Source organism: Pseudophryne corroboree (assembly GCF_028390025.1).
Source record: "Pseudophryne corroboree isolate aPseCor3 chromosome 3 unlocalized genomic scaffold, aPseCor3.hap2 SUPER_3_unloc_27, whole genome shotgun sequence".
Classification (NCBI taxonomy): domain Eukaryota; kingdom Metazoa; phylum Chordata; class Amphibia; order Anura; family Myobatrachidae; genus Pseudophryne; species Pseudophryne corroboree.
Window position 1 is genome coordinate 907,622 of NW_026967516.1, and position 254,886 is coordinate 1,162,507.

General features: G+C 48.0%; 2 protein-coding genes and 1 long non-coding RNA gene across 5 annotated transcripts; 1 reads left to right on the forward strand and 2 right to left on the reverse strand.

Moving 5' to 3' along the window:
- Positions 1–69,162: 69,162 nt before the first annotated feature.
- LOC134983868 (zinc finger protein 585A-like) lies at positions 69,163–221,942 on the reverse strand. The gene is made up of 5 exons (XM_063949486.1): positions 221,832–221,942; positions 219,330–219,537; positions 209,300–211,098; positions 209,045–209,111; positions 69,163–72,300 (listed from the first exon to the last, which is right to left on the reverse strand). Exons 1-5 carry the CDS (start codon positions 221,940–221,942, stop codon positions 70,556–70,558), a joined length of 3,930 nt encoding a protein of 1,309 aa, XP_063805556.1. The 3' UTR covers positions 69,163–70,555.
- On the forward strand, positions 138,467–188,633 carry LOC134983859 (oocyte zinc finger protein XlCOF6-like). Of its 3 annotated transcripts, none has more exons than XM_063949477.1 (6): positions 138,467–138,510; positions 167,488–167,679; positions 171,767–171,845; positions 177,062–177,159; positions 177,306–177,705; positions 184,577–188,633. In XM_063949477.1, the coding sequence occupies exons 5-6, from the start codon at positions 177,357–177,359 to the stop codon at positions 186,397–186,399; spliced, it is 2,172 nt and encodes a 723-aa protein (XP_063805547.1). In that variant the 5' UTR covers positions 138,467–138,510; positions 167,488–167,679; positions 171,767–171,845; positions 177,062–177,159; positions 177,306–177,356; the 3' UTR covers positions 186,400–188,633. The 3 variants fall into 3 exon arrangements, with proteins under 3 accessions (XP_063805547.1, XP_063805549.1, XP_063805548.1); XM_063949479.1 differs by having other exon boundaries at positions 184,580–188,633; XM_063949478.1 differs by lacking the exon at positions 171,767–171,845.
- A 27,814-nt stretch (positions 221,943–249,756) lies between the features above and the next one.
- On the reverse strand, positions 249,757–254,066 carry LOC134983854 (uncharacterized). Its single transcript, XR_010191691.1, has 4 exons — positions 253,882–254,066; positions 250,240–250,410; positions 249,971–250,049; positions 249,757–249,852 (listed from the first exon to the last, which is right to left on the reverse strand). It is a non-coding gene; the product is annotated as an uncharacterized LOC134983854 (long non-coding RNA).
- Between the last annotated feature and the right edge of the window lie 820 nt (positions 254,067–254,886).

Here is a 254,886-nt window from a genome sequence, read left to right on the forward strand (position 1 = left end):
CCCCTGTTAGACCCTTCGTACAATACAAAGAGGGATCTCTCTGTCCAGGAACATGCTATATTAACTAAACTTTCAGAATCTATCAAAGGGACCATGATCTACAAAATACATTATATAGTGAAAATATGTAACGATTGAGTCGCACGCTACGATCACATAAACTCTACCGTAAATACGCATACCGTGCGCCTGCGGGTGCCCGCGACTGTGAGTATGCGCACGTACAGGAGAGCGTACGCATGCGCAGCACGGACCTGTATGAGGTGCAAATATGGCAGTGTGTATAGAGATATTTTTCTGACTTTGACAGTCCACCCTTTGGCAGTCAATAATAACTGCCACCTTTTAAAACATTTCAAAAAGAGAAAAATATATGTCAGGGGTTAATACATTTCCATGGTTGGGTAAGGGAGGAGAGAGGAGAAGGTGTGAAGAGGGTATGACCTAGTGAGATAGCAGAAGCATGTGTGTATGAGTCCATGTTTGGGGGGTCATGTATCATCGTGCCGTACATGTTGTACATCAAGCTTCGAGGTATTGCGAAGTATACATTTGAATTCCTTCTTATACCGTATTAAGGGTCTGTGGATGGGCTGTCAAACTCTACCGAGCTCTTTTCGGCTGTGGTTGTAACAAAATGGGGGAGCACATTTTAGTTGATACATGAAATGGGGGAGATATGTGATTGCTGATATCTGTGCCTGTATTCCCTATCGACTATGTGTGTCATTACCTGAGGGTTGTAGATATGAAGTGTCAAAGTCAGAAAAATATCTCTATGCACACTACCATATTTGCACCTCACACAGGTCCGTGCTGCGCATGCGTACGCTCTCCCGTACGTGCGCATACTCACAGTCGCGGGCACCCGCAGGCGCACGGTATGCGTATTTACGGTAGAGTTTATGTGATCGTAGCGTGCGACTCAATCGTTACATATTTTCACTATATAATGTATTTTGTAGATCACGGTCCCTTTGATAGATTCTGAAAGTTTAGTTAATATAGCATGTTCCTGGACAGAGAGATTCCTCTTTGTTTAGTACGAAGGGTCTAACAGGGGTCATACAGTGGTGTTTGGTACCTATCGGAAGAGTATTTAAATAGCAATATTCCGGTGTTGGTTTGGAGCGGATTAATCGCTCGTGCGAATAGTTATGGACATAAGAAGTTTATGTCCATTTACTATTATTTGTTCTTACTTAGTCATGCGGCGGGAAACCCAGTATCCCACCCACCTGAACAGTTGAAAGTAGTCACAGCCCACCTGTATGAATCAACCTATGACCTTTTGTTATAATGCGAAGCCGAATTCCTGTGTCCAATGAACAATGAGATTGTAGGGACCATTGAATTGTATTGTGTGTGTGGGGCATAAATAGACAGCCGACCATATCCAGTTCACTCTCTTCAACGGTTCTCATTGCTGATAATCGGGAGCTGGATATCGAGGCGCATGCGATCGTTTCCCCTTGTGCGTAAGTTTTCTCCGCAATCATATTGATCTTCTTGTTGTTGTGAGCCATTTCTCTCTCTCTCTTCTCCTCTTTCTCTCTTATTTTCCCTTAAATAGTAATTGTATTGTATTGTATTTCCTGTGTAGTTATCTGGATAGGTAGTCTATGTTATATTGTAGTGTATGACTTGTATTGTGTTCAATTCTTTTGCAAGTATATCATTCATAATATATATATTAGGCGTTGGACCCTGAGCACGGTATCTGTGTATTTCTTATAGTGTTAAGTATTCTCAGAGCGTCGGTGACACTCGAACAGCTTTTGAGTTAATAAGGTTATACCGTGTTGCATTTACACTCTATCATTACACTAAGGTTTTACTGCATAATACACTGTTTATGGTTTAGATATAAAGGTTTAACATTGTGTGCGTCAGCGCCGCTGGTGATCTCGTGGTCCCGAGCGTCCGCTTGTTATGATTCCAGTACTTCTGACCTGAGGAGATCTTATGACAAAGGCCAGAGTACTGGAAGGGAATGCTGGTTACGGGAGCAGGAAAGCCTAGTAACCCCTGGCGCCCTAACTCCGTTGTCTCGCCCGTGTTATCAGAAATCCCCTGCGAGACTATGGTTGCTTGAGCCCATGGCAGCCGCGTTTGAAGGGCGGATTACGTCTGCCCAACTCCGATGCCCCCTCAGGTCTTAATGGGAGACAAAGGGAAATCCGAGACAGGGTGATAACAAGGGGCCCTCTGACTAAGCAACCAGGCCAGGGGCTACAAGCTAACTAACTTAAACCAGAAGTATGTGCGGACAAACCGCCAGGGAAAAGGACAACCAAAAATCCACTGATCCGTAACTCCTATCCAGCACCGCTGGATACCAGAGTGGATTTGTGGGAGCGGAATCCTCCGCAAAAGCTCCGAAACACAAAATAACCAAATGGTAATTAGTAAGCGGTCAAGCCGCAACACACGGCTAAGCCGCGACTCACGAACACCACAGGATGTTAAAGGTGCTCGGTCTGGACTCCAGGAAAAGATGACAACTTCCGAGTACTGGACCACTGAGGACAGGAACGACCGGATAGAACAGGACTGGAAAACTCTCTGCAACTGACACAGCAAACAGGAAGCTATAACCGGCGTCTGTGAGAAGTCCTGAGAGTGCTTTTAAATGGAAGCCCTCCAATCAGGTGCCAGACAGGGCTAATTACAACATGCCGTGCAGCTGCATGCTGCACGGCCAGGAACCAGTGAGGTGATTAATTTAGACCCAGCAATGGGGAACGCGGTCCGACAGTGGCGTCCCCGTTGCTAAGGTCTGTGCGGCTCCGTGCGCCCGGCGTCTAGCGTTGCTAGGGAGCCGGCGGCTGTCCGCATGCGGCGTCCCTAGTTGCTAGGCGCCGGGCCGCACTGACGAGCGGACGCTCGGCGCCTAACACCGCTACACTATAGCGAATCATTACGTTAGTCGGCAGCCAATAGCGTGCCTGCCTGTAATCTCTTGTCCGTGAGCGAACGTGACGCTTGAGCGTCTCGACTACGGCTAAGCGATTGTTACGCAAAGTGCGTACCCTTACGGTACTCCATACATAAATAGCGTACAGTGTTCTTAGACCTCATAAAGGGTTTTATATACGATAAATATTTAGCTTTATCAATTGCGGGCTCGTCCAGTCCTTCACACATCTCTGCTAGGTAGATACAGCAGACATTATCCATCAGCAAAGGGCGGGAGGTTATATTCCTCGTAGTGCTGTCGGGATAAGCGTCTGCTTCTCTTAGTAAAGGGTGCTGAAGGAATCCGGGTGTCACAACTGAGGGCCTGAGCTGACGGGAGGCAGCCTCAGTTGTAGGGGCTGAGATGTAACGGAACCTGGGAGGTTGTATCAGACCCCTAGTGTTATGATTCCAGTACTTCTGACCTGAGGAGATCTTATGACAAAAGGCCAGAGTACTGGAAGGGAATGCTGGTTACGGGAGCAGGTAAGCCTAGTAACCCCTGGCGCCCTAACTCCGTTGTCTCGCCCGTGTTATCAGAAATCCCCTGCGAGACTATGGTTGCTTGAGCCCATGGCAGCCGCGTTTGAAGGGCGGATTACGTCTGCCCAACTCCGATGCCCCCTCAGGTCTTAATGGGAGACAAAGGGAAATCCGAGACAGGGTGATAACAAGGGGCCCTCTGACTAAGCAACCAGGCCAGGGGCTACAAGCTAACTAACTTAAACCAGAAGTATGTGCGGACAAACCGCCAGGGAAAAGGACAACCAAAAATCCACTGATCCGTAACTCCTATCCAGCACCGCTGGATACCAGAGTGGATTTGTGGGAGCGGAATCCTCCGCAAAAGCTCCGAAACACAAAATAACCAAATGATAATTAGTAAGCGGTCAAGCCGCAACACACGGCTAAGCCCCGACTCACGAACACCACAGGATGTTAAAGGTGCTCGGTCTGGACTCCAGGAAAAGATGACAACTTCCGAGTACTGGACCACTGAGGACAGGAACGACCGGATAGAACAGGACTGGAAAACTCTCTGTAACTGACACAGCAAACAGGAAGCTATCACCGGCGTCTGTGAGAAGTCCTGAGAGTGCTTTTAAATGGAAGCCCTCCAATCAGGTGCCAGACAGGGCTAATTACAACATGCCGTGCAGCTGCCAGGAACCAGTGAGGTGATTAATTTAGACCCAGCAACGGGGAACGCGGTCCGACAGTGGCGTCCCCGTTGCTAAGGTCTGTGCGGCTCCGTGCGCCCGGCGTCTAGCGTTGCTAGGGAACCGGCGGCTGTCCGCATGCGGCGTCCCTAGTTGCTAGGCGCCGGGCCGCACTGACGAGCGGACCCTCGGCGCCTAACACCTAGACATGTAAGTAACATGTAGAATAACTGCCCGAAGGCGTGACCACGACAACCAGGATAAAAGGCAATGATGTTTATTATGACAAACTCCGTAGCACAGCAGCAGTAAAAGGAAACATAAAAGTCAACAGAGGATAAATACAATTCCTGGGTACTACAGGGTGGCAGGAGCCACAGGGCACTGGTAGTGTGAGATAGTTCTTATGATCTTCTAGATGGAAAGTCCTTACCAGGCCTGACTGTAGCAATGGAGAGAACCCAGGATCGTACCAGCCGGTGTTCCAGGAAAGGCTGGGCTGCTGAAGATAAAACGGCTGCTGTGGATACTGGCTGGAACCAGACTGTTGTTGATACGGAGTGGATACTGGCTGGGACCAGTTAAATAATAAACGAACTTGAGAGCGATGAAATAATAATGAAGTTTGGAGTTTGAGAGCGGTGAAATAATAATACCGGTGGAGAGTGGTAAACTGCAGAAAAGGACACCGGCCCTTTAAGAGAAGCTGTACACTGCTGGAAGCTGGGCTGGAAGCAGGTGATTGTTTGAGAGCGGTGAAATAATAATACCGGTGGAGAGTGGCAAACTGCAGAAAGGACACCGGCCCTTTAAGAGAAGCTGTACACTGCTGGAAGCTGGGCTGGAAGCAGGTGATTGTTGTAGCTGGAAACAGGTGAGTCCAGAATGGATCGGAGAGTCAGGCTACACCGCAGATGGAATGCTGGTGCGGGTCTCTATAGCAGAAGTCTGGAGACAGGAGCTGGAACCTGGAAGACAACCACAGGAGAGAGACAAACTGGAACTAGGTTAGACAACCAAAGCACTGACGCCTTCCTTGCTCAGGCACAGCTTACTTATACCTGCAGCAAGGAAGGGGTTGGCTAGGCAATTATGCAAATCAACAATACAGACAGCAGATTGGTGGAAATGATCAGATGACAAAATCCAAGATGCCTGCGCCCATGCAGACACTTGGAGGGAAGTTTGGTTTGTAATCCATGTGAGAATTGAAACAGTAATGGCGACGCCGGCCACAGGAGACAGGAGACGCCAGACTGACAAGCGCACATTTAACCACGCGGGCACAGCGGAGGCTGCGGCTGATGAAATCACCACTCTGACATTCTGCATGTGGAAACTCAGGAACAGCGGGATCCGGTCCTGGAACGCTGAGCCAGCCTTAGGAGGCATCTGAAGGGTAAGTAATGGCGTCCAGATACCCGGATCGTGACACCGGGAACCGGAGGTAAGAACAAAACGATAGTGTCTTTCTTTTAAAACTGTTTATTTCTCTATCGTCCTAGTGGATGCTGGGGTTCCTGAAAGGACCATGGGGAATAGCGGCTCCGCAGGAGACAGGGCACAAAAGTAAAGCTTTCCGATCAGGTGGTGTGCACTGGCTCCTCCCCCTATGACCCTCCTCCAGACTCCAGTTAGATTTTTGTGCCCGGCCGAGAAGGGTGCAATCTAGGTGGCTCTCCTAAAGAGCTGCTTAGAAAAAGTTTAGCTTAGGTTTTTTATTTTACAGTGAGTCCTGCTGGCAACAGGATCACTGCAACGAGGGACTGAGGGGAGAAGAAGTGAACTCACCTGCGTGCAGGATGGATTGGCTTCTTGGCTACTGGACATCAGCTCCAGAGGGACGATCACAGGTACAGCCTGGATGGTCACCGGAGCCGCGCCGCCGGCCCCCTTGCAGATGCTGAAGTAAGAAGAGGTCCAGAATCGGCGGCAGAAGACTCTTGCAGTCTTCTAAAGGTAGCGCACAGCACTGCAGCTGTGCGCCATTTTCCTCTCAGCACACTTCACACGCAGTCACTGAGGGTGCAGGGCGCTGGGGGGGGGGGGCGCCCTGGGAGGCAAATGAAAACCTATATATTGGCTAAAAATACCTCACATATAGCCCTCAGAGGCTATATGGAGATATTTAACCCCTGCCATAATCCGTTGAAGAGCGGGAGACGAGCCCGCCGAGAAAGGGGCGGGGCCTATCTTCTCAGCACACAGCGCCATTTTTTCTCACAGAAAGGCTGGAGAGAAGGCTCCCAGGCTCTCCCCTGCACTGCACTACAGAAACAGGGTTAAAACAGAGAGGGGGGGCATTAATTGGCGATATTAATATATATATAAAGATGCTATAAGGGAGAAACACTTATATAAGGTTGTCCCTATATATATTATAGCGTTTTTGGTGTGTGCTGGCAAACTCTCCCTCTGTCTCTCCAAAGGGCTAGTGGGGTCCTGTCCTCTGTCAGAGCATTCCCGGTGTGTGTGCTGTGTGTCGGTACGTGTGTGTCGACATGTATGAGGACGATGTTGGTGAGGAGGCGGAGCAATTGCCTGTAATGGGGATGTCACTCTCTAGGGAGTCGACACCGAAATGGTTGGCTTATTGAGAGAATTACGTGAGAATGTCAACACGCTGCAAGGTCGGTTGACGACATGAGACGGCCGACAAACAATTAGTACCGGTCCAGGCGTCTCAGAAAGACCGTCAGGGGCTTTAAAAACGCCCATTTACCTCAGTCGGTCGACACAGACACAGACACGGACACTGAATCCAGTGTCGACGGTGAATAAACAAACGTATTTCTCATTAGGGCCACACGTTAAGGGCAATGAAGGAGGTGTTACATATTTCTGATACTACAAGTACCACAAAAAAGGGTATTATGTGGGAGTGAAAAAACTACCTGTAGTTTTTCCTGAATCAGATAAAATAAAATGAAGTGTGTGATGAAGCGTGGGGTTACCCCGATAGCAAATATTGGCGTTATACCCTTTCCCGCCAGAAGTTAGGGCGCGTTGGGAAACACCCCTTAGGGTGGATAAGACGCTCACACGCTTATCAAGTGGCGTTACCGTCTCCAGATACGGCCGCCCTCAAGGAGCCAGCTGATAGGAAGCTGGAAAAATATCCTAAAAAGTATATACACACATACGGTGGTTATACTGCGACCAGCGATCGCCATCAGCCTGAAGATGCAGTGCTGGGTTGGCTTGGTCGGATTCCCTGACTGAAAATATATTATTGATATAGAGCATTTAATAGGATGCATTCTATATATATGTACGCGAGATGCACAGAGGGATATTTGCACTCTGGCATCAAGAAAAGTGCGTTGTCCATATCTCCCAGAAGATGTCATGGACACGACAGTGGTCAGGTGATACAGATCCCATACGGCACATGGAAGTATTGCCGTATAAAGGGAAGGAGTTAGTTGGGGTCGGTCCATCGGACCTGGGGACCACGGCAACAGCTGGGAAATCCAACCTTTTTACCCCAAGTTACATCTCAGCAGAAAAAGACACCGTCTTTTCAGCCTCAATCCTTCCGTTTCCATGAGGGCAAGCGGGCAAAAGGCCAGTCATATCTGCCCAGACATAGAGGTAAGGGAAGTAGACTGCAGCGGGCAGCCCCTTCCCAGGAAAAGAAGCCCTCCACCACGTCTGCCAAGTCCTCAGCATGACGCTGGGGCCGTGCAAGCGGACTCAGGTGAGGTGGGGGGGGTAGTCTCAAGAGTCTCAGCGCGCAGTGGGATCACTCGCAAGTTGACCCCTAGATCGTACAAGTAGTATCCCAGGGGTACAGATTGGAGAGTCGAGACATCTTTTCCTCGCAGGTTCCTGAAGTCTGCTTTACCTACGGCTTCCTCCGACAGGGAGGCAGTATTGGAAAAGATTCACAAGCTGTATCTCCAGCAGGTGATAATCAGAGTACCCCTCCTACAACAAGGAAAAGGGTATTAGTCTTCCACACTATATTGTGGTACTGAAGCCAGACGGCTTGGTGAGACGTAGTCTAAATCTGAAATCTTTGAACACTTACATAAAAAGGTTCAAATCAAGATGGAGTCACTCAGAGCAGTGATAGCGAACCAAAAAAGGGGACTATATGGTGTCCCTGGACATCAAGGATTACCTCCATGTCAAAATTTGTCCTTCTCAACAAGGATACCTCTGGTTCGTGGTACAGAACTGTCAATATCATTTTCAGACGCTGCCGTTGATGTATCCACGGCACCCCGGGCCTTTACCAGGGTAATGGCCGAAAAGATGATTCTTCAAAGAAAAAAGGCATCTTAATTATCCCTTACTTGGACGATATCCTGAAAAGGGCGAGTTCAAGAGAACAGTTGGACGTCGGAAGAGCACTATATAAAGTAGTTCTACGACAGCACGAGTGGATTTTAAATATTCCAAATATCGCAGCCGTTTTCCGACGATACGTCTGCTGTTCCTAGGAATGATTCTGGGCATAGTCCAGAAAAAGGTTTTCTCCTGGAGGACAAAGCCAGGGAGTTATCCGAACTAGTCAGAAACCTCCTAAAACCAGACCAGGTATCAGTGCATCAATGCACAGGAGTCCTGGGAAAAATGGTGGCTTCTTACGAAGCGATTCCATTCGGCAGATCTCACGCAAAAAAGATTTTCAGGGGGATTTGCGGGACGAATGGTCCAGATCGCATCTTCAGATGCATCAGCGGATAATCCTGTCTCCAAGGACAAGGGTGTCTCTTCTGTGGGGGCTGCAGAGTGCTCATCTTCTAGAGGGCAGCACGTTCAGCATTCAGGACTGTGTTCTGGTGACCACGGATGCCAGCCTGAGAGGCTGGGGAGCAGTCTCACAGGGAAGAAATTTCCAAGGAAGTGTGGTCAAGTCTGGAGACTTCTCTCCACATGAATATACTGGAGCTAAGGGCAATTTACAATGCTCTGAGCCTAGGAAGACCTCTGCTTCAAAGTCAACCGGTGCTGATCCAGTAGGACATCATCATACCAGTCGGCCACGTTAACAGACGGGGCGACACAAGAAGCAGGAGGGCAATGATAGCAAGGATTTTTCGCTGGGCGAAAAATCATGTGATAACACTGTCAGCAGTGTTCATTCCGGGAGTGGACAACTGGGAAGATTTCCTCAGCATGTATGAATTCCACCCGGAAAAGTGGGAACTTAATCTGGAAGTTTCCACATGATTGTAAACCGTTGGGAAAGACCAAAGGTGGTTATGATGGCGTCCCACATGAAGCGCCAGGTCAAGAGACACTCAGGAAATAGCTGGGACGCTCTGGTAACACCGTGGGTGTACCAGTAGGTGTATGTGTTCCATCCTCTGCCTTTCATACCCAGTGTATTGAGAATGATAGGAAGGAGAGGAGTAAGAACTATACTCGTGGCTCCGGTTTGGCCAAGAAGGACTTGGTACCCGGAACTTCAAGAGATACTAAGAAGGGTCTTGATTCAGCAAGAATCATGTCTGTTCCAAGATTTACCGCAGCTGCGTTGACGCCAGGGCGGGTGAACGCCGGATCCTAAGGGAAAAAGGCATTCCGGAAGAGGTCATCCCTACCCTGGTCAGAGCCAGGAAGGAGGTGACCGCACAACATTATCACCGCTTAGGTGAAAATATGTTCCATGGTGTGAGGCCAGGAAGGCTCCACGGAAGAATTTCAACTAGGTTAATTCCTACATTTCCTGCAAACAGGAGTGTCTATGGGTCTCAAATTGGGGTCCATTAAGGTTCAAATTTCGACTTGTCGATTTTCTTCCAGAAAAGAAATTGGCTTCAGTTCCTGAAGTCCAGAAGTTTGTTAAGGGAGTACTGCATATACAACCCCCCTTTGATGTCTCCAGTGGCACTGGGAGATCTCAACGTAGTTTTGGGATTCCTAAAATCACATTGGTTTAAAACAACTCAAATCTGTGGATTTGATATATCTCACATGGAAAGTGGCCATGCTGTTGGTCCTGGCCGCGGCCAGGCGAGTGTCAGAATTGACGGCTTTGTCTCACATAGCCATATCTGATTGTCCATTCGGACAGAGCAAAGCTGCGGACTCGTCCCCAGTTTCTCCTTAAGGTGGTGTCAGCGTTTCACCTGAACCAGCTTATTGTGGTACCTGCGGCTACTAGGGACTTGGAGGACTCCAAGTTGCTGGATGTTGTCAGGGCCCTGAAAATATAGTTTCCAGGTAGGCTGGAGTCAGGAAATCTGACTTGCTGTTTATCCTGTATGCACCCAACAAGCTGGGTGCTCCTGCTTTTAAGCAGTCGATTGCTCGTTGGATTGGTAGCACAATTCAACTTGCACATTCTGTGGCAGGCCTGCCATAGCCTAAATCTGTTAAGGCCCATTCCACAAGGATGGTGGGCTCATCTTGGGCGGCTGCCCGAGGGGTCTCGGCATTACAACTCTGCCGAGCAGCTACGTGGTCGGGGGAGAACACGTTTGTAAAATTCTACAAATTTGATACCCTGGCAAAAGAGGACCTGGAGTTCTCTCATTCGGTGCTGCAGAGTCATCCGCACTCTCCCGCCCGTTTGGGAGCTTTGGTATAATCCCCATGGTCCTTTCAGGAACCCCAGCATCCACTAGGACGATAGAGAAAATAAGAATTTACTTACCGATAATTCTATTTCTCGGAGTCCGTAGTGGATGCTGGGCGCCCATCCCAAGTGCGGATTATCTGCAATACTTGTACATAGTTATTGCTAACTAAATCGGGTTATTGTTATTGTGAGCCATCTTTTCAGAGGCTCCCCTGTTATCATACTGTTAACTGGGTTCAGATCACAGGTTGTACAGTGTGATTGGTGTGGCTGGTATGAGTCTTACCCGGGATTCAAAATTCCTCCCTTATTGTGTACGCTCGTCCGGGCACAGTATCTAACTGGAGTCTGGAGGAGGGTCATAGGGGGAGGAGCCAGTGCACACCACCTGATCGGAAAGCTTTACTTTTGTGCCCTGTCTCCTGCGGAGCCGCTATTCCCCATGGTCCTTTCAGGAACCCCAGCATCCACTACGGACTCCGAGAAATAGAATTATCGGTAAGTAAATTCTTATTTTTTCTGTCTTGCGTACACACGCACGCACATATATATCTGCATTCTTTTTTTCATTTGTGTATTTTCGTATATCACTCTCCTGTTTGCCTTCTTATAATTGATAAACGTGCTCAGAGAGATTTGTCGCTATTTCATAGTTAAAGTGTAAAAATAATACATTAAAGGGATAAAGTGTAAAGCGCACACGCAACTCTACCTAAAGGTATAAGGAGAGATTGGTGTGGTGCTTGGTAGACGATCAAGGATCATCTACATTGATAAACGTATAAATTGTGTTACGGTGGATCTTTGCTTTGTGTACACGTGTCTCTAACAAAGGAAAGGACTGAGACTTGCGTACGCAACCCAAAGGCCGACGCACGCAGCGTATATTACGCAACGGAGCGTCCGGGTACGCCCACGTAACTCAAATCACAAGTGTTATTTTTTCTCAACGCGATAAATAACGCAACAGGCGATAAATAGCGAAAATTTATTTTAACATTCGAAATTTAAATTAATAGATCCTTCTCCTAATTTGTAACACATCTGGTCTAAAGAGAAATTTCTGCGCAGAAATAGAAATAGAAACAAAAGTGTACATGTGGTGAGTGAGTGTTTTTACATACATTTATACAATTTTGAGGTTGAACCAAAAGAAATCATCGAGTTCTCGTGAGGTACATACGTGTAAGTGACATGCACGGTGGCTAGGGTGGCATCCTTGGTTAAACATAAAAATTGAGCATTAGAGTGTAGCAGACCAGGAGGTCATACTGTAACAGACCAGGAGGTCATAGCAGACCAGCAGGTTCAGGTACAGCAGACAAGGAAGTCCGCTATACAGTCCACAGGCACAACACCAAAAAAAGGGTTGTTGCAACACCCATATAGGCCATACAAGCTCTTGCTGAAGGAATTCGCAGCCGCAATTTTCGATTCCGTTGGTCGCTCTGTACATAAGATTAGTTGCTTATGCACTGAACGATTGTACCGCACGTAATTGTGTGCATTAGTAAACCTGACCGGTACCATTTGTGTACAAAGGGTCATAAACGCTATTTGTACATTCTGACGTGATTTGTGTAATTTTTTAATTTTACAAAGGGAAGTTCGCTGGTCACTCAGGAATTGTCCAACAACCAATAGTTACTGGAAAGAGTAAGTGTTCTGCGGATATCCCTCGCATGTTCCAGTAAATAGAGGTTCATAGGTGCCCTGGGTCGAGTACGCCAGCGCTATAGCAGTGTGTGGGCATATTGGTCGGCGTGGGCAGAGTGAGTAAGGTGCTCGGTAAATCTTACCGTCAACCTATCGTGAATATCTTGGTTTTTTGTAAGGGTCCGTAACACCTGCAAATTATGGGGGCCAGTTGTTCAGGAAGGGGGCGATCAACCTCGGTTCGGGTTGATTCTATAAACCGACCAGTCGGGTCGGCAAGGTACGTAATGTGTGAAAAGTACGGGAGTCACACAGAAGCTTTATGTGATGAATGGGAGAGAATGACAGTACATGACGGGGAGAAATTCCCAAGAGTAGGTAGCTTCAGCCCAGAAGTGTTAACGAATTTAAGGAGAAGGATATGTCTCATTAAATCAGCAAAGAGACGAATCAAGCATTATGATTATTTACAGCTGTGGCAACAGGAGGGTGACATACAGAGAGGATTGGCTCAGGCGGCGGGATCTGGCTCTATCAGGAAACTGATCGCCACGGCCCCACCGCCACCATATATATCTGGAGAAAAATTGGTTGCGGAGAATGACGCACTAAGGTGTAACAAACAAACACTTAGCAACTGTGTAAATGTTAAAGATAATGTTAACCAATTAACCAATGCAAGTATTAACCCGTGCAAGTTGTACCCTGTTTTGAACTTTCCTCAGGAGTGTGATCAAGAGGACGAATCGGCAACAATTTCAGCGCTCTCTCTAGCAGCCACCATAGCAGAGACCACAGTAGGCACAGCTCCACCCCCGAGATTAGTAACAAAGGCCCCTAGCGGAGGGATAGGTGAGGTCGTATCAACGGGTAAGTACGGCACCATACACTATGCTGAAACTATTTCACCACAGCCTGTAGAATCTACACAGAATGAGGTTGTTAGAGTTAATCCTGTTAAGGTAATAGTAGTTCCAAATGGGAAAACAGACACTTCAGGAGTCACTCCTGTTAGGAACATTGCCATGTACAGCCCATTTTCCCGAATGGAATTAAGGACCATAGTGTCTGAATTCCCTGACCCTAGAAAAGACTTAGTTGCCAGCCAAAAATACATCAGAGACCTAGGTAACACTGTAGAGCCCAACAATAAAGACTGGCAGATATTGCTGAGAGCATGTTTACCCTCCAATGTCGACGCAGCTCAATTTTTAGCTGACTGTGGATTAGATCAGGATGTACCTCTTACAGAAGTGTACAACAAAGACAATGTAAAAAGAATAAGCTTACAGTTAAAAGAATATTTCCCAGCGGTAGTTAAATGGAACAAGATATTCTCCATTAAACAAAAGGAGTCAGAAACAGCTACAGAGTATTTTCACAGAGCATTATTAGAGATGGCAAAATACACAGGCATAGAGGACATTAAAACAAACATAAACCATCGAGAAGTAGCAGTATCGGTACTGATGGATGGTTTAAAAGAGTCATTGAAGACTAGGGTACAGACCACACAACCATGTTGGCGAGGTCTGTCTGTGGCTACTTTGAGAGAGGCTGCTATTGATCACGATAGGAACATCATCAGACACAGGGAACAACAAGGTGATAAGTTAATGGCAGTAAGTATACAGGCCCTGACCACAAAACAGCCTGTGTTAATGTCACCAAACCCTGTGGGTAAGTCAAATGTGGTAACATGTTATTTTTGTCACAAACAGGGACACTTTGCACGAGACTGTAGATCGAGAAATATACAAAAACCTTATCAACCCCCTAGACAACGACACGACACACGACACTGGGATCAGGGTCCGCAGAAACGGAGTTATGAGCCACATACAGGGGAAACAAAAAGATACCCCCCGAACAGAGACTGGCAAGCCTCTGGTAGCTCCCAATTAACTCCGTCACAAGTAGTTGCTGCCAGCGGGATTCAGGGAGGTCACCATACCCAATAGGGGTGTGGCCATACCTGTAATCTGCAGCTAGTAAAATTGATTGCAAGCCTTGGAAGTGAACCCGAAATTGCAATTAATGTAGCTGGTAAACCATTAAACTTTCTTGTAGATACGGGGGCGGTGATAAATTTGACAGTGGGCATGAGAACCACTGGTAAGACAATTCCAGCCATGGGAGTAACAGGAGTAGTCCAGCATTACCCAGTTAGCAAACCAGCTGAGATTACAATAGGGCCTTTACATACCAAGCATTCCTTTTTGCTGGCTGCATCGGCACCGACTAATCTCCTGGGAAGAGACTTACTGTGTAAAATGGGGTGCGTCATTTATTGTACTCCTGAAGGTGTATTCTTGGACATACCTGAGAATCACGCTCAGGAAGTGCGAGACATGTTAGACTCCCCATCAAAATTAATGTCACATACCATTATGACAAATAGGACTCCATCCCAAGTAGAAGAAATGACATCTCAGATACCAGAGTCACTTTGGACTAAAGATGGACAGGACACTGGATTAATGGCAAACGTAGCTCCGGTAGTTGTACAAGTAAAAGATGGTAGGATAGCTCCAAAAATCCCACAGTACCCTCTGAAGCCAGAGGTGGAGTTAGGAGTTTACCCAGTAATAGAGCGCTTGCTGCAACAGGGCATTCTGGTAAGAATGTCCAGCACTGCCAATAGTCCCATCTTCCCTGTGAAAAAGAGTGGGGGGAGGGGTTACAGGTTAGTGCAGGATCTAAGGGGGATTAACAAAATAGTTGAGAGTCAGTTCCCCGTAGTGCCAAATCCAGCTGTCATCCTAATGCAAATCCCTCCCACTGCGAAATTTTTCACTGTTATTGACCTCTGCTCCGCTCTCTTTTCGGTACCTCTGCACCCTGACAGCCAATATTTGTTCGCATTTACATACAGAGGAGTCCAATACACATGGACTCGATTACCACAAGGATTCATAGATAGTCCAAGTATATTTTCCCAGGCTTTGCATGATTGTTTACAGTCTTTCCAACCGGACAGTGGATCAGTATTGATACAGTATGTGGATGATTTACTGCTGTGTTCAGATTCACTGGAAGCGTCCCTGAAGGATACGAAACAGCTCCTGTTTCATCTTTCAGACACAGGACACAAGGTTTCCAAAGACAAGTTGCAATTATGCCAGACTAAAGTAAAATATTTGGGACACTGTCTAACACAAGGACTGAGACACCTGACCGCTGATAGAATTCAAGCAATTAGAGACATGACTCTGCCACAAACCCAGCAGCAGATCAGAACATTCTTAGGAATGTGTGGGTATTGCCGTAATTGGATCCCAGGGTTTTCCATTCTAGCGTTACCTTTGCAGGAGATGGTCTCCTCAAACAAACCTGATCGGATTTCGCATACAGACGAGTCTGAGACAGCATTTGAGAGACTTAAACAGTGCCTAACGCAGGCACCAGCATTAGGTATGCCAGACTATGGGAAACCCTTTGAACTATATGGGACAGAAAGTGCTGGTTGCGCGGCAGGCGTACTAACCCAAAAGCACGGTGATGCCAGCAGGCCAGTAGCATACTACAGCGCTCAGCTAGACACGGTAGCGCGATCTCTCCCCACATGCTTGCGAAGCGTTGCTGCGATAGCATTGCTAGTAACGAAAAGCGAAGACGTCGTGCTAGGTCACAACCTCACAATTCATACACCACATGCAGTGTCAGCCTTGTTAAATTCTGCCCAAACCAGGCACGTCTCATCAGCGCGGTTTACAAGATGGGAATTGGCACTAATGGTCCCCGTAAACATCACCATAAGGAGATGCAGTGCATTAAATCCTGCAACATATCTCCCGGGTGTGCCTGGACAGACACAAAGGGTGGAGGATGAGAGTGGTGGGGAAGGAGGATTTAATACAAAGGAAGACACTCATGATTGTATGGAATATTTGACCCAAAATTTTACCGCAAGACCTGACATCAGTGACAACCCACTGGAAGATGTAGAACTTACGTTCTACACGGACGGTAGTTGTCATAGACAGTCAGACTCGGGAGACTTGTGTACTGGATACGCAGTCGTAGATGACCAAGGCACCATAGAAGCGGAACCGCTAGGCCCACCTCACTCAGCCCAGGTTGCTGAACTGGTCGCCCTAACCAGAGCATGTGAATTGGCTAAGGGAAAATCAGCCAATATCTACACCGATTCTAGATACGCATTCGGGGTAGTCCATGATTTCGGAGCCCTATGGCGCCTCAGAAATTTCATGACGGCAGCTGGTACACCGGTAGCGCATGCAGCTCACATAAAAAGGCTTCTAACAGCGATACAGGAACCCGACAGAGTGGCTGTTATCAAGTGTAAAGCACACACATATAGCCAGGACCCCGTATCACTTGGTAACAGCCGAGCAGACGAAGCTGCTAAGTTAGCAGCTGCTACCCCCAGACAGACAGACACCACACAACTGATGGTATTTAATACCATCAACACACAGAAGTTGTGTGAAATGCAAAATTTGTGTTCCACACAGGAAAAGGCAGTCTGGAAGGCAAAAGGATATGGCCAGGAGTCCTCAGGACTCTGGACGGATGGACATGGTAAACCAGTGGCCCCCAGAGCATACCTTCCATGTTTAGCTGAGGCAGCTCACGGGCTGACTCATCTGGGCAAGGAAGGGATGTGCAAGTTGGTAAGAGCATATTGGTGCGCCCCAGGATTTTCATCTCATGCGAGTAAGAGAGCAATGTCATGCCTTACCTGTTTGAGGAAGAACATCGGAAAGGCAATACCTACAGAACCATCTCATATCCCACCTGCAGGCGGCCCTTTCCAGGTAATACAGATCGACTTTATACAATTGCCCCCTTGTCGAAATTTAAAATATGTTCTTGTTTGTATAGATGTTTTCTCAAATTGGGTCGAAGCATTTCCTGCAGCCACAAATACCGCTATGTTTACTGCTAAGAAAATTGTGCAGGAATTTGTATGTAGATATGGTATCCCTAGAATAATCGAAAGTGATAGGGGTACCCATTTTACAGGTGATGTCTTTCAAGGAATGTGTAAGTTGATGGGAATTGATAGCAAGCTGCACACTCCATACCGTCCACAGGCGAGTGCGAAAGTGGAAAGAGTGAACAGCACTATTAAAAATAAACTGAGTAAAGTTATGGCAGAGACAGGATTGACATGGCCAGAAGCTTTACCCATTGAATTGTACAGCATCAGAACCACTCCCAGGTCCCCTCTTAATCTGTCTCCCTTTGAAATCTTGTTTGGTCGACAACCGCATGTCATGATTAACCCTCAGGATGATTTGAAATGTAACAATGAAGTGACTGTAAAATACTTGATTAATATGAGTAAACAGTTAAGGAATCAAAATGATAATCTGAAGTTGGTGATTCCTGATTTACCAGATAGTAATTGTCATGACATTGAACCTGGGGATTACGTAATGATACGGAATTTTCTACGCTCAGGTTGCCTTATTGACAGATGGGAAGGACCATACCAGGTCTTATTGACTAGCACTACAGCATTGAAGGTTGCTGAGAGAGAGACTTGGGTTCATTCTGTCAGAGACGGTTTTGTTTGTGTCCCCGGAGGGGGCGCTAGTGGGTCAGTGGAGGTAGGATGGAAGAATGAAGTGAGGAGGCAGTACTGGGTTTCTGCGCATGTGCACAATGTAGATTTATTAATAACAGAAAAGTCCAGATAATAATGCAGCAGAAAGTAAACAAATGAATGCAATGGAAATGACAATGGTAACGGCAATGGTAATGGCAATGGAATAGTATGGTTTGAAACTGAAAGTCTATGGCAGAGTTTGTAATGCAGAAATGGAACCAGAGTAATTAAAACGTGGAGCCAGCAGAGGTGGAATGATGGTAGCAAACCTGGTAGAAATGCAGGAGACTGGATGGTAATGTTCACTGTGCTGTTGGAAAGCACAATCAGCTTGCAGGCTGAATCACAGGTGAGAGTGTTAGAATGCACCTGGATAGGGAGTCTCTACTGCTGATGGCTGGAGCACACTGCAGGTGTGGAAGGTGTGAAGCCAGAAAGGTATTGCTGTGATGCTGGTGCTTGTAGTTCCACGGGGTAACAGGTACAGGAGAATATCCAGGAACACGGAGGAACAGGAGAATGTCCAGGAACACGGAGGATCAGGAGAATATCCAGGAACACGGAGGAACAGGATAACAGGTCCAAACACACGAGTAGCAGGAGTGACACAAAGTTCAGGACAACCTCTGACTCACCCAGCAGCTCCTGATATACCCCCTGACCGGCAGGCATTGGCTGGAGTGAGACAAGGGGGTGCGGCCAAGCTCCGAACTGGCCGCCGCACTTACACTGGGGAATACTGTCATGGCGGCGCCCATGCCGCGGCCCGGCAGGAACGCGGCGCGCTCACACGCCCGTTGACTCCAGGGGCGCTTCCAGGCCTGAGGGTGCATCCACGAGCAGGGCGACAGGTGACAGCAACGTGCAGTGACCCCAGACGGAGTCCGCTCTGGCGGACCGACATAACAGCGGTGAGTCGATTCCCGACAGTACCCCCTCCTTTATGGGTGGGCACCGAACACCCACGTGGCTTGGAAGGATGAGACCTGTGGAAAACACGGACCAACCTGGGAGCGTGGACATCGGCAGAGTTCACCCAACTCTTCTCCTCAGGACCATAACCGGCCCAGTCGATGAGATATTGCAGACGACCATACCGGTGACGGGAGTCCAGGATCTTCTCTATCTCGAACTCTATGCCCCGCTGAGTTGGAATGCTGGGGCCAGCTGGAAGAGCTCTTTGGAAGCGATTCAGGACTAATGGTCTGAGGAGAGAGACATGGAAAGCATTAGGAATACGCAATGAAGAGGGTAACTTGAGCTTGTAAGCCACAGGATTTAGAACTCTTTCGATGGAGAAAGGACCGATGAAGCGTGGTGCAAACTTCATCGAAGGCACTTTAAGACGAAGATTCCGGGTTGACAGCCAGACTTTATCCCCAGGTTTCAAGCTGGGAACTGCACGTCTCTTGCGGTCGGCAAAGAATTTGTACCGAGCAGAAGCCTTTTTGAGTGAAGTATGAATCTTCCTCCAGATGGTTGAGAACTGACTGAGGACAGTAGTGGCAGCAGGGACATCGATGCTAGGAAGGTCTTGAAAATCAGGAACTCGTGGATGTTGCCCATAAACAGCGAAGAACGGAGTGGTTTCAGTAGCTGTATGGTAGCGGAAATTGTGAGCGAATTCGGCCCACGGAAGCAAATCCACCCAGTCATCTTGGGAAGATGATACGTACAGTCTCAGGAAAGTTTCCAACTCCTGGTTTACCCTCTCTGTCTGCCCATTCGTCTGAGGATGATATGCTGACGAGAACTTGAGATGGACCTGCATGGCAGAACAGAGGGCTCTCCAAAACCTTGCCACAAACTGGACTCCACGGTCAGATATTATTTCAGTGGGTAGTCCATGTAAACGGAAAATCTCCCGCAGGAAGATTTGAGCCAGTTTTGGAGCTGAAGGAAGTCCTTGGAGTGGAACAAAATGAGCCATTTTGGTGAATCTGTCGACCACTACCCAGATGGTGTTGTATCCTTGGGAGGAGGGAAGGTCAGAGACGAAATCCATCGACAGATGTGACCAGGGACGGCTGGGGATGGATAATGGCTGTAGTTGACCTGCTGGAGACTGACGAGGAGTCTTGTGCTGCACACATTTAGGACAAGACGCTACAAAGTCTTTGATGTCAACTTTCATTTTTGGCCACCAGTATGTCCCGGAGAGAAATTTAAAAGTCTTTAGGACACCAGGATGCCCAGTAAACTTAGACTGATGGGCCCAAGACAGCAACTTAGAACGGAGTTCAGGAGCAACAAAAATCTTACCAGGAGGCGGAGCTGGAGAAACTTGTGATGAGGCAAATGCTACAGGATCCAGGATGGAGCGTGGTGCTGAATCGGACATCTCGTCCTCGGATTCCATGGATCGAGACAGGGCATCTGCTTTGGTATTCTGAGAACCTGGGCGGAAATGGAGCTTAAAATTAAAACGGGAGAAGAACATAGCCCATCGGGACTGGCGAGGATTAAGGCACTGAGCTGCCTTCAGATAGAGCAGGTTTTTATGATCCGTATAGATGTTAAATGGAAACTTCGCCCCCTCCAGGAGATACCTCCATTCCTCAAGGGCCAGTTTAATCGCCAGAAGCTCTTGATCTCCGATGGAATAATTAACTTCAGCAGGAAGAAATTTGCGGGAAAAGAATCCACAGGGATGGATCTTCCCGTCAGCTCCTATCTGAGAGAGAACAGCTCCCCCTCCTACTGTGGAGGCATCCACCTCCAACTCGAATGGCTTATTAACATCAGGTTGTAGCAAGACTGGTGCGGTCATAAAAGCCATCTTGATTTTCTGAAACGCAGCCAGGGCATCTTCTGACCAGTTGGAATGATCTGCCCCTTTTCGAGTTAAGCTGGTAATAGGAGCAATGAGAGTTGAAAAGCCTCGGATGAATTTCCTATAATAATTGGCGAAGCCCAGGAATCGTTGAATTGACTTGAGAGTATTCGGAATGGACCAATTGGCAATGGCTTCCAATTTTGCCGGGTCCATCTGAAGATCTGATCCAGAAATTATATACCCCAGGAAGGGTATGGAGGCAACTTCGAAGGTGCACTTGGACAACTTGCCGTAGAGACGATTCTCACGAAGACGTCGGAGAACTTCACGGACTTGGAGACGATGAGAGGAGAGGTCTTGAGAGAAGATGAGGATATCGTCCAGGTAAACTACGAGATATTTGTACAGAACGTCACGGAAGATTTCATTAACAAAGTGCTGGAACACTGCTGGGGCATTGCTCAACCCGAATGGCATTACCAGGTACTCGTAATGGCCATCCCGAGTATTGAAAGCCGTCTTCCATTCATCACCGCTGCGGATTCTGATGAGATTATAGGCACCGCGGAGATCTAACTTGGTGAAGATGCGGGCTCCTTTGACCCTATCAAATAACTCGGTAATAAGAGGTAACGGGTAGCTGTTCTTAATGGTAATGTCATTAAGTCCCCGGTAGTCAATACATGGACGTAGTCCTCCATCTTTCTTTTTAACAAAAAAGAAACCTGCCCCAGCAGGTGATGATGAGGGACGGATGAATCCTTTCTGTAGATTTTCTTGGATGTATTTACTCATCGCTTCGGTTTCAGGAACAGATAACGGGTAGGTGCGCCCCCTAGGTGGTTTTTTGCCAGGAACAAGGTCGATGGGGCAATCCCACTCTCTATGGGGCGGTAGAACATCAGCGGCCTTTTCGCTGAAGACGTCAGCGAAGTCTTGGTAGGCCGTAGGAAGAGTAGACGGGGTCTTGATTTCAGAGGTCTTGACAGGAACAACTTGGGCTAAACAAGACTGACAGCAATGTGACCCCCAAGCAGTTAGTTGTAATGTAGACCAGTCAATCTGTGGGTTATGTAGCTGGAGCCAGGGCATACCTAACACAATCTCCTGAGTTGCCTGTGGAATAACTAAAAACTTTATTAACTCAGAATGTAGGAACCCAACCCCCAGTATCACTGGCCTGGTTTGTTGAGTGATATACCCCTTAGAGATACGGCTACCATCTACTGCCGTAATGTAGACGGGACATGAAAGTTCACAGACCGGCAGATGAAACTTGTCTACCGCAGCTTGAGTGATGAAATTCCCCGCTGCACCACAGTCTACCAACGCAGTTGCAGATTGGAGTCCAGCCGTCGTCTCTAAGGTCACAGGAAGAATGAGATCTTGAGTTGAAGGAGCTTGCTTGAAAGATCCAAACTTGACTCCTCCTTTACAAGTCAGGATCTGGCGTTTCCCGAACGCACTGGACAAGAACTTATTTGGTGGCCTACTGCCGCACAGTAAAGACACAGTCTCTCACGGAGTCTCCTTGACCGCTCCTCAGCAGTTAAGCGGGACCTATTAATTTGCATAGGCTCATCAGAAGGTGGAGGTTGCAACTGTACAGGAGGTACCATTCTTGGTTTGCGACACTCAGCACGAGCACGCTCATTGTTGCGTTCGCGGATGCGAGAGTCCAACTTGATACATAGGGAGATTAGCTCGGGTAATTGCTCAGGAATATCACGAGTTGCCAGTTCATCTTTTATCCTCTCCGAGAGTCCATGCCAGAAGGCTGCTATCAAGGCTTGGTTATTCCACTGGATCTCTGCGGCTAGCGTCTGGAACTGGATGACGTATTGACCCATACTGCGAGTCCCTTGACGGAGCTGGAGAAGATCTGCGGAGGCTGATGTTGCACGACCCGGTTCATCGAAGATGCATCTGAAGATGGAAACAAACTCGGCATAGTTGTTCATCAACGGGTCGGCACGTTCCCACAGAGGAGACACCCAGCTCAGGGCTGATCCAGAGAGCAGTGAGATGATATAAGCAACCTTGGATCTTGGCGTGGGAAAATTGTGAGGTAAAAGTTCAAACTGGACTTCACACTGGTTGAGGAACCCACGGCATAACTTCGGACTGCCATCATACCTGCTAGGCACAGGCAAGTGCAAACGAGATACAGGAGCAGATGCAGCCGGAGAAGAAGAAGAACCCCCAACACTGGCATGTGCAGGGGTAACAGGAACTGGAGGTGCAGGCGCACTTAGCAGAGATTGTTGTAACGTATCAATCCGGGAGGACATCCCTTGCAGAAACTGGAATATCTGCTGCTGCACAACCTCTTGTCCATCCAAACGGGAGACCAGATTTTTTAAGGCCCCTGACCCCACACTCTGACCACCGTCCGAGTCCATCGGTCCTGAACTTACTGTCAGAGACGGTTTTGTTTGTGTCCCCGGAGGGGGCGCTAGTGGGTCAGTGGAGGTAGGTGGAATGAAGTGAGGAGGCAGTACTGGGTTTCTGCGCATGTGCACAATGTAGATTTATTAATAACAGAAAAGTCCAGACAATAATGCAGCAGAAAGTAAACAAACGAATGCAATGGAAATGACAATGGTAACGGCAATGGTAATGGCAATGGAATAGTATGGTTTGAAACTGAAAGTCTATGGCAGAGTTTGTAATGCAGAAATGGAACCAGAGTAATTAAAACGTGGAGCCAGCAGAGGTGGAATGATGGTAGCAAACCTGGTAGAAATGCAGGAGACTGGATGGTAATGTTCACTGTGCTGTTGGAAAGCACAATCAGCTTGCAGGCTGAATCACAGGTGAGAGTGTTAGAATGCACCTGGATAGGGAGTCTCTACTGCTGATGGCTGGAGCACACTGCAGGTGTGGAAGGTGTGAAGCCAGAAAGGTATTGCTGTGATGCTGGTGCTTGTAGTTCCACGGGGTAACAGGTACAGGAGAATATCCAGGAACACGGAGGAACAGGAGAATGTCCAGGAACACGGAGGATCAGGAGAATATCCAGGAACACGGAGGAACAGGATAACAGGTCCAAACACACGAGTAGCAGGAGTGACACAAAGTTCAGGACAACCTCTGACTCACCCAGCAGCTCCTGATATACCCCCTGACCGGCAGGCATTGGCTGGAGTGAGACAAGGGGGTGCGGCCAAGCTCCGGACTGGCCGCCGCACTTACACTGGGGAATACTGTCATGGCGGCGCCCATGCCGCGGCCCGGCAGGAACGCGGCGCGCTCACACGCCCGTTGACTCCAGGGGCGCTTCCAGGCCTGAGGGTGCATCCACGAGCAGGGCGACAGGTGACAGCAACGTGCAGTGACCCCAGACGGAGTCCGCTCCGGCGGACCGACATAACAGCGGTGAGTCGATTCCTGACACAATCGTCCCACTGTAAGAAGGTCGCTGATCCAGAGAAGTCCTGTGATAAGGAACAGACGGTAGAGGTTGTATCACTGGAGTGTCTGTTCCAGGAGGACTAAGGCGGCACCTGAGCCTTGAAAATCACAAGATCAAAAGCAGTTGTCGATCCCCTGTTCCCTTTTATTGTTTTTCTCCAACTTCCCATCCCATCTCCCTCAATTATTTTTTTTTCCCCCCTTCTCATTCTTCTCCGTTTCCTCCTACAAGATGGACTTGCCCCAAGAGACTGTGATCCGGATTTTCCTGTTGACCATGATGTTGACCAGAGCAGTCTGTTCCGGCGAGAGTACCATGGAGGTCGAGAGAGGTTCTGGAATGGGTTCTGATGATAAAGATGGAGGCATAGTTTTCCAAGAACAACTTAACCAACAAGTAAAGGCGAGTATCAGAAAACGATCCGATAGCATTGACAATAGAAGGAATTGTGAAGGATTGTTAGCTGAAGAAAACTGTATCTGTAGGCTCTGTAACAATGTCATTGAGGATGGATGCATTAAGAAATGCCAATCCAGTTTTAATATCCATATGGACCGGCATCCATTGAGTGACTATCACTCCTTAGTGGGTAGTGTGTTAAATAAAACAGATTGTTGGGTATGCTCTCAAGTACCTCAAGGTCATAGGAAATCAGGGCTAGTACCATTTCCTTTAACGTTAGGGGAGGTACTTGAGTTAAGTGGTGGGAGACCGGTGGACAGGAGGTTTAATATCTCCAGCCCTCCTAGTTTGAAGCTCCACCAATACCATGTGGATAGGTCCCTATTATGTTTTAACATCTCCAATCCCCGAAAGCCGGGAAATTGGGAAGTGTCATGGAGTAACCAAACCATGACCTTTTCGCAAAGAGCAGATAGAATGCCTACAGATACAGAGCTTATACGCCACATAGCCAGTAGAGGAAAATCTTTCCGTTATAGGTATACCTTAGGAAATAGGATTACGAGAGTTGGAGAGGTATCACCAGGATACTGTGCACATATCGTACAACCTGATACGTGTACTAAGCAGATGGAAGAATTAGGGTTAGGAGATTTCACATGGAAGGTGTGTAATATGGTTATGTCCTACTCCATCCCATATGTTCTCCCCGATGATGCATATTTCATATGCGGGAGAAAGGCGTATAAGTGGCTTGCCCCAAACTCTGAAGGATTGTGTTATATTGGAAAAGTACTGCCTGAAGTAATGACTGTATCACATGACAAAATGAAAGACATACACCGTGGTGCCCAAGCTCCTTATACTCACACCCATTACGAGCACGTGGTTAAAGGGTAACTGACAGAAAGGTCAGAGCATCCGGCCTCTGGACTGATCCATGAATCCACCGGGATTCAGGTTCTGCTTGCGTTAGACTTCACTCGCACCGCTCGAGGAGTGATGAACTATAGATACATCTCTGCGCTTGCAAATTTGTTAGATAATATCACTGAAATGTATGATGACACGTTTAGGTATACTGGAAGAGAACTTCAAGCTTACAAAACAGAACTGGTACAGCATAGAATGGTTCTTAATTACCTCACAGCAGTGACAGGCAGATATTGTGTCACACTGGCAACACAATACGGCGTGAAATGTTACACATATATTACAAATAGCACCGAGGATCCGGTCGAGGTCATAGACCAAAAGATGGACGATATTCTCCAATTGAAGTGGGAATTTCGCAGGAGACATAATCTCACTCTTGCTGCTGTAGGTAATGAGCTGACTGGTTGGGTGTCATGGTTGAACCCGCGAAATTGGTTTTCTGGTTTAGGAGAATGGGCTCAAGGTGTCATAATGGATGTTGGGAAGTTTCTCCTATGTATCTTAGGTGTTGTCATATCAATTGGCTTGATATTTAGATGCGGTCAGGCTTTAATGAAGTGCAATCGTCGTACTAGGGTAATGAGTTTGAGGAGTGAGGAAACTGTAATTCCAATGGACTTGATTTATGACCCAACGGTAGAAACAATGATGTAATGAAAATGCGATTATACGGTCCGTTTCTTTCACCTGTTTTTCCGTTTTTCCTCCAAGGTAAAAAGACCCACTTGGACGAGGAATTTTGATGAGCCGATATACAGACAACAGATGGATTAAAGAAGAAGTTTTGACAACCTTATACACAGATTTTTGATGAACTATGCCATGGATCCCCAGTTTCCCTAGAAATTTTAAAATTACGCTAGCCCAACACTTTTGTAAATCTATGGACATTGACAGCTTTTGCTCGCACCTTATGGGCAAAAGCACAAAGAAGACTGCAACCAACAGACACCGAACAAGACTTTAACCGACAAATGTACATTAACCTGACATAGAATACCACAGCATTTACCATAAGTGTTCTTTATCTTCATTTCTACAACCCTCAGGTAATGACACACATAGTCGATAGGGAATACAGGCACAGATATCAGCAATCACATAATTCCCCCATTCATGTATCATCAACTAAAATGTGCTCCCCCATTTTGTTACAACCACAGCCGAAAAGAGCTCGGTAGAGTTTGACAGCCCATCCACAGACCCTTAATACGGGATAAGAAGGAATTCAAATGTATACTTCGCAATACCTCGAAGCTTGATGTACAACACGTACGGCACGATGATACATGACCCCCCAAACATGGACTCATACACACATGCTTCTGCTATTTCACTAGGTCATACCCTCTTCACACCTTTTCCTCTCTCCTCCCTTACCCAACCATGGAAATGTATTAACCCCTGACATATATTTTTCTCTTTTTGAAATGTTTTAGAAGGTGGCAGTTATTGTTGACTGCCAAAGGGTGGACTGTCAAAGTCAGAAAAATATCTCTATGCACACTACCATATTTGCACCTCACACAGGTCCATGCTGCGCATGCGTACGCTCTCCCGTACGTGCGCATACTCACAGTCGCGGGCACCCGCAGGCGCACGGTATGCGTATTTACGGTAGAGTTTATGTGATCGTAGCGTGCGACTCAATCGTTACATATTTTCACTATATAATGTATTTTGTAGATCATGGTCCCTTTGATAGATTCTGAAAGTTTAGTTAATATAGCATGTTCCTGGACAGAGAGATTCCTCTTTGTTTAGTACGAAGGGTCTAACAGGGGTCATACAGTGGTGTTTGGTACCTATCGGAAGAGTATTTAAATAGCAATATTCCGGTGTTGGTTTGGAGCGGATTAATCGCTTGTGCAAATAGTTATGGACATAAGAAGTTTATGTCCATTTACTATTATTTGTTCTTACTTAGTCATGCGGCGGGAAACCCAGTATCCCACCCACCTGAACAGTTGAAAGTAGTCACAGCCCACCTGTATGAATCAACCTATGACCTTTTGTTATAATGCGAAGCCGAATTCCTGTGTCCAATGAACAATGAGATTGTAGGGACCATTGAATTGTATTGTGTGTGGGGCATAAATAGACAGCCGACCATATCCAGTTCACTCTCTTCAACGGTTCTCATTGCTGATAATCGGGAGCTGGATATCGAGGCGCATGCGATCGTTTCCCCTTGTGCGTAAGTTTTCTCCGCAATCATATTGATCTTCTTGTTGTTGTGAGCCATTTCTCTCTCTCTCTTCTCTTTCTCTCTTATTTTCCCTTAAATAGTAATTGTATTGTATTGTATTTCCTGTGTAGTTATCTGGATAGGTAGTCTATGTTATATTGTAGTGTATGACTTGTATTGTGTTCAATTCTTTTGCAAGTATATCATTCATAATATATATATTAGGCGTTGGACCCTGAGCACGGTATCTGTGTATTTCTTATAGTGTTAAGTATTCTCAGAGCGTCGGTGACACTCGAACAGCTTTTGAGTTAATAAGGTTATACCGTGTTGCATTTACACTCTATCATTACACTAAGGTTTTACTGCATAATACACTGTTTATGGTTTAGATATAAAGGTTTAACATTGTGAGCGCCAGCGCCGCTGGTGATCTCCTTGTGGTCCCGAGCGTCCGCTACGCTATAGCGAATCATTACGTTAGTCGGCAGCCAATAGCGTGCCTGCCTGTAATCTCTTGGCCGTGAGCGAACGTGACGCTTGAGCGTCTCGACTACGGCTAAGCGATTGTTACGCAAAGTGCGTACCCTTACGGTACTCCATACATAAATAGCGTACAGTGTTCTTAGACCTCATAAAGGGTTTTATATACGATAAATATTTAGCTTTATCAGAAGATAAAGAACACTTATGGTAAATGCAGTGGTATTCTATGTCAGGTTAATGTACATTTGTCGGTTGAAGTCTTGTTCGGTGTCTGTTGGTTGCAGTCTTCTTTGTGCTTTTGCCCATAAGGAGCGAGCAAAAGCTGTCAATGTCCATAGATTTACAAAAGTGTTGGGCTAGCGTAATTTTAAAATTTCTAGGGAAACTGGGGATCTATGGCATAGTTCATCAAAAATCTGTGTATAAGGTTGTCAAAACTTCTTCTTTAATCCATCTGTTGTCTGTATATCGGCTCATCAAATTCCTCGTCCAAGTGGGTCTTTTTACCTTGGAGAAAAACGGAAAAACAGGTGAAAGAAACGGACCGTATAATCGCATTTTCATTACATCATTGTTTCTACCGTTGGGTCATAAATCAAGTCCATTGGAATTACAGTTTCCTCACTCCTCAAACTCATTACCCTAGTACGACGATTGCACTTCATTAAAGCCTGACCGCATCTAAATATCAAGCCAATTGATATGACAACACCTAAGATACATAGGAGAAACTTCCCAACATCCATTATGACACCTTGAGCCCATTCTCCTAAACCAGAAAACCAATTTCGCGGGTTCAACCATGACACCCAACCAGTCAGCTCATTACCTACAGCAGCAAGAGTGAGATTGTGTCTCCTGCGAAATTCCCACTTCAATTGGAGGATATCATCCATTTTTTGGTCTATGACCTCGACCGGATCCTCGGTGCTATTCGTGATATATGTGCAACATTTCACGCCGTATTGCGTTGCCAGTGTGACACAATATCCGCCTGTCACTGCTGTGAGGTAATTGAGAACCATTCTATGCTGTACCAGTTCTGTTTTGTAAGCTTGAAGTTCCCTTCCAGTATACCTAAACGTGTCATCATACATTTCAGTGATATTATCTAACAAATTTGCAAGCGCAGAGATGTATCTATAGTTCATCACTCCTCGAGCGGTGCGAGTGAAGTCTAACGCAAGCAGAACCTGAATCCCGGTGGATTCATGGATCAGACCAGAGGCCGGATGCTCTGACCTTTCTGTCAGTTGCCTTTTAACCACGTGCTCGTAATGGGTGTGAGTATAAGGAGCTTGGGCACCACGGTGTATGTCTTTCATTTTGTCATGTGATACAGTCATTACTTCAGGCAGTACTTTTCCAATATAACACAATCCTTCAGAGTTTGAGGCAAGCCACTTATACGCCTTCCTCCCGCATATGAAATATGCATCATCGGGGAGAACATATGGGACGGAGTAGGACATAACCATATTACACACCTTCCATGTGAAATCTCCTAACCCTAATTCTTCCATCTGCTTAGTACACGTATCAGGTTGTACGATATGTGCACAGTATCCTGGTGATACCTCTCCAACTCTCGTAATCCTATTTCCTAAGGTGTACCTATACCGGAAAGATTTTCCTCTACTGGCTATGTGGCGTATAAGCTCTGTATCTGTAGGCATTCTATCTGCTCTATGCGAAAAGGTCATGGTTTGGTTACTCCATGACACTTCCCAATTTCCCGGCTTTCGGGGATTGGAGATGTTGAAACATAATAGGGACCTATCCACATGGTATTGGTGGAGCTTCAAACTAGGAGGACTGGAGATGTTAAACCTCCTGTCCACCGGTCTCCCACCACTTAACTCAAGTACCTCCCCTAACGTTAAAGGAAATGGTACTAGTCCTGATTTGCTCTGACCTTGAGGTACTTGAGAGCATACCCAACAATCTGTTTTGTTTAACACACTACCCACTAAGGAGTGATAGTCACTCAATGGATGCCGGTCCATATGGATATTAAAACTGGATTGGCATTTCTTAATGCACCCATCCTCAATGACATTGTTACAGAGCCTACAGATACAGTTTTCTTCAGCTAACAATCCTTCACAATTCCTTCTATTGTCAATGCTATCGGATCGTTTTCTGATACTCGCCTTTACTTGTTGGTTAAGTTGTTCTTGGAAAACTACGCCTTCATCTTTATCATCAGAACCCATTCCAGAACCTCTCTCGACCTCCATGGTACTCTCGCCGGAACAGACTGCTCTGGTCAACATCATGGTCAACAGGAAAATCCGGATTACAGTCTCTTGGGGCAAGTCCATCTTGTAGGAGGAAACGGAGAAGAATGAGAAGGGGGGAAAAAAATAGTTGAGGGAGATGGGATGGGAAGTTGGAGAAAAACAATAAAAGGGAACAGGGGATCGACAACTGCTTTTGATCTTGTGATCTTCGATGCTCAGGTGCCGCCTTAGTCCTCCTGGAACAGACACTCCAGTGATACAACCTCTACCGTCTGTTCCTTATCACGGGACTTCTCTGGATCAGCGACCTTCTTACAGTGGGACGAATGAACCCAAGTCTCTCTCTCAGCAACCTTCAATGCTGTAGTGCTAGTCAATAAGACCTGGTATGGTCCTTCCCATCTGTCAATAAGGCAACCTGAGCGTAGAAAATTCCGTATCATTACATAATCCCCAGGTTCAATGTCATGACAATTACTATCTGGTAAATCAGGAATCACCAACTTCAGATTATCATTTTGATTCCTTAACTGTTTACTCATGTTAATCAAGTATTTTACAGTCACTTCATTGTTACACTTCAAATCATCCTGAGGGTTAATCATAACATGCGGTTGTCGACCAAACAAGATTTCAAAAGGTGACAGATTAAGAGGGGACCTGGGAGTGGTTCTGATGCTGTACAGTACAATGGGTAAAGCTTCTGGCCATGTCAATCCTGTCTCTGCCATAACTTTACTCAATTTATTTTTAATAGTGCTGTTCACTCTTTCCACCTTCGCACTCGCCTGTGGACGGTATGGAGTGTGCAGCTTGCTATCAATTCCCATCAATTTACACATTCCTTGAAAGACATCACCTGTAAAATGGGTACCCCTATCACTCTCAATTATTCTGGGGATACCATATCTACATACAAATTCCTGCACAATTTTCTTAGCAGTAAACATAGCGGTATTTGTGGCCGCAGGAAATGCTTCAACCCAATTTGAGAAAACATCTATACAAACAAGTACATATTTCAAATTCCGACAAGGGGGTAATTGTATAAAGTCAATCTGTATTACCTGGAAAGGGCCGCCGGCAGGTGGGATATGAGATGGTTCTGTAGGTATTGCCTTTCCGATGTTCTTTCTCAAACAGGTAAGGCATGACATTGCTCTCTTACTCGCATGAGATGAAAATCCTGGGGCGCACCAATATGCTCTTACCAACTTGCACATCCCTTCCTTGCCCAGATGAGTCAGCCCGTGAGCTGCTTCAGCTAAACATGGAAGGTATGTTCTGGGGGCCACTGGTTTACCATGTCCATCCGTCCAGAGTCCTGAGGACTCCTGGCCATATCCTTTTGCCTTCCAGACTGCCTTTTCCCGTGTGGAACACAAATTTTGCATTTCACACAACTTCTGTGTGTTGATGGTATTAAATACCATCAGTTGTGTGGTGTCTGTCTGTCTGGGGGTAGCAGCTGCTAATTTAGCAGCTTCGTCTGCTCGGCTGTTACCAAGTGATACGGGGTCCTGGCTATATGTGTGTGCTTTACACTTGATAACAGCCACTCTGTTGGGTTCCTGTATCGCTGTTAGAAGCCTTTTTATGTGAGCTGCATGCGCTACCGGTGTACCAGCTGCCGTCATGAAATTTCTGAGGCGCCATAGGGCTCCGAAATCATGGACTACCCCGAATGCGTATCTAGAATCGGTGTAGATATTGGCTGATTTTCCCTTAGCCAATTCACATGCTCTGGTTAGGGCGACCAGTTCAGCAACCTGGGCTGAGTGAGGTGGGCCTAGTGGTTCCGCTTCTATGGTGCCTTGGTCATCTACGACTGCGTATCCAGTACACAAGTCTCCCGAGTCTGACTGTCTATGACAACTACCGTCCGTGTAGAACGTGAGTTCTACGTCTTCCAGTGGGTTGTCACTGATGTCAGGCCTTGCGGTAAAATTTTGGGTCAAATATTCCATACAATCATGAGTGTCTTCCTTTGTATTAAATCCTCCTTCCCCACCACTCTCATCCTCCACCCTTTGTGCCTGTCCAGGCACACCTGGGAGATATGTTGCAGGATTTAATGCACTGCATCTCCTTATGGTGATGTTTACGGGGGCCATTAGTGCCAATTCCCATCTTGTAAACCGCGCTGATGAGACGTGCCTGGTTTGGGCAGAATTTAACAAGGCTGACACTGCATGTGGTGTATGAATTGTGAGGTTGTGACCTAGCACGACATCTTCGCTTTTCGTTACTAGCAATGCTATCGCAGCAACGCTTTGCAAGCATGTGGGGAGAGATCGCGCTACCGTGTCTAGCTGAGCGCTGTACTATGCTACTGGCCTGCTGGCATCACCGTGCTTTTGGGTTAGTACGCCTGCCGCGCAACCAGCACTTTCTGTTCCGTACAGCTCAAAGGGTTTCCCATAGTCTGGCATACCCAATGCTGGTGCCTGCGTTAGGCACTGCTTAAGTTTCTCAAATGCCATTTCGGACTCATCTGTATGCGAGATCCGATCCGGTTTGTTTGAGGAGACCATCTCCTGCAAAGGTAACGCTAGAATGGAAAACCCTGGGATCCAATTACGGCAATATCCACACATTCCTAAAAACATTCTAATCTGCTGCTGAGTTTGTGGCAGAGTCATGTCTCTAATTGCTTGGATTCTATCAGCGGTCAGGTGTCTCAGTCCTTGTGTTAGACAGTGTCCCAAATATTTTACTTTAGTTTGGCATAATTGTAACTTGTCTTTGGAAACCTTGTGTCCTGTGTCTGAAAGATGAAACAGGAGCTGTTTCGTATCCTTCAGGGATGCTTCCAATGAATCTGAACACAGCAGTAAATCATCCACATACTGTATCAATACTGATCCACTCTCTGGTTGGAAAGACTGTAAACAATCATGCAAAGCCTGAGAAAATATACTTGGACTATCTATGAAACCTTGGGGTAGTCGAGTCCATGTGTATTGGACTCCTCTGTATGTAAATGCGAACAGATATTGGCTGTCAGGGTGCAGAGGTACCGAAAAGAAAGCGGAGCAGAGGTCAATAACAGTGAAAAATTTCGCAGTGGGAGGGATTTGCATTAGGGTGACAGCTGGATTTGGCACTACGAGGAACTGACTCTCAACTATTTTGTTAATCCCCCTTAGATCCTGCACTAACCTGTAACCCCTCCCCCCACTCTTTTTCACAGGGAAGATGGGACTATTGGCAGTGCTGGACGTTCTTACCAGAATGCCCTGTTGTAGCAAGCGCTCTATTACTGGGTAAACTCCTAACTCCACCTCTGGCTTAAGAGGATACTGTGGGATTTTTGGAGCTATCCTACCATCTTTTACTTGTACAACTACCGGAGCTACGTTTGCCGTTAATCCAGTGTCCTGTCCATCTTTAGTCCAAAGTGACTCTGGTATCTGGGATGTCATCTCTTCTACTTGGGATGGAGTCCTATTTGTCATAATGGTATGTGACATTAATTTTGATGGGGAGTCTAACATGTCTCGCACTTCCTGAGCGTGATTCTCAGGTATGTCCAAGAATACACCTTCAGGAGTACAATAAATGACGCACCCCATTTTACACAGTAAGTCTCTACCCAGGAGATTGGTCGGTGCTGATGCAGCCAGCAAAAAGGAATGCTTGGTATGTAAAGGCCCTATTGTAATCTCTGCTGGTTTGCTAACAGGGTAATGCTGGACTACTCCTGTTACTCCCATGGCTGGAATTGTCCTACCAGTGGTTCTCATGCCCACTGTCGAATTTATCACTGACTTGGCCGCCCCCGTATCTACAAGAAAGTTTAATGATTTACCAGCTACATTGATTGCAATTTCGGGTTCACTTCCAAGGCTTGCAATCAATTTTACTGGCTGCAGATTACAGGTATGGCCACACCCCTATTGGGTATGGTGACCTCCCTGAATCCCGCTGGCAGCAACTACTTGTGACGGAGTTAATTGGGTGCTACCAGAGGCTTGCCAGTCTCTGTTCGGGGGGTATCTTTTTGTTTCCCCTGTATGTGGCTCATAACTCCGTTTCTGCGGACCCTGATCCCAATGTCGTGTGTCGTGTCGTTGTCTAGGGGGTTGGTATGAGTTTCGTGAATTTTTCGCTCTACAGTCTCGTGCCATGTGTCCCTGTTTATGACAAGAATAACAAGTAACTGTTAGGGTCTCCTGCCCTGTGCTGCCACGTCGTCATGGCAACCGGGGGACAAGTGCTAGTGGAGTAACCTGAGCGCAGCTGATACTCCGGTTCGGGTCTTTTGCTGTGCAGTGGTTATAGGCTCTGTGCACGGCAGGGGATCCGGTGCTGGTTTTTGTGCTCACAGTCTGTGAGGTCTGAGTGGGGCGTGGACAGCACCTGCTTTATAAGGCCTCTTTTCAGGGTAAGCAGATGCTGCTGAATCTTTGTTGGTTAGTCAGTTCATGAAAGTTAGCCAGTACTGTGTAGCTTTGTATTTGTTTGTTGCTTACTGCAAATAGGCCTGGGGATTTGGTATTACACTCTGCCAATCCAGACCTAGCAGTAAGACTGGAGTCAGTAGTTTAGCTTGCTGGGGTTCTGTACTACTCTGTGAACTTAGCAAGTTTGCGGCTGTATTCTAAGACTTGCCTGTCTAATCCTGTCTCACTGTGCTAGGTGTCAGGGGTCAGTTTAGTGGCAGTAAGCTAAAACCTGTGCACTGCAAGTGAGAATCAGGATTGTGGAGACTCTCCTTGTGTCTATCATTCCATCTCTGACCAAGGAGTTTACTGCCACACCCGTTGGTAACCCTTTAGGGTTTTGCTGTTGCCCTTAGCCACAGCATTTCGGGTTCTCTACGTATTAAAACACAACATCTTGCTTTTTCCATCTGTGCAGTTCTAATACAAGGGAGATACCCAGTTCCTTAGCCTCTGAGCTTCTCTGTTCACTTTGTGTGTATTTTGTTACCCTATCACCTTCTGTGTACGTTATGTCATATTCCCCAGTTTGTCTGTGAGTCCATTTGTTTTGCATAACAGTTCAAACACCAGTACATTCCTGCAGACACTGGAGTGCATAACAGTTCTGACACCAGTACTTTCCTGCAGGCACTGGTGTGCATAACATATTCAGCAGCCTAATACTCCTGTTGAAATTTTGTGGGAATATGGAGCATACCCCTCAAAATACGTTGCAACAGGTGGTCGATCAGGTGCAGGTCCTGACTCGACAATTTAATGATTTGTCCATTAAAATGCACACCTCCCAGGCTGCTGGCGGAGCTACCGCAGCAGCAGCACCTGCAGGGGTTAAGGAGCCGAAAGTAAATCTCCCGGATCGTTTTTCTGGAGATCGCTCGCAGTTCCTTTGTTTCAAGGAGAGCTGCAAGCTATACTTCCGGCTTAGGCCTCAGTCTTCTGGGTCGGAGATTCAGCGGGTGGGCATAGTGATTTCCTTGCTACAAGGAGACCCACAGGTCTGGGCATATGGGTTGCAGCCTGACTGTCCGTCGCTTAAAAGTGTTGATGTTTTTTTTACGGCACTGGGCATGTTGTATGATGACCCTGACAAGACGGCCTCAGCCGAGGCTCAGATTTCGATCCTTAAGCAAGGGCGAAGGCCAGTTGAGGTTTACTGTACGGAGTTTTGGAGGTTGGCCCATGATACCCAGTGGAATGACCCAGCCCTGAGACACCAGTACCGAAGAGGTCTTTCTAACCAGATAAAGGACCAACTGGTACAATATCCCTTGCCTGATAGCTTGGATCAGCTCATGCAGTTATCCATCCGGGTGGATAGACGGCTGAGAGAGCGTAGGCTTGAAAGGGAGACTGAGGTTTCCTTCCTTCCCAAGGGAACCTCAGACTCTGAGGAATTTTCTGAGGAGCCTATGCAGATTGGGGCTACCCGCCTCTCCTCGCGTGAGAAGACGCGGAGGAGACAGCAGGGGTTGTGTTTGTACTGTGGGAATAAAGGTCATGTGGTAGTATCATGCCCAGAAAAGCCGGAAAACTTCAGGGCCTGAGGGTGATGGGAAATATCCTGTCAGGCCAGAAGTCAGAATTTCCCAAGAAGACTTTTATCATTCCGGTGACCTTGAAGATCCTCGGTCAAACTGTCAAGACCGAGGCCTTTGTGGACAGTGGGGCCGACGGGGTTTTTATGGACCGCCAATTCGCCCTGAAACACTCTGTTCCCTTAGTACCCTTGGCATCGGAAATTGAGATTTGTGGGTTAAACGGGGAACCATTATCCCAAGGTAAAATTACCTCTTGCACTAGCCAGATTTCTTTGTTTATTGGAGCCACACACTCTGAAAAATTGTCCTTTTATGTGACTGTCTGTACTTTTGCCCCATTGGTGTTGGGGTTACCTTGGTTAAGGGCCCACAATCCTCAATTTGACTGGGTCTCTGGGGAGATTCTTAGTTGGGGTACTGATTGTTTCAGGAGTTGCTTGAGCCTTCCAGTCAGGCTCTCGCAGCTAAGTTTATCAGGATTGCCAGGGTGTTATGCAGATTTTGCGGACGTGTTCTCCAAAAAAGTTGCAGAGGTACTACCTCCCCATCGCCCCTATGACTGTGCCATTGATTTGTTGCCAAATGCTAAGCTTCCCAAGAGCAGGTTGTACTCCCTGTCACGTCCTGAGACTCAGGCTATGGCAGAGTACATTCAGGAGAACTTGGCTAAGGGATTTATCAGACCTTCACAGTCTCCAGTTGGGTCGGGGTTCTTCTTCGTGGGTAAAAAGGACGGTTCGTTGCGACCCTGCATCGACTTCAGGGAATTGAACCGTATCACGATTAAAAACTCATACCCACTGCCTCTCATTTCGGTCTTGTTTGACCAGCTTCGTACTGCCACCATTTTTTCTAAGATTGACCTACGCGGTGCGTACAATCTAATCCGAATAAGAGAGGGGGATGAATGGAAGACTGCCTTTAATACCCACTCAGGGCATTATGAATATTTGGTGATGCCTTTTGGGCTCTGTAATGCCCCGGCAGTCTTCCAGGATTTCATGAATGATGTGCTCAGGGAATATTTGGATAGCTTCTTAGTTGTATACTTAGATGACATCCTAATCTTCTCCCATTCCCTGGAGGAACATTGGAAGCATGTACGCTTAGTCCTCCAGAAACTCAGAGACCACCGGCTTGGGGCGAAGCTGGAGAAGTGCGAATTTGAAGTTCAGCAAATCGCATTTCTAGGATATATTATCTCCCCAGAAGGTTTCCAAATGGAGGGTTCCAAGGTACAGGCAGTCCTGGATTGGGTGCAGCCCACTAGTTTGAAGGCGCTTCAGCATTTCCTGGGCTTTGCGAATTTTTATAGACGATTTATCGCTGGATTTTCGTCTATAGTGGCGCCCTTGGTGGCACTCACTAAGAAAGGGGCGGATGTTGCTCACTGGTCTTGTGAGGCTAAAGCGGCTTTTGCCCGTCTCAAAAGGGCATTTGTTTCGGCCAAGGTGCTGCGACACCCAGATCCAGAGCGTCCTTTTGTGGTGGAGGTGGATGCCTCTGAGATGGGTATTGGGGCAGTGCTTTCTCAGATGGGAGTGTCTGATAATCGCCTTCATCCCTGTGCTTACTTTTCCCGTAAATTTTCGCCTGCCGAGATGAATTATGACGTGGGTAACCGGGAATTGTTGGCTATTAAGGATGCACTCGAGGAGTGGAGACACTGGCTTGAGGGGGCTAAGTTTGTGGTCTCAATTCTCACTGACCATAAGAATCTGGCATATTTAGAGTCAGCGAAGCGTCTCAATGCCAGGCAGGCACGATGGGCTTTGTTTTTTGCTCGCTTTAATTTTTTGATAACATATCGCCCTGGGTCAAAAAACATCAAGGCTGATGCGCTCTCGCGGAGTTTTGCTCCAATCCAGGAGACCACCGAGGAGCCGTTGCCCATTGTTTCCCCATCATGTATTAAAGTGGGCATTACCCAGGACCTCTTATCATTAGTCCTTAGAGCACAGGAGCAGGCTCCTCCAGACCTTCCGGTAGGTCTTTTGTTTGTGCCTCCTAGGTTAAGACAGCGAGTGTTCCTGGAATTCCATGCCAAGAAGTCGGCAGGTCACCCGGGTATTGCCAGAACTCGGGAGTTGCTATCTAGGGCGGTGTGGTGGCCCTCGGTGGCTAAGGATGTGGATCAGTGGGTTCGGGCATGTGACATCTGTGCCCGAAATAAGACTCCTAGAGGGGTTCCTGTTGGCCCATTACATCCACTCTCTATCCCATCTAAGCCATGGACCCACATTTCAATGGATTTTGTGGTGGACTTGCCCAAATCCTCGGGGATGACAGCCATCTGGGTTGTCGTTGACAGGCTTTCGAAGATGGCGCACTTCGTTCCACTGGTTGGGCTGCCATCAGCCAGACGCCTGTCTGAATTATTTATGCTGCATGTTGTGCGTCTCCACGGGTTGCCACTTGATGTGGTCTCTGACCGCGGATCCCAGTTTGTGGCCAAATTCTGGAGGGCATTTTGTTCCGATCTCCAGATTTCTGTCAGCTTGTTGTCAGGCTACCATCCGCAGTCTAATGGGCAGACTGAAAGGGTGAACCAGTCCTTGGAGCAGTTCCTCAGGTGTTATGTCTCCAAGTGTCAGACTGACTGGGTTGCTCATCTGTCCATGGCGGAGTTTGCCTATAACAACGCGGCTCACTCTGCTACAGGGATCTCTCCCTTCCTTTGTGTGTATGGGCATCATCCTAAGGCCAATTCTTTTGACCCCCTGGACTCCACGCCTGGTGGTTCCTCTGTGGTTTCGGTCCTTAGAGGTATTTGGCGGAAAGTGAAGAAAGCCCTTGTGTCTGTGTCATTAGTGACCAAAAGGGTTTTTGATAAGCGGAAAAGACCCTGCAGCTTCAAATTAGGAGACTTCGTCTGGTTGTCTACCAAGAATTTGAAGTTGAGACAGCCATCTCATAAGTTAGGCCCCCGGGTCATCGGCCCTTATAAGATCACCAGGGTTATCAATCCGGTGGCATTTCAGTTAGATCTGCCCCGTTCTTTGGGTATCAATAAAACATTTCATTGTTCCCTTTTAAAACGGGCGATTAGTAATCCTTCTTCCAGTGGAAGACCTTCCCCTCTTCTGATACGTGGCCAGAGGGAGTTTGTTGTTGAAAGGATTCTTGACTCCAAGGTGGTTCGGGGTCGGGTGTCATTTTTGGTGCACTGGAAGGGGTATGGCCCGGAGGAGCGGTCGTGGGTGCGCAGTTGTGATCTTCATGCCCCCAGACTGATACGCTCTTTCTTCTCGCAGTTCCCCGATAAACCCGGTGGTAGGGGTTCTTTGACCCCTCGTCAGAGGGGGGGTACTGTTAGGGTCTCCTGCCCTGTGCTGCCACGTCGTCATGGCAACCGGGGGACAAGTGCTAGTGGAGTAACCTGAGTGCAGCTGATACTCCGGTTCGGGTCTTTTGCTGTGCAGTGGTTATAGGCTCTGTGCACGGCAGGGGATCCGGTACTGGTTTTTGTGCTCACAGTCTGTGAGGTCTGAGTGGGGCGTAGACAGCACCTGCTTTATAAGGCCTCTTTTCAGGGTAAGCAGATGCTGCTGAATCTTTGTTGGTTAGTCAGTTCATGAAAGTTAGCCAGTACTGTGTAGCTTTGTATTTGTTTGTTGCTTACTGCAAATAGGCCTGGGGATTTGGTATTACACTCTGCCAATCCAGACCTAGCAGTAAGACTGGAGTCAGTCGTTTAGCTTGCTGGGGTTCTGTACTACTCTGTGAACTTAGCAAGTTTGCGGCTGTATTCTAAGACTTGCCTGTCTAATCCTGTCTCACTGTGCTAGGTGTCAGGGGTCAGTTTAGTGGCAGTAAGCTAAAACCTGTGCACTGCAAGTGAGAATCAGGATTGTGGAGACTCTCCTTGTGTCTATCATTCCATCTCTGACCAAGGAGTTTACTGCCACACCCGTTGGTAACCCTTTAGGGTTTTGCTGTTGCCCTTAGCAACAGCATTTCGGGTTCTCTACGTATTAAAACACAACATCTTGCTTTTTCCATCTGTGCAGTTCTAATACAAGGGAGATACCCAGTTCCTTAGCCTCTGGGCTTCTCTGTTCACTTTGTGTGTATTTTGTTACCCTATCACCTTCTGTGTACGTTATGTCATATTCCCCAGTTTGTCTGTGAGTCCATTTGTTTTGCATAACAGTTCAAACACCAGTATATTCCTGCAGACACTGGAGTGCATAACAGTTCTGACACCAGTACTTTCCTGCAGGCACTGGTGTGCATAACAGTAACCACATTTGACTTACCCACAGGGTTTGGTGATATAAACAAAGGCTGCCTTGTGGTCAGGGCCTGTATACTTACGGCCATTAATTTATCACCTTGTTGTTCCCTGTGTCTGGTGATGTTCCTATCGTGATCAATAGCAGCCTCTCTCAAAGTAGCCACCGACAGACCTCGCCAACATGGTTGTGTGGTCTGTACCCTTGCCTTTAATGTTTCCTTTAAACCATCCATCAGTACCGATACTGCTACTTCTCGATGGTTTATGTTGGTTTTAATGTCCTCTATGCCTGTGTATTTTGCCATCTCTAATAATGCCCTGTGAAAGTATTCTGCAGCTGTTTCTGACTCCTTTTGTTTAATGGAGAATATTTTGTTCCATTTAACTACGGCTGGGAAATACTCCTTTAACTGTAAACTTATTCTTTTTACGTTATCTTTGTTGTACACATCTGTAAGAGGTACATCCTGATCTAATCCACAATCAACTAAAAATTGAGCTGCGTCGACATTGGAGGGTAAACAAGCTCTTAGCAGTACCTGCCAATCTTTATTATTGGGCTCTAAAGTGTTTCCTAGGTCTCTGATGTATTTTTGGCTAGCAACTAAATCTTTTCTAGGGTCAGGGAATTCAGACACTATGGTCCTTAATTCCATTCGGGTAAACGGGCAATACATGGCAATGTTCCTAACGGGAGTGGCTCCTGATGTGTCTGTTTTCCCATTTGGAACTACTATTACCTTAACAGGATTAACTCTAACAACCTCATTCTGTGTAGAGTCTACAGCCTGTGGTGAAATAGTTTCAGCATAATGTATGGTGCCGTACTTACCCGTTGATACGACCTCACCTATCCCTCCGCTAGGGGCTTTTGTTACTAATCTCGGGGGTGGAGCCATGCCTACTGTTGTCTCAGATATGGTGGCTGCTAGAGAGAGCGCGGATATTGTTGCCGATTCGTCCTCTTGATCACACTCCTGGGGAAAGTTCAAAACAGGGTACAACTTGCACGGGTTAATACTTGCATTGGTTAATTGGTTAACATTATCTTTAACATTTACACAGTTGCTAAGTGTTTGTTTGTTACACCTTAGTGCGTCATTCTCCGCAACCAATTTCTCTCCCGATATATATGGTGGCGGTGGGGCCGTGGCGATCAGTTTCCTGATAGAGCCAGATCCCGCCGCCTGAGCCAATCCTCTCTGTATGTCACCCTCCTGTTGCCACAACTGCAAATAATCGTAATGTTTGATTCGTCTCTTTGCTGATTTAATGAGACATATCCTCCTCCTTAAATTTTGTAACACTTCTAGGCTGAAGCTACCTACTTTTGGGAATTTCTCCCCGTCATGTACCGTCATTCTCTCCCATTCATCACATAAAACTTCTGTGTGACTTCCGTATTTCTCACACATTACGTACCTTGCCGACCCGACTGGTCGGTTCACTGAATCAACCCGAACCGAGGTTGATCGCCCCCTACCTGAACAAGTGGCCCCCATAGTTCGAAGGTGTTGCTTTATTCAGCCAACCCTTACGCAAACCAAAATGTTCAAAATAGGCTGACGGTGGCGGTTTACCGAGTACCCCACTCACTCGCCCAAGCCGACCAATACGACCTGATCACACTGATATAGTGCTGGCGTACCTGACCCAGGGCCCCTGCGACCTGAACCTCTATTTACTGGAACCTGCGAGGGTTATCCGAAGAACACTTACTCTTTCCAGTAACTATTGGTTGTTGGATAGTTCCTGAGTGAGCAGCGAACCTCCCTTAAAATAAAAAAAATTACACAAATCACGTTAGAATGTACAAATAGCGTTTGTGACCCCTTTACTCTAATGGTACTAGGTCAGATTACTAACTAATGTACACAATTACGTGCGGTACAATCGTTCAGTACATAAGCAACTAATCTTATGTACTGAGCGACCAACGGAATCGAAAATTGCGGCTGCGAATTCCTTCAGCCAGAGCTTGTATGGCCTATATGGGTGTTGCACCAACCCTTTCTTGGTGTTGTGCCTCTTGACTCTATAGCGGACTTCCTTGTCTGCTGTACCTGGACCTCCTGGTCTGTTCTGGACCTCCTGGTCTGTGCTACAGTATGACCTCCTGGTCCGCTATACTCTAATGCTCAAATTTTATGTTTTAACCAGGGATGCCTCCCTAGCCACCATGTACGTCACTTACACGTATGTACCTCACGAGAACTCGACTTTTCTTGTGGTTCAACCTCAAAAATTGTAAAAACAAACACTCACTCACCACATATACACTTTTGTTTCTATTTCTATTTCTGCGCAGAAATTTTTCTTTAGACCAGATGTGTTACCAATTAGGAGAAGGATCTGTTAATTTAAATTTCGAATGTTAAAATAGATTTGCGCGATTTATCGCCTTGCGTTATTTACTGCGTTGCGCTATTTATCGCGTTGAAAAAAAATTAACACTTGTGATTTGAGTTACGTGGGCGTACCCGGACGCTCCGTTGCGTAATATACGCTGCGTGCGTCGGCCTTTGGGTTGCGTACGCAAGTCTCAGTCCTTTGTTAGAGACACGTGTACGCAAAGTAAAGATCCACCGTAATACAATTTATACGTTTATCAATGTGGATGATCCTTTATCATCTACCGCGCACCACGCTGACTTCGCCTTGTCTCTCAGGCATAGCTGTGTTTGTCTATACTTTATATTACCTTTTTACTCTTAAACTATGAAATAGCGGCAAATCTCTCTTAGCACGTTTATCAATTATAAAACTGGCAAACAGGAGAGTGATATACGAAAATACACAAATTAAAAAGAAATGCAGATATATATATATGTGCGTGCGTGTGTACGCAAGACAGAAAAATAAACAGTTTTAAAAGAGACTAGCGTGTTGTTCTTACCTCCGGTTCCCGGATTCCTTCAGCACCCTTTACTAAGAGAAGCAGACGCTTATCCCGACAGCACTACGAGGAATATAACCTCCCGCCCTTTGCTGATGGATAATGTCTGCTGTATCTACCTAGTGCAGATATGTGAAGGACGGGCGAGCCGCCAATTGATAAAGCTAAATATTTATCTTATATAAAACCCTTTATGAGGTCTAAGAACACTGTACGCTATTTACGTATGAAGTACCGTAAGGGTACGCACGTTGCGTAACAATCGCTTAGCCGTAGTCGAGACGCTCAAGCGTCACGTTCGCTCACGGCCAAGAGATCACAGGCAGGCACGCTATTGGCTGCCGCTATAGCGTAGCGGACGCTCGGGACCACGAGGAGATCACCAGCGGCGCTGACGCTCACAATGTTAAACCTTTATATCTAAACCATAAACAGTGTGTTATGCAGTAAAACCTTAGTGTGATGATAGAGTGTAAATGCAACACAGTATAACCTTATTAACTCAAAAGCTGTTTGAGCGTCACCGACGCTCTGAGAACACTTAACACTATAAGAAATACACAGATACCGTGCTTAGGGTCCAACGCCTGATATATATATTATGTATGATATACTTGCAAAAGAATTAATACAATACAAGTCATACACTACAATATAACATAGACTAACTAACCAGATAACTACACAGGAAATACAATACAATACAATTACGTTTTAAGGGAAAATAAGAGAGAAAGAGGAGAAGAGAGAGAGAGAGAGAAATGGCTCACAACAAGAAGATCAATATGATTGCGGAGAAAACTTACGCACAAGGGGAAACGATCGCATGCGCCTCGATATCCAGCTCCCGATTATCAGCAATGAGAACCGTTGAAGAGAGTGAACTGGATATGGTCGGCTGTCTATTTATGCCCCCCACACAATACAATTCAATGGTCCCTACAATCTCATTGTTCATTGGACACAGGAATTCGGCTTCGCATTATAACAAAAGGTCATAGGTTGATTCATACAGGTGGGCTGTGGCTACTTCCAACTGTTCAGGTGGGTGGGATACTGGGTTTCCCGCCGCATGGCTAAGTAAGAGCAAATAATAGTAAATGGACATAAACTTCTTATGTCCATAACTATTCGCACGAGCGATTAATCCGCTCCAAACCAACACCGGAATATTGCTATTTAAATACTCTTCCGATGGATACCAAACACCACTGTATGACCCCTGTTAGACCCTTCGTACAATACAAAGAGGGATCTCTCTGTCCAGGAACATGCTATATTAACTAAACTTTCAGAATCTATCAAAGGGACCATGATCTACAAAATACATTATATAGTGAAAATATGTAACGATTGAGTCGCACGCTACGATCACATAAACTCTACCGTAAATACGCATACCGTGCGCCTGCGGGTGCCCGCGACTGTGAGTATGCGCACGTACGGGAGAGCGTACGCATGCGCAGCACGGACCTGTATGAGGTGCAAATATGGCAGTGTGTATAGAGATATTTTTCTGACTTTGACACAGCATACGGAGGAAAAACGGGCCCGCTGGTACCTGTAGTACTACTACTAAAAAAATACCACAATAAAGACATTACACACACACCTTGAAAGTATAACTTTAATACATACATGCACACCACCATATACACATACTTACCTATGTTCCCACGCAGGTTGGTCCTCTTCTCCAGTAGAATCCATGGTGTACCTGTTGAAAAAATTATACTCACATAATCCAGGGTAGAAGGCTCTTCTTCTTGTAATCCATTTGTAATCCACGTACTTGTTAAAATAAAAAAACGGATACCCGACCACGAACTGAAAGGGGACCCATGTTTTCACATGGGACCCCTTTCCCCGAATGCCAGGAACCCCCTCTGACTTAAGTCCAAGAAGGTTCCATCAGCCAATCAGGGAGCGCCACGTTGTGGCACCCTCCTGATTGGCTGTGTGCTCCTGTACTGTATGACAGGCGTCACATGGCAGTGTTACAATGTAGCGCCTATGCGCTCCATTGTAACCAATGGTGGGAACTTTGAGGTCAGCGGTGAGGTTACTCTCGGTCATCCGCTGACCACAAAGTTCCCACCATTGGTTACAATAGAGCGCATAGGCGCTACATTGAACACTGCCGGGTGCCGCCTGTCAGTCAGTACAGGAGCACACAGCCAATCAGGAGGGTGCCAAACGTGGCGCTCCCTGATTGGCTGATGGAACCTTCTTGGACTTAAGTCAGAGGGGGTTCCAGTCATTCGGTGAAAGGGGTCCCATGTGAAAACATGGGGCCCCTTTCAGTGCAAGGTCGGGTATCCGTTTTTTTATTTTAACAAGTACGTGGATTACAAAAGGATTACCAGCCGAGGAGCCTTCTACACTGGATTTGGTGAGTATAATTTTATCAACAGGTACACCATGGATTCTACTGGAGAAGAGGACCGACCTGTGTGTGAACATAAGGTAAGTATGTGTATATGGTGGTATGCATGTATGTATTAAAGTTATACTTTCAAGGTGTGTGTGTGATGTCTTTATTGGGGTATTTTTTTAGTACTAGTACTACAGGTACCAGCGGGCCCGTTTTTCCGCTGCATGCTGGTACTTGTGGTTCTCCAAGTACCAGCTTGCGGGGAGGCTTGCTGGGCCTTGTAGTACTGCTACTAAAAACAATATCAATCACTTTTAACTTTGGCTATCGGCCCCCCATCCGCAGCCCTTGGATGGGGGGGGACAGCCTCGGGCTTCACCCCTGGCCCTTGGGTGGCTGGGGGGGGGGCCCTTGATTGAAGGGGTCCCCACTCCCCCAGGCTACCCCGGCCAGGGGTGACTAGTTGGGTATTTAATGCCACGGCCGCAGGGCACTGTATAAAAGTGACCCACGGCTGTGGCATTATCTGTCCAGCTAGTGGAGCCCGGTGTTGGTTGCAAAAATACGGGGGACCCCTACTCTTTTTGTCCCCCGTATTTTTGGAACCAGGACCAGGCGCAGAGCCCGATGCTGGTTGTTTAAATATGGGGGAACCCCTGTCCATTTTTCCCCCATATTTTTACAACCAGGATCGGCTCAAAGAGCCCAGGCTGGTTTGGCTTAGGAGGGGGGACCCCACGCAATTTTTTTTATAAAAAAATAACACTTTCCCACCCATTCCCAATGATAAACATGCACGGATCTCATGGATCCGTGAATGCATATCAGAACACGGTAATAAAAAGCAGGTCTGTTTTTTTTTAGCACTTTATTACGATTTGTATTTTTTCACAGACACATTACAAATACGAATGGTTAGTAAATGACCGTGATTCAGACCTAAACAGCCGTGTTTTGGCCCTCATTCCGAGTTGTTCGCTCTGTATTTTTCATCGCATCGCAGTGAAATTCCGCTTAGTGCGCATGCGCAATTTTCGCACTGCGACTGCGCCAAGTATCTTTGCTATGAAGATAGTATTTTTACTCATGGCTTTTTCATCGCTCAGGCGATCGTAATGTGATTGACAGGAAATGGGTGTTACTGGGCGGAAACACGGCGTTTAAGGGGCGTGTGGATGAAAACGCTACCGTTTCCGGAAAAAACGCAGGAGTGGCCGGAGAAACGGTGGGAGTGGTTGGGCGAGCGCTGGGTGTGTTTGTGACGTCAAACCAGGAACGACAAGCACTGAACTGATCGCAGATGCCGAGTAAGTGTGGAGCTACTCTAAAACTGCTAAGTAGTTTGTGATTGCAATATTGCGAATACTTCGGTCGCGTTTTAAGAAGCTAAGATACACTCCCAGTAGGCGGCGGCTTAGCGTGTGTAACTCTGCTAAAATCGCCTTGCGACCGATCAACTCGGAATGAGGGCCTTTGACCGATGGTGTATTCATTCGTATTTTTTTCTTTGACTTCCAAAAAAATACGAATGCCCTCATCACTGCCGTGATTTGAGTTTAGTAAATTCCCGAGATGTCACTTTGAAGAAAAAACGGCATCTCGGTCAAAATCGGGACCTTAGTAAATATACCCCTAGGTGTGAAGAAACTGAATACGTGAAGATGGGGCTAAAAACTCTGAAGAAATATGGTTACTGGATATTAGAAGACGTGGCTGAAGAACTCTGAAGAAATGTGGTGACTGGATATTTAAACATGTGTCTGAAAAACTCTGAAGATGTATGGATACTGAGTATTAGAAGACGTGGCTGTAGAACTTGGATATTCAAACACGTGGCTGAAGAACTCAGATATTCAAGATGTGGCTGAAGAACACAGATATTCAAAGACGTGGCTGAAGAACTCTAATGGGAGATTGGCAGACCCCACAGGATCCCAGGGAACCCAAAGTAGCAACCAGAGCACAGGTAACTGTGGGCGGTGTACTTGAGTGCTGGCCGGTAGTATGCAGCGGTGGAAAGCAGGTATTCACAGTGAGCGGAGTGGGAACCGAGACTACCTGGAGACACAGAATCTATATGTGGGAGCAAAGAGCTGGGCTTTTGCTAAACAACAACAAAGCACTGGCAGAGAGTGCAGCAAGATGCCCCTATTTAAAGGAGGAAAGGCACCAGGATTGGCTGGACACTTACCCTGAGAAGCCCCATTGGTTCCTAAGCCATTTTGGTCTCCAACATGGCCTCCTCCCATGCTGCAGACACACAGGAATGCAGCCATGCCCCTGCCCATCCACACAGCACCTCCAGCAGCTGGATCAGCAGCGCCTGGATCCCAGTACCCACGGTAAGCCTGTGGCGGTGCGTGAAAGGTGTGTAATAATGTGTAATAATATGTAATGTGCACTAGTGTGTAATGGGCATTACGGTGTGTAATAATGTGTAATGGGCATTACAATGTGTAATGGGCATTATGGTGTGTAATAATGTGTAATGGGCATTACAGTGTGTGGGCATAACGGTGTGTAATAATGTGTAATGGGCATAACAGTGTGTAATAATGTGTAACGGGTATTACGGATGTGTAATAATGTGTAACGGCGCTGCAGATTGGTTTCAGTTTTCAGCTGGGTGCTCATAATTCAAGTTGCTGTTTGTGCGTTACTATACAGGTTGTATGACACAGGTGTGTACATTACACTTATACTTTGTAGTTAAATTGAGTATAATATTTTTCCCACAGATGTGTCAGCAGAGGCAAATCACAAATTCTGGTCTGGATTCATTGAACTGTATCACGAGAACGAGTGCCTGTGGTGTGTAATAAGTGTGGACTATGCCAACAGGACACAGAGGAATCGGGCATATGACCAGCTGATCAGATACAGTAGAGCCAGGAACAGCGCTGCAGACCTAAATTGGGTAAAGAAGAACATTGCAAATTTCCAATGTTTTTGTAGGAGCACAAGAAGTACATGGAATCGCAACATTCTGGAGCCGGGACAGATGAGGTTTACAAGCCAACGCTGTGGTACTATAAACTCATGAAATTCACTTTGGAACAAGAGCCAAGAATAAGGTCACAGTGTGACTCTTGTGGAAGAGGAGGCATCGGATAGTCTGGATCTGGTAAGTACACACACATATCTCCCATCACACAGCCTTTTCCCATGCCTTACCACCCCTTCCCATCCCTCCCACCAACTCTGACATCTTTCTCCCATGCATCTGAAGAGGAAGTCATGGCCCTCATTCATTCCTGTCCCCTCACCACCTCCCCACTTGACCCTATCACCTTCCGCCTCCTCCGCTACCTCTCTCCTTCTGCTTGTTTCCATCTTTCCCACCTTCTCAATCTCTCCCTCTCATCAGGCACTGTCCCCTCTGCCTTTAAGCATGCACTCAGCTCTTCTATTCTTAAAAAACCTACCATTGATCCAAACACTCTCTCCAACTACCGACCCATCTCTCTCCTCCAAACTCCTTGAGCGTATTGTCTACAACCGCCTTACTTCCTTTCTTTCCTCACACTCACTGCTTGACCCATTCCAGTCTGGCTTCCATCCTCTCCACTCCACTGAAACTGCCCTTACAAAAGTGTGCAATGACCTCTATGCTGCTAAATCTAAGGGACACTACTCTCTACTTATTCTACTGGCTTTCTCTGCTGCTTTTGACACTGTGGACCGTCCTCTCCTACTGCAAATCCTCCACTCCATTGGTCTGCATGACACTTCCCTCTCTTGGCTGTCTTCCTACCTATCTGACCGTTCATTCTCTGTCTCCTCCCATGGCTCCACCTGCCCCCACTTCCACTAACTGTAGGTGTACCCCAAGGTTCTGTCCTTGGTCCTCTTCTCTTCTCTCTCTATACGTCCTCACTAGGTAAGCTCATTAGTTCTTTTGGTTTCCAATATCATCTCTATGCTGATGACACCCAAATCTTTCCTCTCCTGATCTCTCCCCTGCTCTCCTCACTCGAATCTCCAACTGTCTGTCTATCTCTGTTTGGATGTCCCAGCGCTTTCTTAAACTTAACATGTCTAAGACTGAGCTGATCATCTTCTCTCCCTCCTGCATAACCTCACCTCCTACAATCTCATTATCTATTGATGGTACTACTATCTCCTCTAGCCCCCAAGTGCACTGTCTAAGAGTAATACTTGACTCCTCCCTCTCCTTCACACCACACATTCAGCACCTCTCACAAACCTGCCATTTTTATCTAAAAAATATTTTCAGGAACAGACCCTTTCTGACCCAGGATGCTACTAAGACTCTTATCCACTCACTGGTCATCTCCAAACTGGACAACTGTATTCTCCTCCTGACTGGCATTCCTGACAAATATCTCTCCACTCCAATCTATCCTCAATGCTGCTGCCCGGCTCATTTTCCTCACCAAACGCACTACGTCCACCTCTCCTCTCTTACTAGACCTTCACTGGCTCCCCTTCCCTTTCAGAATCCATTTCAAGCTTCTCACACTCGCTTACAAAGCCCTCACCCACTCCTCTCCCATCTACATCTCTGACCTTATCTTCCTTTACACTCCCACCTGTCCTATCGCTCTGCTAATGCACGCTGACTCTCATGCCTATGGATTACTTCCTCCCACTCCTACCTCCAAGATTTTTCACATGCTGCACCACTTCTCTGGAACTCCCTACCTCTCTCCCTCAGACTCTCCACCTCTCTACAAAACTTCAAACGGGCTCTCAAGACCCACTTCTTTACCAAACCCAGCCAAATCTCATCCTAACCCTCTGTTTCACGCTCGCTATGTACCCCACCTGTGTCACCCCTGTCTGTCTACCCCTCCTCTTTAGAATGTAAGCTCTCAGGAGCAGGGACCTCTTCCCTCATGTGCTTATCCTTTTTCTTACTTTAATAATCTTCAACTGCACCAAATCCAGCAGTCTTCTGCCACCTGATACTTATTCCAGTGTCATCTGCTGATGTAACTATGTGTATTTACCCTGTACTTGTCCTATATTGTCATCAACTGTAAGTCGCTGTTTTCCTGTTTGATTATATATGTACTCTGTAATTGGGTGCTGCGGTAACCTTGTGGCGCCATATAAAGGATAATAATAATAATAATTTGTATTGTACACACACATTTTTACATGGAGTTAATTTTTATTTTATATTGCAGGATACTACACCGAACAGGACTACGATCAGATACACTGACATGTGGGGGGGATGCTCAGCACAGGGCTACGATCAGGCACACTGACATGTGTGGGGAGGGCTCAGCACAGGGCTACGATCAGGCACACTGACATGTGGGGGGATGCTCAGCACAGGGCTATGATCAGGCACACTGACATGTGGGGGGGATGCTCAGCACAGGGCTACGATCAGGCACACTGACATGTGGGGGGGATGCTCAGCACAGGGCTACGATCAGGCACACTGACATGCGGGGGGATGCTCAGCACAGGGCTACGATCAGGCACACTGACATGTGGGGGGGATGCTCAGCACAGGACTACGATCAGGCACACTGACATGCGGGGGGATGCTCAGCACAGGACTATGATCAGGCACACTGACATGTGGGGGGGATGCTCAGCACAGGGCTACGATCAGGCACACTGACATGTGGGGGGATGCTCAGCACAGGGCTACGATCAGGCACACTGACATGTGGGGGGGATGCTCAGCACAGGGCTACGATCAGGCACACTGACATGTGGGGGGGATGCTCAGCACAGGACTACGATCAGGCACACTGACATGTGGGGGGATGCTCAGCACAGGACTATGATCAGGCACACTGACATGTGGGGGGGATGCTCAGCACAGGGCTACGATCAGGCACACTGACATGTGGGGGGATGCTCAGCACAGGGCTACGATCAGGCACACTGACATGCGGGGGGATGCTCAGCACGGGTTCACTACGGCTGGCCGGCGGTCGGGCTCCCGGCGCCCAGCTTATCGGCGCTGGGAGCCCGACCGCCGGCTGACCGACAGTGTGGCGAGCGCAAATGAGCCCCTTGCGGGCTCGCCACGCTACGGGCACGGTGGCGCGCTACGCGCGCCACACTATTTTATTCTCCCTCTATGGGGGTCGTGGACCCCCACGAGGGAAAATAAGTGTCGGTATGCCGGCGGTAGGGCTCCCGGCGCCGGTATACTGAGCGCCGGGAGCCCGACCGCCAGTATACAGAAGACCACCCGCTCAGCACAGGGCTACGATCAGGCACACTGACATGTGGGGGGGATGCTCAGCACAGGGCTACGATCAGGCACACTGACATGTGGGGGGGATGCTCAGCACAGGGCTACGATCAGGCACACTGACATGCGGTGGGGATGCTCAGCACAGGACTACGATCAGGCACACTGACATGTGGGGGGGATGCTCAGCACAGGGCTAGTCCGCCCCGCATGTCAGGCCCGACCCCCCCACTGCAAAAGTACAAAAACATCTGAAAATAAGATAATACACAAATAAAAAGACTCAACGGAAATCTTTTGTTTTGAAACTTTATTTCATATCTATAATACACAGATTTTGCTCTATATTTAAATACTTTACTATGGACAACATGGATAAAAATAGTCGTAGTCCGTAGAGGATACTGGGGTTCCATTTAGTACCATGGGGTATAGATGGGTCCACTAGGAGCCATGGGCACTTTAAGAGTTTAATAGTGTGGGCTGGCTCCTCCCTCTATGCCCCTCCTACCAGACTCAGTCTAGAAACTGTGCCCAAGGAGACGGACATACTTCAAGAGAAGGAAATACACAGTGGTGAGATTTGAACCAGCACTCACATAACCAAAGGAAAACCATGCCAACAAATCATGAAACATGAACTGCAACAGCTGAACCAATACTTACCCACGTAACTATGCAGGAATACGAAGCACAGGGCGGGCGCCCAGCATCCTCTAAGGACTACGAGAAAAGGATTTAACGGTAGGTAATTAAAATCCTATTTTCTTTTTTGTCCTAGTAGATACTGGGGTTCCATTTAGTACCATAGGGATATACCAAAACTCCAAGTACAGGAGTGAGAGTGCTGAGGGTCCTGCAGAACTGAGTGACCAAACTTGAGGTCCTCAGAGGCCAAAGTATCAAACTTGTTGAACTTAGCAATTGTGTTCAAATCTGACCAAGCAGCTGTTCGGCAAAGCTGTAGAGCCAAAACACCCCGGGCAGCCATCCAGGAAGAACCCACTGAATGAGTAGAGTGGGTCTGTACAGATCTTGGAACCGGCAATCCTGCTATGGAATAAGCATGCTGGATAGTAAGCCTGATCCAGCGAGCAATAGTCTGCTTAGAAGCAGGACACCCAATCTTATTGGATTCATAAAGGACAAACAGCGCGTCCGATTTCCTGTGACTAGCTGTCCGCTTCACATATATCTTCAAAGCTCTCACAACGTACAAGGACTTTGAAGAAGCCGAGGAGTCAGTAGCCACTGGCACCACAATAGGTTGGTCGATATAAAATGCAGACACAACCTTAGGAAGAAACTGATGACGTGTTCTAAGCTCAGCTCTATCTGTTAGGCGCGGCAGTGTTCCGCACGGCGCCTAGCAACGCCGGGACGCCATGCACGTGATAGCCGCCGGGTCCCTGGCAACGATAGAACGCCGTGCGTGCAGGGCCAACGGGTCCACGGCAACGGGGATGCCACACATGGACCGCGTTCCCTGTTGCCATAAGATTACTCACCTGTTCTCCCCTGGTCGTGCAGCAAGGCAGCTGCACGACATTTATGAATTAGGCTCTGTACTGCCATTGGAGGGTTCCCTGTTATATGCCTCCTCAGTGTCTCACACAAACGCCGGTGATAGCTTCCTGTATGCTGTTCCTGCCTTGTAGAAGTTTGCTCCTGGTCAGCTGCATCTGGTCGATCCTGCTCCCTGCCCTCTTGTAATCTGGAGTTCTGAAGCCGGTCCTGGGAATCCTTCTGGTCCTTGTGAACCTGTTCTCGCCCGGTTTCGTGAGTAGCGGCTTCTGCCGCGTGTTGCGGCCTAGGCCGCTTAGTATTTGCGTTTCTTTGAGTTGGTGCTTTTGCGGAGGTTTCCGCTTTCACTGTCCTCCCCGGAACTCGGTGGTGCTGTGTGGGGGAGTGGACAGTGGTATCCTTTGTAGTTCTTTTTCCTTTGGCGGCGTGCCGCACATACGTTTAGTTTTTAGGTAGTTAGTAGCCCCTAGCTTGGTTGTTTCAGTTAGAGGTCCCCTTGTTATTACCCTGTCTCAGTTCACGCTTTGTCTCTCTTTAAGACGTGGGGGCATCGGAGTTGGGCAGACCTAATCCGCCCTTCAAACGCGGCTGCCGTGGGCACAAGAAACCATAGTCATTCAGGCGTGAATTGACAACACGGGTAAGACAACGAAGGTAGGGTGCTAGGGGCTATTTCCATTCCATTTCCCTATCCCTGCATCACATGCTGGTGCTCTGGACTCACTGCATAATATCTCCCCTGTCCTGAGCATCTGGATCGTAACATTATCACCGGCCCACAAAAAGGGGTATACATTTTTTCCCTTTGTATTGGTGGGCCTAGAAATTCAGCCTCATGAATCCGGCAGTTTTAGGGCAAAAATCCCAGTCAGCTTTGGTCAACCAGATTCAGGAACAAACTCAGATGGTTCAGGACCTTACTCTTCGGGTGAGATCGCAGGAAGATCTTTTGCGAGCCTCCCCGAGTATGGTTCCAGAACCAAAAATGCATTTACCTGACCGTTTTTCGGGTAACCGAAAAGATGTCTTTAATTTTAAAGAAGCTTGTAAGCTTTATTTTCGTTTAAGGCCCCATTCCTCTGGTACTGAGTCTCAACGGGTCGGGATTGTGATGTCTTTAATCCAAGGTGATCCACAGACCTGGGCTTTTGGGCTAAGAGCGGATGATGCTGCCTTGTTATCAGTAGATGCCTTTTTTAAGTCCTTAGGCCTTTTATATGATGACCCAGATAGAGAAGCATCAGCTGAGAGCCGACTGTGACTGGAATGACCCGGCCCTGCACAGTCAGTTTCGCCTCGGTTTGTCTGAAGTTATTAAAGACAGTCTCCTTCAGTACCCCGCTCCTGAGACTCTAGACAAACTCATGGAGCTTGCTATTAAAATTGATCGTCGTCTCCGAGAGCGGAGGGCTGAAAGAGGAACAACTTTTAGGCCTAGTCCATGTGTATATACTTTTCCTGAGGACGTCGAGGAGCCCATGCAAATGGGTCTCTCCCGGCTGTCCCCAGAGGAAAGAACCAGAAGGTTAAATTCTGGTCTTTGTTTGTATTGTGGTGGCAAGGGACATATCGCATGTAGTTGCCCGAATAAGCCGGGAAACGCTCTGACCAAGTGAATTGTGAGGGGGTTCACTTGGGTCTGCAGTTAATCTCCTCTAATGATTATTTATTAGTTCCTGTAAAGATTTCCTTTGGTAGCCTCAGTTTGTTGGTGTCGGCCTTCGTCGACAGTGGAGCTGCAGGAAATTTAATGGATTTAGGTTGGGCTAAGGCTTTAGGCGTTCCGCAGATTCCTTTGGATAAACGTATCACCATGCACGGCTTGGATGGTGGTCTGCTTTCCAATGGGGTAATTATTTACCGCACACCTCCAGTACAACCGACACTGGGGGCCCTACATTCAGAAAAAATTGAATTTTACCTTACACATTGTCCGGCAGTTCCAGTAGTTTTGGGTCACCCCTGGCTTGCCTTTCATAATCCCACCATAGATTGGCGGTCTGGGAAGATTTCCCAATGGGGTCCCTTTTGTGTAAAGGAGTGTATTTCCCATCCAGTCCGGGTTGCAGCAGTTACCCCAGAACTTATTCCTTTGGAATATCAGGATTTTGCCGATGTTTTCTCCAAGGGTAATGCGGACATTCTGCCTCCCCATCGGTCCTATGACTGCGCTATTGATTTAATCCCAGGTGCCACTTTACCTAAAGGGAGATTATATGCCCTGTCTGGGCCAGAAACCACGGCTATGGATAATTATATTCAGGAGAGCCTGAAAAAAGGCTTCATTAGGCCCTTGAAATCTCCTTTGAGTGCAGGATTCTTTTTTGTTGAGAAAAAAGATGGGTCACTCAGACCATGTATTGATTTTCGGGCTCTGAATAAAATTTCTGTTAAACACCCCTTGCCATTGATTTCAGTACTGTTTGATCAGTTACGCTCTGCCGTCATCTTCTCTAAGATCGATCTTAGGAGCTTACAATCTCATCCGAATGAGATCTGGGGATGAGTGGAAGACGGCTTTCAGCACACAGTCGGGTCATTATGAAAACCCGGTGATGCCGTTTGGGTTGTCAAATGCTCCTGCGGTATTTCAAGACCTCATCAATGATGTTCTTCGTGACTTTCTAGGGAAGTTCGTAGTCGTTTACTTAGATGACATTTTGATTTACTCTGAGTCTATGGAACAACATATTACCCATGTGCGACTGGTCCTTCAAAAACTACAGGAGAATTATTTATACGCTAAACTAGAGAAATGTGATTTTCACATCACAGAAGTGTCCTTCTTGGGGTATATTATTTCTCCCCAGGTATTTTTCATGGAATCGAAAAAACTCCAGGCCATCCTTAATTGGGCGCAACCCACGAATTTAAAAGCAATTCAGCGCTTTTTAGGGTTTGCTAATTATTATAGGCGTTTCATTCATACCTTTTCTGATTTGGTCGCTCCTATAGTAGCATTGACTAAAAAAGGAGCGGACCCTTCCAATTGGTCGCCTGAAGCGGAGTCTGCCTTTCTGGCCTTGAAGCAAGCCTTTGTCTCAGCTCCTGATCTCAGGCACCCTAACCCGGAGCTCCCCTTTATAGTTGAGGTAGATGCCTCCAGAGGTTGTAGTGGGGGCTATCCTTTCTCAGGAAGACCCGGAGTCTCAGGAATTACACCCTTGTGCCTTCATGTGCAGGAAATTCTCCCCTGCAAAATCCAACTATGATGTTGGTAATCGAGAATTGCTGGCAGTTAAATGGGCTTTCGAGGAGTGGAGGCATTGGCTGGAGGGAGCTAGGCATACCATTACAGTGTTTACTGACCATAAGAACCTGCAGTATATTGAGTCAGCTAAACGGCTTAATGCTCGGCAGGCACGTTGGGCATTGTTTTTTATTAGTTTCAGGTTTATCACCACCTTCAGGCCCGGTTCCAAGAATACGAAAGCTGATGCCCTGTCACGTTGTTTTCTTCCGGTTCACAATAACCATCCTGCTACTACCCCCATAGTTCCATCATCTGTCATCCGGGCAGGCCACACACAGGATTTATTTACTCAGTCCAGCTTCAACGGCAGGCTCCCAAACTTACTCCTGCTGATCGTCTCTTCATCCCTGAATTTCTGAGAGGCAATGTTTTAGCGGAATTTCATGACAACAAAGTCTCTGGTCATCCAGGTATGACTAAGACCTTGGAGTTAGTCTTTAGCTCGGTGTGGTGGCCTAATCTTTCTAAAGATGTAAGGGAATTTGTCCATTCCTGTCAGGTTATGCATGGCATAAGGTTTCTCGTTCTTTGCCGATTGGGCAACTCATACCTTTAGCCGTTCCTCTCAGGCCATGGTCACATATATCCATGGATTTCGTGGTGGACCTTCCTCTTTCAGCCGGATTTCGAGTCATTTGGGTGGTAGTAGATCGTTTTAGTAAGATGGCTCACTTCATTGCTCTTCCCCGATTGCCCTCTGCTCAAGGGTTGGCAGTCTTGTTTCTCCGCCATGTGTTCAGGCTCCATGGGTTGCCCAGGGATATTGTCTCTGATCGGGGTCCGCAATTCATCGCCCGTTTCTGGAAACGTTTTTGTGCCTCATTAAATATGAAACTCTCTTTAACATCTGGGTACCATCCACAATCTAACGGACAAACCAAACGAGTTAATCAGTCATTAAAACAGTATTTACGGTTGTATTCGGCCAAACTTCAGAATGATTAGTCTGAATTTCTTCCTTTAGCTGAATTTGCCTATAATAACTCTTGTCATTCTTCCACCAAGGAGTCCCCATTCTTTTCGGTCTTTGGCTTTCATCCTAGAGCCAAATCTTTTTTCCCTCATTCTCCAGTCTCCTCATTGACCTTAACCTCCCATCTCAGAACGATTTGGAGAAAGGTGCACTTTGCCCTGAAGAAAGCTGCCTTCCGAGAAAATAAATTTTCTGATAGGCTCCGACGTCCTTGCACTGTTAAGGTGGGAGATAAGGTGTGGTTGTCAACTCACAACATCAAGCTCCGACAACCCTCGGCTAGATTGGGACCCAAATTTATTGGACCATTCCTTATTATTAAGAAAGTCAACCCAGTTGTTTTTCGGCTACGTTTGCCGAGATCACTCAAAATTGGCAATACTTTTCACTGTTCCCTTTTGAAACAGTATTTTTCTTCCAGGAGATTTCCTCGGAGGACTTCCCGGGTTAGACTTCCGGTGGATGTTCAGGGGCAACAAGAGTTCTTGGTGGAGAAGGTTTTAGATTCTAAGCTTTCTCGTGGCCGGCTTTATTTTTTGGTCCACTGGAAAGGTTATGGCCCTGAAGAAAGGTCTTGGGTGTTGGATAAGGATTTACATGCTCCTAAACTTAAGAAGATATTCTTTCAGGAGTTTCCTCAGAAACCCGGCTCTAGGGGTTCTTTAACCCCTCCTCAAGGGGGGATGGGGTACTGTTAGGTGCGGCTGTGTTCGGCCGTGCCCTGACAGAGCAGCGGTCACGGCCGCCACGCCTCTCTCTCTCCCTGCTTCCACACGGCGCCTAGCAATGCCGGGACGCCGTGCGCACGATAGCTGCCGGGTCCCTGGCAATGCTAGGGCGCCGTGCGTGCAGGGCCGCCGGGTCCATGGCAACGGGGACGCCACAGGTGGACCGCGTTCCCCGTTGCCATAAGATTACTCACCTGTTCTCCTCTGGTCGTGCAGCAAGGCAGCTGCACGACATTTATCAATTAAGCTCTGTACTGCCATTGGAGGGTTCCCTGTTATATGCCTCCACAGTGTCTCACACAAATGCCGGTGATAGCTTCCTGTATGCTGTTCCTGCCTTGTAGAAGTTTGTTCTTGGTCAGCTGCATCTGGTCGATCCTGCTCCCTGCCCTCTTGTATTCTGGAGTTCTGAAGCCGGTCCTGGGAATCCTTCTGGTCCTTGTAAACCTGTTAATGTCATCTGGGGTTCTCGCCCGGTTTCGTGAGTAGCGGCTTCTGCCGCGTGTTGCGGCCTAGGCCGCTTAGTATTTGCATTTCTTTGAGTTGGTGCTTTTGCAGAGGTTTCCGCTTTCACTGTCCTCCCCGGAACTCGGTGGTGCTGTGTGGGGGAGTGGACAGTGGTATCCTTTGTAGTTCTTTTTCCTTTGGCGGCGTGCTGCACATACGTTTAGTTTTTAGGTAGTTAGTAGCCCCTAGCTTGGTTGTTTCAGTTAGAGGTCCCCTTGTTATTACCCTGTCTCAGTTCACACTTTGTCTCCCTTTAAGACCTGGGAGTTGGGCAGACCTAATCCGCCCTTCAAACGCGGCTGCCGTGGGCCCAAGAAACCAGTTATTCAGGCGTGAATTGACAACACGGGGTAAGACAACGGAGGTAGGGTGCTAGGGGCTATTTCCATTCCATTTCCCTATCCCTACATCACGTCCTGGTGCTCTGGACTGCATAAGATCTCCCCTGTCCTGAGCATCTGGATCGTAACACTATCTTCATGAAAAACCAAGTAGGGGTTCTGGTGCGACAATGCCCCCAATTCTGACACACGACTTGCTGATGCCAAGGCCAACAGTGTGACAGCCTTCCATGTAAGACACTTTACATCTAGCTCCTGTAAAGGCTCAAGCCAATCCGATTGCAGGAACTGTAACACCACATTAAGATCCCAAGGTGCCATAGGGCGGTTGGATTTGAAGAACCCCTTTCAAGAATGTCTGAACCTCAGGGAGAGCAGCCAATTGTTTCTGAAAGAAAATGGACAAGGCCGAAATCTGGACCGTTATGGAGCCTAGGTGTAGGCCCACATCCACACTAGCTTGCAGAAAGAAGAGGAAACGCCCCAGTTTAAACTCTACCACAGGAAACTTTTTGGATTCACACCAAGATACATGCTTAGATGTTACTCCCTTCCTAGCTTGGATCAGAGTAGGAATCACCCTGTTCAGAATCTCCTTCCAAGCTAAGATCTGGCGCTCAACTTCCATGCCATCAAACGTAGCTGTGGTAAGTCTTGATAAACAAACAGTCCCTGTTGCAGCAGGTCCTCACAAAGAGATGAGGCCTCGGATCCTCTATGAGTAATTCCAGAAGATCCGCGTACCAAGCCCTTCTTGGCTAGTCCGGAGCAATGAGGATCGCCTGAAGCCTTGTTCTTTTGATTCTACTGAGAATCCTTGGGATGAGTAGAAGTGGAGGGAACACATATACTAACTGAAACAACCACAGAGTTACCAGCGCATCCACGGCCACTGCTTGCAGGTATCTCGACCTGGAACGGTACCGCCTGAGCTTCTTGTTGAGACGAGAGGCCATTATGTCTATCTGAGGTACTCCCCACTGGCTTGTAACCTCCGCAAACACCTCCAGGTGGAGGCACCACTCTCCTAGATGGAGATTGTGTCTGCTGAGGAAGTCTGCTTCCCAGTAGTCCACTTCTGGAATGAAGATTGACGACAGAGCCAATGCATGTCTTTCTGCCCAGAGAATAATTCTTGTTACCTCCGACAGTGCAGCTCGCTCTTCGTTCCGCCCTGTTGGTTTATGTAGGTCACCACCGTTACATTGTCCGACTGAACCTGAATGTCTTGATCTCTTAGAAGATATGCCGCTTGTAGAAGGGCATTGTATACTGCCCTTAGTTCCAGAATGTTTATTGGAAGGATGGCTTCCTGACTTGACCACTTTCCTTGGAAGTTTTCCTCCTGGGGTGACTGCTCCCCAACCTCTAAGGTTTGCATATGTGGTTAGAAGAATCCAATTTTCAATCCCAAACCTGTGGCCTACGATCAGGTGAGAAGTCTGCAGCCACCAGAGAAGTGAAATTCTGGCTTTCAGTGACAGGCGTATCCGCTGGTGCATGTGAAGATGTGATCTGGACCACTTGTCCAGGAGATCCAGCTGGAAGAATCTTGCATGGAATCTTTCGTACTGCAGTGCCTTGTAGGAGGCTACCATCTTCCTCAGAAGGCGAATGCACTGATGAACCGATACCCGGGCTGGCTTCAGGACATCCTGGACCATTGACTGGATCACCAACACTTTTTCCAATGGAAGAAACACTCTCTGAACTTCCATGTCGAGTATCATCCCTAAGAAGGGAAGTCTCCTTGTCTGCTCCAAACGTATTTTTGGAAGGTTCAGAATCCATCCATGATCCTGAAGTAGATGAGTTGAGAGAGTAGTACTCTGCAACAACCTTTCCCTGGAAAATGCTTTTATCAGTAGATCGTCCAGATATGGAATTATGTTCACTCCCTGCTTGCGGAGGAGCATCATCTCTGCCATGACCTTGGTGAATACCCTCGGTGCAGTAGAGGCCAAATGGCAGTGCCTGGAACTGATAGAGACAGTCCTGTAGTGCAAACCTTAGATAAGCCTGGTGAGGCGGCCAGATCGGAATGTGAAGATACGCATCCTTAATATTAAGGGATACCAGGAATTCCCCCTCCTCCAGACCTGAGATTACTGCTCTGAGACTGAATCTTGAATTTCAATACCCTCAAGGGTTCAATGATTTTAGGTTCAATATCGGTCTTACCGAACCGCCCAGTTTCGGTACCACAGATTGGAGTAATAACCACTGTTCTGTAGTTGAGGTGGAACTGGAACAATGACTTGTGTTTGCACCAATTTTTGAATAGCCTCCTGCAGGATTGTACTGTCCTCCTGAGAAGCTGGTAAACCTGATTTGATGAATCTGTGAGGTGGGAGTTATTGAAACTCCCATCTGTATCCCTGGGCAATATCTTTTACCCAGGGGTCTAGGCATGATGTCGCCCAGATGTGACTGAAATCTTTTAACCTTGCTCCCACCTGCCTGGTCTCCAGGCAATGAGGTCCACCGTCATGCTCAAGGTTTTGAGGAAGCAGAACCTGAGGTCTGTTCCTGGGAACCTGTCACTGCCAGTTTTCTGGATTTTCCTCAACCTCCTCTAAAGGAAGTGGAGGAACCCTGGGACTTCTTTTTAAACTTTGCAGCCCAAAAGGACTGCAGTGTAGGTGTAGGATATGATTTCCTAGCCGGTGTAGTTGCGAAAGAAAGATATGTCGACTTACCTGCAGCTGCCTTGGATATCCACGTAACAGGGCCTCACCTGTGAATAGCAGGATCTCCACTTTTCTTGGATTCTGTGTTAACAGTCCATTGGCTTAGCCACAGTCCCCTGCATGCCGAAACTGCCACAGTTACATAGAAACATAGAATTTGTCGGCAGATAAGAACCACTTGGCCCATCTAGTCTGCCCCTTATTTTTTATCACTAACCTTATTTGATCCTTATTTCTTTGTAAGGATATCCTTATGTCTATCCCATGCATGTTTAAATTGCTCTACTGTCTTAGCCTCTACCACCTCTGATGGGAGGCTATTCCACTTGTCCACTACCCTTTCTGTGAAATAATTTTTCCGCAAATTTCCCCTGAACCTCCCCCCCTCCAGTCTCAGTGCATGTCCTCGTGTCCTATTGCTTCTCTTCATTTGGAGAATGTTTCCCTCCTGGACTTTGTTAAAACCCTTCATATATTTGAAAGCTTCTATCATGTCCCCCCTTTCCCTTCTCTGCTCCAAACTATACATATTGAGATTTCTTAGTCTTTCTGGGTATGTTTTGTGATGTAGGCCATGCACCATTTTAGTTGCCCTCCTTTGTACAGTTTCTAATGTATTAATATCCTTTTGAAGATATGGCCTCCAGAACTGAATACAGTATTCTAGATGAGGCCGTACCAATGACCTATACAGTGGCATTATTACTTCTTTCTTTCTGCTGCTGATTCCTCTCCCAATGCAGCCAAGCATCTGACTAGCCTTCCTCATTGCCTTGTTACATTGCTTACCTGCTTTTAAGTCATCTGAAATAGTGACTCCTAGATCCCTTTCCTCCTCAGTAGTTTCCAGTATAGTGCCATTAATACTGTATTTAGCTTTAGGATTTTTGAGACCCAAGTGCATGATTTTGCATTTTTTGGCATTAAACTGTAATTGCCAGACTCTTGACCATTCCTCTAGTCTACCTAGATCCTCAATCATTTGTTTTACCCCACCTGGTGTGTCTACCCTGTTGCATACCTTTGTGTCATCTGCAAAAAGGCATACTTTCCCTTTAATGCCATTTGCAATGTCACCAATAAAGATATTAAAAAGCACTGGTCCAAGTACAGATCCCTGGGGTACTCCACTGGTAACATTTCCCTCCTGTGAATGCACTCCATTTACCACAACTCTCTGTTTTCTATCCTTCAACCAAGATCTTATCCATTCAATAATCCTAATATCCAATCCCAAACTTTCAAGTTTATTTAGCAGTCTGCGATGTGGAACTGTGTCAAAAGCCTTAATAAAGTCTAGATAAGCTATATCCATGGCTCCACCTTTATCCATCACTTTAGTCACACAATCAAAAAAGTCAATAAGATTTGTTTGACATGATCTCCCCCCAGTGAATCCATGCTGTTTGGGATCCAGTAAATTGCCGGATTTGAGATAATCTACAACTCTTTCTTTTAAGAGTGTTTCCATCAATTTCCCTACTACTGATGTAAGACTCACTGGTCTGTAGTTGTTTGCCTCTTCCTTGCTTCCACTTTTGTGCAGTGGGACTACGTTTGCTCTTTTCCAGTCCCCTGGAATTTCTCCTGTAGCTAATGACTGGTTGAATAATTCTGTCAATGGTGCTAAAAGCACCTCTTTAAGTTCTTTTAATATCCTTGGATGTATCCCATCTGGCCCCATAGATTTGTCCACTTTCAGCTTTGAGAGTTCTGTTAGGACCTTCTCCTCTGTAAATGTACTTGTTTCATTTTCCTGAATATCCCTGCAACTTAACTGTGGCCCCTTCCCCTCTCTTTCAGTAGTAAATACTGAGCAAAAATAATCATTAAGATGATCTGCTATTAAATTGTCTCCTTCAACAAGACTCCCAGTGTCCGTCTTTAGTTTTATAATACCGCCTTTTGTTTTTCTCTTTTCGCTTATATACCTAAAAAAAGTTTTGCCTCCTTTACCCACTGACTGGGCCATTTTCTCCTCAGCTTGTGCCTTTGCACATCTGATTACCTTCTTTGTCTCCTTCTGTCTAACAAGATATATCTTTTTGTCTTCATTATTTTGTCTGCTTATATTTCCTAAAAGCCATCTTTTTTGCTCTCACAATATTTGCTACTTCTTTTGCAAACCACACTGGCTTCCTTTTCCTTGTGTTTTTCCTAACAGTTTTGATACAAAGGTCTGTTGCCTTCAATATTGCACATTTTAATGTTTTCCACCTCTCTTGCACTGTTTCCAAGTTCCTCCACTCTGCCAAAGAATCACTTACACATTTTCCCATCCCTACAAAATCAGCCTTCCTAAAATCCAACACCTTTGTTTTTGTATGGGACGAGTCAGTCTCTGTCTTAATGCTGAACCATACTGCTTGATGATCACTGGATCCCAGGTTTTCACCCACTTTTACGTCCGATAATCTGTCTCCATTTGTAAGTATTAAGTCTAATATTGCGTCTTTCTGAGTGGGCTCCCTCACCAATTGGTGGAGGGATGCTCCCTGAAGGGAATTTAAAATGTTCCTACTTCTAGTGGAACTAGCAACAGACACCTCCCAGTTTACATCAGGAAGATTAAAGTCTCCCATGATTATTACCTCTCCTTTTAATGCCATTTTAGTTATGTCCTGCAATAGGTTCTTGTCAAGTTCCTCTTCCTGACCTGGTGGCCTGTATATCACGCCAATACGAATAATCAACTTTTCCCCTGTTTCTATGGTCACCCAAAGGGCCTCAGTTTTTTCTTCAATACTTTGTATTAATGTAGTATTAATGGCATTTTTTACATACATTGCTACCCCTCCTCCGATTTTTCCAATTCTGTCCTTCCTAAATAAAGTATATCCCGGTATAGCTATGTCCCAGTCATGATTTTCATTGTACCATGACTCTGTAATTGCCACAATGTCTAGATCATCCCTTGTCATTATTGCAGTTAGTTCTGGGATTTTATTTCCTAAGCTCCTAGCATTTGCACACATAGCTTTTAGAGTTTTGTTTGTGCTTTTTCTGTTCCTAGCTATGTTCTTCTCTCTGCCTATTTTTATTTGGTTTTGATCTGAATTATCTTCTGTTGCTGTGGATATGCTTCCTATTCCCTTTGCCTGCAGAAACAATACCTCTGTGTTGTGGCCCTTGCATTAAGCAGGCCAATTTCCTTCATGGCCTCCACCATGAAGCCTGCGGAATCCTGTATGTGATGTAAAAAGATGTCAATGTCACTCCCATTTATGGACTCTAAATCATCTAGTAAGGTGCCTGACCACTTTACTATGGCCCTAGAATCCACGCACAAGCAATAGTGGGTCTCTGAGCCACTCCTGTAGCAGTGTATAGTGATTTGAGCGTAGTCTCAATCTTGCGGTCAGCCGGCTCCTTTAAGGAGGCTGTACCAGGAACAGGTAAAACAACTTTATTTGACAATCTAGACACAGAAGCGTCCACAATAGGTGGGGTTTCCCACTTCTTCATATACTCCTGAGGGAAAGGGAAAGAAATGAGCAGCCTTTTAGGGATTTGGAATTTCTTCTCTGGGTTTTCCCAGGTTCCTTCAAATAGGGAGTTTAACTCCTTTGATGCAGGGAAGGTAACCGAGGATTTCTTTTTTACATTAAAATAATATTCCTCTTCCTGAACAGGAACCTTCTCAGTTATCTGCAAAATATCCCTAATGGCCGCAATCATAGCTTGTACCCCTCGGGCAGGAGCTGCATCTCCCCCCAGATCCACCTCACCATCCCCTGTATCTGAGGCGTCGGTATCAGTGTCAGCATGCATTATCTGGGCCAGTATACGCTTTTGTGGACACGTGGGTGGGGTGAGAGGCGCAGTTGTGGGGGCTGAATCCCTAATCAGATCCTGCACAGATGTTCTCAAAAACCTGCGTCTCTCAGTATGGGATAATCTGGTAGAGATATTTGATATCATACCCCTTATGGAGTCCACCCAAACGGGTTCAGATCCAGAAGCCTGAGGTGTACTGATTTGAGTACACAGCAGGGACTCCCCTGGAGAAGATAACACTCTGCAGTACAAGACACACAGGGGGTCATTGTGATCCGTTCGCTCGCTGCTTTTTGTCACAGCCAAGCGAACGGGTCCCTACTGCGCATGCGCCGGCCAGGCAGCTGAAGGCCGTATCAGGGATACAATTGCCTCTGCCTGATTGACAGGCAGAGGCAGTCGCTGGGCGGGAGGGGGCGGAACGGCGGCGTTTTGTGGGAGCGGTCCGGCCAACGCAGGCATTGCTGGACCGAACGGGTGGTAGGCCGCAGCGAGCCGGGGAGCGATGACAAGCTCTCGGCTAAAGCTGTGCTGGCCAGGAGCGATGCCTTTGCACTTCTGTGGGGGGCCGGCACTGACATGCGGGGCGGACTAGCCCTGTGCTGGGCGTCCCCCCCGCATGTCAGTGTGATTGATTGTAGCTGTGCTCAGAATGACCCCCACAGTCCCCTGACATGGTAATGTGAGAAATATGCGCACACACACACAGGAAAATGTCAGTTTCCCCCAGAGTACCTTCAGAGTGTCACAGAGTATGAGGAACCAGCCACACAGCGCCCTATCTGGCTAATAGTATAAAAGCCCGGCGCTGACTAATTACCCTTAATAGGGTAGCTAGTACCATTTAATTACACTTCCCCCTCTATAACCCCCTGGTACCGCAGAGGTAAGCTGGAGTTGTCTGGAGGGGCAGCGCTTTCCTGTCAGGATCCTGTAGTGAGATCTGCAGGGAGAAAATGGCGCTGGTGAGCTGCTGGGTCTGCCCTGAGTGAAAGCCCCGCCCCCCCCTGTAATGGCGTGCGGCTTCCCACACTTTTGTTTATACTGGCCTCGTGGTATTATGTCTGACAGCGGGACACAGCCCCAGTCAGACCAGTGCAGGGTAGTCTTGCTGGCTCAGAACGCCCCTCATAGCGCTGACATACAGTTAATGTGTTGCTGAGTCTTCCAGGAGCGCAGCCTGAAACCAGAGCTGCTCTCCCACCATTGTGCCGCCATACCCACCGGCGACCCACTAACCGGGAATTCGGCGCTGTACTCACCACTCTTCAGGCTCTGTAGGGGTGGCAGCGTGCTGCGGGAGTGTGCGGTCGCCATGGTGGGGCTTGCGGACATTTCCCTCAGGAGCTCAGTGTCCTGTCAGCGGAGTAATGGAGCCAGTAACTCTATATTAATTCGGCCATTCTCCCCCCTAAGACCCACGAAGCCGGCAGACTGGTGCCAAACAGCCTCCTGTAAAAAATTAGACTCTAGAAAACAATAAAACTAAGAAAACTCCTAGGAGCTCCCCTAGCTGTGACCGGCTCCTCCGGGCACATTAACTAAACTGAGTCTGGTAGGAGGAGCACAGAGGGAGGAGCCAGCCCACATTGTGAAACTTTTAAAGTGCCCATGGCTCCTAGTGGACCTCTATGACATAAGAGAAATATCCTCTAAAGCAGAAACAATTCAGGGTTTCAGTTTTGCAGATAAGTAAAACAGATACATATCAGGAGCCAAAAGCCTATGGGGGTCATTCAGACCAAGTCGCAATAGCGCCGCGCAGCAGTTTGCTGGTGGTGGCAAAATGCACGTGCGCAGCGGCTGTGCAGACACACATTGCGGCCGCATCCCTGAGTGTTGAACGCGGGTGGGCCAGGACCATTTTCCGGGGGGGCTGCGTGATGTCACATCTGGGTTCATCTCTGATTAACCCCTATAAGCTTCCAGAGTGCACCTCATATCTCATCTTTTCCAAGTTACTACAAATGATATGAGATCGGTAGCAGCACTACTTTCAGGATTATTACACAGAACACACATAAAGGCTGACACAGCAAATAACAGTAACACATACAAGGGATTAGACATAAGGAAGCATAATAATCATTCTCTTGGTGTTTAACATAGCCTACGTTGTATCTCTCTTTCCGGACACAAGTCTGCAGAGGTGGAAAGACCTGCTGGTGAGAAAATTGTCAACTCAAGCGGAACGTGACCCGTCAACAGCTCCTCCTTCATTTTCTCCAGCAACTGGGGCTGCGAGGAAAAGGATAACATTTCCGAGCCCACCCACTGGACACAAAAGTAACACTACAAGTGACACATTAACAGGAAATTGTTTCTGTCATCATAGCGACAATTATCTGGAAATAAGATAATACACAGACACATAAAAAGACTCAATGGAAATCTTTTGTTTTTAAACAACTTTATTTCATATCTTTAATACACAGATTTTTCTCTATATTTTCAAATTAAAAAATACTTTACTCTGCACAACATGGATAAAATATCCTTTAAAGCACAGAAACAATTCAAGTAACATTATAGTATTGCAGGTAAGTAAAACAGATACATAGGAGAGCCAAAACCCTATGGGGGTCATTCAGACCCAGCCGCAATAGCGTCCCGCAGCGGTTTGCTGGTGGTGACAAAATTCAAGTGCGCAGCGGCCGCGCAGACACACATTGTGGCCACATCCCTGAGGCGCGAACACGGGGGGCCAGGACCATTTTACGGGGGGCTGCGTGATGTCACATCTGCGCTCATCTCTTATTAACCCCCTATAAGCTTCCAGAGTGCATCTCATATCTCATCTTTTCCAAGTTACTACAAATGATATGAGATCGGTAGCAGCACTACTTTCAGGCTTATTACACAGAACACACATAAAGGCTGACACAGCAAATAACAGTAACACATACAAGGGATTAGACATAAGGAAGCAAAATAATCATTAAGTCTAATTATCAACGGATTCTGTACTGGACCCATACACCTCTTTACTGCCTCCAGCACCCCCTGGAACTGCACTGCGACCATCCGCCCTGTCCCCCCCCCCCTACTACTTCCATCCGCCATGTCTCACCCCACTACTGCCACCACCCTTTCTCCCCCACTACTGCCACCTGCCCTGACTTTGCCCCCACTAGTACCAACCTTTCTCCCCCACTACTGCCATCCACCTGCCTCCCCCTACTGCCACCGTCCTGTCTCCCCCACTACTGCCACCCACCCTGTCTCCCCCCACTACTGCCAGTCCTGTCTCCCCCAACTACTGCCACCCACCCAGTTAAGAAAGCCAGAATTTTATTCTCCTGGTGGCTGCGAACTGTCGCACGCCCTGTCTCCCCTCCCCACTACTACCACCCACCCTGTCTCCCCCCTGACATCTCAGCACTGCTTGGGGATTCTTGGTAGTACCGTTAAGTCCTACATCTGCAGGTGGAAGTTAGAAAGCAGGGCAGTAAAGAGGCAGAAGCTGCTTCTGGTACCATGGACCCTGGTCATGGTGGGCTGAGTCAGTAAGATTATGTAATAGAGTCACCATCTTACAGGCAGCCGGTGAAGGGAGCAGAGAATGGGTGTTATGTGGCAGGAACGGGCTGGTTAGGTAACAGCCTGGCTGCTACATTCAGTACAAGCCACAAACGGTGCAATTATTTTGCTGGGAGACCCAGGTAGAGGACATTGCAGTAGTCTATGCGTGATGATACAAGTACATGTATGACTGTAGGTAGATCTTCTGAGGGAAATAAGTGCTGGAGTCTGGCTATGTTCTTCGGATGAGGATCTGATTGTGGCTGATACCTGATATCTAAGTGTCACTCCACAATCCAGGACACCAAGATTCCACACAGGATCAGCATTTTGTAACTCTGAACCCCCAAGCATTGGTTTGCAAAGCTGAGTTGTAGCCCTGCCCTTTGACGGTGAGCTTCTATCATATGTACATGTTTCACCAGGACTGAGTCACAGTCAACTGGCATCACCCATACCTGGAGCTCAACTAGACAACCATTTAGGATTGGTACTGGGTTCTCAGTACCCGGAGCAAAAGACAGGTCATCTGTATAGCAGTAGTAGATGAGGGCATGACATCTGATTATTTCACCCTGCGGTAGCATGTATATTGCAAAAAGCATAGGAGATAGGATAAGAACCTTGAAGAACAACACAGGGCAATGATAAGTATACTCCAGAAGATTAAAATGGTTCCTCACCTGAGTGATGTCTATTGTGTGCAACAAGAGCTGATTTACTTCTCAGAGTATGGAAATGGCCTCTCATCAGTGTGACTTCTCTGATGTATAACAAGATGTGATTTACTTAAACACCATTTCCCACTAAGAGCAAGAAAATGGCTTCTCACCTGTGTGACTTCTATAATGTTTAATAAGATCTGATTTGTGTCCAAAACATTTTCCACACTCAGAACATGGAAATGGATTCTCACCTGTGTGAGTTCGCTGATGTATAACAAGATATGATTTATGTGTAAAACATTTCCCGCACTCAGAGCAAGAAAATGGATTCTCACATGTGTGACTTTTCTGATGTCTAACCAGATGTGATTTCTGTTTAAAACATTTCCCACACTCAGAACATAGAAATTGCTTCTCACCTGTGTGACTTCTCTGATGTTTAATAAGATATGATTTATGTGCAAAACATTTCCCACACTCAGAACATGGAAATGTATTCTCACCTGTGTGACTTTGCTGATGTTTAACAAGATATGATTTATGTGTAAAACATTTCCCGCACTCAGAGCAAAAAAATGGATTCTCTCCTGTGACTTTTCTGATGTCTAAAAAGATGCGATTTCTGTGTAAAACATTTCCCACACTCAGAACATGGAAATGGCTTCTCACCTGTGTGACTTCTCTGATGTATAACAAGATACGATTTGGGTGTAAAACATTTCCCACACTCAGAACATGGAAATGTATTCTCACCTGTGTGACTTCGCTGATGTTTAACAAGATGGGATTTCTGTATAAAAGATTTCCCACACTCTGAACATGGAAATGGCCTCTCACCTGTGTGTCTTTTAAGATGTGCAACAAGTTGTGATTTTCGTGTAACACATTTCCCGCACTCAGAGCAAGAAAATGGCTTCTCACCTGTGTGACTTCTCTGATGTTTAATAAGATCTGCTTTGTGTCCAAAACATTTTACACACTCAGAACATGGGAATGGCCTCTCACCTGTGTGACTTCTCTGATGTTCAATAAGATATGATTTATGTGTAAAACATTTCCCACACTCAGAACATGGAAATGTATTCTCACCTGTGTGACTTTGCTGATGTTTAACAAGATTTGATTTCCGTGTAAAACATTTCCCACACTCAGAGCAAGAAAATGGCTTCTCACCTGTGTGACTTCTCTGATGTATAATAAGACACGATTTGGGTGTAAAACATTTCCCACACTCAGAACATGGAAATGTATTCTCACCTGTGTGACTTCGCTGATGTTTAACAAGATGTGATTTCTGTATAAAAGATTTCCCACACTCAGAACATGAAAATGGCCTCTCACCTGTGTGTCTTTTAAGATGTGCAACAAGTTGTGATTTTCGTGTAACACATTTCCCGCACTCAGAGCAAGAAAATGGCTTCTCACCTGTGTGACTTCTTTGATGTTTAATAAGATCTGCTTTGTGTCCAAAACATTTTACACACTCAGAACATGGGAATGGCCTCTCACCTGTGTGACTTCTCTGATGTTCAATAAGATATGATTTATGTGTAAAACATTTCCCACACTCAGAACATGGAAATGTATTCTCACCTGTGTGACTTTGCTGATGTTTAACAAGATTTGATTTCCGTGTAAAACATTTCCCACACTCAGAGCAAGAAAATGGCTTCTCACCTGTGTGACTTCTCTGATGTATAATAAGACACGATTTGGGTGTAAAACATTTCCCACACTCAGAACATGGAAATGTATTCTCACCTGTGTGACTTCGCTGATGTTTAACAAGATGTGATTTCTGTATAAAAGATTTCCCACACTCAGAACATGGAAATGGCCTCTCACCTGTGTGTCTTTTAAGATGTGCAACAAGTTGTGATTTTCGTGTAACACATTTCCCGCACTCAGAGCAAGAAAATGGCTTCTCACCTGTGTGACTTTTCTGATGTTTAACAAGATATGATTTCTGTGTAAAACATTTCCCACATTCAGAACATGGAAATGGCTTCTCACCTGCCTTAGCTGCCTGATGGGTGATAAGCTTTGTGTTCTGTGTAAAACATTTGGCATCTATAGAACAGGGAAACACTGTATCTACTGTCAGAGCTGTAACAGATGCACCAATATCAGAGAGATCAGGAGAACATTTCCCAGGATCAGAGGGATCAGCTGATAGAGCTGGATGAATAATTGGGGTAATGGGGTTATCTCCTGGGGAATCCTGTCTACTGTCATAATCTTTTACGTCACAATCCGGGGATAACATTAAATGACCTTCTGAGATATTCCTGCTTGTGTGTCCATCTGCTGGAAATAAAATACATTATGGAAATATTAATTTTCCTGTATCAATATTAATCTTGTAAACAATTGAAGTCGACTCTCTGGGACACTTAATTGTAAATGTGTGTATATAATTAAACATAACTTTTTATGAAGGCTTTATAATATTGTGTCTCAGACTATCATTTTGTCCACCCTTCTGAGAACACTCACAATAACAAATGTAATATTATAATAAGACTTAGATATATCTCTCTCTTGTACTGGTAACTAACCATGAAGTATAAATGGAGATGTAGTCACTCGCCAAGTCCTATGTCAGCACCAATGTAAAACAATGGATGGGGAACATATCGTATGAATTGGAGATTCTAGATGAATAATAACATCAGTCATATGAGCTGATGGATCAGAGAAATGTCTCCTAACGTTACTCCAGGAAGCACTGGTAAGGTAGCATTCCTTTATGTGCGTGCTCATACGCTGGTTAGCCTGTACATGTGTTACTCACCCTTATATAAGGTATATTGCTACAGCAGAGTAGGTGTGGTACAAGGTATTTTACATGCAATACACCATATAATACACTGCAATCATCATCTGCTAGGTTATAATCCACTCTTACATCTCCATCATCAGTGTCTTACCTCTATATTCTCAATAGTAATAAGGATGATGTGTGTACAGTAAGTATGATACAGAGAATTACATATCAGGATCTATACAGCTGCCGCCATACTTCTGCTTCTCATACGTGTGCTACTGACAGCAATGAACATCTGAGTGAGAGTGCAGGAAAGACAGCAGAGTCTGATGAGAAAGAGATTGGATCTGCCTTTGCAGGGATGTACCACACTTATTAGTATATAAAATAATAAATAAGAGGGGCCTGAGTCCATCCAGACGTGCTTTCTGGAGTTCTCCCCACTAAGTGGCTTCTTATCTACCCTACCTGATAGCTCTCAGCCGCCACTGGGACCAAGACCCAATTTATTAAGTCCCCCACTCCTACTGTGCAAAAGCCACTCGCTCCGCTCACTCCAGGCACTGTTCACTGCCGCAGCCTAGTGACGCTGCTGAAGTCATGGGCTGTAGTCTGGGGCTAAGTGTGCCCAGTCTTTCCTGCACGCTCCGGACCCCTAACTTGGAGGAGCTTTTGGCTCAGGAGGGAGCACTTGCTCTCCCGATCACACAGGTGCACAGCTCCCACTACTGCTGGGGACAGAACGGGCTGCCCATAGTCACTGGAGCCCGGTGGTGATATTGGGAAGTGCGGTGGCTGCCATTTTGGATCATGGCGCCCGGCCATCACATGCTTTGCCTTCTGCTTTCAATAAGGTGTAAAATTTATATAAGCTGCTAAATAAATGTCCTGACGGCTGGACCGGGGTCACTACACTAAATTGAAGCATTTGCCTGGCGGTGAAACTACCTTCTATTTATATGGTACCACTATAATCTACTTCCTCTCAGTCTACATGCAGAGCCCAGTATCAAGTATCGTCTGAGTACAGCTCATTACACTCTGATTACAACCTCCCAGTATATTATTTTGTGGATTTATCCACTGAATATATTTTGCCATTTGTGTCTCTCTGTGCTGAGTACTTCACGTCTGTGGTCACGCTGACCTCTAGTAGAATATGTCGGTCATTACTGTGTTATTTGAGTTGCATTACATCAGGTTTACTTGAAATTTTGGCTCGGATACCACCGTCATCCCGACTGAGAATGTCATTTTGAACTGAGTCATCTTGATGTAACCTCCTGACAGCGTACTACTGCTCCTTTTATTTATAGATAGTTTGTATTTTCCTATCTCAGAGAGGTCAGTCTCTTTGTAGCCGGCTTACCATTCCTCCAAAAAAGGTTAAAAGGTACCAAATCGGCCCCGCCTGTCCATCTCTTTGGTACCTCGAATTCAGGTGGTCCATCTGAGACTGCTACAACATCATCTGCTTCTTCTTGTCAGATGCACAGCCCGGCTGTATTGGCTGAAGACGTCTTAAGACACTCTAGAGGATCCTGTTACTCTACACTCTATACATTCTATGTTATCTACATTTAAGGACTGAACTAACCTCAGAACTTAACTCTAATATTCAAGCTTTGAGGTCTGATATCAGTGAGATTGGCACTCGTACAGACTAAGATGAAAGAGATTGTTGCGTCTCACAAAGATCTGATTTCAGCACGACACCCTTCAGGAAGACCCGGTCTCTATTCGTGATAAAGTCATTGATTTAGAATACAGGTCTCGGAGAAATAATATCAGAATAATGGGCGTTCCGGATTCTGTTACAAATGCTGAGCTCTATGATTATGCCACGGTTCTCTTTTCAGAAACTTTCACTGAAGGCTTCTGCCACGGACCTTCTTATTGATAGGATACATAGACTCCCAAAGTCCAAATAGGCCCCTATCCAAGCACCGAGGGACACTCTGCTCAGAGTCAACTTTTTTCATATTAAAGAACGCATTCTACAGGCTGCTTTGTCTTCCTCATCCACAGCTGAGTGCCTGGATTATCTGCAGATATTTCCAGATATTTCTCCTGCTATTCTGAAAAAGTGGGATATTCCTGTTGACAGTCCTTCATGATACTTAACCTAAACAAATCCCGTAGGAGTTGTCTTCCGTCTCGAAGTAATATGCTAAAGTAGTAAGACTTTTGCAGACACTCAGAGTTTGTTTCCTACTGTAACATGTGCCAACTCCCAAGTTACTTGGCATGGATATATTTTTGGGCCAGATTTATTTGCTCCTGTTATTAGTTTAAAACATATATTTTTTACTCTTTATTTCCTGTGCTATTAAATTGCTATATGGTCTTATATTCTTTCCACTGTTACGTTTCAGAATACCTTTCTAGAAAGCTTAGGTGTTCAGGTAAAGCATGACTGATTCGTCTTTAACATCTTTTTGCTCTTATAACAGTGTTGGTAGTACATAAATTGGATAACTGGACATGTTCTTGGCCTTTACCTCCTTTGGTTACATTGAGATTAAGAATAGTAGTACAGTATGTTATGCTATATTTGATATTTCTTTGTACAATTGTTACTATGATGACTAGATTTTGCACTCTCGTATGGCTACCTGGGGTAGTCGGTGGGTTTCCCTTTTAGGCCCGACCACCACCTTTATCCACCTTTCTGTCACGGTACCCTAGTGACGGAATCTCTAGCTTCTTTATGGACGCTATTTTTGTTTGTCTCCCATTTTTGTTCCCTATTTTATTTCTTCTGTGATTTGATAGTTTGAAGTATGCACACACCCTACAAACTCTATTGGACTTGACACAGATGAACCTAGAGGTTTCATACCATGATCTGATCTCTCTCTATCACGGTGATGTTTTTAAGTCTTAATGTAAAAGGTCCTCATTCTCCCCGTAAGAGACGTCTCGCAATAAAATATTTCGCTGACCAGAAGGCGGCGGTGGTAGCCACTCAGGAATCACATGTTCCATTGCACTCTCCCCCTCAGTTTACCAATAACTACCCAGCATGCTCTATCTCCTGTGGTGTAGCCATCCTTTCTAATAGATCCTGCCCCTTTCACCTGGAAAGCAAGTGGGTGGATTGCAACGGCAGATGTTTGATTCTAGCTGGGAAGATTCATAATATATATGTCCCCCTAACACCAGACATCCCCGATTTCTTAGAGAAATAATAGGATTTTGGTTACCTACCGGTAAATACTTTTCTCGTAGTCTGTAGAGGATGCTGGGGTCCATATTAGTACCATGGGGTATAGATGGGTCCACCAGGAGCCATTGGCACTTTAAGAGTTTAATAGTGTGGTCTGACTCCACCCTCTATGCCCCTCCTACGAGACTCAGTCTAGAAACTGTGCCCGAGGAGACTACATACTTCGAGAGAAGGAAATACACAGATAGTGGTGAGATTCATACCAGCTCACACAACAAGGCAAATCCGGCTAACATGCCGGAAAACTCAGCAACAGCTGAAACAGTACTGAAACAGTAAAGACGCAGAACTTACCTAGGAACCAGGCAGTACTGAACCAAAAAACCACTGCAGGATAAAGAAGCACTGGGCGAGCGGCTAGCATCCTCTACGGACTACGAGAAAAGGATTTACCTGTAGGTAATTAAAATCCTATTTTGTCTTACGTCCTAGAGGATGCTGGGGTCCATATTAGTACCATGGGGATGTACCAAAGCACCCAGAATGGGCAGGATAGCGCACAGGCTCCTGCAGAACTGTGCTTGACCAAACTTGAGGTCATCAGAGGCCAAAGTATCTAACTTGTAAAACTTAGCAAACGTGTTCGACCCAGACCAAGTAGCCGCTCGGTAAAGCTGAGACACCCCGGAGAGCCGGCCAGGAAGAGCCCACTTTACGAGTGGAGTGGGCCTTTACAGATTTTGGACACGGCAATCCTGCCATAGAACATGCATGCTGGATGGTGAACCTGATCCAGCGAGAAATATTCTGCTTAGTAGCAGGACACCCAATTTTCTTGGGATCATACAGGACAAATAGAGAGTCCGACTTTCTGTGACGAGCAGACCTCTTCACATAGATCTTCAAAGCCCTCACAACATCCAAGGCCTTTGAAGCAATTGAGGAGTCAGTAGCCACTGGTACCACAATAGGTTGGTTGATATGAAAAGCCGACACAACCTTAGGAAGGAACTGTTGACGTGTCCTGAGTTCCGCCCTACGTACTTTTACAGGACAAAGCCCCCAATTCAGACACACGTTGCACAGAAGCTAATGCCAGCAAAGTGACAGCTTTCCACGTGAGAAACTTGACCTCAACCGCCTGTAGAGGCTCAAACCAATCTGATTGCAGGAAATGCAACACCATGTCCAAATCCCAGGGTGCCGTCGGCGCCACACAGGGAGGCTGGATGTGCAGAACCCCTTCAAAAAGGTCTGAACCTCAGAGAGAGCAGCCAATTGTTTCTGGAAGAAAATGGATAAAGCCGAAATCTGTACCTTGAGGGATCCCAATCTCAGGCCCATATCCACTCCTGTTTGCAGGAATAGGAGAAACCGTCCAAGTTGAAACTCCACCGCAGGAAACTTCATGGATTCACACTAAGATACACATTTTTTCCAAATGCGATGGTAATGTTTAAACGTTACCCCTTCCTAGCCTGTATCAGGGTAGGAATAACTGCAATCGGAATACCCTTTCGAGCTAAGATCTGGCGCTCAACCACCATGCCGTCAAACGTAGCCGTGGTAAGTCCTGATAAGCGAACGGCCCCTGTATTAGAAGATACTCCCGAAGAGGCAGAGGCACTGGATCTTCCAGCAGTAGATCCAGCAGATCCACATACCAAGCCCTCCTTGGCCAGTCTGGAGCAATGAGGATTGCCAGAACCTTTGTTCTTCTTACAAGCTGTAGAACTCTTGGAATGAGAGGAAGTAGAGGGAACACATACACTGACGGGAATACCCACGGTGTTACTGGTGCATCCACCGCCACTGCTTGTGGGTCTCTCGACCTGGAACAGTACTTCTGCAGCTTCTTGTTGAGGCAGGAGGCCATCATGTCTATGTGGGGAACCCCCCACCAACCGGATGCCTCCTCGAACACCTCCGGGTGGAAGTCCCATTGTCCTGGATGGAGATGGTGTCTGCAGAGGAAGTCTGCTTCCCAGTTGTCCAATCCCTGAATAAAGATTGCTGACATTGCCACTGCGTGTCTTTCTGCCCAGAGGAGGATTCTTTTCACCTCTGACATTGCAGCCCTGCTCTTCGTTCCGCCTTGTCGGTTTATGTAGGCCATGGTGGTCACGTTGTCCGACTGCACCTGAACAGCCCGATCCTGTAGAAGGAGTGCTGCTTGCAGAAGGCCGCTGTACACGGCTCTTAGCTCCAGGATGTTTATTGGAAAGGATTCATGACTTGACCACCTTCCTTGGAAGGTCTCCCCTTGAGCGACTGCTCCCAAACCTCTGAGACTTGCATCCATGGTTGGATGGATCCAGTCCTGAACCCCGAACCTTCGGTCCTCCGGAAGGTGAGGCAGTTGCAGCCACCAGAGAGTGAAATCCTTGCTTTCGGCGACAGACGTATCCTCTGGTGCATGTGTAGGTGAGATCCCGACCACTGGTCCGGGACATCCAGTTGAAAGGACCAAGCATGAAACCTTCCGTACTGCTGAGCCTCGTATAAGGCAACCATCTTCCCCAGAAGGCAGACACACTGATGAACCAATACCTGGGTAGGCTTCAAGACATCCCGGACCATTGACTGTACCAACGTTTTCTCCACTGGGAGAAACACCCTCTGCACCTCCATGTCGAGGATCATCCCCAAGAAAGACAGCCTCCTTGTCGGCTCCAGATGAGACTTGGGAAGGTTCAGGATCCAACCGTGCTAACAGAGCAGATGCGTCGTGAGATCAATGGACCTTAACAACTTCTCCCTGGATGATGCCTTGATCAGCAGGTTGTCCAGATATAGAATTATGTTCACCCCCTGCTTGCGGAGGAGAACCATCATCTCTGCCATCACCTTGGTGAAGACCCACGGTGCTGTGGAGAGACCGAATGGCAGTGCATGAAACTGATAGTGATCGTCTAACAGTGCAAACCTGAGATAAGCCTGATGCGGCGACCAAATCGGAATGTGGAGGTATGCATCCTTGATGTCCAGGAACTCCCCCTCCGCCAGACCTGAGATCACCGCTCTCAGAGGCTCCATTTTGAACTTGAACTCCCTTAGAGAAGGGTTTAACAATTTCAAGTTCAAAATTGGTCTGACCGAACTATCCGGTTTCGGTACCACAAAAAGGTTTGAATAGTAACCCTTGTTCAGCTGATGAGGCTGAACTGGAACAATGACTTCTGACATTACCAATTTTTTTATGGCTTCCAGAAGGATTTCCCTGTCAGCCGGCAAGCCTGACTTGAAGAATCGGTGAGGTGGAAGAGTTTGAAACTCCAGCCTGTACCCCCGGTACACAATATCCAGAACCCAGGGATCTAGGCCGGATGACATCCAGATGTGGCTGAAATGTCGGAGTCTCGCTCCCTCCTGACCGACTTCCAGGCTAGGCGGTCCACCATCATGCTGAAGATTTTGAGGCACCAGAAGCAGGCTTCTGGTCCTGGGAACCTGGGATTTGGCTCGACCACCTCTAAAGAAGGTGTGAGAGGGTTTGTTCTTTTTAGTACTAGCGGGTTGAAAGGACTGTGACGTGAGGTTTCTTCGTAGCCGGTGCAGCGGATGGAAGAAAAGGAGACCCGCGGTAGCCGTGGCAATCTACGCATCCAGCGCCTCCCCAAAAAGAGCCTGACTTGTGTAGGGTAGGTTCTCCACACTTTTCCTGGATTCCGCGTCCGCAGACCACTGGCGCAGCCAGAGACCCCTATGAGCCGAGACGGACATGGCGGAGATCCCCGCAGCCATGGGACCCAGATCCGTCTTGGATTCTACTAGGGACCCTGCAGAATCCTGTATGTTACGTAAAAACAAATCAACGTCACCTCTATCCATCGTAGTCCAGTCCTCCTGCAGAGTGATTGACCACTTTGCTATTGCTTTTCAAATCCATGCACAGGCAATAGTAGTCCGCAGGATCACCCCCATCGCCGTGTAAATGGATTTGAGCGTAGCATCAACCTTGCGATCTGCTTGGTCTTTCAACGCGGTGGATCCCGGGACAGGTAAGACCACCTGCTTTGACAGCATGGAGACAGACGCGTCAACTATAGGCGGGGTCTCCCATTTTTTTCTATCATCCTCCGGGAAGGGAAAAGCAACCAGAACCCTTTTAGGAATCTGGAATATTTTCTCCGGGTTTTCCCAGGATTTTTCAAATATAGCATTTAATTCCTTAGATGCCGGGAAGGTTAGCTTACTGTCCGTGAAAAAGGCCTCCTCAACTCAACACATCCCGCATGGCCTCAATCATCTACTGCACCCCCTTGGCAAGTGATGCCATCCCCCTCGACCCATCACCGTCTGCCATGTCAGAATTGGTATCCGTGTCACCCTGCGTAATGTGGGCAAGATCACGTGTGTGAGAATGTACCGCAGGGGACCCCGAGGGAGCAGGACCGGGTCATACAGCCATAGAGGACTGTAATACCTGAGTGGCAGTATCAGTCCTAGCAACCCTTTCAGAAATCTGAGAAATAACCCCCCTAAGAGAGGCTAACCACTCCAGTTCCCTAGCCGGGATCTGCGCTACAACAGTGCAATCCTGATTACATGGGATGGGATCTTCCTGAGAAGATATATTCTCTGCAGCATAGGAGACAGAGTCTAGACATGTTTGCTTGTACACCCCACACACCCCACATACACACAGGGTACTGGGCAGACAGAGTCCCCCCCCCCAAGAATGGCAGAGAGACGTAGAGATTGGAGCCAACCCACACACAGCGCTATTACAGGTATAGGGAGACCCCAAACCAGCACTGACTGTGTCCATTAATAGGTGACCCTGCCTATATACAGCCTTCCCCCCCTTCTACCGTACAGATAGCTGGAGGTGCTCTGTAGGGACTCCTCTTCACAGGCAGTGTGGATGCAGACAGGAAAAAGGCGCTGAACGCTGCTGGGTCCGCTCTGAGGAGAAGCTTCGCCCCCGTAATGGCGCTGTCTTCCCGCTCTTGAAGATTATACTGGCCTAAGGATTTTTGGTGCTGGCTGAGATCCAGGGACACCGACAGGCTGTGTGGCCAGTATAGGGTGTAGGCGTCGGCTCAGGGCGCCCCTCACAGCGCCGCTGAGCCCCGAAGCGCAGTTAGTACTGTGCTACCTACCCTGTTGCCGCCATCTTCACATCGGCTCCACGCTTGCGAGGGGCGGATGACTCTTCAGCTCTGCAAGTGGTTGGCGGCATGCTGCTGGGGCGAGCGTTCCCCTGTGGCGGGGAGCGATCTATCCCCTCTGGAGCTCAGTGTCCAGTCAGCGGAGACAGTGGCTCAGACCCCGCAGGGCGGACACTGCTCCCCCCCCCCCTCAGTCCCTCGATGCAGGGAGGCTGTTACCAGCAACCTCCCTGTAAAAAAATAAGAATTTACTCACCGATAATTCTATTTCTCGTAGTCCGTAGTGGATGCTGGGGACTCCGTAAGGACCATGGGGAATAGCGTCTCCGCAGGAGGCTGGGCACAAATAGAAAGCTTTAGGACTACCTGGTGTGCTCTGGCTCCTCCCCCTATGACCCTCCTCCAAGCCTCAGTTAGGATACTGTGCCCGGAAGAGCTGACACAATAAGGAAGGATTTTGAATCCCGGGTAAGACTCATACCAGCCACACCAATGTACAACTTGTGATATGAAACCCAGTTAACAGCATGATAACAGAGGAGCCTCTGGATAGATGGCTCACAACAATAACCCGATTTAGTTAACAATAACTATGTACAAGTATTGCAGACAATCCGCACTTGGGATGGGCGCCCAGTATCCAGTACGGACTACGAGAAATAGAATTATCGGTGAGTAAATTCTTATTTTCTCTGACGTCCTAGTGGATGCTGGGGACTCCGTAAGGACCATGGGGATTATACCAAAGCTCCCAAACGGGCGGGAGAGTGCAGATGACTCTGCAGCACCGAATGAGAGAACTCCAGGTCCTCCTCAGCAAGGGTATCAAATTTATAGAATTTTGCAAACGTGTTCTCCCCTGACCAAGTAGCTGCTCGGCAAAGTTGTAAAGCCGAGACCCCTCCGGCAGCCGCCCAAGATGAGCCCACCTTCCTTGTGGAATGGGCTTTTATTGATTTAGGCTGCGGTAATCCTACCGCAGAATGCGCCAGCTGAATAGTGCTACAAATCCAGCGCGCAATAGACTGCTTAGAAGCAGGAGCACCCAGCTTGTTGAGTGCCATCAGGATAAACAGCGAGTCAGTTTTCCTGACTCCAGCCGTCCTGGTAAAATACATTTTCAGGGCCCTGACTACGTCCAGCAACTTGGAATCATCCAAGTCCCTAGTAGCCGCAGGCGCCACAATAGGTTGGTTCAAGTGAAAACCTGAGACCACCTTCGGGAGAAACTGAGGACGAGTCCTCAACTCTGCCCTATCCATATGGAAAATCAGATAAGGGCTTTTACATGACAAAGCCGCCAATTCTGACACACGCCTGGCCAAGGCCAAGGTCAACAGCATGACCACTTTCCACGTGAGATACTTTAGCTCCATGGTTTTAAGTGGCTCAACCAATGCGACTTTAGGAAATCCAACACCACGTTGAGATCCAAAAAGTGCCACAGGAGGCACAAAAGGAGGCTGAATATGTAGTACTCCTTTAACCAAAGTCTGAACTTCAGGCAGTGAAGCCAGTTCTTTCTGGAAGAAAATCGACAGAGCCGAAATCTGGACCTTGATGGACCCCAATTTGAGGCCCAACGTCACCCCTGCTTGCAGGAAGAGCAGGAATCGACATAGTTGAAATTCCTCCGTCGGGGCCTTCATGGCCTCCCACCAAGCAACAAATTTTCGCCAAACGCGGTGATAATGTCTTGCGGTGACATCCTTCCTGGCTATGATCAGGGTAGGGATGACTTCCTTCGGAATACCCTTTTCCTTTAGGATCCGGTGTTCTACCGCCATGCCGTCAAACACAGCCGCGGTAAGTCTTGGAACAGACAGAGTCCCTGCTGCAGCAGGTCTTGTCTGAGCGGCAGAGGCCAAGGGTCCTCTGCCAGCATCTCTTGAAGTTCCGGGTACCAAGCTCTTCATGGCCAATCCGGAACCACGAGTATGGTTTTCACTCCTCGCCTTCTTATTATTCTCAGTACCTTGGGTATAAGAGGTAGAGGAGACACATAAACGACTGGTACACCCACGGTGTCACTAGAGCGTCCCCAGCGATCACCTGAGGGTCCCTTGACCTGGCGCAATATCTTTTCAACTTCTTGTTGAGGCGGGACGCCATCATGTCCACCCGTGGTCATTCCCAACGGTTTACCCGCATTTGGAAAACTTCTGGATGAAGTCCCCATTCTCCTGGGTGTAGGTCGCCCATCGGAGAATCCTTGTGGCTTCTGCCATCGCCATCCTGCTTCTTGTGCCGCCCTGTCGGTTTACATGGGCGACTGCCGTGATGTCGTCTGATTGGATCAGTACCGTCTGGTTCTGAAGCAGGGGCCTTGCTTAGAGGGCCCTTGGCTGCAGAATATTTATGTGAAGCGAAATCTCCTTGGAAATTTCTTCCCTGTGTGATTGCACCCCAGCCCCGAAGGCTGGCATCCGTGGTCACCAGGACCCAGTCCTGTATTCCGAATCTGCGGCCCTCTAGTAGATGAGCCCTCTGCAGCCACCACAGCAGCGACACCCTGTTTCTTGCTGACAGGGTTATCCGCTGTTGTATCTGTAGATGGAACCCGGACCATTAGTCCCACAGGTCCCACTGGAACGTCCTTGCGTGGAGCCTTCCGAATGGAATTATGCTTCGTACGAAGCTACCATTTTTCCCAGGACTCGTGTGCATTGATGTACCGACACCTGTCCTGGTTTTAGGATGTCTCTGACTAGAGATGACAACTCCTCGGCTTTTTCCACTGGAAGAAACACTCTTTTCTGGTCTGTGTTCAGAAACATTACCAGGAACAGAAGACGTGTCGTCGGGACCAGCTGTGACTTTGGAATATTGAGAATCCAGTCGTGCTGTTGTAGCACTTCCCGAGAGAGTGCTACCTCCACTACCAACTGTTCTTTGGACCTCGCCTTTATCAGGAGATCGTCCAAGTACGGGATAATAAAAACTTCCTTCTTGCGAAGGAGTATCATCACTTCGGCCATTACCTAGGTAAAGACCTTCGGTGCCGTGGACAACTCCAACGGCCGCGTCTGGAACTGATAGTGACAGTCCTGTACCACATATCTGAGGTACTCCTGGTGAGGAGGGTAAATGGGGACATGCAGGTACGCATCCTTGATGTCCAGGGAGACCCTGTAATCCCCCTCGTCCAGGCTCGTAATAACCGCCCTGAGCGATTCCATCTTGAACTTAAATCTTCTGATATAAAAGTTCAAGTATTTTAATTTTAAGATGGGTCTCACCGAACCGTTTCGATACCACAACCACTGTGGAATAGTAACCCCTTCCTTGCTGAAGGAGGGGCACCTTAACAATCACTTGTTGTGATTATAGTTTTGAATAGCCACCAACACCGCCTCCCTGGCAGAGGGAGTTGCCGGTAAGGCAGATTTTAGGAAACGGCGGGGGGAAGAACGTCTCGAACTCCAGCCTGTACCCCTGAGATACTACTTGAAGGACCCAGGGATCCATGTGAGAGAGCCCACTGGCCGCTGAAATTTCTGAGACGGGCCCCCACCGTACCCGGGTCCGCCTGAGCAGCCCCAGCACCATGCTGTGGACCTACCGGACGCAGGAGAGGACTTCTGCTCTTGGGAACTAGCTGTGTGCTGCAGCTTTTTCCTCTGGCAAAAAAAAAAAAATCGATTTCCCAGCAGTAGCTGTGGAAACGAGGTCTGAAATACCATCCCCAAACAGTTTTACCCCCTTATAGGGCAACTTCCATGTGCCGATTCGAGTCGGCATCGCCTGACCATTGCCAAGTCCATAAACCCCGTCTGGCGGCAATGGACCTAGCGCTTATTTTTGATGCCAGCCGGCAAATATCCCTCTGTGCATCACGCATGTATAAGACCACGTCTTTTATATGCTCTATTTTCAGCAAAATATTGTCCCTATCCATAGTTATTTTCCGACAGGGAATCTGACCATGCAGCGGGAGCACTGCACATCCATGCCGAAGCAATGGCTGGTCGCAATATAATGCCCGAGTGTGTGACTATATCTTTTAGGGTAACCACCTGCTTTCTATCAGCAGGTTCCTTCGGGGCGGCCGTATCCGGAGACGGTAGTGCCACCTTTTCTGATAAGCGTGTAAGCGCTGTATCTACCCTATGGGGTGTTTCCCAACGTGACCTATCCTCTGGCGGGAAAGGGTACGCTGCCAATAACCGTTTAGAAATTATCAATTTCTTACCGGGGGAAGACCACGCTTCCTCACACACCTCATTTAATTCCTCAGATGCAGGAAAAACTACTGGTAGTTTTCTCTCACCAACATAATACCCTTTTATGTGGTACCTGGGGTATTATCATAAATGTGTAATACATTTTTCATTGCCTCAATCATGTAACGAGTGGACCTATTTGGAGGGTACCCTAGTCTCATCGTCGTCGACACTGGAGACGGTATCCATGTCGATATCTGTGTCTGCCATCTGAGGTAGCGGGCATTTTTAGAGCCCCCCATGACATTTGAGACGCTGGAACAGGCACAAGCTGAGTAGCCGGCTGTTCTGTGTCGTCGACCTTTTGTGTAAGGAGTTGACACTTTCACGTAATCCTTCCATAAGTCCAACCACTCCGGTGTCGACCCCGCAGGGGGGTGACATCACATTTACAGGCATTCGCTCCGCCTCCACATCATTATCCTCCACATACATGTCGACACAGCCGTACCGACACACAGCACACACACAGGGAATGCTCTGACAGAGGACAGGACCCCACAAAGCCCTTTGGGGAGACAGAGGGAGAGTATGCCAGCACACACCAGGGCGCTATATATCACAGGGATATCACCTATAAAAAGTGTTTTCCATTATAGCTGCATATATAATGTATACTGCGCCTAAATTGTGCCCCCCCCTCTCTTTTTAACCCTTTCTGTAGTGTATTAACTGCAGGGGAGAGCCAGGGAGCTTCCCTCCAACGGAGCTGTGAGGGAAAAATGGCGCCAGTGTGCTGAGGGAGATAGCTCCGCCCCTTTTTCGCTGACTTTTCTCCCGCATTTTTATGGATTCTGGCAGGGGTTAAAAAGCACCTATATAGCCTCTGGAGCTATATATGGTGCCAGTTTGCCAGCCACGGTATCAGTATTGCTGCTCAGGGCGCCCCCCCCCAGCGCCCTGCACCCATCAGTGACCGCAGTGTGAGGTGTGCATGAGGAGCAATGGCGCACAGCTGCAGTGCTGTGCGCTACCTTGATGAAGACTGATGTCTTCTGCCGCCGATTTTCTGGACCACTTCTTGCTTCTGGCTCTGTAAGGGGGCCGGCGGTGCGGCTCTGGGACCGGACTCCGAGGCTGGGCCTGTGTTCGGTCCCTCTGGAGCTAATGGTGTCCAGTAGCCAAGAAGCCCAAGCTGGCTGCAAGCAGGCAGGTTCGCTTCTTCTCCCCTTAGTCCCTCATAGCAGTGAGCCTGTTGCCAGCAGGTCTCACTGAAAATAAAAAACCTAATTCTAACTTTCTTTCTAAGAAGCACAGGAGAGCCCCCTAGATTGCACCCAGCTCGGCCGGGCACAAAAATCTAACTGAGGCTTGGAGGAGGGTCATAGGGGGAGGAGCCAGTGCACACCAGGTAGTCCTAAAGCTTTCTATTTGGGCCCAGTCTCCTGCGGAGCCGCTATTCCCCATGGTCCTTACGGAGTCCCCAGCATCCACTAGGACGTCAGAGAAAACAATCTCTAAAAATGTTTTTACTAAAGAAGCTCAGTAGAGCTCCCCTAGCTGTGACCGGCTCCTCCGGGCACATTTTCTAAACTGGGTCTGGTGGGTCGGGGGGCATAGAGGGAGGAGCCAGCCCACACTGTTGGACTCTTGGGGTGCCGCTAGCTCCTGGTGCGCCCATCTATGCCCCATGGTACTAATGTGGACCACAGCATCTTCTAGAACATAAGACAAAAGTGGTTTATATACAGACCGGCGTGTGCTAATAGTGACACTCTCAGGGCATATAATACCATAGGCAGATGTACTGCTAGCACACAGTATGGCTGCTGGAGACACACAGTGACATGATGTGAGGGGGAGAGCAGGAGTATAATAGGGGCTGATGGCTCCTGATGTATGAGATACACCAGAGAGTGTGGGGAAGACACTGATCAGATCTCTGGGCTGGTAACACACATGATGTGAGGAGGAGAGCAGGAGTATAATAGGGGCTGATGGCTCCTGATGTATGAGATACACCAGAGAGTGTGAGGAGGAAACTGGTCAGATCTCTGGGCTGGTAACACAGTGACATGATGTGAGGGGGAGAGCAGGAGTATAATAGGGGCTGATGGCTCCTGATGTATGAGATACACCAGAGAGTGTGGGGAGGAGACTGGTCAGATCTCTGGGCTGGTAACACAGTGACATGATGTGAGGGGGAGAGCAGGAGTATAATAGGGGCTGATGGCTCCTGATGTATTAGATACACCAGAGAGTGTGGGGAGGAGACTGGTCAGATCTCTGGGCTGGTAACACAGTGACATGATGTGAGGGGGAGAGCAGGAGTATAATAGGGGCTGATGGCTCCTGATGTATGAGATACACCAGAGAGTGTGGGGAGGAGACTGGTCAGATCTCTGGGCTGGTAACACACAGTGACATGATGTGAGGGGAGAGCAGGAGTATAATAGGGGCTGATGGCTCCTGACTCCCCTACTGGGAAAATACATATTCCTCATTAGTTTATACTGACAGAGGAGGGTGTAGGATAAGAGATTGCTGTAGTGACAGAGCAAAGAGAATATGTGATTATTTTCTGTAATAAGTGTTTATTACTCACCTGTGCTGATATCTGTAGGGATCTCCTCCTCCTTACACTGCTGATCACCCCTCACATACGTCTCTTCTTCTCCCTCTGTATCTTCTGCCTTTATATCAGTCACATACGTCTCTTCTTCTCCCTCTATATCTTCTGCCTTTATATCAGTCACATACGTCTTTTCTTCTCTCTCTATATCTTCTGCCTTTATATCAGTCACATACGTCTCTTCTTCTCCCTCTATATCTTCTGCCTTTATATCAGTCACATACATCTCTTCTTCTCCCTCTATATCTTCTGCCTTTATATCAGTCACATACGTCTCTTCTTCTGCCTCTATATCTTCTGCCTTTATATCAGTCACATACGTCTCTTCTTCTCCCTCTATATCTTCTGCCTTCATATCAGTCACATGCGTCTCTTCTTCTCCCTCTATATCTTCTGCCTTTATATCAGTCACATACGTCTCTTCTTCTCCCTCTATATCTTCTGCCTTCATATCAGTCACATACGTCTCTTCTTCTCCCTCTATATCTTCTGCCTTTATATCAGTCACATACGTCTCTTCTTCTGCCTCTATATCTTCTGCCTTTATATCAGTCACATACGTCTCTTCTTCTCCCTCTATATCTTCTGCCTTCATATCAGTCACATGCGTCTCTTCTTCTCCCTCTATATCTTCTGCCTTCATATCAGTCACATGCGTCTCTTCTTCTCCCTCTGTATCTTCTGCCTTTATATCAGTCACATACGTCTCTTCTTCTCCCTCTGTATCTTCTGTTTTAATATCAGATAGACGTTCTACCTAAAAAAAAAATAGGATTTTAATACCTACCGGTAAATCCTTTTCTCCTAGTCCGTAGAGGATGCTGGGGTCCACTTCAGTACCAGGGGGTATAGACGGTTCTGCAGGAGCCATGGGCACTTTAAGACTTTTGAAAGGGTATGAACTGGCTCCCCCGTCTATGCCCTCCTATAGACCTCAGTATAGGAACTGTGCCCAGGGCGACGGACATTTCGAGGAAAGGATTTACTTTTATGTTAATTTATTTATTAGCAGTTTCGTATATGGCGCAGCATATTCCGTTGCGCTTTACAATTAGAACAACAATTATAGAACAAAACTGGGCAAGGACAGACAGACATAGAGGTAGGAAGCTTACAATCTATGGGGAAATAGGCATTGATACATGAGGATAGATGCTACCAGTTACATAATGGTTGCCCAGATTTCTAGGTTCTTAGTGGGTTGTATGATATGATGACCCAGCAATGTTGGAAGACAAAATGTGAGGTTATGTGGACTGTACAGAGGGGATGTAACTGGATAGGGAAGTTAATGGTGACTTATTATGTAACTACAAAATTAACAACTGCAGGTAAAGTACGCACTGGGTCAGGTGCCCAGCATCCTCTAAGGACTAAGAGAAAAGGATTTACCGGTAGGTATTAAAATCCTATTTTCTCATACGTCCTAGAGGATGCTGGGGTCCACTTCAGTACCATGGGGTTATACCAAAGCTCAAGTACGGGCGGGAGAGTGCGGATGACACTGCAGCACCGATTGACCAAACTTGAGGTCCTCATCGGCCAAGGTATCAAACTTTTAGCAAACGTGTTTGACTCTAGCCAAGTATCCGCTCGCCAAAAGTTATGTCAAGACCCCCCGGGCAGTCGCCCAGGACGAGCCCACCTTTAGAATGGGCATTTACCGACTTCGGTATCGGCAATCCTGCCGTGAAATGAGCGTGCTGAATCGTTCCTCTGATCTAGCGCGCAAAAGCCTGCTTAGAAGCAGGACCCCCAATCTTGTTGGGAGTATACCTAGCTGTTCTAGCTACATAAATCTTCAAAGCTCTAACCACATCTACAGACTTTGACTCAGTGAACGTGTCAGTAACTACTGGCACCACAATAGGTTGGTTTACATGGAAAGAAGAAAACCACCTTTGGAAGAAATTGCTGGCGAGTTCTCAACTCTGCCCTATCTTCATGGGAGATCAGGTAAGGTCTCTTGTGAGACAAGGCCCCCAACTCAGACACCTGCCTTGCGAATGCCAAGGCCAAAAGCATCACCACTTTCCAAGTGAGAAACTTCAACTCTATCTCCTGTAGAGGTTCACACCAATTTGATTGAAGTTACTGCAATACCACAGTAAGGTCCCATGGTGCCACAGGAGGCACAAATGGAGGCTGGATGTGCAGAACCCCTTTCATGAATGTCTGAACTTCTGTAAGGAAGGCCAATTGTTTTTTGAAAGAAAACTGATAAAGCTGAAATCTGGACTTTGATTGAAACAAATCTAAGGCCCGCATCCACACCAGCCTGCAGAAAATGGAGAAAACGTCCTAACTCAACTCTTCCGTAGGAGCCTTCTTGAATTCACACCAAGATACATATTTTCTCCAAATACGGTGGTAATGTTTAGACGCTACTCCTTTCCTGGGGATGATAAGAGTGGGGATGACTTCTTTGGGACTACCCTTTCGGGCTAGGATCCGGCACTCAACAGCCCTGCTGTCAAACGTAGCTGCGGTAAGCCTGGATACACGCACGGCCCCTGCTACAGCAGGTCCTCGCGAAGAGGAAAAGGCAGAGGATCTTCTATGAGCAACTCCTGAAGATCTGGATACCAAGCCCTCCCTGGCCAGTCTGGTGCAATGAGGATTGCTCGAACCCTTGTTGTTCTTATGATTTTGAGAACTTTTGATATTATTGGAAATGGAGGGAAGACATATATCGACCGAAACACCCACTGGGTCACCAGTGCATCCACTGCTATTGCTTGAGGGTCTCTCGACCTGGAACAATATCTCTGAGGCTTCTAGTTGAGAGGAGATGCCATCATGTCTACTTGAGGAATTCCCCAAAGACTTGTCACCTCTGCGAAGACTTCTTGGTGGAGGCCCAACTCTCCTGGATGGAGATTGTGTCTGCTGAGGAAGTCTGCTTCCCAGTTGTCCACTCCCGGAATGAAACTTGCTGACAGAGCTCTTGCATGTCTTTCAGGCCAGAGGAGAATCTTTGTCACCTCTGCCATTGCCGCTCTGCTTTTCGTTCCGCCCTGACGGTTTATGTACGCGACTGCTGTTACATTGTCCGACTGGATCTGCACGGGTTGAGCTTGAAGAAGATGTGCCGCTTGTAGAAGGCCATTGTAAATGGCTCTCAATTCCAGGACGTTTATGTGAAGGCAGGTTTCCTGACTTGACTGTTTTCCTTGGAAACTTTCCCCCTGTGTGACAGCTCCCCAGCTTCGGAGACTTCCATCCATGGTTACTAGGACCCAGTCCTGAATCCCAGACCTGCGTCCCTTTAACAGGTGAGAACTGTGTAACCCCCACAGGAGCGAAATCCTAGCTTTGGAGGACAGGATTATTTTCCGGTGCATGTGTAGGTGGGATACGGACCACTTGTCCAACAGGTCCACCGGAATACTCTGGCATAGAATCGGCCAAACTGTATGGCCTTGTAGGTCGCTACCATTTTCCCCAACAACCGAATACATTGATGGTTTCAGAATATGTTTGACCATTCTCTGGATTTCCAGAGCCTTTTTTTACTGGAAGAAATACCCTCTGTACTTCTGTGTCCAGTATTATCCTCAGAAAGGACAATCTTGTCGTCGTCCAATTGTGACTTTTGAAAATTCATAATCCAACCATGTTGTTGGAGTATTGACAGGGAGAGTTCAATGTTCTGCACTAACTGTTCCCTGGATCTCGCTTTTATCAGGAACTCATCCAGGTAAGGAATTAGATTGACTCCTTGTTGTCGAAGGAGGACCATCATCTCTGTCATCACCTTGGTGAATACCCTCGGTGCCGGCAACGTCTAGAACTGGTAACGGCAATCCTGTACTGCGAATCTCAGATAAGCTTGGTGAGGAGGATAAATGGGTACATGTAATGTCTACGGACACCATGAAGTCCCCTTCCTCCAGACTGTAAATCACTGCTCTCAGACATTCCATCTTGACTTGAACCTTTTCAGGTAGAGATTCAGATTTTTCAGGTTTAAATTTGGTCTGACCGAGCCGTCCGGCTTCGGAACTACGAAGAGGCTTGAATAAAACTCTTCTCCTTGCTGTGACAAGGGTACCAGGACAATGACCTGATCCTGACATCATTTTTGAATTGCAGCTGTCACTACTTCTCTGTCTGGAAGAGAAGCTGGCAAGGTCGATTTGAAAAAACGGCATGGGGGGGGACCTCTTGAAACTCCAGTTTGTATCCATGGGACACTATTTGTAAGACCCATGGGTCCAGGCCAGAATAGAAGCCAGATCTGACTGAAAAATTTCAGACGTGCTTCCATCCGAGCGGACTCCCGCAAGGGAGCCCCAACGTCATGCTGCAGATTTGGCAGAAGCAGGGGTTGAATTCTGCTCTTTCTATCATGGAGACGCTGCAGACTTTTTTTTTTTTTTTTTAGCCGAAAGGACTGCATCTGAGAGTGATGTTTCTTTTTCGCCTGCGCAGGAGCATAAGGCAAGAATGTCGACTTACCTGCGGTAGTCGCAGAGACTAACGCATCCAGCCCAACTGCAAACAAGGCCTCACCATTATACGGGAGAGCCTCCATATTTCTTTTGGAATCTGCATCAGCATTCCACTGGTGAATCCACAACGCCCTCTGAGCTGAGACTGCCATGTTAGCGGCTTTTGTACCCAAGAGCCCAATATCTTTCATGGCATGTATGCAGCAGCGTCTATTGATATGACCTAACGTTAGGAGTATCTCGTCTCTATCTATTGTGTCAATTTCCGATGACAGGTTATCTGATCATTAATAGCACTACTCACCCATGCGCAATGCAATGGTAGGATAAATCTCATGGGGGTAGTTCCGCAACAGGTTATTGATACAGATCTTGATCGCTAAGGATTCTTGGTCTGTGACCGACTTTAAGCTAATAATGTACACAGGGTGTGCCAATTGCCCGTCGGTGGTGCTCCCAGAGTCAGTAGATTTGAGATATCAAAAGGAGAGGAGAAAGACTCTATGTTGGGGCACTCTTATTCAAATGTTAGACATCTAAAACGTAACTTTTATTAATTATATTTAAAATAAAGTGACACAGTTTACAAATTTATGCATGACAGATATATTAATTTTGATAGAATATGTAAAAGAATTTTAGTAATAAGCGCCTTGGTGAAAAATATTTTTATACTTAATCAAAAGTTGGTCTATAATCAATTATATTTTTATATCCCAACAGGAAATGTGCTTTGATATGATCACCTTCGTGTTATGAATACTTGGAATAAAATGTTGCCTATGGAGGTTAATATACACTTACTGCTCTATGTTTAGGCAGCCGTGTACCCAGAAAGGCTTTTGCTTGGTAAATATGGTGTCGTTTGACTTATGCTAAAAGCAGAAAGTCTATAAATGCTGGTTGAGTAATGACAGAGCAAAATGCGTATAATAATAAAGAAAAATTGTTAATAAAGATGATTTCTGCAGACCGAAATATTGCGTTTATATTTAATTTAGTGGAATAATCCTAAATTTCGTGATGAAGAAAGATAAAGAGAAGAAAAAGAAATAAAGGGGGTGTGTGTCTTACTTCTGCTGTTCAGCTGGGTTGTTTACTGCACCTGGTGTTCGCTGCTGGTCCCCCACACAGTTACTGACCAGGCCTTCCACAGATTTGCTTCCAAGATGGAACGGGATCAGGCGTATCCTGTGGAGTATGGCCGTAATCTGCTGAATGAGAGAGTATGACTACCAAGATGCTTCTGCTTTCCAAAAAAATGGATGAGAGGGCATGAAAATTACAGGCTGTATATTTGAGAGAACATATGGAGATAGTTTTTAACTGATATTAATAATAGAATAATGTGCTAACAATGTTCTCTTCAATATTATTGGCCTATAATGAATTGGTTTGCAGTATATACAGTAGAAAATGCTGATATAATATACAATTTGCGATAGAAGTATTGTTCTAATGTAGAGGTTTGATTATCCCCTAGTGTAGAAACGACATCAAAACACTCAGTTGATTTGTAGTTCATACAATAAAGAGTGCTGATATGATATACCATTTGCAATGAAGATATTGTTATAATGTCGATGTTTAATTATCCCCTGATGTGAGAACGACAATTAGTGCAATACTATACCATATTAGTGCACATTATCATATTTAGTACAATACTATTCCATATTAATGCACATTTTCACAATAATTACTCACGAAAATACAAGAATAGCTTAATGAGTATAAAGCATGGGAGATGCTCATGAACAGAGAGGTAATTAAGAGGTAATGGTTAATATTGCTTGTGGATCACATAGGTGTATTACTGGCAAATGTCAAAAAATCTGAGACTAATAGTGTGCAGAAAAAAGACAAAGTATCTTATTCTGCCTTGTGACAGAGATAACTCACTAAAGGAGAGGTTTAACTATCTCCTGCTGCAGAAAAATTTATATGCATCCTTGCACTCAGGTTGTTGCACTTTTGCAGCTTAACAATGCATGTGATCAAAACTTGATAATGAAAAAATACCTTTTTTATGTAAATAATGATAGTTGGGAAAAAGAATATATAATTGAATTGAAGTATCAAAGATCTTGTTGCCCAGAATGGGCGCTTACTAGACCAAAGTGTTGCTTTCCTGGGAGTGGGCTGCGCAGTCCCACATTGATCCCACTTGATCAGCCAGACGGACCGTTTCACCTAAGGATAGGCTTGCTCACTGGTGGATTTGTATAGCTGTAAGTAGGGGTATATATGGGGTAATTTAGTTTACCTGAGTGGCCGCCAGTGCGAGAGCAATGCAATGGTAGGCCTGAGCAGCGTACCATTGGCCACATAAATAGATTTTAACGTAGTCTCCAACTTGCAGTCTGCCGGCTCCTTTAGTAAAGCCGTCCCAGGCGCAGGGAGAATCACCTTTTAGATAACCTTGACAGGGTACTGTCTAACACGGGGGGTGACTCCCATCTTTTCCTGTCATCTGCCGGGAAAGGATAAGCAACTGGAATCCTTTTGGGAATCTGACATTTATTTTCTGGGTTTACCCAAACTCACCCAAATAGAGTATTTAGCTCCTGAGAAGGAGGGAAAGTTACATTAACTTTCTTTTCTTTATAAAACTAAGCCGTCTCCTGAGGTACAGGAAGGGCTTCCGTACCTTTTATAGCAACAATTATGTATTGAATGCTTTTTACCAAATTAGGATCTATTACCCCTGGAATCACTATCATCGACACAGGGATCAGAGTCCGTGTCGGTATCAGTATGTATTATTTGAGCAAATGGTCTCTTATGTGACCCAGAGGGGTCCCTTGTGGATGAAAAGGCAGAACCATAAAAAAGTCACATCTTCCACTGATTTTCTCCAGTTCTCTGCATGAGACTCAGACTTATCCAATCTCTTACTGATATGATTCACACTATGACGTAACTCTTTCACCAATTCAGGCTCATGGGTGGTCATTCCGAGTTGTTCGCTCGCTAGCTGCTTTTAGCAGCTTTGCACATGCTAAGCCGCCGCAAACTGGGAGTGACTCTTAGCTTCTCAACATTGCGAACGACGGATTCGCAATATTGCGATTAGCACACTTCTTAGCAGTTTCAGAGTTGCACGAGACTTACTCTGCCAGTGCGATCATTTCAGTCAGTATCGTTCCTGTTTGACGTCCCAAATACGCCCAGCGTTCGCCCAGGCACTCCCCCGTTTCTCCAGCCACTCCCGAGTTTTTCCAAAATACGTCAGCGTTTTTTCTCACACACCCATAAAACGGTCAGTTTCCGCCCAGGAACACCCACTTCCTGTCAATCACATTACGATCGCCAGAACGAAGAAAAACCCTCGTAATGCCGTGAGTAACATACCTAACTGCATAGCAAATTTACTTGGCGCAGTCGCACTGTGGACATTGCGCATGCGCAGTAAGCGGATAATCGCAAAATAATGAAAATCGGCAACGAGCGAACAACTCGGAATGACCACCATGGTGTGCTGGCAGCACCACCACATTACAACTCTGTGTCCCTAAAATGGCTCCCTCAGGGGAGAGCTCCCTGCCTCAGACATGTCAAACACGTGCACAACCACACCACAGACACTCCGGGGCTTATATGGGACAGACCCACAGTAAAATCTGTCAGAGGGACACAGAAAGGAGCAGCCAGTTCACAAACCCAGCATCAGTAACACAATGTCTGTGAAAACACAAAATGCCCACTCACATGCAGCGCTTTTTATGATGTATATAGCTTTAAAGCACCAATTTCACTGTGTCCCCCCGTTTTGCACCCTGATACTTGTATTCAGTAGTGGAGGAGGACCAGCGTTGTCTCTGCAGCCTGAGGAGAGAGAGAAAATGGCGCTGAGCAGTGTGCTGGCTGACTGAGGAGGAAGCTCCGCCCCCGCAATGGCGCATCTCTCCTCAGCATTTATGAGGTAAATTTATTATACTGGCGGGGGTAGGGCTGTGCCTCGGCATCTTATGTCCTATTTCTGCCAGTTTTGTAGGTTATATGCTGCCCAGGCTGCCCAGGGTGCCCCCCCCCCCCCCCCCCAGCGCCCTGCACCCTGCAGTGCCTGTGTATGATGCCAGCAGTCCTCCCTTAAAATAAAAAACCTAACATAAGTCTTTTCAGAGAAACTCAGTAGAGCTCCCTGTAGTGCATCCAGTCTGCCTGGGCACATTTCTAAAACTGAGGTCTGGAGGAGGGGTATAGAGGGAGGAGCCAGTTCACACCCTTGAAAAGTCTTAAAGTGCCCATGTCTCCTGCGGAACCGTCTATACCCCATAGTCATGAAGTGGACCGAAGTATCCTCTAGGACGTATGAGAAACAAAAACCACTATATTGACATTTGCATACAGTGAGATTATTCAGCATAACATCAGTGTATAAGACACACAGCTCCTCTACAGATCATATAGTGACAGTCACTTTTGTATATTGGGGAGACCCTATATCCCACCTACCTGATCCTCCTGTGGGATCCTGTGATTCTCCTCTGTACAATCCTCGGAATACAGAGGACGGGGACATCTATCTGGGGTATCTCTGTTACTGGGCCCATCTGTAGGAGACACACAGTGACTGAGTACAGTGTATATATGTGATTATCAGGTGATGTGTGTATATAGGGGCCCCCATACCTGCTCTCCCCTGTACAATACATGACAGTCTCCTCTTACCCAGTGATGTGAGGGGCCGGTGATTCTCCATCATCACGTCCTTGTACAGACCCCTGTGTTCCTCTATATACTCCCCCTCCTGCATGGAGACATAGACAGTGACATCCTGACACCTTATAGGAACCTGACACACACAATGATACAGTCATCACCCAGACACATCGCCTGGTGTTACTGTATAATATCCCATTCCCAGCAGTCACCTCTCCAGTCATCACCCAGACACATCCCCTGGTGTTACTGTATAATGTCCCATTCCCAGCAGTCACCTCTCCAGTCATCACCCAGACACATCCCCTGGTGTTACTGTATAATGTCCCATTCCCAGCAGTCACCTCCCCAGTCATCACCCAGACACGTCCCCTGATGTTACTGTATAATGTCCCATTCCCAGCAGTCACCTCTCCAGTCATCACCCAGACACATCCCCTGGTGTTACTGTATAATGTCCCATTCCCAGCAGTCACCTCTCCAGTCATCACCCAGACACATCACCTGGTGTTACTGTATAATGCCCCATTCCCAGCAGTCACCTCTCCAGTCATCACCCAGACATGTTCCCTGGTGTTACTGTATAAAGTGCAATTCCCAACAGTCACCTCTACAGTCATCACCCAGACACATCCCCTGGTGTTACTGTATAATGTCCCATTCCCAGCAATCACCTCTCCGGTCATCACCCAGACACATCCCCCGGTGTTACTGTATAATGTCCCATTCCCAGCAGTCACCTCTCCAGTCATCACCCAGACACATCCCCCGGTGTTACTGTATAATGTCCCATTCCCAGCAGTCACCTCTCCAGTCATCACCCAGGCACGTCTCCTGGTGTTACTGTATAATGCCCCATTCCCAGCAATCACCTCTCCGGTCATCACCCAGACACATCCCCTGGTGTTACTGTATAATGCCCCATTCCCAGCAATCACCTCTTCGGTCATCACCCAGACACATCCCCTGGTGTTACTGTCCCCTGGTGTTACTGTATAATGCCCCATTCCCAGCAATCACCTCTCCGGTCATCACCCAGACACGTCCCCTGGTGTTACTGTATAATGCCCCATTCCCGGCAGTCACCTCTCTAGTCATCACCCAGACACATCCCCTGGTGTTACTGTATAATGCCCCATTCCCAGCAGTCACCTCTCCAGTCATCACCCAGACACATCCCCTGGTGTTACTGTATAATGCCCCATTCCAAGCAGTCACCTCTCCAGTCAGCAGATGAATTATCTTGTTGGTGAGTTCAAGGATCTTCTGGTCACTGTGTCTCTCATGTATCAGTGAGTGAGGTGGAGGCACCGTAATGGAGCTCTGGGTTCTGCTTAGTCCTTCTGACAAACGGGGATGGCTGCTGGGTGTCTCACACTCATTGGATGTCTTCTTCACTACTGTGCAATCCTGTGAAATGGGGGAGGCATCAATATCCCTGTAAATACTGCCAGATTCCCTCACCTCCCCAGTCATGTCCCTGTATTATCACTATAGATATGTGATGTCACAGTGACACACCCAGATCCCCCTCACCTCCCCAATCATGTCCCTGTATTATTACTATAGATGTAAGTGATGTCACTGTAACGCTCCCAGAACCCCTCACCTCCCCAGTCATGTCCCTGTATTATTACTATAGATATGTGATGTCACTGTGACGCTCCCAGATCCCCTCACCTCCCCAGTCATGTCTCTGTATTATTACTATAGATATAAGTGATGTCACTGTGACGCTCCCAGATCCCCCCTCACCTCCAATCATGTCCCCGTATTATTACTACAGATATAAGTGATGTCACTGTGACACTCCCAGATCCCCTCACCTCCCCAGTCATGTCTCTGTATTATTACTATAGATATAAGTGATGTCACTGTGACGCTCCCAGATCCCCCCTCACCTCCAATCATGTCCCCGTATTATTACTACAGATATAAGTGATGTCACTGTGACACTCCCAGATCCCCTCACCTCCCCAGTCATGTCTCTGTATTGTTACTATAGATATAAGTGATGTCACTGTGACGCTCCCAGATCCCCCCTCACCTCCAGTCATGTCCCCGTATTATTACTATAGATATAAGTGATGTCACTGTGACACTCCCGGATCCCCTCACCTCCCCAGTCATGTCACTGTATTATTACTATAGATATAAGTGTAGCTCCCTAGTATGATGCTATGATTTGTATGAGTGTAAATAAATGAAATTTATATGGTAGTTATATGCCCTTGAGGGTGATCCTATTTCAATGCACCCTGTACTATGGGATCAGAGGGACAATGGGACTAGATGGGCACGAGGGGACTGGAGAAAATTCTTCTAGAAGCCCACGCGCCAGGACAAAGTGGTGTTCGCGTGCTGGGGGAGGAGGATACAGCATCCGAGGAGAGCGACCGTTAACTGGAAAAAGGACTGACCGGTAAACGGAGTTTAGAGGCGATGTGGTGCAGAGGGCGGAGAGTGGACGGGTGGCAGCGGGTGAAGTCCTGAGTCCCTGAGCCTGGCCTGAACTGGTGGTGTGACGGCGGCCTGGATACAAGCAGGGGCAGCTCGGCAGAAGAAACGGGGAGTGACCTGGCCGCGGAGACAGGAGATTCGGTCACGCTGCACCGACCGGGCGTACCGCTAGTTAGCGACGGCAAGTGACGGCTCCTCTAGGGTCACTGGGTGTCCCTTTATACATAAGCAGCGGTGGCGGACAGTGAAAGACGTGCCCATCAGGTGGGTGGTCCTACGCAGTACAAGAGGAAAGAGTCGCAGCCTACGAAATGGGGGATGTGATACAGGAGGCGGCCAGCGTTGCTCAGTAAGGAGGAGGCAGAAGGTATGGGGGGAGTAACGGCTGGACATCCAATTCGCATACGAGTCGTAAGTGAAGCTCCACCCCAGCACTCCGTACATGCCCAAGGAATGTTAATTGGATTTGGAGCAACCCTAGGTGTAATATAGGGACGAACGCTGTGCACACACCCCTTAGTCCGGCTGCTGCGGAACCTGTAGTGAGACTGCTATTCATATACAGATAGTCCGGCACCCTCTACGGTATCTGCGGAACCCGTAGTGAGACTGCTATTCATATACAGATAGGCCGGCACCATCTACGGTACCTGCGGAACTCATAGTGACACTGCTATTCATATACAGATAGGCCGGCACCATCTACGGTATCTGCGGATCCCGTAGTGAGACTGCTATTCATATACAGATAGGCCTGCACCATCAACGGTATCTGCAGAACCCGTAGTGAGACTGCTATTCATATACAGATAGGCCGACACCATCTACGGTATCTGCGGAACCCGTAGTGAGACTGCTATTCATATACAGATAGGCCGACACCATCTACGGTATCTGCGGAACCCGTAGTGAGACTGCTATTCATATACAGATAGGCCGGCACCATCTATGCTATCTGCGGAACCCGTAGTGAGACTGCTATTCATATACAGATAGGCCGGCACCATCTACGGTATCTGCGGAACCCGTAGTGAGACTGCTATTCATATACAGATAGGCCGGCACCATCTACGGTACCTGCGGAACCCATAGTGACACTGCTATTCATATACAGATAGGCCGGCACCATCTACGGTATCTGCGGAACCCGTAGTGAGACTGCTATTCATATACAGATAGGCCGGCACCATCTACGGTATCTGCGGAACCCGTAGTGAGACTGCTATTCATATACAGATAGGCCGGCACCATCTACGGTACCTGCGGAACCCATAGTGAGACTGCGATTCATATACAGATAGGCCTGCACCATCAACGGTATCTGCGGAACCTGTAGTGAGACTGCTATTCATATACAGATAGGCTGACACCATCTACGGTATCTGCGGAACCCGTAGTGAGACTGCTATTCATATACAGATAGGCCGGCACCATCTACGGTATCTGCGGAACCCGTAGTGAGACTGCTATTCATATACAGATAGGCCGGCACCATCTATGGTATCTGCGGAACCCGTAGTGAGACTGCTATTCATATACAGATAGACCTGCACCATCTACGGTATCTGCGGAACCCGTAGTGAGACTGCTATTCATATACAGATAGGCCGGCACCATCTATGGTATCTGCGGAACCCGTAGTGAGACTGCTATTCATATACATATAGGCCGGCACCATCTACGGTATCTTAGGAACCCGTAGTGAGACTGCTATTCATATACAGATAGACCTGCACCATCTACGGTATCTGCGGAACCCGTAGTGAGACTGCTATTCATATACAGATAGGCCGGCACCATCTATGGTATCTGTGGAACCCGTAGTGAGACTGCTATTCATATACATATAGGCCGGCACCATCTACGGTATCTGCCGAACCCGTAGTGAGACTGCTATTCATATACAGACAGACCTGCACCATCTACGCTATCTGCGGAACACGTAGTGAGACTGCTATTCATATACAGATAGGCCGGCACCATCTACGGTATCTGCGGAACCCGTAGTGAGACTGCTATTCATATACAGATAGGCCTGTACCATCTACGGTATCTGCGGAACACGTAGTGAGACTGCTATTCATATACATATAGGCCGGCACCATCTACGGTATCTGCGGAACCCGTAGTGAGACTGCTATTCATATACAGACAGGCCGGCACCATCTACGGTATCTGCGGAACCCGTAGTGAGACTGCTATTCATATACAGATAGGCCTGCACCATCTACGGTACCTGCGGAACCCGTAGTGAGACTGCTATTCATATACAGATAGGCCGACACCATCTACGGTATCTGCGGAACCCATAGTGAGACTGCTATTCATATACATATAGGCCGGCACCATCTACGGTATCTGCGGAACCCGTAGTGAGACTGCTATTCATATACATATAGGCCGGCACCATCTACGGTATCTGCGGAACCCGTAGTGAGACTGCTATTCATATACATATAGGCCGGCACCATCTACGGTATCTGCGGAACCCGTAGTGAGACTGCTATTCATATACAGATAGGCTGCCACCATCTACGGTACCTGCGGAACACGTAGTGAGACTGCTATTCATATACAGATAGGCCGGCACCATCTACGCTATCTGCGGAACCCGTAGTGAGACTGCTATTCATATACAGACAGACCTGCACCATCTACGCTATCTGCGGAACACGTAGTGAGACTGCGATTCATATACAGATAGGCCTGCACCATCTACGGTATCTGCGGAACCCGTAGTGAGACTGCTATTCATATACATATAGGCCGGCACCATCTACGGTATCTGCGGAACCCGTAGTGAGACTGCTATTCATATACAGATAGGCCGGCACCATCTACGGTATCTGCGGAACCCGTAGTGAGACTGCTATTCATATACAGACAGACCTGCACCATCTACGGTACCTGCGGAACCCGTAGTGAGACTGCTATTCATATACAGACAGACCTGCACCATCTACGGTACCTGCGGAACCAGTAGTGAGACTGCTATTCATATACAGATAGGCCGGCACCATCTACGGTATCTGCGGAACCCGTAGTGAGACTGCTATTCATATACAGATAGGCCGGCACCATCTACGGTATCTGCGGAACCCGTAGTGAGACTGCTATTCATATACAGATAGGCCGGCACCATCTACGGTACCTGCGGAACCCGTAGTGAGACTGCTATTCATATACAGATAGGCTGCCACCATCTACGGTATCTGCGGAACCCGTAGTGAGACTGCTATTCATATACAGATAGGCCTGCACCATCTACGGTATCTGCGGAACCTGTAGTGAGACTGCTATTCATATACAGATAGGCCTGCACCCTCTACGGTACCTGCGGAACCCGTAGTGAGACTGCTATTCATATACAGATAGATCTGCACCCTCTACGGTGTCTGTGGAACCCGTAGTGAGACTGCTATTCATATACAGATAGGCCGGCACCATCTACGGTATCTGTGGAACCCGTAGTGAGACTGCTATTCATATACAGATAGGCCGGCACCATCTACGGTATCTGTGGAACCCGTAGTGAGACTGCTATTCATATACAGATAGGCCGGCACCATCTACGGTATCTGTGGAACCCGTAGTGAGACTGCTATTCATATACAGATAGGCCTGTACCATCTACGGTATCTGCGGAACCCGTAGTGAGACTGCGATTCATATACAGATAGGCCTGCACCATCTACGGTATCTGCGGAACCCGTAGTGAGACTGCTATTCATATACAGATAGGCCGGCACCATCTACGGTATCTGCGGAACCTGTAGTGAGACTGCTATTCATATACAGATAGGCCGGCACCATCTACGGTACCTGCGGAACCCGTAGTGAGACAGCTATTCATATACAGATAGGCCTGCACCATCTACGGTATCTGCGGAACCCGTAGTGAGACTGCTATTCATATACAGATAGGCCTGCACCATCTACGGTATCTGCGGAACCCGTAGTGAGACTGCTATTCATATACAGATAGGCTGCCACCATCTACGGTATCTGCGGAACCCGTAGTGAGACTGCTATTCATACACAGATAGGCCTGCACCATCTACGGTATCTGCGGAACCCGTAGTGAGACTGCTATTCATATACAGATAGGCCTGCACCATCTACGGTATCTGCGGAACCTGTAGTGAGACTGCTATTCATATACAGATAGGCCTGCACCATCTACGGTATCTGCGGAACCTGTAGTGAGACTGCTATTCATATACAGATAGGCCTGCACCATCTACGGTATCTGCGGAACCTGTAGTGAGACTGCTATTCATATACAGATAGGCCTGCACCCTCTACGGTACCTGCGGAACCCGTAGTGAGACTGCTATTCATATACATATAGGCCTGCACCATCTACGGTATCTGCGGAACCCGTAGTGAGACTGCTATTCATATACAGATAGGCCGACACCATCTACGGTATCTGCGGAATCGGTAGTGAGACTTCTATTCATATACAGATAGGCCTGCACCATCTACGGTATCTGCGGAACCAGTAGTGAGACTGCTATTCATATACAGATAGGCCTGCACCATCTACGGTACCTGCAGAATCCGTAGTGAGACTGCTATTCATATACAGATAGGCCGACACCATCTACGGTACCTGCGGAACCCGTAGTGAGACTGCTATTCATATACAGATAGGCCGACACCATCTACGGTATCTGCGGAACCTGTAGTGAGACTGCTATTCATATACAGATAGGCCTGCACCATCTACGGTATCTGCGGAACCCGTAGTGAGACTGCTATTCATATACATATAGGCCGACACCATCTACGGTACCTGCGGAACTCGTAGTGAGACTGCTATTCATATACAGATAGGCCTGCACCATCTACGGTATCTGCGGAACACGTAGTGAGACTGCTATTCATATACAGATAGGCCGGCACCCTCTACGGTATCTGCGGAACCCGTAGTGAGACTGCTATTCATAAACAGACAGACCTGCACCATCTACGGTATCTGCGGAACCCTTATTGAGACAGCTATTCATATACAGACAGACCTGCACCATCTACGGTATCTGCGGAACCCGTAGTGAGACTGCTATTCATATACAGATAGGCCTGTACCATCTACGGTATCTGCGGAACCCGTAGTGAGACTGCTATTCATATACAGATAGGCCTGCACCATCTACGGTATCTGCGGAACACGTAGTGAGACTGCTATTCATATACAGATAGGCCGGCACCCTCTACGGTATCTGCGGAACCCGTAGTGAGACTGCTATTCATAAACAGACAGACCTGCACCATCTACGGTATCTGCGGAACCCTTATTGAGACAGCTATTCATATACAGACAGACCTGCACCATCTACGGTATCTGCGGAACCCGTAGTGAGACTGCTATTCATATACAGATAGGCCTGCACCATCTACGGTACCTGCGGAACCCGTAGTGAGACTGCTATTCATATGCAGATAGGCCGGCACCATCTACGGTATCTGCGGAACCCGTAGTGAGACTGCTATTCATATGCAGATAGGCCGGCACCATCTACGGTATCTGCGGAACCCGTAGTGAGACTGCTATTCATATGCAGATAGGCCTGCACCATCTACGGTACCTGCGGAACCAGTAGTGAGACTGCTATTCATATACAGATAGGCCTGCACCATCTACGGTATCTGCGGAACACGTAGTGAGACTGCTATTCATATACAGATAGGCCGGCACCCTCTACGGTATCTGCGGAACCCGTAGTGAGACTGCTATTCATAAACAGACAGACCTGCACCATCTACGGTATCTGCGGAACCCTTATTGAGACAGCTATTCATATACAGACAGACCTGCACCATCTACGGTATCTGCGGAACCCGTAGTGAGACTGCTATTCATATACAGATAGGGCGGCACCATCTACGGTATCTGCAGAACCCGTAGTGAGACTGCTATTCATATACAGATAGGCCTGCACCATCTACGGTATCTGCGGAACACGTAGTGAGACTGCTATTCATATACAGATAGGCCGGCACCATCTACGGTATCTGCGGAACCCGTAGTGAGACTGCTATTCATATACAGATAGGCCTGCACCATCTACGGTACCTGCGGAACCCGTAGTGAGACTGCTATTCATATACAGATAGGCCGGCACCATCTACGGTACCTGCGGAACCAGTAGTGAGACTGCTATTCATATACAGATAGGCCTGCACCATCTACGGTATCTGCGGAACACGTAGTGAGACTGCTATTCATATACAGATAGGCCGGCACCATCTACGGTACCTGCGGAACCAGTAGTGAGACTGCTATTCATATACAGATAGGCCGACACCATCTACGGTATCTGCGGAACCCGTAGTGAGACTGCTATTCATATACAGATAGGCCGGCACCATCTATGCTATCTGCGGAACCCGTAGTGAGACTGCTATTCATATACAGATAGGCCGGCACCATCTACGGTATCTGCGGAACCCGTAGTGAGACTGCTATTCATATACAGATAGGCCGGCACCATCTACGGTACCTGCGGAACCCATAGTGACACTGCTATTCATATACAGATAGGCCGGCACCATCTACGGTATCTGCGGAACCCGTAGTGAGACTGCTATTCATATACAGATAGGCCGGCACCATCTACGGTATCTGCGGAACCCGTAGTGAGACTGCTATTCATATACAGATAGGCCGGCACCATCTACGGTACCTGCGGAACCCATAGTGAGACTGCGATTCATATACAGATAGGCCTGCACCATCAACGGTATCTGCGGAACTTGTAGTGAGACTGCTATTCATATACAGATAGGCTGACACCATCTACGGTATCTGCGGAACCCGTAGTGAGACTGCTATTCATATACAGATAGGCCGGCACCATCTACGGTATCTGCGGAACCCGTAGTGAGACTGCTATTCATATACAGATAGGCCGGCACCATCTATGGTATCTGCGGAACCCGTAGTGAGACTGCTATTCATATACAGATAGACCTGCACCATCTACGGTATCTGCGGAACCCGTAGTGAGACTGCTATTCATATACAGATAGGCCGGCACCATCTATGGTATCTGCGGAACCCGTAGTGAGACTGCTATTCATATACATATAGGCCGGCACCATCTACGGTATCTTAGGAACCCGTAGTGAGACTGCTATTCATATACAGATAGACCTGCCCCATCTACGGTATCTGCGGAACCCGTAGTGAGACTGCTATTCATATACAGATAGGCCGGCACCATCTATGGTATCTGCGGAACCCGTAGTGAGACTGCTATTCATATACATATAGGCCGGCACCATCTACGGTATCTGCCGAACCCGTAGTGAGACTGCTATTCATATACAGACAGACCTGCACCATCTACGCTATCTGCGGAACACGTAGTGAGACTGCTATTCATATACAGATAGGCCGGCACCATCTACGGTATCTGCGGAACCCGTAGTGAGACTGCTATTCATATACAGATAGGCCTGTACCATCTACGGTATCTGCGGAACACGTAGTGAGACTGCTATTCATATACATATAGGCCGGCACCATCTACGGTATCTGCGGAACCCGTAGTGAGACTGCTATTCATATACAGACAGGCCGGCACCATCTACGGTATCTGCGGAACCCGTAGTGAGACTGCTATTCATATACAGATAGGCCTGCACCATCTACGGTACCTGCGGAACCCGTAGTGAGACTGCTATTCATATACAGATAGGCCGACACCATCTACGGTATCTGCGGAACCCATAGTGAGACTGCTATTCATATACATATAGGCCGGCACCATCTACGGTATCTGCGGAACCCGTAGTGAGACTGCTATTCATATACATATAGGCCGGCACCATCTACGGTATCTGCGGAACCCGTAGTGAGACTGCTATTCATATACATATAGGCCGGCACCATCTACGGTATCTGCGGAACCCGTAGTGAGACTGCTATTCATATACAGATAGGCTGCCACCATCTACGGTACCTGCGGAACACGTAGTGAGACTGCTATTCATATACAGATAGGCCGGCACCATCTACGCTATCTGCGGAACCCGTAGTGAGACTGCTATTCATATACAGACAGACCTGCACCATCTACGCTATCTGCGGAACACGTAGTGAGACTGCGATTCATATACAGATAGGCCTGCACCATCTACGGTATCTGCGGAACCCGTAGTGAGACTGCTATTCATATACATATAGGCCGGCACCATCTACGGTATCTGCGGAACCCGTAGTGAGACTGCTATTCATATACAGATAGGCCGGCACCATCTACGGTATCTGCGGAACCCGTAGTGAGACTGCTATTCATATACAGACAGACCTGCACCATCTACGGTACCTGCGGAACCCGTAGTGAGACTGCTATTCATATACAGACAGACCTGCACCATCTACGGTACCTGCGGAACCAGTAGTGAGACTGCTATTCATATACAGATAGGCCGGCACCATCTACGGTATCTGCGGAACCCGTAGTGAGACTGCTATTCATATACAGATAGGCCGGCACCATCTACGGTACCTGCGGAACCCGTAGTGAGACTGCTATTCATATACAGATAGGCCGGCACCATCTACGGTACCTGCGGAACCCGTAGTGAGACTGCTATTCATATACAGATAGGCTGCCACCATCTACGGTATCTGCGGAACCCGTAGTGAGACTGCTATTCATATACAGATAGGCCTGCACCATCTACGGTATCTGCGGAACCTGTAGTGAGACTGCTATTCATATACAGATAGGCCTGCACCCTCTACGGTACCTGCGGAACCCGTAGTGAGACTGCTATTCATATACAGATAGATCTGCACCCTCTACGGTGTCTGTGGAACCCGTAGTGAGACTGCTATTCATATACAGATAGGCCGGCACCATCTACGGTATCTGTGGAACCCGTAGTGAGACTGCTATTCATATACAGATAGGCCGGCACCATCTACGGTATCTGTGGAACCCGTAGTGAGACTGCTATTCATATACAGATAGGCCGGCACCATCTACGGTATCTGTGGAACCCGTAGTGAGACTGCTATTCATATACAGATAGGCCTGTACCATCTACGGTATCTGCGGAACCCGTAGTGAGACTGCGATTCATATACAGATAGGCCTGCACCATCTACGGTATCTGCGGAACCCGTAGTGAGACTGCTATTCATATACAGATAGGCCGGCACCATCTACGGTATCTGCGGAACCTGTAGTGAGACTGCTATTCATATACAGATAGGCCGGCACCATCTACGGTACCTGCGGAACCCGTAGTGAGACAGCTATTCATATACAGATAGGCCTGCACCATCTACGGTATCTGCGGAACCCGTAGTGAGACTGCTATTCATATACAGATAGGCCTGCACCATCTACGGTATCTGCGGAACCCGTAGTGAGACTGCTATTCATATACAGATAGGCTGCCACCATCTACGGTATCTGCGGAACCCGTAGTGAGACTGCTATTCATATACAGATAGGCCTGCACCATCTACGGTATCTGCGGAACCCGTAGTGAGACTGCTATTCATATACAGATAGGCCTGCACCATCTACGGTATCTGCGGAACCTGTAGTGAGACTGCTATTCATATACAGATAGGCCTGCACCATCTACGGTATCTGCGGAACCTGTAGTGAGACTGCTATTCATATACAGATAGGCCTGCACCATCTACGGTATCTGCGGAACCTGTAGTGAGACTGCTATTCATATACAGATAGACCTGCACCCTCTACGGTACCTGCGGAACCCGTAGTGAGACTGCTATTCATATACATATAGGCCTGCACCATCTACGGTATCTGCGGAACCCGTAGTGAGACTGCTATTCATATACAGATAGGCCGACACCATCTACGGTATCTGCGGAATCGGTAGTGAGACTTCTATTCATATACAGATAGGCCTGCACCATCTACGGTATCTGCGGAACCAGTAGTGAGACTGCTATTCATATACAGATAGGCCTGCACCATCTACGGTACCTGCGGAATCCGTAGTGAGACTGCTATTCATATACAGATAGGCCGACACCATCTACGGTACCTGCGGAACCCGTAGTGAGACTGCTATTCATATACAGATAGGCCGACACCATCTACGGTATCTGCGGAACCTGCAGTGAGACTGCTATTCATATACAGATAGGCCTGCACCATCTACGGTATCTGCGGAACCCGTAGTGAGACTGCTATTCATATACATATAGGCCGACACCATCTACGGTACCTGCGGAACTCGTAGTGAGACTGCTATTCATATACAGATAGGCCTGCACCATCTACGGTATCTGCGGAACACGTAGTGAGACTGCTATTCATATACAGATAGGCCGGCACCCTCTACGGTATCTGCGGAACCCGTAGTGAGACTGCTATTCATAAACAGACAGACCTGCACCATCTACGGTATCTGCGGAACCCTTATTGAGACAGCTATTCATATACAGACAGACCTGCACCATCTACGGTATCTGCGGAACCCGTAGTGAGACTGCTATTCATATACAGATAGGCCTGTACCATCTACGGTATCTGCGGAACCCGTAGTGAGACTGCTATTCATATACAGATAGGCCTGCACCATCTACGGTATCTGCGGAACACGTAGTGAGACTGCTATTCATATACAGATAGGCCGGCACCCTCTACGGTATCTGCGGAACCCGTAGTGAGACTGCTATTCATAAACAGACAGACCTGCACCATCTACGGTATCTGCGGAACCCTTATTGAGACAGCTATTCATATACAGACAGACCTGCACCATCTACGGTATCTGCGGAACCCGTAGTGAGACTGCTATTCATATACAGATAGGCCTGCACCATCTACGGTACCTGCGGAACCCGTAGTGAGACTGCTATTCATATGCAGATAGGCCGGCACCATCTACGGTATCTGCGGAACCCGTAGTGAGACTGCTATTCATATGCAGATAGGCCGGCACCATCTACGGTATCTGCGGAACCCGTAGTGAGACTGCTATTCATATGCAGATAGGCCTGCACCATCTACGGTACCTGCGGAACCAGTAGTGAGACTGCTATTCATATACAGATAGGCCTGCACCATCTACGGTATCTGCGGAACACGTAGTGAGACTGCTATTCATATACAGATAGGCCGGCACCCTCTACGGTATCTGCGGAACCCGTAGTGAGACTGCTATTCATATACAGATAGGCCTGTACCATCTACGGTATCTGCGGAACCCGTAGTGAGACTGCGATTCATATACAGATAGGCCTGCACCATCTACGGTATCTGCGGAACCCGTAGTGAGACTGCTATTCATATACAGATAGGCCTGCACCATCTACGGTACCTGCGGAACCCGTAGTGAGACTGCTATTCATATACAGATAGGCCGGCACCATCTACGGTATCTGCGGAACCCATAGTGAGACTGCTATTCATATACATATAGGCCGGCACCATCTACGGTATCTGCGGTACCCGTAGTGAGACTGCTATTCATATACATATAGGCCGGCACCATCTACGGTATCTGCGGAACCCGTAGTGAGACTGCTATTCATATACATATAGGCCGGCACCATCTACGGTATCTGCGGAACCCGTAGTGAGACTGCTATTCATATACAGATAGGCCTGTACCATCTACGGTATCTGCGGAACCCGTAGTGAGACTGCGATTCATATACAGATAGGCCGGCACCATCTACGGTATCTGCGGAACCCGTAGTGAGACTGCTATTCATATACAGATAGGCCTGCACCATCTACGGTACCTGCGGAACCCGTAGTGAGACTGCTATTCATATACAGATAGGCCGGCACCATCTACGGTATCTGCGGAACCCATAGTGAGACTGCTATTCATATACAGATAGGCCTGCACCATCTACGGTATCTGCGGAACCTGTAGTGAGACTGCTATTCATATACAGATAGGCCTGCACCCTCTACGGTACCTGCGGAACCCGTAGTGAGACTGCTATTCATATACAGATAGATCTGCACCCTCTACGGTGTCTGTGGAACCCGTAGTGAGACTGCTATTCATATACAGATAGGCCGGCACCATCTACGGTATCTGTGGAACCCGTAGTGAGACTGCTATTCATATACAGATAGGCCGGCACCATCTACGGTATCTGTGGAACCCGTAGTGAGACTGCTATTCATATACAGATAGGCCGGCACCATCTACGGTATCTGTGGAACCCGTAGTGAGACTGCTATTCATATACAGATAGGCCTGTACCATCTACGGTATCTGCGGAACCCGTAGTGAGACTGCGATTCATATACAGATAGGCCTGCACCATCTACGGTATCTGCGGAACCCGTAGTGAGACTGCTATTCATATACAGATAGGAGGGCACCATCTACGGTATCTGCGGAACCCGTAGTGAGACTGCTATTCATATACAGATAGGCCTGCACCAACCATCTACGGTATCTGCGGAACCCGTAGTGAGACTGCTATTCATATACAGATAGGCCTGCACCATCTACGGTATCTGCGGAACCTGTAGTGAGACTGCTATTCATATACAGATAGGCCTGCACCCTCTACGGTACCTGCGGAACCCGTAGTGAGACTGCTATTCATATACATATAGGCCTGCACCATCTACGGTATCTGCGGAACCCGTAGTGAGACTGCTATTCATATACAGATAGGCCGACACCATCTACGGTATCTGCGGAATCGGTAGTGAGACTTCTATTCATATACAGATAGGCCTGCACCATCTACGGTATCTGCGGAACCAGTAGTGAGACTGCTATTCATATACAGATAGGCCTGCACCATCTACGGTACCTGCGGAATCCGTAGTGAGACTGCTATTCATATACAGATAGGCCGACACCATCTACGGTACCTGCGGAACCCGTAGTGAGACTGCTATTCATATACAGATAGGCCGACACCATCTACGGTATCTGCGGAACCTGTAGTGAGACTGCTATTCATATACAGATAGGCCTGCACCATCTACGGTATCTGCGGAACCCGTAGTGAGACTGCTATTCATATACATATAGGCCGACACCATCTACGGTACCTGCGGAACTCGTAGTGAGACTGCTATTCATATACAGATAGGCCTGCACCATCTACGGTATCTGCGGAACACGTAGTGAGACTGCTATTCATATACAGATAGGCCGGCACCCTCTACGGTATCTGCGGAACCCGTAGTGAGACTGCTATTCATAAACAGACAGACCTGCACCATCTACGGTATCTGCGGAACCCTTATTGAGACAGCTATTCATATACAGACAGACCTGCACCATCTACGGTATCTGCGGAACCCGTAGTGAGACTGCTATTCATATACAGATAGGCCTGTACCATCTACGGTATCTGCGGAACCCGTAGTGAGACTGCTATTCATATACAGATAGGCCTGCACCATCTACGGTATCTGCGGAACACGTAGTGAGACTGCTATTCATATACAGATAGGCCGGCACCCTCTACGGTATCTGCGGAACCCGTAGTGAGACTGCTATTCATAAACAGACAGACCTGCACCATCTACGGTATCTGCGGAACCCTTATTGAGACAGCTATTCATATACAGACAGACCTGCACCATCTACGGTATCTGCGGAACCCGTAGTGAGACTGCTATTCATATACAGATAGGCCTGCACCATCTACGGTACCTGCGGAACCCGTAGTGAGACTGCTATTCATATGCAGATAGGCCGGCACCATCTACGGTATCTGCGGAACCCGTAGTGAGACTGCTATTCATATGCAGATAGGCCGGCACCATCTACGGTATCTGCGGAACCCGTAGTGAGACTGCTATTCATATGCAGATAGGCCTGCACCATCTACGGTACCTGCGGAACCAGTAGTGAGACTGCTATTCATATACAGATAGGCCTGCACCATCTACGGTATCTGCGGAACACGTAGTGAGACTGCTATTCATATACAGATAGGCCGGCACCCTCTACGGTATCTGCGGAACCCGTAGTGAGACTGCTATTCATAAACAGACAGACCTGCACCATCTACGGTATCTGCGGAACCCTTATTGAGACAGCTATTCATATACAGACAGACCTGCACCATCTACGGTATCTGCGGAACCCGTAGTGAGACTGCTATTCATATACAGATAGGGCGGCACCATCTACGGTATCTGCAGAACCCGTAGTGAGACTGCTATTCATATACAGATAGGCCTGCACCATCTACGGTATCTGCGGAACACGTAGTGAGACTGCTATTCATATACAGATAGGCCGGCACCCTCTACGGTATCTGCGGAACCCGTAGTGAGACTGCTATTCATAAACAGACAGACCTGCACCATCTACGGTATCTGCGGAACCCTTATTGAGACAGCTATTCATATACAGACAGACCTGCACCATCTACGGTATCTGCGGAACCCGTAGTGAGACTGCTATTCATATACAGATAGGCCTGCACCATCTACGGTACCTGCGGAACCCGTAGTGAGACTGCTATTCATATACAGATAGGCCGGCACCATCTACGGTACCTGCGGAACCAGTAGTGAGACTGCTATTCATATACAGATAGGCCTGCACCATCTACGGTATCTGCGGAACACGTAGTGAGACTGCTATTCATGTACAGATAGGCCGGCACCCTCTACGGTATCTGCGGAACCCGTAGTGAGACTGCTATTCATATACAGATAGGCTGCCACCATCTACGGTATCTGCGGAACCCGTAGTGAGACTGCTATTCATATACAGATAGGCCTGCACCCTCTACGGTACCTGCGGAACCTGTAGTGAGACTGCTATTCATATACAGATAGGCCGGCACCATCTACGGTATCTGCGGAACCCTTAGTGAGACTGCTATTCATATGCAGATAGGCCGGCACCATCTACGGTATCTGCGGAACCCGTAGTGAGACTGCTATTCATATACAGATAGGCCGGCACCATCTACGGTATCTGCGGAACCCTTATTGAGACAGCTATTCATATACAGGTAGGCCTGCACCATCTACGGTATCTGCGGAACCCGTAGTGAGACTGCTATTCATATACAGATAGGCCGACACCATCTACGGTATCTGCGGAACCCGTAGTGAGACTGCTATTCATATACAGATAGGCCGGCACCATCTACGGTATCTGCGGAACCCTTATTGAGACAGCTATTCATATACAGGTAGGCCTGCACCATCTACGGTATCTGCGGAACCCGTAGTGAGACTGCTATTCATATACAGATAGGCCGACACCATCTACGGTATCTGCGGAACCCGTAGTGAGACTGCTATTCATATACAGATAGGCCGGCACCATCTACGGTATCTGCCGAACCCGTAGTGAGACTGCTATTCATATACAGATAGGCCGGCACCATCTACGGTATCTGCGGAACCCGTAGTGAGACTGCTATTCATATACAGATAGGTAGCCGCCATCTACGGTATCTACGGAACCCGTAGTGAGACTGCTATTCATATACAGATAGGCCGGCACCATCTACGGTATCTGCGGAATACGTAGTGAGACTGCTATTCATATACAGATAGGCCTGCACCATCTACGGTATCTGCGGAACACGTAGTGAGACTGCTATTCATATACAGAAAGGCCGGCACCATCTACGGTACCTGCGGAACACGTAGTGAGACTGCTATTCATATACAGATAGGCCTGCACCATCTACGGTATCTGCGGAACCCGTAGTGAGACTGCTATTCATATACAGATAGGCCGGAACCATCTACGGTATCTGCGGAACCCGTAGTGAGACTGCTATTCATATACAGATAGGCTGACACCATCTACGGTATCTGCGGAACACGTAGTGAGACTGCTATTCATATACAGATAGGCCTGCACCATCTACGGTATCTGCGGAACCCGTAGTGAGACTGCTATTCATATACAGATAGGCCGGCACCATCTACGGTATCTGCGGAACCCGTAGTGAGACTGCTATTCCTATACAGATAGGCCTGCACCATCTACGGTATCTGCGGAACCCGTAGTGAGACTGCTATTCATATACAGATAGGCTGACACCATCTACGGTATCTGCTGAACACGTAGTGAGACTGCTATTCATATACAGATAGGCCGGCACCCTCTACGGTATCTGCGGAACCCGTAGTGAGACTGCTATTCCTATACAGATAGGCCGGCCCCATCTACGGTATCTGCGGAACCTGTAGTGAGACTGCTATTCATATACAGATAGGCGGACACCATCTACGGTACCTGCGGAACCCGTAGTGAGACTGCTATTCATATACAGATAGGCCGGCACCATCTACGGTATCTGCGGAACCCGTAGCGAGACTGATATTCATATACAGATAGGCCGGCACCATCTACGGTACCTGCGGAACCAGTAGTGAGACTGCTATTCATATACAGATAGGCCTGCACCATCTACGGTATCTGCGGAACACGTAGTGAGACTGCTATTCATGTACAGATAGGCCGGCACCCTCTACGGTATCTGCGGAACCCGTAGTGAGACTGCTATTCATAAACAGACAGACCTGCACCATCTACGGTATCTGCGGAACCCTTATTGAGACAGCTATTCATATACAGACAGACCTGCACCATCTACGGTATCTGCGGAACCCGTAGTGAGACTGCTATTCATATACAGATAGGCCTGCACCATCTACGGTACCTGCGGAACCCGTAGTGAGACTGCTATTCATATACAGATAGGCCTGCACCATCTACGGTATCTGCGGAACACGTAGTGAGACTGCTATTCATATACAGAAAGGCCTGCACCATCTACGGTATCTGCGGAACCCGTAGTGAGACTGCTATTCCTATACAGATAGGCCGGCACCATCTACGGTACCTGCGGAACACGTAGTGAGACTGCTATTCATATACAGATAGGCCTGCACCATCTACGGTATCTGCGGAACCCGTAGTGAGACTACTATTCATATACAGATAGGCCGGCACCATCTACGGTATCTGCGGAACCCGTAGTGAGACTGCTATTCATATACAGATAGGCCGGCACCATCTATGGTATCTGCGGAACCCTTATTGAGACAGCTATTCATATACAGATAGGCCGGCACCATCTACGGTATCTGCGGAAGCCTTAGTGAGACTGCTATTCATATACAGATAGGCCGGCACCATCTACGGTATCTGCGGAAGCCTTAGTGAGACTGCTATTCATATACAGATAGGCCGGCACCATCTACGGTATCTGCGGAACACGTAGTGAGACTGCTATTCATATACAGATAGGCCGGCACCATCTACGGTATCTGCGGAACACGTAGTGAGACTGCTATTCATATACAGATAGGCCGGCACCCTCTACGGTATCTGCGGAACCCGTAGTGAGACTGCTATTCATATACAGATAGGCCTGCACCATCTACGGTATCTGCGGAACACGTAGTGAGACTGCTATTCATATACAGATAGGCCGGCACCATCTACGGTATCTGCGGAACACGTAGTGAGACTGCTATTCATATACAGATAGGCCGGCACCATCTACGGTATCTGCGGAAGCCTTAGTGAGACTGCTATTCATATACAGATAGGCCTGCACCATCTACGGTACCTGCGGAACACGTAGTGAGACTGCTATTCATATACAGATAGGCCGGCACCATCTACGGTATCTGCGGAAGCCTTAGTGAGACTGCTATTCATATACAGATAGGCCTGCACCATCTACGGTATCTGCGGAACACGTAGTGAGACTGCTATTCATATACAGATAGGTCGGCACCATCTACGGTATCTGCGGAACCCGTAGTGAGACTGCTATTCATATACAGATAGGCTGCCACCATCTACGGTATCTGCGGAACACGTAGTGAGACTGCTATTCACGTACAGATAGGCCGGCACCCTCTACGGTACCTGCGGAACACGTAGTGAGACTGCTATTCATATACAGATAGGCCTGCACCATCTACGGTATCTGCGTAACGCGTAGTGACACTGCTATTCATATACAGATAGGCCTGCACCATATACGGTACCTGCGGAACACGTAGTGAGACTATTCATATACAGATAGGCCTGCACAATCTACGGTATCTGCGGAACCCGTAGTGAGACTGCTATTCATATACAGATAGGCCTGCACCATCTACGGTATCTGAGGAACACGTAGTGAGACTGCTATTCATATACAGATAGGCCTGCACCATCTACGGTATCTGCGGAACACGTAGTGAGACTGCTATTCATATACAGATAGGCCTGCACCATCTACGGTATCTGCGGAACCTGTAGTGAGACTGCTATTCATATACAGATAGGCCTGCACCATCTACGGTATCTGCGGAACACGTAGTGAGACTGCTATTCATATACAGATAGGCCTGCACCATCTACGGTATCTGCGGAACCTGTAGTGAGACTGCTATTCATATACAGATAGGCCTGCACCATCTACGGTATCTGCGGAACACGTAGTGAGACTGCTATTCATATACAGATAGGCCGGCACCCTCTACGGTATCTGCGGAACCCGTAGTGAGACTGCTATTCATATACAGATAGGCCTGCACCATCTACGGTATCTGCGGAACCCGTAGTGAGACTGCTATTCATAAACAGACAGACCTGCACCATCTACGGTATCTGCGGAACCCGTAGTGAGACTGCTATTCATATACAGATAGGCCGGCACCATCTACGGTATCTGCGGAACCCGTAGTGAGACTGCTATTCACGTACAGATAGGCCGGCACCCTCTACGGTATTTGCGGAACCTGTAGTGAGACTGCTATTCATATACAGATAGGCCTGCACCATCTACGGTATCTGCGGAACACGTAGTGAGACTGCTATTCATATACAGATAGGCCTGCACCATCTACGGTATCTGCGGAACCTGTAGTGAGACTGCTATTCATATACAGATAGGCCTGCACCATCTACGGTATCTGCGGAACACGTAGTGAGACTGCTATTCATATACAGATAGGCCGGCACCATCTACGGTATCTGAGGAACACGTAGTGAGACTGCTATTCATATACAGATAGGCCTGCACAATCTACGGTATCTGCGGAACACGTAGTGAGACTGCTATTCATATACAGATAGGCCTGCACCATCTACGGTATCTGCGGAACCTGTAGTGAGACTGCTATTCATATACAGATAGGCCTGCACCATCTACGGTATCTGCGGAACACGTAGTGAGACTGCTATTCATATACAGATAGGCCTGCACCATCTACGGTATCTGCGGAACCTGTAGTGAGACTGCTATTCATATACAGATAGGCCTGCACCATCTACGGTATCTGCGGAACACGTAGTGAGACTGCTATTCATATACAGATAGGCCGGCACCCTCTACGGTATCTGCGGAACCCGTAGTGAGACTGCTATTCATATACAGATAGGCTTGCACCATCTACGGTATCTGCGGAACCCGTAGTGAGACTGCTATTCATAAACAGACAGACCTGCACCATCTACGGTATCTGCGGAACCCGTAGTGAGACTGCTATTCATATACAGATAGGCCGGCACCATCTACGGTATCTGCGGAACCCGTAGTGAGACTGCTATTCATATACAGATAGGCCGGCACCATCTACGGTATCTGCGGAACCCGTAGTGAGACTGCTATTCACGTACAGATAGGCCGGCACCCTCTACGGTATCTGCGGAACCCGTAGTGAGACTGCTATTCATATACAGATAGGCCTGCACCATCTACGGTATCTGCGGAACCTGTAGTGAGACTGCTATTCATATACAGATAGGCCTGCACCATCTACGGTATCTGCGGAACACGTAGTGAGACTGCTATTCATATACAGATAGGCCTGCACCATCTACGGTATCTGCGGAACCTGTAGTGAGACTGCTATTCATATACAGATAGGCCTGCACCATCTACGGTATCTGCGGAACACGTAGTGAGACTGCTATTCATATACAGATAGGCCGGCACCCTCTACGGTATCTGCGGAACCCGTAGTGAGACTGCTATTCATATACAGATAGGCCTGCACCATCTACGGTATCTGCGGAACCCGTAGTGAGACTGCTATTCATAAACAGACAGACCTGCACCATCTACGGTATCTGCGGAACCCGTAGTGAGACTGCTATTCATATACAGATAGGCCGGCACCATCTACGGTATCTGCGGAACCCGTAGTGAGACTGCTATTCACGTACAGATAGGCCGGCACCCTCTACGGTATTTGCGGAACCTGTAGTGAGACTGCTATTCATATACAGATAGGCCTGCACCATCTACGGTATCTGCGGAACACGTAGTGAGACTGCTATTCATATACAGATAGGCCTGCACCATCTACGGTATCTGCGGAACCTGTAGTGAGACTGCTATTCATATACAGATAGGCCTGCACCATCTACGGTATCTGCGGAACACGTAGTGAGACTGCTATTCATATACAGATAGGCCGGCACCATCTACGGTATCTGAGGAACACGTAGTGAGACTGCTATTCATATACAGATAGGCCTGCACAATCTACGGTATCTGCGGAACACGTAGTGAGACTGCTATTCATATACAGATAGGCCTGCACCATCTACGGTATCTGCGGAACCTGTAGTGAGACTGCTATTCATATACAGATAGGCCTGCACCATCTACGGTATCTGCGGAACACGTAGTGAGACTGCTATTCATATACAGATAGGCCTGCACCATCTACGGTATCTGCGGAACCTGTAGTGAGACTGCTATTCATATACAGATAGGCCTGCACCATCTACGGTATCTGCGGAACACGTAGTGAGACTGCTATTCATATACAGATAGGCCGGCACCCTCTACGGTATCTGCGGAACCCGTAGTGAGACTGCTATTCATATACAGATAGGCTTGCACCATCTACGGTATCTGCGGAACCCGTAGTGAGACTGCTATTCATAAACAGACAGACCTGCACCATCTACGGTATCTGCGGAACCCGTAGTGAGACTGCTATTCATATACAGATAGGCCGGCACCATCTACGGTATCTGCGGAACCCGTAGTGAGACTGCTATTCACGTACAGATAGGCCGGCACCCTCTACGGTATCTGCGGAACCCGTAGTGAGACTGCTATTCATATACAGATAGGCCGGCACCATCTACGGTATCTGCGGAACCCGTAGTGAGACTGCTATTCATATACAGATAGGCTTGCACCATCTACGGTATCTGCGGAACCTGTAGTGAGACTGCTATTCATATACAGATAGGCCTGCACCATCTACGGTATCTGCGGAACACGTAGTGAGACTGCTATTCATATACAGATAGGCCGGCACCATCTACGGTATCTGAGGAACACGTAGTGAGACTGCTATTCATATACAGATAGGCCTGCACCATCTACGGTATCTGCGGAACACGTAGTGAGACTGCTATTCATATACAGATAGGCCTGCACCATCTACGGTATCTGCGGAACCTGTAGTGAGACTGCTATTCATATACAGATAGGCCTGCACCATCTACGGTATCTGCGGAACACGTAGTGAGACTGCTATTCATATACAGATAGGCCTGCACCATCTACGGTATCTGCGGAACCTGTAGTGAGACTGCTATTCATATACAGATAGGCCTGCACCATCTACGGTATCTGCGGAACACGTAGTGAGACTGCTATTCATATACAGATAGGCCGGCACCATCTACGGTATCTGCGGAACACGTAGTGAGACTGCTATTCATATACAGATAGGCCGGCACCATCTACGGTACCTGCGGAACCCGTAGTGAGACTGCTATTCATATACAGATAGGCCGGCACCATCTACGGTACCTGCGGAACCCGTAGTGAGACTGCTATTCATATACAGATAGGCCGGCACCATCTACGGTATCTGCGGAACCCGTAGTGAGAGTGCTATTCATATACAGATAGGCCGGCACCATCTACGGTATCTGCGGAACCCGTAGTGAGACTGCTATTCATATACAGATAAGCCGGCACCATCTACGGTATCTGCGGAACCCGTAGTGAGACTGCTATTCATATACAGATAGGCCTGCACCATCTACGGTATCTGCCGAACCCGTAGTGAGACTGCTATTCATATACAGATAGGCCTGTACCATCTACGGTATCTGCGGAACCCGTAGTGAGACTGCTATTCATATACAGACAGACCTGCACCATCTACGCTATCTGCGGAACACGTAGTGAGACTGCGATTCATATACAGATAGGCCGGCACCATCTACGGTATCTGCGGAACCCGTAGTGAGACTGCTATTCATATACATATAGGCCGGCACCATCTACGGTATCTGCGGAACCCGTAGTGAGACTGCTATTCATATACAGATAGGCTGCCACCATCTACGGTACCTGCGGAACCCGTAGTGAGACTGCTATTCATATACAGATAGGCCTGCACCATCTACGGTATCTGCGGAACCCGTAGTGAGACTGCTATTCCTATACAGATAGGCCTGCACCATCTACGGTACCTGCGGAACACGTAGTGAGACTGCGATTCATATACAGATAGGCCTGCACCATCTACGGTATCTGCGGAACCCGTAGTGAGACTGCTATTCATATACATATAGGCCGGCACCATCTACGGTATCTGCGGAACCCGTAGTGAGACTGCTATTCATATACAGATAGGCCGGCACCATCTACGGTATCTGCGGAACCCTTAGTGAGACTGCTATTCATATGCAGATAGGCCTGCACCATCTACGGTATCTGCGGAACCCGTAGTGAGACTGCTATTCATATACAGATAGGCCGGCACCATCTACGGTATCTGCGGAACCCGTAGTGAGACTGCTATTCATATACAGATAGGCCTGCACCATCTACGGTATCTGCGGAACCCTTATTGAGACAGCTATTCATATACAGGTAGGCCTGCACCATCTACGGTATCTGCGGAACCCGTAGTGAGACTGCTATTCATATACAGATAGGCCTGTACCATCTACGGTATCTGCGGAACCCTTGGTGAGACTGCTATTCATATACAGATAGGCCGGCACCATCTACGGTATCTACGGAACCCTTATTGAGACAGCTATTCATATACAGGTAGGCCTGCACCATCTACGGTATCTGCGGAACCCTTAGTGAGACTGCTATTCATATACAGATAGGCCGGCACCCTCTACGGTATCTGCGGAACCCGTAGTGAGACTGCTATTCATATACAGATAGGCCGGCACCATCTACGGTATCTGCGGAATACGTAGTGAGACTGCTATTCATATACAGATAGGCCTGTACCATCTACGGTATCTGCGGAACCCGTAGTGAGACTGCTATTCATATACAGATAGGCCTGCACCATTTACGGTACCTGCGGAACCCGTAGTGAGACTGCTATTCATATACAGATAGGCCTGCACCATCTACGGTATCTGCGGAACCCGTATTGAGACTGCTATTCATATACAGATAGGCCTGCACCATCTACGGTATCTGCGGAACACGTAGTGAGACTGCTATTCATATACAGATAGGCCGGCACCATCTACGGTACCTGCGGAACACGTAGTGAGACTGCTATTCATATACAGATAGGCCGGCACCATCTACGGTATCTGCGGAACCCGTAGTGAGACTGCTATTCATATACAGATAGGCCTGCACCATCTACGGTATCTGCGGAACCTGTAGTGAGACTATTCATATACAGATAGGCCTGCACCATCTACGGTATCTGCGGAACCTGTAGTGAGACTGCTATTCATATACAGATAGGCCGGCACCATCTACGGTATCTGCGGAATACGTAGTAAGACTGCTATTCACGTACAGATAGGCCGGCACCCTCTACGGTATCTGCGGAACCCGTAGTGAGACTGCTATTCATATACAGATAGGCCGGCACCATCTACGGTATCTGCGGAATACGTAGTGAGACTGCTATTCACGTACAGATAGGCCGGCACCCTCTATGGTATCTGCGGAACCCGTAGTGAGACTGCTATTCATATACAGATAGGCCGGCACCATCTACGGTATCTGCGGAATACGTAGTGAGACTGCTATTCATATACAGATAGGCCTGTACCATCTACGGTATCTGCGGAACCTGTAGTGAGACTGCTATTCATATACAGATAGGCCGGCACCATCTACGGTATCTGCGGAACCCGTAGTGAGACTGCTATTCACGTACAGATAGGCCGGCACCATCTACGGTATCTACGGAATACGTAGTGAGACTGCTATTCATATACGATAGGCCGGCACCATCTACGGTATCTGTGGAACCCGTAGTGAGACTGCGATTCATATACAGATAGGCCTGCACCATCTACGGTATCTGCGGAATCGGTAGTGAGACTGCTATTCATATACAGATAGGCCGACACCATCTACGGTATCTGCCGAACCCGTAGTGAGACTGCTATTCATATACAGACAGACCTGCACCATCTACGGTAGCTGCGGAACCCGTAGTGAGACTGCTATTCATATACAGATAGGCCGGCACCATCTACGGTATCTGCGGAATACGTAGTGAGACTGCTATTCACGTACAGATAGGCCGGCACCCTCTACGGTATCTGCGGAACCCATAGTGAGACTGCTATTCATATACAGATAGGCCTGCACCATCTACGGTATCTACGGAATACGTAGTGAGACTGCTATTCACGTACAGATAGGCCGGCACCCTCTACGGTATCTGCGGAATACGTAGTGAGACTGCTATTCACGTACAGATAGGACGGCACCCTCTACGGTATCTGCGGAACACGTAGTGAGACTGCTATTCATATACAGATAGGTCGGCACCATCTACGGTACCTGCGGAACACGTAGTGAGACTGCTATTCATATACAGACAGACCTGCACCATCTACGGTATCTGCGGAACCCGTAGTGAGACTGCTATTCATATACAGATAGGTTGGCACCATCTACGGTACCTGCGGAACACGTAGTGAGACTGCTATTCATATACAGATAGGCCTGCACCATCTACGGTATCTTAGGAACCCGTAGTGAGACTGCTATTCATATACAGATAGGCCGGCACCATCTACGGTATCTGCGGAACCCGTAGTGAGACTGCTATTCATATACAGATAGGCCTGCACCATCTACGGTATCTGCGGAACACGTAGTGAGACTGCTATTCATATACAGATAGGCCGGCACCATCTACGGTATCTGCGGAATACGTAGTGAGACTGCTATTCACGTACAGATAGGCCTGCACCATCTACGGTATCTGCGGAACACGTAGTGAGACTGCTATTCATATACAGATAGGCCGGCACCCTCTACGGTATCTGCGGAACCCGTAGTGAGACTGCTATTCATATACAGATAGGCCGGCACCATCTACAGTATCTGCGGAACCCGTAGTGAGACTGCTATTCATATACAGATAGGTCAGCACCATCTACGGTACCTGCGGAACACGTAGTAAGACTGCTATTCATATACAGATAGGCCTGCACCATCTACGGTATCTTAGGAACCCGTAGTGAGACTGCTATTCATATACAGATAGGTCGGCACCATCTACGGTACCTGCGGAACACGTAGTGAGACTGCTATTCATATACAGACAGACCTGCACCATCTACGGTAGCTGCGGAACCCTTATTGAGACAGCTATTCATATACAGATAGGCCTGCACCATCTACGGTATCTGCGGAATACGTAGTGAGACAGCTATTCATATACAGACAGATCTGCACCATCTACGGTAGCTGCGGAACCCTTATTGAGACAGCTATTCATATACAGATTAGAGATGAGCGGGTTCGGTTTCTTTGAATCCGAACCCGCACGAACTTCACTTTTTTTTCCACGGGTCCGAGCGACTCGGATCTTCCCGCCTTGCTCGGTTAACCCGAGCGCGCCCGAACGTCATCATGACGCTGTCGGATTCTCGCGAGGCTCGGATTCTATCGCGAGACTCGGATTCTATATAAGGAGCCGCGCGTCGCCGCCATTTTCACTCGTGCATTGAGATTGATAGGGAGAGGACGTGTCTGGCGTCCTCTCCATTAGAATAGAGATAGATAGATTAGATAGAGAGAGATTGTGCAGAGTCGCAGACAGAGTTAGTTTACCACAGTCAGTGACCAGTGCAGTTGCTAGTTAACTTTTATTTAATATAATATATCCGTTCACTTCTCTCTGCTATATCCGTTCTCTGCCTGAAAAAAAAAACGATACACAGCACAGTCAGTCACACAGTGTGACTCAGTCTGTGTGCACTCAGCTCAGCCCAGTGTGCTGCACAGTCATCAATGTATAAATTAAAAGCTTATAATTAATTGTGGGGGAGACTGGGGAGCACTGCAGGTTGTTAGCAGGAGCCAGGAGTACAATTATATTAATTAACAGTGCACACTTTTGCTGCAGGAGTGGTGACCAGTGCCTGACCACCAGTATAGTATTGTTGTATACTACTAATATCTCTTTAAATATCAACCAGTCTATATTAGCAGCAGACACAGTACAGTGCGGTAGTTCACGGCTGTGGCTACCTCTGTGTCGGCACACGGCAGGCAGTCCGTCCGACCAGAATTGTATTATTTATTATTATATACCTACCACCTAACCGTGGTTTTTTTTTCATTCTTTATACCGTCATAGTGTCATCCTAATTGTTACGAGTATACTACTATCTCTTTATCAACCAGTGTACAGTGCGGTAGTTCACGGCTGTGGCTACCTCTGTGTCGGCACACGGCAGGCAGTCCGTCCGACCAGAATTGTATTATTTATTATTATATACCTACCACCTAACCGTGGTTTTTTTTTCATTCTTTATACCGTCATAGTGTCATCCTAATTGTTACGAGTATACTACTATCTCTTTATCAACCAGTGTACAGTGCGGTAGTTCACGGCTGTGGCTACCTCTGTGTCGGCACACGGCAGGCAGTCCGTCCGACCAGAATTGTATTATTTATTATTATATACCTACCACCTAACCGTGGTTTTTTTTTCATTCTTTATACCGTCATAGTGTCATCCTAATTGTCACGAGTATACTACTATCTCTTTATCAACCAGTGTACAGTGCGGTAGTTCACGGCTGTGGCTACCTCTGTGTCGGCACACGGCAGGCAGTCCGTCCGACCAGAATTGTATTATTTATTATTATATACCTACCACCTAACCGTGGTTTTTTTTTCATTCTTTATACCGTCATAGTGTCATCCTAATTGTTACGAGTATACTACTATCTCTTTATCAACCAGTGTACAGTGCGGTAGTTCACGGCTGTGGCTACCTCTGTGTCGGCACACGGCAGGCAGTCCGTCCGACCAGAATTGTATTATTTATTATTATATACCTACCACCTAACCGTGGTTTTTTTTTCATTCTTTATACCGTCATAGTGTCATCCTAATTGTTACGAGTATACTACTATCTCTTTATCAACCAGTGTACAGTGCGGTAGTTCACGGCTGTGGCTACCTCTGTGTCGGCAGTCGGCAGGCAGTCCGTCCATCCATAATTGTATTATTATTATAATATATACCACCTAACCGTGGTTTTTTTTTCATTCTTTATACCGTCGTCATAGTGTCATACTAGTTGTTACGAGTATACTACTATCTCTTTATCAACCAGTGTACAGTGCGGTAGTTCACGGCTGTGGCTACCTCTGTGTCGGCAGTCGGCAGGCAGTCCGTCCATCCATAATTGTATTATTATTATAATATATACCACCTAACCGTGGTTTTTTTATACCACCTAACCGTGGCAGTCCGTCCATAATTGTATACTAGTATCCAATCCATCCATCTCCATTGTTTACCTGAGGTGCCTTTTAGTTCTGCCTATAAAATATGGAGAACAAAAAAGTTGAGGTTCCAAAATTAGGGAAAGATCAAGATCCACTTCCACCTCGTGCTGAAGCTGCTGCCACTAGTCATGGCCGAGACGATGAAATGCCAGCAACGTCGTCTGCCAAGGCCGATGCCCAATGTCATAGTACAGAGCATGTCAAATCCAAAACACCAAATATCAGAAAAAAAAGGACTCCAAAACCTAAAATAAAATTGTCGGAGGAGAAGCGTAAACTTGCCAATATGCCATTTACCACACGGAGTGGCAAGGAACGGCTGAGGCCCTGGCCTATGTTCATGGCTAGTGGTTCAGCTTCACATGAGGATGGAAGCACTCAGCCTCTCGCTAGAAAACTGAAAAGACTCAAGCTGGCAAAAGCACCGCAAAGAACTGTGCGTTCTTTGAAATCCCAAATCCACAAGGAGAGTCCAATTGTGTCGTTTGCGATGCCTGACCTTCCCAACACTGGACGTGAAGAGCATGCGCCTTCCACTATTTGCATGCCCCCTGCAAGTGCTGGAAGGAGCACCCGCAGTCCAGTTCCTGATAGTCAGATTGAAGATGTCAGTGTTGAAGTACACCAGGATGAGGAGGATATGGGTGTTGCTGGCGCTGGGGAGGAAATTGACCAGGAGGATTCTGATGGTGAGGTGGTTTGTTTAAGTCAGGCACCCGGGGAGACACCTGTTGTCCGTGGGAGGAATATGGCCGTTGACATGCCAGGTGAAAATACCAAAAAAATCAGCTCTTCGGTGTGGAGGTATTTCACCAGAAATGCGGACAACAGGTGTCAAGCCGTGTGTTCCCTTTGTCAAGCTGTAATAAGTAGGGGTAAGGACGTTAACCACCTCGGAACATCCTCCCTTATACGTCACCTGCAGCGCATTCATAATAAGTCAGTGACAAGTTCAAAAACTTTGGGTGACAGCGGAAGCAGTCCACTGACCAGTAAATCCCTTCCTCTTGTAACCAAGCTCACGCAAACCACCCCACCAACTCCCTCAGTGTCAATTTCCTCCTTCCCCAGGAATGCCAATAGTCCTGCAGGCCATGTCACTGGCAAGTCTGACGAGTCCTCTCCTGCCTGTGATTCCTCCGATGCATCCTTGCGTGTAACGCCTACTGCTGCTGGCGCTGCTGTTGTTGCCGCTGGGAGTCGATGGTCATCCCAGAGGGGAAGTCGTAAGCCCACTTGTACTACTTCCAGTAAGCAATTGACTGTTCAACAGTCCTTTGCGAGGAAGATGAAATATCACAGCAGTCATCCTACTGCAAAGCGGATAACTGAGTCCTTGACAACTATGTTGGTGTTAGACGTGCGTCCGGTATCCGCCGTTAGTTCACAGGGAACTAGACAATTTATTGAGGCAGTGTGCCCCCGTTACCAAATACCATCTAGGTTCCACTTCTCTAGGCAGGCGATACCGAGAATGTACACGGACGTCAGAAAAAGACTCACCAGTCTCCTAAAAAATGCAGTTGTACCCAATGTCCACTTAACCACGGACATGTGGACAAGTGGAGCAGGGCAGGGTCAGGACTATATGACTGTGACAGCCCACTGGGTAGATGTATGGACTCCCGCCGCAAGAACAGCAGCGGCGGCACCAGTAGCAGCATCTCGCAAACGCCAACTCTTTCCTAGGCAGGCTACGCTTTGTATCACCGCTTTCCAGAATACGCACACAGCTGAAAACCTCTTACGGCAACTGAGGAAGATCATCGCGGAATGGCTTACCCCAATTGGACTCTCCTGTGGATTTGTGGCATCGGACAACGCCAGCAATATTGTGTGTGCATTAAATATGGGCAAATTCCAGCACGTCCCATGTTTTGCACATACCTTGAATTTGGTGGTGCAGAATTTTTTAAAAAACGACAGGGGCGTGCAAGAGATGCTGTCGGTGGCCAGAAAAATTGCGGGACACTTTCGGCGTACAGGCACCACGTACAGAAGACTGGAGCACCACCAAAAACTACTGAACCTGCCCTGCCATCATCTGAAGCAAGAAGTGGTAACGAGGTGGAATTCAACCCTCTATATGCTTCAGAGGTTGGAGGAGCAGCAAAAGGCCATTCAAGCCTATACAATTGAGCACGATATAGGAGATGGAATGCACCTGTCTCAAGTGCAGTGGAGAATGATTTCAACGTTGTGCAAGGTTCTGATGCCCTTTGAACTTGCCACACGTGAAGTCAGTTCAGACACTGCCAGCCTGAGTCAGGTCATTCCCCTCATCAGGCTTTTGCAGAAGAAGCTGGAGGCATTGAAGAAGGAGCTAACACGGAGCGATTCCGCTAGGCATGTGGGACTTGTGGATGCAGCCCTTAATTCGCTTAACAAGGATTCACGGGTGGTCAATCTGTTGAAATCAGAGCACTACATTTTGGCCACCGTGCTCGATCCTAGATTTAAAGCCTACCTTGGATCTCTCTTTCCGGCAGACACAGGTCTGCTGGGGTTGAAAGACCTGCTGGTGACAAAATTGTCAAGTCAAGCGGAACGCGACCTGTCAACATCTCCTCCTTCACATTCTCCCGCAACTGGGGGTGCGAGGAAAAGGCTCAGAATTCCGAGCCCACCCGCTGGCGGTGATGCAGGGCAGTCTGGAGCGACTGCTGATGCTGACATCTGGTCCGGACTGAAGGACCTGACAACGATTACGGACATGTCGTCTACTGTCACTGCATATGATTCTCTCAACATTGATAGAATGGTGGAGGATTATATGAGTGACCGCATCCAAGTAGGCACGTCACACAGTCCGTACTTATACTGGCAGGAAAAAGAGGCAATTTGGAGGCCCTTGCACAAACTGGCTTTATTCTACCTAAGTTGCCCTCCCACAAGTGTGTACTCCGAAAGAGTGTTTAGTGCCGCCGCTCACCTTGTCAGCAATCGGCGTACGAGGTTACATCCAGAAAATGTGGAGAAGATGATGTTCATTAAAATGAATTATAATCAATTCCTCCGCGGAGACATTGACCAGCAGCAATTGCCTCCACAAAGTACACAGGGAGCTGAGATGGTGGATTCCAGTGGGGACGAATTGATAATCTGTGAGGAGGGGGATGTACACGGTGATATATCGGAGGGTGAAGATGAGGTGGACATCTTGCCTCTGTAGAGCCAGTTTGTGCAAGGAGAGATTAATTGCTTCTTTTTTGGGGGGGGTCCAAACCAACCCGTCATATCAGTCACAGTCGTGTGGCAGACCCTGTCACTGAAATGATGGGTTGGTTAAAGTGTGCATGTCCTGTTTTGTTTATACAACATAAGGGTGGGTGGGAGGGCCCAAGGATAATTCCATCTTGCACCTCTTTTTTCTTTTCTTTTTCTTTGCATCATGTGCTGATTGGGGAGGGTTTTTTGGAAGGGACATCCTGCGTGACACTGCAGTGCCACTCCTAGATGGGCCCGGTGTTTGTGTCGGCCACTAGGGTCGCTAATCTTACTCACACAGCTACCTCATTGCGCCTCTTTTTTTCTTTGCGTCATGTGCTGTTTGGGGAGGGTTTTTTGGAAGGGACATCCTGCGTGACACTGCAGTGCCACTCCTAGATGTGCCCGGTGTTTGTGTCGGCCACTAGGGTCGCTAATCTTACTCACACAGTCAGCTACCTCATTGCGCCTCTTTTTTTCTTTGCGTCATGTGCTGTTTGGGGAGGGTTTTTTGGAAGGGCCATCCTGCGTGACACTGCAGTGCCACTCCTAGATGGGCCCGGTGTTTGTGTCGGCCACTAGGGTCGCTTATCTTACTCACACAGCGACCTCGGTGCAAATTTTAGGACTAAAAATAATATTGTGAGGTGTGATGTGTTCAGAATAGGCTGAAAATGAGTGTAAATTATGTTTTTTGAGGTTAATAATACTTTGGGATCAAAATTACCCCCAAATTCTATGATTTAAGCTGTTTTTTAGGGTTTTTTTAAAAAAACACCCGAATCCAAAACACACCCGAATCCGACAAAAAAAATTCGGTGAGGTTTTGCCAAAACGCGGTCGAACCCAAAACACGGCCGCGGAACCGAACCCAAAACCAAAACACAAAACCCGAAAAATTTCCGGCGCTCATCTCTAATACAGATAGGCCTGCACCATCTACGGTATCTGCGGAACCCTTATTGAGACAGCTATTCATATACAGATAGGCCTGCACCATCTACGGTATCTGCGGAACCCGTAGTGAGACTGCTATTCATATACAGATAGGCCGGCACCATCTACGGTTCCTGCGGAACCCGTAGTGAGACTGCTATTCATAAACAGACAGACCTGCACCATCTACGGTATCTGCGGAACACGTAGTGAGACTGCTATTCATATACAGATAGGCCGGCACCATCTACGGTATCTGCGGAACCCGTAGTGACACTGCTATTCATATACAGATAGGCCGGCACCATCTACGGTATCTGCGGAACCCCTAGTGAGACTGCTATTCATATACAGATAGGCCGGCACCATCTACGTTATCTGCGGAACCCGTAGTGAGACTGCTATTCATATACAGATAGGCTGCCACCATCTACGGTATCTGCGGAACCCGTAGTGAGACTGCTATTCATATACAGATAGGCCGGCGCCATCTACGGTATCTGCGGAACCCGTAGTGAGACTGCTATTCATATACAGATAGGCCGGCACCATCTACGGTATCTGCGGAACCCGTAGTGAGACTGCTATTCATATACAGATAGGTCTGCACCATCTACGGTATCTGCGGAACACGTAGTGAGACTGCTATTCATATACAGATAGGCCGGCACCATCTACGGTATCTGCGGAACCCGTAGTGACACTGCTATTCATATACAGATAGGCCGGCACCATCTACGTTATCTGCGGAACCCGTAGTGAGACTGCTATTCATATACAGATAGGCCGGCACCATCTACGGTATCTGCGGAACCAGTAGTGAGACTGCTATTCATATACAGATAGGCCGGCACCATCTACGTTATCTGCGGAACCCGTAGTGAGACTGCTATTCATATACAGATAGGCCTGCACCATCTACGGTATCTGCGGAACCCGTAGTGAGACTGCTATTCATATACAGATAGGCCTGCACCATCTACGGTATCTGCGGAACCCGTAGTGAGACTGCTATTCATATACAGATAGGCCGGCACCATCTACGGTATCTTAGGAACCCGTAGTGAGACTATTCATATACAGATAGGCCTGTACCATCTACGGTATCTGCGGAACCCGTAGTGAGACTGCTATTCATATACAGATAGGCTGCCACCATCTACGGTACCTGCGGAACACGTAGTAAGACTGCTATTCATATACTGATAGGCCGGCGCCATCTACGTTATCTGCGGAACCCGTAGTGAGACTGCTATTCATATACAGATAGGCTGCCACCATCTACGGTACCTGCGGAACACGTAGTGAGACTGCTATTCATATACAGATAGGCCGGCACCATCTACGGTATCTGCGGAATACGTAGTGAGACTGCTATTCATGTACAGATAGGCCTGCACCATCTACGGTATCTACGGAATACGTAGTGAGACTGCTATTCACGTACAGATAGGCCGGCACCCTCTACGGTATCTGCGGAACCCGTAGTAAGACTGCTATTCATATACAGATAGGCCGGCACCCTCTACGGTATCTGCGGAACCCGTAGTGAGACTGCTATTCACGTACAGATAGGCCGGCACCCTCTACGGTACCTGCGGAACACGTACTGAGACTGCTATTCATATACAGATAGGCCGGCACCCTCTACGGTATCTACGGAATACGTAGTGAGACTGCTATTCACGTACAGATAGGCTGCCACCATCTACGGTACCTGCGGAACACGTAGTGAGACTGCTATTCATATACAGATAGGCCGGCACCATCTACGGTATCTGCGGAATACGTAGTGAGACTGCTATTCATATACAGATAGGCCGGCACCATCTACGGTATCTGCGGAATACGTAGTGAGACTGCTATTCACGTACAGATAGGCCGGCACCCTCTACGGTATCTGCGGAACCCGTAGTGAGACTGCTATTCATATACAGATAGGCCTGCACCATCTACGGTATCTGCGGAATACGTAGTGAGACTGCTATTCATATACAGATAGGCCGGCACCATCTACGGTATCTGCGGAATACGTAGTGAGACTGCTATTCACGTACAGATAGGCCGGCACCCTCTACGGTATCTGCGGAACCCGTAGTGAGACTGCTATTCATATACAGATAGGCCGGCACCATCTACGGTATCTGCGGAACCCGTAGTGAGACTGCTATTCATATACAGATAGGCCGGCACCATCTACGGTATCTGTGGAACGAGTAGTGAGACTGCTATTCATATACAGATAGGCCGGCACCCTCTACGGTATCTGCGGAACCCGTAGTGAGACTGCTATTCATATACAGATAGGCCTGCACCATCTACGGTATCTGCGGAATACGTAGCGAGACTGCTATTCATGTACAGATAGGCCGGCACCATCTACGGTATCTGCGGAACCCGTAGTGAGACTGTTATTCATATACAGATAGGCCTGCACCATCTACGGTATCTGCGGAACCCGTAGTGAACCTGTTATTCATATACAGATAGGCCGGCACCCTCTACGGTATCTGAGGAACCCGTAGTGAGACTGCTATTCATATACATGTAGGCCTGCACCATCTACGGTATCTGCGGAACCCGTAGTGAGACTGCTATTCATATACATGTAGGCCTGCACCATCTACGGTATCTGCGGAACACGTAGTGAGACTGCTATTCATATACAGATAGGCTGCCACCATCTACGGTATCTGCGGAACCTGTAGGGAGACTGCTATTCATATACAGATAGGCCGGCACCATCTACGGTACCTGCGGAACACGTAGTGAGACTGCTATTCATATACAGATAGGCCTGCACCATCTACGGTATCTGCGGAACACGTAGTGAGACTGCTATTCATATACAGATAGGCCGGCACCATCTACGGTATCTGAGGAACCCGTAGTGAGACTGCTATTCATATACAGATAGGCCTGCACCATCTACGGTATCTGAGGAACCCGTAGTGAGACTGCTATTCATATACAGACAGGCCTGCACCATCTACGGTATCTGAGGAACCCGTAGTGAGACTGCTATTCATATACAGATAGGCCTGCACCATCTACGGTACCTGCGGAACCCGTAGTGAGACTACTATTCATATACAGATAGGCCGGCACCATCTACGGTATCTGCGGAACCTGTAGTGAGACTGCTATTCATATACAGATAGGCCGGCACCATCTACGGTACCTGCGGAACACGTAGTGAGACTGCTATTCATATGCAGATAGGCCTGCACCATCTACGGTATCTGCGGAATACGTAGTGAGACTGCTATTCATGTACAGATAGGCCGGCACCATCTACGGTATCTGCGGAACCCGTAGTGAGACTGCTATTCATATACAGATAGGCCTGCACCATCTACGGTATCTGCGGAACCCGTAGTGAGACTGCTATTCATATACAGATAGGCCGGCACCATCTACGGTACCTGCGGAACCCGTAGTGAGACTGCTATTCATATACAGATAGGCCTGCACCATCTACGGTACCTGCGGAACACGTAGTGAGACTGCTATTCATATACAGATAGGCCGGCACCATCTACGGTACCTGCGGAACCCGTAGTGAGACTGCTATTCATATACAGATAGGCCTGCACCCTCTACGGTATCTACGGAATACGTAGTGAGACTGCTATTCACGTACAGATAGGCCGGCACCCTCTACGGTATCTGCGGAATACGTAGTGAGACTGCTATTCACGTACAGATAGGCCGGCTCCCTCTACGGTATCTGCGGAACACGTAGTGAGACTGCTATTCATATACATGTAGGCCTGCACCATCTACGGTATCTGCGGAACACGTAGTGAGACTGCTATTCATATACAGATAGGCCGGCACCATCTACGGTATCTGAGGAACCTGTAGTGAGACTGCTATTCATATACAGATAGGCCGGCACCATCTACGGTATCTGCGGAACCCGTAGTGAGACTGCTATTCATATACAGATAGGCCTGCACCATCTACGGTATCTGCGGAACCCGTAGTGAGACTGCTATTCATATACAGATAGGCCTGCACCATCTACGGTACCTGCGGAACCCGTAGTGAGACTGCTATTCATATACAGATAGGCCGGCACCATCTACGGTATCTGCGGAACCCGTAGTGAGACTGCTATTCATATACAGATAGGCTGGCACCATCTACAGTATCTGCGGAACCCGTAGTGAGACTGCTATTCATATACAGATAGGTCGGCACCATCTACGGTACCTGCGGAACACGTAGTGAGACTGCTATTCATATACAGATAGGCCTGCACCATCTACGGTATCTTAGGAACCCGTAGTGAGACTGCTATTCATATACAGATAGGCCGGCACCATCTACGGTATCTGCGGAACCTGTAGTGAGACTGCTATTCATATACAGATAGGCCGGCACCATCTACGGTATCTGCGGAACCCGTAGTGAGACTGCTATTCATATACAGATAGGCCGGCACCATCTACGGTATCTGCGGAACCCGTAGGGAGACTGCTATTCATATACAGACAGACCTGCACCATCTACGGTAGCTGCGGAACCCTTATTGAGACAGCTATTCATATACAGATAGGCTGGCACCATCTACGGTATCTGCGGAATACGTAGTGAGACTGCTATTCATATACAGATAGGCCTGCACCATCTACGGTACCTGAGGAACCCGTAGTGAGACTGCTATTCATATGCAGATAGGCCGGCACCATCTACGGTATCTGCGGAACACGTAGTGAGACTGCTATTCATATGCAGATAGGCCGGCACCATCTACGGTATCTGCGGAACACGTAGTGAGACTGCTATTCATATACAGATAGGCCGGCACCATCTACGGTCCTACGGGCAGGACACAGTTATATACACACGCGGGGGCAGGACACCGTTATATACACACGCGGGGGCAGGACACCATTATATACACACGCGGGGGCAGGACACCATTATATACACACGCGGGGGCAGGACACAGTTATATACACACGCGGGGCAGGACACAGTTATACACACTCGCGGGGCAGGACACAGTTATATATACACGCGGGGCAGGACACAGTTATATATACACGCAGGGCAGGACACAGTTATATATATACACGCAGGGCAGGACACAGTGTATACAGTGAGTTGGGGTATTGGGGTCTGCACTGTGCACAGTGACGTCACAGTACCCGGTGTGTGTATATATATATATATATATATATATATAATGCTCCGGGGTCTGGCACTCCCTTTAGAATAATCTAATAGTCACTGGTGCCCTCGCAGGTAATTGCATATAGAATCTCGGCGCAGCAGTTTCAGTAAGAAAAACACGGAGAAGCTTCTCCGTGTTTTTCTTACTGAAACTGCTGAGTGCCGCGCCGCCGAGATTCTATATATATATATATATATTATATATATATACATACCAGTGTAAGTATATATGCAATAACTACTGACCAGTGTTATTAAATGAAAAACAAGTAACTGATCACTAAAAAGTAAGCCCAAAAACAAGCCCAAACCCTTACTAAAAAGCTGCCAAAAAAGCCCAACTTAAGTTTTTGGTTTCCTAATTAGAATATATATAGTGTAATTATTGGTGCTATGTCTGGTTGCTGGATGGACTGAAGTTCTGGATCTTGAAGTCAGGTGGATAGTTTCAGTTTCTTGAACTTTTTCTTCTGCTATCTGGTTCTCCAGTCGGGATGGTAATGATATCCCGGCAGACGGGGTGCCAGGGGTCAATATACCAACAGCGGCATCCTGGCCGCAAGAATACTGGCAGCGGGGCAAGCGCAAAGAGTGCGGTCACCACGGCACGGCGGCTCACTGCACTCACCACAGGTTTTATTGTCACTCTATGGGTGTAGTGGACACACGAGTGGGAAAACCCGTGGCGAGCGCTGACGGCATTCCCGTCTGTCAGGATTTCGGCTTTAGGATCCTTAATGCCGGGATCACGACAGCTGGGTAACTACATCCCGTCCAGTCGGTGGTAAGGGGGATACTGACGGGGGCGATCTTAACATAGACGGCTCAGCACACATTTCTCCCCCCGCTCAGCGCAGTGCGATGCGAGGGGGGATGACGACGGGGGGCCGCTCACTTCACACAGAGGCCCACTAGATTGAGTCTGCATGCAGGTGGTGCATCGCTATCGCTGTGGGGGAACACACGGCAGATCCCTGCTTACACACTGATCTCTCCCTGTAGACATTATGGGCCTTATTCAGACCCTGACACAGACTGATTCTCAGCAATCTGCGCAGGCTATGATGATGCGATGGCGTGCTGGAAGGATGCATTCCTATCATAATGGACAGGCGACGGGTGTCCGTGGGCAGTGTTGTGACATTGGCGGGGAGTGTCACAGTAAGACGTGTCATGGCATTTCCTGCGATTGGAAACATGGCGGCGGCGGTGCTTATGCATAGGCCGGGGTCAGTCACTATGTGTATTGCGATGGCATGGCGGGGCAGCACCACACTGTTCTGATAAAACTCTGAATAATGTCCATAGCGTGCAGAGAGGCGCCGGTCACTATCATTATGTCACGTGACAGCCATGTGACACAATGTAACCCCCATCTATTCATCCGCAGCGTCTCCCCTGTGTCTGTGTGAGGAATGACTGTATGAAAGACACCTCTGATGGGCGGTGCCAGTAACAACATTCATAAAATAAAATATATAAAAAAAGCCCAAACACAAGCAACAAGCAACCACCAAAGAAACATAATATAAATGTATATATATAGATATAGATAGATATATATAAATATAAATAAAGCAACTTGGGGGAAAAACTATGCTACTGACCTGTATATACTGGAGGGGAGCGCATGGGATTATGGGTAGGCACAGCCGCAGTCACTAAGCAACCAGTAGCTCTCCCGCTCATAGGCCGTAGTAACCCGTCACTCATCTTATAGCCCCGCCCACTCCTTATTTCATACACCAAGGAGTCCATCATCTAGCCCCGCCCACTGTACTCGTCATTGGTCGGACTGTCCCGTCACTCATCGTGACGTGTTTGGGAGGGAGAGGGGGCGGGGCTGCGACCTATGGGCGGGAGAAAGGTGACTGAGTGACTGGACCCTGCGACCAATAGCTAGAGACAGGGGCGGGGCTGGCTGAGTGACGGGTTGCTACAGCCTATGAGACAGTGGGCGGGGCTGGTGGCTGATCCCATGCCTATACGGTGACCCGGAAACAGTGCCCCGCCCCTTCCTGTACACAGAGCTCCGCCCCCGGTCTCCTCCAGGTAATGGCCGCCGCCCCCTCTGCTGCCGGGCAGGGTGTATGTGCTGCAGTGTGTGGTGCATGGAGAGTATATTACCCGTGTCATACACACACACAGCGCTGCTCACACTGATGTCACTGCTCATACAGGAGTGTTACACATAGGAGGCGGTATATACACATAGGGGGGTGCGGTATATACACATGGTAAATGTTAGATCCAAGGGGCATAAGGGACCTTTTCCGTTAGGGGGAGGAGCCACGACTCAAGGGGGAGGAGCTAGGCCAGCGGGATAGTTGCTCTACTGTCCACGCCACCAACTATTACCTTTAGTAATCAGGTTGTGAGCGAAGCGAGCCACCGAGCCCGAAGCGTGGCGAGGATTCTTTTCGGGCACCCTGTTCGGCCGTTGCTCCTCCCCCTGATGACGTAGCTCCTCCCCTTGAAACGTCAGAAGGTCCCTTCTCCCACTCCGAAATAGAACCAACCATACACACATAGGGGGCAGTATACACACATAGGGGCAGTATACACACATAGGGGGCGCTATATACACATGGGGGGCGGTCTACACACATAGGGGGCGGTATACACACATAGGGGCAGTATACACACATAGGGGCAGTATACATACATAGGGGCAGTATACACACATAGGGGCAGTATACATACATAGGGGCAGTATACACACATAGGGGGCGCTATATACACATGGGGGGGCGGTATACACACATAGGGGGCGGTATACACACATAGGGGGCGGTATACACACATAGGGGGGCGGTATACACACATAGGGGGCGCTATATACACAGGGGGCAGTATACATACATAGGGGGCGCTATACACACATAGGGGGCGCTATACACACATAGGGGTTGGTATACACACATGGGGGGGCGGTATACACACATAGGGGGTGAATAGGGTTGCCCCTTGTCTCCTGTCCCTTCCCATTTGCCCCCTACCTGCCTCCCATATCCCCCTCCCCTGCCTGTCTCCTTCTATCCCCATCACCTGATGTGACACCGCAACCCTGGCACTCCACATGCATTCCTACTGTCCACTTTCCGTCAAGAACCTCATCTCCCAGTCCTCAAACCCCGGCACCCCTTTTCCACTGTCAACTCGCTCCTCTGCCCCACACCCCCCACACCCCGCCTCCTCGTCTCCCCCCCCTCCCCGCCCCCTCACTCTCTGCTCTTGACTTTGCCACCTACTTCCCATCCAGAATTGGCTCCCTATGGCAGGATATCACATCCCACCAGACCCTGAGCAACCCCCTCCTCCACCCCCCCCCCCCCCTTACCTCCTACCAACTCTGACATCTCTCTTCTTTGTATCTAGTGTGGAAGTCATGGCCCTCAGCCGTTCCTCACCCTCTCCACCTCCCCATTTGACCCTATCACCTCCTCCGCTACCTCTCTTCTTCTGCCTGTTCCCATCTCTCCCTCTCATCTCTCCCTCTCATTCTCTCCCTCTCCCTTCATTCTCACACTGCCCCCTGTGCCTTCCATCATGCTCTTGTCTCCCCTATTCTTAAAAAACCTTCCCTTCATCCAACCAATCTCTCCAACTATCGACCATCTCTCTCCTCCTAACTCCTTGAGCGTATAGTCTACATCCGCCTGTCTTTCCTCAAACTCACTGCTTGTCCCATTCCAGCCTGGCTTCCGTCCTCTCCACTCCACTGATACTGCCCTCGCTGAAGTCTACAAAGACCTCCATGCTGCCAAATCCAATGGTCACTACTCTCTGCTTATTCTCCTTCACCTCTCTGCTGCATTGGACACTGTGGACCACCCTCTCCTGCAATTACTTTTCTCTAGCATCCATAAGGGATATTGTAGACAGAATTAGTACCATGGGGTATAGACGGGTCCAAAGGAGCACGTGCACTTTAAACATTCTACCACTGGGTGTGCTGGCTCCTCCCCTCTATGCCCCTCCTACAGCTCAGTTTAGATAAAGAGCCCTCAGGAGAGGATGCTCACTCTGCATCTCCAGAGTTTTCCATCATTTTTATTTCTAACTTTTAATGATTTCGGTATGCTGTTTGGGCAACAGTATACCTGCACCATGGGAGTTTTTTTTTTTTTTGGGGGGGGGGGGGGGGGGGGTGGTCACCGGCCTCCTGAGGTGTAGAGCTGCTTCCCCGTTGCATGACCACCGTCCTGAAGGGCTGTTTGTTCAGCGGGGCATGGCGCCTTGTCTGTCGCAGCCGCAGCATTGCGCACACCCCTGACACTGCCTGAAGGTGATCGTCGGTGGTGAGTACCAACCGGGGGGACCCGCTAGGGGAGGTCCCCCGGACAAATGTGCGGCTGATTCTCCTGGGGGGGACCCGCTATAGCCCCTGCGTGAGACTGGCTAAACACAGGTGAACCAAGCATTTATGTGAGGTTGTACATAGATAAGGAGACATGGGCAGTATAAATATACAGCAGTAGCTCCGGCGCCATGGCGGGGGGCGGAGCTACATTAGAGCGGGCTCAGCGGCATATTGGCGTCTTCCTCTGCATGAGCTGCAGCAGCCTCCACAGCTCCTCCAGAACTGCCCCTGTATACACTGGTACCGGGTATAGGGGTGGGGGGAGCCGCTATCATTGTGCACAATAATCCCCTGTGGGGTTTTATAAAGAATCTCACTGTGGTTACACAGATGTAACAACCACTGACAGCCTCACTGGGGCCGGTCACCATTGGGTGCGCTGGAGTCCTCTTTTCTCTGTCTCCTCTCACATGCAATAGGGCAGGCTTGTCATACATCATATCAGGCTGTATTGTGTGTGTATATTGTACTGTTTTCTACTACACTATGGTAAAACAGAAGTCTTGCAGTGTGTGTAATGCCAGGTTCTCTCCTAGCACATCCAGCTCAATATCATGTGAGCAGTGTAGTCAGTCATCTCATGCTGATACTAATGTGGGGGAGAATGCGGAGCCCCCTTGGTTGGGGGCTATAACAACTATAATGTCTGATATGTCATCTCAGCTCACTGCAACTGCAAACAAGACACAAGAACTGCAACAAGCAGTGGCTAGCCTTACTGCTAAGCGTCGCTCCCTGCCTGCTTCACAGAAACCTGCTCTACCAGCACTCCTATCATATGATACTGATGATGATGATGTACAGGATGATGGGGATCCCACCCCAATCCAGGGTATTGAACCCCTCGTATTGGCTATTAGGGAGATGTTAAAGCTCCCCCTGGGGGATGCAAGTACTCAGCAGTCATTTTTCCTCCCTCAAAAGGAACCAAAAGTCACATTCCCTGATTCCACGGAATTGGATGACTTATTTAAACTAGCCTGGAAGAATCCAGATAAAAGATATCATGGTGACGAAAAGGTTTCTGAATACCTTCCCCTTTGCCCCTGAAGGCAGAAAATTCTGGGAAGAATCCCCAGCCGTAGACGTCTCAGTGTCTCGCCTTTCTAAAAAGGCGGTGCTCCCTGCTCCGGGCTCCCTTACGGTGAAGGACCCGGCGGATAGGAAAATAGAGACCACTCTAAAATCTATTTTCTCCTACGTCCTAGAGGATGCTGGGGATGCTTCAAGAACCATGGGGTATAGACGGCATCCGCAAGAGACATGGGCACACTACAAGACTTTGAATGGTTGTGAACTGGCTCCTCCCTCTATGCCCCTGCTCCAGACTTCAGTTTAGATTCTGTGCCCAGTGAGACTGGATGCACACTGAGGAGCTCTCCTGAGTTTCTCTGAAAATACTTTTTGTTAGGTTAATTATTTTCAGGGAGACCTGCTGGCTACAGGCTCCCTGCATCGTGGGACTGAGGGGAGAGAAGCAGACCTACTTCTTAAGAGTTCAAGGGCTCTGCTTCTTAGGCTACTGGACACCATTAGCTCCAGAGGGTTCGATCACTACGGTACACCTAGCTGCTCGTTCCCGGAGCCGCGCCGTCACCCCCTCACAAAGCCAGAAGATAGAAGCCAGGTGAGTATGAGAAGATCAGAAGACTTCAGTGACGGCAGAAGAGGTTCCGCGCTGCGCGCCATGCTCCCACACATAACACAGCACTGCAGGGTGCAGGAGGGGCGCCCTGGGCAGCATGAACACCTCAAATCAGACTGCCTTGAGTTATAACAGTGCCCCAGGCACTAGATAAGGGTCCCCCGCCAGTATAAACATTTTTAAGCGGGACTGAAGCGCGATATGTAGTGGGCGGGGCTTAGCCCACATACCTCTGACCAGCGCCATTTTCTCTCAGAAGCTGCAGAGACGCTGGCCCTGTCCTCCACACGGCTGTACAAGTAACAGGGTGCAAAACGGGGGGGGGGGGGGGGCACAAATAAATTGGTGCAGATTTGTATATATATAAAGCGCTAACAGGTCTGGGCAGTCATGTCACTGGCCTCAGTACCGGGATAGGCGCTGGGTGTGAGCTGGCAGAACGCTCTCTGTGTCTCTCTTACAGGCTTTATTGTGGGTCTGTCTCCTATAGTCACAGTGTGGTTGTGGCTGTCGGTACGTGTGTGTCGACATGTCTGAGGCTGAATGCTTTTCCCAGGAGGAGGCTGGAGTGGGGACAGAAAATACTGTGAGAGTGACCGTGTCGGCACCGCCGACGGATGATTGGATGAATATATGGAGAGCGTTTTAAACGCAAACGTGACTAAGTTGACTAAGAGATTTGATAAATCTGAGTCTAAGAACCAGACATTGAGGAAATCCATGGAAGATGCTTTGTCACAGGCCCAGTCCCCTTCGGGGTCACAGAAACGGGTGGCATTCTGTATGCCGGCGGTCGGGCTCCCGGCGCTCAGTATACCGGCGCCGGGAGCCCGACCGCCGGCATACCGACACTTATTTTCCCTCGTGGGGGTCCACGACCCCCATAGAGGGAGAATAAAATAGTGTGGCGCGCGTAGCGCGCCACCGTGCCCGTAGCGTGGCGAGCGCAGCGAGCCCGCAAGGGGCTCATTTGCGCTCGCCACACTGTCGGTCAGCCGGCGGTCGGGCTCCCGGCGCCGGTATGCTGGGCGCCGGCAGCCCGACCGCCGGCCAGCCGTAGTGAACCCACAGAAACATGCAGTTACCCAGATAGCAGAGACAGATACCGACACGGACTCTGATTCCAGTGTCGACTATAGTGATGCCAGATTACATCCAAAGCTGGCTAAGAGCATTCAGTACATGATTGTGGCGATAAAAGACGTGTTACATATCACTGAGGACCCTGCTGTCCCTGATACTAGGGTCTGTATGTATAAAGGAAAGAAACCTGAGGTGACGTTTCCTCCCTCTCATGAACTGAACGCTCTTTTTGAAAAGGCTTGGGAAAATCCTGACAAAAAGATACAGGTTCATAAAAGAATTCCAGTGACATATCCGTTCCCCTCTGGGGACAGGGAAAGGTGGATGTCAATCCCCACTGTAGACAAAGCTTTATCGCGTGTATCCAAAAAGGTGGCGCTTCCGTCCCCTGACACGGCAGCCCTAAAGGATCCTGCGGATCGTAAGCAGGAAAATACCCTGAAATCCATTTATGTCACTACAGGGTCACTGCTCAGGTCTGCCGTTGCTGTGGCATGGGTGAGTAGCCCTATTGAAAGGTGGGCAGAGAACTTGTCATCTGAGGTAGATACCCAGGACAGGTATAGCGTGCTTTTGACTTTGGGTCACATCAGGGATGCTGCAGCGTATTTAAAGGAAGCTGTGAGGGATATTGGCTTTTTGGGATCAAGGGCCAATGCCATGGCAGTCTCAGCTAGGAGAGCGTTGTGGATTCATCAATGGAAAGCTGATGCTGACTCTAAGAAGGCGATAGAGTCTCTACCATTTAACGGTAGGGTCTTGTTTGGCGACGGCCTCACTGACCTGGTATCTACGGCTACCGCGGATAAGTCATGGTTCCTGCACAGCAAAAGAAAACGCCTCACTATCAAATGCAGTCCTTTCGGCCCAATAAATACAAGAAAGGACGAGGATCTTCTTTCCTTGCTACGAGAGGAAGGGGAAAAAGGTCACAAGCTGTGGTAAGTTCTCCAAGAGCAGAAGTCCTCCCCTGCTTCTGCCAAATCCACCGCATGACGCTGGGGCTCCTCTGAGGGAGTCCGCACTGGTGGGGGCACGTCTCGAACTTTTCAGTCAGGTCTGGGTGCGCTCGGACCTGGACCCTTGGATAGTCGAAATAGTAACCCAAGGGTACAAATTGGAGTTTTAAGACGTGCCCCCTCACCGATTTTTCAAGTCGGCCTTACCAGCATCTCTTCTAGAAAGGGAAATAGTAAGCGCTGCAATACTAAAGTTGTGACACAGTCAAGTGATTGTCACGGCGGGGGGAAGGGTTTTATACGAGCCTTTTCGTGGTCCTGAAGCCTGATGGCTCAGTCAGACCGATTCTGAACCTAAAATCCCTCAATTTCTTTCTAAAGAAATTCAAATTCAAGATGGAATCTCTACGTGCAGTGTTCTCCACGCTGGAAGAGGGGGATTTTATGGTATCGGTCGACTTAAAGGATGCATACTTGCATGTCCCCATATTTCCTCCGCATCAGGCTTACCTAAGATTTGCGGTACAGGATTGTCATTACCAATTTCAGACGTTGTCATTTTGTCTGTCCATGTTAGGGTCTCCTGCCCTGTGCTGCCACGTCGTCATGGCAACCGGGAGACAAGTGCTAGTGGAGTAACCTGAGCGCAGCTGATACTCCGGTTCGGGTCTTTTGCTGTGCAGTGGTTATAGGCTCTGTGCACGGCAGGGGATCCGGTGCTGGTTTTTGTGCTCACAGTCTGTGAGGTCTGAGTGGGGCGTGGACAGCACCTGCTTTATAAGGCCTCTTTTCAGGGTAAGCAGATGCTGCTGAATCTTTGTTGGTTAGTCAGTTCATGAAAGTTAGCCAGTACTGTGTAGCTTTGTATTTGTTTGTTGCTTACTGCAAATAGGCCTGGGGATTTGGTATTACACTCTGCCAATCCAGACCTAGCAGTAAGACTGGAGTCAGTCGTTTAGCTTGCGGGGGTTCTGTTACTACTCTGTGAATTTAGCAAGTTTGCGGCTGTATTCTAAGACTTGCCTGTCTAATCCTGTCTCACTGTGCTAGGTGTCAGGGGTCAGTTTAGTGGCAGTAAGCTAAAACCTGTGCACTGCAAGTGAGAATTAGGATTGTGGAGACTCTCCTTGTGTCTATCATTCCATCTCTGACCAAGGAGTTTACTGCCACACCCGTTGGTAACCCTTTAGGGTTTTGCTGTTGCCCTTAGCAACATCATTTCGGGTTCTCTACGTATTAAACACAACATCTTGCTTTTTCCATCTGAGCAGTTCTAATACAAGGGATATACCCAGTTCCTTAGCCTCTGGGCTTCTCTGTTCACTTTGTGTGTATTTTGTTACCCTATCACCTTCTGTGTACGTTATGTCATATTCCCCAGTTTGTCTGTGAGTCCATTTGTTTTGCATAACAGTTCAAACACCAGTACATTCCTGCAGACACTGGAGTGTATAACAATTCTGACACCAGTACTTTCCTGCAGGCACTGGTGTGCATAACATATTCAGCAGCCTAATACTCCTGTTGAAATTTTGTGGGAATATGGAGCATACCCCTCAAAATACGTTGCAACAGGTGGTCGATCAGGTGCAGGTCCTGACTCGACAATGTAATGATTTGTCCATTAAAATGCACACCTCCCAGGCTGCTGGCGGAGCTCCCGCAGCAGCAGCACCTGCAGGGGTTAAGGAGCCGAAAGTAAATTTCCCGGATCGTTTTTATGGAGATCGCTCGCAGTTCTTTTGTTTCAAGGAGAGCTGCAAGCTATACTTCCGGCTTAGGCCTCAGTCTTCTGGGTCGGAGATTCAGCGGGTGGGCATAGTGATTTCCTTGCTACAAGGAGACCCACAGGTCTGGGCATATGGGTTGCAGCCTGACTGTCCGTCGCTTAAAAGTGTTGATGTTTTTTTTACGGCACTGGGCATGTTGTATGATGACCCTGACAAGACGGCCTCAGACGAGGCTCAGATTTCGATCCTTAAGCAAGGGCGAAGGCCAGTTGAGGTTTACTGTACGGAGTTTCGGAGGTTGGCCCATGATACCCAGTGGAATGACCCAGCCCTGAGACACCAGTACCGAAGAGGTCTTTCTAACCAGATAAAGGACCAACTAGTACAATATCCCTTGCCTGATAGCTTGGATCAGCTCATGCAGTTATCCATCCGGGTGGATAGACGGCTGAGAGAGCGTAGGCTTGAAAGGGAGACTGAGATTTCCTTCCTTCCCAAGGGAACCTCAGACTCTGAGGAATTTTCCGAGGAGCCTATGCAGATTGGGGCTACCCGCCTCTCCTCGCGTGAGAAGACGCGGAGGAGACAGCAGGGGTTGTGTTTGTACTGTGGGAATAAAGGTCATGTGGTAGTATCATGCCCAGAAAAGCTGGAAAACTTCAGGGCCTGAGGGTGATGGGAAATATCCTGTCAGGCCAGAAGTCAGAATTTCCCAAGAAGACTTTTATCATTCCTGTGACCTTGAAGATCCTCGGTCAAACTGTCAAGACTGAGGCCTTTGTGGACAGTGGGGCCGACGGGGTTTTTATGGACCGCCAATTCGCCCTAAAACACTCTGTTCCCTTAGTACCCTTGGCATCGGAAATTGAGATTTGTGGGTTAAACGGGGAACCATTATCCCAAGGTAAAATTACCTCTAGCACTAGCCAGATTTCTTTGTTTATTGGAGCCACACACTCTGAAAAATTGTCCTTTTATGTGACTGTCTGTACTTTTGCCCCATTGGTGTTGGGGTTACCCTGGTTAAGGGCCCACAATCCTCAATTTGACTGGGTCTCTGGGGAGATTCTTAGTTGGGGTACTGATTGTTTCAGGAGTTGCTTGAGCCTTCCAGTCAGGCTCTCGCAGCTAAGTTTGCCAGGATTGCCAGGGTGTTATGAAGATTTTGCGGACGTGTTCTCCAAAAAAGTTGCAGAGGTACTACCTCCCCATCGCCCCTATGACTGTGCCATTGATTTGTTGCCAAATGCTAAGCTTCCCAAGAGCAGGTTGTACTCCCTGTCACGTCCTGAGACTCAGGCTATGGCAGAGTACATTCAGGAAAACTTGGCTAAGGGATTTATCAGACCTTTACAGTCTCCAGTTGGGTCGGGGTTCTTCTTCGTGGGTAAAAAGGACGGTTCGTTGCGACCCTGCATCGACTTCAGGGAATTGAACCGTATCACGATTAAAAACTCATACCCACTGCCTCTCATTTCGGTCTTGTTTGACCAGCTTCGTACTGCCACCATTTTTTCTAAGATTGACCTACGCGGTGCGTACAATCTAATCCGAATAAGAGAGGGGGATTAATGGAAGACTGCCTTTAATACCCACTCAGGGCATTATGAATATTTGGTGATGCCTTTTGGGCTCTGTAATGCCCCGGCAGTCTTCCAGGATTTCATGAATGATGTGCTCAGGGAATATTTGGATAGATTCTTAGTTGTATACTTAGATGACATCCTAATCTTCTCCCATTCCCTGGAGGAACATCGGAAGCATGTACGCTTAGTCCTCCAGAAACTCAGAGACCACCGGCTTGGGGCGAAGCTGGAGAAGTGCGAATTTGAAGTTCAGCAAATCGCATTTCTAGGATATATTATCTCCCCAGAAGGTTTCCAAATGGAGGGTTCCAAGGTACAGGCAGTCCTGGATTGGGTGCAGCCCACTAGTTTGAAGGCGCTTCAGCGTTTCCTGGGCTTTGCAAATTTTTATAGACGATTTATCGCTGGATTTTCGTCTATAGTGGCGTCCTTGGTGGCACTCACTAAGAAAGGGGCGGATGTTGCTCACTGGTCTTGTGAGGCTAAAGCGGCTTTTGCCCGTCTCAAAAGGGCATTTGTTTCGGCCAAGGTGCTGCGACACCCAGATCCAGAGCGTCCTTTTGTGGTGGAGGTGGATGCCTCTGAGATGGGTATTGGGGCAGTGCTTTCTCAGATGGGAGTGTCTGATAATCGCCTTCATCCCTGTGCTTACTTTTCCCGTAAATTTTCGCCTGCCGAGATTAATTATGACGTGGGTAACCGGGAATTCTTGGCTATTAAGGATGCACTCGAGGAGTGGAGACACTGGCTTGAGGGGGCTAAGTTTGTGGTCTCAATTCTCACTGACCATAAGAATCTGGCATATTTAGAGTCAGCGAAGCGTCTCAATTCCAGGCAGGCACGATGGGCTTTGTTTTTTGCTCGCTTTAATTTTTTGATAACATATCGCCCTGGGTCAAAAAACATCAAGGCTGATGCGCTCTCGCAGAGTTTTGCTCCAATCCAGGAGACCACCGAGGAGCCGTTGCCCATTGTTTCCCCATCATGTATTAAAGTGGGCATTACCCAGGACCTCTTATCATTAGTCCTTAGAGCACAGGAGCAGGCTCCTCCAGACCTTCCGGTAGGTCTTTTGTTTGTGCCTCCTAGGTTAAGACAGCGAGTGTTCCTGGAATTCCATGCCAAGAAGTCGGCAGGTCACCCGGGTATTGCCAGAACTCGGGAGTTGCTATCTAGGGCGGTGTGGTGGCCCTCGGTGGCTAAGGATGTGGATCAGTGGGTTCGGGCATGTGACATCTGTGCCCGAAATAAGACTCCTAGAGGGGTTCCTGTTGGCCCATTACATCCACTCTCTATCCCATCTAAGCCATGGACCCACATTTCAATGGATTTTGTGGTGGACTTGCCCAAATCCTCGGGGATGACAGCCATCTGGGTTGTCGTTGACAGGTTTTCGAAGATGGCGCACTTCGTTCCACTGGTTGGGCTGCCATCAGCCAGACGCCTGTCTGAATTATTTATGCTGCATGTTGTGCGTCTCCACGGGTTGCCACTTGATGTGGTCTCTGACCGCGGATCCCAGTTTGTGGCCAAATTCTGGAGGGCATTTTGTTCCGATCTCCAGATTTCTGTCAGCTTGTCGTCAGGCTACCATCCGCAGTCTAATGGGCAGACTGAAAGGGTGAACCAGTCCTTGGAACAGTTTCTCAGGTGTTATGTCTCCAAGTGTCAGACTGACTGGGTTGCTCATCTGTCCATGGCGGAGTTTGCCTATAACAACGCGGCTCACTCTGCTACAGGGATCTCTCCCTTCCTTTGTGTGTATGGGCATCATCCTAAGGCCAATTCTTTTGACCCCCTGGACTCCACGCCTGGTGGTTCCTCTGTGGTTTCGGTCCTTAGAGGTATTTGGCGGAAAGTGAAGAAAGCCCTTGTGTCTGTGTCATTAGTGACCAAAAGGGTTTTTGATAAGCGGAAAAGACCCTGCAGCTTCAAATTAGGAGACTTCGTCTGGTTGTCTACCAAGAATTTGAAGTTGAGACAGCCATCTCATAAGTTAGGCCCCCGGTTCATCGGCCCTTATAAGATCACCAGGGTTATCAATCCGGTGGCATTTCAGTTAGATCTGCCCCGTTCTTTGGGTATCAATAAAACATTTCATTGTTCCCTTTTAAAACTGGCGATTAGTAATCCTTCTTCCAGTGGAAGACCTTCCCCTCTTCTGATACGTGGCCAGAGGGAGTTTGTTGTTGAAAGGATTCTTGACTCCAAGGTGGTTTGGGGTCGGCTGTCATTTTTGGTGCACTGGAAGGGGTATGGCCCGGAGGAGCGGTCGTGGGTGCGCAGTTGTGATCTTCATGCCCCCAGACTGATACGCTCTTTCTTCTCGCAGTTCCCTGATAAACCCGGTGGTAGGGGTTCTTTGACCCCTCGTCAGAGGGGGGGTACTGTTAGGGTCTCCTGCCCTGTGCTGCCACGTCGTCATGGCATCCGGGAGACAAGTGCTAGTGGAGTAACCTGAGCGCAGCTGATACTCCGGTTCGGGTCTTTTGCTGTGCAGTGGTTATAGGCTCTGTGCACGGCAGGGGATCCGGTGCTGGTTTTTGTGCTCACAGTCTGTGAGGTCTGAGTTGGGCGTGGACAGCACCTGCTTTATAAGGCCTCTTTTCAGGGTAAGCAGATGCTGCTGAATCTTTGTTGGTTAGTCAGTTCATGAAAGTTAGCCAGTACTGTGTAGCTTTGTATTTGTTTGTTGCTTACTGCAAATAGGCCTGGGGATTTGGTATTACACTCTGCCAATCCAGACCTAGCAGTAAGACTGGAGTCAGTCGTTTAGCTTGCTGGGGTTCTGTTACTACTCTGTGAACTTAGCAAGTTTGCGGCTGTATTCTAAGACTTGCCTGTCTAATCCTGTCTCACTGTGCTAGGTGTCAGGGGTCAGTTTAGTGGCAGTAAGCTAAAACCTGTGCACTGCAAGTGAGAATTAGGATTGTGGAGACTCTCCTTGTGTCTATCATTCCATCTCTGACCAAGGAGTTTACTGCCACACCCGTTGGTAACCCTTTAGGGTTTTGCTGTTGCCCTTAGCAACATAATTTCGGGTTCTCTACGTATTAAAACACAACATCTTGCTTTTTCCATCTGAGCAGTTCTAATACAAGGGAGATACCCAGTTCCTTAGCCTCTGGGCTTCTCTGTTCACTTTGTGTGTATTTTGTTACCCTATCACCTTCTGTGTACGTTATGTCATATTCCCCAGTTTGTCTGTGAGTCCATTTGTTTTGCATAACAGTTCAAACACCAGTACATTCCTGCAGACACTGGAGTGTATAACAATTCTGACACCAGTACTTTCCTGCAGGCACGGGTGTGCATAACAGTCCACAGCTCCGAGGATTTTCACCAAAGTAATGGCGGAAATGATGGTTCTCCTGCGCAAGCAGGCAATCACAATTATCCTGTACTTGGACGATCTCCTCATAAAGGCGAGGTCCAAGGAGCAACTGTTGAAGAATGTGTCTCTTTCACTGACGATTCTGCAACAACACGGGTGGCTCCTAAATTTGCCAAAATAACAGTTGGATCCAACGACACGACTTTCATTTCTGGGTATGATTCTGGACAGAATTGCAGACAGTTTTTCTTCCAATGGAAAAAGCTCTCGAATTACAGAACATGGTAAAACAGTTTCTGAAACTAACAAAAGTGTCAGTTCTTCAATGCACTTGGTTGCTGGGGAAGATGGTGGCGGCCTATGAGGCCATTCCGTATATGGCAGGTTCCATGCAAGGGTGTTTCAGTGGAACCTGTTGGACCGGGTGGTCTTCAGTATGCCGACTGACGGGATCCCGGCGCACAGTATACCGACGCCGGAATCCCGACAGCCTGTATACCAACACTTATTCTCCCTCGTGGGGTCCACGACCCCCCTGGACGGAGAATAAAAAAGCGTGGCGCTCATTTGCGCTCGCCACACTGTCGGTAAGCCGGCAGTCGGGCTCCCGGTGCTGGTATGCTGGTTGCCGGCATACCATACTGAACCCTGTTGGACCAATGGTCCTGGTCTCACCTGGACATGCTTCAGAAGATAATTCTATCTCCCAGGACCAGAATCTCCCTTCTGTGGTGGCTGCACAGTCCTCACCTTCTGGAGGGGCGCAGGTTCAGGATTGGATCCTAGTGACCACAGATGCAAGCCTCTGAGGCTGGGGAGCAGTCACACAGGGAAGAAACTTTCAGGGAATGTGGTCGAGCCAAGAAGTTTTGTCTACACATAAACATTCTGGAATTAAGAGCCATTTACAACGTCATACTGCAAGCAGAACATTTTCGAGGTCTGCCTGTCTTGATTCAGTCAGACAACATGACAGCAGTGGCGTACATAAACCGCCAGGGCAGTACAAGGAGCAGAGCAGCGATGGCCGAGGCCACGAAGATTCTTCGCTTGGCGGAAAGACATGCCAGCGCTCTGTCAGCAGTCTTCATTCCGGGTGTGCACAACTGGGAAGCAGACTTCCTCAGCAGACACGATCTCCAGCCAGGAGAGTGGGGTCTTCATCGAAAGGTCTTTGCAGAAGTGACAAGTCATTGGGGAGTTCCTCAAGTAGACATGATGGTGTCACGCCTCAACAAGAAACTTCAGAGATATTGTTCCAGGTCAAGGGACCCTCAAGCTATAGCGGTGGACGCCCTAGTGACACAGTGGGTGTTTCCGTCAGTATATGTGTTCCCTCCACTTCCTCTCATTCCAAAGGTGATAAAGATTATAAGAAGAACAAGGGTTCAGGCGATACTCATTGTTCCGGATTTGCCAAGAAGGGCCTGGTATCCAGAGCTTCAGGAGTTGCTCATAGAAGATCCCTGGCCTCTTCCTGTTCATGAGGACCTGTTGCAACAGGAGACGTGCGTGTATCAAGACTTACCACAGCTGCGTTTGACGGCGTGGTGGTTGAACGCCAAATCCTAGCCCGAAAGTGTATTCCCAGTGAAGTCATTCCCACACTTCTTCAGGCTAGAAAAGAAGTAACGGCAAAGCATTACCAGCGTATTTGAAGAAAATATGTGTCTTGGTGTGAATCCAATAAGGCTCCTACGGAGGAATTTCAGCTGGGGCGGTTGCTCCATTTTTTGCAAGCAGGTGTGGATGAGGGCATAAAGCTAGGCTCCATTAAAGTACAAATTTTGGCCTTATCTATTTTCTTTCAGAAGGAGTTGGCCTCCCTTCCAGAAGTTCAGACCTTTGTGAAAGGCGTACTGCACATACAACCTCCCTTTGTACCCCCAGTGGCACCATGGGATCTTAACATGGTGTTGCAATTCCTGCAATCTCATTGGTTTGAACCTTTGCGTAAGGTTGAGTTCAAATTCCTTACTTGGAAAGTAGCCATGCTGTTGGCCTTGGCATCTGCAAGGCGGGTATCTGAATTGGCTGCTTTGTCGCACAAAAGTCCCTATTTAATCTTCCATTCTGATAGGGCGGAGTTGAGAACTCGTCAGCAATTTTTGCCAAAGGTGGTTTCTTCGTTTCACGTGAACCAGCCTGTTGTGGTTCCAGTGGCTACTGATGCCTTGGTCAGAGCTTTGCAAATCTATGTCGCCAGAACAGCTCAAGTTAGGAAAACAGAGTCTCTGTTTGTCCTGTATGCTCCCAACAAGATTGGGGCTCCTGTTTCCAAGCAGACTATTGCACGCTGGATCTGTAATATGATTCAGCAGTCTCATTATACGGCAGGATTGCCGTTACCGAAGTCGGTGAAAGCCCATTCTACCAGGAAGGTGGGCTCATCCTGGGCGGCTGCCTGAGGGGTCTCGGCATTACAGCTGAAATGCTACTTGGTCAGGATCAAACACCTTTGTGAAGTTCTACAAGTTTGATACCCTGGCTGGGGGGGACCTGTTGTTTGGTCAATTGGTGCTGCAGAGTCATCCGCACTCTCCCGCCCATTCTAGAGCTTTGGTATAAACCCCATGGATCTTGAAGCATCCCCAGCATCCTCTAGGACGTATGAGAAAATAGGATTTTAATACCTACCGGTAAATCCTTGTCTCTTAGTCCGTAGAGGATGCTGGGCACCCGTCCCAGTGCAGAGGGTATCTGCAGTTATTGGTTGTAGTTACGCACATGTTGTGCCGAGTTCAGTCAGTCTGTGACTGTTGTTAATCATGCCGTTGCATGCGTTGTTGTTGAATGCCATGTTGTACGGCGTGTTGGTGGTGTGAGCTGGTATGTATCTCACCTTAGTTTAAAACGTTAAATAAATCCTTTTCCTCGAAATGTCCGTCTCCCTGGGCACAGTTCCTATAACTGGAGTCTGGAGGAGGGGCATAGAGGGAGGAGACAGTTCACACCCAATCAAAGTGTTATAGTGTGTCCATGTCTCCTACCCCATGGTTCTTGAAGCATCCCCAGCATCCTCTATGGACTAAGAGAAAAGGATTCACCGGTAGGTATTAAAATCCTATTTACGTTGCTGCAGGCGTAGCACAATTGCCAGTCATTGCAGGTTGCTGGATGACACATGCAATCCATTCCTGGGTTAGTCAAATAAGGGAAGGTCTCTCGGGTAATATGACCTTAGTCAACACTGTTGCCTTACTGACTCTCATTCAGGAGACGGCAAGAGTCCTCTGTGACTCCTTAAAAGAGATTGGCACTGTTAGTGCTAGAACCACGGCTATGGCTGTGTCTGCGCGCAGAGCCATATGGTTACGTTAGTGGATCGCTGATGCTGACTCAAACCGTAATGTGTAATCTCTTTCCTTCACAGGTGAATGGCTCTTTGGAGGTGACCTGGACACCTGGATTTCGAAGGCTACGGCCGGAAAATCCACATTTCTCCCTTCGGGTGCCCCTCCTGCTAGACGTTCCTAAACGGGACCATCTACTCAGTCCTTTCGGTCCTCCAGATTTCGATCCAGAACCAGAGGAGCCTCCAATGCAGCGAGAGGCTCTAGGGCAAAACCTATAAAACCAGCAGTTGCTGGGTCTCAGAACCAGAATACCAGTTCTGCTCCCGCAAACACTTCAGCATGACGGTGCACACCCACCCCAGGGGGATCTCGTGGTGGGAGCTCGGTTACGTCACTTCAGCCACATCTGGGACGGTTCTTGCCAAGATGCTTGGGTAAGGGACCTTATCTCTCAGGGCTACAAGCTGGAGTTCGACGGTTCTCCTCCCCAACGATTTTTCAAATCAGGCTTACCAGTTTTGGAAAGTATGCGTGGTACTCTACTACTGGCCATAGAGAAGTTGGTACAGTCCCAGGTCATTGTCCCAGTACCACTGTTGCAACAAGGACAGGGTTACTACAGTCTGTAGTACCGAAAACAGATGGGTCTGTGAGATCCATTCTGAATCTGAAGTCCTTGAATCCTTACCTGAAGGTTTTCAGATTCAAGACTGAATCTCTGAGGGCAGTGATCGCAGGCCTGGAACCACAGGAGTTCCTAGTATCCCTGGAAATCAAGGATGCTTATCTACATGTCCCAATTTGGTCATCTCATCAGGCCTTTCTGAGGTTTGCCCTGCTGAACGATCATTACCAATTTTAGGCATTACCCTTCGGCCTGTCTACAGCTCCAAGGGTGTTCACGAAGGTGATGGTGGAAATGATGTTTCAGCTCAGGGTCCATGGGGTCAATGTGATCCCATACCTGGACGATCTCCTGATAAAAGCAAGATCAAGGGAGCTTCTATTACTCCACATAGATCGCACTATCCAATGCCTGTCTCACCACGGGTGGATCCTTAATCTACAGAAGTCCCACCTGGAACCGTCTCCGCGGCTCCTGTTTCTGGGCATGCTACTGGATACTGTAGCATAGAAAGTATTCCTCCCAGTTGACAAGGCGAGAGCACTCCAAGAAATGGTATGCATGGTCTTCAGACCTGCTCGAGTGTCCGTTGATCTTTGCATAAAATTGTTGGTAAAGATGGTGGCCTCCTACGAGGCGATACAGTACGGAAGGTTCCATGCAAGACCCTTCCAATTGGACATCCTGAATAAATGGTCCGGTTCCCATCTTCAGGTGCACCGGATGATTCGGCTGTCACCCCAGGCCAGGATTTCACTCCTGTGGTGGACACAGTCTTCCAACCTCTTGGAAGGCTGGAACTTTGGGATTCAGGACTGGATCCTCCTCACAACAGATGCAAGTCTATGAGGATGGGGAGCTGTCACCCAAGGGGCACAGTTCCAGGGCAGGTGGTCTGCCCAGGAGGCCCTGCTTCCAATCAACATTGTGGAACTTCGGGCTATCCAGAACGTCTCTGCTTCAGGCGTCTCCTCTACTAAGGCAACAGGCAATCCAGGTGCAGTCGGACAACGCTTTGGCAGTGGCGTACATCAATCGACAAGGAGGGACAAAAAGCAGGGCAGGCATGCGAGAAGTGTCAAGAATACTCCTCTGGGCAGAAAACATGCAAGAGCGCTGTCCGCAATCTTCATTCCGGGAGTGGAGAACTGGGAGGCGGACCTCCTAAGCCGCCACGACCTCCACCTGAGGGAGTGGGGACTACACCCGCAGGTGTTCCAACTGAACATCCACAGGTGGGGTTGCCCACAGATCGACTTGATGGCCTCTCAGCTCAACAAGAAGGTTTGCTGCTATTGCTCACGGACCATGGACCCTCAGGCGAATGCAGTGTATGCGCTGACTTCGCTTTGGCCTTACCAGCTGGTCTACCTGTTTCCTCAAGCGGATCAGACATCAAAGAGCTGAAGCAATCTTGATTGCCCTGGATTGGTCCTGAAGAGCATGGAACACGGCTCTTCTGGACATGTCTGTTCAGGACCCTTGTGTCACAACTGAGGGCCTGAGCTGACGGGAGGCAGCCTCAGTTGTAGGGGCTGAGATGTAACGGAACCTGGGAGGTTGTATCAGACCCCTAGACATGTAAGTAACATGTAGAATAACTGCCCGAAGGCGTGACCGCGACAACCAGGATAAAAGTCAATTATGTTTATTATGACAAACTCCGTAACACAGCAGCAGTAAAAGGAAACATAAAAGTCAACAGAGGATAAATACAATTCCTGGGTACTACAGGGTGGCAAGGGCCACAGGCACTGGTAGTGTGAGACAGTTCTTATAATCTTCTAGTTGGAAAGTCCTTACCAGGCCTGACTGTAGCAATGGAGAGAACCCAGGATCGTACCAGCCGGTGTTCCAGGAAAGGCTGGGCTGCTGAAGATAAAACGGCTGCTGTGGATACTGGCTGGAACCAGACTGTTGTTGATACGGAGTGGATACTGGCTGGGACCAGTTAAATAATAAACGAACTTGAGAGCGATGAAATAATAATGAAGTTTGGAGTTTGAGAGCGGTGAAATAATAATACCGGTGGAGAGTGGTAAACTGCAGAAAAGGACACCGGCCCTTTAAGAGAAGCTGTACACTGCTGGAAGCTGGGCTGGAAGCAGGTGATTGTTTGAGAGCGGTGAAATAATAATACAGGTGCAGAGTGGTAAACTGCAGAAAAGGACACCGGCCCTTTAAGAGAAGCTGTACACTGCTGGAAGCTGGGCTGGAAGCAGGTGATTGTTTTAGCTGGAAACAGGTGAGTCCAGAATGGATCGGAGAGTCAGGCTACACCGCAGATGGAATGCTGGTGCGGGTCTCTATAGCAGAAGTCTGGAGACAGGAGCTGGAACCTGGAAGACAACCACAGGAGAGAGACAAACTGGAACTAGGTTAGACAAGCAAAGCACTGACGCCTTCCTTGCTCAGGCACAGCTTATTTATACCTGCAGCAAGGAAGGGGTTGGCTAGGCAATTATGCAAATCAACAATACAGACAGCAGATTGGTGGAAATGATCAGATGACAAAATCCAAGATGGCTGCGCCCATGCAGACACTTTGAGGGAAGTTTGGTTTGTAATCCATGTGAGAATTGAAACAGTAATGGCGACGCCGGCCACAGGAGACAGGAGACGCCAGACACAAGCGCACATTTAACCACGCGGGCACAGCGGAGGCCGCTGCTGATGAAATCACCACTCTGACATTCTGCATGTGGAAACTCAGGAACAGCGGAATCCGGTCCTGGAACGCTGAGCCAGCCTTAGGAGGCATCTGAAGGGTAAGTAATGGTGTCCAGATACCCGGATCGTGACAGCACCCCCCCCCCCCTTTAGGAGTGGCCCCAGGACACTTCCTAGGCTTTAAAGGAAACTTTGCGTGGAAATTTCGGACCAAGGCAGGAGCATGGACGTCTGAGGCATTGGTCCAAGAGCGTTCTTCAGGACCATAGCCCTTCCAGTCAATGAGGTATTGTAACTGACCGTAACGGAAACGTGAGTCCAAAATCTTGGCCACCTTGTACTCGACTCCCCGTTGAGTCTGAACTTTGGGAGCTGGAGGAAGTGCGGAATGAAACCGATTCAGGATCAGCGGTTTCAACAAAGAAACATGAAATGTCCTGGGTATTTTCAAGAAGGATGGTAACTGTAACCTGTAGGCAACAGGATTGATGACTTGTTCAATCTTGAAGGGTCCGATGTAGCGAGGTGCAAATTTCATGCTGGGAACTCTCAACCTCAAATTCTTCGTGGACAACCACACACGATCACCCACCTTGAGAGCAGGAACCGCTCTACGCTTCCTATCGGCAAACTTCTTATACCTGAATGAGGCTTTAAGCAGGGCTGCGCGGACGTTCCTCCAGTTATTTGAAAACTGACGCAAGGTGACATCCACTGCTGGAACAGAAGTTGCGGGAAGCGGTTGGAATTCTGGGACTTTAGGGTGGAATCCATAATTAATGAAGAATGGTGTAGAAGAAGATGAGGAATGGTATTGATTGTTGTGGCTGAATTCGGCCCAAGGAAGGAGTTGAACCCAGTCATCTTGAGAGGAAGACAGATATATACGGAGGAAGGCCTCCAAGTCCTGATTCACCCTCTCGGTTTGACCATTGGTCTGAGGATGGTAAGCCGTGGAAAACTTTAACTTGACTTGGAGGGCTTGACACAAACTTCGCCAAAATTTGGCTACAAATTGTACTCCGCGATCCGAGATGATCTCTTCAGGAAGACCGTGAAGTCGGAAGATCTCTTGTATAAACACTTGAGCCAACTTGGAAGCTGACGGAAGACCAGTGAGAGGGATGAAATGTGCCATCTTGGTGAACCGGTCAACTACCACCCAGATGGTATTAAACTTGTTGCAGATAGGTAGATCGGAAACAAAGTCCATCGACAAATGGGTCCATGGTCGACGGGGAACAGATAATGGAACCAGTTGCCCTGCAGGCGACTGGCGGGAGACTTTGTGTTGGGCACACTTTGGGCAGGAGGCAATAAATTCCATAACGTCCTTCTTCAGAGTTGGCCACCAGTAGGACCTAGAAATAAATTCAAGGGTTTTCTGAATGCCTGTATGTCCAGCAAAACGGGAAGCATGGGCCCAATGCATGAGCTTCTTCCTTAGAACTGGCTTAACAAAACTTTTCCCTGGTGGAGGCGTAGAGTCCATCCCTACCGTGGAGAATGCCAACGGATTAATAATAGGATGCTTGTCTGCAGACTCGGACTCATTTTCTTGCTCCCATGAGCGGGAAAGGGCATCGGCCTTACGATTCTGAGAACCCGGACAGAACTGGAGTTTAAAGTCAAACCTAGAGAAGAAAAGTGCCCATCTGGCCTGACGAGGATTCAGACATTGTGCGCCTTTGAGATATAAAAGATTTTTGTGGTCGGTAAGTATGGTGATTGAGTGGGAAGCTCCCTCCAACAGGTATCTCCACTCCTCCAGAGAGAGCTTGATGGCTAGCAACTCCTGATCGCCAATGGCATAGTTGCGCTCAGCTGGGGAGAACTTCCGGGAGAAGAAACTGCAAGGATGTAGATGTCCATCTTTGGCCCTCTGGGATAACACTGCTCCTACTCCAACGGAGGAGGCATCTACCTCTAAGATAAAAGGAGAGTCGGTGTCGGGCTGTTTCAGAACTGGTGCAGAGATGAACCGTTGCTTCAGAAGGTGAAAGGCCTGTGTAGCTTCCTCGGACCACTTGGACGGATTAGCACCTTTCTTGGTTAATGCAGTGATAGGCGCCACAATGGTGGAAAAGTCTCGTATAAATTTTCTATAATAATTGGCGAACCCTAAGAACCTCTGGACCCCTTTTGAGGCTTAAGGGTATATGCCAATTCTGGATTGCTTGGAGTTTCTCAGGATCCATCTCTAGTCCGGAACCGGACACAATGTAACCTAGAAACGGAATGGTTTTAACTTCAAACACACACTTCTCCAATTTACAATAGAGGTGATTGACACGGAGATGGGAAAGAACCTCTTTTACCCAGAAACGATGATCTTCGAGATTATTAGCAAAGATGAGGATGTCATCTAGATAAACCACGACATGGCGGTACAAGATGTCCCTGAAGATCTCATTCACGAAGTGCTGGAAGACTGCTGGAGCGTTGCTCAATCCGAAGGGCATGACGAGGTACTCATAATGTCCGTCACGGGTGTTAAAGGCGGTCTTCCACTCGTCACCCTCATGGATTCGGATGAGATTGTAGGCACCCCTCAAGTCCAGCTTTGTGAAAATGGTTGCACCACTAACTCTATCAAAGAGCTCGGTAATCAGGGGTAAAGGATATCGGTTCTTGACGGTAATGTCGTTCAGACCTCTGTAGTCGATGCACGGACGCAGACCACTGTCTTTCTTCTTAACGAAGAAGAAGCCTGCGCCGGCTGGAGAAGAAGATGGTCGGATGAAACCCTTCGCCAGGTTCTCTTTGATGTACTCTTCCATGGAGTGTGTCTCAGGCAGAGACAACGGATAAGTTCGGCCTCGCGGTGGAACCTTCCCTGGAATGAGGTCGATTGGGCAGTCCCATTCTCTATGAGGAGGAAGGATATCAGCAGAGGCTTTACTGAACACATCCGTGAAGTCTTGATATGGAGGAGGCGGAACATCAGATGACCTGGGGAAGGAAGAACAAACAGGAAGAACTTTGGCTAAACAAGTCTCAGCACAGGAGGGACCCCATGCCAGTATTTGCGTAGTCGTCCAGTCAATTGATGGGTTGTGGAGACGGAGCCATGGAAGGCCTAAAACCACTGGATGTGTGGCTCTTGGAATCACTAAAAAAGAAATATACTCAGAATGAAGAACTCCCACTCTCAGACGAACTGGAAGAGTCCTTAAGGAAATGACTGCGTCAAAAATCTTGCTGCCATCCACGGCAGTCAAAGAGATGGACGAGGACAGTCTCTCGGTGGGTAGGGACCACCGTTTAACATAAGCTTCGGTTATGAAATTCCCAGCTGCTCCGGAATCAAGGAGGGCAATGACGTTCCTGTAACGTTGAGCAATTTGGAGCGACACTGGGAGGTTACAGTCATGAGGAGATGGAGAGGAGATCATTACTCCTAGCCGGCCCTCTCCTTGGCGAGCTAGGATCTGGAGTTTCCCGGACGTTTGGGACAGGCATTGGTAGTGTGCGACGGAGCTGCACAGTAGAGACAGAGAGACTCAGAGAGACGTCTTCGGCGCTCAGCGGGAGATAGACGGGAACGACTAATTTGCATAGGCTCATCCTTGGATGGAGATGGTTGACGAGGAGGAGGAGCAGAAGATTTAGGAGTAGATGATCTTCCTCGCTCGGTTGCTCTCTCTCTGAAACGTAGATCAACCTTCGTGCAAAGAGAAATTAGCTCATCCAACTTAGAGGGCAAGTCTCTGGTAGCTAACTCATCCTTGATGCGTTCAGATAAGCCATGCCAGAATGCAGCATACAGGGCCTCGTCGTTCCATGCCAGTTCGGATGCCAGGATTTTAAACTGTATAAGATACTGTCCCACAGTACGTGTTTCCTGGCGTAAACGGAGAATCTCAGATGAAGCAGATGTTACCCGGCCTGGCTCGTTGAAGATGCGCCTGAATGTAGCTACAAAGTCAGTATAGGAGGATAGCAGGGGATCAGACTTCTCCCATAAAGGTGATGCCCAGTCAAGGGCTGAGCCACTGAGAAGGGAGATGATATAGGCAATTTTGGTACGGTCACTGAAGAAATTGCCAGGTAGAAGCTCAAAGTGGATTTCACATTGATTGAGAAATCCCCTGCAGAACCTTGGAGATCCATCAAATTTTGCTGGCGTTGGAAGATGAAGATGTGGACTGGAAATGGGTAAGGTGGGTGGGGTTACAGCTGGTGTCACTGTAGTGGATGCACCGGACGTGCCAGGTCCACGGAGGGTCGTTTGAATCCCATCCAGCCGTGTAGAGAGATCCTGGAGACAGCGGATGATGTGGCCCTGTGCAGCCTCCTGATGTTCAAGTCGGGCTGCCAGTTCTTGCATCGGCCTGGCCGCTTGATCCTGGTCTCCGGCTGGATTCATTTGGTCAGTGCTTACTGTCACAACTGAGGGCCTGAGCTGACGGGAGGCAGCCTCAGTTGTAGGGTCTGAGATGGACCCTGAGATGGCCAGGAATATGCTAAATGCCTCTGGTTACTACAGGTTGAGCTAGTGAGATTGTGCACCTGCTACCTTTTTCCCTCTGTACACTTTACTAAGTCTCAGGCAGAGTAGCACCTCACTACCTAATTAAGGTGTGCAAATTAGGGCCCCTTTTCCCTCTATAACTGATGTATTCATACATTTCTGAAGGTAGGAGACACCTTCATCCTAATTTAGCACCCTGCCCCACCCACCCCTCTGATTTTAAAAAGTCCAACACTATAGCCATTACATTTGGAATGAGCACACTGAGGTAAGACTCTTACATTTTACTATGGCATTCCATAATGGGGGGAATTCTCTGGGGTGCGGGGCTCCCTGTGCCTGCCGTGGCTGGGTACCCCTGGGGCATCGCAATTTAACACTATTTCATCACTCCATGGCCCTTATAGTTTGTTTTATATATATGTAACACCTTCACATAATTTTCTTTTAATCCTCACATTATTCACACATGCAGCAACAGCTGCTCCTACCTCTTTAACCCTATATTTTATCACTCCTGCGATGCCCTGGGGTTGTCTGGCTGGGTGGCTCTGGGGTGTCCTGCCCCCCGGACCTGAACCCCTATAGTTAGTGTTAGGGACTTACCCAATGAGAGGCTACCTTGATGCGGTGGGTAAGCTCATAGCCCTGGCCAGGAATATGCTAAATGCCTCTGGTTACTACAGGTTGAGCTAGTGAGATTGTGCACCTGCTACCTTTTTCCCTCTGTACACTTTACTAAGTCTCAGGCAGAGTAGCACCTCACTACCTAATTAAGGTGTGCAAATTAGGGCCCCTTTTCCCTCTATAACTGATGTATTCATACATTTCTGAAGGTAGGAGACACCTTCATCCTAATTTAGCACCCTGCCCCACCCACCCCTCTGATTTTAAAAAGTCCAACACTATAGCCATTACATTTGGAATGAGCACACTGAGGTAAGACTCTTACATTTTACTATGGCATTCCATAATGGGGGGAATTCTCTGGGGTGCGGGGCTCCCTGTGCCTGCCGTGGCTGGGTACCCCTGGGGCATCGCAATTTAACACTATTTCATCACTCCATGGCCCTTATAGTTTGTTTTATATATATGTAACACCTTCACATAATTTTCTTTTAATCCTCACATTATTCACACATGCAGCAACAGCTGCTCCTACCTCTTTAACCCTATATTTTATCACTCCTGCGATGCCCTGGGGTTGTCTGGCTGGGTGGCTCTGGGGTGTCCTGCCCCCCGGACCTGAACCCCTATAGTTAGTGTTAGGGACTTACCCAATGAGAGGCTACCTTGATGCGGTGGGTAAGCTCATAGCCCTGGCCAGGAATATGCTAAATGCCTCTGGTTACTACAGGTTGAGCTAGTGAGATTGTGCACCTGCTACCTTTTTCCCTCTGTACACTTTACTAAGTCTCAGGCAGAGTAGCACCTCACTACCTAATTAAGGTGTGCAAATTAGGGCCCCTTTTCCCTCTATAACTGATGTATTCATACATTTCTGAAGGTAGGAGACACCTTCATCCTAATTTAGCACCCTGCCCCACCCACCCCTCTGATTTTAAAAAGTCCAACACTATAGCCATTACATTTGGAATGAGCACACTGAGGTAAGACTCTTACATTTTACTATGGCATTCCATAATGGGGGGAATTCTCTGGGGTGCGGGGCTCCCTGTGCCTGCCGTGGCTGGGTACCCCTGGGGCATCGCAATTTAACACTATTTCATCACTCCATGGCCCTTATAGTTTGTTTTATATATATGTAACACCTTCACATAATTTTCTTTTAATCCTCACATTATTCACACATGCAGCAACAGCTGCTCCTACCTCTTTAACCCTATATTTTATCACTCCTGCGATGCCCTGGGGTTGTCTGGCTGGGTGGCTCTGGGGTGTCCTGCCCCCCGGACCTGAACCCCTATAGTTAGTGTTAGGGACTTACCCAATGAGAGGCTACCTTGATGCGGTGGGTAAGCTCATAGCCCTGGCCAGGAATATGCTAAATGCCTCTGGTTACTACAGGTTGAGCTAGTGAGATTGTGCACCTGCTACCTTTTTCCCTCTGTACACTTTACTAAGTCTCAGGCAGAGTAGCACCTCACTACCTAATTAAGGTGTGCAAATTAGGGCCCCTTTTCCCTCTATAACTGATGTATTCATACATTTCTGAAGGTAGGAGACACCTTCATCCTAATTTAGCACCCTGCCCCACCCACCCCTCTGATTTTAAAAAGTCCAACACTATAGCCATTACATTTGGAATGAGCACACTGAGGTAAGACTCTTACATTTTACTATGGCATTCCATAATGGGGGGAATTCTCTGGGGTGCGGGGCTCCCTGTGCCTGCCGTGGCTGGGTACCCCTGGGGCATCGCAATTTAACACTATTTCATCACTCCATGGCCCTTATAGTTTGTTTTATATATATGTAACACCTTCACATAATTTTCTTTTAATCCTCACATTATTCACACATGCAGCAACAGCTGCTCCTACCTCTTTAACCCTATATTTTATCACTCCTGCGATGCCCTGGGGTTGTCTGGCTGGGTGGCTCTGGGGTGTCCTGCCCCCCGGACCTGAACCCCTATAGTTAGTGTTAGGGACTTACCCAATGAGAGGCTACCTTGATGCGGTGGGTAAGCTCATAGCCCTGGCCAGGAATATGCTAAATGCCTCTGGTTACTACAGGTTGAGCTAGTGAGATTGTGCACCTGCTACCTTTTTCCCTCTGTACACTTTACTAAGTCTCAGGCAGAGTAGCACCTCACTACCTAATTAAGGTGTGCAAATTAGGGCCCCTTTTCCCTCTTACTGTCACAACTGAGGGCCTGAGCTGACGGGAGGCAGCCTCAGTTGTAGGGGCTGAGATGTAACGGAAACTGGGAGGTTGTATCAGACCCCTAGACATGTAAGTAACATGTAGAATAACTGCCCGAAGGCGTGACCACGACAACCAGGATAAAAGTCAATGATGTTTATTATGACAAACTCCGTAACACAGCAGCAGTAAAAGGAAACATAAAAGTCAACAGAGGATAAATACAATTCCTGGGTACTACAGGGTGGCAAGGGCCACAGGCACTGGTAGTGTGAGACAGTTCTTATAATCTTCTAGTTGGAAAGTCCTTTCCAGGCCTGACTGTAGCAATGGAGAGAACCCAGGATCGTACCAGCCGGTGTTCCAGGAAAGGCTGGGCTGCTGAAGATAAAACGGCTGCTGTGGATACTGGCTGGAACCAGACTGTTGTTGATACGGAGTGGATACTGGCTGGGACCAGTTAAATAATAAACGAACTTGAGAGCGATGAAATAATAATGAAGTTTGGAGTTTGAGAGCGGTGAAATAATAATACCGGTGGAGAGTGGTAAACTGCAGAAAAGGACACCGGCCCTTTAAGAGAAGCTGTACACTGCTGGAAGCTGGGCTGGAAGCAGGTGATTGTTTGAGAGCTGTGAAATAATAATACCGGTGGAGAGTGGTAAACTGCAGAAAGGACACCGGCCCTTTAAGAGAAGCTGTACACTGCTGGTAGCTGGGCTGGAAGCAGGTGATTGATAATGAAGTTTGGAGTTTGAGAGCGGTGAAATAATAATACCGGTGGAGAGTGGTAAACTGCAGAAAGGACACCGGCCCTTTAAGAGAAGCTGTACACTGCTGGAAGCTGGGCTGGAAGCAGGTGATTGTTTTAGCTGGAAACAGGTGAGTCCAGAATGGATCGGAGAGTCAGGCTACACCGCAGATGGAATGCTGGTGCGGGTCTCTATAGCAGACACTGGAGACAGGAGCTGGAACCTGGAAGACAACCACAGGAGAGAGACAAACTGGAACTAGGTTAGACAACCAAAGCACTGACGCCTTCCTTGCTCAGGCACAGCTTATTTATACCTGCAGCAAGGAAGGGGTTGGCTAGGCAATTATGCAAATCAACAATACAGACAGCAGATTGGTGGAAATGATCAGATGACAAAATCCAAGATGGCTGCGCCCATGCAGACACTTGGAGGGAAGTTTGGTTTGTAATCCATGTGAGAATTGAAACTGTAATGGCGACGCCGGCACAGGAGACGCCAGACTGACAAGCGCACATTTAACCACGCGGGCACAGCGGAGGCGCGGCTGATGAAATCACCACTCTGACATTCTGCATGTGGAAACTCAGGAACAGCGTAATCCGGTCCTGGAACGCTGAGCCAGCCTTAGGAGGCATCTGAAGGGTAAGTAATGGCGTCCAGATACCCGGATCGTGACACCTTGGCCTCTACCACTAAGAAGGGATCTTCTTCTTCAACACGGACCGTTCGTCTACCCGGCAGCTTAGTTTGATGGCATGGAAGTTGAGCGGAACATCCTAGCTCACAAAGGGCTTTCCAAAAAGGTAATTGCCACTATGGTACAAACCAGAAAACCTGTGATGTCAAAACACTATCATCATATCTTGCAGAGATATGTCTCTTGGTGCGAAGAACGCACATATCCCTCTTCGGAATTCCACTTAGGAAGGTTCCTGTGTTTCCTGCAGGCTGGAGTGGATAAGGGCTTATGTCTGGGATCCATTAAGGTCCATATTTCAGTTCTTTCCATCTTCTTCAAGAAGAAGTTGTCTCTCTTGCCAGAAATTCAGACCTTCTTGCAAGGGGTGCTTCATATACAACCTCCATTTGTGCCCCCTATGGCACCTTGGGATCTAGATGTTATGTTACGTTTTCTACAGTCCTCCTGGTTTGAACCTCTGGTGATGGTAGAAGACAAGTACCTCACGTGGAAGACGGTGATGTTACTGGCCCTGGCTTCTGCTAGGTGTGTCTCAGAATTGGGGGCCTTATCCTGTCAACTGATTACCTCCTCCCAGTCCTACCTATTTTTGCACGTGCTCTCCCCATCTCACTCTCCACCTCTCTACAAAACTTCAAATGGGCTCTCAAGGCCCACTTCTTCGCAAACCCCAGCCAATTGTCCTCCTAACCCTCTTATCCGCACTCAGTCTTCCGCTTCTATGTCACCCTGGTCTGTTAGCCCTATCTACAGTAATAATACAGGGACATGACTGGGGAGTTGAGGGGATCTGGGAGCATCACAGTGACATCACTTATATCTATAGTAATAATACAGGGACATGACTGGGGAGGTGAGGGGATCTGGGAGTGTCACAGTGACGTCACTTATATCTATAGTTATAATACAGGGACATGACCGGGTAGGTGAGGGGATCTGTCAGTATTTACAGTGATATTGATGTCTCCCCCATTTTGCAGGGTTGCACAGTAGTAAAGAAGACATCTGGTGAGTGTGAGACACCCAGCAGCCATAGCCGTGTGTCACGTGGACTGAGCAGAACTAAGAGCCCCATCACGGTGCCTCCACCTCACTCACTGATACATGAGAGGCACAGTGACCAGAAGATCCTGGAACTCACCAACAAGATCATTCAGCTGATGACTGGAGAGGTGACTGCTGGGAATGGAACATTATACAGTAACACCGGGGGATGTGTCTGGGTGATGACTGGAGAGGTGACTGCTGGGAATGGGGCATTATACAGTAACACCGGGGGATGTGTCTGGGTGATGACTGGAGAGGTGACTGCTGGGAATGGGGCATTATACAGTAACACCGGGGGATGTGTCTGGGTGATGACTGGAGAGGTGACTGCTGGGAATGGGACATTATACAGTAACACCAGGGGATGTGTCTGGGTGATGACTGGAGAGATGACTGCTGGGAATGGGACATTATACAGTAACACCAGGGGACGTGTCTGGGTGATGACTGGACAGGTGACTGCTGGGAATGGGACATTATACAGTAACACCAGGGGATGTGTCTGGGTGATGACTGGAGAGGTGACTGCTGGGAATGGGGCATTATACAGTAACACCAGGGGATGTGTCTGGGTGATGACTGGAGAGGTGACTGCTGTGAATGGGGCATTATACAGTAACACCAGGGGATGTGTCTGGGTGATGACTGGAGAGGTGACTGCTGTGAATGGGGCATTATACAGTAACACCAGGGGATGTGTCTGGGTGATGACTGGAGAGGTGACTGCTGGGAATGGGACATTATACAGTAATACCAGGGGATGTGTCTGGGTGATGACTGGAGAGGTGACTGCTGGGAATGGGACATTATACAGTAACACCAGGGGATGTGTCTGGGTGATGACTGGAGAGGTGACTGCTGGGAATGGGACATTATACAGTAACACCGGGGGATGTGTCTGGGTGATGACTGGACAGGTGACTGCTGGGAATGGAACATTATACAGTAACACCAGGGGACGTGTCTGGGTGATGACTGGAGAGGTGACTGCTGGGAATGGGACATTGTACAGTAACACCAGGGGATGTGTCTGGGTGATGACTGGAGAGGTGACTGCTGTGAATGGGGCATTATACAGTAACACCAGGGGATGTGTCTGGGTGATGACTGGAGAGGTGACTGCTGGGAATGGGACATTATACAGTAATACCAGGGGATGTGTCTGGGTGATGACTGGAGAGGTGACTGCTGGGAATGGGACATTATACAGTAACACCAGGGGATGTGTCTCGGTGATGACTGGAGAGGTGACTGCTGGGAATGGGACATTATACAGTAACACCAGGGGATGTGTCTGGGTGATGACTGGACAGGTGACTGCTGGGAATGGAACATTATACAGTAACACCAGGGGACGTGTCTGGGTGATGACTGGAGAGGTGACTGCTGGGAATGGGACATTGTACAGTAACACCAGGGGATGTGTCTGGGTGATGAATGTATCACTGTGTGTGTCCGGTTCCTATAATGTGTCAGGTAGTCACTGTCTATGGGGTATATGCAATTCACAGCGAATCGCTGCAATTTTTCGCCGTTTTTTAATTCGACTTAATTCGACAGGTGAATTCCGGAAGGTGGCTGCCGGAATTCACCATATTCAATGAAAAACTGATTCGCCAGAACCGCGGGCGAAAATCGGCCGATTTGGCGGATTTTGCAGCGATTTGAAAAACCCGGAAAAAAAATGGCGTGGGGTCCCCCCTCCAAAGCATAACCAGCCTCGGGCTCATCGAGCTGGTCCTGGTTCTAAAAATCCGGGGAAAAATTGGCCAGGGATCCCCCGTATTTTTAAAACCAGCACCGTGCTCTGCGCCTAGTGCTGGTGCCAAAAATACGGGGGACAAAACGAGCAGGGGTCCCCCGTATTTTTAACACCAGCCACAGCCGGGGGTCACTTTTATGCCGTGCCCTGCGGCCGTGGCATTAAATATCCAACTAGTCACCCCTGGCCGGGGTACCCTGGGGGAGTGGGGACCCCTTCAATCAAGGGGTCCCCCCCCCCCAGCCACCCAAGGGCCAGGGGTGAAGCCCGAGGCTGTCCCCCCCCCATTCAATGGGCTGCGGATGGGGGGGCTGATAGCCTTTTGTGATAATGAAAAGAATATTGTTTTTTCCAGCAGTACTACAAGTCCCAGCAAGCCTCCCCCGCAAGCTGGTACTTGGAGAACCACAAGTACCAGCATGCGGGAGAAAAACGGGCCCGCTGGTACCTGTAGTACTGCTGGAAAAAAAATACCCAAATAAAAACAGGACACACACACCGTCGACAGTAAAACTTTATTACACACTGCCGACAGACACATACTTACCTATGTTGACACGCCAACTGCCACGGTCTCCTACGATCCGAGGGTACCTGTGAAAAAATTATACTCACCTTCCAGCGTCCAGAGGTAAATCCACGTCCAGAGATAATCCACGTACTTGGCAAAAAAACAAACCGCAAATACCCGATCCATACCGGACTGAAAGGGGTCCCATGCTTTCACATCAGACCCCTTTCTCCCGAATGCCGGGATATCACGTGACTCCTGTCACTGAAGTCCCTTCAGCCAATCAGGAAGCGCTATTTCCGTGGCGCTCACCTGATTGGCTGTGCGCTGTCTGTGCTGTGACAGCTCATCGCAAAGCCGCTACATTACTTTCAATGGTGGGAACTTTGCGGGTAGCGGTGGGGTTAACCCGCGGTCAGCAGCTGACCGGCGGGTGACCTCACCGCTAGCCGCTAAGTTCCCACCATTGAATATAATGGACGGGGCTGTGCGATGCGCTGTCTGCTCAGACGCGCAGAGCCAATCAGATGAGCGCAACGAAGTTGCGCTTCCTGATTGGCTTTAGAGACCTTTCTGTGACAGCTGTCACTGACAGGTCTCTCTGCATTCGGGGTAAGGGGTCTCATGTGTCAACATGGGACCCCTTTCAGTCCGTTTGGTCGGGTATTTGCGGTTTGTTTTTTTCTACAAGTACGTGGATGTATCTCTGGACCATGGCTGAGGTGAGTATATTGATCTTTTCTTTTCAGGTACCCCTGGATTCTACATGGAGAAGAGGACCGATGTCGGCGTGTGAACATAGGTAAGTATGTGTGTGTCGACGTATGAAATAAAGTTTTACTTTCACGGTGTGTGTGTCCTGTTTTTATTTGGGTATTTTTTTTTCAGTAGTACTACAGGTACCAGCGGGCCCGTTTTTCTCCCGCATGCTGGTACTTGTGGTTCTCCAAGTACCAGCTTGCGGGGGAGGCTTGCTGGGACTTGTAGTACTGCTGGAAAAAACAATATTCTTTTCATTATCACAAAAGGCTATCAGCCCCCCCATCCGCAGCCCATTGGATGGGGGGGGGACAGCCTCAGGCTTCACCCCTGGCCGTTGGGTGGCTGGGGGGGGGGACCCCTTGATTGAAGGGGTCCCCACTCCCCCAGGGTATCCCGGCCAGGGGTGACTAGTTGGATATTTAATGCCACGGCCGCAGGGCACGGCATAAAACTGACCCCGGCTGTGGCATTATCTGTCCAGCTAGTGGAGCCCGATGCTGGTGTGAAAAATACGGGGGACCCCTGCTCGTTTTGTCCCCCGTATTTTTGGCACCAGCACCAGGTGCAGAGCCCGGTGCTGGTTTTAAAAATACGGGGGATCCCCTGTCAATTTTTTCCCCGCATTTTTAGAACCAGGACCAGCTCGAAGAGCCCGAGGCTGATTATGCTTTGGAGGGGGGACCCCACGCCATTTTTTTTTAGGATTTTACCGTTCCAGCAATAAAAAATAAAAAAATAAATAATATTTTAAAAAATATATAAATAATATTTGTGCCTCCAAAAAAAAAAAAAAGTAACTAATCCCTTCTAATATAAATAGATATGCTATTCCTAAAAAAAAAACACCCAAAAAAACATGTTTAATTTTTTTTTTATTGTTTTCACCCTCCAAAGTGTGGCGGATTGAAAATGACGAATTTGCTGTCTAAAAGCACTGCTGTCGAATTTCCAAACTTGAATTGAATATGCTTTGGTCGAATTGCAGCACTTGTATCATTGCAGAAAAGTCGAATTTGCAAAAATTCGAATTTCAAAAAGTCGAATTTTGAAAGTCCGTTTTTTGGTCGGAAAGCGCTGAATTGCATAGGCAAATTTTTTTATGGGGCGAAAATGACCCGAAATTCGACAATTTCGGGAATTCGACCGCAATTGCATATACCCCTATGTCTCCATGCAGGAAGGGGAGTATATAGAGGAACACAGGGGTCTGTACAAGGACGTGATGATGGAGAATCACCGACCCCTCACATCACTGGGTAAGAGGAGACTGTCATGTATTGTACAGGGGAGAGCAGGTATGGGGGCCCCTATATACACACATCCTCTGATAATCACATTTCTCTAACGTCCTAAGTGGATGCTGGGACTCCGTAAGGACCATGGGGAATAGCGGCTCCGCAGGAGACTGGGCACAACTAAAGAAAGCTTTAGGACTACCTGGTGTGCACTGGCTCCTCCCACTATGACCCTCCTCCAGACCTCAGTTAGAATTTTGTGCCCGGCTGAGTTGGATGCACACTAGGGGCTCTCCTGAGCTCCTAGAAAAGAAAGTATATTTTAGGTTTTTTTTTTATTTTCAGTGAGATCTGCTGGCAACAGACTCACTGGTACGAGGGACTAAGGGGAGAGAAGCGAACCTACCTGCTGGCATCTAGCTTGGGCTTCTAGGCTACTGGACACCATTAGCTCCAGAGGGATCGAACACAGGCCCAGCCTCGGTCGTCCGGTCCCGGAGCCGCGCCGCCGTCCCCCTTACAGAGCCAGAAGCAAGAAGACGTTCCTGGAAATCGGCGGCAGAAGACTTCGGTCTTCATCAAGGTAGCGCACAGCACTGCAGCTGTGCGCCATTGCTCCCCATGCACACCTCACACTCCGGTCACTGATGGGTGCAGGGCACTGGGGGGGGGCGCCCTGGGCTGCAATATAGAGTACCTTGCTGGCAAATAACACATAATATAGTCATAGAGACTATATATGTGTAAAATACCCCTGCCAGATATACATATAAATAAGCGGGAGAAGTCTGCCAAAAAAGGGGCGGGGCTATCTCCCTCAGCACACTGGCGCCATTTTCCCTCACAGCTCCGCTGGAAGGATCGCTCCCAGGCTCTCCCCTGCAGTTTCAAGACTACATAGGGTAAAAAAGAGAGGGGGGGCACTAAATTTAGGCGCAATATATATATATATATATATATATATATATATATATAAGCAGCTATTGGGAAAAATCACTCAGTTATAGTGTTAATCCCTGTGTTATATAGCGCTTTTGGTGTGTGCTGGCATACTCTCTCTCTGTCTCCCCAAAGGGCTCTTGTGGGGTCCTGTCCTCAGTCAGAGCATTCCCTGTGTGTGTGCGGTGTGTCGGTACGGCTGTGTCGACATGTTTGATGAGGAGGCTTATGTGGAGGCGGAGCAGGTACCGATAAATGTGATGTCACCCCCTGCGGGGCCGACACCTGAATGGATGGTAATGTGGAAGGATTTACGTGATAGTGTCGACTCTTTACATAAAAGGTTTGACGACATAACAGATGTGGGACAGCCGGCTTCTCAGCTCGTGCCTGCCCGGGCGTCTCAAAAGCCATCAGGGGCTCTAAAACGCCCGCTCCATCAGATGGCAGATACAGATGCAGACACGGATACCGACTCCAGTGTCGACGACGAGGAGACTACTGTACATTCCAATAGAGCCACCCGTTCAATGATTGCGGCAATGAAAAATGTCTTGCACATTGCTGATGTTACCCCAGGTACCACAAAAAAGGGTATAATGTTTGGGGAGAAAAAACTACCAGTGGTTTTTCCTCCATCTGATGAATTAAATGAAGTATGTGAAGAAGCGTGGGCTTCCCCCCGATTAGAAACTGGTAATTTCTAAAAAGTTACTAATGGCGTACCCTTTCCCGCCAGAGGACAGGTTACGTTGGGAGACATCCCCTAGGGTGGATAAAGCGCTCACACGTCTATCAAAGAAGGTAGCACTGCCGTCTCCGGACACGGCCGCCCTCAAGGAACCTGCTGATAGAAAGCAGGAGGCTATCCTGCAGTCTGTTTATACACACTCAGGCATTATACTGAGACCAGCTATTGCTTCGGCATGGATGTGCAGTGCTGCAGCTGCGTGGTCAGATTCCCTGTCAGAAAATATTGATACCTTAGACAGGGACACTATATTGCTAACCATAGAGCATATATAAGACGCTGTCTTATACATGAGAGATGCACAGAGGGATATTTGCCGGCTGGCATCTAGAATAAATGCAATGTCCATTTCTGCCAGGAGGGGGTTATGAACTTGGCAGTGGACAGGGGATGCAGATTCTAAAAGGCACATGGAAGTTTTGCCTTACAAGGATGAGGAGTTGTTTGGGGATGGTCTCTCGGACCTAGTTTCCACAGCGACAGCTGGGAAATCAGCATTTTTACCCCATGTTCCCTCACAGCAAAAGAAAGCACCGTATTATCAGGTACAGTCCTTTCGGCCCCAGAAAGGCAAGCGGGTTAAAGGCGCGGCAGAGTTAGAGGGAAAAAGCTGCAAAATACAGCCAGTTCCCGGGAACAAAAGTCCTCCCCCGCTTCCTCTAAGTCCACAGCACGGCGCTGGGGCTCCACTAGCGGAGCCGGTGCGGTGGGGGCCCGTCTCAAGTACTTCAGCGATCAGTGGGCTTGCTCACGGGTGGATCCCTGGATTCTACAAGTGGTGTCTCAGGGATACAAGCTGGAATTGGAGACGTCTCCCCCTCGCCGTTTCCTAAAATCTGCCTTGCCAACGACTCCCTTGGACAGGGAGGCAGTGATAGAGGCAATTCACAAGCTGTATTCGCAGCAGGTGATAGTCAAGGTACCCCTCCTTCAACAAGGAAGGGGTTACTATTCCACAATGTTTGTGATACCGAAACCGGACGGTTCGGTCAGACCCATTTTAAATTTGAAATCCTTGAACACGTATATAAAAAGATGCAAGTTCAAGATGGAATCGCTCAGGGCGGTTATTTCAAGCCTGGAGGAAGGGGATTACATGGTATCACTGGACATCAAGGATGCTTACCTGCATGTCCCCATTTACCATCCTCACCAGGAGTACCTCAGATTTGTGGTACGGGATTGTCATTCAGATGCATCTTCAGATAACCCTGTCTGCAAGGACCAGGGTGTCTCTACTGTGGTGGCTGCAGAGTGCTCATCTTCTGGAGGGCCGCAGATTCGGCATATAGGACTGGGTCCTGGTAACCACGGACGCCAGCCTTCGAGGCTGGGGAGCAGTCACACAGGGAAGACATTTCCAAGGACTATGGTCAAGCCAGGAGATGTCCCTACACATAAATATTCTGGAACTAAGAGCCATTTACAATGCCGTAAGTTAGGCAAGACCCCTGCTTCAAAGTCAGCCGGTACTGATTCAGTCAGACAACATCACGGCGGTCGCCCATGTAAACCGACAGAAGCAGGATGGCAATGGCAGAAGCCACAAGGATTCTCCGATGGGCGGAAAATCACGTGTTTGCACTGTCAGCAGTGTTCATTCCGGGAGTGGACAACTGGGAAGCAGACTTCCTCAGCAGGCACGACCTCCACCCGGGAGAGTGGGGACTTCATCCAGAAGTCTTCCGGCTGATTACAAACCATTGGGAAAGGCCACAGGTGGACATGATGGCGTCCCGCCTCAACAAAAAGCTAGAAAAATATTGCGCCAGGTCAAGGGACCCTCAGGCGATAGCGGTGGACGCTCTAGTGACACCGTGGGTGTACCGGTCGGTTTATGTGTTCCCTCCTCTTCCTCTCATACCAAAGGTGCTGAGGATAATAAGAAGGAGAAGAGTAAGAACTATACTCATTGTTCCGGATTGGCCAAGAAGAGCTTGGTACCCAGAACTTCAAGAAATTATCTCAGAGGACCCATGGTCTCTGCCTCTCAGACAAGACCTGCTGCAGCAGGGGCCTTGTCTGTTCCAAGACTTACCGCGGCTGTGTTTGACGGCATGGCGGTTAAACACCGGATCCTGAAGGAAAAGGGCATTCCGGAGGAAGTCATTCCTACGCTGATCAAAGCCAGGAAGGATGTGACCGCAAAACATTATCACCGCATATGGCGAAAATATGTTGCTTGGTGTGAGGCCAGGAAGGCCCCAACGGAGGAATTTCAACTGGGTCGATTCCTGCACTTCCTACAGTCAGGGGTGACGTTGGGCCTCAAATTGGGGTCCATTAAGGTCCAGATTTCGGCTCTGTCGATTTTCTTCCAGAAAGAACTGGCTTCACTGCCTGAAGTTCAGACTTTTGTTAAAGGAGTGCTGCATATTCAGCCCCCTTTTGTGCCTCCAGTGGCACCTTGGGATCTCAACGTGGTGTTGGATTTCCTTAAGTCGCATTGGTTTGAGCCACTTAAAACCGTGGAGCTAAAATATCTCACGTGGAAAGTGGTCATGCTTGGCGGCTTTGTCATGTAAAAGCCCTTATCTGATTTTCCATATGGATAGGGCGGAATTGAGGACTCGTCCCCAATTTCTTCCTAAGGTGGTTTCAGCGTTTCATTTGAACTAACCTATTGTGGTGCCTGCGGCTACTCGGGACTTGGAGGATTCCAAGTTGCTGGATGTAGTCAGGGCCCTGAAAATCTATGTTTCCAGGACGGCTAGAGTCAGGAAAACTGACTCGCTATTTATCCTGTACGCACCCAACAAGCTGGGTGCTCCTGCTTCAAAGCAGACTATTGCTCGCTGGATCTGTAGCACAAAGCCCATTCCACAAGGAAGGTGGGCTCTTCTTGGGCGGCTGCCCGAGGGGTCTCGGCTTTGCAACTTTGCCGAGCAGCTACTTGGTCGGGGTCAAACACATTTGCAAGATTCTACAAGTTTGATACCCTGGCTGAAGAGGACCTAGAGTTCGCTCATTCGGTGCTACAGAGTCATCCGCACTCTCCCGCCCGTTTGGGAGCTTTGGTATAATCCCCATGGTCCTTACGGAGTCCCAGCATCCACTTAGGATGTTAGAGAAAATAAGATATTTCTCGTAGTCCGTAGTGGATGCTGGGCGCCCATCCCAAGTGCGGATTGTCTGCAATACTTGTATACAGTTATTGTTTAACTAAAGGGTTATTGTTGAGAGCCATCTGTTGAGAGGCTCCGTTGTATTTCATACTGTTAACTGGGTATAGTATTACGAGTTGTACGGTGTGATTGCTGTCGCTGGTATGAGTCTTACCCGGGATTCAGAATCCTTTCCTTATTGTGTCAGCTCTTCCGGGCACAGTATCCTAACTGAGGTCTGGAGGAGGGTCATAGAGGGAGGAGCCAGTGCACACCAGGTAGTCCTAAAGCTTTCTTTAGTTGTGCCCAGTCTCCTGCGGAGCCGCTATTCCCCATGGTCCTTACAGAGTCCCAGCATCCACTACGGACTACGAGAAATAGATTTACCGGTGAGTAAAATCTTATTATATACTCTGTACTCAGTCACTGTGTGTCTCCTTCAGATGGGTTCAGTAACAGAGATACCCCAGAGAGATGTCCCCGTCCTCTGTATTCCCAGGATTGTACAGAGTAGTATCACAGGACCCCACAGGAGGATCCGGTAGGTGGGATTTAGGGTCTCACCCAATATATTACAGTGACTGTCACTATATGATCTGTAGAGAAGCTGTGTTTCTTATACACTGATATTATACTGTTTTCTCCAAATGTCATTATAGTGTTGTGTTTTGTTTTTGGTTTTTTTAGGTAGAACGTCTGTCTGATATTAAAACAGATGAAATAGAGGGAGAAGAGGAAATGTATGTGACTGATATAAAGGCAGAATATATAGAGGGAGAAGAAGAGACGTATGTGACTGATATAAAGGCAGAAGATATAGAGGGAGAAGAAGAGACGTATGTGACTGATATAAAGGCAGAAGATATAGAGGGAGAAGAAGAGACGCATGTGACTGATATAAAGGCAGACGATATAGAGGGAGAAGAAGAGACGTATGTGACTGATATAAAGGCAGAAGATATAGAGGGAGAAGAAGAGACGTATGTGACTGATATAAAGGCAGAAGATATAGAGGGAGAAGAAGAGACGTATGTGAGGGGTGATCAGCAGTGTAAGGAGGAGGAGATCCCTACAGATATCAGCACAGGTGAGTAATAAACAATTATTACAGAAAAGAGTCACATATTCTCCTTGCTCAGTCACTACAGCAATCTCTTATCCTACACCCTCCTTTGTCAGTACAAACTAATGAGGAATATTTATTTTCCCAGTGGGGAAGTCAGGAGCCATCAACCCCTATTATACTCCTGCTCTCCCCTCACATCATGTCACTTTCTGTTACCAGCCCAGAGATCTGACCAGTCTCCTCTCCACACTCTCTGGTGTATCTCATACATCAGGAGCCATCAGCCCTTATTATACTCCTGCTCTCCCACTCACATCATGTCACTGTGTGTTACCAGCCCAGAGATCTGACCAGTCTCCTCCCCACACTCTCTGGTGTATCTCATACATCAGGAGCCATCATCCCCTATTATACTCCTGCTCTCCTCCTCACATCATGTTACCAGCCCAGAGATCTGACCAGTCTCCTCCCCACACTCTCTGGTGTATCTCATACATCAGGAGACATCAGCCCCTATTATACGCCTGCTCTCCTCTCACATCATGTCACTGTGTGTTACCAGCCCAGAGATCTGACCAGTCTCCTTTACACACTCTCTGGTGTATCTCATACATCAGGAGCCATCAGCCTCTATTATACTCCTGCTCTCCCCCTCACATCATGTCACTGTGTGTTACCAGCCCAGAGATCTGACCAGTCTCCTCCCCACACTCTCTGGTGTATCTCATACATCAGGAGCCATCAGCCCCTATTATACTCCTACTCACATCATGTCACTGTGTGTTACCAGCCCAGAGATCTGACCAGTCTCCTCCCCAAACTCTCCGGTGTATCTCATACATCAGGAGCCATCAGCCCCTATTATACTCCTGCTCTCCACCTCACATAATGTCACTGTGTGTTACCAGCCCAGAGATCTGACCAGTCTCTTCCCCACACTCTCTGGTGTATCTCATACATCAGGAGCCATCAGCCCCTATTATACTTCTGCTCTCCCCTCACATCATGTCACTGTGTGTTACCAGCCCAGAGATCTGACCAGTCTCCTCCCCACACTCTCTGGTGTATCTCATACATCAGTAGCCATCAGCCCCTATTATTCTAGCCTGGGGATACTGGGATGGTCTTAGTACTATGGGGTATAGATTGGGTCTATTGGAGCCTGGCACTTTAAGAAATCATTAGTGTGTGCTGGCTCCTCCCCTCTATGCCCCTCCTATCAGACTACATTTAGAAAAATGTGCCCAAGGAGCCGGGTGCATTCTCTGGAGCTCCAGAGAGTTTTTTTCAGAATGTATTTTAGTTTTTGTTTTCAGGAAGGACGGGTTGGCACCAGTCTGCCTGCGTCGTGAGACTTAGGGGGGGGACCGGTACCAACCTCTTGAACGGTTAATAGTCCAGATCCCCGCTGACAGGACATAGCTCCTGAAAGGGGTTGTTTCGCTCACCCACAGCGGTGTGCACTCTTCCCCACAGCATGCCGCCACCCCTAATTGAGTGGTGAGTGCTAAACCGGTTCAGATGGCTGCATTAGGGCAGCGGGCACAGTGCTGCTGTTGTCCCTCTATGCAAGCATGATGACACCCAGACGTGACTGAAATCTTTTAGTCTCGCTCCCACCTGCCTGATCTCCAGGCTGAGAGGTCCACCATCATGCTGAATATTTGGAGGAAGCAGAACCTGGATTCTGTCCCTGGGAACCTGTTGGTGCAGGTTTTTTTGATCTTCCCCGACCTCCTGTAAAGAAGGTGGGAGGGGGTTTGGATTTTTTAAATGTTGCGGTCCAAAAGGACTGCAGTGTAGGTGTATGATTTCCTAGCTGGGGCTGCTGCGGTGGGAAGAAATGTCTTACCCGCAGTCGCCGTGGAAATCAACGAATCCAATGCGTCCCCAAATAGTGCCTGACCTGTGAATGGCAGGTTCTCCACACTTTTCTTTGATACTGCATCCACAGTCCATTGGCGTAGCCAGAGTCCTCTGCGTGCCGAGACAGCCATGGAAGAAGCAGGCCAATGTCCTTCATTGCCTCCACCATGAAACCTGCAGAATCCTGTATGTGACGTAAAAACAAGTCAATGTCACTCCTATCCATAGAATCTAAGTCCTCTAGTAAGGTGTCTGACCACTTTACTATGGCTTTAGAAATCCACGCACAAGCAATAGTGGGCCTTAAAGCTACGCTTGTAGCAGTGTATAGTGATTTGAGCGTAGTCTTAATCTTGCGGTCAGCCGGCTCCTTTATGGCGGTTGAAACAGGGACAGGTAAAATCACCTTTTTAGACAGCCTATATACAGAAGCATCTACTATAGGTGGATTTTCCCACTTCTTCCTATCCTCTTCAGGGAAAGGGAAAGCAATGAGAATTCTTTTAGGGATCTGGAATTTTTTCTCTGGGTTTTCCCAGGATTTCTCATACGTCCTAGAGGATGCTGGGGACTCCGTAAGGACCATGGGGTATAGACGGGATCCGCAGGAGACATGGGCACACTATAAGACTTTGAATGGGTGTGAACTGGCTCCTCCCCTTATGTCTGGCATGACATGTATACAGTGCACGGACACTGTATACGAACCCCCGCCAGCATGAACCGTTAAAATAACAGCGGGGCTGAAGCGCGCCGAAACGGGGGCGTGGCTTAGCCCTCACAGCACGATACAGCGCCATTCTCTCCAACAGTCCCCGCCAAAAGCTCTGTGTACATAGCAGTGTAAAGGAAGTGGGGCACAGTGATTAGTGCAATATAGAAGTATAGCACTATGTTAGATCATGGCCGTGTAGTCAGTGTGTTGTAGATAAGTGTCTGTGTTTTCCCTGTCAGATACCCACTATAGCTTTTAGTACACGTGTCGACATGTGTGAGGGCTCTGTCGCAGACAGTTATGGGAATATCTCTGTCGGCATTGCCGACTCCTGTGGTACTTGATTGAGTAAATGAAGTGTCAGCAGGTCGGTAGTGGTATTCTTTCACAGAGTAAACACGCTATGGGAGACACAGTAGTATGTGGGTGACCCTGTCGGCACCAACTGTCAATACTGGGTGTAAATTAACATGCTGTAACTGCCTTATACCTGTATATATATTTATATGTATATGTATGGTACGGTTTCATGGGCCTGTAGCTCGAGCACAGACATGGTAGTATTGTGGGGGTGTGATATTAAAATTATATATGTATATTTCCCTTGGACCCCTTGGGGTCGCAAGAATGTTATTTTGCCTGGTACTACTCCCTGCTGTCGACGATTACTATGTTTTATGTCGACCATAAGGTTTCCTGGTTAGATCCACAACTGGGGCATTCAGTACAAGGACATACACATTCAGAACACATTAATGTCACTAGGGACCCGATGGTTGCGGACAATCCGCTTATATGTATGGTGTATATATATATATATATATATACAGAACACAGAGAGATATATATATATATATATGTAGGATATGTGTATTACAATATGTATATTCATATTATGATTTATAATGAATGCTGAAGTAATAGTAATCCTTCTCATGTGCTGGTCGCTCTGTTGATAAAGCTCTAGGTCGGCCGTGACGAGTTGGTCTCAGATCCTCACAAGGTTTATTCTTTTCCTGCCGCGGATAGAATACTGTAAAAGTCAACTCCTGGTCTGCACGGGGCCCTGTCACAAAGGATCGTATACAGGAAGCTAAGTGATATTTTATTCTATGCTTTGGAGTTATTTGCATTTCATGCGCATGGAGGAGTGTTTGTATTCGGAAAGGCATCCAATAGAATTACCCTATAGAGAGAGGGGGTGTGTCTTATGTTGGTTCCTCTCTATAACATGGCGGCAGGCTGCCGTGCGACTGCAGGAGGTGTGGCCGGGGGAATGCTGAGGCAGACTCCGAGAGATACTGGAGTGTTTCCCTGGGACGGTGTACCGCTGTTAGGGGAGGCCTCAGTCAATCTCGGCGGATACCACTGGTAAGTCTAACTTCGTGAGTTAGATTCCCTCACAACGGTTGGTGACGCATTCTGCTTTGGGATGCAGTCATTTTAACCGGTTCGATACCGTTCTTTTTTTCCCTTTCTGTGCAGATTGTGGAAGGTGAAAAGTAAGAGTTCTGCAGCCTTGTTAGGTTCGCAGAAGTGGATGTTGTTTTCTGTTTCTACCACATCCACCGCATGTCGCTGGGTCTATCTGGCTGGAGCCCACTCTGGTGGGAACTCGTCTACTACTCTTCAGTCAGTCTGGGAATGGACTTGGACCTGTGAGTTAATAATGGAATCCAAAGGGGGACATCCTGGAGTTTACAGATGATTCCCCTCACTGATTTTTAAAGTAGATCTTACCGATTCCCCTCTGAAAGGGGAGGTAGTACGCGACGCCATACCAGAGTTGCGTCAGGTTCAGGGCATTGTCCTGCTGTCCCTGTTAAAAAAAAAGAAAGAAAACTAAGATTTCTACTTACGAAGTTGAACTACAGGATGGAATCTCTCAGGCCAGGGATCTCCAGCATGTAAAGGTAGAAAAGGGTTTAGATTAATTTTTCTCCGCATTCAGCTTACCTGGGTTGATGTCCAGGATTGTCTTTGCCATTTCACCGGAGTGATGGCAGTATGATGGGTTTCTTTCAGTAGTAGGAGCCATTGTTATTCTGTACTCAGACGCTCTCCGGATTAAGGCGAGGTCAAGAAACAAGTGGTGCAAATCGTTGTTTCTCTCTGACTGTTCTTCAACACAGGGGAAGGCTGTTGTTCCCAATGACGGAGATGTCGGAGGTGGGTATCAGAGTAGATACTGAACGGTTGAAGTTCTGTGTGTTCCTGTGGAAAGAGGTCTGAGGATCCGGAGTCGGATCAGATTTGCAGTGACAAACCATCAATATGTTCCATTGATGAAGAAGATGGGTGCGGCCTAAGAGGCCTTTTTCGGTGAGCAGGTCAAATGCCAGAGTGGTTTTCACGGGGCCAGTTGGAAATGTGGTCCGGATCTCACCTGCACAGGCGCCGGAATATAATCCTAATGGCCAGGATATCGCTCCTGTGGTGTCTGCTCAGTTCTCACCTCCTAGAGGGAGGAAGGTTCAGAATCCAGGATGAGATCCTGGTGTCCATGCATGCAGATCTCCGAGACTGGGGAGCAGCCCTTGCAAGGGAAGTATTTCCAGAAGAAAAGGTCAAGCTGGGAAGTTTGTCTGCAATAAGCTTTCTTGAATTAAGAGCTATTTTCAATGAACATATGCTTCGTGATCTGCCCGTGTTAATTCTGTCGGACGACTTGACAGCAGTGGTGTAAGTAAGCCGCTAGGGCGGAACAAGGAGCAAAGCGGCCCATTCCACTAGGAAGGTGGGCTCTTCTTGGGCGGCTGCCCGAGGCATCTCTGCATTACAGTTGTGCCGAGCTGCTACTTGGTCGGGTTCATACACTTTTGCAAAATTCTACAAGTTTGATACCCTGGCTGATGAGGACCTCGCGTTTGCTCAATCGGTGCTGCAGAGTCATCCGCACTCTCCAGCCCGTTTGGGAGCTTTGGTATAAACCCCATGATCCTTACGGAGTCCCCAGCATCCTTTAGAACGTAAGAGAAAATAAGATTTTAAACCTACCGGTAAATCTATTTCTCCTTGACCGTAGAGGATGCTGGGCGCCCGTCCCAGTGCAGACTATTTCTGCAAGGCTTGTATATAGTTGTTGCTTACATAAGGGTTATGTTACAGTTGGAATCGGTCTTTGACTGATACTGTTTTGTTCATACTGTTAACTGGTTGCGTACATTCCAGGTTATATGGTATGATTGGTGTGGGCTGGTATGAATCTTGCCCTTAGATTAACAAAATCCTTTCCTCATATTGTCCATCTCCCCTGGGCAGTTTCTCTAACTGAGGTCTGGAGGAGGGGCATAGAGGGAGGAGCCAGTGCACACCCATACTAAAACTTCTTTAGAGTGCCCATATCTCCTGCAGAGCCCGTCTATACCCCATGGTCCTTACGGAGTCCCCAGCATCCTCTACGGACTAGGAGAAAAAGATTTACCGGTAGGTTTAAAATCTTATTTTTATATAGTAACAGGGGTGACAGGTGTGGTACATCCCTGCAAAGGCAGATCCAATCTCTTTCTCATCAGACTCTGCTGTCTTCCCTGCACTCTCACTCAGATGTTCACTGCTGCCAGTAGCACACGTATGAGAAGCAGAAGTATGGCGGCAGCTGTATAGATCCTGATATGTAATTCTCTGTATCATACTTACTGTACACACACCATCCTTATTACTATTGAGAGAATAGAGGTAAGACACTGATGATGGGGGTGTAACAGTGGATTATAACCTAGCAGATGATGATGATGATTGCAGGGTATTATATGGTGTATTGCATGTAAAATACCTTGTACCACACCTACTCTACTGTAGCAATATACCTTATATAAAAGGTGAGTAACACTTGTACAGGCTTACCAGCGTATGAGCGCACACATAAAGGAATGCTACCTTACCAATGATTCCAGGAGTAACGTTAGGAGACATTTCTCTGATCCATCAGCTCATATGACTGATATTATTGTTCATTTAGAATCTCCAATTCATACGATATGTTCCCTATCCATAGTTTTACATTGGTGCTGACATAGGACTTGGCGAGTGACTACATCTCCATTTATACTTCATGGTTAGTTACTAGTACAAGAGAGAGAGATATCTAAGTCTTATTATCATATTGCATTTGTTACTGTGAGTGTTCTCAGGAGGGTGGACACAATGATATTCTGAGACACAATATTATAAAGCCTTCATTAAAAGTTATGTTTTATTATACACACACATTTACAATTAAGTGCCCCAGAGAGTCGTCTTCTCCTATTGTTTACAAGATTAATATTGTTACAGAAAATGTCACATTTCCATAATGTATTTTATTTCCAGCAGATGGACACACAAGCAGGAATATCTCAGAAGGACATCTAATGTTATCCCCGGATTGTGACATAAAAGATAATGACCGAAGACAGGATTCTCCAGGAGATAACCCCATTACCCCAATTATACATCCAGCTCTATCAGCTGATCCCTCTGATCCTGGGAAATGTTCTCCTGATCACTCTGATATTGGTGTATCTGTTACAGCACTGCCAGTAGATACAGTGTTTCCGTGTTCTATAGATGCCAAATGTTTTACACAGAACACAAAGCTTATTACCCAACAGCCAGCTAAGGCAGGGGAGAGGCCATTTCAATGTTCTGAGTGTGGGAAATGTTTTACATACAAATCAGCTCTTGTTACACATCAGAGAACACACACAGGTGAGAAGCCATTTCCATGTTCTGACTGTGGAAAATGTTTTGCATGGAAATCACAACTTGTTACACATCAGCAAAGTCACACAGGTGAGAAACTATTTCCATGTTCTGAGTGTGGGAAATGTTTTACATGGAAATCACAACTTGTTACACATCAGCAAAGTCACACAGGTGAGAAACCATTTCCATGTTCTGAGTGTGGGAAATGTTTTACATGGAAATCACAACTTGTTACACATCAGCAAAGTCACACAGGTGAGAAGCCATTTCCATGCTCTGAGTGTGGGAAGGGTTTTGTACAGAAATCAGATCTTGTTAAACATCAGAGAAGTCACACAGGTGAGAAGCCTTTTTCTTGCTCTGAGTGTGGGAAATGTTTTACACGGAAATCACAACTTGTTACACATCAGCAAAGTCACACAGGTGAGAATCCATTTCCATGCTCTGAGTGTGGGAAAGGTTTTGCACAGAAATCAGATCTTGTTAAACATCAGCGAAGTCACACAGGTGAGAATCCATTTCCATGCTCTGAGTGTGGGAAAGGTTTTGCACACACATCAGCTCTGCTTATACATCACAGAAGTCACACTGGTGAGAAGCCATTTCCATGTTCTGAGTGTGGGAAATGCTTTGCACAAAAATCAGATCTTGTTAAACATCAGAGAAGTCACACAGGTGAGAAGCCTTTTTCTTGCTCTGAGTGTGGGAAATGTTTTACACGGAAATCACAACTTGTTATACATCAGAGAAGTCACACAGATGAGAATCCATTTACATTCCCTGAATGTGGGAAATGTTTTGTACACAAATCAGATCTTATTAGTCACAACAGAAGTCACACAGGTGAGAGTCCAATTACTTGCTCTGAGTGTGGGAAATGTTTTACATGGAAATCACAACTTGTTATACATCAGAGAAGTCACACAGGTGAGAAGCCATTTCCATGTTCTGAGTGTGGGAAATGTTTTGCATACAAATCAGATCTTGTTAAACATCAGAGAAGTCACACAGGTGCAAAGCCATTTTCTTGCTCTGAGTGTGGGAAATGTTTTACACAGAAATTACATCTTGTTAGACATCAGAGAAGTCACACAGGTGAGAATCCATTTCCATGCTCTGAGTGTGGGAAATGTTTTTCACACAAATCAGCTCTTGTTACACATCACAGAAGTCACACAGGTGAGAAGCCTTTTTCTTGCTCAGAGTGTGGGAAATGTTTTACACGGAAATCACAACTTGTTATACATCACAGAAGTCACACAGGTGAGAAGCCATTTCCATGTTCTGAGTGTGGGAAATGTTTTGCACAAAAATCAGATCTTGTTAAACATCAGAGAATTCACACAGGTGAGAAGCCATTTCCATGTTCTGAGTGTGGGAAATGTTTTACACGGAAATCACAACTTGTTACACATCAGAGAAGTCACACAGGTGAGGAACCATTTTAATCTTCTGGAGTATACTTATCACTGCCATGCGTTGTTCTTCAAGGTTCTTATCCTATCTCCTATGCTTTTTGCAATAATAGATGCTACCCTCATCTACCACTGCTATGCAGATCTGTCTTTTGCTCCGGGTACTGAGAACCTAGTACCAATCCTAAATGTCTAGCTGATCCCCAAGTGTGGGTGATGCTAGTTGGCTGTGACTCAGTCCTGGTGAAACAGGTCCTTATGATAGAAGCTCACCAACAAAGGGCAGGGCTACAGCTCAATTTGCGAACCAACCAGGCTTGCGCTTGGGGGTTCAGAGTTACAAAATACTGATATGGGAGTCATTCCGATTTCATTTGTTGCCAATTTTCGCTATGCTGCGATTAGTTGCAAATTGCGCATGCGGAAGGCACGCAGGGCGCATGCGCTTAGTTATTTAACACAGAACTTAGCAGTTTTGCTGTGGCTTCTGCAGCGCTTTTCAGTCGCACTGGTGTTCGGTAAATGATTGACAGGAAAGGGGCATTTCTGGGCGCAAGTCTGCGTTTTTCCGGCGCTTGCAAAAAAACGCAGATGTTTCAGGGAAAAACGCGGGCCGAACGCAGGGCGTGTTTGTGACATCAAACCAGGAACTAAACAGACTGAGCTGATCGCAATTCGTGAGTAGGTCCGCAGCTACTCAGAAACTGCAAAGAATTATTTAGTAGCAATTCTGCTACTCTTTTGTTTGCAATTCTGCTAAGCTAAGATACACTCCCAGAGGGCGGCGGCCTAGCGTGTGCAATGCTGCTAAAAGCAGCTAGCGAGCGAACAACTCGGAATGAGAGCCCATGTGCGGAATCTTGATGTCCTGGGTGGTGGAGTGACACTTAGACATCAGGTATCAGCTACAATCAGTTCCTCATGTGTGGACCATAGCCAAACTCCAGCACTTATTTCCCCTCAGAAGATCTACCTAGTCATACATGTACTTGTATTATCCCACTTTGGGGGTCATTCCGACCTGATCGCTCACTGCAGTTTGTCGCAGCGATCGGGTCGGAACTGCGCTGGCGCATGCCAGTCATCGTTTCCTAGCAATCGGCTCTGAGACAGGGAGGGGGTGGGACGGTGGCCAACGCAGGCGTGGCTGGACCGTTGGGGGTGCGGGCCATGGCGGCAGTGAAGAACAACTCCCGGCCAGCCGCAGGAGCTGCACTGGTTGGGAGTTACTCCAGAAATATAAAAGCATCGCCGCTGTGTAATGCTTTTGTATTTGGTGGGGGAGGCACTGACCTGCAGGGCGGACTAGCCCTGTGCTGGGTGTTTCCCCCGCATGTCAGGGAAGATGATTGTAGCTACGATCAACTCAGATAGCTCATATGTATCGCTCATCTTAAGAGAACTGTCAGATATTAGTGTGCACATATTTATAACACACATTATTCTGCTGAAGGGATCTGTATAGGCAAACGATCTACACTTGGTGATCATATGGTTACTTTATCAGACCCTAATTAAAGGACCACTGATAATTACGGCACCTCTATTAATGTGGAAAGTAATGTCACCCTGAGCTACATATTCGGGTGGAAAGTGAAGAACCTGTTCAGTTATAACAGACCACAGCAGCCAATCTAGCTGCAGAGTGCCGGTCATATACCTGACCCTGAGCGATACATATGGGTGAAAAGTGAACAAATTGATCAGTCATAAAAGATCACAGTAACCGGCTGAATATAACTTAGCCGCAGAGTACCTATTGTATGTCTGACCACAGCCCAACATTTATCTATACACACCCTATACACATATCTATGTGTGACTGATTTTTGGAAATCTAAGTGATTCATAACAAATCAAAGAACATAGAAACAATATATCAGATCCTTCAAGATTGCAACATATGTTCTAGTTATAGAATCCGGGCTCTGTGCCAGAAACACATTTTTTCAAACATTGAAGTGCTAGAAATATTCCTCTAAACATTGAGGCTATTATTTGAACACAATTGTATCCATGTGGAATACAAACGTGGAAGAATATTGATAGATAAAAACAGGGACTTAACAGAACAGACACCAAACAGACGCTCAGTTTTTTTAAATCTATGTTTATTGTCTTTCTCTATAATTCACAGTGTTGTTATACTTTCACATATTTGTTATTTGTGGTTTTAATATTTCGCATATTAGCTACTCAGTAGAATATGCTACAATATAGTGTCAAATCCAAATTTTAACGGAAACAATTAAAAGTTATATTTTAAACTTTGTGAACCCAAGACAGATCCTTTTTCCTTTCCCTTTACTGTGCATTTACAATATGATCTGTGGTAGCACCCCCTTGGAAATATGAGCAATTAATGAGATACGTGAAATAGGGGCCTTTCTCATAATTTCTTTTCCTGTGCAACTGACTTCCCCTCTCCCTCCCACCATTTCCTTCGCTTCCTTCCCCTTTTTTTGTGACAGTGATGTACCCTGCAGACAGTGATGTACCCAGCAGACAGTGATGTACCCTGCAGACAGTGATGTACCCTGCGGACAGTGATGTACCCTGCAGACAGTGATGTGCCCTGCAGACAGCGATGTGCCCAGCGGACAGCGATGTACCCTGCGGACAGTGATGTACCCTGCGGACAGTGATGTACCCTGCGGACAGTGATGTACCCTGCAGACAGTGATGTACCCTGCGGACAGTGATGGACCCTGCAGACAGCGATGTACCCTGCAGACAGCGATGTACCCTGCAGACAGCGATGTACCCTGCAGACAGTGATGCACCCTGCAGACAGTGATGTCAGGGTCACTGGCTTTAATCCCTGGCTTGACATCATAGTATTTGTTATTTTCCAGCTGATATTGGTAACAGTCTAAGACAGTGATGGCTAACCTTGACACTCCAGCTGTTGTTGAACTACACATCCCAGCATGCCCTGTATCAGTTTTAGCATGGCAAAATAACAAAACTGTAGCAGGGCATGCTGGGATGTGTAGTTCATCAACAGCTGGAGTGTCAAGGTTAGCCATCACTGGTCTAAAAACATTCTTGGCCATGTGGTGGCTCAGTGAGTTACTTGGAAATGCTTCCACATGGCTAAAGACCCTACACATTCGTCGCTATGCCGCCGAGCTGGCTGCCGAGGAGGAGGTGATTGAGGGAGTGAAGTTTCTTCCCTCCCCCCATCACCCAGCTCCATAGCAGTACATGCTAATATGGACAATCTCATCCATATTGTCCTGCATGCATAAGCAATGGGGCACCAACGATGGACGAGCGTGGGTCCAGGCACTGTTCATCGTTGGTGCCTACACACTAAAAGATATGAACGAGTTCTAGTTCTATTAGTGTGTAGGGCCCTTTAGAGTACCCTAGGCTTGTGGATGATGGTTGTATCCTCAGATGGATGTTGCACTGTGTTTATTATTATTACTGATTTTATTACATTTCAACATCAACATTAACTACACAGAATACACCTTGAGAAAAGTCTCTCTGCTGTGTTAATACATGTGCAGGCTACGTAGCCTAATGGTTAAGTGTCCTGCCTACAGTGATGTTCAAATCCTGGGTTCAACCTGGTAGTATTGGTCATTTTCCGCCTTATATTGATATTGGTAACAGTCTCAGAACACACCTTGAGAAAAATCTCTCTGCTGTGTAAAAACATGGACAGGCTCCATAGCCTAATGGTTAAGTGTGCTGCCCACAGTGGCATACCCTCCAGACAGTAATGTCAGGATGACTTATTCCAATCCAGTGATTCGATTTGACAGTATTGGTCATTTTCCAAATGATATTGATATTGGTAATATTCTCAGAATACACCTTGAGAAAAGTCTCTCTGCTGTGCAAATTCTTGTGTAGGCTCCATAGCCTAATGGTTAAGTGGCCTTCCCTCAGTGATGTACACCACCATCAGTGATCTCAGAATCACTGGTTTGACCTGTTTATAGTTTTGGTAATTTTCCACCTGATAGTGGTAACAGTCTCAGAATACACCTTGAGAAAAGTCTCCCTGCTGTACAAACACATTGGCAGCCTAATGGTTAAGTGTCCTGTTTGTAGAGATATACCTTGCGGACAGTGATGTCAAGTTCACTGTGTTGAAGTGAAATCAAATATCCTGTATTGTCTCATTAATTGTGCTATGATTCTTGATATTCTAATGTTCCCTTAAACAGTGTCTACTTTTAGTATAGAGTTAATGTGCACAGAGTAATATCCTCCCTCAACCCTTGAGCATCATTTGATTAGGTGTTTTACGTGGCTAGTAGCAAGGCCTTTGTATAGATAATGAGTGCTCAATGACAGTGTATGAGTCTTTGTGGCAGTACAAGAAGGACATATCATGGAATATCTGATGGACCTACACTTTGGACAACAACACGTTATTATGAACAAGAATGACCTTTATGACAACGAAGCCTATTAGAGAACCTAATTGTTATGTATAGGAGATTCAAGATTTATGAACAAGTCTGCCATCTTCTGGATAAGACCACTCTCTTTAATTAGCTAATCTGACCATATTTGGCATTTCATCAACCAATGTATCTCCATGATTTAATCTATATGTACGCCTTGTTTGTAAATAAGCTATGAATAATTGTATAATGTTATGGTATAAATAATGTAAAGTCAGTGTTCTAAAGACACAGGCTCATGGTGAATTTTGTCTTGGTCCACGCTTCTCTGTACAGAATATTGGCCGTGGTTCCCTCTTTGATAATAAATTCTATATGCTGAATATCATCACAATGGAGAACTCTCAATTATTATTATTTATTATAATTCAGCTTTAACATATGGGGGCTCATCTCCGGTTACCTACGACCACCCATGGTTCAGAAAATGCTGCTTTTCAAGACGCAACAGAAAGTGGGGACATCAGCCAGCTGCACACAGAGGTAAATATACCTTTTATTTAAATATTCTGTGTACTCTTAATCTGCTCTGCACCTGCAAAAATCCTCTGTGGTTGCTGGGAAGCTAGCTATAGTGAACTCGGCTGGTTGGTGAGTTCTTGTGATCTATATTCATGCATAATTAAATATTAAATAACAAATTATTATACTTTTAAGTACCACAGTTACTTTCTATTCTCTGTCTAGCATGGCACTGTATGTATTTATATTATAAACAAAGAATTGAGAGAGAAACTAAGAAGTACCTCTATCCAAACTGATGCAAGTGTGTTATCTGAAAGTAGAAGTACATTGATAAGAAGTTGTGTAAACTTTGTGAATGCTTGAAGGACGGATTCAAGTAATATAGGAGTATACTATCCCCTGAAAGGTGGGGGCGGATAAAGGAGTCACTTGCCAAATATATAACTTATGGTCTTGGCATTCTAAATTATACAGAAGACGCTGTAAGAAGTCTCATTGAGATTCTTTGTGGCCACAGAGAACAGTCCAGGCTATACATTGTAACCCTCGGCAACAGACATTGGGGGTCATTCCGAGTTGTTCGCTCGTTGCCGATTTTCGCTATGCTGCGATTTGTTGCTAATTGCGAAAGCGCAAGGCACGCAGGGCGCATGTGCTTAGTTATTTAACTAAAAACTTAGCAGATTTGCTGTGGATTCTGCAGCGCTTTTCAGTCGCTCTGATGATCGGTACACGATTGACAGGAAAGGGGCGTTTCTGGTTGGTAACTGAGCGTTTTCCAGGAGTGTGTTAAAAAATGCAGGCGTGTCAGGGAAAAACGCAGGAGTGTCTGGAGAAACGGGGGAGTGGCTGGCCGAACGCTGGGCATGTTTGTGACGTCAAACCAGGAACTAAACGGACTGATCTGATCGCAATCTGTGAGTAAGTCTGGAGCTACTCAGAAACTGCAAAGAATTATTTAGTAGCAGTTCTGCTAATCTTTCATTCGCTATTCTGCTAAGCTAAGATACACTCCTAGAGGACGGCGGCCTAGCGTGTGCAATGCTGCTAAAAGCAGCTAGCGAGCGAACAACTCGGAATGACCCCCATTGTTGTGTAAAGAGAATATATTGTTTTGTTATTGTTGAAAATGGGAAGTGACTCATCTAAGATTATTATGGGAACCACGATTAGTTGTATGATTGATTTTTATGGACAAGTGTGTGTGAAATATGTGACGAAGTTGAATGACATCACCAGGGAAGAGGAAATAAAGGCCCTCATTCCGAGTTGATCGCTCGCAAGGCGAATTTAGCAGAGTTGCTCACGCTAAGCCGCCGCCTACTGGGAGTGTATCTTAGCTTCTTAAAATTGCGAACGATGTATTCGCAATATTGCGATTACAAACTACTTAGCAGTTTCAGAGTAGCTTCTGACTTACTCGGCATCTGCGATCAGTTCAGTGCATGTCGTTCCTGGTTTGACGTCACAAACACACCAAGCGTTCGCCCAGACACTCCCCCGTTTCTCCGGCCACACCTGCGTTTTTTCCGGAAACGGTAGCGTTTTTATCCACACGCCCCTAAAACGCCGTGTTTCCGCCCAGTAACACCCATTTCCTGTCAATCACACTACGATCGCCGGAGCGAAGAAAAAGCCGTGAGTAAAAATACTATCTTCATAGTAAATTACTTGGCGCAGTCGCAGTGCGAATATTGCGCATGCTTACTAAGCGGAATTTCACTGCGATGCAATGAAAATTACCGAGCAAACGACTCGGAATGACCTCCAAAGTTTCCTGAGATGGGTAGTTTTGAACCCATGATGCTGAAGTGCCTTGAGAGACAGATAAAGAAAATAAATAAAACCAAATGATAGAATAAAGCATTTACAGATTTTAGACTTGTGGAAAAGAAATATATAACTGGAAAATAAAGACTCAATGATTATAGTAACACTGTAATGGAAATAATAAAACATGTGTTAATGTTACTAATACTCCAGGAAATATTGCTAGGTCAATAAGATCCCTACGAGAACGTCCCAGGTTTGATTATACGATCTTAAATAACACGGGAAAGCAAATAATGTAAATAATTGTGGTAATAATGTAATAAAAAATCCTCCACCATATAATTCCAATTGTGCAAATTCAATGTTAGATCCACCTAATGACATCTCCCATACTGAGGAGAATGTGCTATTCTGCCAGCACATAATCACCCATAACATGACCCCACATGCTATAGAGCGGGCAACCCCGCCGACACATATTAGAGATAATAATGCCATATACATACATTAATGCATCAGTAGTATACTGTAGTACTATGCTTATATTATGCGTCTAGAAATTCCTCAGATGTTACTCATTACTACTGTACTGTGTTATTATCTGAGATATTAGAAGTTTCTGTAACACCGTTACGCAGCAATGGAGAGGTATCTCTAAGACTAGTATTTTCTCTCTCTCACGCTGTAAGTCACGGATGACCTAGTGAAGCTCCTGAGGTGCTGTATGTAGAGGATAAAAAGAAAGAAAGATCATATTACTTACAGACATCTTGCCTTCAATCAGTGACTGGGAGTTATTTGACTCTTTGAACATATACTTAAAAATGTTTTATTTCAGAAACATATTTGTCACAACTTTATATACAAGTTATATGTTTTATTTTGTTTGTGCAGCATTTTACAGTACAGTATTAAATTACTTACTCTTTTTTAGATTATTTTTACTTTTTTTTTTTAAGATTATTTTTCCTACAAGCATTTGTATGGGTATGTATGTGTATTTATGTAGATGTATATATGTGAATGGAGTTTTCTTTGATTTTTTAAACGTGATCAAAAGCCGTTTCCTGTTATTATATATTTCAAGCATGATATTAACATTACGATTTATTTCCACAGTGTGTAAGACACAAGTAACAGGATGGAAATGTACCAAGATAGATTGTCATAACTGTAATGTTCCTTGGTCTGATAAATGCAGAACTAATAAGTCTGGGGAACCGTCCACAGCACGTAGTACCAGACGCTGTGATAAGGAAAGGGTAAGGGTTACTCCCTATACGCAAGGTTCCTGGAAATGTCAATGTTCTCAGACCAAGTTACACATGACAATACGTCGTCTAGATTGTAATAGCAAAAAGAAAGAAACCAACAGGCAAAGTAATCATACAGAACCACAGCTACAGCCCATTTATATTGTAAGTCCCACAGGAAAGTCACAAAAGTTGGTTCCGTATGGACAAAGTACTAGTATGAAAATCCAGAATATTGCAAAATCAGAATAACAGATAATTGATATATCAAAGTTTATTGTGATAGAATAACAGATTATAATTGATAAAATTACTATGTACTTTGTAAATATACAGGTCGGGGATGCCAGGATATCGGATACTAAGTGATGGAGCCAGTGACTATATTTTCATGCACACATTGCACTGCATATGTTGTAATTCCACATACTAGTCACATATATGATATTGGAAATATCCTTGTGTAAGGGAAAATGGATGTGTCTTTGTTATACACCAGCCGCTGTATAAATAGATTGTAGCGTAGTTTCTATTTTCCTATCCCCAGGGTCCTTGAGCTGAAAAGACCATGGCGCCGATAACACTGCCTTCTTAGAGAGGCAGGAGACAGAAACATCAACAGCTGGGGGTTCTTCCCAATATTTTCTACCCTCTGGTGTGAATGGGAAAGAACGTAAAATCTTTCGAGTTACCCGATATCTTTTATCAGGATTTTTCCAGGCTTGTTTAAAAACCTCATCTAATTCTGGAGAATCTGGGAAGGTGATGCGTTGAAGCAGCCTCTTCTAAAGGGGCTTTTTATTACATCACAGATAGCAAGAATTAGGGGTGGAATCTTCTATATCAGGTTCCAATTCCTCCCCCAGAATATCTTCATCATCTGCTAGAACAGCAGGCAGCCCACGCTTAAGTGGCCCTGAACTATGGAGGGAAGGATATCTGTCATCAGCCTTTGCTGCAAGGTCTGCAACAGCCTGTTGCAGTTGTAGTGTTGTTTGCTTATTAGCCTCAAGCTGGGATGACATGTCAGCCATCATAGTCTTAATGGCACGAGCCAAGAAGGCTCCTGACCTTCCCCCCTAGTCTCCACACTGACCTGAGAAGACTGACTGCAATGGTCACACAATAGGGACCCAGTGGTAGAAGGGGAGAATCTGGTATAACAAACTTTGCATACAGCGTGTTTAACCATATTGACAGAGAACAACACTCACACACAAAACTCACAGACAAGTATAACCAGCATGCCTCACTGCGTGTGTGATGGAGACTCAGATTGAGAGAACAGCACCCCCCCCGCTTGTAGTAACAACTGCAAGCTGAAATATATCTATATACCAGTAATCCGGATTGTGTCTTTTTAAAGACACTATATTGTGTGCAATAGCGGCTCTCCCCCTGCTAGTACACCCCTGTACCAGTTTCCAGTGTCTCCCGAATCTCTGGAGGAGCTGCGTGTCCTTGAAGCTGCTTCTTATGCAGAGGAATGCACCAAAATGCCTCTGGTACCGCTCTGAACATTCACACCCTATAATGGTGCTGAAGCCGCTGACCACGTTTATACTGGCCAAGTCTCCCACGGTTGCAAACCTCACAAATTAGCTAGTTTGTACAATCGCTGCCAGTTCTGCACAGCGGGCTGAAGCGGGTAACCCCGTGGAGGGTCCTGTCCACCGCCGTGTTACTCACCACTTTTCTTACCTTCAGTCAGTGTTAGGGGTGTGTGGTGTGCTGCAGTTGTGTCCGCCATGGCGCAGTGCCCCACAGAACAACATCCTCTCAGGGTGGTGGTCGTGCAGAGGGGAAGTGGCTCTGACACCTTACAGAGGCAGGTAACCGTCCCCCCTAACTCCCACAGTGCAGGTATACTGTTGCCCAGACAGTATACCTAATATAACAAGGCTTAAATCAAAACTGAAGAAAATTTCTCCATAGAAAAGTAAAAAAACATAGAGGACATGTACTCAGCACAAAAAATAACCACAGGTGTAAACAGATGGAAAAAGGGGGTGTCGGGCGTTCCGGACTGCCCACTCACCAACCACCTAGCCGAGTACATGTCCTCTTTGTTATTTAACTTTTCTATGGCTGTTTTTTTACTTTGCGCTGATTTTGAATAAACTGTAACCCCCTTTTCTATAAACTTGGAATCTGGTATTTGGTTCTTTTTCCTGTCACCAGTATAAAGAAACCTTGATGTGAGTGTAACAGCTTAAATAATTGTGAGTGGGTTATACACATCCTTATTGAACAACCATCACTGGCTGATTTTAGTTGAAAGATACCTTTATGTGTTTTCATCTACACTGATAGTGTGAGTTTGGGTACGCACATGTATATACCCACAACTACATCATTTGGGATTTTTCACATCTAAACTTGGATATATCCATTCAAGAGTGGGTTCCACATAAATATACCATTATATGTTTATTTACCATTTCCACTGAGTGAGTACGGTACACCATCTAGAACCTCCTGATTCACTTCATTCAACACATTTTTGGAGTCACATCAATCTCTATTGTGGACGTAATACACCATGATGTATTTTGTTCTGTTTTATGTTTCCTTTGAGCGTTGATGATTTTACCCAAGATTGAAATCTAGCACAAAGAATGAACATCTTCATCTCACCTACATTGCTTCCATCTTACAAGAGGGAAGTATTATTCATTCAGAGCGCTTGCGACTTATCTGTATCCACTATTTTTGTGAATTTCGCTGTGGTATTATGACCTTATGAAAATCACTTTGGAGCAAGAGCCAAGGATAAGGTCACGGTGTAATCTGGATCCGGATTGTCCCACTCTTGTGGAAGAGGAGGCATTGGAGACTGGATCTGGTAAGTACACACACATTTGTATTGTATTGTACCCACACATTTTTACATGGAGTTCATTTTTGATTTATATTGCAGGATATTACACTGGAGCTGGAAGTAGAGCCTTCCATGAGCGAGGCAACTGAGGTGGATGACCCAACCCCACATCCAAAAGCCCTGAAACAGCAGAGGTCATCCTGAAACCCACTTTTGCCCTGCCCAGCTCACAACAGTTTTTTACTCACACCGAGGGGGTTCCTAATAGGCCCCCAGACTTGGAGCAAACTTTTGGCAATTACATCGCAGCGGAGATGCGACTGATGAATGAGGATCAAAAGATCTACAAGCATCTGGTTCTTGATGCTACCTCACGTGCAAATAAAGAATCTCTTAATGAGGTGTGTGAGATAACACCTGCCAGGCGCTGTCTCCCAAGTGTGCCCCCACCCATATCACCAACCCATGCATTATGTACCGGGAAACCCTCAACAGATGAGCTGTTTTCTGCTGGGACCCATACAGCCCACCCCCTCCTCCCATTCCAGCGCATCGCCCAGTGGTATGTACTTAGACATGCTGAGTACACAGTCCTCTGTACTGGATGAGCCTCATTTTTTAAATTTATAATACATTTTTTTTCAAACTTTTTTTTAGTTGTTCGAAAAATTGTTGTTGCCCTTACCCTAGTCTCTTGCTCCAAGTGACCTGTATTGAGGTCATTAGTACCACAGCGTTGGTTTCTTGAACTCATTGTCTCGGACTTCTGATCACTGTGATCTACGTACTTCTTGTGTTCCTTATAAAAGCACTGTTCAGAAATCTGCCCTTTATCTTCTCTCCCCGATGTATGGTGGCAGCACTGATATTCTGTGGGATACGCCTGGTTCCTCTACTGGTTACTGTTGGCATAGTCCTTGCTAAAAAGGCTCTTGTTCTCCTGATAGAGTCAGTGAATGAAGACCAGAATTGGTGGTCTTCTTCTATTTTTTATATATAAAGTTTTGGGTTTTTTAAACTTGCTTTGTTTTTCTTGTTCAATTAATGCTGTCACAATCCGGGTAATTTATCACCATTTCTTACCTTCCAAGTGTCTCCTGATACTGGCCCAGCGTGCCAAGCCTGGATTCCACCTGCGCTGTCTGCGTGCAGCACGCTGTGTAACATGGCCTCAGTCTCTCACATGCTAAACTTCAAACAGACTTTCCCTCCAGATTCAAACATGGGCGAAGCCATGTTTGGATTCATCACATGTTGCTTTACAGCCTATCAGCTGCACTCTGGATTACCCAGCCAATACCTGCTTCCCAGCTGGTATAAATATCCTGCATCAAGGCTGCCTAATCATCAGTGCTTTGGTTGTCTAACCTGTACACATGGCTCTCCTGCTTGTGGATTCTTCTGCTTGTATCTCCAGGTATTCCAGCTCCTGTGATCCAGCTCCACTAACAGACCCGCACCTGTTTCCATCCTGCGGTGTAGCCTGACTTCTGCAGTGTTCCAGCATTGCTCGTGATCACTCTCCAAGATCAGACACTGGCTTCCTGCTTCCAGTGTTGGCCCTGCTTTGCTTCGCTTCCAGCCTCCAGCGGTGTCCTGGTATCGTTGACAACTTCACCTTTCTGCAGCACCGCTCTCCATACTCCACAGTGTACTGTTATGCATACCAGTGCCTGCAGGAAAGTACTGGTGTCAGAACTGTTATGCACTCCAGTGTCTGCAGGAATGTACTGGTGTTTGAACTGTTATGCAAAACAGATGGACTCACAGACAAACTGGGGGATATGACATAATGTACACAGAAGGTGATAGGGTAACAAAATACACACAAAGTGAACAGAGAAGCCCAGAGGCTAAGGAACTGGGTATCTCCCTTGTATTAGAACTGCTCAGATGGAAAAGCAAGATGTTGTGTTTTAATACGTAGAGAACCCGAAATGCTGTTGCTAAGGGCAACAGCAAAACCCTAAAGGGTTACCAACGGGTGTGGCAGTAAACTCCTTGGTCAGAGATGGAATGATAGACACAAGGAGAATCTCCACAATCCTAATTCTCACTTGCAGTGCACAGGTTTTAGCTTACTGCCACTAAACTGACCCCTGACACCTAGCACAGTGAGACAGGATAAGACAGGCAAGTCTTAGAATACAGCCGCAAACTTGCTAAGTTCACAGAGTAGTAACAGAACCCCAGCAAGCTAAACGACTGACTCCAGTCTTACTGCTAGGTCTGGATTGGCAGAGTGTAATACCAAATCCCCAGGCCTATTTGCAGTAAGCAACAAACAAATACAAAGCTACACAGTACTGGCTAACTTTCATGAACTGACTAACCAACAAAGATTCAGCAGCATCTGCTTACCCTGAAAAGAGGCCTTATAAAGCAGGTGCTGTCCACGCCACACTCAGACCTCACAGACTGTGAGCACAAAAACCAGCACCGGATCCCCTGCCGTGCACAGAGCCTATAACCACTGCACAGCAAAAGACCCGAACCGGAGTATCAGCTGCGCTCAGGTTACACCACTAGCACTTGTCTCCCGGTTACCATGACGACGTGGCAGCACAGGGCAGGAGACCCTAACATGTACTTACCACGGCCTACCAGCTTTCCACTGTGCTCCTGAGTCGCTGGTATTCTGCTAGTGGTGCTCCACAGTATCTTCAGTTTTCTTCAACTTCATCAGTGGTATTCCTATATCACCTGCATCAGTGACCATCCTACCATTTAACCACAGCGTCCATCGATGCTCACCATCAAACTGTAAATCTACAGTGGTGAGTTCTGCCAAACTCTAAATATACAGTGGTGAGTTCTGCACACCTTTTCATTCATACCGGTTCCATCCGGCACTCTCTGCAAATTTCCAAGTATCATCTACGTCTGTGCATGTTTGTTGCTCCAGCCTCTGTGCACCATCTGCTGGGCAGTACCAGTTCATACCTCTCCTCAGCGGTTAGCTGTGGCATATGGACTTACCATCTCCAGTTCTAGCAAGGACTCTGTAATATCTGTTCTGCAAGCCACAGCACTAATTACCCTGCGCTTCTGGGAACTGACCTGTAACTTACCATTGCACATCTCCTGTGATGTTTTGCATATCAAAGGTGTCTTTAAGCTGTGTTCAGTAAAACTGACTTTACCTTTTACAACTTCATTGTCGTGGTCACGCCTTCGGGCAACGGGTAATAGTACTTCTGTATGTCAAAGAACCCGATACTACCTTCCCGGTTCACTCACACATCAGCCCCTACATCTGAGGCTTCCCCAGGTCAGCCTCAGCCCTCAGTTGTGACAGTAAGCACTGACCAAATGGATCCAGCCGGAGACCAGGCCCAAGCGATAAACCCGATGCAACAACTTGCAGCTCACTTAGAATATCAGGAGGCTGCACAGGGTCAACTTATTCGCTGTCTCCAGGACCTTTCCACCCAGCTGGATGGAATCCAAGTAACCCTCCATGGTTCAGGGGCGTCCAGTGTTCCGACTGCAGTACCTCTGGTGGTAACCCTACCCACCATTCCCGTTTCTGCTCCACGTCTCCATTTGCTGACACCCGCCATGTTCAATGGTTCCCTAAAGCCTGTCATGGTTGTATAAATCAGTGTGGAATACACTTTGAGTTCCAGCCTGGCAATTTCCCAACTGACTGCACCAAGGTTGCCTACATCATCTCCCTCCTCAGTGGCTCAACCTCGATTGGGCATCACCTTTATGGGAAAAATCCAATGTCCTGCTCTCCTCATATGCAGATTTCGAGACAACCTTCAGGCGCATCTTTGACGAACCAGGACATGTGACATCTGCCTCCTCTGATCTCCTCTGGCTACGTCAGGGGACATGGACAGTTGGTCAATGGGGGTAATTCCAAGTTGATCGCAGCAGGATTTTTGATAGCAATTGGGCAAAACCATGTGCACTGCAGGGGGGCAGATATAACTTTTGCAGAGAGAGTTAGATTTGGGTGGGTTATTTTGTTTCTGTGCAGGGTAAATACTGGCTGCTTTATTTTTACACTGCAAATTAGATTGCAGATTGAACACACCCCGCCCAAATCTAACTCTCTCTGCACATGTTATATCTGTCTCCCCTGCAGTGCACATGGTTTTGCCCAATTGCTATCAAAAATCCTGCTGCGATCAACTTGGAATTACCCCCAATATCTGGTACAATTCCAGATCCTAGCGTCCAAACTTTCCTGGAATGATGACACTCTTTATGCAGCCTTCTGGCATGGGTTATCCGAATGAATCAAGGATGAGCTCACTACTAGAGACTTACCTCCAAAACTAGATGAGCTCATATCTCTGCACCAAAGTCGATCTCTGATTCCGTGAAAGGGCGATTGAACGAGGAAGGTCCACACTTCATAAGAATTCTACTGCTACTCATCAGCCATCTCCGCCTAAAGATGAGCCCATGCAGATTAATCACTCTCGTCTGTCGCCTGCAGTGCATAGAAGACGTCTATCTGAACATCTATGTCTGTATTGTGCTGCTCCTTTTCATGTCATAAACGCTTGCCCAAAGCATCAGGGAAACTCCAAATCCTAGCCAGTCAAGGAGAGGGCCGGCTAGGAGTAATGAACTCCTCCCCATCTTCATGTGATTGTAATCTTCCAGTTTCGCTTCAAGTTTCTCAGTGCTTCAGGAACCTCATTGCTCTGCTAGTATCTGGAGCAGCTGGGAACTTCATGACTGAGGAATACGTTAAGCGGTGGTCCCTACCCACCGAGAGACTTTCGTCTTCCATATCCTTGACTGCCGTGGATGGCAGCAAGATTTCCGATGCAGTCATTGTCTCCAAGACCCTGCCTATCCGTCTGAAAGTAGGAGCTCTTCACTCCAAACTGATTTAATTCCTGGTTATTCCAAAAGCCACGCATCCTGTGGTTCTAGGCCTTCCATGGCTTCGTCTCCATAATCCTCAAATTGATTGGAGAACTACACATATCCTGGCATGGAGTCCTTCCTGCTCAGAGACCTGTCTTCAAAAGGTACTTCCAGTTTGCACATCTTCTTCCAAGTCTTCTCTTTACAGAGATTTCACAGATGTTTTAGTAAGTCCTCTGCAGAAATTCTTCCCACTTACAGGGAGTGCGATTGTCCTATTGATCTCATTACTGGGAAGACTCCACCTCGGGGATGCACATATCCATTGTTGCTTCCAGAGACCCACTCAATGGAGCAATACATCAAAGAGAACCTTGCCAAAGGGTTTATCCGGCCTTCCTCCTCTCCTGCTGGTGCAGGTTTTTTCTTCATAAAGAAGAAAGACGGTGGCCTGCGACCCTGTATTGACTACTGTGGGTTGAATGACATCACTGTGAAAAATCGGTACCCTCTGCCCCTTATCACCGAGCTGTTTGACCATGTCAGTGGAGCCACCATCTTTTCTAAGTTAGACTTGAGGGGTGCGTACAACCTCATCCGGTTTTGGAAGGGTGACGAGTGGAAGACCGCATTTAACACCCGCGACGGACATTACGAGTACCTTGTCATGCCTTTCGGACTCAGCAATGCTCCAGCGGTTTTTAAACACTTTGTGAATTAAATTTTCCAAGATATCCTCTACCGACATGTCGTGGTCTACCTCGATAATATTTCATCTTCGCTTATAATCTAGAGGAACATCGCTTCTGGGTCAAGCAGGTCCTGTCTCCGTGCCAACCATCCTTATTGCAAGTTGGAGAAATGTATCTTCGAGGTCAAATCCATTCAGTTTCTGGGTTACATTGTGTCCTTTTCTGGACTAGAGATGGATCCTGAGAAACTCCAGGCTATTCATGATTGGCCGATACCCACGACACTCAAGGTTGTTCAGAGATTCCTGGAGTTCGCCAATTATTACAGGAAGTTCATTCGGGACTTTTCTACTATTGTGGCACCTGTCACTGCCCTTACCAAAAAAGGTGACAATGATTCCAAGTGGTCGGAAGAAACTACTCAAGCTTTCTATATACTGAAACAAAAGTTTGTCTCTGCTCCAGTTCTGAAACAGCCAGATACCAGCTCGCCCTTCACTCTGGAGGTGGATGCCTCTTCCGTTGGAGTGGGCACAGTCCTGTCTCAAAGCGCCGATGATGGCCATTTACATCCTTGTGGCTTCCTCTCATGGAAGTTCTCCCCTGCTGAGCGCAATTACGCCATTGGTGATCAGGAACTTCTAGCTATCAAACTCGCTCTAGAAGAGTGGAGATATCTACTGGAGGGAGCTTCTCATAATATCACCATTCTGACAGACCATAAGAACCTCCTGTATTTGAAAGCCGCCTAATGCCTCAATCCTCACCAAGCCAGGTGGGCACTCTTCTTCTCCAGGTTTCACTTTAAACTTCTGTTTTGTCCAGGGTCACAGAATCACAAGGATGATGCTCTTTCCCACTCCTTGGAGCAAGAAAATTAGTCTGAATCTACTGGCAAGCATCCCATTATTGATCCAGTGGCATTCTCTGGCGTGAGGATGGACTCTATGCCCCCGCCAGGGAAAAGCCTCGTAAAACCGTCTCTCAGAAGGAAGCTCTTGCAATGGGCACATTCCTCTCGCTTTGCCGGACATGTGGGTATTCAGAAAACCTTTGAATTCGTTTCCAGATCATACTGGTGGCCGACCCTGAAGAAGGACATAGCAGAGTTAATTGCATCCTGCCCTAAGTGTGCCCAGCACAAGGTACCATGCCAGTCGCCCGCTGGACAACTGGTACCTCTGTCTGTCCCTCATCATCCGTGGACCCATTTATCAATGGAATTTATTATGGATCTTCCCGAGTGTAACAAGTACAATACCATCTGGGTGGTAGTTGACCGGTTCACCAAGATGGCTCACTTCATTCCGCTCACCAGTCTTACGTCTGCTTCCAAGTTGGCTCAAGTCTTCATCCAAGAGATCTTCAGACTACATGGTCTTCCTGAAGAGATTATCTCCGATAGAGGTGTCCAGTTCGTAGCCAAATTCTGGAGAAACCTGTGTTTGGCACTACAAGTCAAGCTAAAGTTTTCTACGGCTTATCACCCCCAAACTAATGGGCAAACCGAGAGGGTGAATCAGGACTTGGAGGCCTTCCTCCAAATTTACATTTCCTCTTCTCAAGACGAATGGGTTCATCTGCTTCCATGGGCCGAATTTTGTCACAACAACCAGTATCACTCTTCATCCTCCTCCACACCATTCCTTTCCAACTATGGGTTTCACCCAAAAGTTCCAGAGTTTCAGTCCCTTCCAGCAACATCAGTACCTTCAGCTGATATCACTCTTCGCCAGTTTCTCCTGGCAGCTCTCCTTAAAGCGTCCTCTAGGTACAAAAAGTTTGCGGACAAGAAGCATCGGGCAATTCCTGCCCTCAAACCAGGTGACAGAGTGTGGCTGGCCACCAAGAATCCCCAATTAAAAGTCCCAAGTATGAAGTTTGATCCTTGTTACATCGGTCCTTTCCAGGTTGAACATGACATCAATCCAGTTGCCAATAAACTCAAGCTGCCTCCATTTCTGAAAATCCGTAGGACATTTCATATCTCCCTTCTCAAGCTGGTGGTCCTGAATCGTTTTCTTTCTGCACTCCCCACTGCACCTAAGGTCCAGACTCAATGGGGTATTGAGTATGAGGTTGCCAAAATTCTGGACTCACGCTTCAGGTACGATCACCTTCAGTACTTGATCGACTGGAAGGGCTATGGCCCTGAGGAATGCTCCTGGACAGATGCATCAGATGTCCATGCTCCAAAGTTGGTCCAGGCTTTCCATGCCAGATTCCCTCGCAAGCCTAAGAGGTGTCCTGATCCACCCCTAAAGGGGGGGGGGCTGTCACGATCCGGGTAATTTATCACCATTTCTTACCTTCCAAGTGCCTCCTGAGAGTGGCCCAGCATTCCAAGCCTGGATTCCACCTGCACTGTCTGCGTGCAGCAGGCTGTGTAACATGGCCTCAGTCTCTCACATGCTAAAGTTCAAACAGACTTTCCCTCCAGATTCAAACATGGGCGCAGTCATGTTTGGATTCATCACATGTTGCTTTACAACCTATCAGCTGCACTCTGGACTCTGCCTGATTACCCAGCAGCTGCACTCTGGACTCTGCCTGAATACCCAGCCAATACCTGCTTTCCAGCTGGTATAAATATCCTGCATGAAGGCTGCCTAATCATCAGTGCTTTGGTTGTCTAACCTGTACACATGGCTCTCCTGCTTGTGGATTCTTCTGCTTGTATCTCCAGGTATTCCAGCTCCTGTGATCCAGCTCCGCTAATATCCCTTTCACACCAAAAATGCAGGGGTCTTACCCGGGAATACGGTCCCGGGATCATGCAGTGACATTCCCAGGTAAGACCCCTTGTATACCGCAGTCAGCAGCTCGGCATATTACTGGGTTGCTGAAATCAGCGGTGACGCAGTGGGGGTGGCGCAAGACATCACATAATCTCCAAGCACTGCCTGCTACATAGAGAATGAACGGGAGCTGGGGCACATTGACTCGACTCCCGTTCACACTGACCAGGTTCCCGGGAAGATCCCGGGACCAACCCTGGTCGAGTGCAGGGTTGAAATGCCGGTGCATGAGTCCTGGGATTTTGTCTCTGTACCATTTCACACTGGGAAATTTCCCGGGTTGGTGCACGTTCATGTGCATTAACCCGGGACATTTTGGTCTGTGTGAAAGGGTTATAAGAGACCCGCACCTGTTTCCATTCTGCGGTGTAGCCTGACTTCTTTAGTGTTCCAGCATTGCTCCTGATCACTCTCCACAATCAGACACCGGCTTCCTGCTTCCAGTGTTGGTGTGCTTCGCTTCCAGCCTCCAGCGGTGTCCTGGTATCGTTGTCAACTTCACCTTTCTGCAGCACCGCTCCCCATACGTCACAGTGTACTTACCACGGCCTACCAGCTTTACAGAGTGCTCCTGAGTCGCTGGTATTCTGCTAAGCGGTGCTCCAAAGTATCTTCAGTTTTCTTCAACTCCATCAGCGGTATTCCTATATCACCTGCATCAGTGACCATCCTACCATTTAACCACAGCATCCATCGATGCTCACCATCGAACTCTATATCTACAGTAGTGAGTTCTGCACACCTTTTCATTCATACCGGTTCCATCCAGCACTCTCTGCAAATTACCAAGTACCATCTACGCCTGTGCATCTCTGTTACTCCAGCCTCTGTGCACCATCTGCTGGGCAGTACCAGTTCATACCTCTCATCAGCGGTTAGCTGTGGCATATGGACTTACCATCTCCAGTTCTAGCAAGGACTCTGTAATATCTGTTCTGCAAGCCACAGCACTAATTACCATGCGCTTCTGGGAACTGAACTGTAACTTACCATTGCACATCTCCTGTGATGTTTTGCATATCAAAGGTGTCTTTAAGCTGTGCGTTCAATAAAACTGACTTTACCTTTTACAACTTCATTGTCGTGGTCATGCCTTCGGGAAATGGGTAATAGTACTTCTGTATGTCAAAGAACCCGATACTACTTCCCCGGTTCACTTACACATCAGCCCCTACATCTGAGGCTTCCCCAGGTCAGCCTCAGCCCTCAGTTGTGACAAATGGTTGTTAATGCAAATGTAATTTTGTGTAACATATTTTTGTAAAAATCAGAGGGTCAGCGAGACGTTATGGAGCCAATGTATCATTAACTATTTGCTGCTAATTCCCCCCAAAATACGGACCCCCCAAATGTAAGTAGAAGGGACTGCAGAAGGTATCTCCCATACCTTCATACATGGACATTTCCCGGCGAGGGTCAGGTAAGTTTTTTTTTTTTAAATAAAACAACCCTAATTCCCCTACAAGTAAAAAAAAACCACCCCCAGAACAGTTGAATAGACATCATTTATTTAAAACCAACAAATGATAAAACTATTTAATTACACAGACTCCCCTTCCCCCCGTAATATCATCCCACTATTCAAATGCGCTGTCAACATCGTACATAGCCAAAATTGCACCAGAAATCTTTTGATTTTACATGACTTTATTTCATATCTTTAATACACATATTTTTGTCTATATTTTAAACTTAAAAAATACTTTACTCTGCACAACAGCCTATGGGGGTCATTCAGACCCAGCCTCAAAAGCGTCCCGCAGCAGTTTACCCGGTGGTGGCAAAATACACATGCACAGAGGCCACGCAAACACACACATTGTGGTCATATCCCTGAGGGGAGAATGCGGGTGGGCCGGGACCATTACTGGGGGGGGGGGGGGGGGGGAGAGGTGGGGGGAGGGGGCTGTGTGATGTCACATCTGCGATCATCTCTGATTAACCCCCTATAAGCTTCCAGGGTGCACCTCATATCTCATCTTTTCCAAGTTACTACAAATGATATGAGATCGGTAGCAGCACTACTTTCAGGATTATTACACAGAACACACATAAAGGCTGACACAGCAAATAACAGTAACACATACAAGGGATTCATTAGAAATAAGGAAGCATAATCATCATTAAGTCTAATTATCAACTGATTCTGTGCGGAACATACACCTCTTTACTGCCTCCAGCAGCCCCTGGTACTGCACTGTGACCATCCCCCCTCCCCCCACTACTGCCACCCACCCAGTCTCCCCCCACTGCTGTCACCTGCCCTGTCTCCCCACCACTACTGACTCTGACACCTCAGCCCTTCTTAGGAACATTTACCCACATAGACACTGCCTCCAGCAGCTCCCACTACTGCCCCCTGTCCTGTCTCCCTCCTCAGTGCTGCTTGGGGACAATATTACCACTTAGACACTGCCTCCAGCAGCCCCTGCTACTGCACTACTGCCACCCACCCTGTCTCCCCGACATCTAAGCACTGCTTGGGAATTTATGGTACTGCTAACAGTCCTTAATCAACAGATGGAAGAAACCCGGGCAGTACGGAGGCAGAAGCTGCTTCTGGTACCATGGTCATGCAAGGCTGGGAGTCAGTAAGATAATTTAATAGCGGAACTAATTCAGTAAGGATTGCAGATGCTGCTAATTAGCAGAATTTGCAATCCTTTTCCTAGCACACTGGGGGCCGCCCATCGCAGGGCAAGGCCACCCAGCATGCCGACCGCCACCTCCCACCTGATGAAGCAGAAAATGCGATTGCCTCACAATTACTGTTTCATCGTAGAAGCTTAGCTGCGCCTGCAGGAGGCCCGCTGCATTCTTCTCAATCACGGTGGCTGCATGTGATGTCACAGCCACCTTGATCATGCCCATTTGTCTGCCTCTGTCCTTCATTCGCGCCACAACGCCCCTGCATTGTCTTTTCCCTGGAAAAGGAGCATTGCCCGCCCAACCCCGTGATTGGCTCTGCCTGACAGGCAATCACTTTTTCTGAAGAAAATGCGGACACATGCGCAGGATGGGTACAGCAGATGCGCCTGCAACTTTTTCTGAATAATTCTGTTTGGATCACACACTGCAATCCAACCTGAATTAGGCCCAGTCACCATCTTACAGGCAGCCGGTGCAGGGAGTAGAGAACGGGTGTTATGTGGTAGAAACGGGCTGGTTAGGTAAAAGCCTGGCTGCTGCTGCATTCTATACAAGCTACAACCGCTGCAATTCTATTGCTGGGAGATCCAGGTAGAGTACATTGCAGTAGTCTGTGTGTGATGATACAAGTACATGTGTGACATCAGGTAGATCTTCTGAGGGAATTAAGTGCTGGAGTCTGGCTATGTTCCTCAGATGAGGATCTGATTGTAGCTGATACCTGATGTCTAAGTGTCACTCAACCATCCAGGACACCAAGATTCTGCACAGGATCAGCATTTTGCAACTCTGAACCCCCAAGCATAAGTCTGGTTGGTTTGCAAAGCTGAGCTGTAGCCCTGCCCTTTGTTGTTGAACTTCTATCATAAGGACATGATTCACCAGGACTGAGTCACAGCCAACTGGCATCACCCACACCTAGAGCTCAACTAGAAACCATTTAGGATTGGTACTGGGTTCTCAGTACCTAGAGCAAGAGACAGATCACCTGCATAGCAGTGGTAGATGAGGGCATGACACCTGATTATTTCACCCTGCGGTAGCATGTATATTGCAAAAAGCATAGAAGATAAGATAAAAATCTTGAAGAACGCATGGTAATGATAAGTATACTCCAGATTAAAATGGATTCTCACCTGTGTGACTTCTCTGATGTGTACCAAGTTGTGATTTCTGTGAAAAACATTTCCCACACTCAGAACATGGAAATGGCTTCTCACCTGTGTGACTGCTGATGTCTAACAAGATGTGATTTCTGTGTAAAACATTTCCCACACTCGGTGCAAGAAAATGGCTTCTCACCTGTGTGACTTCTCTGATGTTTAACAAGAGTTGATTTGAGTGCAAAACATTTCTCACACTCAGAACATGGAAATGGCTTCTCACCTGTGTGACTTCTCTGATGTTTAACAAGATCTGATTTCCGTGTAAAACATTTCCCACACTCAGAGCAAGAAATTGGATTCTCCCCTGTGTGACTTCTGTTATGACTAACAAGATCTGATTTGTGTGCAAAACATTTCCCACACTCAGAACATGGAAATGGCTTCTCACCTGTGTGACTTCTCTGATGTGTAACAAGTTGTGATTTCAGGATAAAACATTTCCCACACTCAGAGCAAAAAAATGGCCTCTCACCTGTGTGACTTCTCTGATGTATAACAAGTTGTGCTTTCTGAGTATAACATTTCGCGCACTCAGAGCAAGAAAATGGCTTCTCACCTGTGTGACTTCTCTGATGTTTAACAAGATTTGATTTGTGTGCAAAACATTTCCCACACTCAGAACATGGAAATGGCTTCTCACCTGTGTGACTTCTCTGATGTTTAACAAGAGCTGATTTGTGTGCAAAACCTTTCCCACACTCAGAACATGGAAATGGATTCTCACCTGTGTGACTTCTCTGATGAATAACAAGATCTGATTTGTATGCAAAACATTTCCCACACTCAGAACATGGAAATGGCTTCTCACCTGTGTGACTTCTCTGATGTTTAACAAGATCTGATTTCCGTGCAAACAATTTGCCACACTCAGAGCAAGAAATTGGATTCTCCCCTGTGTGACTTCTGTTATGTATAACAAGATCTGATTTCCGTGTAAAACATTTCCCACACTCAGGACATGGAAATGGCTTCTCACCTGTGTGATTTCTCTGATGTTTAACAAGATCTGATTTCTGTGCAAACCATTTCCCACACTCAGGACATGGAAATGGCTTCTCACCTGTGTGACGTTGCTGATGTGTAACAAGGTGTGATTTCCGTGCAAAACATTTTCCACAGTCAGAACATGGAAATGGCCTCTCACCTGTGTGACTTCTCTGATGTCTAGCAAGTTGTGATTTCTGTACAAAATATTTCCCACACTCAGGACATTGAAATGGTGATGTACCTGTGTGACTTCTCTTATGTGCATCAAGAGTTGTTTTGTATGTAAAACATTTCCCACACTCAAAACAGGAATATGGTTTCTCACCGGTATGTATTCTCTTATGTTTTACAAGACGTGATTTGTATGTAAAACATCTCCCACACTCAGAACATGGAAATGGATTCTCACCTGTGTGACTTTGCTGATGTGTAACAAGTTCTGATTTCCAGATAAAACATTTCCCGCACTCAGCGCAGGAAAATGGCCTCTCACCTGTGTGCCTTCTCTGATGTGTGACAAGACCTGATTTGTATGTAAAACATTTCCCACACTCAGAACATGGAAATGGCCTCTCCCCTGCATTAGCTGGCTGATGGGCAATAAGTTTTGTGTTCTGTGTAAAACATTTGGCATCTATAGAACACGGAAACACTGTATCTACTGTCAGAGCTGTAACAGATGCACCAATATCAGAGTGATCAGGAGAACATTTCCCAGGATCAGAGGGAGCAGCTGATAGAGCTGGATGTATAATGGGGGTAATGGGGTTATCTCCTGGAGAATCCGGTCTACTGTCATTATCTTTTATGTCACAATCCGGAGATAACATTAGATGTCCTTCTGAGATATTCCTGCTTGTGTGTCCATCTGATGGAAATAAAATACATTATGGAAATGTGACTTTTCTGTAACAATATGAATCTTGCAAACAATAGGAGATGACTCTCTGGGACACTTAATTGTAAATGTGTGTGTATAATAAAACATAACTTTTAATGAAGGCTTTATACTATTGTGTCTCATACTATCATTGTGTCCACCCTCCTGAGAACACTCACAATAACATATGTAATATTATAATAAGACTTAGATATCTCTCTCTCTTGTACTGGTAACGAACCATGAAGTATAAATGGAGATGTAGTCACTCGCCAAGTCCTATGTCAGCACCAATGTAAAACAATGGATGGGGAACATATCGTATGAATTGGAGATAATAGATGAACAATAACATCAGTCATATAAGCTGATGGATCAGAGAAATGTCTCCTAACGTTACTCCTGGAAGCATTGGTGAGGTAGCATTCCTTTATGTGTGTGCTCATACGCTGGTAAGCCTGTACAAGTGTTACTCACCCTTATATAACGTATAATACTACAGCAGAGTAGGTGTGGAACAAACTATTTTACATGCAATACACTGCAATCATCATCATCATCTGCTAGGTTATAATCCACTGTTAAACCCCCATCATCAGTGTCTTACCTCTATATTCTCAATAGTAATAAGGATGATGTGTGTACGGTAAGTATGATACAGAGAATTACATATCAGAATCTATACAGCTGCCACCATACTTCTGCTTCTCATACGTGTGCTACTGGCAGCAGTGAACATCTGAATGAGTGTGCAGCGAAGACAGCAGAGTCTGATGAGAAAGAGACTGGATCTGCCTTTGCAGGGATGTACCACACCTGTCACCCCTGCTAGCATATAAAATAATAAATAAGAGGGGCCTGAGTCCATCCAGACATGCTTTCCGGAGCTTTCATTACTACGTGGCTTCTTATCTACCCTACCTGATAGCTCTCAGCCGCCGCTGGGACCAAGACCCAATCTATTAAGTCCCCCACTTCTCCTGCCCTAAAGCCGCTCATCTTGTGTGTTCTCCCGCGCTGCAGTTACTCCTCTCCTGAATAACCCAGCTTATCTAATCAGGTGACCAAAAAGCCACCTAGGATTATCCCACCGCTATGCCAGCAATTTCTGTGACCGGACGGTTCTGTACGAAAGCCCTGGCCCTGCCTCGCGTCCCTCCCCAGTCACAGAATGGATGTTTAGGTCACACGGGATCTGGCCAATTAGGGGATTCCCACTTACTGTCAGTAACCGCCTACTACTGACACCACCCACTGCGTAGTGGGCGGGTACTGCACTGCCACCACCAGACTCCTTGTTGCCATGGAGTCTAGAACCATGGTACTGCTCTGTATGCATCGACACACTGTCTAACCACTAGTTGCTGGACTAGGACTCTGCACGGTAGCTGGCGGGAGGCGGAGCTTGGAGACGCTGAGTGCACCCTGGACAGTCGGAAAACGGAACTATGTTTGGCATAGCTCTGCAGATCACAATATGAAGCGGTCATCTTGAGGCAGATGTTTATGCACCCAGTCTTAAAAATAGACTCTTCCATATTGCTAGGGGCAACAGCAATACAACAAGATGTTTACAGCAGAGTGAAAATGGTATAATACCTCTGGAGGCTCACAGGCCTCCTCTTTTTATCTTACTCCAATATACATACCACAGGGGGTAAGTCCACCATGCTGTTCTCAACCAATCATTGTTTACCCATGTGACGTGCATGCCTGGGCCCTGGTGACGCTCAGTCTAGGCTGGGGGAAGTTTTCCCATCTAAACTACTTCCAGGAATCTGCCCGGACACCCAGCTCACTATCTCCAGCCTAAACTTGGGCTCCAGAGATGGGCAGCCTAGATCTCTGATCAAGGTTTCCTGCCCACCGAAGGTGATCCCTATGGAGCTCCAGAAATCCACTCGGCTTGTTTTAAAGCTGAGCTGTTCCTCTCTCTCCCCATGATACTTCCCTGTGGGAGGCTAGAGAGGAAGGCATTCCATTTTGGGGGGAAAGTACTGGGGGAATCCAACAGCCTGCACAGTAATGGATTCCACCCTCCTGGGACAAACCAAGTAAGTGCATTTCACTTTTAATAAAATTCAAATACACATTGTTGCTTAAATATAACACTGCAGTGCCTATAGAGATATACACACACATACATACACACACAGTGTTCGCAAATACGTGCTATAGCGCATATTTTACCCAGATGAGAGGACGTGGAAACTCACTTTTAAAAAACGTGTGGGTCCCCGAGGACGCGCTTCGCTGCAGCCAATTCCTGGCTCTCAATCGTGCCTGTAAAGAAGAGGTGGAGCCTTATCACTACCAGTCCTCTGGCGGTGCCTCCCCCTTCTGGTCACATGCAGCCGCGGATTCACACGGGGGCCGGGCAGAGAGTGAAGACGGCACTAAACGCTGTGCTGCAGGTGTGAGGTGAGCGCCAGTGACAGCGTAAGTAGCCTATGAGCGGGTGGCTGAACTTGGGTGGTGGCTTTCATTGCATGCCTTGTGTGTCTTCTGGGAGTGTCATGGGCTTGTAGCCGACCTCAGTGGTTGTTTCAGGCGTCCACTACAGTAAGTTTCCCTGATATTCCCAGCGCCATTCACAACTAGACCAAGCTAAGGATCTATGAGTATATAACATGAATCTAATGTGCAGGCACTGCTGCTACCTGTGGTGCACCCGTTACTTCTGGGATCATCCTGCCAAGCTGCCTAAAACGTCTGCTTCAGTCAAAAGCATTTATACAAGTGATCTGAGCCAGGGCTACATCATATAAGGCTAGAAATGAGAAACCACATCGGCATCCCAATCGCAGCACTGCCGACGCCTAACCCTCCAACACACAGCCTAACCTCCCCCCAGCACTGCCAACACCTAACCCCCCCACACACAGCCTAACCCTAACCTCCCCCCAGCACTGCCAACACCTAACCCCCCCACACACAGCCTAACCCTAACCTACCCCCAGCCCTGCCGACACCTAACCCCCTTACCCACAGCCTAACCCTAACCTCCACACAGCAGTTCCTAAACCTAACCCCCAGCCTAACCTCCCCCCAGCAGTGCCTAAACCTAACCTCCCTTACCCACAGCCTAACCCTAACCTCCCCCCAGCAGTGCCTAAACCTAACCTCCCTTACCCACAGCCTAACCCTAACCTCCCCCCAGCAGTGCCTAAACCTAACCCCTCTTACCCCTCAGCACTGCTGGGAGAAGGTTAGGCTGTGGGTAAGGGAGGTTAGGGTTAGGCACTGCTGGGGGGAGGTTAGGGTTAGGCTGTGGGTAAGGGAGGTTAGGGTTAGGCACTGCTGGGGGGAGGTTAGGCTGTGGCTAAGGAGGGTTAGGTTTAGGCACTGTTGGGGGGAGGTTAGGGTTAGGCTGTGGATAAGGGGGGTTACGTTTAGGCACTGCTGGGCGGAGGTTAGGTTTAGGTTGTGGGTAAGGGGGGTTAGGTTTAGGCACTGCTGGGGGGAGGTTAGGGTTAGGCTGTGGGTAAGGGGGGTTAGGTTTAGGCACTGCTGGGGGGAGGTTAGGGTTAGGCTGTGGGTAAGGTTTAGGCACTGCTGGGGGGAGGTTAGGGTTAGGCTGTGGGTAAGGGGTTAGGTTTAGGCACTGCTGGGGGGAGGTTAGGGTAAGGCTGTGAGTGGGAGGGTTAGGTGTCGGCAGTGCTGCGATTGGTGTGGTTTCTCATTTCTGGCGGTGCCTCCCCCTTCTGGTCACATGCAGCCGCGGATTCACACGGGGGCCAGGGAGAGAGTGAAGACGGCTTTGTGGCTGCTCTACGCTGTGCTGCAGGTGTGAGGTGAGCTTAAACATATCCTCCCCCCAGCAGTGCCTAACCCTAACCTCCCCCACCCCATACCCTAACCCCCCTGGGTGTGCCTAAACCTACCCACCCTCTTGCACGCTAAACTTGTGGCGGCAGTGTCTACTTACCTTCAGGATCCTGACTGTCAGGATATCATAGTCAGGATGCCGGCTACAGTATTCTGGCGGCTGTCGGGATTCCTGCGTCGGTATTACGGCTGCCGGGATCCTGAATGCATATCTCCAGTATAACAGCCCAGCAGCATTGTCACCCTCTCGCTCCCCCCGCAACACTTTTGTAGTGTCTAAGGCCCTAATTTTGGGTTGATTGCTCGCTAGCTATTCTTTGCAGCGCAGCGATCAGATAGTCGCCGCCTATAGGGGAGCGTATATTCGCTTTGTAAGTGTGCGATCGCTTGTGCGAGGGAGCGTTGCAAAAACATTTTGTGCAGTTTCTAAGTAGCTCTGGACTTACTCAGCCCTTGCAATAATTTGTCTTTTTGGAGCCGGAATTGACGTCAGACACCCGCCCTGCAAACGCCTAGACACGCCTGCGTTTTCCCAATAACACCCAGAAAATGGTTAGTTCCCACCCACAAACGCCCTCTTCCTGTCAATCACCTTGCGACCGGCATTGCGAATGGATTCTTCGGTAAATCCATCGCTCAGCAACGATTGGCTTTGTATCTGTACGACCCACCTGCGCATTGTGGTGCATACACATGCGCAGTAGTAATCTGTTTGCTGCGCTGCGAAAAAAACTGCAGCAAGCGATCAACTCGGAATGACCCCTAAATCCAGTCTGGGGCTTATGTTATAGCAGCACCATAAACCCATTACATATATAAAATTTATTATGTACTAATGTGTTTAGAATCATTTATTGTCCTGTTTTTTTAATCGTGCTCTACCTGGCGCAAAGTGTAGAACGCGCTCCGCCTGGCGCAAAGTGTATAACGCACTCCGCCTGGCGCAAAGTGTAGAACGCGCTCCGCCTGGCGCAAAGTGTAGAACGCGCTCCGCCTGGCGCAAAGTGTAGAACGCGCTCCGCCTGGCGCAAAGTGTAGAACGCGCTCCGCCTGGCGCAATGTGTAGAACGCGCTCCGCCTGGCGCAATGTGTAGAACGCGCTCCGACTGGCGCAAAGTGTAGAACGCGCTCCGCCTGGCGCAAAGTGTAGAACGCGCTCCGCCTGGCGCAATGTGCATCCAAGTCTTTTCTTATATTAGGTAGGTGTTCACCCATTCTAATCTTTAATGCCCTACGGGTCCGACCTATATCAAATTTATCACAACTGCACTCAATACAATAGATAATATTTACTGAATGACAAGTAATGAAGTCCTTAATGGATACGTCCTTCGACAATTGGATAGAGATGCCGCTGACCTACTTCCGCCAGAAGCAGAACAAATGCCGGACACTGTTTCACCTGGGAAATTAGAACCTGTGCCTTGCGGGTGGGAACAGAGACACTGGAATGGACTTTTTCAAGTATCGGTGTACAGTTGTTTCTTCATTAAAAACACTGTTATCCTTCTACACAGTTCTCATTCTTCTTACGCCCCCTCCAGCCAACACCCACTAGGCCTCCACCTTATGAGGAAGAACTACATTCAACCTACTCGTCTACTTCCTACACAGTCAGCTGTCCTCCCAGCTCGATTGAACCCCAATCTCCGCCGAGCATGACAACGCAGTCAAGATGACCTCAGGGTTGGGGGGCGGGGGCACCATCATGCTGAGGCCCTAGTGGAAGCTGAACTGGTGCTTTGTTACAGAGAACCTGTGGCGGCTGGTGTTGTCTCTGGTGCCTCTCGCCGTGTTTGAGGTGCCTCCGGCTCTTGATCTGAACCTGGCAGTCCGAAAGGACTGGGTAGAAACGACTAGCCAGCGGGACGAAAAGTGGATTTACCCGCAGTAACCTTTCAAATCCATGTATCCAACTCGACCCCGAATAGCCACTCCCCTGAGAAAGGAAGAGACTCCACACTCTGCGCTTGGAATCTGTGTCCGCTATCCACTGACGCAGCCTCAAAGTTCCACGTGCCGACACTGCCATGGTAGTAGTCCTAGCGTTAATAGCGCCTATCCCCTTGAGAGAGTCACACAGGTTTCTTCTGAGTTGATTCTGAGAGTAAAATCAGGCAGCACACGCTTATGTGGACCTGAACTAGGGAGGGGGGGCTGTTTATCATCTGCCCTTGCAGCTAGGTCTGCTACAGCCTGCTGCAGTTGTGTCTTTTGCTTATTAGCAGTGAGCTGGTATGAATTGTCCGCCATCATGATATTTATGGCACTGAGCCAGGATGACTCCTGACCCTTCCCCCAGTCTCCTCACTAACTTGGGAGGATTGGCTGCATTGTTCACATGAGAGGGAACCTGCCGCAGAGGGAGAGAATGTGGTGTGACATACACTGCATAATTAGTGTTTTACCATGTTTACAGTAGACAAACAAGCAAACACACAGAGATAAGTATATTGAATAGCAAGCCTGCCCAGACTGGTATGTGAGAAGGAGACAGAGAGAGAGGAACGGCACACCCAAAGCCTGTCAGACCCAGTGAGACTGCAGGATGTCTGTATCACGGTATAACATAAGAGTCTTGTCCTTTTCAGGACACTATAGTGTGTATAATAGCGTCTCTCCCCTTATTTACACCCCTGTACCAGTTTCCTGTGTATCCTGAGTGTCTGGAGGGGCTGTGTGTCCTTGCTGCTGCAGCTGTAAGCAGAGGAAAGAGCCAAAACGCAGCAGGTCCCGATCTGAAGAAGCTCCGCCCCCTGTAATGGCGCTGGAGCTCTACAGATATTTATACTGGCAAGGTCTCCTAACAGGTGTAAAACGTAACATGAATGCCTGTTTCCACCACCGCTGCCAGTGTACACAGGGGGGCTATAGCGGATCCCTCCGTAGAGCATCCACATGCCGCACCTGTGATCGCGCTGCAGCAAGAGCCGGGGGACCTCCCTAGCGGGGCCCCCGGTTTGTACACACCACTCTTCTCACCTCCCGGCATTGTTAGGGGTGTGCGGCGTGCTGCGATTGTGTTTGGTAAGACGCAATGCCCTACGGTACCAACAACCTCTCAGTACGGTGGTCCTGCAGCAGGGAAGCGACTGACACCAGAAGAGACCGGTGACCATCCCCCCTATCTCCCTCAGTGCAGGTATACTGTTATACTGTTGCCCAAACAACATTTAAAATAAACTGAAGAAAAAAAAAAATCCTCTGGCGCTCCAGAGCGGCATCCTCTCCAGAGGGCACATTGTTATAAACTGGATGTAGGAGGTGACATAGAGGGGAGGAGCCACCACACCCAGTGGAAAATATTTAAAGTGCACCGACTCCTTTGGACTCCATCTATACCCCATTGCAATAAGTCCCCAATATCCGTTATGAATGTTAGAGAAAAAATAAAGAGTGGTTTAAATATAGGGCCGGCGTGTGCTAATAGAGACACCCTCAGGGCATGTAATACCATAGGCAGAGGTACTGCTAGCACACAGTATGGCCGCTGGTGACACACAGTGACATGATGTGAGGGGGAGAGCAGGAGTATAATAGGGGCTGATGGCTCCTGATGTATGAGATACACCAGAGAGTGTGGGGAGGAGACTGGTCAGATCTCTGGGCTGGTAACACACAGTGACATGATGTGAGAGGGGAGAGCAGGAATATAATAGGGGCTGATGGCTCCTGATGTATGAGATACACCAGAGAGTGTGGGGAGGAGACTGGTCAGATCTCTGGGCTGGTAACACACAGTGACATGATGTGAGGGGAGAGCAGGAGTATAATAGGGGCTGATGGCTCCTGATGTATGAGATACACCAGAGAGAGTGTGGGGAGGAGACAGGTCAGATCTCTGGGCTGGTAACACAGTGACATGATGCGAGGGGAGAGCAGGTGTATAATAGGGGCTGATGGCTCCTGATGTATGAGATACACCAGAGAGAGTGTGGGGAGGAGACAGGTCAGATCTCTGGGTTGGTAACACAGTGACAGGATGTTAGAGGAGAGCAGGAGTATAATAGGGGCTGATGGCTCCTGATGTATGAGATACACCAGAGAGTGTGGGGAGGAGACTGGTCAGATCTCTGGGCTGGTAACACACAGTGACATGATGTGAGGGGGAGAGCAGGAGTATAATAGGGGCTGATGGCTCCTGATGTATGAGATACACCAGAGAGTGTGGGGAGGAGACTGGTCAGATCTCTGGGCTAGTAACACACAGTGACATGATGTGAGGGGGAAAGCAGGAGTATAATAGGGGCTGATGGCTCCTGACTCCCCCACTGGGAAAATACATATTCCTCATTAGTTTGTACTGACAGAGGAGGGTGTAGTATAAGAGATTGTTGTAGTGACTGAGCAATGAGAATATGTGACTTCTGTAATAAGTGTTTATTACTCACCTGTGCTGATATCTGTAGGAATTTCCTCCTCCTTACACTGCTGATCACCTCTCAGATACGTCTCTTCTTCTCCCTCTATATCTTCTACCTTTATAACAGTTAGATACATCTCCTCTTCTCCCTCTGTATCTTCTGCCTTTATATCAGTCACATACGTCTCTTCTTCTTCCTCTATATCTTCTAATTTAATATCAGACACACGTTCTACCTAAAAAAAAAAGCAAAAACACGAGATTTTACTGTTAAATCTTTCTGCGAGGTACACTGGGTTCCACAGGGAATAACATTGGGGCGTAGAGTAGGATCTTGATCCAAGCCACCAACAGGCTAAAAGCTTTGACTGTTCCCAGAATGATTTGTGCCGCCTCCTCTATAACCCCGCCTCTGTGCACAGGAGCTCAGTTTTTGTTAACCAGTCCAATGCAGTAGCAGGTAAAAAAGAGACGACAATCATTAGTAGCCACATACACCACACTCTCACGACAGGAGAAGGTATCAGCGGCTAATGCCATACCAACCAAAAGAGGCCAAGTGCGTCAGGGTGGGCGCCGTGTGGAATCCAGTGTACCTCGCAGAAAGAGATTTAACAACTGTAAGTTCTTACCATAAATCTTGTTTTCTGCTGCTGGGTACACTGGGTTCCAAAGGGGACAACATCGGGGATGTCCTAAAGCAGTTCCTCATGGGGGGAGGGGATGCACTGTAGCGGGCACAAGAACCCAACGTCCAAAGGAAGCATCCTGGGAGGCGGAAGTATCGAAGGCATAGAACCTAATGAACGTGTTCACTGAGGACCAAGTAGCGCCTTGCACAATTGTTCAAGGGTCGCACCCCGGCGGGCCACCCAAGAAGGTCCAACAGACAGAGTAGAATGGGCCTTGATAGTCGCAGGAGCTGGACGACCAGTCTGTACATAAGCATGTGCAATCACCATTCTAATCCATCTGGCCAAGGTCCGCTTGTGAGCAGGACAGCCACATTTGTGAAAACCAAACAGTACAAAGAGAGAATCAGACTTCCGAATGGAGGCAGTTCTCTTCACATAGATACGTACCACATCCAAAGACCGCTCTTTGGAAGACAATTCAGGAGAGGCAAAGGCCGGAACCACAATCTCCTGATTAAAGGTGGAAAGAAGAAACCACCTTAGGTAGGTACCCGGGACGTGTTCTAAGAACCGCCCGTTCACGGTGAAAAATCAGATATGGGGATCTACAAGACAAGGCACCCAAATCCGACACCCGTCTAGCAGAGGCAATAGCCAGCAAAAACGGAGACCCTTGTAATGCCTCCAGAACCACCGACAAGTCCCAAGGAGCCACAGGCGGGATGTAAGGAGGTTGAATCTGCAACACACCCTGAGTGAATGTATGAACATCAGGTAGAGTCGCAATTTTCCTCTGCAACCAAACAGACAAGGCAGAAATATGAACCTTGATGGAGGCCAGACGAAGGACCAGGTCCAGGCCCTGTTGTAGAAAGACCAAAAGTTTGGCCGTACTAAATTTGTAAGCATCACGATTGTAAGTGGTGCACCAAGCAAAGTAAGAATTCCAGACACTATGATAAACCAGAGCAGAAACCGGTTTCCAGGCCTTCAACATGGTTTGAATGATCGCCTCAGAAAATCCTATAGCCCTCAGAATGGAAGCTCCAAGAGCCACGCCGTCAAAGCCAACTAGGCCAAATCCTGATATACACAGGTGCCCTGAACGAGGAGATCTGGGCGCTGCGATAGTAGAAGGGGACGCTCTATCAATAGACCCTGAAGGTCTGAGAACCAATGCCTTCTGGGCCACACTGGAGCGATCAGAAGTAGGAATCCTCCTTCTTGCTTGAACTTCCTTATTACTCTGGGCAGGAGTGACAACGGAGGGAACACGTATGGCAGCTGAAAGTTCCATGGAACTGCCAATGTGTCCACAAACGCTGCTTGAGGATCCCTTGTCCCGAAGACCGGAAAATTGTGATTGTGTCAAGACGCCATCAGGTCCACATCTGGGAGGCCCTATTTACCACGAGGAGTTGAAATACTTCTGGATGGAGGCTCCACTCTCTGGCGTGTACGTCTTGACGACTGAGGAAGTCCGCTTCCCAGTTTAGGACCCCCTGAATGAACACTGCCAATATAGCTGGCAGATGGCGTTCCGCCCACTGAAGAATCATTGATACTTCCCTCATTGCCATGCGGCTTCGAGTGCCACCTTGACGATTTATGTACGCCACCGTGGTGGCATTGTCAGACTGTACTTGAACAGGTCTGTTCTGTATCAACTGCTGGGCCAAGTTCAGTGCATTGAACACCGCCTGCAGTTCCAGAATGTTTATCGGGAGGAGAGACTCCTCCTTGGTTCACCGACCCTGAAGGAACTGATGCTCCAAAACCACGCCATAACCTCTCAGACTGACATCCATCGTCAGAAGGACCCAGTTGGAGATCCAGAAGGGACGACCCCTGCTCAATCGTTGGTCCTGTAGCCACCAGCTTAGTGACAGACGCACCTCCGGAGACCAGGAGATCATATGAGACCTGATCCGGTGAGTCAGGTCATCCCACTTGGCAAGTATCAATTTCTGCAGAGTGCAGAAATGGAATGGAGCGTACTCCACCATGTCGAACGCAGACACCATGAGACCTAGCACATGTATCGACACTTGCGGATGAGATAGAAAGCATCAAATCCTGTCCTGAAGCTTCAGGACATTCTCCTGAGACAAGAACAACCGCTGGTTGTGAGTGTCCATCAATGCCCCCAGGTGCACCATGCTCTGAGCAGGGACCAGGGAAGATTTCTTCCAGTTGATGAGCCACCCGTGGGCTTTCAGAAACTGGAGCGTCATATCTATGTGGCGTAGGAGAATTTCTGAGGAATTCACCAGGATCAACAAGTTGTCCAGATATGGTAGGATCCTGACCCCTTGACGGCGGAGTACAGCCGTCATTACCGCCATGACCTTGGTGAAGACTTGCGGGGCCGTGGTCAAACCTAAAGGTAACGCCCGAAATTGGTAATGGATGTTGCCAACAGCAAACCTCAGGTACTGCTGATGCGACATTGCGATACGAATATGCAGGTAAGCATCCTGTATGTCCAGGGAGACCATATAATCCTCGGGCTCCAAGGCCAGAACAATAGAGCGGAGAGTTTCCATACGAAACTTGGAGAATCTCACATATTTGTTCAAGGACTTGATGTAGAGAATGGGCCGAGAGGACCCATTCGGTTTCCGGACTAGGAACAGCAGTGAATAGTACCTCTTGCCTCTCTGAACCAGAGCCACCTCTCCAGGAGGGACTGTACCACCGAAAGAAGAGTTTTTGCCTTCACTTGATCCGAAGGGACGTCGCCAGGCAAAATAGATGAGGGGGACGTCTTTTGAAGGATACGGCGTAACCTCGAGTGACGACTTCCTGTATCAAGGCATCGGAAGTGGTCTTCAACCATTCTTGGGTAAACCCTAAAAGTCGGCCCCCCACTCTGGGATCCCCCAGAGGGAGGCCCTCCCAGTCATGCAGCAGGCTGACGGGCAGCCCAAGCCCATTAAGGTTTGGGCTTAGTGGGTTTGGAAGTGCGAACCTGTTTCAGGTACGCCTGACTTTTTGCTTTCCCTGAAGGATGAAAGGAAGTACTCTTAGCCTTCGGTACCAAAGGAGCAGTACTAGGTAGACACGCTGTTTTAGTAGAAGCCAAGTCAGCCACTATCTTGGTGATGTCTTCTGCAAAAAGAATGCCTCCCTTAAAAGGGAGCACATCCAGGGTTTTCTTAGAATCCAGATCCACAGACCAGGATCGTAATCAAAGAATTCGGAGAGCCAAAATGGACGCAGTAGAAGCCTTGGCCGCCAGAATACCGGCATCAGAAGCCGCCCCCTTAATGTAATGAGAAGCTGTGACAATATACGATAGACATTGTCTAGCATTATCAGAAAAGTTGGAAGGCAGCTCCGCTTCCACCTCCTGAGCCCACGCTTCAATAGCCTCTCCAGCCCATGTCGCTGCAAGAGTGGGCCAATACACAGCTCCTGCTAGGGTGTAAATCGCCTTTAAACAACCCTCCACACGCTTATCCGTCGGTTCTTTCAGAGACGTTACGGTAGTTACAGGCAGAGCTGAGGATACCACCAGCAGCACCACCTGCGAATCCACCAGCGGGGGTGTTTCCCAATTCTTACTTAGGACCGCAGCGAGGAGATAGCGAGCCAGCATCTTCTTGTGAGGTGTGAATTTCTTTCCTGGATTTACCCAGACTTCCTGACGTATGTCAACTAAATGGTCAGAATGAGGTAAAACTTGTTTAACGACTTTCTGACGTTTAAATCTGTCCGGTTTCTTAGGCGCAGCGTCAGGCTCCGGGTCATCAGTAATTTGAAGAATTAGCCCGATAGCCTCCAACAAGTCAGGAACATCCACCTGTGAGACAGATTCCCCATCAGAATTATCTGGATCAGTGTTTGTGGGGTCAGTATAGACGCCATCCTCATCAGACGAGGTGTCTGGGACGTGGGTGGATTGTGAGGAAGTAATGGCCCGCTTAGGGGACACCTTGGTCTAAGGCGGGCGAGGATTAGATTTCGGTTTAGTCAGTGATTGGTTCAATTGCTATAACTGAGTGGATAGGTGATCTGCCCACGGCGGATTAACCACAGGGACCATAAGCGGTTGTACCAGCACATGAGGTCCCATTGGTAGCGTAAATTTAGTTACCAGCGTACTTAACATGGAAAAAGTAGCCCAAGGTGGGTCATTTTGAACCCCCGTTGCTACGGTCCCACTGGGGGGTAAGGAACCCCCAGAACCTGAACCCTCTGCTGCTATGTTTTCCTCTAACGTGTCTGCAGCGTCACCACCACGCACTGTGGGATCAGCCGCAGCACCATTGCCCTCTGTAGCTGACATATCTGAAAGCTCAATCCAAGGCAACACAGTACAATATCAGCAGCACAATACCTGACAAGAACCCCCTGTGCAGTGTATCAGCCCAACCAGGGGATTCAAGAGATATATGGTGAATAAAAATCAGAGAAAAAATAAGATTTTAAACCTACCGGTAAATCTTTTTCTCCTTGTCCATAGAGGATGCTGGGAACTCCGTAAGGACCATGGGGTATAGACGAGCTCCGCAGGAGATATGGGCACTATAAAGAACTTTTAGTATGGGTGTGCACTGGCTCCTCCCTCTATGCCCCTCCTCCAGACCTCAGTTAGAGAAACTGCCCAGGGGAGATGGACAATACGAGGAAAGGATTTTGTAAATCTAATGGCAAGATTCATACCAGCCCACACCAATCACACCGTATAACTTAGAATATATGCAACCATTAAACAGTATGAACGAAAAAAACAGCATCAGTCAAAGACCGATTCCAACTGTAACATAACCCTTATGTAAGCAATAACTATATACAAGTCTTGCAGAAATAGTCCGCACTGGGACGGGCGCCCAGCATCCACTACGGACTAGGAGAAAAAGATCTACCGGTAGGTTTAAAATCTTATTTTCTCGTACGTCCTAGAGGATGCTGGGGACTCCGTAAGGACCATGGGGTTTATACCAAAGCTCCAAACCGGGCGGGAGAGTGCGGATGACTCTGCAGCACCGACTGAGCAAACGCGAGGTCCTCATCAGCCAGGGTATCAAACTTGTAGAATTTTGCAAAAGTGTTTGAACCCGACCAAGTAGCAGCTCGGCACAACAGCAATGCCGAGACTCCTCGGGCAGCCGCCCAAGAAGAGCCAACCTTCCTTGTGGAATGGGCCTTTACTGAATTTGGTAACGGCAATCCAGCCATAGAATGAGCCTGCTGAATCGTGTTACAGATCCAGCGAGCAATAGTCTGTTTAGAAGCAAGCGCGCCAATCTTGTTGGCTGCATACAGGACAAACAGAGCCTCTGTTTTCCTAACCCTAGCCGTCCTGGCTACGTAAATTTGCAGCACTCCCTTTACGAAAGTTTGGACTGCTGGGAGAGAAGCCAATTCCTTTTGAAAAAATAGATCGGGCCGAAATTTGTACCTTAATGGAGCCTAATTTTAGGCCCATATCCACTCTTGTCTGTAGGAGGTGGAGAAAACGGCCCAGAAGGAAATCTTCTGTAGGAGCATTCTTGGTTTCACACCAAGATACATACTTCCTCCAGATACGGTGATAATGCTTCGCTGTTACTTCCTTCCTAGCCTTTATCAGAGTAGGGATAACTTCCTCCGGAATAACTCTCTCTGCTAGGATTCGGTGTTTAACCGCCATGCCGTAAAAAAGCAACCGCGGTAAGTCTTGGAACATGCAAGGCCCCTGCTGTAACAGGTCTTCCCTGAGAGGAAGAGGCCACGGATCTTCTGTGAGCATTTCCTGAAGATCCGAATACCAGGCCCTTCAAGGCCAATCTGGAACCACGAGTATTGCTTGTACTCTGTTTCGTCTTATGATTCTCAACACTTTTGAGATGAGATGTAGAGGAGGGAACACATAGACCGACTGAAACACCCATGGTGTCACTAGGGCGTCTACCGATACTGCCTGAGGGTCCCTTGACCTGGCAAAATACCTCTGAAACTTTTTGTTGAGGCGTGACGCCATCATGTCTATCTGAGGAAGTCCCCAGACTTGCTATCTCTGCAAAGACCTATTGATGAAGTCCCCACTCTCCTGGATGGAGATCGTGTCTGCTGAGGAAGTCTGCTTCCCAGTTGTCCACTCCCGGTATGAAGACCGCTGACAGAACACTTACGTGATTTTCTGCCCAGCGCAGAATTCTTGTGGCTTCCGCCATTGCCACTCTGCTCCTTCTCCCGCCTTGGCGGTTTACATGAGCCACTGCTGTGATGTTGTCTGATTGAATCAGAACCGGTAGGTCGCGAAGAAGATTCTCCGCTTGTCATAGGACGTTGTATATGGCCCTCAATTCCAGTACGTTGATGTGTAGACAAGCCTCCTGGCTTGACCATATCAACTGAAAATTTCTACCTTTTGTGACTGCTCCCCATCCTCGGAGGCTCGCGTCCGTGGTCACCAGAACCCAGTCTTGAACGTTGAACCTGCGACCCTCTAGAAGGTGAGCACTCTGCAGCCACCACAGGAGAGACACCCTGGCCCTGGGGACAGGCTTATCTTTTGATGAAGGTGTAGATGGGACCCCGACCATTTGTCGAGAAGGTTCCACTGAAAAGTCCTCGCATGGAACCTGCCGAAGGGAATGGCCTCGTAGGCTGCCACAATTTTTCCCAGAACTCGAGTGCATTGATGCACCGACACTCTTTTTGGCTTTAGCAGGTCGCTGACCATGTTCTGGATGTCCTGGGCTTTTTCTATTGGTAGAAAAACCCTCTTCTGTTCCATGTCCAGAATCATGCCTAGGAATGATAGTCGAGTCGTTGGAAGCAACGGTGATTTTGGCAGATTGAGAATCCAACCGTGTTGATGTACACTCTCAGGGAGAGTGACACGCTTTTCAGCAATTGATCTCTCGATCTCGCCTTTATTAGGAGATCGTCCAAGTACGGGATAATTGTGACTCCCTGCCTGCGCAGGAGCACCATCATTTCCGCCATTACCTTGGTGAAAATCCTCAGGGCCGTGGAAAGCCCAAACGGCAACGTCTGAAACTGGTAACGACAGTCCTGTACCACGAAACGCAGGTATTCCTGATGAAGATGAAATATGGGGACATGAAAATAGGCATCCTTCACGTCCAGCGACACCATAAAATCCCCCCTTCCAGACTGGATATCACAGCCCGTATTGATTCCATCTTAAATTTGAACTTTTTCAAGTATAGGTTTAGTGATTTTAGATTCAAAATTGGTCTGACCGAACCATCCGGCTTCGGGACCACAAACATTGTTGAATAGTACCCTTTTCCCTGTTGGCCTAGGGGAACTTTGACAATCACTTGCGGTTGACAGCTTTTGAATTGCATCTAATACCACTTCCCTCTCCGGGGAAGAAGTTGGCAAGGCCGACTTGAGAAATCGGCGAGGGGGCACCTCTATGAACTCCAGTTTGTAACCTTGGGATACAATTTCCAACGCCCAAGGATCCACGCCCAATAGGACCCAGACCTGGCTGAAGAGTCGAAGACGTGCCCCCACCCGTGCGGACACCCTCCGTGGAGCCCCAGCGTCATGCGGTAGATTTAGCAGAAGCCAGGGAGGACTTCTGCTCCTGGGAACTAGCCAAAGCAGGTGTTCTCTTACCTCTGGCGAGGAAAGAGGAGCCCCAACCTCTTCTGGACTTATGCGACCGAAAAGACTGCATCTGATATGGTGGGGTTCTCTTTTACTGTGGAGGAACAAAAGGCAAAAATTTTAGATTTACCCGCGGTAGCTGTGGAAACCAGGTCCGCGAGACCGTCCCCAAACAAAACTTCACCCTTGTAAGGTAAAACCTCCATATGCTTTTTTGAGTCGGCATCACCCGACCATTGGCGGGGTCCAGAGAGCTCGCCTTGCCGAAACCGCCATGGCGTTGGCTCTGGAACCAAGCAGCCCCACGTCTCTCATATACAAGACTGCGTCCTTAATGTGGCCTAAAGTCAGGATAACAGTATCCTTGTCCATGTCAGCCAACAAAATATCTGTCCATGCTGCAACAGCGCTACAGATCCATGCTGATGCGACTGCCGGTCCGAGTAAAACCCCTGTATGTAGGGAACATAGATTGTAAGCTCCACTGGGGCAGGGACGGATGTGAATGGGAAAATATTCTCTGTACAGCGCAGCAGAATATGTGTGCGCTATATAAATAACTGGTAATAAATAAATAAATAAATGTACATAAATAGACTTTAAGGTAGTCTCCTGTCTACAATCCGCAGGATCCTTAAGGGCCGCGGTGTCTGGAGACGGTAGCGCCACCTTTTTGGACAGACGCGTTAATGCCTTGTCCCCCCTGGGCGAGGATTCCCAACGTACCCGGTCCTTTGCAGGAAAAGAATACGCCATAAGGATCCTCTTGGGAATCTGCAGTTTTTTGTCTGGAGTTTCCCAAGCTTTTTCAAACAATTGGTTCAGTTCATGAGATGGGGAAAGGTTACCTCAGGTTTCTTTTCCTTATACATGTGTACCCTCGTATCAGGGACAGAGGGGTCATCTGTGATATGCAAAACTTTTATTGCCATAATCATATAATGAATACTTTTGGCCACCTTAGGGTGTAACCTTGCCTCATAGTCGACACTGAAGTCAGAATCCGTGTCGGTACCCGTGTCTACCATATGTGATAAGGGACGCTTTTGAGACCCTGACGGGCCCTGTGACCCAGTCAAATCCGCGGATTGACTCCTTGCTGTTTCCCTGGACTCAGCTTTGTCCATTCTCTTATGTAATAAGGTCACATTAGCATTTAAAAAATATTCCACATATCATATCATACCAATCATGAGTCGGCGTTGCCGAATGACACCACAATCTGCTCCACCTCCTCCTTGGATGAGCCCTCCGTTTCAGACATGTCGACACACGCGTACCGACACTCTCACACACACAGGGATCTATCTATAAGAGGACAGGTCCCCAACAAGGCCCTTTGGAGAGACAGAGAGAGAGTATGCCAGCACACACCCAGCGCCAACTGACACTGGAAACAATTCCCAGATATAGGGCTTTTATATTATGTCAATCGTGTAACACACTCACTGCGCCAAAATGTGCCCCCCCTCTTTTTCAGCCCTGTATCACCGTTCTGCAGGGGAGAGTCCGGGGAGTCAGCTTCTCTTCAGCACACTGTGGAGAAAATAAGAATTTACTTACCGATAATTCTATTTCTCGTAGTCCGTAGTGGATGCTGGGACTCCGTAAGGACCGTGGGGAATAGCGGCTCCGCAGGAGACAGGGCACAAAAGTAAAAGCTTTAGGATCAGGTGGTGTGCACTGGCTCCTCCCCCTATGACCCTCCTCCAAGCCTCAGTTAGGATACTGTGGCCCTCATTCCGAGTTGATCGCTCGCAAGGCGATTTTAGCAGAGTTACACACGCTAAGCCGCCGCCTACTGGGAGTGAATCTAAACTTCTTAAATGTGCGACCGATGTATGCGCAATATTGCGATCACAAACGAGTTAGCAGTTTTTGAGTAGCTTCAGACTTACTCTGCCTGTGCGATCAGTTCAGTGCTTTTCGGTCCCGGCTGACGTCATAAACACACCCAGCGTTCGCCCAAGCACTCCCACCGTTTCTCCGGACACGCCTGCGTTTTTTCCGGAAACGGTAGCGTTTCCAGCCACACGCCCCTAAAACGCCGTGCATCCGCCCAGTAACACCCATTTCCTGTCAATCACAATGCAAACGTCGGAGCGATGAAAAAGCCGTGAGTAAACTTACTTTCTTCATAGTAAATTTACTTGGCGCAGTCGCAGTGCGAACATTGCGCATGCGCACTAAGAGAATTCTCACTGCGATGCGATGAAAATCTCCGAGCGAACAACTCGGAATGAGGGCCTGTGCCCGGACGAGCGTACATAATAAGGAAGGATTTTGAATCCCGGGTAAGACTCATACCAGCCACACCAATCACACCATACAACTTGTGATCTGAACCCAGTTAACAGTATGATAAAACGTAGGAGCCTCTGAAAAGATGGCTCACAACAATAAACAACCCGATTTTATTGTAACAATAACTATATACAAGTATTGCAGACAATCCGCACTTGGGATGGGCGCCCAGCATCCACTACGGACTACGAGAAATAGAATTATCGGTAAGTAAATTCTTATTTTTTCTGACGTCCTAAGTGGATGCTGGGACTCCGTAAGGACCATGGGGATTATACCAAAGCTCCCAAACGGGCGGGAGAGTGCGGATGACTCTGCAGCACTGAATGAGAGAACTCCAGGTCCTCCTCAGCCAGGGTATCAAATTTGTAGAATTTAGCAAACGTGTTTGCCCCTGACCAAGTAGCAGCTCGGCAAAGTTGTAAAGCCGAGACCCCTCGGGCAGCCGCCCAAGATGAACCCACTTTCCTTGTGGAATGGGCTTTAACAGATTTTGGCTGTGGCAGGCCTGCCACAAAATGTGCAAGCTGAATTGTACTACAAATCCAACGAGCAATCGTCTGCTTAGAAGCAGGAGCACCCAGCTTGTTGGGTGCATACAGGATAAACAGCGAGTCAGATTTTCTGACTCCAGCCGTCCTGGAAACATATTTTCAGGGCCCTGACTACGTCCAGTAACTTGGAGTCCTCCAAGTCCCCAGTAGCCGCAGGTACCACAATAGGCTGGTTCATGTGAAACGCTGAAACCACCTTAGGGAGAAATTGAGGACAAGCCCTCAATTCTGCCCTGTCTGAATGAAAAATTAGGTAAGGGCTTTTATATGATAAAGCCGCCAATTCAGAGACCCGCCTGGCTGACGCCAGGGCTAACAGCATGACCACCTTCCATGTGAGATATCTTAATTCCACAGTGGTGAGTGGTTCAAACCAATGTGATTTTAGGAACCCTAAAACTACATTGAGATCCCAAGGTGCCACTGGAGGCACAAAAGGAGGCTGTATATGCAGCACCCCCTTGACAAACGTCTGAACTTCAGGCACGGAAGCCAGTTCTTTCTGGAAGAAGATCGAGAGGGCCGAAATTTGAACCTTAATGGATCCTAATTTTAGGCCCATAGACAGTCCTGCTTGCAGGAAATGTAGGAAACGACCCAGTTGAAATTCCTCCGTAGGGGCCTTCTTGGCCTCACACCACGCAACATATTTCCGCCAAATGCGGTGATAATGTTTTGCGGTTACATCCTTCCTGGCCTTGATCAGGGTAGGGATGACTTCATCTGGAATGCCTTTATCCTTCAAGATCCGGCGTTCAACCGCCATGCCGTCAAACGCAGCCGCGGTAAGTCTTGGAACAGACAAGGTCCCTGCTGGAGCAGGTCCTCTCTTAGAGGTAGAGGCCACGGGTCCTCCGTGAGCATCTCTTGCAGTTCCGGGTACCAAGTTCTTCTTGGCCAATCCGGAGCCACAAGTATAGTTCTTACTCCTCTCCTTATTATTCTCAGTACTTTGGGTATGAGAGGTAGAGGAGGGAACGCATACACTGACCGGTACACCCACGGTGTTACCAGGGCGTCCACCGCTATTGCTTGAGGGTCCCTTGACCTGGCGCAATATCTGTCCAGTTTTTTGTTGAGACGGGACGCCATCATGTCCACCTTTGGTTTTTCCCAACAAATTACAATCACGTGGAAGACTTCTGGGTGAAGTCCCCACTCTCCCGGGTGGAGGTCGTGCCTGCTGAGGAAGTCTGCTTCCCAGTTGTCCACTCCCGGAATGAACACTGCAGACAGTGCTATCACATGATTTTCCGCCCAGCGGAGAATCCTTGCAGTTTCTGCCATCGCCCTCCTGCTTCTTGTGCCGCCCTGTCTGTTTACGTGGGCGACCGCCGTGATGTTGTCCGACTGGATCAATACTGGTTGACCCTGAAGCAGAGGCCTGGCTTGACTTAGGGCATTGTAAATAGCCCTCAGTTCCAGGATATTTATGTGAAGAGACGTTTCCATGCTTGACCACAAGCCCTGGAAGTTTCTTCACTGTGTGACTGCTCCCCAGCCTCTTAGGCTGGCATCCGTGGTCACCAGCATCCAATCCTGAATGCCGAATCTGCGGCCCTCTAGAAGATGAGCACTCTGTAACCACCACAGGAGCGACACCCTTGTCCTTGGAGATAGGGTTATCCGCTGATGCATCTGAAGATGCGATCCGGACCATTTTTCCAGCAGATCCCACTGAAAAGTTCTTGCATGGAATCTTCCGAATGGAATTGCTTCGTAAGCAGCCACCATTTTTCCCAAGACTCTCGTGCATTGATGCACTGACACTTGGCTTGGTTTTAGGAGGTTCCTGACTAGCTCGGATAACTCACTGGCCTTCTCTTCCGGGAGAAACACCTTTTTCTGAACTGTGTCCAGAATCATTCCCAGGAACAGTAGACGTGTTGTTGGAATCAGCTGTGATTTTGGGATATTTAGAATCCACCCGTGCTGACGTAGCACTACCTGAGATAGTGCTACTCCGACCTCTAACTGTTCCCTGGCCCTTGCTCTTATCAGGAGATCGTCCAAGTAAGGGATAATTAAGACGCCTTTTCTTCGAAGAAGAATCATCATTTCGGCCATTACCTTGGTAAAGACCCAGGCTGCCGTGGACAATCCAAACGGCAGCGTCTGAAACTGATAGTGACAGTTCCGTACCACAAACCTGAGGTACCCTTGGTGAGAAGGGTAAATTGGGACATGGAGATAAGCATCCTTGATGTCCAGAGACACCATATAATCCCCTTCTACCAGGTTCGCAATCACTGCTCTGAGTGACTCCCTCTTGAATTTGAACCTTTTTATGTAAGTGTTCAAGGATTTTAGATTTAAAATCGGTCTCACCGAGCCGTCCGGCTTCGGTACCACAAACAGCGTGGAATAATACCCCTTTCCTTGTTGTAGGAGGGGTACCTTTATTATCACCTGCTGGGAATACAGCTTGTGAATAGCTTCCAATACCGCCTCCCTGTCGGAGGGAGACGTTGGTAGAGCAGACTTCAGGAACCGGCGAGGGGGAGAAGTCTCGAATTCCAATTTGTACCCCTGTGATACTACCTGTAGGATCCAGGGGTCCACTTGCGAGTGAGCCCACTGCGCGTTGAAATTTTTGAGACGGGCCCCCACCGTGCCTGAGTCCGCTTGTAAAGCCCCAGCGTCATGCTGAAGACTTGGCAAAAACGGGGGAGGGCTTCTGCTCCTGGGAAGAGGCTGCCTGGTGCAGTCTTTTCCCTCTACCTCTGCCCCTGGGCAGAAATGAGTGGCCCTTTGCCCGCTTGTTCTTATGGGAACGAAAGGACTGAGTTTGAAAAGACGGTGTCTTTTTCTGCTGAGAGGTGACCTGGGGTAAAAAGGTGGATTTTCCAGCCGTTGCCGTGGCCACCAGGTCTGATAGACCGACCCCAAATAACTCCTCCCCTTTATACGGCAATACTTCCATATATCGTTTGGAATCCGCATCACCTGACCACTGTCGCGTCCATAACGCTCTTCTGGCAGAAATGGACATCGCACTCACTCTTGATGCCAGGGTGCAAATATCCCTCTGTGCATCTCGCATATAAAGTAATGCATCCTTTAAATGCTCTATAGTTAACAATATACTGTCCCTATCCAGGGTATCAATATTTTCAGTCAGGGAATCCGACCAAGCCACTCCAGCGCTGCACATCCAGGCTGAGGCGATTGCTGGTCGCAGTAGAACACCAGTATGTGTGTATATACCCTTTAAGATATTTTCCAGCCTTCTATCAGCTGGTTCCTTGAGGGCGGCCGTATCAGGAGACAGTAACGCCACTTGTTTTGATAAGCGTGTGAGCGCCTTATCTACCCTAGGGGGTGTTTCCCAACGTGCCCTTACCTCTGGCGGGAAAGGGTATAGTGCCAATAATTTGTTAGAAATCAGCAGTTTTTTATCGGGGGAAACCCACGCTTTATCACACACCTCATTTAATTCATCTGATTCAGAAAAAACTACTGGTAGTTTTTTCACACCCCACATAATACCCTTTTTTGTGGTACTTGTAGTGTCAGAAATGTTTAATGCCTCCCTCATTGCCGTGATCATGTAACGTGTGGCCCTACTGGACATTAAGTTTGTCTGCTCACCGTCGACACTGGATTCAGTATCCGTGTCTGGGTCTGTGTCGACCATCTGAGGTAACGGGCGTTTTAGCGCCCCTGACGGAGTCTGAGACGCTTGAACAGGCACTAACTGATTTGCCGGCTGTCTCATGTCGTCAACAGTTTTTTTTGCAAAGTGCTGACATTGTCACGTAATTCTTTAAACACAACCATCCAGTCAGGTGTCGACTCCCTAGGGGGTGACATCACTAACACAGGCAATTGCTCTGCTTCCACATCATTTTCCTCCTCATACATGTCGACACAATCGTACAGACACCCAGCACACACACAGGGAATGCTCTGATAGAGGACAGGACCCCACTAGCCCTTTGGGGAGACAGAGGGAGAGTTTGCCAGCACACACCAAAGCGCTATAAACTGTATAGGGACAACCTTATAATAAGTGTCTATCCCTTATAGCTGCTTATATATATTTTTTAGCCAAATAAGTGCCCCCCCTCTGTTTTACCCTGTTTCTATAGTGCAGTGCAGGGGAGAGTCGGGGAGCCTTCCTACCAGCGGAGCTGTGTGGGAAAATGGCGCCGTGTGCTGAGGAGATAGGCCCCGCCCCCTTCTCGGCGGGCTCTTCTCCCGCTTTTATCTGGAAAACTGGCAGGGGTTAAATACATCCATATAGCCCAGGGGCTATATGTGATGTATTTTTTGCCATAGGAGGTATTTACATTGCTGCCCAGGGCGCCCCCCCCCAGCGCCCTGCACCCTCAGTGACCGCAGTGTGAAGTGTGCTGGGAGCAATGGTGCACAGCTGCAGTGCTGTGCGCTACCTTATCTGAAGACAGGAACGTCTTCTGCCGCCGATTTCTGGACCTCTTCACTCTTCAGCATCTGTAATGGGGCCGGCGGCGCGGCTCCGGGACCCATCCAGGCTGAACCTGTGATCGTCCCTCTGGAGCTAATGTCCAGTAGCCAAGAAGCCCAATCCACTCTGCACGCAGGTGAGTTTGCTTCTTCTCCCCTTAGTCCCTCGATGCAGTGAGCCTGTTGCCAGCAGGTCTCACTGAAAATAAAAAACCTATTTAAAACTTTTACTTCTAAGCAGCTCAGGAGAGCCACATAGCCTGCACCCTTCTCGTTCGGGCACAAAAATCTAACTGAGGCTTGGAGGAGGGTCATAGGGGGAGGAGCCAGTGCACACCACCTGATCCTAAAGCTTTTACTTTTGTGCCCTGTCTCCTGCGGAGCCGCTATTCCCCATGGTCCTTACGGAGTCCCAGCATCCACTTAGGACGTCAGAGAAAATGGTGCTGGTTAGTGCTGTGCGACCAAGCTCCACCCCCTCTAGTGGTGGGCTTCGGTCCCGCTCAAATTCACAATTAATGGCGGGGGATGAACATAGTCACTGACTCCGCAGTCCCTATATGTGTATTGTGCCAAAAATAGAAGTATATATTGCTACCCAGGGCGCCGCCCCCCCCCCCCCCCCCCCTTGCACCCATCAGTGTCTGCCGTCTTCTGCTGCCTTAGAAGTCTTCTTTCTTCTTATACTCACCTGGCTTCTATCTTCCGGCTCTGTGAGGAGGATGGCGGCGCGGCTCCGGGACGAACGGCAGGGGGAGACCTGCGTTCCTATCCCCCTGGAGCTAATGGTGTTCAGTAACCTAAGAAGCAGAGCCTATCAGTTAAGTAGGTCTGCTTCTCTCTCCTCAGTCCCACGATGCAGGGAGCCTGTTGCCAGCAGAGCTCCCTGAAAATAAAAAACCTAACAAAATTATTTTTTCAGAGAAATTCAGTAGAGCTCCCCTGTAGTGCATCCAGTCTCCTCTGGGTACAGGAACTAACCGAGGTCTGGAGGAGGGGCATAGAGGGAGGAGCCAGTGCACACCCATACTAAAAGTTCTTTAGAGTGCCCATATGTCCTGCGGAGCCCGTCTATACCCCCATGGTCCTTACGGAGTCCCCAGCATCCTCTAGGACGCAAGAGAAAATATACGTTATGGTAAGAACTTACCGTTGATAACGTGTTTTCTCTTATGTCCACAGGGATCCACAGGATAACACTGGGATACTGTCGAGCGACAGCGAAAATGGCACCAACACGGTCACAAACTTTCTGGTCGCCCAGTATGCATTGGGGCCTCCACTATATAGTCCCGCCCACTGACTCAGTCAGATCAGTTCTTTCCACAGCGATTTTAGGCAGTACCATTAGGTAGAAACCTGTACAGGCGATAAGAACACACACGCACACCCTTCCATACAAGAAGGAAGAGGTTTTAGTGATTGTCTAGATCCTCAAATCAGATGCGTCAGGGTGGGATCCCTGTGGATAGCTGTGGACATAAGAGAAAACACGTCATCAACGGTAAGTTCTTACCATAACGTATATTTCTCTGGCTGGGTCCACAGGGTTATCCACAGGATAACATTGGGATTCCCAAAGCAATTTAGTGGTGGGGACGCTCCTGATTACCCAGGAGGACCTTTCGCCCGAAGTCTGCGTCGTGAGAGGCAAAAGTATCCAAGGCATAATGTTTGATGAATGCGTTTATGGAAGACCATGTGGCTGCCTTACAAATCTGTTCTGCTGAAGCACCCTGTTGTGCTGCCCATGAAGGACCTACCTTACGTGTAGAGTGCGCAGAGACTTTAGCCGGAATAGGGAGATCTGCATGAGAATAAGCTTCTGATATTACCATTCGGAGCCATCTCGCCAGCGTCTGTTTACTAGCAGGCCATCCTCTTCTATGGAATCCGTAGAGGATAAAGAGGGAATCCGTTTTCCAGATGACACTAGTACGATCTATGTAGATTTTTAAAGCCCGGACCACGTCCAGTGACGCTTCTCCCGCAGATAGTCCCGATACCTGAAAAGCTGGGACTACAATCTCTTCATTCAGGTGAAACTTTGACACCACCTTTGGAAGATAGCTAGATCTCGTTCTGAGAACTGCTCTGTCTGGAAAAAAACTTGGGAAAGGAGACTTACATGATAATGCTCCTAAATCCGATACTCTTCTGGCTGACGCCATTGCCAGTAAAAAAAGAACTTTAACCGTTAACCACTTACGATCTGCTTTCGCAAGTGGTTCAAACAAAGGACCCTGGAGAAATTTAAGAACCAGATTCAAATCCCAGGGAGCTGCAGGAGGAACAAATGGAGGTTGAATATGTACTACTACTTGAAAAAACGTACGTACATCCTGTAAATCAGCAATCTTCTGCTGAAACCATACAGTTAACGCTGATACTTAAACCTTCAAGGAAGCAACTTTCAAACCCTTATCCAGGCCTGCCTGAAGGAAATCCAATATCCTAGCTATTTTAAAAGATCTCGGATTAAAGTTTTTTCCAGTACACCAGTGAATATATGCTTGCCATATTCTATGATATACACGGGCCAAAGAAGGTTTTCTTGCTCTAAGCATGGTTTGGATTACTTCCTTCGAAAATCCTTTAGACTCTAAGATAGAGGTTTCAACAGCCACGCCGTCAAAGATAGGCGATCCAGATGACTGACAACAAGGACCCTGCATTAACAGATCTGGACGTTGAGGGAGCAGTATCGGTGCTTCCACAGACATTCTCCACAGATCTGTGTACCAATGCCTTCTTGGCCAAACTGGAGCTATTAGAATGATTGATCCTTTTGCTTGTTTTATCTTTCTCACTACCCTGGGTAACAGATATATTGGAGGGAACAGATATGCCAGCTGAAACCTCCATTCCACTGACAGTGCATCTACCAGGACGGCTCCTGGGTCCCTTGTTCTTGATCCGTACCTCGGAACTTTGTTGTTTAGTCGAGACGCCATCAGGTCTATCTCCGGTAGACCCCATCTGTTCACTAGTGTCTGAAACACTTCTGGGTGTAGTGCCCATTCGGTTTCCTAAATGGTGTACCGACTGAAAAAATCTGCTTCCCAATTTAGTACACCCGGGACAAATACTGCTGACAATGCCGGGAGATGGAGTTCTGCCCATTTTAGAATGGGAGTTACTTCTTCCATCAGACTCTTGCTGCGAGTCCCTCCTTGATGATTTATGTATGCTACTGCCGTCGCATTGTCTGAGCGGATCTGGACTGGTCTTCCTAGTAGATTGTCCAAGAGATTTATCGGCAGGCGACTTTCCCTTGCGGTCGATTTTCCCTGGAACCATAGGCTTCCGAGTACCTTGCAGGCTGGCATCTGTTGTCAGGTCTTTCCACTCTTATCCAAAAGGGTCTCCCCTTGTTTAAATGGTCTGTCTGTAGCCACCACGCTAGAGACCTTTTTACATTCACTGGAATCTTTATCATCTGCTTTTTTATTATAGGGCAGAGCTTGGAACTGGAAATGTTCCTGGAGGATGGCAAACCTGAGGTAACACTGATGTGATAGTGCTGTAGGCACATGTAGGTAAGCATCCCGCACATCCAGAGATACCATGTAATCTCCCGGTTCCATAGCCAACATTATGGAGCGCAACGTCTCCATGTGGAACTTCAGGATCCAAATGTATTTGTTCAACATTTTCAGATTGAGGATTGGTCGGTATGACCCATTTGGTTTCTGGATTAGAAATAGATTGGAGTAAAACCCCTGCCCCTTTTGTGATGGAGGTACTGGGACAATCACACCTGACTGCAGTAATTTTTGGACTGCTTCTTGCAGGGCATTGGCCTTCGACTCTATATGAGACGGGCTGGTGCAAAAAAAAAATATTTGAGGAGGCTGCCTCCTGCATGGGAACCCATACCCCTGAGATACCACCATCTGCACCCAAGCATCTGTTGTTGACTGTTGCCATATGTGTGCAAAATGCAGGAGTCGGCCCCCAACCCTGGAATCCTCCAGGCGGAGGCCCGTCTCTTCAGGCTGATTGTTTCTGTTCAGGTTTGGAAGCTGGCTTTTTGCTAGCCCACTGCTTCCTACCCCTGGGTTTAAACTGGGGTTGCTTAGACTCCTCTTTTGCCTTGGCTTTGCTTTGCCAACGAAATGAGTGAAATTTTAAACCCTTGGACTTAGGGTTATAAATAGCCGGAAATCTGACCTTTTTCGATTCACCCTCTGATTCTAGGATATCCGATAAAGGTTTCCCAAATAATATATTACCTACAAAAGGCAATGCTTCCAATTCTTTCTTGGATTCCGCATCTGCCTTCCAGGTACATAGCCAAACTGCTCTGCGAGCGACTACTGCCAGGGCTGAAGCTTTAGAAACAACTGTACCTACATCAATTGCTGCTTCTTCTAAACACTGGGCAGATTGTCTTAAACGGCAAAAGCTATCCTCTTGTTCCCTAGTAGGGGAAGGGATGCTATTTTCTAGTTCCTCTATCCATTCGCCCATTGCCTTTGCTACCCAGGCCGAAGCCATAGCAGGTCTTACCACTGCTCCTACTAGAGAGAAAAAATAAGAATTTACTCACCGGTGATTCTATTTCTCGTAGTCCGTAGTGGATGCTGGGGACTCCGTAAGGACCATGAGGAATAGACGGGCTCCGCAAGGGGCTGAATATGCAGCACTCCCTTAACAAACCTCTGAACCTCAGGCAGTGAAGCCAGTTCTTTTTGAAAGAAAATGGATAGGGCCGAAATCTGGACCTTTATGGGCCCTAATTTTAGGCCCAAAGTCACCCCTGACTGTAGGAAGTGCAGGAATCGACCAAGCTGGAATTCCTCTGTAGGGGCCTTCCTGGCCTCACACCAAGCAACATATTTTCGCCATATACGGTGATAATGCTTTGCTGTCACGTCCTTCCTAGCCTTTATCAGCGTAGGCATAACTTCATCTGGAATGCCCTTTTCTGCTAGGATCCGGCGTTCAACCGTCATGCCGTCAAACGCAGCCGCGGTAAGTCTTGTAACAGACAGGGCCCTTGTTGCAACAGGTCCTGTCTGAGAGGCAGAGGCCAGGGGTCCTCTGTGATCATCTCTAGTAGTTCTGGGTACCAAGTCCTTCTTGGCCAATCCGGAACAATGAGTATTGTTCTCACTCCTCTTAATTACTATTCTCAGCATCTTGGGTATGAGGGAAGAGGAGGAAACACACAGACCGACTGGAACACCCATGGTGTTACTAGTGCGTCCACAGCCATCGCCTGAGGGTCCCTTGACCTGGCGCAATATCTTTTTAGATTTTTATTGAGGTGGGACGCCATCATGTCCACCTGTGGCAGTTCCCATCGATTTGCGATCTGCGTGAAGACTTCCTGATGAAGTCCCCACTCTCCCGGGTGGAGGCTGTGTCTGCTGAGGAAGTCTGCTTCCCAGTTGTCCACTCCCGGAATGAACACTGCTGACAGTGCTTGCACGTGATTCTCCGCCCAACGAAGAATCTTTGTGGCTTCCGCCATTGCCACCCTGCTTCTTGTGCCGCCCTGGCGGTTTACATGGGCGATCGCCGTGATGTTGTCTGACTGAATCAGCACTGGTTGGTCTCGAAGCAGAGGCTCCGCTTGACTCAGGGCGTTGTATATGGCCCTTAGTTCCAGTAGATTTATGTGCAGACAGGTCTCCTGACTTGACCACAGCCCTTGGAAGTTTCTTCCCTGAGTGACTGCCCCCCATCCGCGGAGGCTTGAATCCGTGGTCACCATGACCCAGTCCTGTATGCCGAACCTGCGGCGCTCAAGAAGGTAGGCACTTTGCAGCCACCATAGAAGAGACACCCTGGCCCTGGGGGACAGGGTGATCAGTCGATGCATCTGAAGATGTGATCCGGACCACACTGAAAGATCCTCGCATGGAACCTGCCGAATGGAATAGCTTCGTATGACGCAACCATCTTTCCCAGGACTCGCGTGCAGTGATGCACCGATACCTGTTTTGGTTTCAGGAGGTCTCTGACCAGAGTCACGATCTCCTGTGCCTTCTCCTCTGGGAGAAACCTTCATCTGGACTGTGTCCAGAATCATACCCAGGAAGGGCAGACGCGTCGCAGGAATCAGCTGTGACTTTGGAATATTCAGAATCCAACCGTGTTGATGTAACACTTCCTGAGAGTGTGCTACGCTGCTCAGCAACTGCTCCCTGGACCTTGCCTTTATGAGGAGATCGTCCAAGGATGGGATAATTGTAACCCCTTGCTTCCGAAGGAGCACCATCATCTCCGCCATTACCTTGGTAAATATTCTCGTGCTGTGGACAGGCCAAACGGCAACGTCTGGAATTGGTAATGACAGTCCTGTACCACAAACCTGAGGTACTCCTGATGAGGCGGATAACTGGGGACATGCAAGTAAGCATTCTTGATGTCCAGAGATACCATAATGTGAATTGCCGCCAGCACTACCTCCCTTTCCATGGGGGAAGCTGGCAAGGCCGATTTTAGGTAACGGTGAGGGGGGGGGTCACTTCGAATTCCAGCATGTTTCCCTGAGATACAATTTGTATAGCCCAAGGATCCACCTGTGAGCGAACCCACTGGTTGCTGAAATCTCGGAGACGTGCCCCCACCGCTCCTGGCTCCGCCTGTGGAGCCCCAGCGTCATGCGGTGGATTTAGTGGAAGCCGGGCAGGACTTTTGTTCCTGGGAACTAGCTGCATGGTGCAGCCTTTTTCCTTTACCCCTTCCTCTGGCAAGAAAATATGCACCTCTGACTTTGCTCTTTTGCGAACGAAAGGACTGCATTTGGTAATACGGTGCTTTCTTAGGCTGTGGAGGTACATAAGGCAAGAAATTTGACTTCCCAGCCGTAGCTGTGGAAACTAGGTTGGAGAGAGCGTCCCCAAATAACTCCTCACCCTTATAAGGTAAAACCTCCATGTGTTTTTTTTTAGAGTCGACATCCCCTGTCCATTGCAGAGTCCATAAGACCCTTCTGGCAGAGATGGACATTGCATTTACTTTAGAGCCCAGCAGGCAAATGTCCCTCTGGGCATCCCGCATATATAGGACCGCGTCCTTGATATGTGCCAGGGTCATCAAAACACAGTCTCTGTCTCCTCAGACAGAGTATCCGTCCATGCCGCTACCGCTCTACACATCCAAGCTGAAGCAATGGCTGGCCTCAGCAGTGTACCAAAATGTGAGTAAACAGACTTCAGGATAGCTTCCAGCTTTCTATCCGCAGGATCCTTTAGGGCGGCCGTATCCTGAGACGGCAGGGCCACCCTTTTAGACAAGCGCGTCAACGCCTTGTCTACCCTAGAGGATACGCCATCAGTAATCTTTTGGAAATCACTTGCTTCCTAACCGGGGAATCCCAGGCTTTTTCACATAATTCATTCAATTCATGTGACGGGGGAAAAGTCACTTCTTGGTTTTTCTCCCCATACATATAAATCCTTTTGTCAGGGACAGGATTTTCCTCAGAAATGTGTAATACATCCTTCATTGCCACAATCATGTAGCGGATGTCTTTAGTCATTTTAGGCTGCAATTTTGCCTCACCGTCGTCGAGACTGGAATCAGAGTCCGTGTCGACATCTGTGTCAACTAACTGGGATATTGGGCGCTTTTGAGACCCTGACGGCCTCTGCGCTGTGGGAGCAGGCATGGGCTGAGACCCCGACTGTTCCAATCTGTTATGCAAGGAGCTTACATTATCATTTAACACCTTCCACATATCCATCCAATCCGGTGTCGGTCCCGTCGGGGGCGACACCACATCAGTTTGCACTTGTTCTGCCTCCACGTATCCTTCCTCATCAAACATGTCGACACAGGCGTACCGATACACCACAGATACACAGGGAATGCTCTGATTGAGGACAGGACCCCACACAGGCTTTTGGGGAGACAGAGAGAGAGAGTATGCCAGCACACACCACAGCGCTATATAACCCAGGAATTACACAGTACTTTACTGTTTACACGATAGCGTATATATATATATATATATATATATATATACACACACACACACACATGTATACTGCAGGGGAGAGCCTGGGGAGCGTACTTCTGTGAAGAGAAAATAGTGCTGGTGTGCTGAGGAAGAAGGCCCCGCCCCCTCAGCGGCAGGCTTCTGTCCCGCATCTCATGTGTAAAAATGGCGAGGGCTCGCACATATATACAGTGCCTGACTGTATATATGTGTACTTTTGCCATCAGGTATCTTAATTGCTGCCCAGGGCGCCCCCTCTCACCCCTGCACCCTACAGTGACCGGAGTGTGCGGGTGTGCTGTGGGAGCAATGGCGCACAGCTGCAGTGCTGTGCGCTACCTTTAGTGAGGATAGGAGTCTTCTGCCGCCGGTTTCAAAGTCTTCTTGCTTCTGTACTTGTGGCTCTGCGAGGGGGACGGCGGCGCGGCTCCGGACAATCAAGGTTAGGTTCCTGTGTTCGATCCCTCTGGAGCTAATGGTGTCCAGTAGCCTAAGAAGCGCAACCTAACTGCAGTTAGTAGGTTTGCTTCTCTCCCCTCAGTCCCACGTAGCAGGGAGTCTGTTGCCAGCAGAAGCTCTCTGAAAATAAAAAACCTAACAAAATACTTTCTTTACTAGTAAGCTCAGGAGAGCCCACTAAAAGCACCCAGCTCTGGCCGGGCACAGATTCTAACTGAGGTCTGGAGGAGGGGCATAGAGGGAGGAGCCAGTGCACACCAGTAGTACTAAATCTTTCTTAGAGAGCCCAGTCTCCTGCGGAGCCCGTCTATTTCCCATGGTCCTTACGGAGTCCCCAGCATCCACTAGGACGTTAGAGAAATATTTTTCAAAAGGCTCTCTACCCTTCTGTCTGTGACATCATTCAATGAGGTAGATGACGGTGGTAAAGCAGATTTATGCACGAGTCGCAGAACATGTGCATCTACTTTCTTCTCGAACAATCTCCAGCAGGAAATGGATAATAAGAATTCCATCTTTTAGGGATCTTAAACTTTTTACCGGGCTCTGCCCAAGACTCATCCATCATTTCAGTCAGCTCATCTGATGCTGGAAATTCAGCTTTCACTGATTTTGTTTGTTTAAATACAGGTGCTTTAGCTTTTAACACTGTCTTGGCTGGTTCTTCCAGAGAAAGCACAGCCTTCACAGCATCAATAAGTTCAGCTACATCATCTGAACTAAAGCTCTGCGACTGATCATCATACGGAGTTGAATCGATTGTTTCCGCATCATCCTCTGATGTATCCTCTTGTGTAGTCTGCCATACAGACGTATCTGTCTTAGTCTTACCTGTCCCTGTACACTGCCGCTCTTGATAACGGACACGGACGCTCACCGATGGACACGGACGCTGAGCGAATTCCACGTGTATGCAGACGCTAAAGGCCTGCGACTCGGTCTGGGCGGGTTTATATCCAGTGTACACAACCGCAGCGTCTAAGCTGCAACCGAGTACCCTCGTGGTAGCGTCTGAGCCGGAAGTGAGGTCATTTAGTTCATGAAACGAGAGACACGCGGAAACTGGTCATGAACTCGGAAGAGGGGCGGCCAGGAGAGCGTCTGAATCCCCGTTGACTTAAACTCCCAGGATCGCGGCCTCACCTAGTCCTGGCGCCTATGATCCCAGGAGCGTAGCGCTGTCACACTCTTGATGTTCGGCGAATCAACACACTGATTGTAGTCTCCACCAAATCAGTGTAGCTGTGTCCTGACCCCTCTAGTAAGAGGAAGTCCATAGACTCACCATCTCCCCATGCTCCGGCCACAGCCTGGTAATGTCTGCTGGACCTGCTAGAACTTAGAGACAGCACTGATACCCGAAGGTAAGCGTAGTTGCTACCCGGTGGGGAGTTGTTGGAGCGACTTTCTAGTATGCGTTTAAGACGCTGTTAAGAGAAGTCGCTCAAAAAACATATAGTAAGTCAATAAAAATAAGAGGATTTTGGTACTTACCGATAAATCCATTTCTCTGAATCCTCTAGGGGACACTGGAGTCCTATACAGTAGGGGTGTGAAGCCTTGACCCGGAGGTGTGGCACAATCTTAAATTAGCATTGTCTGCACAGCCGGCTCCTCCCCCTTCACATCCCTCCTCCCTCAGTTTGAAAAATGTGACTGAGAGAATAGGACATGATACTATAGCCCATGGCGAGGAACCGAACAACATATCCAACAGCGGCCAAGAACTCTTAACCGAATAATTAACGCTGTTTGCACGAACTGATTAAAAACAAGAACTTTGAACACAGCAGGTTGACAGCACCGAGGCGGGCGTCCAGTGTCCCCTAGAGGATTCAGAGAAATGGATTTATCGGTAAGTACCAAAATCCTCTTTTCGCTTTCATCCACTAGGGGACACTGGAGTCCTTTACAGTAGGGGACGTCCCAAAGTTTTCCCCCAGGGAGGGAGTGCTGTCGGTGGCCTGCAAAACTAAACGTCCGAACTTAGATTCTCCGGACGCAAAAGTATCAAACTTGTAAAATTTTGTGAACGTGTGGGCTGAAGACCACGTCGCCGCTCTGCAAAGTCGAGTAGTGGAAGCACCTCTGGCAGCCGCCCACGAGGCACCCACTGATCGGGTAGTATGAGCACCCGTCTGAACTGGAAACTGTTTGCCACAGGAAATATAAGCCTGCCGAATGGCAAGTCTAATCCATCTGGACAAAGTCTGCTTGGAGGCCGGCCAACCCTTCTTTGGCCCATCATAAAGAACAAACAAATGGTCCGACTTTCTGAAGGACGACGTAACCTGTACGTATACCCGTAAAGCTCGGACAACATCCAATGACACATCCTCATCTGTGAGACCCTGGAAAGATGGGACCACTATTGGCTAGTTTACATGAAACCCCGACACCACCTTCAGAAGGAAGACTGCTCTTGTACGGAGTTCCGCCCTATCCTCATGAAAAACTAAGAAAGGGCTCTTACAGGATAAAGCTCCCAACTCAGAAACCCGCCTAGCCGAAGCCAAGGCAAGTAATAACGTGACCTTCCAAGAAAGATATTTCAGGTCCGTTCTTGTCAATGGCTCAAAAGTCGGTGACTTCAAATATTCTAAAACCAAACCTAAGTCCCATGGTGCCGTGGGAGGACGAAAAGGGGGTTGAATCCTCAGAACCCCCTGTAAAAAAGTTTGAATCTCTGGTAAGGATGCTAACCGCTGTTGAAAAAGGATGGAGAGAGCCGAAATCTGAACCTTCAAAGAGCCCAATCTGAGTCCTCCCTCTAGACCGGCCTGAAGGAACAGTAGAAGTCGCGATAAATGGAAATTAGATGAATTCCATCCCCGTTCCTGACACCAAGCCATGTACCGTCTCCAAATCCTGTAGTAGTGCCTGGCTGTGACCGGTTTCCTTGCGGCAATCATTGTAGGAATGGCCGTTCGTGGGATCCCTCTGTTTCTTAAGATCCGGGTTTCAATAGCCACGCCGTCAAACGCAGCCTGTTTAGGTCGGGGTGCAGGAACGGTCCCTGAGATAGCAGGTCCTCTCTCTGAGGTAACCTCCAAGGATCTTCCGCAAGTAACCCTCGCAGGTCGGTGTACCAACTCCTGCGGGGCCAATCTGGTGCGATTAGAATGACCCACACTCGTTCCCGCTTTACTCTTTTCAGAACCCTGGGTATGAGTGGGAATGGTGGAAATATGTAAACCTTCCTGTAACACCACGGAAGTGTCAATGCGTCCACTCCTTCTGCTGCTGGATCTCGAGTTCTTGACACATATCTGGGCAGCTGATGATTTTGTCGAGACGCCATTAGATCCACCTGAGGCAGACCCCATCTTCTCACAATCATGTTGAAAATCCGTGGATGAAGGCACCACTCTCCCGGATGCATGTCCTGGCGACTGAGGTAATCTGCCTCCCAGTTCTCCACACCTGGAATGAACACTGCCGAGAGAATGAGGTCTCTTCTTTCTGCCCACAACAAGATCTTTGTGGCCTCCTTTAATGCCATCCTGCTCTTTGTTCCTCCTTGACGGTTTATGTAAGCCGTCGTCGTGACATTGTCCGACTGAATCCTGATGTGTTGATTCATGACTAGGTCTTCTGCTAAGAGAAGGGCATTGCAGACTGCTCTTAGTTCGAGGATATTTATGGGTAATTTGCTTTCTTGTATCATCCACCGTCCCTGAAACTGACGGTCCTCTAGGTCTCTGCGCTGCACCTGCTACTACAAACATTGATTTTAACGCCGTGTCAACTTTACGGTCGGACGCATCCTTTAAAGTAGTTACGTTAGGAATTGGCAAGATTGTCAAAGAAGACAATCTTCCTAGTGAAGCATCCACTACCGGCGGATTTTCCCACTTGTCCATTACACCCCTAGGTAGGGGGTAAGTTACCTGAAAACGTTTCGGAAATTGAAAAAGTTTGTCAGGTTGTTTCCAAGCCTCCTCCATCTGAGACTGGAGGGATTTAGGAATGGGGAACGCTGCTGAACACGGCTTCTGGGATTCAAACAAATCGAAATCCTCCGGCTCCCGGACATCCTCTTATTTAAAGCTTAGGATGTCCTTAACCGCGTCAATTAAGGAATCCAGACCAGAGATCACCGAGTCTTCTTCAGGAAAATTGGCGTCTAGGTTAGGTTCAATTAACTCACCTTCTTCCGTATTCCAGAAGAAAACCCTCTTCCTCCTCAGTTTCTGGTATAATAGGAAGAGTTCTTTTAACAGCCCTGGGCACACTCGTCTCAGCGTGTGCGAGCGGTGTTAACTTAATGAGAAATTCCTCCATTGTCTTTGAGAATCCCGCAGCCCATTCCGATTGCTGCTTGTGGGATTCTGCCATTTCCTTGGAGATTCTATTAGCAGGGTTGTCTTCCCAAGCCTTAAGGTCCCTACACACTTAAAGATTATCTGTCTGATTGGAAAGAAAATCTGGCAATGTCTGGGAGCAAATGACAATCAACCATTTGCTTCCAAAATCCAGAAAATGGACAGAAATGGTTGTTAAGATCAATTGTTTTAACGAAACAAACTTAACCAATTTGTTTGAAAGTCCATTTTTGTCTGTTGTGCAGTGTTTAAGAGCAAATGGTCAATTGTCATTTGCTCCCATACATTACCAGATTTTTGTTCCAACCAGAAAGATTGGACAGATAATCTTTAAGTGTGTAGGGCACTTTAGGCAGAGTACTGCTCCCAGGTGGAGCGTCCTTGTCTAAGCAGGAGTCGCACACCCCGGAGCTGCCAACCCGCGCGCTCTTCTTGTTACATTTCGTACAAACATAGCAGGTCTTTGAGGTCTTGGTAGCCTTAGACATGTTGTTTTTCTTTTTTAAAACCCCTTACCAGGGTATTACGCAGCGCTTTCACCCTTTAAACTAGGAAGAGAAAGACTGGGAGATGACGGAAGCGAAGGTATTGGATCCGGCTGGAATTACCTGTCTCCTTTTCTTTATAAAAAGGAACAGGTCAAAAAATTAAAATAAAAAATAAACCAGCCGACTCTCAACCCTCACACCCCAACTGTAAATCAGCCACGATGTTAGAGTTGGCTTGCTTCTGTGTATTTTCTCCGGGATCTTTGAAACAGACGTCCCTTGAAAATATAATTTGTAAAGTTTGATTACTTTTCAGAAGATCCTCGTATATGATCTATATACATTACACCAGCAGAGGGAGCTGTTGCCTAACTCGCTCTACTATCTTAATGCATGTACTATCCAGGCCGTGCAGCAGGGGGAGTTATTTATTTTATGAATAAACTTTGTCCTATGTACACTACTGGTGGGGAAGGACCCATCCCTCACCTCATCCTGGCACCAAAACGAATAAACATGGCCCCCACTATGTAAGTTCCGCCGTCCCCCCCTGCTTACAGGGAAGACAGGATGAGTCCCGCGCCGCACTGACTCTCTCACGCGCCGATACCGTCGCTCTGCCCTTCCTCCCTGATTAGCTGTATAAAAGGGAGTTTTAAACAGTATTCTCAGTAAAGGTTTTAGAGAGAGGGAATATATCTATATCTCTATATATCTATCTATATCTCTATATATCTATCTATATCTATCTATATCTATATCTCTCTCTCTCTTTACTAAGTCCCTAGCCTAAGCTTGTACCAGTAATAGTTGATCTTTGAGGATATCCTGTGGAGAGATGCCGGTCCCTTCAATAGGGATCTTTGTCTCTCTGAATTCAGGTAGCTTTGTCCCCCCTTTATTAGGGTTACGCGGCCCCTTTTAGATCTTTAGTCAGGAGCTCAAGTTCTCCACGTGTTGTGCCTCCAGCACAATTTTTCAAACTGAGGGATGTGAAGGGGGAGGAGCCGGCTGTGCAGACAATGCTAATTTAAGATTGTGCCACACCTCCGGTTCAAGGCTTCACACCCCTACTGTATAGGACTCCAGTGTCCCCTAGTGGATGAAAGAGAAAGTAAAGTAAAAGCTTGAGGCTGCTCTCTCAGCAGCCCTGTGACCATGCGGCTTCCTGCCGCACCAAGTAAAAAACTATATAGTGGAGGCCCCAATGCATCCTGGGAGGCCAGAAAGCTCGTGGCCGTGTTGGTGCCATTGTCGCTCGACAATATCCCAATGTTATCCTGTGGATAACCCTGTGGACCAAGCCAGAGAAATACACAATAAGCATATCCTTTGAACAATCTATATTAAACAATAACCCTGACGCACTTTGCCCTCTCAGGGTGTAGAATATATGGATAGCAGTAGGAGTGCGATACACGGAGTAGATATCACACAGCAGTTACATGCGGGGTTATAGAGGAGGCGCTATGCATTCTGGGAACAGTCAAAGCTTTTAGCCTGTTGGTGGTTCGGATCAAAATCCTACTCTACACCCCGATGTTATTCCCTGTGAAACCCAGAGTACCCTGCAGCAGAAAAAAAACCACATCACTATAATGACATTTGCATAGAGTCAGATTAAACTGAGGTGAAACAGTATAATATCAGTGTATAAGACACACAGCTCCTCTACAGATCATATAGTGACAGTCACTTTGGTATATTGGGGAGACCCTAAATCCCACCTACCTGATCCTCCTGTGGGATCCTGTGATTCTCCTCTGTACAATCCTGGGAATACAGAGGACAGGGACATCTCTCTGGGGTATCTCTGTTACTGGGCCCATCTGTAGGAGACACACAGTGACTGAGTACAGTGTATATATGTGATTATCAGGTGATGTGTGTATATAGGGGCCCCAATACCTGCTCTCCCCTGTACAATACATGACAGTCTCCTCTTACCCAGTGATGTGAGGGGCCGGTGATTCTCCATCATCACGTCCTTGTACAGACCCCTGTGTTCCTCTATATACTCCCCCTCCTGCATGGAGACATAGACAGTGACATCCTGGCACCTTATAGGAACCTGACACACACAGTGATACAGTCATCATCCAGACACGTCCCCTGGTGTTACTGTATAATGCCCCATTCCCAGCAGTCACCTCTCCAGTCATCACCCAGACACATCCCCTGGTGTTACTGTACAATGTCCCATTCCCAGCAGTCACCTCTCCAGTCAGCAGCTGAATGATCTTGTTGGTGAGTTCCAGGATCTTCTGGTCATTGTCTCCCTCATGTATCAGTGAGTGAGGTGGAGGCACCGGGATGGGGCTCTGGGTCCTCCTATGTCCTCCTGACACGTGGGGATAGCTGGGCGTCTTCTTCACCACTGTGTATTCCTGTGAAATACGGGAGACACCAAATATCATTGTATACACTCCTAGATCCCCTGACCTCCCCAGTCATGTCCCTGTATTAGTACTCTAAATATAAGTGATGTCACTGTAACACTCCCAGATCTCCTCACCTCCCCAGTCATGTCCCTGTATTATAACTATAGATATAAGTGATGTCACTATGTCGCTCACAGATCCCCTCACCTCAAGAAGGAGGGTGGCAGAAGACAGGCTAGTGGAAGGTGAGGGGGCAGCAGGGTCAGACGGGGTGGCAGGTGAAGGGGTCGGCAAAAAACAGACTGGGGGTAGCAGGAAAGGGTGGTAGTAGAAGACAGGCAGCAGCAGGTGAGGTGGTAGGATGGGGGAGGCGGTAGGTGAGGAGGGGTTGCAGTAGAGATGCAGTAATGACAGGCAGGGGGCTGCATGTGTGTGTGTGGGGGGGGGGGGGGGGGACAATGGTCAGCAGGTGAGGAAGGGAGCAGGTGAGGGGGTCAACAGGAGACAGGTGGGGAGCGGCTGGAGACTGGGAAGGTACAGGTAGGGGGCAGCAGAAAGTGGTGGCAGGGGGCTGCAAGGCAAGGGGGTTGCAGGGTGAGATGGGATATGGCAGCCATTACCTGGAGGATGAGAGCGGCAGTAGAGACGGGTGGGGATGCTGTTAGCGTCTGCCAGTCTTGTAAATGTCCCTCCAAAAATGGTCGCCATCTCCTCTAGAACAGTCTGAAGTGTCTCCTGAGGCGGTGGCCATTTTGGGTGAGACACTTTCAACATTATTTCATGCGGAAAGCCAGATATGGAATACTGTCTCAAAGAGACCGCGGCCGCATGCGCCCCATGTGATTGCACAGATCACCTAGCCCTAGAAATGGCTCTGATGGCAGAAGACTGGGGTGCGGCAGGAGATAGGTGAAGGGGCAACAGGAGAATGACAAGGAGCGGCAGGTTAGAAGGGCAGCAGGTGAGGGACAGACAGGGGGCTGCAGGCGAGGAGGCATTAGGACAATGTCAGGGGCAGCAGGTGAGGGGGCATTAGGAGAATATACGGGTAGAAAATGAGGGGTATTAGGAGAATGTAGGGGCAGTAGGTGACAGACAGGGGGTAGTAAATGAGGGGATATTAGGATGTCAGGGGCAGCAGATAACAGACGGACAGCAGGTGAGTGGGCATTAGGCGAATGTCAGGGACAGGAGAGGGGGCACTGGGAGAGGATGGGGGCATTGGGAGAGGGGGTATTGGGAGAGGATGGGGGCATTAGGAGAGGGGGTATTGGGAGAGGATGGGGGCATTAGGAGAGGGGGTATTGGGAGAGGATGGGGGCATTAGGAGAGGGGGTATTGGGAGAGGATGGGGGCATTAGGAGAGGGGGTATTGGGAGAGGATGGGGGCATTAGGAGAGGGGGCACTGGGAGAGGATGGGGGCATTGGGATAGGGGGTATTGGGAGAGGATGGGGGCATTAGGAGAGGGGGTATTGGGAGAGGATGGGGGCATTAGGAGAGGGGGTATTGGGAGAGGATGGGGGCATTAGGAGAGGGGGTATTGGGAGAGGATGGGGGCATTAGGAGAGGGGGTATTGGGAGAGGATGGGGGCATTAGGAGAGGGGGTATTGGGAGAGGATGGGGGCATTAGGAGAGGGCGTATTGGGAGAGGATGGGGGCATTAGGAGAGGGCGTATTGGGAGAGGATGGGGGCATTAGGAGAGGGCGTATTGGGAGAGGATGGGGGCATTAGGAGAGGGCGTATTGGGAGAGGATGGGGGCATTAGGAGAGGGCGTATTGGGAGAGGATGGGGGCATTAGGAGAGGGGGTATTGGGAGAGGATGGGGGCATTAGGAGAGGGGGTATTGGGAGAGGATGGGGGCATTAGGAGAGGGGGTATTGGGAGAGGATGGGGGCATTAGGAGAGGGGGTATTGGGAGAGGATGGGGGCATTAGGAGAGGGGGTATTAGGAGAGGATGGGGCAGGAGAGGGGTATTAGGAGAGGTTGGGGCAGGAGAGGGGGTATTAGGAGAGGATGGGGGCAGGAGAGGGGGTATTAGGAGAAAATGGGTCAGGAGAGGGGTATTAGGAGAGGATGGGGCAGGAGATGGGGTATTAGGAGAGGTTGGGGGCAGGAAGGGCGGTATTAGGAGAGGATGGGGGCAGGAGAGGGGGTATTAGGAGAGGATGGGGGCAGGAGAGGGGGTATTAGGAGAGGATGGGGGCAGGAGAGGGGGTATTAGGAGAGGTTGGGGGCAGTAGGGGGTATTAGGAGAGGATGGGGCAGGAGAGGGGGTATTAGGAGAGGTTGGGGGCAGGAAGGGCGGTATTAGGAGAGGATGGGGGCAGGATAGGGGGTATTAGGAGAAAATGGGGCAGGAGAGGGGGTATTAGGAGAGGATGGGTGCAGGAGAGGGGGTATTAGGAGAGGATGGGGGCAGGAGAGGGGGTATTAGGAGAGGATGGGGGCAGGAGAGGGGGTATTAGGAGAGGATGGGGGCAGGAGAGGGGGTATTAGGAGAGGATGGGGACAGGAGAGGGGGTATTAGGAGAGGATGGGGGCAGGAGAGGGGGTATTAGGAGAGGTTGGGGGCAGGAGAGAGGGTATTAGGAGAGGATGGGGCAGGAGAGGGGGTATTAGGAGAGGATGGGGCAGGAGAGGGGGTATTAGGAGAGGATGGGGGCAGGAGAGGGGGTATTAGGAGAGGTTGGGGCAGGATAGGGGGTATTAGGAGAGGATGGGGTCAGGAGAGGGGGTATTAGGATAGGTTGGGGGCAGGAGAGGGGGTATTAGGAGAGGTTGGGGCAGGAGAGGGGGTATTAGGAGAGGATGGGGCAGGAGAGGGGGTATTAGGAGAGGATGGGGCAGGAGAGGGGGTATTAGGAGAGGATGGGGCCGGAGAGGGGTATTAGGAGAGGATGGGGTATTAGGAGAGGATGGGGCAGGAGAGGGGGTATTAGGAGAGGTTGGGACAGGAGAGGGGGTATTAGGAGAGGATGGGGGCAGGAGAGGGGGTATTAGGAGAGGATGGGGGCAGGAGAGGGGGTATTAGGAGAGGATGGGGGCAGGAGAGGGGGTATTAGGAGAGGATGGGGGCAGGAGAGGGGGTATTAGGAGAGGATGGGGGCAGGAGAGGGGGTATTAGGAGAGGATGGGGCAGGAGAGGGGGTATTAGGAGAGGATGGGGCAGGAGAGGGGGTATTAGGAGAGGATGGGGCAGGAGAGGGGGTATTAGGAGAGGATGGGGGCAGGAGAGGGGGTATTAGGAGAGGATGGGGGCAGGAGAGGGGGTATTAGGAGAGGATGGGGCAGGAGAGGGGGTATTAGGAGAGGATGGGGGCAGGATAAGGGGTATTAGGAGAGGATGGGGGCAGGAGAGGGGGTATTAGGAGAGGATGGGGCAGGAGAGGGGGTATTAGGAGAGGATGGGGGCAGGATAAGGGGTATTAGGAGAGGATGGGGCAGGAGACAGGAGGGATGAGGGGACATTACCTGGAGGATAAGGCTCACACCCTGGCCTGGATGTAGATGCTAGAATCAAGTGGGCTAAGGGACCTTTTCCATCACACCTTGGACGGAGGAATTTGTACCGGAAGTGGGCGGGGAGGTATTTCCGAGTCATCGTCATCCTAGCGCATGGGATTATGGGTAGTGATTACCACGGTAACTCAGCAACCAGGAGCAGCCCCGCCCACTCACTGCCCATAGGCCGCAGCCTCCAGTCACTGCTACACCCAGCCCCGCCCTCTCTCCCTCTCATAGGCCGCATTGCCGCGTCACTCATTTACCTCCAGCCCCGCCCACTCACTGCCCTGCAGTTTCGCGTCACGCAACAAGCCCCACTGCCCCGCCCACTATCCTGCCCATTGGCCGTCGAATCCTATCACTCTCCTGCCCATAGGCCGCAGCTTCCAGTCAGTTACAGCCAGCCTCGCCCTCTCTCGCTCTCATAGGTCACAACGGCTCCGTCACTCATTTACCTCCAGCCCCGCCCTCTCTCTACCCATAGGACGCATCGTATCGTCACAGCATCGCACTGTCCCGCCCACTATCCCGCCCATTGGCGGCCGTATCCTATCACTCTCCTGCCTATTCACCGAGGCCACGCCCACTACTCTGCTCATAGGCCGCAGCTTTCAGTCACTGTTACACCCAGCCCCGCCCTCTCTCCCTCTCATAGGCCGCAATGCTCAGTCACTCAATAACCTCAAGCCCCGCCCGCTCACTGCCCATAGGACGCAATGTCTCGTGAGAGAACCGCCTGCCCCGCCCACTATCCTGCCCATTGGCCGCCGTATTCTATCACTCTCCTGCTCTTTGGACGCGGCCACGCCCACTCTACTGCTCATAGGCCGCAGTTTCCAACACTGTCACACCCAGCCCCGCCCGCTCCCCCTCTCATAGGCCGCAATGCCCTGTCACTCAATTACCTCCAGCTCCGCCCACAGGACGCAGCCTCCCGTCACTCATCCATCATTAGCCCCGCCTACTCTCTAG

What these genes read in the sequence shown, in the direction of transcription:
- LOC134983859 (XM_063949477.1), top strand. Translation starts at nt 177,357, where the DNA reads ATGTATGTGACTGATATAAAGGCAGAATATATAGAGGGAGAAGAAGAG. An exon ending in CCCTACAGATATCAGCACAG is followed by an intron (nt 177,706 to 184,576) that starts GTGAGTAATAAA and finishes TTTTATTTCCAG; the next exon opens with CAGATGGACACACAAGCAGG.
- LOC134983868 (XM_063949486.1), bottom strand. Translation starts at nt 221,942, where the DNA reads ATGGTGGAGTACGCTCCATTCCATTTCTGCACTCTGCAGAAATTGATA. An exon ending in TTAGACATCAGCAGTCACAC is followed by an intron (nt 209,112 to 209,299) that starts AGGTGAGAAGCC and finishes ATGCTACCGCAG; the next exon opens with GGTGAAATAATCAGGTGTCA. An exon ending in TGATCTGTCTCTTGCTCTAG is followed by an intron (nt 72,301 to 209,044) that starts GTACTGAGAACC and finishes TTTTATTTCCAG; the next exon opens with CAGATGGACACACAAGCAGG.